The 288,358-nt window shown below is 36.3% G+C and overlaps 1 protein-coding gene and 1 long non-coding RNA gene across 3 annotated transcripts; one reads left to right on the top strand and one right to left on the bottom strand.

Annotated features, from left to right (window-relative positions):
• Positions 1-55,582: 55,582 nt before the first annotated feature.
• NECTIN3 (nectin cell adhesion molecule 3) lies at positions 55,583-258,809 on the bottom strand. 2 transcript variants are annotated; one of them, XM_007493645.3, is made up of 9 exons: positions 258,370-258,809; positions 212,914-213,255; positions 205,154-205,450; positions 200,156-200,273; positions 195,590-195,741; positions 177,013-177,151; positions 174,792-174,876; positions 58,143-58,205; positions 55,583-56,262 (listed from the first exon to the last, which is right to left on the bottom strand). In XM_007493645.3, exons 1-9 carry the CDS (start codon positions 258,521-258,523, stop codon positions 56,083-56,085), a joined length of 1,530 nt encoding a protein of 509 aa, XP_007493707.2. In that variant the 5' UTR covers positions 258,524-258,809; the 3' UTR covers positions 55,583-56,082. The 2 variants fall into 2 exon arrangements, with proteins under 2 accessions (XP_007493707.2, XP_001362370.1); XM_001362333.5 differs by lacking the exons at positions 55,583-56,262; positions 58,143-58,205; positions 174,792-174,876; positions 177,013-177,151 and adding an exon at positions 185,408-188,620 and having other exon boundaries at positions 258,370-258,800.
• On the top strand, positions 114,813-141,714 carry LOC107652341 (uncharacterized). Its single transcript, XR_001629792.2, has 3 exons — positions 114,813-115,190; positions 117,190-117,380; positions 140,919-141,714. It is a non-coding gene; the product is annotated as an uncharacterized LOC107652341 (long non-coding RNA).
• Positions 258,810-288,358: the final 29,549 nt, after the last annotated feature.

Genomic DNA, 288,358 nt, shown 5'->3' with positions numbered 1-288,358 from the left:
GAGCCTCGACTCTCTAGTTCTAACATGGTGGGGCTTGACTTGTGGCCCCAGCAGGAAGCTTAGAGAAAAAGAAACCCCGCTATCTTCTACATGGAGTAGGAGAACGACCTTTGGCTGCAGCTTGAGGAGCCAACGCCTAGAAACAACTTCTCCATAGGAACGGCATTAACGACAATGGTCTAAATCTAGGTGGACAGTGATCCCACTGGCTCTAGCTTTCTTTTATTGCTCTTGCCCCACCTTCTGGGTTCTGACCTCTAAAGGTTCTCTTAGACCACAAGCCTTTCCTTGTTTGATGTGAAACATGCCTGTCCTCAAAGCCTATTGTTTTTCCCTATTGACCCATCCACTTGTCCTTCCAAATCCATTGGAAGAACACTGGAACACAGCTGCATCATATCCAAGCACACACATGCATACACAGCAGACTCACATATATGTGTGTACACACACACACACACACACACACCTTCCCCCCACTCTCACCCCAGAAAGGTTTATAATCTACTTAATACCCTTCGGATCAAATACAGATTTCTTCGTGGCTTACAAAGCCCTTCACAATCTAACTCCAACTTCCTTCTCCAGAATGATTATATATTACTTCTCTTACAAACACCGTAACACCATCCTGTCAGACTGGTTTCCTGGTATTTCTACCACTCAATACTCCATCTCTCATTCCTGGGTCATTGCACTGATTGCCCACCCCCACCTCCACGTATGAATGCACTTCTTCCTTTTCACTTCTGCCCCTTAGAACCTCTGGTTTGGTTTACAGCAAAGCTCTGCTCAAATATGAAGTCAGTATGTGCTGAGCCTCTCCCCACCAAAAAAATTATCTTATATAATAATTGTTAATGTTGATATAGTGCTAGCTATGTGCCAGGCACTGTGCTAAGGAAGCACTTCACAGTTATTATTTCATTTGTTCCTCACAACAACCTTGAAAGGTAGGTGCTATTATTATTTTCATTTTACAGATATGGAAACTGAGGCAAACTTTTTTGTGACAAATCCAGGGTCCCATAGCAAATGTCTGAATCTGGATTTGAACTTGGGTCTTCCTCACTCTAGGTCCAGCACTCTATCCACTGGGCAACCTACCACCTCCATATTTATTTTATATATCTGCTTTTTGAAAGATAGCATGAGATCGTGTCTAGAGAGACATGTGGGTTCAAGGCTTGACTCAGACACAGACTTCCTGGATGACTTTGGGCAAATCATTTTAACTTTTCACTGCTCCTAAGCAATTCTCCAAGGCTATAAGCAGCAGAGGTGACTTCTTATACTAGTATTGGGTGTTTCTTCAACTAAAAATTCCTTCCTCTGGGCATTCCCTGCACTAAGAAAATCATTTATCTCTACTATGTATATACTTAAATATTTTTCCTATTGCCTCCCCTGGTAATATGAGCACTTTGAAGGCGAGGATTAATTCATTTTTGTCTTTATATCTTCCACACATGGCATAGTGTCTGGCACACAGTCGATGCTTGATAAATGTCATTTGATTGATGGATATTTGGTACTTTTTATGTTTTGAAATCTTCTCTAAGAAAAAAAAAAGTCACATTATTCCAGGGACTTTATACTTAAACTTCTCTTAAGCATATTTACTAATATTGGACTTCCTTTTAAGAATAACACCATAATGATGTTATATTTATATAGGCAGCATTTTACAGTTCCAAAATGTTTTACATATTTACCTCCTTTAAAATTTCCATTAACCTGAGATGTTGGGAGGGTGCAGAATATGTGTCATAAACCCCACCGTTCTGCAAAAAGCCTTAATTGCTGCCCTTTGATATTATTGCCTTTCCTCTACTGATTATTTCCAATTCATGCTCTCTATATTTTATTTGTCCATAGCTGTTTGCATGTTATTTCCCTTAATTAGATTGAGAGCAAGGAGTATTTTTGCTTCTTTGTGTCCCCATTGCTTAACACAATAGACAAGTATGCTTATTATTGTTATTATTAATTATTTAATAAGTTAACATATAATAAATGTTAACTATTTGATAGGGATGGAATGTGGATTGCTAATAAATCTAGGAATACTACCAAAAGGACCAAGATTCCTACCTCAAGTCTTTTCCCAATATCCCAAGTTGTCTCAGTTTGGAGGGAGAAGATATGATTAAGGGCATAATTAAAAGAAACCAGTAATGTGGGGCTGAAGGAAATCATCCAGTGGAATACTCTCTCTCTACCCTGGTGTTAGAGAACCAGGGTTCTGATCCCTCTCCTGATGCTTACTACTAACATGATCATGATTAAGACACTCTGTCTCCACTGAGTTCTATTTCCTCATCTGTAAAATGAGGGGTTAAACTAGATAGACTTTGAGGTATTCTCCAGCTTTACATCTATTTTTGTATGATTTATATGTTTTAGTATGTTATCATGGCATGCTAATTTATATGTTGTTGTTTTTGTTCAATTGTTTTTCAGTCATGTCCAACTCTCTTTGCTTCTATTTGGGGTTTTCTTGGCAAAGATATTGGAATGATTGGTGATTTTCTTCTCTAGCTCATTTTACAAATGAGAAACTGAGGCAAACATGGTGAAGTGACTTGCCCAGGGTCATGCAGCTAGTAAGTGTCTAAGATCAGATTTGAGCTCAGGAAGATGTTTTCCTGACCCCAGGCCCAGCATCCACTGGGCTATTTAGCTGCCTTAATTTGCATATGGTAGTTATCTAAAGGATACTTGACAAACTAATTATTAATAATTATATATGCCTACTTGAAAAGGAAATTTTCATAAGTAAAAGATAGATTTGTTAGCTCTAATTTTTAATAATAATGACAATAATAACCAGTATATAACACTTGTATATGTTGGTTGTTGGCGTTCAGTCATTCAGTCTTGTCCAACTCTTTATGACCCCATGGACCATTGCACCCTAGACCCTTCTCTGCTCCACTTTCTCTTAAATTTTGTCCAAGTTCATGTTGATTGTTTCCATGACACCATGTATCAATTTCATCCTTTGCCATTCCTTTCCCTTTTTTCCTTTAGTCCTTCTCAATATCAGGGCCTTTTCCAATGAGTCCTATCTTCTCATGAAGGCAGAATATTTAAACTTCAGTATTTGTCCTTCCAGTGAAGGATCTGAATTAATTTCTTTAAACATTAACTGATTTAGGGGCCAAGCCCGATACAGGAGGTCCAAATCTGATCTCAGACACTTCCTAGCTGTGTGACCCTGAGCAAGTCCCTTAACCCCCCATTGCCTAGCCCTTACTGTTCTTCTGCCTTGGAGCCAATACCCAGTATTGATTCTAAGAGGGAAGGTAAGGGCTTAAATAAATAAATGAATAAACTAACAAACAAACAAATATTAACTGATTTGATTTCCTTACTCTCCAAGGGACTATTCAAAACTATTCTCTAGCACCACAATTCGAAAGTGTCAATTCTCTGGCATTCAACTTTTCCTATAGTGCAGTTCTCACAACCATACATTGTTATTGGAAAAACCATGGATTTACCAAATGGCCCTTTGTTGGCAAGCTGACATCGCTGCTTTTTACTATTCTGTCCAGATTCATCATAGCTTTCCTTCCAAGGGCAAGAGCTTTTTAATTTCATGACTGCAATCATTATCTACAGTGATCTTTGAGCCTAACAAGACAAAATCTGACACTGCTTCCATCTAGGCACTCTGATGAACACCTCACAGTTATTGTCTAATTTGATCATTACAACAACCCTAAGACGGAGGTGCTGTTTTATTTCCATTTTACAGACTACTAAAGCTGACAGAGGATAAGTGATTCCTCCAGAGTCACACAGCTAGGAAGTGACTGAGGTCAGATTTGAACTTGTATCTTCTTGACTCCAGATCTGGAAATTTATCCTTTCTTTTAGTTTTAGAGTTTAGAGTTATAACCAATGGTCAACTTGCATGTGAGAAAGAAAAGGAAATGGGAAGATCATGTAGCAAGACGGAAACGCAATACAAGGAGAATCCAAGGACTTCACTGCTCTCAGTGAAATATTCAAAGAACATAATTAGACTTTCAGCATGCCAGACAGATTCCATAGGATTAGAGAGCGTGGTAATACTGTGATCTACACAGATGAATTGGACTCACACCAATGAGAACACACAATCAAGGGAGCTTGAAGATGGTAAGATTAATAAACATGGTGAAGCAACATAAATAGGCTTCCAGGGACCAATTTAAATGGATTCTTCCACTAGATGAAACAGTTCCACAGTGAACTAAAAGAATTATACACCTTCTAAATGTGAGCAATTCATTTCTTTCCAGTTGAGTCAATATTTATTTCGTTAGGTCACATATAATCAAAACAGATCTCGTGAATTTGAGAAGTTTTTACTCTGGAAACTTAATCTCTATGTCTCCTTTATTACCAAGTAGGAAAGACTTGGATACCTTAGAAAAACATGGAACAAAGAAATTGCCTAATGTGTAACTTGGGAGGGGAGGGGGAAGAATTTAATGATGCATCTGTCTGTTTTGACATAGCGCAATCTTGAAATATCTATTTAAAATAAAATCAACAGATTGGCAGCGATTAAAAATGAAAGGCCATAAAAATTTGAGGGGTAAAAGCATTAAATTCTAATAGCTTTAGGTTTATGCTTTAGCACTACAGTAAATATTTTCAACACCAAGTTTCCCCTCTGAAAATCCTGGCATTAATTCCAGCAGAAACTATCGCCATTAGAGACACGAAAAGCTATCATTTATAAAGATTAGGCAACAAGTCCATCTGGGGCCCACTAATGACAGGAAACCTTAATAGTTCAAGATGTTTTATTAGATGTTGTTCTACGTTATCTTTCAAACCACTGAGGTGAGAATAATATGTTATTGCTTGATATAAAGATTGTCTTGGAACCCTTTTGCTAAAATACTAAATATTCTTATTCTTCAGTAATTTGCTTGTGAGTTGGGAAGTTTCAGAGTTGAGGGAAATCTCAATAATCTTTTGGATGTGTGCTAAATAGCTGAGTAGTGTATTTCTGTCTCTTCCCAATATTCTCAGTGCAGTTTCTACCTTCAGGTAATAAGCTAGGAAGGACCAGAGCAGCTCTTCTCTGCAGCTCAAAGCTACCTGACTGTACTGATACCTTATCAAGGCAAGTAAATCATGAAACTACACAAATGTTCTTCTGTAGGCTTTTTACATAGCAGAAAAATGTTATGATCAAGGCTGAAAAACAGTGATGCTGTCAGAAAATATTAAAAGAATTTGGTAATAATTCTGTAAGTTGGCACAATGAGAGCCTAGAATGCTTCCATGTAGAACAAAAGCAACTGGGCCACCACGGAATATCACAGGAGTCATGTCACCAGGGATGCCCAGGAAATAGCAAAGGATAAGACAAGGGATGTGAGCTCAAATTCCACCCCTTATCCTTAATGTCTGTGTGAACTTGGGCAAGTCATTCACCTTCATTGGCCTTGATTTCCTCATCTTTAACATGTTAGGGTTGAAATAGATGGTCTCAATCATCCCTTTCAGCTATCGTTCTTGATCTTATGTACTATTATGACAGATTTAGACCTAGAAGAGACCTCAAAAGTCATCTTGTCCACTGTTCTTACTTTACAAATGGGGAAACTGAGAGGCCAAGGAACCTCAGAAGTCATCTGATCCAACCCCCTTATTTTATAAATGGAAGAACTGAGGGCTTTATAATAGATTTCAAAAATTGCTTTGACCAACCTTCCTAGTTTACAAATGGAAATTCTTATGATCATAAAAGAGACTTCAGGAGTACCCTTGTCCAACCCCCTTATTTTACAAATGGGGAAACTGAGGGCTTCAGAATGAAGTTCAAAAGTCATCTTGCTCAACTTCTTTATTTTCAAATGAGTTAAACTGGGGCCTCAAGAAGTTGTCACATGGAACATAATAACAGAGAAGCATTCAAACCCCAAATTTCTGACTCTAAATCCAGCACTTGTTTCCACAGCACCTCATTTTGCAGATAAGGAAACTAAGGCAGAGTTCAAATGATTTGCCCAGGGTCTCACAGATAGTAAATATCTGAGGCATATTTGAACTCGGGTCTTCATGACTCCAGGACTGGTGCTGTATTTTCTGAGCCCCCCCACCCCCAGCTATTAAACAACTTTAAAGTCCCATCTCCTCCATCCCGACCTCCTCCAATATGTTTTTGCACTAAGTGTATTCTACCACTAGCTCATTATTATATGGAGTCCTATCTTCTCATTATCTGTCTTGAAGTTAATATTTTGTCAGGTCAACATAAAGTATCCCACAAGCTTAGGAAAGTTTTAAGCTACTAAAACTTAGAACAACCTTAAGACTTTTGGGACATCCTTCATATAATGATATCTAAGAGTTACAAACAAACTTAGAAACCATCTATTCCAAATTCTTCATGTTGCACTTAGTGAGGGGACTGTCCAACAAGGGTTCAGTCATTAGAGCATCCACATATTTGTCCTGCTTGGTAAGTTATACAGAACAGGTATGTACAATGTTCCCCGCCTGGATTAAATTCCACATTTAGCATCTTGGTGAGCCTACTACTGGCCATGAAAGTCTGAGGGGATCTTCGAAGTGGAAAAGAAGGTGAGAGTGAGGGAGTGGGCCAAAGGTTCAAATAGACAATCTCTCATTGACTTTCATGACGACCATTTAGAAGACTTCATCCCCACAAGGAACAGTCCATTTGCCAATCAGGTCACAAAATAGACCCTTGAATCGCATGTTGAACTGAAATCAAGCAAAGAGTATTGAGTACACTCATACAACATGAAGGACAAATCCATGTGTGTTTTAAGGACGAGGCCAGTCCCCCAGGCTCCTCATTTTAGCCAGATAGGACTAAGTCCCAGAAGGATTAGATGATTTGCCTAGGCTTATAGAGCCAATTTGTGGCCGAACTATGCCTCCTCATCCAATAGGTTTTCCATTAGGTAACCACGATGTTCAAGGCTCTCTGGTTACTGGGGCTATGAAAACAACACAATAAACAATCCCTATCATAGATTTGACATAAATAAAAGCCACATGTTTCAGCCCAAAGGGGAAGAGTCAGGCCAAAAGTAGTGTCAGACACACAAATATATCATGGTACCAGATGTGAATTTACACCATAATCATTATCATGACAGCCCAGAAGTCGAATTAATTAGCTAATTAATAAAGTCACAAAAAGTTAATTAATGCAACTTCTCTAAATACTGCTAAATTCAGATGACAACATTTAGAATTGTAGCACATTTTCCACTCAAGTAGAGTGGGGAGAGGATACACTTATGATGTTTGCTACATACAAAAGAAAGTGACCCTGAATGACAGAGAATGCTGAGTGTGACACGTTACTTATGTAAGGAACTTATTGAGTTAGTTCCAGACATTCTTAGTGGAAAGACACACAGGCAGAAGACACTCTGGGGACGCTGTACATGGGCAGAAGATTTGCCAAACATGCATGTGAAGTCAGTTTCATCGTGTGCTTGGATATGTTGAAAATTCTAAAGATTGCTGAGAATGAACCTCCTCTGTGTGAGACTCTTCTCTCCCTCTTGGTTTGAGTTGAGCTTTTATCTTGCTTGAAGCTGGACAGCTTATTCACTCATATGTATTTTTGGCATATTCTAATCTATATTAATTCTTCACATTCTGCTTGCAATTTTGCTTGGATAAAGGGGTTTCCCCAGTATTCGCTCTTGCTGTAAAGTCTTGGGTAACCCTTGGTGAGTATAAATAAGCACCGCTCCTCCGTTATAGCAATCATCCTCCAGACTACCAAAATTTGGGATGTTGAGATCAATGCCATTTTAATCTAGCTTGATACCCCTCTAGGAAAGTGGGCATGATGTCGAAGTGGAGCTGATGTCCTCAGTCCTCCTTATCTATAAACAGAGATTGACTGGATTATATCTACCCATAATACCTGCAAGCTGCATTTATAGTTAGAAATCCCTTGTTGGCATATATATTACAGAACTAAAGAATGTTTGGAGCTCAAAATACCATGGAAATCACCTGATCTCATTCACATTTTTTCATGAGTTAATGTCATTACAATGGCCACTGAGTGGCACAGTAGATCGAGCACTGAACTTGGAATCAGGAAGACTCATCTTTGTGAGTGCAAGTCAGGCCTCAGTCACTTCCTCCTAGCCATGTGACTCCGGGCAAGTCACTTCACCCTATTTGCCTCACTTTTCTCAATTGCAAAATAAGCCTAAGAAGAAAGTGGCAAACCACTCAAGTAAGAAAGCTCCAAATGAAATCACAGAAAGCTAGACATGACTGAAAATAACTGAAGAAAATGTCAGCTTACAAATTAGTTTACTTTTTATGACTAGCGACTGTCATACTTCCTTTGTAACTAATAGCATTTGATATGGTGCTAGGCACATTTTTTAAAGCCCTTATCTTCTCATAAACTTACCATCAGAATTTCAGACATCAAGAGGTATAAGGAACCCTTATCTAGTCCAACCCATTTTATAGGTGAGTAAACTAAAGTGAAAGAAGGTGACTTGACCAACGTCATACAGGCAGCAAGCATCAGAAGTGGAATTTCTACTCAGGTACTCTATCTCTAGAAACAGAGCTCTTTCTACTAGACTACTTACTGCATTCTGTGTTCAGTTGCAGTCATTTGATTATGTCTTTTATCTTTTTCCAGATCAAGAAATTTTTGAGGGCAAGGAAGACTCATTCATTTTTTTTACCTCCATTATCACATAGAGTTCAGGACTTTTCACACAGTAAGTGGATAATACATGCTTCTTGAAATCTGAATGAATGATAAATACTTGTTGATTGACTGGTTAGGAAGTTAGCACTGGCAGTCAGGAAAATCAAGATTTTCCAGGTCCCGTATCTGAAAAGAATTAGGTTACTGTGTTCTCACCTCTTGTCTAAGCTTATTACTCTTTAGCCTGACACCACTGGGTAAACTTGTTAATATTTGTTAGCATCATTCATATCTTTGGCAAGATCTTTTTACAAATAATTTAACATCGCTTTTTCTTTGTTATGCAGAGGCATGAGTTTAATATAAAAACATCTCTCAATTCTGTGAGGATCTGACATTTGTATTTGTAATATTTATGAGAGAGAGAGAGAGAGAGACAGAAAGAGAGAGAGAGAGAGAGAGAGAGATTCATGCTGTATGTCTGTGAGTCATAGGACTCTAGTCTCAAGAGAACTAAAAATAAATTTCACATAGAGGGCAACAGAGAGGCACTTTGTGGGTATGAATAGCCACTTAAATAGCTAAGGAACTTTAAGAAGAATTGTAGTAAAGGATGACATCAGGGAAATACCTAAGATATAAATATGTGCTGGCCATATGGTGAGAACAAGGGAATCTGCCAGTTCAGGACACATCAAGGAAGGCCTCAGAACTTTTCATAGGACCCCTGTGGCAAATGGATAGGAGGCCATGGACAAAGCAGGCATGGATGGGTCACAATTTTCAACATTGGATGGAATCTACAATCTAGGTCCCAGATCTGTTTGAATGACTATAGTACAGTACAGGGGAGAAAACACTAGTTTTGAAATCGGAGGACTTGGGTTTGAATTTCATTTCCAGTGCTTACTACCTGTAAAACCTTGGACAACTCATTGAATCTCGCTGGTTCTTAGTTTCCTCATCTGTAAAATAATGGGATGGAGCTTGGTTTCTTCTGAGGTTCCTTCCAGCTCTTACATATATGATTCTCCTACCACAATTCTCCCATTAGATTCAGAAACTATTACTGTATTCAGAAACTTCTATTAGAGAAAATAAAGAAAGTACATGCTCATTAATTAAGAAATGACTAAACAATAGTTTAGTGCAATGCAATAAGAAATGATGAATGTTCCAGAGATAGAGAAGCATGGAAAGGCTTGAGGAAACTAAGAAGAAATGAAGGAAACAGAAGAAAACAATATATGAAATGATTACAAAAATTTCAATGGCAAAAACCATAACTTTGAAATAAATGAAAACAAATGTTAGAAAAATAGAAATAAGTATGACCACAAAGAAGAAATATAAGAAGACACCTACTTCCACTAGTTCTACTGTTCAGAGATGAATGGTCCATGAAAATGGAATATTTAATATATTTTCAGATTTTTTTCATGCATTATTTAGTTATGCTAATTTTTTTCTCTTATGCCTCTTACTTTTTAAAAAATCCTTTGCTTGTGGGATGACTCTCTGGGAGGGCAAAGGGTAGGACTATAAGGAGAACTTCAGGCAATATAAAAGTAGAAGATATCAATAAAATTTATTTAAATAAAAAAGAAGATAGCAGTTCTGTTTCCATTTTTGTCATTTATATGCTAATTGATGCTGGTAAAGTAACTTAAAACTCAATTAGTTCTATAACAGCAGTAATAAAACCTCAAAAGGCTAAAAAAAACCTCTCTCCATATGGTATTTCTATATTAGTTTAGTATTTTCATAAAGGAGATGACAAGGTGATTGTGAGACATAGTCAAACCAATCACTATCATCATCATCAAATTTATTTCTTTAGGAAGGCAATAAATTGGTCTATTTCCAATAATTCTAGAATTAATACCAAACGGGCTCTTGGTTGAATACAGACTTTATCTTCATTTTCATCATTCGGGGTGCTCCCTCCAATTGTTCAATGTAACTCAAAAAATCATTTTTAACAGTCTGTGTGGGGGCAGTGAGGTAGCATAGTGGGTGCTGAGCCAGGCCTGGAGTCAGGAGGACCTAGCTTCAGATCTGATCTCAGACTCATCCTCGCTGTGTGATCGTCGGCACTTAACCCCAATTGCCTAGCCTTGTCGAATCAGTAGTATTCCAAGACAGAAGGTAAGGGTTATTATTTTTTAAGTCTGCCTGTAAGGTACCATAAATACAGAGGAAATTTTAGAAATCCTGCCTGGCCACAAGGAATTTATATTGTCCTAGAGTGACACAACATATAAACATAAAAGGAAATACAAAGTAATTTGTGTGGGTTAGGAGAGAAGAGGAAGAATACTAACAAGGAAGAAAGAGACTAAGCGCTTATTACCCATCTACTATGTTTTAAGCACTGTGCTAAACACTTTAAACATAGTATCTCATTTGATCCTCCCAACAATCCTGGGAGGTAGATATAGTTTTACTCCTATTCTAGAGATGGGGAAGCTGAGGGTAGATAGAGGTTATGTGACTTGCCCAGGGTCACTCAGGTAGTGAGTGTATGAAGTTGGATTTGAACTGAGGTCTTTAGACAGATCAAGGATTGACAGCTAAAAGGAGATCAGGAAAGGAACGTTGACCCCTAAATTGAACCTTGAAGAAAGGTAGTCATTCCACAAGACTGAGGTGAGGGAGGAGAACTCTCCAGGCACAGGGAATACTCACCAAATGTACAGAAGCAGAAGTTATAATGTTACTTTTGGAGAATACTAAGTAGATAAGACAAGAAGAAACAGAAAAGGCAAGAAGTAATGTTAAATATGGAACGATATGGAGGGCTAGGATAAGATTGTCAAGGGCTTTAACTTGCAAATTGGATTTCTTTTTTAACCTAGGAGAAATGGGGAACCAGCACAGCTTCATGAGCAGAAGAATGACAAGGTCAGATCTTTGTTTCAGAAAGATTAATTTGGCAGCTTAATTAATTAATCAATTAATTAATTAGTTAGTTAGTTAATTAGTGTAGGATGGATCAGGGAGGGAGAGAATAGAAGCAGAAAAAACAAGTAGGATGTTATTATAGGAGTCCAAGCAAGAGTCTGTCTGAAATAGAGTGATGGTCATGTGAGTGGAGAAGAGAGGATAAGTAGGAGAAATTTGTAGAGGTAAAACTGACAGGCTTTGCAACTAGTCATATATGGAATGGAAATGTCTAGAGAGCAGAGATTGTTTTGCTTTTGTTTTCATACCCCAAATAATTCACTAGCCCAGTGTTGTTGTTTTTTTAATTAAATGGTAAAGGACAGTAAAGAGTGAATGATAACTTGGAATCTTCAAACCTGGGAGGCTGAAAGAATTATGAAGTTCCTGATGGAAAGAGAGAATTTAGGAGGAAAGGTGGGTTTGAGGCAAAGATAACAAGCTGCATTTTGCATCTGAAATGCCTATATAACAATTAAGTGGTCTAGCAGACAGTGAATGAAAAAGAACTAGAAGTCAAGAGACAGATTTAGAAGACATTTTCATAGAGGTAATCATTGAACTCCCTGAGAGTTCATGAGATCAAGTTCAAAAGGGAGAACACAGAAAGAGAAGAGACTCAAGAAATGGCCCTAGGTTTTAGCCACACTTGGGAGCAAGGGCTTGTAGGATGATTTAGAAAATGGGCCTGGCTAGGATGAGTCATAAAAAAGAAGAATCTGGAAGGAGTTTTGAAAAACTCTAGGGAAGAGAGAATATCCAGGAGGTCAACAGAGTCAAAAGTTCTGAAGATATGAAGAAGCATACAAATTTAGAAATAGCCACTAGATTTAACAACTAAGAAATAAATCATTGTCAGACAGCTACATGGCTCAGTGGAGGAAGAACCAGCTCTGGAAATGGGAAGTCTTGGATTCAAATATGACCTCAGACACTTTCTAGCCATGGGACCCTGGGCAAGTCACTAAATGTTAATTGTTGAGCCCTTGCAACTCTTCTGCTTTGGGATCAGGACTTGGTATCATTTCTAAAACAGATGTTAAGCTTTAAAAAAAGAGAAAGAAGAAATCAATGGTAGCCTTGGAAAGAGCAGTTTCAGCAGGTTGAAGGGGATGGTTGCCAGATTTTGAGAAGGAGGCATTGAGAAAATGGAAGCAACTAACCATAGACCTTTTTATTCTAGTTTTGATGTGAAAAGGAAAGGCAACGATAGCTTTAGGGAACTGCAAGATCTAATAAAGGTTTTTGAAGAATAGAAGATATCTGGGCATTTTTTTTCAGAATCAGAAAAGAGGCCAGTAAGACCAGTGGCTAAAAAAAAATGATTATCAGTAAGAGAGGAGGAATGAATGTGGTTATGGTCAGAGTGTCGTGGGAGAAACACACCCAAGTTTGTAGCAGTTCTTGTCCCAAGAATGGGAGATTCAAACTCTATTCATTCCAGAAGTAAGAACATAATTTTATTTGACGAAGTGGTTTATGGTGATATAATAGCCTAATAGTCTGGGGGCTAAGCAGGTAGCCTTAGGACTGCTGGATAAGCCCAGGGACTAGTGGAGTAGCCTCTCTGGAGTTGATAAAATAGCAGCTTTCTGGAGAGGCACAAAGAGGCAGTTCAAAGTATGGAATAGCAGCTCTAGATATAGAGTAGCAGCTTTCCCTGTAGAGTAGTAGCTTCTTCCCCTGTGGATCAGGGTTGGCATGTTTATTGGAGTTTGAGGACTAGTTATCTCCCATTTCAGAGAAGTCTTCACTTCTTCCAAAAGCCTATAAAATGGGCATGGTCAAATTCAAGAGAAAGAGAGTTTGGGTGGTTGACATTATAGGGAATAAGAAGCATGCACAATTTAGGGGTATTCTAAATGCCAGCATCCCCAGTGTGCAGGTTCCATGTTGCCCTATTGTCCACCTTGTCATCATTCGTCAATGTGGGAGAGGTCTTGCTGCCCTTCTAGAATAATAATATGGGGGGTGGGGATGCACTACACTGGAGGACCACTATAGGTAATTGTGTCTTACAGTTCTAGACAGTTCTAATCTAAAGTAAATATAGAACAGTATAAATAATTAACAAGCAGATTAGGCACAAAGCAGGTGCCCAATATAGAACATTACAGGTCCAGTACACAGGACAGATAACCAATTGGTCTGTAATTCATGCTTGACTAATGCTAAAACGACAGTGTTTGTAGTTGATGTTTAACTAGTGCTAACCTGTGAGAAATGCAAGATTTCAGAGTATGAGGGTCTTGTTCCTATTACCACTCCTCACTACCTGCTGGCTGCCCTAATCAAGCAGGGTATACTCCTAATGGTAAAGGAATATATATGATAAAGAGCTAAAAGTGAGACACTGAAGGAAAAAAAATAAATGAAGATAGCATGAAGGATAACGTTGAAAGAATTTTAAATTAAGCAAGAGATTCAAGGCATATGAATTCTTTTTTATTTTTATAAAATACAAGTTAATATCCTCTATCAAGGGTAAGTAGGGAAGGGGCAGAGTCTTAAGTAGAGAAAAGAAAGTTTGGAGCCAATGCTGTGGGGAATGATGTACTCAAGGAATAGTTAAAGAATGACTACAAAGCAGAGAGGACCCATTGGAGATTTGTTAACATAAAATTGTTGTGGATTCAGTCATGAATATTGTCTGAGTTGCTCTAGGGGCATTCAGCAGCTTGGGCATAGGAACAATGGCAGGTTTGTATCAGGGTTGGCTTTTGACAAGGCATGAGAAAGAATAGGAAAAGGGTTGATAGGAAAAGGGGCATTGGGTTTTTAAAATGTTCAGTCTTAGAAGATGGTGTAAAGTAAAGGTCGTAAGGAGAGGAAAATCAGACTTGTACTCCTCCCCAATTCATCATTTGGTAGCCCAACCCTCTGGTGATGAACCTCTTGAAAGTAATCTAATAGTGTCCCTGGATTGCAGACATACTGCCCTTTATAGGTCTATTCTCAAAAGCTTTTTTAGTTTTTTATGACTGGTCAAATTCAGAACTCAGTCTTCAGTAACTAAAGAGCCCCACTTTGAGAAAGATATTCTAGTAGGACTATGGAGGGTAATTAAGCTTCTAATAAAAAGTCGGGACCTCTTCTATAGAACATTGCTAACTTGGACCAAGGATTCTCTAAATTAAATTTAATTCACCAAATGCTTTTGTACCAATTGTGTGTAGAGCACAGTGGTAAGTTGCTGGGTGAGATAAAAATTAGGTAAGACAATGTCACTAGTCACTAGTGATACAAAAATAACATGTGAAAAAATTCACATTAAGGTGAATAGATGAATTCAAATGGGTTTGAAATATTGATAGTGGAGAAATTCTAATGGTTTTAACCTTTTTTGTATGTAATGGACCCCTTTGGCAATTTGGTGAAATCCATGGATCCCTTTCCGAAATAATGTTTTAAAAATAAATAGGGAGGGACATGGTTGGAAGTATAAGGACAGAAGAATAGGTTTGGAATGCTTGATATTGGAATGTGATAGGAAATCTTAAGAGTAGAGTAAAAACACTGTTAAGTTGCAACAGAAGGACAGGGAAGAGTGTTTTGGTGAAAATGTTGTTTTGAACTTTCTCTGATTACTTTCCAGAATCAGATGAAAAGAAATTGAATTGTTAGGTGAGGAATATTATAATGAGGATCATGTGACCAAGGGGAGATGGCCTAAAGAAACTACAACAGGTCAAGGGAACTGTGGTCACAGTTAGGAGTGGAGAACACACTTACTGTGAGTGAAGGAAAGAGTGGAATTAGTAGGGGGAAGTGAACTTGTCTGGTTGGTGAGTAAAATTTGATGGGGTTTGGATCTTGAAGATGGTTCATTTACAAGTTAACTGTAATGTGAAACCAAGATAGTGTGTATATGTGTGTGTATATATATATGAATCAAAATGGAGAAGGGTAGCAAGTTGAGGAGTTGTGTAGGCAGGATATTAGAGAGGATATAAGCTTGAATATTGTAATCTCAGAGGAAAATGGAAGAGGGCAATGTGAAGAGAAAAACATGAACCATGGTCTAAAGTCATGAAGAGAATTAGGAGAGTGATCTAGAGTGGAGTTAAGAGTTGAAAGCAGTAAGAAGGGAGAGTGTGGTATAAAATGATTATATAGACTTCAACAGATGAAAGGGTATCAAAGGATAGAACATAGTATTGATTCCAAAATGGAAGGTAAGGGTTTGGTTTGTTTTTTTAAATGTATCACATTGAAAGGGCTAAATGGAATGAACAGATGATAAATGAGTTGGTTTTTAATAAAGCAGATAAGAGTAAGGTAGATAGGATGGAGGAAGCAGATTCAGCTGTGAGTAGGACTGCAGAAGTATGATGAGTAGTATACTCCACTGGCAGATCATTTAATCAATCAACAATTATTAAGTACATATGTTGGTTGTCTCTCAAACTGAGGATGATGATTGTCTTTGTGCGTTTTTGTGCACAAAGACACCTGTGCATGAAGATTTAAGTGGAAAAGTAGAAGCACAGTGACAGTCCCACTCTCTCAGGTTTGGAAGCCTGGGTCCAGTGGCATGAAAAGTCGTTACACCTGGAGACTTCCTCAGCTGCATTGGATGGCCGTGTTGTCTTTTGTGCTCCAACATGCCCTGAGCACTCCACAGTGCCTTGCTGCATCTCCATCTCAGCCATTGAAATTTCTTGTTGGTTTCTTCTGCCTGTTCCGCCGAAGCAGTTTTCACATGCTGGGTGGGCAAAGCCCTAGTTCACCAGGGGTCGACGTCGACCCGATGGCTACTCTTACAAGGTTTAGCCGGCCTGTCGAAGCCATTGCCCGGGGTGTGGCCGCTGCCTCATGCTAACAGCTACTGGGAGCCACAAGTAAGAGCTGGGTGATAGGTGAGGGTCAGTGGCTAGAGAGCTGCCCTAGAAGGGCACGAGAGATATTACCCCTCCCTGAGCATCCCATACACCCCAAGTCCATATGTACTAGAAATACAAAAAGAGACAAAAGAGTCCCTGTCCTTCAAGTAGATTTCAGTCCAATGGAGAGGCTTAAACAACAGAGGAATGACAAAACTAATTCATTTCAAAGCCTTGAATATAATTTGAGATGCTTATATTTATAAACACATGCATAAAATCTGGGGTTCGTGCAAATTCCTGTTCCTGATGACAGTTGTAGAGTTCCTCAGTTAAAGGGCAGGGTAGGACTAACAGGAGCAAAGATTTACTTAAAATGGATTTCATTTCAGTCCAATTCAGTGAATTGAGTTGTGTAACTATTTTTTTTTCCTACTAGACCTATAATTTCATCATTGTAGGGAGCTTCTAATAGGAAACTCACTCCACAAAGAGAGGACTTCCAATCAAGATGGCGGCATAGAAGCAGCAAAAGTTCAGACCTCGGAAACCCTTCCTTATGAATTGCAAACTGAGTGCTCCTAAGACACCGAAATTCAAGCTGAACAACAGGATAGACCTGGGGAAACCTCCTCCTGGACCTGGATCAAAAGGTACCACACGCCAAAAGCCAGAACCCTAGATCACTAGGATCTAAGGGGTAGGCAGAAGGGAGGTCCCAGGACCCATCCCCCCCAACCCAGAGTGCTGAGCCCACGGCAGCAGCGGGAACCTCAGGGCTCTGAGGACTCACCTTGAAAGCAACCTGAGCAAGTCTCCAGGGTGCCCAACACAGACGGCAGGGAAATATAGAGAGAAGGGGGAAGCCTGTAGCCCCCTGGCTGGGTCCTTCCATCTGAGTCTCAAGGGAGGTCCCAGCTTTAGGGCACCAGCTGAACCCAATCCCATCAGGAGCCCTTAGAGCTACTGAAAGAACAGAAAACTCAGAGCTAGCAAAGGGGTTGCTCCAAAGAGCTTACCTTGAAAATAACCTGGGCCAGTCTCCGGGCATTCAACACAGACTGTGGAGGAGGAGGTTGTGTTATTTTCTCTTTCTTTTGGCTCAGGGATCATTAGGCCCACACCATCTGAACCTAATCCCATCAGGAGCCCTCAGAGTTTCTGAAAGAACAAAAACCTCAGGGCCTGGGAAGGGCTTATCTTGAAAACAACCTGGGCCAGTCTCCAGGCATTCAACACAGATTGTGGAGGAGGAGGTTTTTTTTTGCTTCAGGGCTCATTCAGTCCAAACCAGGTGAACCTAATCCCATCAGGATCCCTCAGAGCCCAGGGAAGCCACGACCCCTCCCCCCTTAGAGAGCAGGGTCTTCTGAAAGAACCAGCTGAACCTAATCTCATCAGGAGCCCTCAGAGCCCAGGGAGGCCACACACCTCCCCCTTAGAGAGAAGGGTCTTCTGAAAAAACAGAAGCCTAGAGGCCAAGTCAAGATGCCAGCCTAGAAGGAGCATAGACCTGGCAGCCTGGCCAGAGTTTTGGAGATCCCCCATATTTGCTCCAGCCGTTCAGGAAGTTTAAAATTCAGAGTAAACCCAGCCCAACTAAGCTGAACTCAATCCCATCAAAAGTCTCCAGAACGCAGGGAAGCCCAGGCTCCCCACCCATCCTCATTGACTGCTGGACTTTAAGCCAATCAAAAGCCTTCAGAGGACAGGAAAGCTTAAACCCCCAACAACCCTCCCCCAGAGATTACACCAAGAAATCTTCTGTTAAAGCTCCAAGAGGGGAGACTGAGAGAAGTACCCAAAAAACAAAAAAAATGAGAGGAACAAGAGCACAGACAAATATGGGGAGGAAAGAAGGGGTGAATTTGAACAAACAACAGAAAAAGAAGAAAGAAACTACAATAGACAGCTACTACTCAGCAAATGGAACAGAGGGGGGAGAGATCAGCAAACAATAAACCAGAAATCCAAGCAAATTAGATACAGGCTGTAGAAGAACTCAAAACACAACTAAGAGAGGCTGAAGACAATTGGGAAAAGAACTTAAAAATTAAGATAAGTCATCTGGAAACAGAGGCACTTGAACTAAAACAAGAAAATAATGTCCTGAAAGCTAAAATCATCCAGCTGGAAAATGAGGCAAAGGAGATGAAAGATGAGGCAAAGCAGATGAAAGACGAGGTAAAGAGGATGAAAGACGATCTTCAAAGAAAATCAAACCAGAAGGAAAAAGACGACCAAAAAGCCAGAGATGAAATCCAATCTTTAAGAACCAGAGTAAAACAACTAGAATCAAGTCACCTCACAAGGCAGCAGGACACTATAAAACAAAACAAAAAGAATGAAAAAATTGAGGAAAATGTGAAGCATCTCATTCACAAAACAGACAATTTAGAAAATCGTTCAAGAAGAGACAATTTAAGAATAATCGGACTACCAGAAGACCACGACAAAAGAAAAATCCTGGACATAATACTAGAGGAAATTATCCAGGAAAACTGTCCTGAGATCCTAGAGCAAGAGGGGAAAGTGGAGATTGAAAGAAGCCACAGATCACCCCATGTATTTAATCCGCAACTGACAACACCAAGAAATGTTATAGCCAAATTCAAAAACAATCAGATGAAAGAAAAGATATTATAAGCTGCCAAGAAGAAGCCATTCAGATACCATGGAAACATGGTGAGGTTAACACAGGATCTGGCTGCATCCACACTGAAGGACCAAAAGGCATGGAATACGATATTCCAGAAAGCAAGGGAACTAGGTCTACAACCAAGAATAAAATACCCATCAAAACTGACTATATTCTTACAGGGGAAAGTATGATCATTTAACACAACAGAAGAGATTCAAGCATTCATAAATAAAAGATCAGACCTGAACAGAAAATTTGAAGTTCAACCACAGAACTCAAGAGAATCATCAAAAGGTAATTAAATCAAAAGGTAATTAAAAAAGAGGGGAAAAACAACAACAACAGCTATGATCCAGCTATTATAGCACTGCTGGGTTTGTACCCCAAAGAGATAATAAGGAAAAAGACTTGTACAAGAATATTCATAGCTGAGCAATTTGTGGTAGCCAAAAATTGGAAAATGAGGGGATGCCCATCAATTGGGGAATGGCTGAACAAATTGTGGTATATGTTGGTGATGGAATACTATTGTGCAAAAAGGAATAACAAAGTGGAGGAATTCCATGGAGACTAGAATGACCTCCAGGAAGTGATGCAGAGCAAGAGGAGCAGAACCAGGAGAACATTGTACACAGAAACTAATACACTGTGGTATAATCGAAGGTAATGGACTTTTCCATTAGTGGCAGTGTAATGTCCCTGAACAATCTGCAGGGACCTAGGAGAAAAAACACTATTCATAAGCAGAGGACAAACTGTGGGAGTAGAAACACCAAGGAAAAGCAACTGCCTGACTACAGCAGTTGAGGGGACATGACAGAGGAGAGACTCTAAACGAACACTCTAATGCAAATATTAACAACATGGCAATGGGTTCGAATCAAGCACACATGTGATACCCAGTGGAATCACGCATCGACTATGGGGAGTGGAGGGAGAAGAAAAGATAATGATCTTTGTCTTTAATGAATAATGCATGGAAATGATCAAATAAAATATTATAAAATTAAAAAAAAAGGAAATAAAGATAAAGGGGGAAAAAAAAGGAAACACTCCTCAATGAAGATCTGCATGTACCTGTTTAGACTTTTAAGGAGTTTCCTGAGGTTTTGTTGTTTAGTTGTATCCAACTCTTCACAGACTATTTTGGGGTTTTCATGGCAAAGATACTAGAGCAGTTTGCCATTTCCTTCTCAAGCTTATTTTTTACAGATAAAGAAATTGAGGCAAACAGGGTGAAGTAACTTCCCCAGGGTCACACAGCTAAGTTTCTGAGATCAAATTTGAACTCAGGTCCCCTTGACTCCTAGACACGCTATCTACTTTATCACCTAGTTGCCCCTGAAGAACTGAAAAGTAATTTGCCACGGTTCACATAGCCAGTAATATGTCAGAGCTGGAACTTGCATTAGGATTTCCTGGCCACAGTGGTTAGTCTTTATCCACTACACCAGCGATGGCAAACTTTTTGGAGATAGAGTGTCGGGCCCCACACCCACCCCATAGGAGAAGGAGGAAGCATTCCCATTGGCCCAAGCACTCCACTCCCCTCCAGTTCTGCCACTTGTGAGCCACCTGTCATCCCCTATGTACTCCCATTGAGCTGCTGGGCAGAGGGGCAGATGATGTGAAAAAATGTCATCAGGCACAGTGGAGAAGGAGAAGGGAGCAACTTCACTTGACTCCCTCTGCCTTTCTAGTAATGAATTTGGTGGGGCAGCCACATGTCCACAGAGAGCATCTTCGGCACCTGTGCCATAGGTTCACCAACATTGCATTATACCATTCTTTTTCTTGTACTGTTATGTTTTTTAATATTGATAAAAATTTATTGTTTGTTTAATACATGCCTAAGACTGTGCCAAGCTATATGAAGAATATAAAGATATGTATCATTCATGCCAGGAAGTTCCTTGTGGAAAGATTAGCTTCTGGAGGGCAAGGAAGCAGAATGGAAAGTACCTTGACTCAGGACCCAGAGAACCAAGGTTCAAATCTCACCACTGAGCCTTATGGCACCTGGAACAAGTCATTTAACATCCCTGAGGTTCATCACATAAATGAAGCTGTAGGAGTATATGACCTCTGAGGTTAGATCTAGAATTACTTTATTATTTGTATCTTCTGGATCTAGGAGAGATTGTGACTTCTACATCTTTTGTGCTGGTATTCCTAGGGCCAATGGATTGCCAGGTTCATAGGTTCAAAGATGTTTGTTTAATGAATGCTTGGTTAATTGATAGTAAAATATTATTTACTTAGGGAAGAGAGGAACTTCAAACAGGAAAAACAGTGAAGTATCAATATAGAAACATGACTAAGCCTCCATATGAAGGGATGCTTAAGAATTACTATGAGAATTCAGAAAGAACAAGGATTTGCCCAGGTAGTACATTGTTAGATTTTCAATTGGTGCAATCCTAAACCTAAAAGAATGTCCTTCTACCGAAAGAGCTGGTGGTAAAGTACTTACCAGTGGACTTTTAGGGAGGAGTCTCTGTAAACTCGAATTAGAAACTCCTTCAAGGAAGAGTTGAGATATAAACTGGACCATGAACAATTCCGAGAATTTGAAATGATAGAAGGAAGGGATCATGTTGCTCTAATTGTCTCAAGAGCACTGGTTGATGGATCATTCTAACGAGACAAAGGGACTTGATTGCAGTCTATAGCTCTGCAATTCTGAAATGTGTTGGGAAAGTCCTAGGCAACCATATCACTGACTCATGAACCCTCATCAACCAGACTCTACTCAAAGATTGCCATACTATTCATTGCATTCCTGATAGGGTTTGGGGTAGAATAACACTCAAACTCATCCTTTCTATTCCATGCTCACAACATATGGTGACAGCAGCTCTGGGCAGAATACCACCCTTTCTGAGTGTTTGTTCCCCATTCCTCTCCTCGTCCCCCACCTTTTTTTCTTAGATTGGACTGTAATACACAACTCTCTAGTAGAATGATTTCCCAACTCTTATATATGCAACTGCAGTGGTGTCAGAATGTAAAATTACCAACAGAGAGAAGGTCAATGAAGTGTGTTTTCCACCCAATCAGATGCAAAGTCATAAATTAGTTTGTCCATTTAGTCATAAAGCAGAATAAATAGCAGAGCTCTGGTTTTAACCTCCCTGCATACTAGTGTTTTAAGTTTGCCTTCCAAATGCACACAGGACATTATGCAGCATTTATTGATGGAAGCAATCCAGAAGGAAATGTGACATTTGAATGCTTTCTCCTTTGTAGCCCCAGGTACCATCCAAAAACCACAATTTAATTTTAGACCCTGAGTGAAAGGTTTATGGCCATCTTATTCAAACAAGCACATGTTGCTATGAAAAATTACCCAGTTTATACCATCTGTTTGTCTGGAAGGTTTCATTTAGTCCAGCTGAATTTGGACTGAACAGTAAACCTATGTAGAAGGCCAAAGTCTATGAGTTTCCAGTCATCATTGGTCAAGCAAGAAGCCCTAATCATGATGAACCACACAAACAAATTGCTTGATTTAATGGACTGATCACAGATTTCTGCTTTGGAAAACTTACTTTCTAGAAGGTTGTTCAAGTAAGCTATTGATATCTGCATTCACTCTGAGGAGTTTTATGTTATGAATGCTAGTTAACTCTTTAAAGGTTCATCTATCTTCTATGACAATCCTTTCCCTAAAGCTCACAGAAAAACAGATTTCAAAATTTCTTTGTAAGACCTTATATAATGATCATTAAGTGATTCAAGTGATGGAATATTGGCCCTATAGTCAGAGAGAACTGAATTCAAATCTTGCTTTTACTCATAATATTCTGAATTGTTTTTCAAAATGGTTGTCTACAACCAATACATTATTGTACTCCCAAGCAACTTTTTAAATCTATGAATTATAGTGATTGTCAATCTATATTGGTAACAGTGTTTCCTTATCAAGAGTTTCTGAAATCAATAAAATTACAGATATTATCTTTTAAAAAAATTCTTGGACGGATGTCATTGAGTACTGATCCTTGAAGAATTAAAGGTATAGGTCACCCAAAAGAAAATAGAGAGACTCATGGCAATGGTAACTACATAAGGTGAAATCTGTTAATGAAGAAGAACTTTGCATCAGAAATAGTACTGAGCGGAATTACCATACGAAATACATTTATTGTGAACATTTTTAAAATACCTTATTCAGTTCTAATAAAGATATATTTTTTTCATTTTTCATTTTGTCACTTTTGTTGTTATTCTGCTCTTTTTCTTGACACATTTTACACTATGGCAAATCCATCACCATTGCAGAAACTGACAGACAGCCTGTGTAGAAGACTGATGATAGAAGGGTTGGTCTTTTTTGTGCCATTTTGAAAATAACTGACATTTCCAGCATTTCACCACAGTTCCCCAGGTCCCAAGTTGTACTAAAATTTCATATAATCAATACATAGTGTAGAAAACAGCTTATATATTGAGACCAATATGATTTTTAAATATTTTATTTGAAATTTTAATGCCTTTTCAATTAAATGTAAAAACAATTTTAACATTTATTTTTTTTTTTAATTCTGAGTTCCAAATTCTCTTCCTCCCATCATTCTTCTTCAAGATGGTAAGAAAGTTTATTTAGGGTATACATGTGCAATCTTGCAAAATGTATTTCCATATTGGTCATATTGTAGGAAAAGACTCATAACTGGCTAAGAGACAGAAAGAAGGATCAGTGGAATAGACTCGGGGTAAGTGACCTCAGCAGGACAGTATACGACAAACCCAGAGAAACCAGCTTTTGGGACAAAAATCCATTATTTGATAAAAACTGCTGGGAAAATTGGAAGACAGTGTGGGAGAGACTAGGTTTGGATCAACACCCCTACACCAAGATAAATTCAGAATGGGTGAATGACTTGAACATAAAGAAGGAAACTATAAGTAAATTATGTTAACACAGAATAGTATACATGTCAGACCTTTGGGAAGGGAAAGGTTTTAAAACCAAGCAAGACTTAGAAAGAGTCACAAAATGTAAAATAAATAATTTTGACTACATCAAATTAAAAAGTTTTTTTACAAACAAAACCAATGTAACCAAAATCAGAAGGGTAGCAACAAATTGGGAAACAATCTTCATAAAAACCTCTGACAAAGGTTTAATTACTCAAATTTATAAAGAGCTAAATCAATTGTACAAAAAAATCAAGCCATTCTCCAATTGATAAATGGGCAAGGGACATGGATAGGCAATTTTCAGTTAGGGAAATCAAAACTATTAATAAGCACATGAAAAAGTGCTCTACATCTCTTATAATCAGAGAGATGCAAATCAAAACAACTCTGAGGTATCACCTCACACCTAGCAGATTGCCTAATGTGATAGCAAAGGAAAGTAATGAATGCTGGAGGGGATGTGGCAAAGTAGGGACACTAATTCATTGCTAGTGGAGTTGTGAATTGATCCAACCATTCTGGAGGGCAATTTGGAACTATGCCCAAAGGGTGATAAAAGACTGTCTGCCCTTTGATCCAGCCATAGCACTGCTGGGTTTGTACCCCAAAGAGATAATAAGGAAAAAGACTTGTACAAGAATATTCATAGCTGCACTCTTTGTGGTGGCCAAAAATTGGAAAATGAGGGGATGCCCTTCAATTGGAGAATGGCTGAACAAATTGTGGTATATGTTGGTGATGGAATACTATTGTGCTAAAAGGAATAATAAAGTAGAGGAATTCCAGGGAGACTGGAACAACCTCCAGGAAGTGATGCAGAGTGAAAGGAGCAGAACCAGGAAAACATTGTATACAGAGACTGATACATTTTGGTACAATTGAAGGTGATGGTCTTCTCCATTAGTGTCAATGCAATGTCCCTGAACAATCTGCAGGGATCTAAAAAATACTATCCACAAGCAGAGGACAAACTGTGGGAGTAAAAACACCGATGAAAAGCAACTGCTTGACTACAGGGGTGGAGGGGATATGACTGAGGAGAGACTCTAAATGAACACTCTAATGCAAAGAACAACACCATGGAAATGGGTTTGAATCAAGAACACATGTGATACCCAATGGAATTGCGCGTCAGCTGTGGGAGAGGTGGTGGGAGTGGGGGAGGGAAGAAAAGAAAATGATCTTTGTTTCCAATGAATAATGTTTGGAAATGACCAAATAAAAATTAAAAAAAAAAGACTCATATAAGACAAACAAACAAAAAAATGAAAATAAGGTGAAAAATAGTTTGTTTCAATCTGCATTCAGACTCCAGTTCTCTCTAGAGGTGTATAGTATTTTTCATTACAAGTCTTATGGAATTGTTTTGAGCTATTATTATTACTGAGATAGCTGTCATTCACAGTTGATCATTGTATAATAATGTTATTGTTGTCTACAATGTTCTCCTAGTTCTGCTCCTCTCACTCTGCATCACTTCCTGGAGGTTGTTCCAGTCTCCATGGAATTCCTCCACTTTATTATTCCTTTTAGCACAATAGTATTCCATCACCAACATATACCACAATTTGTTCAGCCATTCCCCAATTGAAGGGCATCCCCTCATTTTCCAATTTTTGGCCACCACAAAGCCGCTCATCATTTTTTATAGCACAATAGTTTTTCAATTATTTTTTCAGTCACATTCAACTCTTCAAGACCCAGTTTGGGTTTTCTTGGCAAAGATACTGGAGTGATTGGCCATTTCCTTCTCCAGCTCATTTTACAGATGAAGAAACCCAGGTAAACTTGCCAGGATCATACAGAGTGTAAGTATATAAGACCAGATGTGAACCCAGGAAGCAGAGATGAAGTATTCACAACTACAAGTCTAGTATTCTATCTGCCATGCCACAAAGGTGCCTGTGTGAAGGAAATTTACTTTTCTGGAGTTGCATACTTGACCTCAGCTCCTGCCAAACATTTGACCCAGAAGCCAGGATAGGGTGAGAGAAATCATTGGGGAAATTAGGTCACTTGAGTCTACATCAGTGTGTATGAGTCTGTGTCATTTACATTACCACATTGGTTCACAGGACAGTGATCTACGTACTTGGTCTAGATATGATTCTGAAATTGATCTGGGTGTAAAAGGAAGGAATAAAAAAGGTAATCCAGGAAGTGCTCACTCTCTATCTCAGATGATCACACTGGGGATGCTGCTGTGGTGGCCAGGCCACCCACATGATAGTTTAGATTAGACCATTTTACTTTTATTCTTTTGCCTAATTCTGATCTTGTACCTATCCAAGAAATTCTAATAAACTTTAGAAAATTCTAAGGACCTGAGTCGTTTAAATTTAACTCTTATATGTCTCTTAGTATAATAGTATTCCATCATAATCATATACTATGACTTGTTCAGCCATTCCCCATTTGATGGACATCCCCTCAGTTTCCAATTCTTTGCCACCCAAAAAGAGCTTTTATGTACACTTACACTTTTTCCTTTAAAATAAAATCTCTTTGGGTTATAGACCTAGTAGTGGCATTACTGGTTAAAAGGGTAACCATATTAGAATTTAAATGGGAAATATTTCATAAAATAAGTAAACATACAATAGAACATTGATAACATTAATACATGATTTTCTAACTCAACATACTACATGTGCAATTTAGTGCCCCTTTCCTTTCTTATTTGAGTTTGACACCAAATGGTCTAGGCAACTCTCTAAGACTAAGATGATATAGACAAGTGTAGTCTATCTGCACTGATGGAGGGAGTTCCCTCCCCCCCAATTTGATCCCTATATTGCTGAAATCATAGATCTGGTTAAAAAAATAAACCAGTCAAAAATAGTTATTGTCAAATATGACCAAATGCCAAATGGAGAGTCTTCTCTTGAAGACAGGAAATCAGTAATAAACTCAGAAGGTGTAATTCAGGGAGGTTGCTTTAAGCTGGTTCTGACCACAATGGTCTCTTATTGTCCTAGGGCTGGATGCACTCTGTGTGGTAGCTCTGGAGCATTCCCCAAAGTCCCAGTTATTCAAAAGCTTCATGGCTTCCTTACCAGGTCTCAATATAAGCTCTCTTTTGTCCAAGGATATTGATTTTTTTTTAAATAACCCTTACTTTCTGTCTTAGTAGCAACTCTAAGATGGAAGGACAAGGTTTAGTCAAATAGGATTAGGTAACTTGCCCAAGGTCATGCAGCTAGGAAGTATCTGAGGCTAAATTTGAAACCAGGTCCTCCTAACTCACAAATCCACCAACACCTCCACTAATCCAGCAACAGGACAGGAGACACAGGACACAACAGAATAAATGCCGAAGTTTCAGGACCCAATAATTGATTTCTCCCAGCTTCTACACATATTTTTCATAGCATCCTTTGTCAACGCTGGGTCTACTGATTGCTTTTAAATAGGGCTTCATCATCAATCATAGAAATACAACCCAGATAAGATAGAGAATTCTCCTTGAAATCTACTCTAAAAGTGGTTATCTGGCCTTTATTCAAAGATTCCCTGTGAGGGAAGGGACTGGTGAAAGTGACTAAATTTCTTACAATCCTTGACTGTTAATTGGGTGCTCAGGGAGGAGTAATATCTTTGGTATGGAGGACTTGTCATGCCCTTCTAGGGCAGCTCTCCAGCCTCTGACCCTCACCTGATACCCAGCTCTCACTTGTGACTCCCAGTAGCTGCTAGCATGCGGCAGTGGACACACCCTGGGCAACAGCTTCGATAGGCCGGCTAAACCTTGTGAGGGTAGCCATCGGGTCATCGACCCCTGGTGAACCAGGGCTTTGCTCACCCAGCATGTGAAGACTGTTTCGGCAGAACTGGCGGAAGAAACCAACAAGAAGGTTCAACGGCTGAGATGGCGACGCAGCAAAGCACTGTGGAGTGCTCAGGGCATGTTGGAGCACAAAAGACAACATGGCCATCCAATGCAGCTGAGGAAGTCTCCAGGTGTAACGACTTTTCGTGCCACTGGACCCAGGCTTCCAACGCCGAGAGAGTGGGACTGTCTCTGTGCATCGACTTTTCCACTTAAATCTTTATGCACAAGTGTCTTTGTGCACAAAAAAGCACAAAGACAATCGTCATCCTCGGTTACCAAGAGACTGCTACTACTACTACTCTGATACTGGATTGACAGGACTAGAGTTAAGAGGACCTGGGTTCAAATTTGGCACCAGATACTTTTTAGCAGCATGACTTTGGGCAAGTCACCTAACCTTGTTCGCCTAGACCTTGTCGTTATTAAGACAGAAAGTAAGAGTTACCAAAAAAATTAATATCCTATGGGAAAATACAAGTTATATTGAGACCTCAAAAGGAATCCATGGGGCTTTTGAATAACTGGCCTTTTCTTTTTTCTTCATCTCAAGACTAAATTTGTCTCTTTGCAACATCTACCTATTGTAGCTAGCACCATCTTTTGGGACCAAGCAGAACAGATTCAATCTGTTTTATGAGTTAACCCTTGAAATTCTATCCTCCCTATGTCTTTGCATTTCTAGCAACCAATCCACAGAAAACAGGACAGAATTTTTTACTATCCTGTTTGTCTTCGACTGGATCCTGTCTGGCTTGCGTTAAATGTGGATTCCAGAAATGAGCATAATACTCTAGGTATAGTTTCATTGGGACTGAGTTCAGAGGGATGATCAGTTCTTAGTTCTGGGCAACCAGATCTGAATACAAGCCCAAATACATTAAATTGTTGGCTATTCTATCACACTTTTAGCTGATTTTTATGCCCCCCCCCAATGCTGCAGTTCCTAATGTCCCTATTTTTTTCTCCTCATTTATCAAGTACTTGTGTAGCTAGGTTGCACAGAAGATAGAGCTTGGAATGGAACAGGCTTGGAATCAAGAAAACTCATCTTCATAAGTTCCTATCCGACCTTAAACATTTACTAGCTATGTGATCCTGGACAAGTCACTTAACACAGTTTGCCTCAGTTTCCTCATCTATAAAATTATCTGGAGAAGGAAATGACAAACCACTTTACTGTCTTTGCCAAGAAAACTCCAAATGGAGTTATGAAGTTGGACATGAATGAAACAATTTAACAACAAAATCATATGCTTGTAAAGTTGTTTTAAAAAACCCGGTCCATATCTACATTCTCTGTCTTCTAACCTGTCAAGATCTTTCCGGATTCTCACTCTGGCATCCAGTGTGCTAGATAATCCTCTTAGTTTTGCACCATCTGGAGAATTGACAAATATGCTACCTGTGGCTTTATATGCATTATTCTATTGATAAAAATGTTCATCAGAAAAAGCTGCAGCACAATCCATGAAGAACTTCTCAAGAAACTACTTTTCAAATTAGCATAATTCATTAAATATAAATATATATATGTGTATTCCTATATCCCTTATATAGAAAGCTAAGAGTGATGAGCAATTATAAAAATGTATCCCTTATATAGAAAGCTAAGAGTGATGAGCAATTATAAAAATGTAGATAAAAAGGTTCTGCTTCATCTATCCTATATGAGTTGTGGATTTTCTGAATTCTTCATAGTTCTGTTCCAGGAAGAAGTAGTCTTTAGCTTAGGAATGTCACAGAGTGATCCAGGGCACAGAGAGCAAAGATTCTTTGCCTACTCCAAAATTTTGCCCAAACCACATGCAATTAGTGAGAACTCTAGAAAGACTGATGCAATGGTCATAGAATCACAGAATTACATTATTTGAGAGGTGAAAAGGACTTCAATGGCCACTAAGATGAATCCATATAGGAAAAGAGTCTTCTCCTGTGGCTGTCCCTCTCCAAAATGGTGTGGGGGGGGACCTACCACTCTTTAAGCAACTTTTTCTACTCGTGGTTAGATTTAATTATGAAGGATCTTTAAAAATGACATCAAAGGGTTAGCTAAGTGACACAGTAGATTGAGAGCTATGTTTAGAAATGGGAGGTCTTGGGTTCAAATCTGATCTCATATATTTCCTGGCTATGTGACCCTGGGCAGGTCAATTAACCCCCATTGCCTAGTCCTTACTGCTCTTCTGCTTTGGAACCAAGGAAAGGTTTATTTTTAAAAAAATGACATCAAGCTTAAATTTGCCTCTTTATAACACCGGGAAGCTAGGTGGTGACAGGTCTGGGGGTCAAGAAGACCTGTGCTCCAATCTAGCCTCAGATACTTATTAGCTGTGTGACCCTAGGCCAGCCACTTAACTCAGTTTGCTTCAGTCTCTTTATCTATTAAGTGAGCTGGAGAAGGACATAGCAAACCATTCCAGTACCTTTGCCAAAAGGGACTCAAATGGGTTTGTGAAGAGTTGGACCCAACTGAAATGACTGAACAATAACTTCTACATGTTCCTCCTGGTTCTACCCTCAGGAGTCAAGCAGAATAAATTGGATTTCTCCTCCAAATACTTGAAGATAGTTATAAATCTTCCTTTCCAGGCTAAATATCCCTAGTCTATGGAATGGACTCAAGGACCTTCAACATCTTGTTACCTGCCCTCTTCTAGATGCTCAGGTAATACATGCTAGGAGCCCATAAAGGCAGAAAAACTCTAAGGTCTTTTCAAGGACACTGTAAATCATTCTTACGATTCAGATAGGTGAAGAAAAACTAATTTCCAATAATAAATACTAAGAGATTTATAGGCAAGGAAAAAATATGTATAAGAAGTGAGTCACTATGGAAGGCAGATGAAAGCACATATTAAAGATATGGGCAAAGAAAAATGGCAATGGGCAACCCACAGGAAGAAAATACTGGTACTGGAAAAAGGCTGTAAAAACTTGGGGACGATTTATGTGGATATATGGAGGGGAAAAGACCAGAGAGAAAATCATCCTAGAAGTAAATCAGGCTCATGAGATTAATTGTGACTTTAAAATGGCTGAGGTATTGAACTGATTTTCTTAATCTGTTTTTAATAAGAGAAATGGAGCAAAGCAGTATTTTCAATTAGTTTGTAATGTAGAGTTTTTTAAAAAAGCACATCTACAGATGGTCAGAAGAACCTAGAAAATGGGAGGACATGTCACTCAGCAGACCATAATGAAATCTAAACTTGGCTGTGACGATTGTAAATAATTAACAGAATGCCTGTTAAAGAAGTCTTCATTTGTGGATATCCCAGGAGATAAACAGTGAGACAAATCAGATAAATTATAAGGAATTGGGACACAATTCACTGCTGGAGGTTGCAAGTACCAGTCTGGGTCATCTTGTCTTTCTGTAGTTCCTAATGTGAGATGTATGGACTGTGCAAGGAGGACTTGAACCTCTGGATTCAAGCCTGAGGGCTTGCCAAGCCATTTTCAAAGGTATTCATCCCCCCCCTTTGGTGTCCAACTTTCACCCAACTCTTCCTTGTGGCTCCAAGAATCTGTAGCATCTACAGCAGACACACTTTGATAAATTACCTTGATAGTCAGACTAAACCAGGTTGAGGGTATTCAATAGGCTTCAAACACTTTAGTGTATTAAGAGATGATTACTCTAAGCTTATGAAGACTTGCCCTCAGAGGAATTGGTGTATGAGAACAGTTTGTTCCAAGAGCCATCAAGGCAGCTGAAGTGGACCCGAAGGGCACCTAGAACATGGCCAGGCACCACTGCATTGTTGTCAGTTGTTCCGGCTTTTGTCATGCCACTGGAATTGGATGACTCTGGAAGAGAGAGTGAGGCTGATGACTTTGTGCAATTCTGCCCCACTTAAATCCATTTCATTTGCAATTCAAGACATCACTTGCGATGTCATTGGTTCTCTTCAAAAAGAAGGCTAAACAATATGTGCTCAAGAAAGCTGAATAATAAAGTTATTTCTGGAAGGATCGAGTCATGTTTAAAAAGGATGTAGGAGACTTAATACAGCTCACTTTAATTCAGCAAATATTTACTGATCATCCATCCATATGGCTAGCACTGTGGTAGGCTGTTAAGGGAATGTGAAGTTGTGTAAATCATAGTCCTCATCACCAAGGAACTGGATGAAATGTAGACCCCAACTTTCATGGTGGAAATGAAAAACTACATTTTTGTTCCGGGAGCTCTGAGAAGTCACTAAACCTTATCTTTGAGTCTTAATTTATCAGTAAAAGTCATCATCATCAACCTCATCCTTTTCCTCCTCCTCTTCCTTATGATCATCATTATTCCTCAATATTTCAGTCAACCAGTGAATGTATTAGGGTGGATATAGCTTTGACTAGCATATATCACAGCCTTTAGCCTCTCCATTCATTCCACAAGCATTTATTAAATGTCATCTATATGCCAAACAATATGTGAAGTGATGGGATACAAAGACAGAAATGAATCATTCTTGACTCTCAAAGAGATTATGTTCCATTGGATGGAAACAACATGAACAATATAGATATTTGCTTTGTTTGATTCTATGTATTTCTTACAAGGGTTTGTTTTAAATTTGGGGAGGGGAGAGGAGAAAGAGGAAGTAAATACTTGTTAGTTGAAAATTTAAATAAAACAAGAGTTTAAGAAATAGAGAAAAAATAATCTACACTCAGAAAAGTAAGTAAAAATAAATACAAAATCATTTCCAAAGGGAAAACACTAACAACTGGTGATTGAGAGGTGAAGATCAGGAAAGGCTTCTCATAGGAGGTAGCCCTTGGACTGGATCTGTGAAAGAAATAAGGAATTCTAAGAAGCAGAGGTAAGGAGACTTCTAGGTATGGCAGGCAACTTGTTCCAAGGCCTGAATATGGGAGATAGAATGTTATGTATGGGGGACAGGAAGCAGACCAAATTGGCTGAAACATAGTTTGTGAAGGAGAGTATTCTGTAATGATCTGGAAGGGTAGACTGGAACTAGATAGTGAAAGTCTTTGAAAACCAAGCAGGAATTGGTAATTTTTTCCTTTTGGCAAGTAGAAAGCATTGGAGTTTCTTGAGTACCAAAGTGACATGGCAAACTTTTCTTATACTTTAGGAATAGTAATCTTGTAACCATGTAGGGAGGGTGGCTAGGTGATAACAATGGATAGAGTGATGGGGCTGGAGTCAGGAAGATCCATCTTTCTAAATTAAAAACTGGCCACAGACACTTTGTAACTTTGTGATCTTGGGCAAATCATTTAATCCTATTTGTCTCATTTCTTCATCCATAAAATAAGCTGAAGAAAGAAATGGTGAACCACTCAGATATCTTTCCCAAGAAATCCCCAAATAGGTAGTAGAAATACAGAAGAAAAACCTATAATTGATCACATGGTTAGATGGGGATGTGATTGGGGATTTTGACTTTAAATGATCACTCTATTGCAAATATTAATACTATGGAAATAGATTTTGAACAATGATATGTGTATAACTCAGTGAGTTTCTCATCAGCTCCGGGATGGGGGAGGAAAGAAGAGAGGGAAAGAACATGAATCATGGAATCATGGAAAAATACTTAAAAATGAATAAATAAATTGTATTTTAAATCCCCAAATGGGGTCACAGAGTTAGATGCAACTGAACAACATGGAATTAATTCATCGACTATTTGCTTTTGCATGTGTAAATAGATGGACCACCCCATCTTGTGTTTTCTTTTTTCTTTTTTCCACCTGTCCATGCATGGAGGCTGGGCACAGGGTACAGATTAAGCCTGTGTGAAACCAGAGTTGAATAGCAGGTGGTAAGGTGGAGAAAGGATTGGAGCTGGAAGACCTGAGTTCCTAAGAACCTACCTTGAAAGACTGTTGTGAGGATCAAATGAAACAATATTCATAAGTGCTCAGCTTAGTGCCTGGCACATAATAGATGCTAAATGAATTCCTGTTAGCTTCCTCACTCCTGTAAATCACAAGTCAAAATCCATAACACTAGTGAACAGCTTTATTAAATATATTTATATTTGATCGTCATACTTAGAGAATCACCAAATAAAGGTAGTTCTATGATTACACCTATCGAGGGATTTTTTTTAATTGATTTTAGTATATGCTGAAGGTAGTTGGTCATAGGAGAGACTTTATGGCTACTTTTGCCTTACCAAGTGCTTTTTGGCAATCCACAAACAAATACATGAAGATCTCATATTCTGTTTGCTTTTCAGTCAGTTGTGTGAATGTGAAGACAGGATCATCTGTAGAAAATGATGGGTAAAACTCTGGTTGCTTCCTTCCGGTAACACTAATGAAGGTAGTCTTCATCTATGCATAGACTATTCTCATAAAGAATTTAGAGTTGAGAACATAGGACTTTGAGTTAGAAGCTTCGGAATTCTGCTTGTTCACTTTTTTTTTTAATTGTGATAAAGCCATCTGCACTATCTTCTAGTCTTTGAAAATCTTCTAATCTGAGATATTTTGACAATTGATCAGAGTGCAAATTGGTCCTTAAAAATGTGTCCCCTCCAATTCTGATTTCTTATTTGTTCATGTAGGCTGGTTCAGTTGTTCAACCCAAATACATTTTACATGTGCTGGCTCTACATTTTCATGTTTCCTTTCTCACAAAGAGTCCCTTTATGTTATGAATTGTTGGAATTTCATCCCAGTGTTTCTGCAAACTCATGTTCTCCTGCACTTTTAATAAATCATTTTGGGGGGGGGACCTATTGGAAATGTCCTGACATCTTCCTTTGTAATGGCTTGCAAATGAGTCAGCATTCTAAACAAGTTTTGGTTTGTTTGCTTTTCAAGTATTTCCACTTAGTAAAGAATTGTAAATTTGGAAGGCATGTCAGAGATCATCTAAACCAACTACTACATGAATGAGAATTCCATGTGTTTGTGTGTGTGTGTGTGTGTGTGTGTGAACATGTGGTGGGGAGGGCAGAGTTGAGGGACCACTTTTGGCAGCCTAATAAAATTTACTACCCTTTTTGGAATAATAATTCACTTTTTTAAAGAACATTTTTAAAATTTCTGTTAGAGACTAGTGAAAATACAAATATAATTTTTCCCCATCCAAGTTCACATACTTCTCTCCCCTACCACAAATTGAGTCTCTGCTCTGAATGCTCTCTGACTTATCAATGACCTCTCTAATATATATACTACCTATAACGGAACCCAATATTCCTAGTGTAATCTGATCAAGTCTGACATGAAGAGACTATTACTAGAGGTTTTCTGGCAAATGTTTAACAACCAGCTCTTGGAGGGGAATAGGAAAGAAAGGAGCACGTGACATGCTTTAAATTTAATCTATAGTATTTATATTTTCTTCATCATTTTCCTAAGTTTAGATAATCGACAAAATAATAAATCAAGCCCTGATCTGTCGCATTTGCCAGTTTCCAAGGTCAAAATGCACACACTGAAAGTTCAACAATTGGCCTTTGCAAGCTAGCTCCTGCACAGCACTGATAGAACCTTTCTCATAGTGGGCACAGTTCCTCTTAATACAGCCTAAGATTGCATTAGATTTTGGAATATCATATCATACAACTGATTTTACAATCCCCAGATCCTTTTCATATGAACTATTATGCAGTAACATGTCCCTTATTTGGTACTTATGAAACTGATTTTTTAACTTGGTTGTTTATCCTTAAGATTTCATGATCTTAAATTAAGTTTATTGTTTTAATCCATGAATATCTCTTTGTACCTGACCCACATCATATGAAATGGCAATGCTCCCTTTCAACTTTGTATCTTCTGAAATAAACCTATGCCTTTAATAAAACAATTAATAAATCATTTTAACAACACAGATTCTAGCATTCAAGGATACAATTCTCGAACTACCTCCTTCCCAGCTGATATTTAACCATTAATGGCTACTCTTTGAGTCTGGCCATTCCACTAGGGCTAAGCCCATCCAATCATAGGATTATGGAGCTTCTCATCTCTCCAACCACAAAAATAGCATAAGAAACTTTGAACTAAATCTTCCTGTTGTCTAGAACCAGATATTTACATATCATCCGCAAGAACTGTATGAGAGGTTTTGTCAAATGCCCTTCAGTAATATAAGCAAACTTCATCTACAGTATTACCCTGATCTTCCAACCTGGTTATACTGTAGAAGGAGGAAATGAGTTTAATTTGGCATTGCCATTTGTGATTGAAATTCCATTGTCTTTTTCCTGACCATTTTTATATGTTCCAATAATTTGCCCAGAATCAAAACTAAGCTCACTATCACTCTCTTCCATTAAAAAAAAAAATCCTTACTTACTTTTTTGTCTTAGAATCAATACTGCAATACTTACATTGTTTGCAAGGCAGAAAAGCAATACGGGCTAGGCAATGGGGTTAAGTGACTTACTCAGAGTCATATAGCTAGGAAGTTATCTGCAACCAGACTTGAACCCAGGACCTCCAGTCTCTAGGCTTGCCTCTGAATCCAATGAGTTTAAAAATCAGGACTGTCCTTCACTTGTCTATTTCCATAAGATTTCGAAGGTTACTGACAATTGTTCAGCAATCATATCTGCCAGTTCTTTTAGAACTCTGGAAAGTACTCCAACCTTTGAGATTTGAACTCATCAGAGGCAGGGAGGTGCTCTTTTAGCATCTTCCTTGTCTTAGGTTTTAGCACTTTTATAGCCATTTTCATTGTCTTTTTTAGTCCAAAATTAATCTTTTTTTTTCAAAGAAAATCCAAAGAAAATAGAAGAGTTGAGGATTCCTGCCTTCTCTCTGCCATCCATTATTTTTTTCCATCTCCATCAAGTCCTATCCTTATTTTACTTCTTAAAAAATTACTTTTTGTTACCAAGTCTACCTTATTTTAAACTTTAAAGCTCTTAATACTATTGTTACAGGACTATGGCAAACAAATGTATCTATTCTCTATTGTATACTCTTGTTTACAACTTTTGTACCTGCTGCATAAATATCCAAGTTGGTCCAAGAGATATTGTAATACACTTTGGTGTCTTTAAACAACTCATTTTTTCTTATTCATCAGAACTATTACTTCTTGTGGTTTAAGGATTTAATTTTTGAGAACTTTGTATCCCCTTTAAGTTAACTTCCCTTGAGTATTTTTAGACCATTGGATCTTGCTATCTTTTGAAATCTTTTCTCTTCAGATTTAAAGAACAGATCAGATAATGTCCAATTTTCTTCTCATTCTGTAATGTTCCCTATTCCCACCCCACTCCACACACTACTCACTCCCTGCTAAGATTTCTGTAATTTCTACTTTAGTAATTCCTTGTTGGAAAAATCGGGTCCAAATAAAGTTTCCCTTATCACTTTGTCCACCTTTACAAGGATGAAATTATTATTTTAACAATTCAAGAATGTATCAGCTGCTGCTCATCTTTTGAGTAGAGAGAGAGAGAGAGAGAGAGAGAGAGAGAAAGAGAGAGAGAGAGAAACACTTGACTGGATACATTCCATCACTACAGTATCAAACCTCTATGCCAGGCTTGTTTTCTCTTCCCCTAATTCTCCATCTATCTCCTCCTTAAGTTAAGGTGATCTGTATTACTTCCCACTATTTCTGTTTCTCCTTCTATTCATCTTTGCTCAAATGCTCATCATCATCCTACCTTTAATTGATTCTGGTATATCTTTCTAATCCACAATGCTATTATGTTTATCTTTTAGCCCATTCTATAATTTTGAATAAGTTAAAATGTTTCAGAGTTGTATTATAGTTATAAAACCTACTCCATCGAATCACAGTGCTACCTTTGAAGTCAAATTAGCCTCCTTATGTAGTCTTTCTAGTTGGTTTTGTTTGTTACTCATGTTCAGCATATTTGCATGTAGACATTTGAAATCAAGGGGCTTTTATTCCTGGCTTCTTTGTTTAAAATTTTGTCTTTTAAATCAGTACTGAGCATCTCTATTGCCATTCTGCTTCTATGAAAGCTCCCCTCAAGTAACTAGTCTGGTAGGTAGTTTTACAGTTCTACAGAAAACCTATAGACACTTTTCTCCCTTCCCTTCTACTTTCAATTTCAAGCACTTTTAACTAGAATTGCAATCTAGGAAAATGTATTGTTATAAAGTCACATTAGGTGTACTTTGTCCTTGGCCAAGAGTTGGCTCATCCCTGCCTTTTAAATTGTCTAGAAATCTAAATCTTCTTATCATCCATCATCTCCTTATCTAGTGACTCACTTTGTAAATGCCCCTTTCTTTCCTGAAACCCGGGCCTTTTATCAAGACAGCACTGAAGAAAGTTAACATCTATCTACTATTATTTTATTTCTCTCTGGGGAATTAATGGTTCTTAGCAGCAAATAATCATCATCCAATTTGACAAAACTGAGGAGGCTCTTAGTCATGTTTCACCTACTTGCTTTGGAAAGTCACCATATTGATCAAATGGTGTCATAGCTCTGGCACGCTCTGGATCCTTTGCCTTGCTTGGTATCAGATTGAATTTCTTTACATTCAGTGTATACACTATTTATTCAGCATCAACACTGTCATAATCAGGTCAGAATTTTTGCAATTGCAGTCAGCATCTTCTCATCTTTATTTTTTTCTGGTGTTGATTTCTACATTTTCTCTAATTAGTTAATTATCTATACATAAACACTGAGCTGATTTGAAATAATTCTCATGTTGGTAACCAGATATTTTTTAACCATTACGACCATTTTGTTTTTCATGATGATGTTCTATATACATTCTGGAGTCTTCCAGTTCTCTTCTTAAAGAACATATTTGGGGCAGCTAGAAAGCAGAGTGTGAGGCCTAGAATTGGGAGGACCTGGGTTCAAATATGGTCTCAGACACTTTCTAGTTGTGTGATTAGGTTAAGTGTAAACTTAACCTTTATTGCCTAGGCATTGCTATTCTTCTATATAAGAAGTGATGCTAAAACAGAAAATAAGGGTTTAAAAAATAATTATTCATAGTATTCAAGTATGAAGCTAGAAATGGAAATATCTTTTGTGTCCTTGATTTGTTAATCCTGAACCTTATTTCCAAACATATTTTTTGCTATCCTCTACTCTTATTATTAGTTTTATTAAATAAATAGATAATAATATAAGATAATATGTAAGATAGTGTAGCATAGTGGATAAAAAGTCAGCCTTAAAACCAGGAAAGCCAGAGTTTAAGTTCCATCTCCAACATATACTTGATGTTTGACTGTGAGCAAGTAATTCACTCTTTCCATGGGACATGTGAACCCCAAACCCAGAGGTTACAGAGAAGTTGAAGAACTGAAGGGGTAGAGGAACATTCCCGCGTAATCCCTTATGTCATTATAGATCCATTTCATATCCCTTGATCCAACAAAATAGTAAAAAAAGAAACATACAAACAAACATGAGGTCATGAGTATTAAATTAGATCAGGGTACAGTGATATCAGTTTGGGGATAAAATAAAGCAAACTTCCTGGACTTAGTAACCCTGGAAAAGCTTTTGAAAGAAGGAAAGGCATTTTCAGAAGGTAGAGTGACATGAGGAGATTTGGGGCCTGAGTTTGTTGCAAATTGGTAGAAGACTGAAGCGTAATGTTTGTGTAGTAGAAGTAGAAGTAGAAGATAGTCTGGATAGGTAAAGGAGGACTGGATTATTGAATAGGGCCAAGGAAGCCCTAGGGAATTATGATCAGTTTATGGAAAAGGGAATGGCATAATGAAAATAGGATTCGAAGAAGAGTTCTCTGTCAGGATGCTTTGGAAAGGCAGTCTGGAGGCAGCAAGAGCAACATGAGTCCTAATGTAGTTTGGTGGCAGGTGTGTGGATAGAATTGGATATTCTTGGATCCATTTTTAAAATTCTAATACCTTTGAAGTAATATAGGAGGAATTAAGGATTACCTCAAGTAATATGAGTTGATAACTGATATCCTTTTCACAGAACCACATTGAATCCAAATGTTTAAAGATACATTGGTTGCCATGGCCAACAAATTCATCACTTAATAATCAACTGATTGGTGATAAGCCTCTTCATCATTAGTCACTCTTGTCTTTGGACAGTGGACAGAATCTCTCACAAGGATCATATTTAGAGACTTTCCAGTGTGGAAGAGCACAAGTCAGGGATTGTGTTCTCCTGGTATATCTTCTGAGAATTCAAGGTCACCTCCATGCCACAATGAGACATCAACATAGGACTTTTGGATGGCTAAAAACATATAGGACTAAAAAAGGAGACAGAGTTTTATTATAGGGAGTTATGTGGTAGACAAAAAATTCTCTTCCTGAGATATGCTTGGTGCCTTTCTCTGTTTTTAAAAATTAATTAATTACTTTCTTATATTAAAATACCAATTAACTTCCTCTCCCCTTCCCCCATTAGATCAATTGACATCAATTGACAAAAAGATATATGTGTATATAAAACTATCTTGTTTATTTCTATTTATCAGTTCTTTCTAAAAAAATAAATCTTTAGTTTTATTTTATGACGATCTTTGTAACAAGATTTTGAAAATGTACTTTTCTTTCTCATCATAACCCATGTTCTACACATCTCTGCTTTTACATAGATGAGGTTCAAATTACAGTAGCATTTTAAATGATAATTCATCTCAAATGGTTGATTTCTCCTTGCTCAGTTTGGAAATTGGCATTTCTAAAGTCACTCTGGTCTATATAGTCTGTTAGTAAAATATAAAATGCAGGAAAAAGACATTTAACCAGTATTTTTTTAAAAATCTCAAGTAACTATAATCTCAATCTTTCACATTGGATAAACTTTTTCTTAATTTTTTATAATAAATTTTTATTTTTTCCAGATTATGTCATTAAAAAAGTTTAATATTTGTTTTTTGATGTCTTGCAATCCATATTCTCTCTCCCTCCCACCTCTCCCTCCTTCCCAAGAAGGCAGTTAATCTGGTATAGGTTGTACATATATTATCACACAATACATATTTCCTTATTTGTCATGTAATGGATGAAGATATTTATTGCTTACACAGGAGAAAAATTCATGGAGGAAATTAAGTGAAGAATGGTATGTTTCAATTTGCATTTGGATTCCATCTGTCTCTTCTATAGTGGCAGATAGCCATAGTTTGTCAAGAGTCCTTTGGAGTAGTCCTGGATCCTTGCCTTGTTGATAATAAAGTCATTCACAGTTGATCACTATATATTGTTGTTGCTACTACGTTTGTACTGGTTCTGCTCACTTCACTTTGCATGATTTTATGTCTTTTGAGGTTTTATTTGTGATCATCTTATTTGTCATTTCTTGTGGCCCAATACTATTCCATTACAAGCAGATACCACAACTTGTTCAGCCATTCTCCAATTGATGGATATCCCATTAGTTCTTTGCCACCACAAAAAGAGTGGCTATAAATATTTTTGTACATGTAGGTTCTTTCCCCTGTCTTTAACCTCTTTAGGATTCAGACCTAGAGTGGTATTGCTAGGTCAAAGGTATGCACATATTTATGGCTCTTTGGATGTGGTTCCAGTTTGCTCTCCAGAATCGGTTTGCATCTCCACCAGCAGTTGTATTGGTGTCCCAATTTTTCTACGTCCCCTCCAACACTTATCATTTTCCTTTCTTGTCATGTTGGTCAGTCAATTTTTAAAAAGTTCCTCTAAGACTTATGGCTCAGTGATATAGAAGTCTGAGCCTGCAGTGCCTACATTTTTGTCAGCAATAACCTAAAATTGTTCCTGTTGCTTCTTTACCCTAACTCTCATTCTGCATCTTATCACGGTTTTCTGCCCCAAAGCCTGAAGTATTAATAACAACTCATCATTTATTTGATAATTATTGAACAAGATGCCTTTTGTTGTAGTTGATTATTGTAAAGCCTATGACTCAGTTCTGCATTGATGGCTTATTTGTCCATATAGTACAAATTAGGAAAATAAATCTAAGTGAGAACACTAGATATTTGATATTTATGTAGAAAACAGAAGTGTTAGCCTTAAGGAACAGAGGCCTAATTATCAGTACAGGATCCCTGCAAAGAAACCTTAGATACTGTTTAACATTTCTTTGTAGGTTCTAAAAATTTAGCACTTACTGAATAATAGTAAGATATTATCTGGTAGCCAGAATTATTTACCAGAATCTTACTGTGCGTCATCACCTAACAGAGGACAAATCTCCATGAAGGATAGACTTCACAATATTTTGAAGATCTCAACAAATAAACTAATTTGGACCCAGATCATTATCAAACTAATCTATTATCTAAAATTATCTAGAAAGTAATACTGGTCCAAAAAACTTGACATTTTAGTAGCATGATCAATATCAAATACTTGCAGTCTCTAAATTGTGCAGAATGATAGCATCTAAAACAGACTTAACAAGAAGATATGAAAACCACATGGAAACAAGATGGAGCATATCACTACCATTGCTCTGTCTGTGACTAGAATTGTTCAGAAAATGCTTTTGAGGAGCCAATGGAGAACACATTTGTATCCTGATCATTTTATTCAGTTACCAAGAACTGTTATTTCATCCACCTGAGAAAATAGTGTATTGAGCATTAAATATAACAAAAGAACAATAGCTAGGAAAGAATAATAGAAGGATAGCAACTTGTCCCTGAACTGTTTCTATCTGAACTACACACCAAAAGATGAAAGGGAGATGATAATTATAAGTGTGATGATAATAATTTACATAAATCTTTAATGTTGCTATTTTGTGTACATTATCTTATTTGAGCCTTACGGTGAGCCAAAGAGGTATATTCATAACCAGGAAATCATTGACCGAAAGTTAGACATTAGACATAATTTATTCCAACCATCTAATTTTACAGTTGAGAAAACAGAACTTCAGAAAGGTGAAATAATCTTCCCAAGGTCATTCATTTTATGTATGAAATTGCTGAACCCTCTGTCTATGGACCAACTCCCATCTTATCCTATCTATTATCCAAAATGCACATTTTAGAAGAATTTTCATAAAAAGAAATGAATCTCTTGGTCACATATTGGAATCATATATGGTTTTAATGTGAATAGGGGATAGCTTATTTGACCTACATTTTATTCTCCTCAATGAAATTGTTTCTTTTTTCCTCTTAAATTGATATAAGTATGGGCAAACTGGTAATAGGGATTTCTGAATCTGGATCCAATGCTCTTTTCATGGTACTGTGCAGTCCTCACATTTTGAAGATGAAAAAAACAAGGATGAGAAAGTTTCAGTGATTGTCTTGCTGCCACACATCTAGTTAAGCATCAGTGGTAGGACTGGAGACCAGGCCTTTATGATTCCAAAACTGGCATGTTAGCAATGTCCTGTTATCTTCAGGGGAAGCTGGGGGGGGGGGCAGTGGATAGAATGCCAAGCCTGAAGTTAGGAAGACTCTTCTTCCTCAGCTCAAATCCAGGTTCAGAGAGCTGTGTGGCTCTGAACAAATCACTTAAACCTGTTTGCCTCAGTTTCCTCATCCAGAAAATGAGCTGGAGAAGGAAATGACAATCTACTCCAGTATTTATGCCAAGAAAACCCCAAATGGGATCACAAAAAGTCAAACATGAGTGAAATGACTGAACAACAACAAATTATCTTTAAAAGGTTACCGAGTTTTTGTATTTAATAATAAATTGTTTGAGACAGCCCCAGGTTCATGTGTGTAGCTCAGAAAAATAGACATTTAGTTTCATTTAAGAGTTGACTATTGCCTTGTCAAAAAGGAGTACATTATTGGGAAATCTAAACATGAAACAGCTCTATTGCTAGCAGAATTCATCCTTTCTACAAAATGCCCTGTTCTTTAGTGATTTAGCAAATAATCTACTGTAGGCCTTTGGTGAATTTAATCCATGTAGGCAACCCATCTATGTCTATAGTAGGCTTTTAATAAATGAATTTTGATTTATTTACTGGATTCAGGCAATAAATTTCATAGCTGTCTTCAAGAAAAGTATGTTTGTTGACATAATTCAGATATTTGTCTAAATAGCCTATTTTATTTTGTGCCAATGTAGCAAAAAGTTAAGATTTGCCACAAAATTCAGGATTATACTCTACTGGGGTTTGAAGGAGGATGGGGGTGGGGTGTTGAACTCTCATTTTGCAAGTGATATTACTGAGACTTCTAGTCTATGGACCAACCCCAACTGTGAACTATTCCCTCCTACACAAACAAATATTTTGGGAGGGCAGATTGATAAAAGTGTCTTAGTTTCTAAAATGTATAGTTTTGTAGAATTTTGGATTCATCTTTTAAGATTTTAATAAGAAAAGGGGAATAACTTACTTGATCCGAATTTTGTTCTGATAAATTAAGTATTTCTCTGCTCTCGAATCAATAGAGGATGGGGTAGATGCAAAAAGAACTCCAGAGAGGAGAGATAGATGAGAAGATCTTAATTTCTCCCTCACCCTTTGGAGGTGTTGGGAAGATTAGGATCAAACTGTTAATTTAATTTTAATTTAATTTTTTAAACCCTTATCTTCTGTCTTAGAACCAATACTAAGATGTGGCTCTAAAGCAGAAGAGCAATAAGGACTAGGCACTTGATCAAGGTCACCCAGTTAGGAAATGTCTGAGGTCAGAATTGAATCCAAGACCTTCATTCTGGTTTTTTATCCACTGAACCACCTGGCTGCCTCCAGGATCAAACTTTTGGGTGTAAGGGGAGTAGGGAGTTGATCACAGCATTGATTACAGCCAGGGGAAAGGGAATGATCCAGCAAGATGCTGATGCAATCTCATGGAGACAGAATATGAGATAACAGCTAATGGAGATGTGTGGATGAAGCGAGTGATTTTTGAAGATGGGGGAGACACGGATAAATCTGTGGGCAGTAGGAATGAAGCCAGTAGACCTGGCTATTGTGGAAAAATGGAAGATAAGCGATAGTGAGGAGGACCAAGGAGGCAAAATGTACTGGAGAAGATGGGAGGGAATAGCATCCCTTGTGCATGTAGCAAAGTGTGTCTTGGCAAGGAGAGACGAGGCAGGAGTGAAGGTGGAGATAGTGACAGAAGGCATCTGGGAACAAAGGAATTGAGCATTAGAAGAGAAGAGCAAGCTCTTAGTAAGTGACCTCAATTTTTTTTAAAGTAAAGCATGAGAAAAAGTTCTCCACTGAGAGGGAGAAGGGAGAGGATCTATGGGAAGTCAGAGGAAGATGAGAAGATTTGGAAAAGCTACTGAATAGAATAGTGGGTTAATTAAGGACGTATCAAAGGATTACCTTGCTGTAGTCACTTTACATCTATGGAGCAAGAATAATTAAGAATGAAGGTAGTAGGGGCATCATCAGTGGATAGAATGATAAGAGGGAGGTCCTGGGTTCAAATCTGTTCTCAGACACCTCCTAGCTTAGCCCTTACCTTTCTGTCTTAAGGGTTGTTACTAAGATAGAAAATAACGGTTAAAAAAGAAATAAATTGAATGCATTAGATGGAAAATTAGGGGCTATGCCGCAGGTGAGATATCCCCTGGCCTGCCAGACTCCCTCTGCTTACAAAACCACCATCCTGGTTTGTTTCCTTTTCCTGGACTCTTACAACAATGGATACTAACATCAATCTGTAGGAAGCCCTTAGAAGCATTTCAGAGTGTTTCATGCTGCTTGTACTCTCAGACTGCTTCCCAATCCTACCCCCTGAGCTGTAAACTGCTACTTACAGCTATGCTCTCTACCTTTACCAAGGGTAGAACATATGCAAAATTAATTATACTTTTGCAAAAAGAACCAGACCTTAAGTGTCCAGTATCAGCCCAAAATGCTCTCTGGGAGCAGAGGATTACTTCTGACCTGGAGAATGTATGAATTTGAATTGGTTAGTGCCCCCTTTTAGTAAACTTAGGTGGGGCGAATGGAAAATTTATTTTTTTTTAGCACCATTAGAGCTATTTTGGCAAGAAATTCAAATAACCACTTGTGTACCCTGGTACATGCAGTCGTTGTTCCACAATGTTCAGAAATATCATAAAAGCATGCTTGAAATCACAAATCCTTCTAGCTTTTGAAGAATAAACTTTTTATAGGGCTTCTCTCTTGGAAAATGGCTTCTTCTTTGTTTCCATCCACTAGGGTTAAGGTGAGAGTAAAACAAACAAGCAACAACTCTTACATTTTGGGAGTCAAGGCCCTAAGTTGTATTGCAGTGTAACTAAGTCACATGACTGATTTGGTGGGGAGAAATATAAAAGAATGACAAACCTTGTCACTTGGGAGTGAAGATGTTTATTCAAAAATGTCAGCAAACCGTACACTTCAGAAGAGTGCAAAAATAAAAGTCAATTTCTGGTCACTTAAAAATAAGCACCAGCTACAAATAACTATGTAGCATCTGTCTGTTTAATTATAAAATCTCACAATTCAATCTAACATTTGACACGCTTCAGTACTTTCTTCACAATTGGAGGTCTACTTATCCTCCTCTCCCTCCTACATTCCTGTGCTAATCTTTCACTTTTATATCTTTAGAAGAATACTTATATGCTTTTTTTTTTTTACAAATGCCATATACTATAGCTATCTTTCTAAATAGAGTGTATCCACATTTTTAAAAAAGTAATTCAAATGAACTAGATGCTACCATTTGACTATCTCAAAGTTACAGGTTAGTGCAGAATTTGTATTTCAAAACAAGATGTAATACAGTATTTTGAAAAAAATCACGCGAGTCTATAATAAGGGAAGTGGCTATAAGAGAGAAAGGAAGTCCTGAAAGACAAAATTCTAATTAAAACATGATTCTGATGAGGAAGAAAAGGAGAAAGGATGGAAGGAGATTGGGAAGAATTCTAGGAAAATGTCCAGAAAATCAGTGAAGTTCATATCTACATAGTGCATTAAAGTTTGCAAAGCACTACATATGCAGCTCGTAAACGGAATGTCAGTAATGCAAAGGCCACGTCAACCTGGGGCTAGCAGTAAAAATCCTGTAAGCATGTTTTGTTGGGGTATGATGAAGATTGAAGAACTAGGCAAGCTTTGCTTCTATTCTAAATTCTCTAGATTTAACTTTATCCCTGCCTCCCAGCTTTTCAACTCCCTTGTTGTCTCTCCCATTTCCCACATTAAAATACAAGATCCTTAAAGATAAAAACTGCCATTTTTGCATAGCCCCAGTCCCTTTTTTCCTTCCTCTTTCTCCTATCCTTCTTTTCCTCCCATCTTCTGCTTTTTTTCTTCCTTCTTTCCTTCCTTCCTTCCTTCCTTCCTTCCTTCCTTCCTTCCTTCCTTCCTTCCTTCCTTCCTTCCTTCCTTCCTTCCTTCCTTCCTACATTTTAAAAGGAGACGGTGTTTTCTTCCAACTAGATGCCAATGAATATGATTTCTTGACAAAACTCTGACAAAAATTTACTGAAGGGTTGGTTTGTGAGTACTTAGAAGTGATGCTCACTAAGAATGCGTGATTAAGGAAAAAATGGGTAGACTAAGGCCATTTCCTTATTTGTATGACATTATTAGATTAGTATATTATGGGAATTTCATAGTATAAATAAACCTAGATTTTAACAAGGCATTTGGCAAAGTGCCTAATCTTTCTTTTATTCTTTTATGTAATATAGAGAAATGCGGGCTCAATGATAGTAGTTAAGATTTTTACCCAACAACAGCGAAGAATGCATATATGTCAACAAGAAAAGAGGTCTTAGGTGGAATGTTCTAAGGCTGATTGCAATCTCTTTTGAATCAATTGCTTGTTTTACTAGGCATGTTTAGGAAAACTGAAAATGTTGTGCAAGTGAGGGGCAGTTTGAAAGATTCAAGATCTGCCAGGACCTAGAAAGGGATCAATCTAAATACTTAAATATGCAATTAAATAGGAATAAATATAAAGGTCTATGCTTATGTTTAAAAAAAAAAAGAGCATAAATACATGGTCAGAGAGACAAAGATGGGCAATAATTTATAAGGAAAATTCCTGGGTATTTTAGTGGATTTTTACAAATCCATAATTTGACATGGTAATCTCGAAAAACAAACAAAAATGTGATTTTAGGCTGCATTACTAGTTTTTAGGCTGTTTCCCTGATATATTGAGAACAAAGGAAGTTAAAGTGATATTGTAGTCTGCCCTGGCTAAACCCATAAATGAAGTATTGTCTTCGATCTGGTGTCCCCTTTTGGAAGGTTATTGATGTTTTAGTACCTGCTGAGAAGGCAGATGAGGCTAAAAAGGAATTTCAAACCATGTCATATGAGGAGCAGTTGAAAGAATACTTAAGCTTAGAGAAGATGGTGCAGAGGAAGCTGTATTGACTCTAAAGGCAGAGGACTTGAGTTCAAATCCTGATTCTGATATTGACTACCTGTATCAACTTGTCTAAGTGTCTTAAATTCTGTGGGTTTCAATTTTATCAGATATAAAATGAAGAACCTGGACCAGATGGTATCTAAGGTCCCATGCTATTTTAGAGCTATGATCCTATATAAATCCTTCCTCTAAATCTTCCTGTCTGATTTTAGTCTCTGAACCATAGTGAAGAAACTAGGTAACACAATGGATGAAGTTCTGGGCCAGGAGTTAGGAAGACATAAGTTCAAATCTGGCTTCAGACACTTCATAGCTAAGTGACATTTGGCAAGTCACTTTACTCCAATTCTCTAACTCTTGCTGCTCTTCTCCTTAGAACTGACACTAAGCCAGAAGGTAAATAAATTTTTTAAGTGCTTATCACAACTCCTGGTACACAGTAGGCACTATATGAATACATACTCCCTTCCCTATTTATAAAATAAAAAAGAGTTGGACTAGAGAACCACCAAGATTCCTTCTAGATCTATGATATACGTAGAGAGGAGATCATACTTAAAAAGCATCACTGTGAATTTCAGATCAATACAAAGGAAAACCGAAGAATTAGACCTAAAGAAAAATGGAAATTGGCGGCCTTGGGAGGTAGTGGGTTCACTCTCCCTACGGGTATTCAAGGGAACGTTAGGTGGCCACTTGTTGAGTGTGGTGTGGAGAAGAATGCTGTTGAGGTTTGGGTTGGACTAGATGGTTTTTGAGGTCCCCTTGACTTTCAGAATTGGGATTCTATTAGTCTTCAAACTATTTATCATGTCTAGATGCTGAATTTACAAATGCTTTTATAACACTTACTGGTGAGTTCTTGTAAAGCCACATTATTATGAAATGACAACCATTGCCAGACTCCATAGACAGATGAGAAGCAGACACAAAGGAAAGCAATCTCATGAGAGCTTTTTCAGGAAGTCAGTAGCATAGGCAGAGTATGAACTCATTAGCTCCCCACTCTCTTCTTCAGGGGACAGATAGTCTATATTCTTTACAAAGGAAACACGGTCATGAGAGAGTATGCAGATCTCAACAATCTTTAAAAAAGTGTACGACATTGTGTAAGGCATTAATAGGAAAAAATAGGAAAGGCAGCACAGATTTGACTGGAGATGATTTTTCAACCGTAAAAAAACATAACAGGTGCAGAACTTTATGTTTCCAATCCAAATAGCTCTCCTTTCGGAAGCCACTTCATAAGTCTCACCTCTCTTGGAGCACATCATAGCATTTTTACTTTTTCATTAAGCCAGTTCACTTATTTGTTCCAAGTAACTGGTGAAGTAGGCAGAAATAGAGGTGTAAAATTTTTAAGGCAATAGATGAAAGCCATAGAGAAAAAAATCAGTAGTGGGAACAGGTTATTATGGCTTTGAGATGGAAGCAAAGATAACTAGAAGTTGAAGTTCCCTGAGGGCAGTCCTTTTTTTTTTTTGTCTTGGTATTCCAATTGGTACATAGTAGTAGTTAATGTTTATTGAATTCAGAGAAATCTAAACAGTGGGGGGAGCATGGGAAGTAATTTTTTTTTTACTTAATACTTTTTATTAAATAATTTGGAAGTCTGAGTGGCCAGTGATAACTAGAGCTACAAGATCAGTACTGAAAAGAAACTTAGAAGGTATCTAGTCTGTTTCCTTCATTTTATTGATGAAGGAACTCATCTATAATATATATATATATATATATATATATATATATATATATATATACATATATATATTATATAGGAGCTCAGTGAGGTTAAGCAACTCATGCACTATCAAACGGGGGTATTATTTGAACTCAGGTCCTCTGATTAAAAATCCAGAGCCCTCTGGGCTGTCTAAATTCTTCTGGGCAATCAAACACCCAACAGAAATGATAAATTATAAGAAGTTTCTACAAGCGAGAAAGAGGGACTGGGGTGGGGGGTGGGGGACAGGAACAGGATCCAAATAGCTTGGCTAACATAAGCACCAAGAAGTCAAGTCCAGCTAAAAGAAGGAATCTAGCAGTCATTTTATTTCCTGATGGCATTGACCCAAGGGGAGCTGTGGCAGAAAATGCAGATCATTTTCACAAAGGTCTTAGATGTGGGGCGGGGGTCAGGGGAATGTTGGCTGCAACTCGGGCTCATGCCCTGCAAGAAGGGCAGAATGGAAATGGAGTTGATCTAAAGAAGAGCAATCAATAAAAGGATGGAAGGAATGCATTGCCTTCCACAGGAAGAGAGACTTCCAGTAATTAGGACTCTCTAGTCTGAGATGGTGGTAGGGGTAGGGAACAAAGGTTGGTGGGAAATATCTTTGAAGTTTCTTGGGGAGCTACATGGCTCAGTGGATTGAGAGCCAGATCCAGAGATAGAAAGTTCTGGGTTCAAATCTGACCTCAGACACTTCTTAGCTGTGTGACCCTTGTAAGTCACTTAAAATCAGTTGCCTAGCCCTTATCACTCTTCTGCCTTGGAACCAATATTTAGAATGATTTCCAAGACAGAAGGTAAGAGTTAAAAAAAAAAAGTTTCTCAAATTAGGAAATAAATGTATAGCATGACCAAATTCTTTCTTAGCTGACCTCTGAATATGAGAATGAGAGAGTATCCCTTAAAAATTGAGGACACACTAAAAATCTTTTTTTTTCCCCAATTCAGTCTTTATCGGCTGCCTTGGCCCTGGGTGGGGGACTGTTCTGGGAGGGCAGGAGACAAATAGGAATAGCAGGGACCCTGGGACAAGGAGGACTTAATCATGATGGGATACTTTTAATCCTATCATCTTAAAATGTGGCTCAAGGCAAAATTAAAATTGACACATAAAAGAGTTATCAATAATACTGAGAAATACATTCTACAGTGATGTGTGGCTCTTTGCTGGGCTTCAGGTAGAGATTTTAATTGTGGGATCTCCATTATACTGGATTCCTCACAGTTATTCTCACCTCCCTTAGAAATCATTAATATTTTGGTCTGTCCAGTTCAATTATGCTAGGTCTATGCTTAAATATATATTTATATAAACATACATGTATACAAGACACTTCCATGTTCATAAACATCTTGAGTATTCCCTCAAGGCTTTCAATTCAAGAAATCCAATATCTCCTAACCCCTTGCCCCACCAAAAGCAGAGCAGTAAAAGGTAATAAAGTCAACTTTGGCAATAATGAATATGGGCAATTTTGTAGGTGAATATGAATGTGAATATTTTGATATAAAATTCAAATGATGGAGACCTTTGTTCTCAGTGGACTTTGCTCCCAAATCTAGTTGTATAGCTATGGCACTGTGATCCTATGATACATTTGTTTAGGGAACAAGAATAAAGTCTAATAAACAGCAATATATTTCCCATGACAGGGCTGTTACAAAGCAAAATCAACAACAAAAACAGAGATATACCCTTGCATATCATTTTCTCTAATTCTGCTACATCCTTTTTTTTTCCCCTCAAGCCTACCTTCTGGAAACATTTCTGAATTAGCAACCATGAATACTAATCTTTAGAAAGGGTCACCTAATAGAGATGGAAGGGGTGTGGACGATTATGTAGTCCAGTCCTCCCCTGTTACAGATGAGGAAACTGGAGATGAGGAAGATTAAGCGACCTGCCCCAAACTTCAGAGGTGGGATTTGAACCTGAGACCTCTGATTCTAAAGCTCATGTTCTTTCCACTGTAGACATTATTTGTATTTGATGGGAAAGCAAAGTGGAGCCTACATGAAGGATGGGGACACTTGGACATCACAACAGTTAAAGAAGGAAGAGGCAGATAGGGAACGCAGTAAGGGAAATATTTTTTTTTAAACAAATGCACACATTTTTAGTGTCAGTACTTAAAAACTGCAAATAATTTAGTCATGAAGTGACAAGGATGTTGGATGCTTTGGAATAGCATTTAGTGGCAAAGTGTTTTAGATATCAGGGACAAAGTAGACTGACTTATACAGAGATAGTAATAATGATTAATCATGGCTGGTTGAAACAGCTAAACCTTTGGAGACTTATCTACGCACAGAAATAGATAGCATTTGGTATTATTTGTTTTGATTCTGCTACTACTGCAACAGGTAAATGGGAATGAACTGAAAATTTTTAATTATACAAAGTGCAAGGAGGATGGTCAAATTCAGAATGCAAAAAAAGAGGGGGACACTATTGAGTTAACTATTGTATAAGTGATCATAATTTTGTTTTGCTGCTCTTTTACTCGAAGCTGACATAACCTACCCTTTTAAAGAAATCAAATTGTATTCACACTTTCATACAGATGGGGGTTACACATTTTAAACTGTGATGAGGGATACACATATACTCTAGCCTAAGCTCTTAAGAAAACACATGGAAAAAATACTATATTGGGTACAACTCTGATACCCACTGGGAGATGGATGAGAGCAGACTAGCAAAGGTTATGTTAGTAAAAAACAAAAAAATAAAACAAAAAAAAGCAAGCAACTCCTACCCATAAATCCCCCAAACAGACTGTTTCCTACAATAATATGGAAAGATATTTAGGAAATACATCTCAAATAGGGGAAGAAGAAATCATAAAGCTCCCCTACTGGGTAGATAGGGCCTTGGAAACCTAATGAGGGGATTCATTGACTAAATATTTATTGAGAGCCTACTAGGTGTGATACATCACGGTGACAATCTGATTCTTTGCCTGGACTAGCAGGGTTACTCCTGCCATATCATACTCAGAAGACCACAGACATTTTCAAATGTGGGAAATCTAGAAAGAAGAGAGGAGGGAGAAGTTGCTTGAAAAATGGTAAATCCCTGTTATTTAAGAAAAAATCCAAACTCATCTTTTGCACATCTGGCCAATCCCAGCTTCTGAAGCAGTTACATTTAGTGGGGCTTGCTGAGCAGCTGGTGGGTTGCTATTACAGCCACCAAATGCATTTGCTCCTGAAGCCTGGGCTGCCTACAAAATGAGCAATAAAGGATGTGTGTTTAAGATGGGTCTGCACACTTCCCCTGGAAATGCAAAACTGCCAGGATAAGCGGGTAAGTGCTTTGGGGATTTATTCCAGTTTCACTGTGTCCTAGTAAATCAGTTATGGGAAGAGTAATCTAATATCAGCGGGGGATTACTTCTGTAAGCCTTCCTCACCTGCCTTTTAGAGCCAAACTTCCAAATTTAAACGGACACCGTCAAGTTGTCTGGACCCCATATTTAGGGACTGGTAGGCCAATTTTGGATGATGGTTCTCAGTCAGGAGGAAAGCTGAATATACCTTTTAGGAGTCTCTTCCTGTCTAGCTCAATACTTAGAAACAATAGATAGAATGCACCAAGTAACACTGTAATGAAGTTTATGTGACCTAAGTAACCAGGTAACCAGGGTCAACAACTGCAGAAATCTGAGGATATTGGGGGGGGGGGGTCATACTTAAAAGAAAAAAAAAGGAAAGGCAAGAGGTCATTAGACTAGTTAGCTCTGGAAGAAGGTATTGAAATTGGAGGCAATTCAATCATCATCCAATGAGATACCATTTATAGATGGGCAGGGAATGGTGCAGAAGGATTCAGAAATAGTGATAAGGAGTTTCTGAAGTCCAACTAACAAATGGCAGTTTTGCAATCCTCACCTTTCCTTCTCATTCATCTTGCATTTAACGAGTGGCCATAAGGCTAAACTGGTCTAACATCTGCTTGTCAGGCAGGCCCACGAATGTCATTCAGACACAGAAGCATAATTTTAAACATCTTCAAAAGAAGAAACACTCCATGGTGTGGCTCACTAAGTTTCATGTGTTAGTGTTAGTGTTTATAGATATTTTTGTATATACACTCAACTCTCATCTTCTCTCCACCACTGCTAGAGACACTTCTATGCACCATCCAGTCTTGTTTAGATACATCAAAAGGGAATGAGAAAAATTTGGACCATTTGACACAAGGAATGCCACTCATTGGTTGAAAAACATCAGATCAATGGCATCATTTTTCTTTAAAATGTCTAAGAATTTTTTGTGTGTAGAATCCAATGTTCTGGCTAACAGGGCAAAATACTGGTGTTCCTTCCAAGCTCTCTGGCTGAGGAGAATTAAAGGTTAGAGCTTCGGGTTCGTGCAAACATATGACAGAAAGGACTTTTGTTAGTTTTCAAACTCTCTTTCCACCAGACCTCAAAGTGAGGAGCTAATTCAAAGGTATCTCTGTAGCACAGAAATGCAGTGGGAAGTTCTGAAGTAGATGATACATAGAAGAACAGTAAGGTTGAGTTAAAATACAGATACAGGGGCAAAACCTATGGGAAAAGGCAGTGGTGAGGGGGGTGATGTAAGTGGGTTGGATCAGATTTCAGTAGCAGGAGGTGAACATTTCAGATACAATAATGTAGAAGAGAGAAAGAGAGAGAGAGAGAGAGAGAGAGAGAGAGAGAGAGAGAGAGAGAGAGAGAGAGAGAGAGAGAGAGAGAGAGAGAGAGAGAGAGAGAGAGAAAGAGAGAGAGAGAGGGAGGGAGGGAGGGGGGAGAGAGAGAGGGAGAGGGAGAGGGAGAGAGGGAGAGGGAGAGAGAGGGAGAAGAGGCAGAGAGAGAGAGGGAGGGAGAGAGGGAGAGAGAGAGAGTGAGTGAGTGAGAGAGAGAGAGAAAGAGAGAGAGAAAGGGAGGGAGAGAGAGAGGGAGGGGGAGAGAGAGAGAGGGAGAGGGAGAGAGAGAGGGAGGGAGAGGGAGAGGGAGGAAGAGAGAGAGAAGAAAAGAGAGAGAAAGAGAGAGAGAGAGAGAGGAAAAGAGAGAGAGGAAGAGAGAGAGAAAAAGAGAGAAAGAGGAAGAGAGAGAAAGAGAGGGAAAGGGAGAAGGACAAGGAGAGGGAGAGGGAGAGAGAGAGAGAGAGGGAGAGGGAGAGGGAGAGAGAGAGAGGAAGAGAGAGAGAGGAAAAGAGAGAGAGAGAGAGAGGAAAAGAGAGAGGGAGAGGGAGAGGGAGAGAGAGAGAGGAAAAGAGAGAGGGAGAGGGAGAGGGAGAGGGAGAAGGAGAGTGAGAGGGAGAGGGAGGGAGGGGGGGGAGAGAGAGAGAGAGAGATGAAGGCAAGGACAGTTCAGACTGGGTTCCAAGAACCCAATATATGGAAAGGAGATTCATTTGAGAGATATAGAGAGTCTCTAGGGTTCATAGGAACAATGACAAAAGAAGTGATCTACATTTGGCCATCCACAGATAGCAGCAGCTCAGTGGTTAGACCATATTTTGGAAGGAAATTCTTTTTTCAAAGTTGTGGCTGAAGAGAAATACACAGAGCAGCCTCATGAGGGTTAAAACCTAATTAATTCTAAGTTTGGAAGCTGCTCTCTCTCTCTCTCTCTCTCTCTCTCTCTCTCTCCTCTCTCTCTCTCTCTCTCTCTCTCTCTCTCTCTCTCTCTCTCTCTGTCTCTTCCTCTCTCTGTCTCTCCCTCTCTGTCTCTGTCTCTGTCTCCCTTTTCCTCTCTGTCTGTCTGTCTGTCTCTCTATTTTGTTGTTGTTGCTGGGATTTTTCCCCATACAGAGTAAATTATACCTTTTTGCTTGGGTCTCTATTTGTACACAGGTATTGTAATTTTATTAAGCATGTCAAGGAAAGACAAATCCCAGAGAAATAATTAGTGGAATGGATTCTAAACTCATTTTCTGCACGTTTGAATTACAGATGAATAGGCTGGCAGACCTGAAACCCAGGGAGGATAGTGCAGCCAGCTGGGGCTCTATTTCTGGAGACTCACAGCAGCTATCACAGGCACACACTGGAATTTTAAATGAAAATGCCATTGCTGGCCAAATGTTAGTAGGGATTTTTTTTTAATGGAACACACACACATATACACACACACAGAGCTACACTCAAATTCACATATATATACTCAGTAGTTGTGGAAAATCATTTAAGGCTAGAGACTAGCCAATCAACTGTAAGTCATTGGTCAAGACTCCAGAAGCCCTTGCTGCAGCCCCTCGGAAAGTCAGAGCTAAGAGATACAGGGCTCAGTGTGGTCTTTTCCCAGTAAAAAAGGAAGCATTTGGTGAAGATGTCCATAATTACACGTAATGTTCTCGGGGGTTGATGTAAGATCTTCCGGGGTCTGCGTTTTGCTGATGCTTGTCACAGCTCCAGTCTTTGTAACATGTCTGACTGTAAAGAGGGTACATCTGCTGAAGCCCGTCTTCCCCTTCTGGATGTTCATCTTCGTAGTCCAACTGCCTGCCATTTATGGCAGTCTAGAAAGTCAAACATGGCTTACGTTAAACACATCAGCTGTTTGCATCATTCTAATTCTCTGTGACTAAGGATATGCCTCAGTCTAGTCCCCACACCCCTCAGTCCTGCAGCCTGCTACCAATAATGGATTGGCCACTACAATTTTATTATTTGGGAGTTAAAATACACATCATTTTGGAGGCACTCGGCAAAAGTGGCGCTTATTCCCAGGACACAAAACATCAGACAAATGAGGTTCAGCTTTCTGAATTTAAAGACAATGTCACCCATTGACAATTTGAATTTAAAGACAATGTCACAATTTTGAGTTCCAAATTCTCTCTTCTTCCCACTCTCCCTCCTTCCCTCTCCCTGAGCGGGCAAAGCTTAAGAGTTTCTACCAACAAGGTCTCCAAGGCAGATGTTAGGAACAGAGACACAGTCAGTTCAGGGAGTTCAAACCCATAAGAAAGCCAAAAATCAAACAAAGAGAACTTGGGAGTTGTGTATAGGAAGGTCTTAGTAAGCCAAAGGATTTTAGAAATGATCTAGTTTACTATTTTCATTGCACAGCTAAAGAAATAGAGGCCCAGGGAGGCTGTGTCTTAGCTGAAATCATAAAGGTAGTTAATGGATGAGTCAGGATATGAACCCAGGTCCTTCCACAATGCCATAAAAATCTGTAAGAAACGGTACCCCTGCCCACATGCCCTCTCCCAAAAAATTCCCACAAAATCCCTTTAAGAGTTAAAATTTCTTTCATTTCCAAATTTTCAATTAGAAATTAAAAAATGTTTAAATGTCTTCAGCTTTTAACACAGTGCCTGGCACATGGTAACTGCTTAATTAATGTTTATTGACTATATGACTGATATTAACAACCTAGGAGGGAAAAGAAGGGGGGAGGGATCTGATCTGCTAGTTTTTCTCAACCAAGGGAACATTTTTAAGATGGTCATTTCCTTTCTTCTACTGAAACTATCATGTTATAAGTAAATATTTATTTACATGGTCAATTACTTTATAACTCTTTGGTCAATTAAGTTAATTTCCTATTGTATAAATCAATCAATACAGATTTTCTTATGTTAAATAAACCCAACATATTCCATCTCTTAAAAAAGTTTAAATTTCTTCCTTGTTCTCTTTCTAGCTTATGTCATACTTGAAACCTATTATGAAATACATTACTTATAATTCTTAGTAGTGTCTAGGCCAGCATCATTCATCTTCCAGTCCAAGGCAGGGATTTGTGGGTTAAAAAGCAATTTCAAATGTATACCTTCCCCATGTATTTAGTATTTAGGTTTTTTTTCCCCCATCTATAAGACCTACTACTTCCAGCTTCCATCTCTATATAGTAATTAATTTGAATATTTAAAAGACAGAGAGGCTGGTGGTGGAGAATTGTGTTCATTTACAAATCAAAATTATAGTTTGTGTAAAGAGGCATTAGACTAGGACATCATAAATAAATAATCCCTCTCTGAAGGCTTCTTTCTTTCCTTTTTTTTCTTTTAAACCCTTACCTTCTGTTTTTTTTTTTTTATCAGTTCCAGGACAGAAGAGTGGTAAGACCTAAGCAATCTGGCCTAAGTGACTTGCCCTGAGAGGGTCACAAAGCGAGGAAGTATTGAGGCAAAATTTGAGCCCAGGTTGATCTACTCTGCTGTCTAGTCACTAAGGGTTATTTATTTCATTGGGCAAGATATCTATTGTTTAGGAAGGACAAACGCTAAATGTTTTATCAAATTTTATTCCATCAGACACTCAAAGAGAAAACTGAACATAAGGGGAAAAAAATAAAGAAGGATCTTCATAAGCTTCACATAGTGCTTCACTTCTATGAAAACTTTAGTCTGGTCAAAGTTCATGCCTAGAATTAAAACCTGTTACTTACAGAATGCTGAAAGCTGCCTATTTCTCTTTCTTTGTACTGACTCTGCAAAGGAAAGTGTTCTCTCTGTAGAAAAAAAAATAAAACAACAAAACAGAAACATTGGCTTTTATCACATATACATAAGTATTGCAAAACATCTGTACATAACACTAAGAATAGCATTTAAAAAACTAGCTATAAAATTTATTAAATATCTATTAAATTCACAAAAAAAATCCTCAGGGAAATATTGAAAATAAAGCAGGAAGGAAAGGAGTGTAGCAGTAGCAAATATTAAAACAATAATCACAAAAATTACATGGTACTAGGTTAAGGCAAAAAGAAGTTGGTCAGAATAGATTAGGTATATACAACATAAAGAAGCAAATGAACATAATATTTGATAAGTCCAAAGACTCCAATTCAGGGTGGAAGATTCATTCTTCAATAGAAAACTGCTGGGAAAACTATAAAGAAACATCAGAAATTACATATAGACCAGCATCTCACACCATATACCAAGATATATAGACCTTTAAATGGATACACCACTTAGACATAAAAAATTATATCATAAATAAAGCAAAAAACTACCTTTTATGTTGAAGAGTTCATGTCCAAACAAGGGATAAAAGAATCAGTGAAGATCAAATGTACAATTTTGAGGCTATAAAATGAAAAGCTTTTTGTGTAAATGAAACCAATGCAGCTAGGAAAGAGTTAACTGGGAGAAAAATTTTAGGATAACTTTCTTTGATATGAATCGCCAAGATGAATAAAGGATATGCTTCAAATATATGAGAACAGGAGCCATTTCCACAATAAATAAGTGGTCAAAAGATATGAACAGTTTTTAAAAAAAAAATCTAACTACATGAAATAATGTTCTAAATCACTAATAATTAGAGAAAGAAAAATTAAAATAGTTTTCATGTTCCACCTTGCACCTATGGACATAGGTGACAAAAAAAGGAAAATGATCATTGTTGGAGGTGGCAATGGAAAAGAGACTCTCTAATGAACTGTTGGTGGAATCGTGAAGTGGTCCTGAGATTTTGGAAAGCGATTTGGAAGTATGTTTGAAAAATCACTATATTCTACAAACCCTTTGATCCAGAGATTTCACTACTAGGTCTATAAGCCAAAGAGATTAAAGAAAGAACAAAAGGAAGCAAATGAACTAAAATAGTAATGCTCACTTTTTTGTTATAATAAAGAACTGGAAACAAAAGAGATGTCCATCAATTGCGGAAGAGATGGACAAATTATGGCATATGGATGTGCTTTATACTATATTATTCTATATACTATATGCCTTATCCTATACTATATATTATACTAAGTATGATAATGTCATAAAAGATGAAAAGCCTGAATTGATGAATTGATGCCAACTGAAGTTGGTTGTGCAACTTATACAATAACAATAGCATTCTAAAGATGGATAACTTAGAAAGTTTTAAGAACTCTGAATGAAGCAATAACCAGCCATGATTTCATAGGACAATAAATAAATAAGCAGTGAAGTATGTCTGTTTTGGGTATACTTTCTAAAGGCTCCTGGACATGGACACAGTAGTAATTTGTTTTGATAGATTATGAATATTTCTTATGAGGGTTTTGCTTTAATTTTTTCCTTCTAAATGGTGGGGGAGTGGTAGGAAGAGAAAACAAATGCTTGTCAGTTGAAAAATAAAAATTCAAGATAATCCTGTCACCTGGGAATACAAGTCTTGCTCTCCTACCTCTATATTTGTTATGATGGTATGAGAAAAATGCAGAAAAGAAATATACTCTATGGAAAAACTTTTTACATATATTTTTATATACACTGCAGTCATGGCCCAACAGGAAGGAAGGGAATCTCTCAGCTGGCCTCAATCTTAGATTTCAGATAGGATTAAAATTGGGAAAAATATGCTTTGTTCTATATAATGGTCTTTGTTCTTGAGTTTATCATCCACTCTGTAGCTGAACTCTCCTACATTTGTTGTTGTCTGCCCCATTTAGAGTATGGTGTGAGCTCCATGACAGAAGAACCATCGCGTTTTTCTATTTGTATCTCCCTCTCCCCCAAGCTTGAAACATGATAAATACTTAATAAATATTTTTTCATTTATTTGTTCATTTATCCCTTCCTCTATCCCATACCACTAACGCAAGAAAATACCATCTCAAAACTCATATACAAAGAACAGAGCTTGGCACCTAGGAGGCACTTAATAAATTCTGGTTGATTTATTTATTAAAGAAATAATTATTTCTCAGTTTTTGCAGAGGATGGTCAGCTCTCAATAATCCACAGGAAGATTGTCTACTTTGCAATAATAATTCTAGTTCGTGTTCATATAGTTTTCTAGTTTACAAAATGATTATCTTATGGCAAGCACATTTTCTGTGACAAATGTTCAGACAGCCAATTCCTCTCACCATCACAGACAAGCTTCTAGTCCAGCCAGTATCTACACCAGAAATACAAACTAATACAAGCCTGAGCCAAATATAATTAGGAAAGTATACAGGCTGCCCCAGAGCCCTGAGAAAGAAGAACCAAGGCAGGCAGACTTCTCTACCTGTTTATCTGTTGTTTTAGATCATTCTGGCCCCTGTTGTTCCTTTCATAGTCTGAATCATTGAAAACTGCCTCCAGGAACACTTAGGTGACTTAGAGTATCAGGTCTGGAGAGAGGAGGTCTTGGGGACCTTAGTTACCTCCTAGCTGTGTGAGCCTGGGCAAAGCACTTAACCTCAATTGCCTGGCCAGTAAAGGCAATTCTTCTGCCTTGAAACTAATACTTAGTATTGATTCTAAGACAGAAGGTAAGGGTTAAAAAAAAACTAAAAAAAACTAAACAACCTTTTTCTCTGTCATCGTAGTATCTAAATTGAACCTGGAAAAATTTCCAAAGTATTATAGTTTTTTTTTTTAGTAAACCTTATTCTCTCTATTAAGTATCAATATCAAGAAGATAGAACTGTGTCCTTTTCATTTCTGAATTTCCCATGGCACCTTAGAAGTGTTCAATACATGTTTGTTGAATTGAATGAAAGTACTTCAGAACTTTCTGAACTAAGGACAGAAGAAGATGCCTAAACTACCAAAAAATTAATTCATTCTTTTGAGAAAATGTGTCTAGATTTTTAAAAAAAGATCATCTCAGTAATATTATTACCTCCCTTACAGGCTAAGCATTCTTTATGTCACAATAGTGCATCATTGCATTGGGTCAGGGTGTGAAGGAATAATAAAACTTCTCTTTTGCAAATGGCAGTGATTTTCTGGCAACATCAAAATCAACCATTTTCTATAGCAGATGACCTGTTTTTGTTTCTAGATGTGACAGTTTTATTGTATAACATATATACGAAGGATAGTGAAAGAACTTTCAGACAATTTCCACTTTCCAAAATGTACAAATTATTGTTCTCAGACCTTGGGCTTAGAAAAGATGTCTATCAATCTTTACTGTACCCAGGGCTTCTCTCAGCTCTATGTTTGCTCTCCTTTGTTATTCTGGGGTAGAAAACCTAGTCAATTGTGGTGGCAAGGTAAAAAATATTTTAAAATAGCCTACTACCTTTAGGGAGCAGCAATAAAATTTGGATTTGGAAAAACTGCTTGTAAGAAGATGGGGTTTCCAATGGGACTTGAAGGAAGAACCAGGGAAGCCAGGAGAGGAAGCTGAAGAGGGAGAGAATTCCAGGCAGGAGGAACATTCAATAAAAATGAAAAGAGTTGTTGGAAAATGGCATGTCTTAGGTGAAGAATAGCAAGAAGGTCATTCTTATTGGATCTCAGAGAACACTGGGGAGTAAGGTGAAAAAAGACTGGAAAAGCGGGGGGGGGGGGGTCAGGCTATAAAGTATTTTTAAATGCCAAATAGAGGATTTTATATTTGATCTTGGAGTTAACAGGAGACTATGTAGAATTTATCAGATAGGAAGGTGACATGGTTTTATGATTAAAATGATCTCTAGAGATGGATTTGGGGATAAGAATATAAGTTTATAGGTATCAGGTTTATTGGTTAGGCTAGTATCATAACCAATAAAGTGATACAGGTCTCCAAGGCTCTCTTACAACTAGGGATAAGCTGGGCTGGGTCATCCAGCTCAAAAAATAGACTTTTAGAAGCTCATTATTCAGCTTCTTTCTTGAATGTCTGAAGACAGTTTTAATTTGTTGATAACTAATTAAGAGATGGTCCATCAACCTAGTCACTCCTCTCCACCCCCAGAGGCGAAGAAAAGAATGCTTTTGCCCTTTATTTATTTACTAAATTCTGTCCAAAAGGAAGCTATTCCTTGGGATTCCTAAAGGCAAAGAAAGTACAATAATTAGCAGACTAGATAGTATCTCTGACCCAGATTCCAGGCATAGGAATACCCAATGATTCTCCCTAATAGATAGAAATTAATACAGTATATGAAAAAAAGATTCGCACAATGGTTGGACCTGAGCTTCACAAAGACCCCATTGATAGCTGAGTAGATGATATTCTGTAGTGAATTACTGTAATGTACTAGAGAGAACTGAGAAATGGAGACCAACAAGCAGGCTGTTCCAATAGTTGAGTTCAATGTGATGAGGACCTATCCAGGGCTGGTTAGCAGTCTTAGGAGTGGCTAAGAACAGTATATTCTCCCTTTGTGCAAATAATTTATGGGTGTCTATTTTAATACCTGAATGTAGCCATTGTGAAAATACTAAAGGCGATTTAAAAATTAAACCATCTTATTTAATTTGCTGGCTTTTCTCTTAAATCTAAGCATCCTAAAATGATTGATGTAGCATGTGAAGATATCTAGGAGACCAATGAATGCATGATCCTCATTTTACATGGGAAGAAACTGGGCTATAAAAATGTTAAGTGACTTGCTGAGGGTCACACAAGTAATAAGTACCTGAGGCAGATTAGTGCTGAAACCAGGTCTTCTTGATGCCAAGTCCAGGGCCCTCCCCTCCACAACAAATGCCCCCAAGAGCCATAACCCTCCCCAGGAGGAGTCAGCACTTTTAGCCAGCCATTCTTCTTTAAGTGTAACCTAATTGTTTATTTTTCTTTCTATAATTCATTCTCATTTCATAGTGGCTTTCAAAAATGCATGCTTATCTGCTTGTATACATAACATGTACTTAGTACAAGGCCCTAGGGATGCCAGGAGCAGAAATAGCTGTGCACCCGAGGTTTCAGGGCCATGCACATAACTGCTCACAGCTCCCCAGGGCTATTTAGAAAGCAGAGAGAGATGCTGCGGATGCCAGTAGGAGGTGGGAAGCATGATAACAGAAGCAAGCCTCTAGGTGGGAGAAGCCAGTATATGGACAGAGAACGAGGTGCAGCAGTAAAAGGATGGAAAGGAAGACATTTCAGCTGTGTCGAAGATTGTACTGGGATTTGAGATATTTTACAGCTTGTACATGGGGGAGCAGATGATTCAGAAAAATTATAGACTAGGATGCTGAAAGATCTGAGACACGCATTGATCGGTAGGTCCTGGGTTCAAAGCTGACCTCAGACACATCCTATTTCTGTGACCCTGGGCAAGTCATTTAACCCCCTGCTACATATCCCTTACTGTTCTGCCTTGAAACCAATACATAGTATTGATTCCAAGAGAGAAGGTAAAGGCTTTAAAAAAAAGAAGAAGAAGAAATCACATTTCTCATCAAGAACAGGTCATGCCAGGATAACTTCATTTCCTTTCCTAGCAGGGTTGCTCATTCAGGGGAACATTGTAGATAAGAGTTTACCTGGATTTCAGTAAAGTACTTGATGGAGTTTCTTATGCTATAATTCTTATAGACAAGTTGGAAAGATGAGGGCTAGAAAAGAGTGCATTTAATGGGATTCAGAACTGGCTAAATGATTGGACCAAAAAATAGCTATCAATGATTTGATGGCAACTGATAAGGATACTCACAGTGGAGTGTCTCATGGATCTATATCTGGGTTTGTACTATTTACATTTTAGCAATGTCCCAAATAAAAGCTTAAATCAAATGCTTATCAAATTTGCAACTCACACAAAAGTGAGGAGGATTGTTAATATTTTTCGAGATAGTCAAAGATAGGGGGGAAAAGCTATATAAATAAGCTTGGGCATTGGGCTAAATGTACTAATATGAAATTTAAAAGGACTTAGATTTTTAAAAAATAGCTTCACATGTTCAAAGTGGAGGAGGCATGGTTAGATAATAATTTATTTGAAAAAAAGTTTTGAGGATTTTTGTGAAACTAAAAAGCCCTATAAGTTCAATTCAACTCCTGTCAATAGTATAATATGTCATCTAAAAATAAAGCCACCTGCTTTTTTTGGGGGGTGGGTGGGTTGAGGGATATAATGTTAAAGGTTAGACATTGTTACATTCAATTCAGGATACCCACATTTTAGAAAGGACATGAATAAAATGGAGAATAGCCAGAGAAGGTTTACTAGGATGAAGGCTTTTGAGATTATGATGGATTAATTGAAAGAATTGCAGTTGTTCAGTCTAAACCAAGAGATGGAGCAATTCAGAATACATGGGAGAAAATTGTAGTTTTCTTCAAGTATTTGAAGGATTATCACTTGAAAGAGGGATCAAACTTGTTCTGTTTGGCCCTGTAGGTATCTATCAATGGGTTGAAGCTGAAAAGAGGGAAATTTAAGCTTACTAGAGAACAGTCAAATGTTCCTAACAATTGGCAGTATCCAAACCAAACATGGAACAACTAATAGGTTTAATATTAGAAAAGGAGTGAGATAAGACTGTATATTGTTACCTTATTTAACTTAGATGTAGAGTACATCATGCGAGATATCAGTCTAGACAAATCAAAAGCCAGAATTAAGGTTGCAAGGAGAAATATCAACAATCTTAAATAAACAGATGATGCCACTCTGGTGGCAGAAAATGAAGAATTAAGAAATCTCTTGATGAGGATGAATGAGGAAAGTATAAAAACTGGCTTGAAACTTAACATCAAAAAATTATGATCTTGGCAACTTGTCCCATCACTTTGTAACCGCGAAAATGTGGGTTTCAAGACTGTGAATTGCCAAAACTGTAAAGATAATTTTTAGTGTCTTGATTATATCAAAAATAAGTGGTCGCCATTGGGAAAATTCCCAAATATGAAAATACCCAAGTCAGCTGAGTTTTATGGAGATTTTAATTAATACAAATGAAGGAATTAAGAAAAGGGAGAGAGAGAGAATAAGAGAAAATAGTATGAAGGGCCTAGACCAAATGTCCTAGGCCTGAGCCTTAAGAGAGACTAGTCAGTCTTTTATCACTCAAAACAAGATTTGTCCCAAGCAAAACTCCAGTCTTTCACTGAAATCCTCAACTCCTGAACTGAGTTCAGAGAGCCAGCTCCTCCAAACTAACTCCAAACTCCCCTAGTCCAAATTCCAACCCAGTTCAGAGAGAGCCAGCTCCTTTTAAAGAAAAATTTATCTTATGTCACCTCGCCTAAATTTTCATATCTACCAATTATAGTAGACGTTTTCCCCAGGACTGTCCATTCTTAGTTCACATCTTCTTTTGTTATCACCTTCTCTGAGTAGACTAAAATTTCACACCTCTTTGCTAAGCTTGCCCTTTGTAAGTTGCTTGACCTTTTAGTGATTAATTTGACCTTTATAGGTACTTAGTACCCTTTTGTATTAGATCTAAAAATAGACCTAGCTTAAGGTTTCAGCTTCACTATAAGTATGATTTGGGGACTTTTCATTGTTCAGTAAGGAGTTTACAATTTTATCTTCCCCTAAGGCACTAAGTATGGGTGGAGTAATGTTAAAATCCCATTACAGTCCTGATCAAGTACCTCCATTGTTACAATAGCTGAATAGATTAACCAAATCTTCTAAGTCTGAGCAATTTTAAGATTCACAACTTCCTGGCAAAAAGAGGAAGAAAAAAAATAGAAGCAGTGTCAGATTCTATATTTTTGAGCCCAAAGATCACAGCAGATGATGATGTTAGCCATGAAATTAAAAAATGCTTGGGGGAAGTTGGTGGCTAAGTGGATGGAGAGCCAGACCTGGAAATGTGAGGTCCTGGGTTCAAATATGACCTCAGACACTTGGTTAACTGACTGACCCTGGGCAGGTCACTTAGCACTAATTGCCTAGCCCTTACCACTCTTCTATTCTTGGAACTGAAACTTTATATCTTTTCTAAGACAGAAAGTAAGGGTTTAAAATTTGTTTAATTAAACATTTTTTAAAAGATGCTTGCTCCCCAGAAGTAAAACTATGGTAAATCTGGTCTTAAAAGCAGAGATATCATCTTACCAACAAAGGACTGGAAAGTGAGAACAAACAAACAAAAAAAGATTGGTGGGGTTGGAGTGGGGGTGGCTCAGAATGGACACTTTCCAATAGCGGTGCTGGAGAAGACTTTTGAAAGTCTCTTGCACAACAAGGAGATCAAATTAGTCAATACTTCAAGAAATTAATTCAGATTATTTACTAGAAGGTCCAATACTGAAGCCAAGGCTCAGATACTTTGGCCACAAAAAGAGAGACAAGATTCGTTGGAAAAAATTCTGATGTTGGGAAAGATTAAAGGTAAAAGGAGAAGGGGATGAGAGAGGATGAGATGGATAGATAGAGTCATAGAAGTAATGAACATGAGCCTGGATAAATTTTGGGAGATAGTGGAGGACAGAAGGATCTGACAAACTATGGTGCATGGGCTCATGAAAACATGGAAAGACATGATTGAATGATTGAACAATGATGACAATAAAGTAGAATGGACAGCCTCAGGGAATAATAGCACTCCTTTATTAGCAGTCCTCAGAGGTAGAAACATCTCCCTTTGAGTACACTGTAGAGGGCATTCTTATTTGAAAATCAATGAAGCATTGCCTAATATGCACCAGGCTGTACCAGGATTGACTAGGATGTCTTTGAGGTGAGACAAGTAGGTGGCTAAGTGAATTGAGAGTCACATCTACAGACACCAGTTCCTGTGCTCGAAACTGGCCTCAAAGACTTTGTAGCTATGTGACTCTGGACAAGTCACTTCTCCCCCAGTGCCTAGCCTTTACTGCTCTTTTGACTTTGAACCAATATAAAGTACGAATTCTAATATGGAAGGTAAATATTTTTTAAAAAAGAATCTCTGAGGTCCTTCTAACTGTGAGTTTTGTGGGAGGTTAGTGTGTGTGTGTGTGTGTGTGTGTGTGTGTGTGCCAAGGGGATGCATACAACATAGCATTTGTATAGATTTTTTGATAAGGTATGGCTTATTAATAATCAAGATTTAAACTAGAGATCAGGAAATGAAATATATCTGCTTTCTTCCATAGGGGATTAATGAAGATTATATACAAACACACATACCATAGCTTTACTTGTCTTAGGAATCAATATGAAAAAAACATAAACAAAAAACTAATGTTTATTCAAATGGTGCATTGCCAAGCTGTTGATCTTATAAGAGAAAAGAAAGTGTCCAGAGGTTTTAGGGATAGGGGAGGGTTGGGTTAATGTGCCCTGATGTAAGCCCATAGGTTTGCATGTGAATGTGAATAAGTGGATATCTGATACAGGGCACTCCCTTAATCAACCATCTCTACTCTGGACTCAGGTAAGTCAGAAAGAAAAGGTTTGAAAGCAGGGAGGGATCTGTCACAAATGGGATTTCTCTAGAAAAGATCTTGGTTTTAGTTTTAACCAAGTGAGCTGAGAGAGAGAGTGGCAATGAATGGGAACAGTATGAAGGGGAGGGAAAGATGGGTAAGGGGAGAGAAGGAGAGAGACAGACAGACAGACAGAGGAGAGATAGAGAGAGACAGAGAGGCAGAGAGGGAGACAGACAAGAGACAGAAAGACAGAGAAAGAAGGAAAGAGAGAGAGAGAAGAAGAAGAAAAGAGACAGAGAGAGAAGGGGGGAAGAGGGGAGAGAGAAAGGGAGAGATGGTGAGAAATAGGCAAAACAGACAAGCAGATATTGCAGGATAGATATAAAGCTGACTATTGAGATAATTATAAAAACCTGATTTTTTAATTAAACCGATTCAAGAGAGGTCATGTGGAACAGTGAGCTACAAACACGGGAACCTCTGAGCTTTAGCATTGGCTCTCCCATTAGCCAACTAACTGGTTATGCCTTGATGTTAAGCCTCAAAGGCCTTGAATGAGGCATTTGAATTCTTTGGGCTTCAGTGTTTTCATCTATAAAATAGAGGTGGTGTTTTAGTTGGATTTTAAGGTCGTCTCCTCCTATAAAAACTCTGACTTGATGATCTTCATTAATTCACTATTGAAACAAGAACAGTTGTATTTCACTACCTCATTAGTTGTTTAAGTCTTGACTGCTGAGGGGCCATTCCTTATCAAGAAATCTTTTGTGAACTCAATGTATGATATGTTGTATTTATTGGAGCAGAGTTCAATATGGTGTGCTTTACTGGAGAAAAGTCTTTAAAGAAGAGAATCTTTAAAGTGTTGCCAGCGAGGCACAAACACATTGGGTAAGCTTGTTTGCTGTGCATAAATCAGTGGCGAATAAGACATGGTCATGTATCCTGGTGTTAGAAGATCATAATTTTACAAAATGGGAACAAAAATTTCATAGGATCAAAGATTTAGAGCTGGAAAGGTCCATAGTGGTCATCTAGTCCAAACTCCTCATTTTATAAATGAGGAAACTGAGGCCAAGAGAGACTAATCATTTATCCAGGTTCCTATGAATATCAAGTAACAGGATGGGGATCTAAAACCAGGTTCTTTGACTTCAAATCCAAATGCAAATTTCCAGTGTACCATACTGGTGGGTAATTGACCCAATCTAGCCAAATGGGTTGCTCTGGCAATATGTAGGACACTAACAAAATCCAACTGTCCTCCCTATCTCTAGAACTCCTGATCCAACTCAAACTGCCTTAATTTCAGATTTAGAAACAGTTTGATTTCAGAAGTGAAGGAAGGTAGGTGGCTCAGGTAATTGGGAGCCAGGCCTGGAAAAGGGAGGTCCTGGGTTCAAATACTTACTAGTTGTATGATCCTGAGCAAGTCACTTAACCCCCATTGCCTAGCACTTACTCTGCCTTAGAACCAGTACACAATATTGATTCTAAGATGGAAGATAATGGTTTGGGGGAAAAAAAGGAAAGGCTTCCCTTCTAAAACTACTACTTAAAATTCTTCTTTTTCTTCTTCTTCCTCTTCCTCTCCTCCTTCTCCTTCTCCTTCTCCTTCTCCTTCTCCTTCTCCTTCTCCTTCTCCTTCTCCTTCTCCTTCTCCTTCTCCTTCTCCTTCTCCTTCTCCTTCTCCTTCTCCTTCTCCTTCTCCTCCTCCTCCTCCTCCTTTCTTCTTCCTTCTTCTTCTTCTTCTTCTTCTTCTTCTTCTTCTTCTTCTTCTTCTTCTTCTTCTTCTTCTTCTTCTTCTTCTTCTTCTTCTTCTTCTTCTTCTTTTTTAATTAAAAACCCTTATCTTCTGTCTTAGAATTGATATTAAATATTGGTTCTAAGGCAGAAAAGCAGTTAAGGCTAGGCAATGGGAGTTAAGTGACTTTCACAGGATCACACAACTTAAGTATTTGAGGCCAGATTTAACAACAGGACACTGTGTTCAGGCCCAGCACTATAATGCATTGAGCTACCTCATTGCCCTTCTAAGATTCCTTTAACATGAGACAGACAGAAGCTTCATTCCACTGTGAGAACTAAAAGTCTTGAAAATACACATGCCTAAAAGATATAACATATGCATTTGGGTGAAATTAAAAGTATAAATGAGAACATAAGATATTTGCTTGTCCTGATACCTGGGGGGAATTAAAAAGGGCAAAGGGACCCTAAAGTGATCCCTGAAAAGGAATGCCAAGAAGAGGGAAAATGCCACTAAAATAAAGGCTAGGGGTACACCTGGTGGCACTCAGACTTTCAGAAGCCAGAGAAAATGGAGTTCCTTCATAACTGTTTCCTTTTTTATAGTTGGTCTCTTAAAAGAGACAGAGGGTGAGAGCTAGAAATTCTATTCTTAACGAGGAAGAGTGGAATTAAGAAAACTCCTTATAACAGTAGGAATTATTTTAAAAGCTCCAAGTGGGCATTCTGAGTTCCAAACTGATGATTTTTTTTGGTCATATGAATACCTCCTAATAAAATAAAGGTCAATAAAATATCTTTGGTATGAAAGATATTTTATGGTAAACTAATTTTAAATTAAATTTAAATTTAAAAAATAAAATTAAAAATAAAATTAAAAAATAAATTAAATTAAATTAAATTTAATTTAATTTAAAAAAATTTAAAAAGCCTTTTTTGTCCTCTGTTCATTCTTCACATTTTCTTGCTGACAATGAAAAAGTACACTCTCACTCCCCATCCCAATAACTCATAACAACAATGTATGTAGAACATAAGGAGATATTGACAATAAAGAATTATCACAGAGTTTAACCATTATAGTCAATTATTAACTCTAAGTTTATATCACAGTGGTTACCTATTAGACATATTCTGTTAACTCTTACAGTCTAATAGAGTAGCATTTAATATCTTTTAAAAGTAATACTGAATTACTAAATGGGAGCCTGAAAGTGTTAATTATATTTTAAAGGGGAATAATTTTTCCTAGTTCACTATTAAGATACATTTCATTATTCCTAACATGTAAAAGTTCATTATTTTATTTTTTTCAATGCACTAATTTTGATATAGTGATACCTCAGTTTTCCTTGATAATCCATCCAAAAACAATTGGGAAAATCCCAAAACAACAAAAACTGAGGCAATTATTTCTATGAGAATCAATGTAAATCCAATTAATTCATTCTAGAACTCCAAAATACACACCAAAAACATATTTTATAGAGAATAAAGATAGTGTTTAATACTAAAAATAACAAGAAATTAATATAAAATGAATACAGAAGACTAATGTAAAGAATAAATGAAAATTTAACATGTCATTCACCTTTCTGAATACTCTTCTTGGTGTATGGAAGACAGCAAAGAGGGGAGAGAGGTTATTGTTTGGAAGGGGAATCCCCCTCCATTAGGACCTTAAGTATCAAGGCATTATCTGGAAAGACTTTGGAAAGAAGCTGACATGTTAGATGAGTTGTTACCTTAATTATGTCCCTCTTCTCAGCTGAGATATTATGGGAGAATTTCTACTTCACTGAGATGAGATATCTCATTCCCAATGAGAGTTCATTCTTTTTTTTATAGTCAGGTATGCTTTATCCATATGCTACAGTCCATATGCTTTATCTGATTTTCGCTTGCTATCTGTATGGATAAATGGATTTATTTGCTTTTCAATACATGTATTGCTCACACTGAGTAGGAGAACGAATGGGTTGCCCTTTGTTTTTGCAAAATTAGCATCAAGGTAGAGTGGGCACACCAACAAAATCCAAGGCAATTGACAAAAACCAAGATAAATTTTTGTGGAAAAAATCAACGAAAAAAACCCCAAAAACTATTATTGTATTTAATGCATCTTAAGAAACTGTCTTTTCTACATGTATTGTCTTTCTTAATTCTTTTAATAAAATTCATGGAAAAGAGACATATTACACTAAATCATTATATGTATACAAAACAAGGCAACTAATTATAGCAGATGGATCAGAAAAATGAAGAAACTTGTATACATCTATGAAATATTCCTAAACATAAACCATACCTATCAAACAATACAACTCAAAATATGATATAGCTAAATTACAAACTGTTGAATGACATACACATATATGTATATATATATATATGTCTAAACATCAGCAAAAACAATAAAGTGGTATTATTGATTGTCCTATCTCCCTTATCCTCCATATTCAATCAGGTATCAAGTCCTATTGTTTCTATCTCTTCAATCTTCTTGGCACAGAGCTTTCTGTTCCTTTCTCCTCTCCACTCCCTTGAACTATTACAATAGCTGTTTTTATATACTGTGTATCTACTTGTGTATATGTCATATGCCCCAGTGGAATATAAGCCACTTGAGGGCAGAAACTGTAATTTTTGACACTATTATTTCTAGCCAAGCACTTATGCCTCTTGCAATAAGAGCTCTTTAACAGATTTCCACTCCTTCCCTCTCTCTCCTCTCTAATCCACCCCTCACACAATTGCCAGGTTAATTTTCCTTATGCATAAATCTGATCATATCACTATCTGCTCAGAATTCTTTAATGCCTCCCTCGTACTTAATGAATAACATTTAGGGTCCTTAATCTGACATTCACAGATTTCCACAACTTGGCATTATTAAACCTTTCCATTTTTCATATAATTTCATATAATAATTAATTTTCATATAATTTCATACATTAATATAATAATTTCATCTAATTCATATAATGATAAACATCTAATATAAGTCTAACTACCTTTTGGGGGGTTGTTGTTTTTTTTTTGTTGTTGTTGTCATTTGGGTCATGTCCAACCTTTTCTATCCTATTAGAGATGTTCTTAACAGAGATACTGGATTGGTTTGCCATTTCCTTCTCCAGCTCATTCTACAGATGAGGAAACCGAGGCCAACAGGGTTATGTGACTTGCCCACAGTTACACAGCTAGGAAGTATCAGAAGCTGGATCTGAATTCAGGGGAAAGAATCTTCCTGACTCCAGTCTGGCACTCTATCCACTGGCCCACCTAGCTGCCCAGGGTCATTTACCATGCAATATTCAAGTCCTATCCTGCATGCTACTCCTAGGTCTAAATTTACAATGTTGCTTCTATTTTGAAATATTGCTTTTATCTGTCTTTCCTCTGGACTTCTGTTATCTTCATCTTAAGACATCTTATTCATTCCTTAAGGTCCAGTCCAAGCATCATCTCCTTCCCAGGATCCCTATAGCTATTAATGAGTCAACCCCTACAATCCCCTTAGACTTTCCTTATCACTTGATTTGTACCACTCTCTTTTAAAAAAATCTTTTTTTTTCACTTTTATAGGCACCCCCCCCAACAACCAATTTTCCTTTCAAAGTAAAGTACAATAATTTTACATGAAAATAATTAAGCAAAATCACATATTAGAAGTGATTTTAACTGGCAGCTCATTACTTTGTGTTTTTATAATTTATCATTTCTTAAGAAAAAGGATGTTGTACTTCTCTTTTAATAACAACAAAGTTAATAGCTTATATTTCTATAGAAATGTTTTCTGAACAATTTCCTTTTCAAAACATTGTGAGACAGGAAATAACTTTTTTCTGCTATTTTACAGATGAGGAAGATGAGATTTGCAGAACTTATTGGTTAGCCATCACTGGCAACAAAGCCAACATTTGAACCTAGCTAGATCCCTAGGCTCCAAGTTAAGAGCCCCTTCCACTATATCCATCAGCATCTGTCACTGTCCTAGGTCCTGGAGATGCCAGGAAAATAGTCACATAATTCCTGCCTCTAAAGAGCTTAGATATGTCTTTCTGTATTATAGTTATTTGGGTCATATCACTTTATCATATTGAGAGCACTGTTAGAAGAAAGGCTTGTAAACCTTAAAATTTCTTAGACTTATAAATGTTGGAAATTTCACCATTGGGATATTTCATACTTGGAAACTTTCTTACTGATAGTCTATTGGAATGTGAACCCCATTGGCATGGGAGGTTCCTCCTCCTCCCTTCTTAAGATTACTTTAGGACAGAAACCTTTTGCTGAACAATGGAAAGGACTTTGACCTATGCTTAAGCATAGAACAGGAATTTCTTTGAGTCATGATAAGTCTATATTAGTAGACATCTCATTTTGGACAACAATTTAACAACTTCATCAAACATTTTGAAAAATGCCTCTTGGGGACAGGAAGGTAGTTCAAGTTCAGGATAGAGAGATGTCTACTAATCTAGACCTTGGGTTTTGGGTGCTTTATCATATAATTAGTTACTCCTTCCTTTGAACTCATCCTTAAGGAATATCCTTTTTTTTTGTACACACCACAAATGCCTATTTGAATTTAGACATAATAAAGAGGTTGGACCTCCTGCAAAAAGTTGTTCTTAAAAAGCATTCCATTGCTTTATAGGTTTGGAACTCAATAATCAGGAATTTAAATACTAAAATGATCATTTGGAAATGACAATCACTAAAACTAATTAATTCCCCCTTTTCCTAAATCTTTTATTTAGCTCTAAATCAAGATTTATTCCTGTTTGCAATTTGTCTGTTTCCACAATAATAACAAAATCCTAAGAAGTAAAGGATAATCTGAGTTATTAATTAAAAGTAGTAAGTTTCTCCATATATTGGTATGTATGTTTATACCATGTGTGTTCACATATTAGTGGTATTCCCTTGGTAAAATAACAGTCAGGGATGTCTTGTCTTTTAAATCCTTGATCTAGACCTATTTTGCATGAAGTTTTTTTTTCTTATCTCTGACACAAGCTTTTTTTTTTTTTTGGCATTTTACTCATCCTTAGAAAATAAGGAATTCTGACAAGGATCTCTGGTATTGGTCACAATCGATCATCCCTCATCTTGCCTAAAATGATCTAAATGAAGGTGCCTAAAATAAAAGAACAAACAAATATGTCTTAAAACAATTTGGAATCTCCTAAATAAGGCATATTTCACTCCCTTTATTTCTCTTGATTATACCATGGAAAAATAAACCATCCTTTTCTTCTTCCCTAATGATCTATCTTTTTTCCTTACATACAATGTAACAAAATTCTCTAAGATAGATAATCTAATATGGAAAGTTATCTCTTTTTGTGGAATAGTTCCTTTCCCAATTAAATAAAGCTGGATAAGAGGAACTCTGAAAATACTTGGTGAAAGACTATACTTATTTTTTCTTCCTGGTTCTGATATTTATAATAGGTGTTTTTAAATATCTTATTTTTTTCTTTTGAAAAGTGACAAGCAACCTGATCCATTGGTTTACCTCGTTTGGATGGAACGTAGTTAAAGAAAAGCAAAGAAAGTGGAGGAGGAGTAGAAATCTCTTGCTATAGAAAGATGTAGGTCTAATTTAACTTGCAGGTTCACTAAGAAATACAACTTGGGAAACTGGAGGCCCAAAGAATGCAGTTTTCCTTTGTATTAGTGAAGTCATTGTCTGGAATTGCAGTTTGGCACTTTTCTCCACAATGGAGATAATGCTTAAATGACCTGCCTATAGAGCACCTTGGGCTAGAGTCCAGCTCATAAATTAGGCAGGATCAGAATGCATCAGCTCCCCAGGAGTGGGGGCCCTTAAAGCCCCTGCAATGCAGGTGCAGAGTGTTTGAGTGTGTGTGAGTGTGTGCTTGCATGAGTGCTGGGCAGAGGATATGAAGGGCTCTCCATAGTGAAATTTATTGATTTCAACATTTACAAAAAGGGAAGGAGTGTCTTTCCAGAAGTCAGACTTTAGATGGAACCACTATTTGGACGGGATAACATTTATGTTCAGTACAGGTATAATTTAGTCTTCAATGTCAGTATTAAACCATGCTGCTAAGGAAGCACCATTTTGTTAGGTGCCATCTTTATGAAGGGGCAGGAAATATTCTCCATTAGCAGCATATGCATCAATGTAATGGCACGTCTAATAGAAAAACAAGGTGAAAGGAGCAACATAATACAATCTGGAGTCACAGAAACAGACACGATAGCTTGAATATTCTCTCAGTAACACCTAGCACATATTGGAGAATTGCTGCCCAACAGTATCGAGAACGAGTCACAGCCCTGGTCTGCCTTTGAGTTTATAGTCAGTCTAGTGATAGATAAGGATATACAAAATAGAAGAGGGATGGTGATAGGGTCTGGACCTGTACGTTCACTGCTAGAGGGATGTTCTGGATGAGGAACCCCTTTCTCAATGCAGGTTAGTAACTTCTCTCAAAATTACACTCAACAACAATTGCCTGGAAGCACTGAGAAGTTAATTATTAAAGGACTTGTTCAGGGTCCTGCAGCCAGTATGTGGAAAAAGAACTTGAATTTTCTTAATTCTAAGGGTAGTGATCTACTATTCCTTTATCTGTTTATTTATTTTGTTTGTTTTCTGTTTCATCTTTGTTGTGTGTTTTGTTTGTTTTTAGGATAGGGTGGATAAAGGAACATTGAAGATTATGAAAAGAAAGGGTATCCTTGGCACACTCTAAGAGATGATAGGGAATATGTCTGCCCTTCTTCCTGTTGAAAAATGTATCTGAATCATTTAAGTCACTTCAAGAGAACAGAATATAAGCTAAGGACAGGAATGAGAAAGGAATTGTTGAAGGACTGAGCAAGAGGATGAAATTTAAAAGCAAGAGACTCAAACTGGTTAGTTGTTCCATTTCAGAGGCTCACATCTGGACAGGAAACAGCAGCAAGAAGGATGGAATTCAAGAGAATCTAGGTAGCTATTGAATGAACAACAGGAGATGCAGACAGAGTAAATAAGATAATGAAGAACCCCCAAACTCATATGTGATATATTACTTAAAAATTGGGGCATGTCAGTGTTCTGAAGAAAAAAGCTTACACTCTGTACCTGAAACTCTGTAGTCCTAATATCTTGGTATCTTTAACCCATATTTTCTGGCTCAGATTCACCCTAGACATTGTGACAAATCCAGACAGCTATAACACCAAAAAAGGGGAACTGCTCCATAATGCAAGTTTTGGGGAGAGTATATTTCTTCCACAGGAGGGGACACTTACATACTTCCCTTATCTTGCTATCATATGCCTTATCTTGCAATCCTCCAGAAGCACACTGCAAAATCATATGGGTTTGTCTATTCCCTTCCCATTGCAACCCCACATCCCACTGAACTGTCCTTTTTGGTGATGCTACACCCTGTACCCAGGGGGTCTCTGAAAAGTAAATTTGACTCCAAGTGAATTTTCAGCAAGATAAAGCCATAAATCTGACCTTAAAGGGAGGTCTTGGATCTGTAACATGACTGGGTCAGCAGTAATTCGATCTTGCTATTGGTTCCACTTTAGGGCCAGTTTTAACAAGGTTCTTGACTTAAGACAACCAACTTCCAATTGATACTGCAGTTCCCCACAAATGTCTGTTATTCTTCATGGCAAAGATCCTACTTGGTATTTCGATTTCATTGGGGCTAATGACCTGCCTTACCCCTTCTTGCCTTGGCTCTCTTGACATCCTTTCAGGGACTGGAATCTGCCTGGGTCTCCATTACCAATAATGCCTGACCTCCTCACTAACCTTTTTGGGTCAGTCTTTTTTCCTGCTGTCTTGAGTCTTAGTGGAATCTGAAATTTCCTGCCTGCTTACCTGCAGTTGTTGGAATGGCCTTCTGGGACCTTACAAGCTATATTAGGAGTTGAGGAAGACTTTTGTTTAGCAAAGGAGAAGAAAGTTGTTTTTGAGACTATGTTAACAGAGAAAGGAATTCCACATCAGGGGAGAGCAAGGCAAAGGAGGAAAATTATTGTTCTTTTTAAAAAGGGAAGGCTGTAATACCCTGGTAGTAAGTGATCAGCTTACATTACAGACACATAAAAGACTGTCAGAATGGAAGAGAAACAGATGAGGCTAGGACTGCCCTGAAGAGAAAATAAAAAGAATATTGTGTAACTCACTTGTAGAAGGGGAACCTCTTAAAGAGAAAGGAATAGATATGAAATGGTTTCCCATTTCCCATACAAGTCACAATGAATAGTTAAAAGACAAAGTCAAAAGGAAATGGATTTTTTTAAGGTGGAGGATTATGAGATGAAAATCAAAAGCCACCAAAGAAGAATGAGGTTACATGTTTATGGAAAGAGGGATGGAAGACTTAGCCATGAAGCTGGGAGCAGCTGCCTGTGCAGAAATAGACCCCCCTTGCTTATAGACATGAAGCTCTTTGTATTAAAGAAGCCCTAATTCACTTGGAAAAGGAATCTTTTAATGTTCATCTACAATGCTGACCCAGGATCACTAATGTCATTTGTTTATTAAAGTAACCCCCCCCCCCAAAAAAAGTTGCTTTTGATTCTTTTTTGTAGAAAAAATGTAAAAATCTCCATATAAGTCACCTGGGAAGACTAGAAGATAAGGGGTAGGCAACAAATCTACTTGCTTAGAGCACAAAACTGGGGTGGAGGGTGCATTTGTGTCAGTTTTATTGTTGACAAGAATTTTAAGACACTAAGCTCTAAAATTTCTGGCATTTTCACTTGAAGATACTAAAATAGACGAATGTATAATTTCCAAGGTCAAACAAGGAAAAAAAAAGGAAATGTGAGTTTGTAACAGTTATAATAAAAAAAATCTGACATAGGTTTGTCAAGAACTTATTCCTATAGTTTCATTTGATTTTTCAAAATATGTCTCTGAAACAGATACTATGTTGTTGTTGAGTTGTCTTTCAGTCATGTCCAACTCTTCATGATTCTATTTAGGGTTTTCTTGGAATGGTTTTCCATTTCCTTCTCCAGCTCATTTTATAGATGAAGAAACTGAGGCAAATAGAGTTAAGTGACTTGTCTAGAGTCACACAGTGAGGAAGATGTTAGAGGTCAAATTTGATCTGGGATCTCCTGTCTCTAGTCTGTGAATTTTAAAACATTCCACCCTAAGATTTAGCTATTTCCTAATCAATAACAATAGAGACTTAGCCATGAAGCTGGGAGCAGCTGCCTGTGCAGAAATAGACCCCCCTTGCTTATAGACATGAAGCTCTTTGTATTAAAGAAGCCCTAATTCACTTGGAAAAGGAATCTTTTAATGTTCATCTACAATGCTGACCCAGGATCACTAACAGAATCAGGTCTTGGGAACCCTGAATTTCTCCACCCTCCTTAGTTTAACAAGATTAGGAAGGTCTGTACCAAACTCAACATTTAATTATCTGAGGAAATGGCCTTCAACAGACATGTGCAGAAAAAGAGGACAGACCCCCTGGGCGGTTCTAAGTCAAGCTTAACTATTATTGGTACAGATGAGACGCAGGAAAGTGACATAAAACCATCTATATAAAGCACGTCACTTCCTCTCTCAATCCATCGAGCTACTTAGCTGCCTCAGGAGGGTTATATCTTAATATGATTTCCTATAATGTGCAATATGTTTTAATGTTGTAAAATTCCACTTTCCATGGCATATGGTGATTTGCTTTGTGGTTAGTCCAATCCCATGTATCACTCAGAGCCTCGGGGGCCAGAAACTCATAGGGGATGCAATTCCCAAACCTAGGAAGTATAAATGCTTTTGGTTCTGAAGGCAGAAGAGTGCCCAAGGAATTGAACTGTAAAAACTTTATTTTCCTTCAAAGAAGACTAACGTCCTTTAATAGTATCCTACTTAGAATCTTGGGAGAATGAATATCTGAATTATCCAGGTAATGAAATAGAGTGACAAAGCAGGTGAGACCATCAGATCATAGATTAAGTGCCAGAAGAGTCCTGATGTGAAATCTTTGGACTGACCATCTTTTTTTTTTTTAATGAGGAAACTGACTTCCTGGAAAAGTTATATGACTTGGCTAAGTTTATCCAAGCAAGTAAGTGGCAGCACCTAAATTTGAACCTGACTTTTCTGATTCTAAATCCAGTGCTCTTTTCCCCTCATTGGACCGTGCTCTTATCAATGTATACAGAAAATGGCATATAATGGTAGCCTGCTAATAGGGAAAATGTCAGTCTAATTGCAGATAATTCCTGGATAGAGAATCATACCAGGTTGAATTTTTTAGCATTTAAAAAGATTTTGAATGTATTTTAAAAATACAAAATATTATGAATTCTATCTTCTTACTCTGTCCATCCATTTTGCATGCTTTCTAGCTGCCTATTATAACATGCAAATGTGTAGAACTTGACAAATGGTGGAGGGGAATGAATACTGGATTTGGACTCAATGTAGATTTGAGTTCAAATCTTGATACTAGTACTGGTAGGGAAGAAAATGGGTATCTTAACATTTACTATATTAAGTAATTGAGTTTGAAGTGTTCTTTAAAGCCTTATATGTAACTTTGGTAAACATTTAAGGTAAAAATGGCACCATTAACAATCTTGGCTATTCGTGGTAGCTTTGTGAATGATCTATGATTTTGGAATGCTCAGAGTGGAATCTTCTTCCACACTCATAGATGGTCAATTCATTTGGAACTTATTGTTTTAGTTTAGAAAGTTTTACTAGGGGGTCCTGAAACATTAAGTGACTTGACCACACTCATAGTGAAAGTAGGTATCAGAGGCAGGATTTGAACTGAGGTTGATCTGACTTCCAAGAGAGGCCCACAATCTACCATTCCAGGCTACATATATTCTCTTTATTTTTTACAAGTAGCCTGGAAGTAGATAAAGCTCTACTTTTAGGACTAGGAAAAACAGGGTTTGAATTTTATGTTAGCCACTAACTGGCAGGCTAATCCTCAGCAAATTTCCTAACTTCTCTAATCCTCAGTTCCCCAATCTATAAAATGAGGATAATAACAGAACCTTCCCCACAGAGTTGCTGTGAAGACCAAATGAGAAAATGAATATAAAGTGCCTTGCAAATCTCAAAGTACTGCATAAATGTAGCCTGTTACCCTATCAAGAAGCATGGGTTATCCAGATTTCTCTTCACTGAACTAGGATCTGGAATGATTGACTCTCTGAATTTCAAATTTTAAAAGTCGATGAAAATGATCATCTTTGTATCTGCTTCCATCCAGATTTAAAGATGTTCATGACATTTCAGGCTCTCATTTGTGAATACTTATTTAACTTGACTAAGTATTAAATGTTTTGCTTGAGCTTCCAAGAGCCTCAGAGTAACAAGGCCCTGGACGAACATGTACACAGATGTTTGGGGCTGGGGAAAAGGAGAAGAGGAGGATTGAGACAGGGGAGCATTGTAGAAAATCGGCTGCCACAAATAAGTGGCGTGATTAATATGGAAAAGAGGATGAGCTAAGATTATAGGACTCAGTGACATGCTTATAAAAATCTAATGAAGACAAATTATAGAACATGGCAGGTACCCAGAAGAGGAAGAAGGACAAGAGGGTTGCAAATGGAAAGCTTTTATGGCTTTACAGGAAAGTAATTTTAGTGGTATCCTGAGCTCTTGACTACCACGGATGGGTATTTAGACAAGAAGGCATCAAAACATTTAGGTGGATGATGTCAAGGCAATGTACAAACATTTTGATTGCTTTGTGATTTCTTTTTACCTTAATGTTTTGCTATAACGCTCTGCAGGAGATTTTTTTTTAAATGAGCTGGATTAAGGCATGAGCTGCCTTGAAAAGACGTATGCACTTCAAGTTGCAACCAAATGTTCCTCACCTACCCTACAGATGCCAATCTACACATGCAACTGTTTTCAATTGAATAGATTTTCTAGCCCTTCCACCCCTCCAGTCCCCTGCTGGCATTCCATTCATATTTGCAGTGTGGTCATATGATATCTCCCTATTAATAGCTTTCAAATGGCAAGATGCACATGAGTCTGGGCATTGGCCTATAGAGATGTAAAGACACCTGATGTGTGATGAAGCCATCCTGTATTAAGTTGCAGCAGCTGGGTGCCTGAAGGTCACGACCTTGGAGGTTGTTGGGTAATCTGGCTCAGGACTAACTAGGAGACAGATTCTATTTCTCCTTATCAACCGTCAAACAGCAACAACAAAGTAGTTGGCTTTCTTGGTATCATAGGCTAATAATAGATCGGAATGTCAGAGCTGCAAAGGGCCATGGGGATCATCTAATTCAAACCTCTCACTTCACAGATGCGGAAACTCTAAATAAAGTGACTTGTCCAACATCATATTTTCCTTTGAGGAATCTTCACTTAATATGATAGAATTTCATATTTGGAATTTTGTAAAGAGATATGTGTAAATATATATATATATATTTATAAAGATATATAGGGATATTTATAAAGATTTATAAAACATATTTTTATAAAATATATTTATTAAAAGGGTATTTATAAAGATATATTTACAAGATATATATTATTTTATATTATATGTTTTATATGTATATTACATATTTTTATACATTTTATAAAGCTATATATTAGTATATATAAAAGCATATATATATATATATACTTCAATGCCTTCTTATGAGAAAAATTGAGTTCAGAAGAGTCAATATATTAGAAATGTTAACTATAGTAAAAACATGAGTATGAAATTAAAGACACAAACATTTTCAAGGGGGAAAAAGTTATTCCTACTAGCAGACAGTATGAGAGATGCAATCAAGTTAATTAATAACTATAGTAAAGTTTCAGGAAACAAAACTAATCTACTAAAAATCATTTCTATAAATTACTAACAGACATTAGGAAGAAATGATGAAAGATGAACTTTCTTCAAAAGAACTACAAAATTCTGACAATAACCAGGAGTTGGCCTACCAAGTCATAAGCAAGATAAAAAATAAAAAAAAAAACCATTATCAAACTTTCTTTGCAGAAATAAGGGAAGACTTGAATAACTAGAGATCTATTGTTAATGGTTGGGTTTCACCAATATAATAAAAATGATTTTACCTCCTACATTAATTGATGGAATCAGTATCATACCAATGAAGTTATTGAGGGGAACCTCAAAGAACTAGACAAAATAATAATATATTTTTATTAGAAGAACAAATCTAGAATCTCATGGGAAATAGAGAGGAAAAAAAAAACATGAGTAAAAGATGCTTAGCTTTTGGATTAGACCTAAAACTGTATTTAAAAAAAAAGCAACAATCATCAAAAGTATCTGGTGATGGCTAAAAATACCCAGAAATGTAGATCAGGTAAAACAGAAATATTTGAAAAGAATAGTCTAGTGCATGATAAAACTGAGAAACTGAATTACTAGGGGGAAGGCTTCTCCATTTGAAGGTGGCTTTCATATCTGTGACTGGAAGTAGACTGGGAGTATTAATCAAATAAGGGATAGAGGAGATCATAAGAGAGGAAAAGGGCTATTTTGATGGCAGAAAGTTAAAAAATTTGCACCAATCATGCATTTCAGGCAACATCTTCTGAATGAAACTTTTCCTTATTTCACACCCCACACAACCCCAGTGAGTAACTGCTAGTACTTTAAGAATTATATCATTCTTTGTACATCCCCAGTATCTACTATAATGCCTGACACCATAGAAGGCTTGTCAAATGATTCTTTGATTGATAATCATTTCCACCAACTGCCAGATAAGAGTGCTAGTAAAGCAGTCCAACCAAAGCAGTAAGGTATACTAAAGAAATGAAAGGAGTCAGCACATCCCAGGCAAGTTCAACCACTTTGGCCACTACCTCTCCTCTGATTTTAAAGGGGACAGCTGAGGGCCATGAATCTAAGAGACCTGGGAATTGTAGTGCTTATAGAACACTGTCCCTACTTCCAGCTCAGTCCTTGTAACTATTATCTGGAAAAGCAGCCCTTATGGGTAAGGGGGCAACTATTTCCATGAACCACCAACCAACTGACCTACAGGGCAGGCAAGCTAGCCTAGCAGAAACTATCCCACCAGTAGGACCACTGGTCCTACTTTTAGTCTAGTCCCTGAGGTCCAGGAAAGCAACCACCTTTGTGAAGATGGGAAGCACCTATGATGGTGCCAGAGTCCCTGCTTCCTTAGCAACCCAAAATTACTGAAGACTCAGAAAAAAGAAAAATTTTAACATCAAAGTCCTTGGCACCATCTAATTATTCAGAATCAGAAAAAAATTATATTAGTGGAAATGACATTAAATTTGATGTATAGCATCTGCTTTGCCACTGCACTCGAAGAACCATGAAATCTTTCCATATGACATGCAACTGAAACCTTAAGAGGTATTAGAATGTAAGCCTCTTGAGAACAGAAACTATCTTGTTTTTCTATTTATATCTCTAATGCTCAGCTTGGTGCTTTGAACATGATAAAAGCTTGATAAATGGCTTTTCATTTATTCATTTTTCTATTGACTCATCCATCCATCCATCCATCCATCCATCCATCCATCCATCCATCCATCCATCCATTCTCTAGTGAACTGTTTTTTCTCAATGCCAACCCCTCCATTTATTTGATGATTTGATTCATGATCAATGATCAATTCATTGATCAGACTAGCAATAACCAATAAATTAACTGGTCAGCCACCTCTCTTGGTGATCAAAGACAAATCCATTTAGCATCTTAGAGTATTAAATACAATTTTGGACACTCATTGTTCATCCTTTCCCAAGACATTGCTAATTGGTGATGGTCTTAATAATGATCATGGGATTCTAATATCTAGATGAAAAAATTAGATTAAGCCTGGTTAAGAATTACCTTTTCCATTTACCCCAATGAGGGACTTAAGGATGCCAGTCCCTCTTATTCCATGGAAATATTTGGCCAAGATTAGCTTTTTTTTCCTAGACAAGATGGGTCTCACATCTCAATCACCCCCACTTTAGAAACTACTTTGGGATAGGGAATGTGAAAGCATTTCTAGGATGGTCAGGAACAAGGGAATGCAAAAGAGGCTTGAAAAACATATCAAGTCCTATTAGAAATCATGATAATAGAGAGTATTACTTAGAAATAAAAATGATACAGCATTGGGGATATATATTCTCAGATTTGCAGATATAACATGGAGTTATATTTTTCAAGTGTTGCCCTACTGATCTTTCCAGATGTGGCATGATAGTGTTTGCTGATCTCTTGTCTATGGATTGGGCTGGTTCAACATGCATCTAGTTTTGGCCTTCATTTTGCATCTTGCTTCTAATTTCAACTAGAGTCCTTAGCAGTGCTCTCTCATTCCCATGAGAGGAAGGTGAAACTGTTTGAATGCTCTTTTAGATGAAAACCTAGTGCCTTCTTCCCCACCCCCAAACTCTTTTAGAGAGGCAGAGATCTTAAATGCTCAATCTTCAGACTGAAGAGGGAATAAGCCTTCAATGACTTTTTCAATAATCAAGAGGTGATATTAAGGAATCTATTTACCAAGACAAACACAGGAATTATATGAACACAACTACAAAATACTTTTCACACAATTAAAACTAGATCTAAATAATTGAAAAAAAAACATTAATTGCTCATGGGTAATAAGAACTACTATTATAAAAATGACAATCCTACCCAAATTAATTTACTTATTCAGTGCCATACCTATCAAATTACCAAGAAACTTTTTTACTGAATAAGAAAAAAATTATAACAAAGTTCATTTGGAAGAAAAAAGATCAAGAATATCAAGGGAACCAATGAAAAAAATGTGAAGGAGGGGGGCCTAGCAGTACCAGACCTTAAACTGTACTACAAAGCAGTGGTCATCAAAACAATATGGTACTGGCTAAAAGACGGAAGGGAGGATCAGTGGAATAGACTTCAAGTAAATGCCCTCAGCAAGATAGTGTATGATAAACCCAAAGATCTCAGTCTTTGGGGAAAAAAAATAACAACAAAAAAAAAATCCAAAAGGACTATTTGACAAAAACTGCTGGGAAAATTGGAAAACAGTATGAGAGAGATTAGGTTTAGATCAAGATCTCACACCCTACACCAAGATAAATTCAGAGTTGGTAAATGATTTAAATATAAAGAAGGAAACTATAAGGAAATTAGGTGAACACAGAATAGCATAACTGTCAGATCAATGGGAAAGTTAAGAATTTAAGAACAAACAAGAGATATAGAATATTATAAAATTTAAAATGAATAATTTTGATTACATTAAATTAAAAAGTTTTGTACAAACAAAACCAATGCAACCAAAATTAGAAGGGAAGCAACAAATTGGGGGAAAAAATCTTTAAAACAAAAACCTCTGACAAAGGTCTAATTATTCTAATGTATAAGGAGCTAAATCAATTGTACAAAAAATCAAGCCGGGGCAGCTGGGTAGCTCAGTGGATTGAGAGCTAGGCCTAGAGATGGGAGGTCCTAGGTTCAAATCTGGCCTCAGACACTTCCCAGCTGTGTGACCCTGGGAAAGTTACTTGACCCCCATTGCCTAGCCCTTACCACTCTTCTGCCTTGGAGCTAGTACACAGTATTGACTCCAAGACGGAAGGTAAGGGTTTAAAAAAAAAAATCAAGCCATTCCCCAATTGATAAATGGGCAAGGGACATGAATAGGCAATTTTCAGGTAAAGAAATCAAAACTATCAATAAGCACATGAAAAGGGACAGCTGGGTGGTTCAGCAGATTGAGAGCCAGGCCTAGAGACAGGAGGTCCTAAGTTCAAATCTGGCCTCAGACACTTCAGCTGTGTGACCCTGAGCAATTCACTTGACCCCCATTGTCTAGACCTTATGACTACTCTTCCTTAGAACCAATGCACAGTATTGATTCCAAGACAGAAGGTAAGGGTTTAAAAAATAATAATTACAAGAAACTAAATCTCTTATAATTAGAGAAATGCAAATCAAAACAACTTGGAGGTACCACCTCACATCTAGCAGATTGGCTAATATGATATCAAAGGAAAGTAATAAATGTTAGAGGGGATGTGGCAAAATGGGACACTAATGCATTGCTGGTGGAGTTGTGAATTAATCCAACCATTCTGGAAGGCAATTATGCCCAAAGGATTTTAAAAGACTGCCTGCCCCTTGATCCAGTCACAGCACTGATGGGTTTGTACCCCAAAGAAACAATAAGGAAAAAAGACTTGTACAAAAATATTCATAGTTGTGCTCTTTGTGGTGGCAAACAATTAGAAAATGAGGGGATGCCCTTCTATTGAGGAATGGCTGAACAAATTGTGGTATCTGTTAGTGATGGAATACTGTTGTGCTCAAAGGAATACTAAACTTGAGGATTTCTACGTGAACTGGAATGATCTCCAGGAATTAATGCAGAGTGAGAGAAGCAGAACCAGGAGAACATTGTACACAGAGACAGATATGCTGTGGCACAATCGAATGTAATTGACTTCTCTACTAGCAGCAATGTAATGATCCAGGACAATTCTGAAGAACTTATGAGAAAGAATATCATCCACATTCAGAGAAAGAATTATGAAAGCAGAAAAACAGAAGAAAAACATTTTCTTGATCACATGGTTTGATGGGGATATGATTGGGAATATAGACTCTAAAAATCACCCCAGTGCAAATATTAATAATACAGAAATAGGTCTCAATCAATAACACATGCATAACCCAGTGGAATTGTTCATTGGCTACAGTAAGGGGGAAGGGGGAGAGGGAAAGAACATGAACCATGTAGCCATGGGAAAATATTCTCTATTAAAGAAATAAATTTTAAAAAATCAAGAGGTAGAAGGGTCAGATTAATAATCCTTGTGGGGCATTTTTCTTTAAAAAAAAAGTGTTCTTTCTAGAAGGGACAGAGTGAAATTCTGGTGAGAAGGATAGGGAGGCATGATGGAGAAAGTCTAGAGATTAGAGTATCATCCTTACAAATGGAAACGAGTCAAGGAGCAAATCACTCTGTTAGTATAGTATATCCACAGAATCCTAGGTCAGGAGCCAATAAAAGGATTCATCCTAATAATGAAACCTGCATAGACAGAAGCAACCTTCCCTGAGCTTTCATGTGGTAATGAAGAATGGCTACTGAGTGTGTTCCAATAGGAAGGCAGCCTGATATACAAATATATGCAAAATTTATACACAATCAATATTATGTAATCGCTATAAAGAGGATCAATAACTAAAGGAATTAGCAAAGGTTTTATGTGGAAGGTGAAATTTGAGATTAGTTTAGAAGGAAATAATGAACATATCTTACTAAGAGAGAAAAGGAGAACATTCCCAGCATTTGAGGGGCCAATGGAAACAACAAACAAACAAACAAATAGGAGAAGGATATCCAGCAAAACCACTCCTGTTGGACTAATAAGAAAGGAAAAGATAATAATGTATTAAGAAGAACCAAAACAGGGTTCAGTGATTGCTGGATTTTATTAATTTGTAGTGGATACTCTCAGTACAAGTTCATGTTTTAGCATTAAAAGGTAGGGAGTGGAGGTTACCCAGGTTTGGGGATTAGCAGGAAAGTAGTAGCAGAAGATCAAAAGGATAAAAGTATCCAAGATAGAAGAGAATTAAAATGAGTGAAATTTTGGCCAAGATTATGAATGTGAGAAGTAAGGTCAGATTATTGGTGATCATCTGTGATCAAAGGGAAGAATTCAAGTTCCTAATGAAGGAAATGTACAGCTTTCGGAATAATAAAACCGTGGGATGGGGTGAGGAAGGAAATGGTATTTTCAGAATTGAAATGATCAAAATGGGAAACTTCTAAATGGTGGTTAATTTTAAAATGTAGTCATTTCAGGGGGAGACTGAGGTAGAGCGTAAGGGAAACCATGGGTGAGGAAGAACTGACTGGCCAGGATATACGAAAGGTGATAAAGATGGACCAGGGTGATGGGAAGCTATCAGGCAGAACAACCCAGGTGCTGAAATTGCTTAGTAAGGTTCCTTCAGTGTCAAGAAGGCCAATGGAAGGCAACGGCAACTGCAAACAGTTCTATAGCATTTTAAGATTGATGGATATTATAATGTATGATCCTCACAATAACACTGAGCTAGGTGTTGCTATCCCCATTTTACAGATATTGAAATTGAGGCTGAGAAAGATTAAAGTGATTGGCCAAGAGCTATAAAGCTAGCACAAGGGGCTATAAGGATCAAGAGAGAATTATGACCTTCGAGAGAAGAGATCTAATGACAGAGTAAGGGCTTGGAAGTGTCTGTGGACAGCACGGAATATGCTCACTCCCAGCTCTGGAAAGCATGACAAGGACCCATTTCCTGGGCAAAAGCCAGATTTCAGTAAACATTACTATTTAAGGTAGGAGCTCAGTTAAGAGGTTTAAACATCATTCCCTTGTTACAGCTCAATAAATTAACACAAAACGGTTCTAAGAACCAGAGTAAGGTAGAAATAAATCTGTTTTCTTGATTAAATTCATTCTTTTAGCTCTACGATTACATTGTCAATATCTAGTCTAAAGGCAGAAAAAAAGCAAGGTGGGGTCCTTTACAGGTCAGTGATGTTCTTGGAGAAGAAATATCAATTGGTGTTAGGTTCTGGTAGGTTAAAGTAAATGAGGAACTGATCAACCATGACTTTAAAATATGCTTGAACAAGGATGTTTCTAATCTATTAATAATCTGATATATAGCAATAGTATTTTTTAAAATGGTGTTTCCCTCGTTCTTTAATTTCTAGTGCAATTTCCCCCAAAATAATTTACTCATTGATTCGTTCAGCTTATTTTTATTATGCTTTGCTCAAAAATTTAATGGGAAAAGTCAAGCATTTTGAACAGTCAGCTTAACTATCTTTTTTTGTCAGGAACTTTTTAATCATCTTTATGTTTCTCAGTCTGGCACAAATCATCTTTTATCTTGTTGGTTTTCTTCTGCAGAAAAAAAAGATTTGCATTTGCTTTCGTCTTCCACTAATCATCATTCTGCTCAGTCAGAATAATTGAAAGCTCCTATGATAAGTGATTTTTCATGTTTTCTTTCCTTTATACATAGATCACAGGAGGAAGATTTTTTCCCCCCAAACCAACATCCACTTCCTCTTTGGTCATTTTATTTCATAATCTTCTATCCAGGTGCAGGCTGAATTTATGGATGAGGGAAAACTGCAACCATTCCCAGCTCTTTCTGGTATCCACGTTATAGGATCCCAAAGCAATAAAATACCATAGGGGATGATCTACAGAAATATAGTGCACTTCATTAACTTGATCAATCAATTGACCTATTCATACACTTACAAATAGATAGAACTAACTCTAAGGGCTATCTCTGTATTCAAACCACATGTGGCGATATAAATAGTAAGAGTTTTTCATCTATTTCCCTTCTTCCCCCAATTTGCAAGATCTCTTTTCCATGACTCAACTATATTAGTCTGTAATCTTTTGGCTCTTAATGAAGTTAGGGCAATGCCATCTACAAATAGGAGCAGTTGATGGGGAATTCTATTTAGTCTTTACAAAATATCTTTCATGATAGTGGTGAACACCTGAGGGAAATCGGTTTCTCTGTTTTATTTTTTGTTCTATGTTGATACCTATTAGACTCTTAGTGGTCTCTTAATTGTGTCATGGAGGATGTTAACAGCTGTGGGAGACACTTTGAGGAGTGCTTCTAAAGGTATACTCAGCTCTGCGTCAAATGCTTTTTTGAAACCTATAGACACAGCAGGATTTTCTATTCTCTACTGTAGCTTTCAGTTGATTGTGTGGCTTTGAAGAGATGATTTTCTGTAGGAAATAATTTTTGAAAGATGGCTTGTGTCCTTACATTTTCATCAAATATATCCTAACTCACACACCACTATAAAAGATTTTAGAGAAAGTAAGCACATAAGTAGGCAATGGGAAATAATTTGCCACTCCTACGCCCTTTCTCCATCTTTTGGGGGTTAAAACACTCTGGGATCGTTTCCATTTGGGAGGAATCTTCCTGACTTTGAGAGATCATTGGATTACAGACCTCCCTAAGGTGACTTCAAAATTGTTCCACCTCTAACAGATTTCTTTTGCACTTATTTGGGTAGGTTCTCATATAGTATATTTAATAATGTAGATGATAGAATCCAAATGGAATGGGTCTACTATCACTACTGATGAGTCCAGAAGTAAAGAAATCCAGATTTGTTTCATTTTATACTTAGTCAATGACCTTCTTCCAGATTCATTTACAGATGCTCTAAGGATGCTTTGTTTTAGCTGGATAAGACAATAAGCCCTTTGAAAATGTTTGTTTTTCAACTTTTCTTTCTTTTGTGATACTGCTCTTGACCTTTTGATATTCTCCTCCATAATGTCTTGCCTATGAGACTGTCTTCTACAGGAATACTGCCTTTGACTGCTATCCTCTGCTTGGCAAAAAAAAATCAAATGTTTGCCAGAAGAAATGGTTTTTGAGATCTACTGTTTTGTTTGGTTACACATTGATTATAGAATCAATGCAGGTTTCTTTGTCCATTGCCCTTTTTTCAAATCAATAGCTTGTGTAACAGGTTGTAATGGAATTAATAATAATCAAATTTAGTGCCTTCTAATTTTTATCCTTTTTTTTTCTAATTTGGTATTGGTGTTTTACCTTTGCTCAGATCGGTCAACAGTCTAATTTCACAGTGCTGATTCTTAACAGGCTTCCACATTACCAGTCCATCACCATAGATTGACAAGTTACCATTGCCATCGATCCTTAAAACACTGGTGGCCTTGGATTAACTAGTACTTCCTCTGTTTATGATAAATAAATTTATGCCATGACACGATATCCACATTAGAAAGTAAGCCCTGGAGGACTTACCCCGCATGCATACAGCTCTTTTCCTGGGGTCCCTCTGTCCTGATGGTGGTTGCTTCAATCACTTGCTATGCTACAACTTGCTTCAGCCATCTCTCATTTCCTTCTCCAGACATTTCACTAGACATGGGGCCATATGCAAACCCCCTCCTCCTTCTGCCTCTTGTGGTTCTGGAATCATCATCAAGTCAACTCCATCCCTTCAACTTGCTTCCCTAAGTTTTCATATCTGTTTCTAAATAAAAATATTTCCAAAACAAAAACTTTCCAAATCATAATATCACTCTATAGTCACCTTTCCTCTGTATATATTGTCTTCTAATAGCGTGAAAGTTCCTTAAGGGCAGGGACTGTCTTCATTTTGGAATTTTGTATCTCTAGTATTTAGCATGGTGCTTGATACATAGTAAATGCTTAATAAATATTTTTTCATCGATTACCTCATTTTTCAGGCTCATTATCTGATGAGGGCAAATCCTTTACTCATGTTACATCTCCTTGTACACCCTCATTCCTTCTCTAGTTCTTTTTTTCTTTTTGCATTTAAAAAATTTTAATTTCATACATTGTTCCTTGGTTACAAAAATCATTTTATTTCCCCCCTCCCCTCTCCCAACCCTCCCATAATCGATGCACAGTTTGACTGGGTATCGCCTGTGTTCTTCCTCCTCTAGTTCTTAACCTCATCTGCTTTACCTTTGCCCTATGCCACCAGAACTCCTACCCATTAAATCCACCATTCATCCTACCTTTCTGTTCGTTATACTCTCTCCAGTCTTTTTCTTCATAGAAACCAGATTTTTCTAGAATGTCTCTCCATCCTTGTCTCTAGCTACTTTTTTATGACTAATCCTGATATACTGGGACAGGAAGAGGAATCAAAATATTCATTTTCCTAACACTTATCCCTGCTCATCCCTCAGCATCTTCTTTGAGGTTTAGTCCATTTATATTATCCAATCTTGATCCTTGTTCATCTCGCACTTATTTATAGGTGAACTTATTGATTTGTTGATTCCTCCCTCCCCTCCCCCCTCTTTGTAGAGGGATGTTTTGTTCCTGCCATGGTGACCCCAGCACTTAACACAGTGCCTCATGCATTGGAAGTGTTTAACATTTATTGAATTGAATTGTTTCTAGTGATCCTATCTCCCCAAGTTTTTTCCTGTCTGTTCCACCACTCAAACCTAACTTCCTTTTTTCTTTCCTTTTTTGTTTTAAACCCTTACCTTCTATCCCAGGGTCACACATCTAGGAAATGTCTGAGGCCAAATTTAAATCCAGGACCTCTCCTCTCAATCCAGGCTGCCCCCTCAAACTTAACTTGTGTCTCTTTGCAGTCCTAATCCAATAGTTAATCAGTCCAACAAGACCTTGTTTTCCAGCCTTGCAACCCTTGGTTGTCTAGTTCTTTGTTCCTTTATGCTCTATCAGCCTTCAACCTTAGGCCAGCACTACCCATTTGTCTTCTCCACACTGACTACTAATCACCTGAAAGCAGTTGCTGGCAGCTGTGAAACCATGGTGACTGGATCTGGGAGCACATCTAAGTGTTATTCAGGCTGTGCTTAAATACTTTTAGGAATGAGGAACTCACCGGGGCAACTTATCTCATTGTAGCATAGCCCTGACTGTCTGCTGGGTTGCAATGGGAGGAACATCAGACTTGGATCCTGGGCAGAACTGGCTCTGAATCTTGCCTCCTCCTTCCTTGATGGGTGGCGATCAAAGGGAAGCATTTTGTATGAACCTCAGCATCGTTATGTATAAGATGAAGATTATACTACAATACCTACATCTCATGACTGTTAGGAAGATTCAACGATGCCATACAAGTACTGGCTTCACAAGCTTTTAAGCACCAAGTCAACTGTCTTTATTATTTATATTTATTTATTTTATTTATATTTTTATTATTTTATATTTTTCATTATTTATTATATTATTATTTAATTATTTTTATTTATATTATTTTATTATATTTAATAAAATTATTATATTAATTTTATTATATTAATTTTTTTATTTTATTTAATAAATATTATATTTAATTAAAAAAACCCAACTCCCTATAACTTCTACCCACTGGCCTCTAGTTCTTCCCATTAGTGAGGGCTCCTTCTATTGCATGTAATCCCAACAGAATAAATGTCAAACATCTTCATTTCGACACTTTCTATTATGATCCATTAGGAAGCAAGAATTTATTGAGCCTACAAAGAGCTCAGCATTATGCTAAGCTCTATGAAGCAGGAGAGTTAAGAATAATAATCATACATTTGTATGTCTTACAATTTACAAGGGAATTATAGAATAAATACTAATCCTAATTCATATATCCAAGGGATACATACACATTTAACTTCTCTGGACCTCAGTTTCTGTATTTGTAAAAAGAGAAGTTTGGACTAGATAGCCTTTCAGGTACTTTGCAGTTCTAATACTATGATCTTAATCTTAAAATAAGATGTATGTATGTGTGTATGTGTGTGTGTGTGTCTAAAATAGTCAGAAAATGATACAAGACAGTGAACAATCAACATCTGAATCATAAGGAAGTGTTGGCCAACTATATTTTGGGTTCTTTTGCCTTGGATTCCCTATAGCTGGTAGTGAGGACATTACTGATCTATCTGCCAAGAGCAATGGATAAAGATATCTGCCCTATTAAACTTTTCATTGGCTAATTCTTAGTCTTCATTTCTATAAAAATATCTTTTTTTCTAGTCTTTTTGCACTGAATCTTTCCTACAACCACCCACTTCTCCATTCCTTATTCTCCCCATTATAAAAGAATAAATTATTAATCCTGAGTAAGAGAGACAAGAAGAATTTTAAGAAACAAATGGCTATCTCTTTAACTTACTCTTCATTTGAAACCTTTTCATGAAAAGCAATATTGCTAAGTCTTCTATACAGGAAAAATTATATCTAGGATCTCTCTGGGCCTCAGTTCTTCCACTTGTAAACTCAAGATCATAATACTTGTGCTACTTTATTGGTATTTCATTGTCAAATGAGATAATGCATGTAAAGTACTTTATAACCATATATTATATAAATATGAGCTATCATAATTAATAAATATATATTCAATTCATAAAAGTATATATCTACAACTGCAAAGGACATTAGAGATCATTGGGTCCATGTCTCTTACTCCATAGAAGAAAAAACTATTATGAACCCACATTTTTAAGTACACAATCACACACTTACTATAGATATAGAGGATCAAAAGAGATTTCAGCCCATGATTTCAGGATAATCTTCACAAAGATCAGCAGTGTAAAATTGGAGATTTGAAATATTACTAACAAGTGAATGGTATTTCCAATATTCCAAATGTTTTTAAAAGAGCATTAATCCCTTAGAAACCAACCTCCATTAGTTGATTTCTACTTGGTGGTGTTTTAAGACATTTTAATTAGGTTGGGTCTGTCTAGCACAACAACTCAAAAATAATTATGAATTGGCAAATGGGAAAGTGAAGGAAATTACTTTTTTAAAAGTATTCAGTCACCACCATAATAAGTGGGTTTATATTTAATCTTAAATAAGGCACTTTTATTTTACCTCTCAAGGTCATATGCAAATCATCTAGAGATTCCAAATGGGGGGAACACAGATCTTGATATCTCAGGGACTGTTTATACTGCTTGTATAAAATCCAGATCCTTTTTTTCCTTCTATCCACCCTTTGACCATTTCATAAGAAAATTGACAGGGGCAGGAAGTGAAATGAGAATTGAAAATTTGCTACCATTTGATAGTAATGGGGAAAAAAATTAGTGGGGAAATTGAAAACTTTTAGCTTTAGTTAGATTCTCTTAGTTAGATTCCTGAGTAAGTGAAAATTAATTCTGCTTTGGATTGGTGGAAATGAAAATAACCCTAAATATCTTTATATATTAATTTATTATAAAAAACCTCAATAAGAAAATTCTTTAGTGCCTAGAACAAGATCACTGGATCGGGGCTCAGAAGATTTAAGTTTGAGTCCTGGCTCTTCTATTTATTACTTGCTTGACTTTGGTCAATTCATCGGGTTCCATGCCTAAATTTTCTCATTTTAAGTGAAGGCATCAGTCCAGATGGTCTTGTAAGGTCCATTTCAAGTCTAACTGCTCATAAGGAATGCAGATGAATAAAGAATTTCAATCACTGTGGAGCCACCATGCCATTTTTCATCTTTGAATCTGTGGCCCAGTCCATTATACTCGATAGATATTTATGAATATTTTCATTTGAATAGTAATTCCATTTTATTCAAACCACTGTTAGCCACAATTCTTACCATTCCCAAGCAATTTTCCCAGTACAGTTCTGTGTTTTGCATTAGAGAGTACTTCACTTTCCCCCAAACTAAAGTCAAGTATCACAAAATACCCATTGCCTGTCTTGATCCTGGTTGTTTCCAAACTTGGCATCAAAACTGAACTTCTTGTTTCCCACAAACCTACCTCTCTTCCAAACTTCCTTATTATTGCAAAGGATATCACGACCATTTTAGTTACCCAGATTCTAAATCTTATTATCATCTTCGAGTCTTCCCCAGTTCTTATAGCCAAATACCTGTCACATTTTATTGGTTTTATCTCCACAACATCTCTTATCTACACCCTCTTCTGATTCATTCAACCATCATCCTATTTCCAGTCCTCTTTGCCTCTTATTGGGATTAGTGCAATAATCTAATTGGTCTCCCTACCTTGGCTTTCTTAGCACTCTAATCCATTTTCTGCAAATCTATTAAAGTACAGGTCTGGTCATGTCATTCTCATTTTCAATAAATTCTGGTGGCTTCCTATTACTTCTAGGACCAACCAACCATAAGCAGCTCTGATTAACATTTAAAGCTCTCCATTGGCCTCTTTCTAGTCTCTCTACCATTTATTCTTCTAAATGTACTCTATGATCCTGCTACACTGGTCTCCTTGCAGATCTTTGAGCATAGCCCTTTATTTCTCATCTTTATGCTTTTGCATCCATTGTTCCTGATGCCTGGAATATACTCCTTCATTTATGCCTTTCAGAATCTGTGTCTTTCTAAAGATATTACTCAGAGCTAGATGGCTCAGTGGACAGAGTACCAGGCTTAGAGTTGGGAGGTCCTTGGGTCAATGATGATCTCAGACACTTTCCAGCTGTATGACCCTGGGCAAGTCACTTAAATCCCATTACCTAGCACTTACCCACTCTTCTGCCTTAGAACTAATTAATAGTATTGATTCTAAAATGGAAGATAAAAGATTAAAAAAAGAAAAAAACTACTCCAATCACTTTCTGCAGGAAGCCTTTTCTGGCCCCTTGGTTATTAAAGTTATCTTATATCTATTTTACAAGTGTTTTGTATTTGCCCATGTTGTCTTCATCATTAAAATGCAAGCTTATTGGAGTTAGAGACATTTATTTTTCTCAGTCTCTACAATGACTGGAACAGCACCAGGCATTTAGTGCCTAATAAATCCTTATTGACTGCTTCCTTGAATTCTAATTTTTCCCATTTATAAAATCACAAAATCATAGATCTAGAAAGGACCTCAGTTACCATGTAGTCCACCCCTCTCAGCAATTATGATAAAACCGAGGCATAACTCCAACATTTTCCCCAAAGTTTGTCCAAGAGAGGCACTAGACAGGGAAAGAGAAGACGTGGGTTTGAATTCTAACTTAAAAATTTTTTTTAATTTTAATTTAATTTTTTAATTTTTTTAATTGTCACTCACTTTTGGCTATATGACTGGGCAAATTCCTTTATGTCTATCAATCTTAGTTTCCTTAGCTGTAAAGTGAAGGTAAGGATCTGTCTGGGTCTTCTCTAAAGGTCATCCAAGTTCCAATGATTGCTTATTTTATAGTTGAATTTTTGTCAACTTTAGACTTAGATCTAAACAGGGAATAAATACATAAGTGAACTTCTTACATATTCCAGTTTTTCCTCCTTACTTTTTTGTTGGAATTTTTGATAGATTAGTTAAATCTCTATTAAACAGTCTTCAAAAGTTGTGTTGAAAATGTTATGCTATATGGGCTGCCGGCTATTTTAGGAAGAGGTCTGGAAGTCATTTTTTTTTCTGGATACTTTAATTTACTAACTTAAACTACTGCTATTAGCCATCGAACAGAAAACTAAGCAAATATCCTACAGACCAAATCAAATTACAACTTTGTATTAGTCAAATACGTAAAATAGTCAATGAGACGCTGGTAACTCATAGCAGTCGAGAAAAAATGCCTATTTTTAAATGGAGGGGCAGAAGGTTACTGGGCTGGGGAGGGGCATGTTTTTAAAGGCAAAATGCCCTACTTTTTCTACACAAAGGAAGCAAGGCTTCTGAGACTGAAAAGGTAAACTTGGGTTTTCCTTATGATTAGTCCAAATATCCAAGGCAGAACAGAGAGATGGTCTGGGGCTAAAAGGGAGAGGAGCTGCCCTCTGAAAGGCAAGTGTCCCAAGGCACTTTGATGAACAAGTCCAAAGGTTGGGAACAAACCGCCAGGAAGCACATTTGCCTCCAGGCCAGGATTCAGGGCAAGCAGATCAAGAAAAAAGTTAAAAGATGAGTTCCTCAGGAGACCAGGAGACAAAGGCACACAGATCTTTTTAAATCCTGTCTTATAGCCAGGTTTCAAAGCCCGGGGCTTATTCAGGGATTTTTTTTTTAAACTTCCAGAAATTGCATGACTACCAAGAAGAACAAATTCATTGGCAGAAAAAACTACAGCCCTGGGTCTAAGGCACTCCAGAAAAGTCTACCTGGAGGTGTTTCTAGACATTCTACTCTTGTACAAAGCTGTGTTTGGGCGCTAGGGGGGCTGCTTAGATTTGGGGTCTTCGCAGATGCTTATTACATCATTCCAACTGCAGTTATATAGAATTATAGACTCTCAGACTGGGAAGAGAACTCAGAGGTCAAATGATCCCTTTCTAGGAATTTGGCTGTGGAAAGGGAGATATCATTGCTTGAAGAGACGGTAGAGTTTAGTGAGGGTTTGCAAGGATGGAAGAATTTGGGCTTATGTGTTTAGGCAGTAGTCAGTCAGTCAGTCAAACAAAAAGCATTGACTGAGGCAGTGAGGTGGCCCAGTGGATACAGGCTTGGAAGAAGGAGGTCCTGAGTTTAAATCTAGCCCTAAACACTTCCTACTGTATAATCCTAGGCAAGTCACTTACCCCTAATTGCCTAGCCCTTATTGCTCTAACCAATACACATATCCTAGGTAGTATTTGGCCTTTGGTTAAAAGGGAGAGGAGCTGCCTTCTGAAAGACAGTGGCCAAGGGCATTTTGATGAACAAATCCAAAGGTAAAGGTTTGAAAATTTTTTATCAAGAACCTGCTATGTGCCAGGAACTATGCTAAGCCCTGGAAATACAGAGAAAAGCAAAAGACAGTCCCTACTTTCAAGGAGCTTCCAGAGAGAGAGAAATTGATGGCTGAGAAGGAAGAGCAGATGTAGACCCTGAAGGGACCTCAGAGATTATCTATTCTAATTCCTGCATTTGAAGGATGAGTAAATAAGGCCCAGGGAGAAGTGATTTGCTCAAGGAAATAGGTAAGGAAGTGGGAATTTGAATAGAGGTTCTCTGACCATAAATCTTAGTTCAATCCTTACTTAAAGTCATCCAGTTTATACTTTAATACCTTCGACAACTGGCAACTTACTACTACTCCTTCCCCTACTTCAATCCCCTTGAAGTAGCCCATTTATCTTTGAACTGCTCTAATTCCTAATAAGTTTTTCTTAATGTTAAAATCAAAATATGATTTCCTATAACTTCTGTTTATTAGTTCAAGTGCTACTTTGGGGGGGCTCTGCAGAATGATAGACATACTCTAGAAAAGGTAACTCTCAAGTTTTTCCCAGCCTAAACATGCCCAGTTCCTTTATCTCATACAAAAATGGCTTGATTTCCAATACTTTCAACCACTTGCTTTTGCTCCTACACATGCACTCCAATTTGTCGTGTCCCTTCTAAAATGTAGCCTTCACAACGTGGCACCGTGTTTCAGAATTTAAAAAATTGAGCTGGGCAAAGTAAAGAAGGTCTACCATGTCCCTTACTCTAGGCCCAACTCTTCTAGTCATGTTGCCTAGAGCATGTGCTACATTTGACTGCCATATTATACCACTGATTTGCACAGAGCTTACAGTTCTTGCTGCTTGAACATGCCTCTTGCAACCTATACTTGCAGAGTTACTTTTCTGAACACAAATGAAGGACTGGCATTCAGCCTGATAAAATTTCATATTTTTAGGTTAAATCCACTGTTCTAGCCTATGAAGGAGGGGTCTTTTAGGTCTTGAAGTCTATCATCCTACTTATTAGCTAACCTTCTGAACATCTGATATCCAGGCCATCTATGCCTTCATTCATAAGACTTCAGGATACAGGAGAGGAAGGAGCACAGATGGATGCTGCACTCGAGACCTCCCTCCTGGTTGTGACTTGGAATTGTGAGTCAGAAATGACTTGAGAAAACCAAGAATCACATTTTATAGGTAGGGAAACTGAGGTCTATGGAACTTAAGCAAATGAATTAATTCAATTATTAAATTAGTTCTGAAAGTCCCTAACTACAATCTAGTCCACGCCTCTATTTGTTCCCAAGCATGTCCTATCAAGGCATTGAATATGCTTGTTGAAATCCACACAGAGTGACCCTCAATGACCAACTAGTCTAGAAAATGACTGAGAAAGGGAAATGAGTTTACGTTGATATGGATGGCTAACTCCTTCCTTTTTAAATGCTCACAGACTTTCCCTTCAATGATTTTTTTTCAGGCAAAGGAGTTACCTTGACCCTGCCAGAAGATGTCACAGAAAGCTCTCTTCTCTATGCTTGGAGGTTATGCAATGACTTGCATGGAGATTCTTTGACAGATAGGAATTTGCTTCTGAGGTTCTTTCCAAGTCTGAGATTTTGTGATTCTAAAAATTAAAGTCAAACTCACTGACCTGCAGTTAGAAAAATCCATCTCTTTCTATTTTTGAAATTTGGACATTTATCTATGTCCAGTCATGAGACATTTGTCCAGAACAATCTCTAGTAGCGGCTGACCAATCATGTTGACAAGTTCTTTAGAGATCTTTAAAAAGGCCTCTAAAATAAGCAAGCTCTCTTTCCTTTTAGTCTCATTTATTAAGAAAATATACTGAAATGATTTCCAAAAGTCACAGCTTGGAAGGGAAAGTCATGAAAATTGTATTAGCCCAAGTTTTGCAGCGGAGGATGAGAAGGGAATAAGGGCTTATTAAATACCCACTATGTGCCAGGCACTCTGCTAAGCACTTTACAATATTATCTCATTTTATTCTCACTGGAACCCTGGAAGGGAGGTTCTATTATTCTCTTCATTTTACATTTGAGGAAAAGAAGGCAGGCTAAGGTTAGGTTAAGACTTTCCTGGAGTCAGCTCACCAATGTCAGAATTAGTATTGGAACTGCAATCTTCTAAGACTCTAAGATAATCAATTGTTCTTTTATGGTGCCATGCTAGGAGTAAATATCTAATGAATGGCCTCGCTTTATTTCAAAGGAATATGTAACAGCTAGCCTAGGGTAGTGGATAGAAAGTTGGTTTCAAAACTAGGAATACTGGGGCAGCAAGGTGGCTCAGTGGATTCAGAGTGGAGAGGTCCTTGGTTCAAATCTTGCCTCAGATGTTTAACTGACCCTGAGCAAGTGTGACCCTGAGTGACCCAAGAGTGACCCTGAGCAAGTCTTTTAACTTATATGTCTAGCCCTTACTGCCCTTCTGCCTTGGGACCAATACATAGTATTGATTCTAAGACAGAAGGTAAGGGTTTAAGAAATAAAATAAAACATGAATATAAATCATATAATAATTTCTTAATAAATTATATAAAATGCATTTTATATATAAATAAAATATTTATATAATAATATAAATAATAAAATAAATAAAATAAAATAAAATAGAACATGTTAATAATATAAAAATGAATAAATACTGACTAAGATCCAGAGGAAATTACTTACTGTCTCAGTGCTACTCTTTTTGCTAGTATAAGTTGCAGACAAAGTGCTGATCCACATTGATAGAGGACATTTTCACAACCAATGGGATTAGGGATCTAGTCGCTATCCCTCGAGGAGCAAACTCTTCAGGTTTCAATAATCTTTGAAATATCTTGAGCCAGCATTAAGGCAGTGATGGCACAGGTGATTGTAAACACTCTTCTAAAGGGATTATCTCGTTTTGGGTTGAAATTTTGATGTTATTTATTGGGTAATATATGAATGAAAATGGGGGAACAAAGTATGCTGGTTTCTTTTTATTTAGATTAGACTACTTGGACTAAGGAGGCAAAGAGGATAGTCCTAGAGTAAAGAAGACCCAAGTTCAAATTCGGTCTCAGCTGAGTGACCCTGTACAAGGCATCTTTCCTCTATTTCCCTCAGTTTCTTCATCTGCAAAATGAAGATAATAACTTTAATATGGTTGTTGGGAGGGTCAAGTGAGATAATAATTGTGAAGCACTCAGTAAAGTGCCTGAGATATAGAAAGCACTATATAAATGTTAGGTATTGTTATTCTTTAAGAGGTCTAAGTAAGTTAAATGATTTTCCCCCACTAATTATTAAGTAGGAAGCTGCACTGGGACTCAAGGGTAGTTCCCTTGATTTCAAATCAGTTTGCTCCTCCCCCTCCTCCTCTTCCAAGCTGAGTGTAAAATTAAAGCTTATAAAATTTAAATTAGTATCTAGTAATAAAAATATTATGTTTTATGAGGTTTATTCAGGATTATTAGAAATCAAATAAGATACAAAATAAAAACCACGTGCCCACGGCTGATTAGCCAATTCAGAATCCCCGCTCTTTGCTTATCACTACATCATTGCAATGGAAGAGAAGAGATCCTGGGAGGCATTACTGCCAGTTAAATACCCATTGTGATCTCACCAACTTGGGGACTCAGGTGAGATTATAGGGAATTCTGGGAAATACCAAGGACTTCTGGGAATTAAAGTCTAGGGTTCAAAATCTCCATTTTTACAGCCTTGAAATGGCAGCATCTCTCTGCCAAAAAGAAAAAGAAAAAGTCGATCCTGAAAGTAATTAGGCCAAAAAGATTACCTGGACCCCACCAAAAGGTGTCACACGTTGTAGAAAGCTCTCTATTGCCTGCTTGAAATTTAGTACACAACTAGGGTGCTTAACGTACACATTAAAAAAAAAAAAATCTCCAGTTAAGATAAGGTATGATAGTGCTGATTAAAGAGTGGTTTTGACCGCTTAATAGTTCTGTGTTTTTTCCAGTTAAGGGTGCTAAGCCATTTCAGCTCCACAGTCCGGGGTTGGGGACGGCTTTTGTGGAGCTGGTGGGGAGAGAGCAGACACTGGCTGAGACTTACAGGAACGACAGGGATATCTCCGAATGGTGTCCAAACAGATCATCGCCAGCACATGGACTGGGGAAGGTGCTCATGCTTCACTTCCTGCGAAGCTGTTAAACAGGATCCCTGCATGGTGAGTAACGGCTCCCTTTGAGTCGGGCCCTGAGGGGCCAGAGAGGACCACAGGCCCTGTGTACCGACCTTGCTCTTTACATCTCAAACAGTGTGATGAGTCACTCTGCTCTCAACCTGGACTCACCAGGACGAGTTTGATGGGCCGCCATCCCTGGAAAGGGGGCTTTTCATAAAACCAGAAATGAAGCAGCATTTGCTTTGTTGGTCTGAAACAAACATCCATCCGGAGCAACAGGAGCCGCCACTGACCCAACCCACCACATAGCTAATCAAATTCCACCCTACAGGGTTTCCTAGGCGACCGGGAGGCCCAACGTGAAGCAACAGCAATAGAGGTCAGGCTCTGTTCCCCTCCTCCACCTATTTACCTGGGAGCTGCACACAGGAGAAGTGTGAGAAAGTGATTGCTAAAAGAACAAAGACTGCACAGCCTGGAAAGGATGGCCTGAGGCACCGGAGTGGGGCAACCTCAGCTGGGCCAACCCCGAGTGGCACCACAAAGTGGCTCCTTAGTTCCCCTTCTCCCCTCCATCCTGATGCTCTGGCTGGACCACATTCCTGCTGGCTCCACCCCTTCCTAGCTCGGCTGGCCTATTTCCTCAGGGTTGTTCCTGTTACCTGACCTGTTTAGCAAAATAGGAGGTTAGGAGTAACTACGCGAATAACCTTTCCGCCTCAGTTCCCACCTGTGGATTCTGCCCAGTCTATTCCTCAGGGTTTCTGCATGGATCTAAGTGAATAATGGAGATAAAATTACGTTGCTGTTTAAATCATCCTTTTCCCTCCCTGTCAGATGACAACCAGACTCCTATTTTAATTGGAAATGTTAGAGGTTATTGTCAGTGAGTTCCCTCCTTTCTTCCTACAAGCCCTGGACATCATCCCTCCTTTTCGTCTCCTTTATTGGTCTGCATTGGCAGGTTTCTAGCTTGTTTACCCCCATGATTTTATGGTCTTTCAGGTAGGGGCCCTTTCCCAGTGCCCTGAGGGCTTCTGGCTCTTTTTGTTCAGACTTGGGCTGGATAAAAGCACTTATTGTACCTTCTCTTTGGATTTATTGATCATTATTCTGCCTGTTGTCCTATTTAGATCCTTGCTGGAGTACCTGTGTGAGAGGTAGGTTCCGTGTAACTAATCCCACAATCATTTTAACGGGAAATCACAGCATTTGACATTGTTTGCCACACTCTCCTCTTGCATACTGGAGCCTCTTGAGATTTTTATGCCTCTCTCTCTTTTGGTTTTCCTCCTGCCTGGCTGACTGCATCTTCTGGGGCTCCGATGGCTCCGCAACCTTACTGTGATCTCTTAACTGTGGATATAACAAAAGTTCTGGGCCTTCTGATATCTCTACATGTAAAATTGGAGATTTTGAACCCTAGACTTCAATCCCCAGAAGTCCTTGGTATTTCCCAGAATTCCCTATAATCTCACCCGATTATGGCAGGATCACAATTGGTATTTAACTGGCAGTAACACCTATCACGCTCTCTTTTCCATTGCAATGATGTAGCAAGTAAGCTAAGCACGGGGATTTTTAATGGGCTTATCAGCCATGGGCACATGGTTTTTATTTTGTATCCTTGATTTCTAGTAATCCTTAATAAACCTCATAAAATATAATATTTTTATTATTAGAAATATAATTTAATTTTTACACACATTTGTTGTCTTAGTGACTTTATCATCTTACACAGATATAATGGCCAATTCTAAGCAGATGACTACCAATGCATACATTTTATGCTAGGCTTGTTCCTAAGCTCCCCACCCATACTACTCTCTGCCTATTAAACACTGTTTTCCTTATTAGATATATTCCCATTTCCTATGAGGTATTTTGTATGTTTCACATATATCTCTGTACAGCAGGACCTTGTTTTACACAACCTGTATATTCCAAGAGCCTTTGTATAAACTGAAAATCAAACATAATAGCAAACCCTATTACTTAATAACCATTTCTTTTTTTTTAAACCCTTACCTTCTGTCTTGGAGTCAATATTGTGTATTGGCTCCAAGGCAGAAGAGAGGTAAGGGCTAGGCCATGGGGGTCAAGTGACTTGCCCAGGGTCACACAGCTAGGAAGTGTCTGAGGCCAGATTTGAACCTAGGACCTCCTGTCTCTAGGGCTAGCTCTCAATCCACTGGGCTACCCAGCTGCCCCCTTAATAACCATTTCTTACACACAAACATACCTAGGCCCTTTATGATTTTTCTTAGGCTAATCAAAGCAACCAGCATGAATAGTCTTGTACTTTGGGGCCATTATTAGTAACTAAATAGCGTTAATGAAACAAAAAGAAACACTGCTCTAATACGGACAAAACTTATTACAAGGGAAAACTCTGGACAAAGACTGATGCCAGAGCTGAAGTTTGGCCCAAAACAATGAAAAGACTAACACGGATGCTTCTCAGAACAAGAATGAGCTTGATTGGGGGAACTACTTCAACACTTTATACTGCTTGGAAAAATGGTGTGGATTTGGTATGAACTTAAGAATTGTATTAAATATATGTTTCTGCCTTCATTTTTTTATTGCTAATCATATATATGAATTTACATGTGTTGTTTATGTTAAGATCCTAATGGGGGGCAGCTGGGTAGCTCAGTGGATTGAGAGTCAGGCCAAGAGACGGGAGGTCCTGGGTTCAAATCTGGCCTCAGACACTTCCCAGCTGTGTGACCCTGGGCAAGTCACTTAACCCCCATTACCTAGCTCTTACCACTCTTCTGCCTTGGAACCAATACCCAGTACTGACTCCAAGACAGAAGGTGAGGGTTTAAAAAAAAAGATCCTAATGTAATCAATATGTATGTATAAAACAATATCTATCTATCTATCTATCAGTCTGCAATAGAATATAAGGTCCCTGACTGTGGCGATAAATTTCATCTGCCTTTGTATCTCCTGTCCCCAGTGATAAGGAGGATTTTACACAGAGGTGAAATGGAATGATGGAGAAGCAAGAGTGACAGGCAGGGCCGTTGGAATGTTGGAGAGAGAGGATGCTGGGAGGAGAGCCGATGGACGGGGGGTTCAGTTCTGAACCTTGAAACGAAAGCTGCTCCCCCTCCTATCTCAAGATTTGAAACCCACCATTTTCCTGAGGATTTCCCAAATTGAACCTGAAGCCCCTATTGTCTGTGAATTGATCCTGATCTCTGCCATCTCAAGATCTATGTGGACTGACTGGACATTCGGCTGCCTGAGAAGGTTTTCCCTGGAGGGCAGGCTGAGTCAGTCCTGAAGACAGAGACATCTCCCTCTGTGTCAGCTATACTAAAAGATACTTGTTACTTTAACATTAGATTAGGATAGTCAATAAAACATATGATGAAAAAAAAAAAGAAAGAAAAGGAAGGGATAGCCAGCACAAGGAAATCAAGAAGATAAAGTTTCCAGGCTGGTCCTTTAGGCTGACAGTCTAGGCTGGAAAGACTCATCATCTGTGTTTTAGCTTAGGGAACTCCTGTTTGACCTCTTCCCTAACCCCATCATAGTTATCCCATCCCAAATAAATAGTGTTTGTTTATTCAGTAGCAGTCAGATCTTTAAACCAGGGGAAAGAATGTTGGTGGGCGGAGGTTTGGTCTGGGAGGAAGATCTCTAAGAGAATCATGTAAAGCAAAGTCCTGATTTGGTTTCCACTGGTCTTCCTCCAGCAAGGGTTATTTTACCAGAGGGTCTCCTAGGAAGATCAGGTTATGCAAACTTCCTAATCAGCCATCATTCTCCATTCCTGTGGTGTGCCCAATTCTGACCTACCTTTAATCCATCATCCCAGGGGTTCACTCACCTTTCCTTTTCACACCAGTCTAGTGCCTGGTATAGAGGACTGTAAGATCATAAGATCTAGAGCAAGAAGGGATGTTAGAGGACATTGAAATCAACCTCCTCATTGCACAGATGAGAAACTGAGGCTCTTGTTGAGAACCATATAGCTAGTATTTGAAACAAAATTCAAACACGTCTTCCTGACATTAAGTTCAGTGCTATATCTAACTTTATCACCTAACTGCCTCAATATGTTTAGACTTTAACTAACTGCTTATTGATTCATTTCAACAAGCCTTATAGAAAAGTAATATTACTATTAGATGACTGGCTATGACATTATAGGACATAACATTACTGCAAGGTGACAGATAATAATGAGGGTAGCATTAGGTCATCCAATCTAGTTGCTACTTAAATTATGGTAAGATTCTGTATAATTGAAAATCTGTTACCCTAAAAAAGAACTACATATCCCAAGAGCCACTGACTTCCTGTCACTACCTACTTCCTGTAGACAGAGGATAAAGTGAGTGGGCGTTGAAGCTCTCCTTTTTTTGGCATGCAGGCAGAAGTGATGGTGGCAAGGTGGGGAGTTTTAAATGGCTAACCAGCCATGGGCACATTGTTTTTATTTTGTATCCTCTTTATTTCTTGATTTCTAATGATCATTTAAATAAACCTCCTTAAAATATAATATTTTTTATTATTAAGATCTAATTTTAAATTTTACAATTCTCAATCTTAGGTCTGAAAGTATCTGTCAAATCTTGGGCAAGTCATTCAACCTCTTTTGGTTTCAGTTTCTTCATCTATAAAATAAGGCGGTTGAATTAGATTTCCTTTGAGGCCTCTGCCACCTTTCTCTTCTTTTTCTCATGCCACCATACACTCCCACTGCCCCCAGGTAGATTATTTCATTTTTGGATAGTTCTAATTATTAAGAAGATCTTCCTTATGTTCAGACAAAATCTATCTCCAAAATCTAACTTCCATAGTTTTCCTTAGTTTTCTGGGACTTCTGGGAAGACATAAAATAAGTCTAATCCATCTTCTACATGACAACCCTTCAAAGCCCCCCTGCCATTTCTGGTCACTCCTTTGGCTTGTTTGGACTTCGATCATAATTGGGATAAACACAGTTTTTTAAAAATCTTTTTCTTTGAGTTATCTCTTTGAGGTGGTGGATGTATTTTAAGAGTTCTATACAAAACTTGTGCTGTACTCATAGTTGGGGCAGATGTTCCTTGGGCGCTAGGCACATTATTCCTTTAGGGCATCAGAGCCATAAGCATTTATTCTTCCTCTGTAAGAAAAGAGATTCCCTAGGAGACCCTCGGCACAACAAGGCATGGAGTATATGTATATGTGTATGCAAGGTAAAACCCTTTGGAAACCACACCTGGGTGCTAAACGGTAATACTCATTGAGGGAAAGTGCTCCTTCCAGACCAAGGGGTGCCTGGTCCTTCCATAAAGTTCTAATTCTTGTCCCAGTGATCATTTCACTTTCTGCTTTGGTCTGAATAAGCCTCTTTCCCTTTTCTGAGTTGCTCCTCTCAGCCAGTGTTGCACAAAGATATATTGAGATGGAAAGGCACATGATGATTCTTAATCCTCCAGCTCCTTTTCACTTAAGTCTTTCTCTAAGTGGAAGTGAATCCTAAACAAGGTTCTTTCACTCCTCTACCCCTATTGTCTTCATTACTTGCAGTCTTATTCACATTCATTGTGATTGAACATGTCTGAGGTACTCAGTAGGAAGGGGACAGGGCCTGAAGTCAGGGAGCCTTGTCATCCTGTGTTCCCATCTGGTCTCAGATATTTCCTAGCTGTGTGACCCTGGGTGAGTCACTTAACCCTGTTTCTTCAGTTTCCTCATCTGTCAAATGAGCTGGAGAAGGAAATGGCCAACCACTCCAGTGTCTTTGACAAGAAAATCTCAAATGGGGTCATGAAGAGTCTGATGCTACTGAAACTATTGAATGACAAGTGAAAGACACAGACCAGGAGGGATGATAAAAACCTTTAACAGTCCCTTCTTTCAAGGAGCTGACTTGCATATTAATACTATATAGTATGGCTGAAGATAAAGACATTACAAAGATACTACTTTAACTTCTGATAGGCTATATCCTAATGGTCAGAACACTTTACAAGTTTTGATTAAGTGCTTTTGCCATTCAGTGGGAATATTACAAAGGCTGTTAATTAATTAATATTATTATATTATATATTTTTATATAATATATATAATATAATATAATTATAAAATTAATATATTAATTAATAATATAATAATATTACCTTCCACCTTAGAATCATTACTGTGTATTTGTTCCAAGGCAGAAGAGTGGTAAGAGCTAGGCAATGGGGGATTAAGTGACTTGCCCAGGGTCACACAGTTGGGAAGTGTCTGAGGCCAAATTTGAACCCAGGACCTCCTGTCTCTAGGCCTGGCTCTCAATCCACTGAACCACCCAGCTGCCCTAATAAGGATTATTTTTAAAAATCATCATCACAGAAGGAATAAAATAACTGAGAGTATATTTGCCGAAACAAACTCAGGAATTACGTGAACATAATTATAAAGCACCTTTTATATAAGTAATAATAAGTAATAAAATAATTAGAGAAATAATAATTATTTATGGATGGGCAGTCAACATAATTAAAATGACAATCCTATCTACACTAATCTATTTATTCAATGCCACCCCTATCCTCCTAAAAAAATTTCTCAAGATGACCTGACCTTAAAAACCATCTGTGTTTCAACTCCTTGATCCTCTTTATCTTCTCTTGGCTTACTTTGCTTGTTTTTCTTCCTTTCATCCTCTGAGTTCTAAAGCCATTCTTCTCTACTCAGTCCATAGTATATTACAGCATTTTTGTACAGAACATGTACTTCTGAAAACCCTCAGATTTCAGTAGAAAAAAATGTGACTACAGCACTGACATGAAAATATCAATGTAAATAGCCAGAATAAATCATAGAAGGAACTCTGGAAGCAGACTATACAGCCATGGCAGGGTTTCTTAGAATTACATTGGAGCACTATGGGATGTTAGAAGAGATATCTGAATGAGGAAGAATTCAGATCGGTTACTCTTGTCTAACCATGGAGTTAATCTGACAGATAATACATTAAAACTACCTTAATTTTTTAGAAGTCCTATTATTTCATGTCTGCATTGAATCTAAGAGAAGGAAAGTCTCTGAAAGGTACAGATCATGTTATTGTCTTGGTAACCTACTTTATTTTATTTTTTTTAGTTTTATTTAATTGATTAATTTAGAGCATTTTTCCAGGATCATGTTCTTTCCCTCCCCTCTCCCCAACCCCTTCCCATACCTGACACAAGATTCCACTGGGCTTTACATGTGTCATTGATCAAGACCTATTTATTTCCATATTATTGATATTTGTACTAGGGTGGTCATTTTAGAGTCTATATCCCCAATCATATCCCCATCGACCCATGTGATCAAGCAGTCGTTTTTCTTCTGCCTTTCTACTCCCACGGTTCTTCCTCTGGACGTGGATAACGTTCTTTCTCCTAAGTCCCTCAGAATTGTTCTGGATCATTGCTGCTAGTAGAGAAGTCCATTACATTCAATTGTTTGGTAACATACTTTAGAGGGTTCTCAGGGGCACTGATAGATGGAGTGGTTTGCAAGGTCCCACAGCCAAGATGTAGCAGAGGCAGGACTTGAATTCAGATCCACTCGACTAGAGGCCTGCTTTCTATTCACTATGTCATATTCCTTATATCCTGTGATACTATTCTCATCACTGTGCCTTCAAGCAATAGTTAGAAATCTTCTCCTTCCAAATACAAAGATTCTATTCATGTTAAAATTGGCTGATAAGGTTTTTTTGCAGCACTCTTACTCTGATTATATGACACTATTATCAAACATTAAGGGCTGTTAAGCTTATCTTTGGATTGCATGAATTATTTTAACATCAAAATTTGGCATATAAAATCCATATCATGCAAATAATAATTTGGCAATCATACTTTAAAGACTTTGCTCTTCCAATCTTTGGAGGGGAAAAAGAAAACTTTTCAACTAGAAGTTTTGTTGCTTTGAATTTTATAAGGTATGAAGATGCCATCATCCTTTGTGATGTTGGATGTCTGAGACATAATCATAAGGATTCATTTCATAGACTATAATATAGAAACTATCATTAGAAGTACTTTAATATCAAACATTAGTTACCTACATACACATATACATATATAAGGAATGCAAAAAGTCTTGTGCAGATTTAAGTTTTAATACTTTAAATTCAAACTTTCAGAGCTTACACCTGAATTTACACTCTTGTATTAATCTGTACCAAAGATCAGTTAATTCAACCTTCTTAAACATTCAGTCAAATGACTTGATAAGATTAGATACATTTAGATTTCTTTTAGAAAAAGAAGAATCTCTTAAGGAGACAGTGGTCAAAAAAAAAAGGCAACAAGGACCTGATATACTTTACCTCTCTCCATAGATGGACCACATTCACCTTCCAAAATATCTTTTCTTAGAATTACTGTTGTTCAATACTTTCAATATTCAATTAAAAATATTATTAAGAAATCTTTTGTTCAATTCACGCTAAATTCTGGTGATATAAAGTAAATAGGTTCCTCTATCAAAACAGCTTAGACCAAAAAATTACAGTGTTTTCCTTTTATTTAAGTTATTATTATTTTATTGTTAAATATTAAATTTAAAAAAACTCACATTTTTAAGGCTTTGGACTATTGTTTTTTATTTCTTTTTTTTTGTTTTGTTTTGAGCTTGTCCTTCAGAAATCAAAGAATCACAGAACCTCATTGTTGAAGAAAGGATCTCAGGGGTCAGTTAGTTAATACAATCTGAATTATAAAGTTCTTCTAACAGTGGTTCTTTAACTTTTTTTTTTATCTCAGGACTTAAAAATCATTGGGGATCTCTACCCGCCACATATACACACACTTCAAGAGCTTTCATTTATGTGGTTTGTATCTATTTTATATTTACCCTTTTATAAAATAATACATGTGAGTATTTTATGAAAATAATTTTGATCTTGAATACCCCTGGAATGAATCATCTGGTCTCTACCTGAATCCCACCAGTGGCTGAGAACTCAGCATCACATGAAATGGCCCATTCCATTTTTGGATAGACCTAATTTTAGATCCTTATACTGAGCTGAAATGTGTCTTCCTATAATTTCTGTCCATAAATTCTAGTTTTCTTCTCTGGATCCAAGTAGAATATATTTAATTCTTCTTCTAGATAATCTTTTTCAAATATCTTAAGATGGTGATCATATCCTTCCCTATATGTCTTCTTTTATACAGGTTAAAAATCCTTTTGGGTTCATTCTAATCCTGGTTTACACCCTCTTTCTGATTCAGCTCCAGCTTATAAAATGGTCAATTCTTTCCTTCCTCCCATCTAATTTCTTGATTTTTCTTCTAAACTCCTCTTTCCACATCCTAAACAATTCCTTCCTGAAATACATATCCTAGTAAGATTCTGTGACATTTTGGGAAACCCTGCTTGGCTCCTATACCCTTAGAATTCCATTTCTGAATTACTTTGTTTATCTATATTTATATACTCATTAACTAATACTATATTTGCATATTTCAATTAGCTCTGGAAATAGCAAAAAAAAAGTATTTAAGTGAAACCAATTAGTTCTACCAGCAACCAACTCTGAAAGAGACATTTTGCAATATGAAGTGAGGTAATTTAAGGAAACCGAGTAAATTTATAATAAGGCACTGAAATATGAAACAGTAAGTGATAAAAGCTGGGCATGATCCTACATTAAAAATTTAAGGCTTTTTAAAAAATGAAATGTGAAGCAGCTAGAGAAATCCAGAAAGTGTCTTTCTTTCAAACAAGGGATCTCATTTAAAATAATGAAATTTACTAAATATTAAGTGCCTACTATGTGCAGAGGAAACATTTCTCACTGAATAATATAGTAAGGTTGGGGGGGGGCATGTCAGCAAATCAGAAACTAGGAAATAAAGACATGGCCCACTCTTCGAGTCTAAAATATCCTCCTGTCACTAGGCATTCAAGTAGTACTGAATAACCAGGAAGTAGGATAATAAATAGAACTATGATTGAGAACTAGAAAGAACCACAGAGGTCATTTAGTCTAACTTCCTCATTTCATTATGAAGGAACTGAGGTCTGGAGGGATTAACTGATTCAACCAATGTCACAGGTAACAAGTGGCAGAACTGCAACTTGAACTTGGGGTACCATAACTGCAAATTGAGTGGAGCTCAGCATTCTTATACTACATTATGCTGTCTCTGGTGTAGACCAAACAAACGTTAAGCCCTCTTTATGCAAGTTCCCCAAATGCTGTCATATCTGTCACAAAATGAACCACAAAAAAATTGGTATGACACAAAGCATTATCTTCTAGAGAAAGGGCAAAGGAAGAAGTATAGAATTGGAAGTGTTAATATTGACTTTGCATTTAGCTATCTCTCATCTGCATGAAGAAAAAGCATGATGCAATGGATAAAGATCTGGCCTCAAAGCCAGGAAGCCAGGAAGACTTAGGCTGACATACTGGAGCAGAAGGGCCAGGGTAGGCTGATCTGATTTGATTTGAGATAAAAAGGGCTGAACAGGTTAGGGATGAGAGATTAGGTTTTGGTAGCTGAGGAAAGCTTTTCTTTTTCTTCTCCCTTCATGTCTTGATATTGCAATAGTTTGCTATTGGCTTCCCCATCTTTAGATTCACCCCACTCTTTTCCATCCTCCACCAAACTATCCAAGTGAACTAACTGAAGTGCAGGTCTGACCATTTTGCTCCCTCTCCTTCCTCAATGTTTCACTGTCACTGCTAGGATCAAGTGCTAAACAGAGGTGTTTAATATTTAAAACCCTTAGAGGGCAGCTGGGTAGCTCAGTGGATTGACAGCCAGGCCTAGAGATGGGAGGTCCTAGGTTCAAATATGACTCAGACACTTCTTAGCTCTGTGACTCTGGACAAGTCACTTGACCCTCATTGCCTAACCTTTACCACTCCTCTGCCTTGGAACCAATACACAGTATTGATTCCAAGATGGAAGGTAAGGGTTTTAAATATATATATATTAAACCCTTCTCAGTTTGGTTCCCTCTTATCTTTTTTGTTTGTTTGTTTTGTTAAACCCTTACTTTCTGTCTTTGAATCTATATTAAAAATCAATTTCAAGGCAGAAGAGTGAGTGGTAAAAGCTAGGCAATTAAGGGACTTGCCAGGGAAATGCAACTAGAAAGTTTCTGAGGCTATATTTGAACCTAGGACCTCCCATCTCTAGGCCTGGCTCTCAATCTGCTGAGTTACCTAGCTGGCCTCCATGATTCTCTTTTAAGTCTAACATTTACAAGTAGGGGAGGATGCTTATACTTTGAAATTCATTATAAATTTCTGACTCTGGTTGGAAAATGCAGGTGTGTAAAACTCAAGACTTTATGAAGAAAATTCTCATCCTGTCTTAAAAATTATTTTGTTACCCAACAGAAATCTATGCACATACTTCATTGGGGGGGAGGGAGAAAGAATGAAAATAAAAATCCTTGTAAAGCAAAACAAATCCTTCTATAGGTTTTGTCCCTAAAATGTCTCATTCTGTATCTTGAGTCCATCATGTCTCTGTCAGGAAGTGGGTAGGATGCTTCATCATCAAATAATAAAAAAAGAAGTCATGGATTACCATTGCACTGATCAGAGTTCTCAGAGATTTCAAAGTTGTTTTGTTTTTGTTAACTTTATTGTATAAATAAGGAGTTCCCAAATTTTCTATGCTCATGGCACCTTTAGTGTTACAGTAATTTTTTCAAGCATATCTAGGTCAAAAGAAATTCTAAAGAGTTCCATTCATTAAGGAGTTAGATCTGAACTTATTAAATATTTATGGTCCAACAGCATAGCATGGTCTAACAACTTGAAAAAACAGTTGTACATGAAAAGGACCAAAATGGCATGACTCTATTGGATGGTCAATGTAGAGTATGTCCAATTCTGGTTGATTGGACCAATATAAGCCCAGGAGGCTCCAACAGGTCAGGCACAAATGGCCCATATGATCTTTTTGGGTGGAGATGTCTCTCAATTTGCTCATTTCACGTTTCTTTTGAGCTACTATAATAATTCTGCTTTGCTCATAGAGCACAGCTCCTTCTTTGATATGATCACATAAAGTAGAATGGTCTTGTGCCATCAATTCCAGTGTCTCAATGAAAAATTCTTCATAGAAACCTTGAGAGTGTCCTTGTATCTTTGCTTCTGACAGTACATGTAAATTGAAAGAAAAAATATAAATTTTCTAATGACCACAACTATGTACTAATAGGGTAGGTGTACCTTTTGAACACTGTACAATTTCTCAAATCTTGGAATCAGATTGGATACTGTAGTAAGGGATTTTAGCAGGAGCCACAACACAGCAAGAGATCCTGTAACCAACATTCCACACAGAACTCTCAGAAGCTGGGGGACTGAAAGTCTGAGGCAGTTGCTCCACAGAGTTGCCCTGAGCACTCCACAGTGCCTTGCTGCATCGCCCTCTCAGCCGTTGAACCTTCTTGTTGGTTTCTTCCCTCTGTTCAACAGAAGCAGTCTTCACATGCTGGGTGAGCAAAGCCCTGGTTCACCAGGGGTGGATGACCCGATGGCTACCCTCACAAGGTTTAGCCGGCCTGTCGAAGCCGTTGCCCGGGGTGTGGCCACTGCCACATGCTAGCAGCTACTGGGAGCCACAAGTGAGAGCTGGGTGTCAGGTGGGGGTCAGAGGCTAGAGAGCTGCCCTAGGAGGGCACGACAAGCCCTCCATACCAATATGTAGTTAGTTAGTTCTTAGTTAGTTTTGAACCCTTTTTTAACCACCTATTACAATATTAGAACCCTTTCCCCTTCCATTTTCTATTGAACATTCATTTTTGTGCAGTATTTGCTTTTTACTATAGCAAATGTTGAAATCTCTGCTTCAAAAAGAAATGATGTCACAAATGAGAACATTCAAAAAGTTACTGGCATAGCCAAAAGGACAAGTAATTATAAATATTTTCCTTGAACATTAAAGAATGCCTTTAAGAAGAATGTAGTTCAATCTAATGTTGAAATCAAAAACTACTTTGAGCGAGTAGTTTGCATCATGTACTAAGGATGTCAAATATTATTGTGTTTCCTTAAAAAATTTAAAATATACCAGAATGTCCTTGTAAATTGGCCAGAGCATATTGGGGCTCTATGTACAGTTTTGGAACTGTGGGTATAAATTATTCTCCCAGTTCTGCTCATTTCATTTGTTATCAGTTTATATAAGTCTTCAAAAATTGTTCATTTTTATATTATTGATAATGATAGTATAAATTGTCCTTTTGGTTCTGCTTACTTCCCTCTGTATCAGTTTTATGTTCCTAGTTTCTCTGAAATATTCTATTTTCTCATTTCTAATTGCCTAACCATATTCTATTATATCCCCAAACCATAATTTGTTCAATTTGCCATTAAAAAAAAACCAAAAAACTGGAAACTAAAGGGACTTCTCTTCCTCCTAGCTCACCAACATTTTTAAATGTATAAAATAGGTTTAAAACAATCAGATACAGCCATATTTGGGAGAAAGTGCCAAAAGATTGTCAATGAAAATATGATTTATGTGCTAATTGTATTATATCATTTTGACCACCACTACATCCTTCTGACACTCCAAGAAATTGTATGTCTGTCTGCTGGGTCACTTTATCATTTCAAGCCCTCTGAAACCTCAGCGACCAGAGCAGTCAGGCTTTGCTCTCTCATTATTATTTTCTTACCATCATCCTTTGTATGTGATTAAACCATATAAGCATCAATAAGATATGGCAAGGCAGCTAGGTGGCTTAGTGAATAGAGTACCAGCCCTGGAGTCAGGAGGACCTGAGTTCAAATCCATTATCAGACATTTATTAGCTATATGACACTGAGAAAGTCACTTAACCCTGTTTGCCTCAGTTTCCTCATCTGTAAAATGAGCTGGAGAAGGAAATGACAAATAACTCCAGTATCTTTGCCAAGAAAAACCCAACTGGGATCACAAAGAGTCAGACATAGTTAATCAACTTAAGAAGTGAAAAGTATTGCTTATCACATTTTTAATTTTAAAAAATCTGGAGCATGATAGGAAGTACAGCATGGGAAATGAGTTCATAATAGGATGCCTCAATTCTTCTAATAACCTAGAACACACATACTCAAAAGAGATCTTTTATATCATCTCTCTGGAAATCTCCAATATTACAGTTGATAACACATCCATGTCTTCCCATCCTATGCCATTCTTGTCCCTGTCCTACCACAGGGAATTCTCCCAGTGTTTGGTTGGCTTTTCTTATTTTCTCCTGATTTGGGGAGAAGCAATGAGAGTTTTGTCTATTTATGTCCTTGGTAACCATTCCATCTTCTTTGCTAATTATATATTATTGTGATAACATTCTGTTTTTATTTCTCATATATTTTGGCCACTCACTCTCACCATGTAATTTCCAGTACCTTTCATGAATGTCCTTTTTTAATGTTTCTGCTACTTTCATTGGTATATAACAACACTGGTAGCATGCATTTTTCTTAAATGTGACTTTGCTTTCACAGGAAGACTGAGGTCATTAAAGAAATTATGCATCAATCCAGTTCTTGTTCTTGTTCAACAGTGGCCCCAACTCACTATCCATTTGAATTGTCTGATGGAATACTGATAGACAAGCTCTTTAGGTTATCAGTCCAAGAGCATATTAGAATCTGAGCAACAGACATTCTTCAAACATTTTGTCTTTCCTGTTCGGGTAGGTAAACCAAATTCTTTCAGTGATTACACATATCTTCCAGGAATCCAACATGACTGGATTCCTCAAGACTTAATTTACATAATATTCTTCTTGTACTTATTCTCCAAAATGAAGACTATGTACAAAGATATTGCATATATAAGAAATTCACTAAGCTCTGAGGTGATTTTTTAACATCAGAATGATACACTAATAAAAATGATATCTGAAATTATCCAGATTAGAACCACTAGAATCTTTGTTTCTGGACATACACTAATCATCAGCTTTAATCAGGAACAGAGAGGCCAATTTTCATGAAAATAACTTAACAAATTGTGGATTTTCAGTAATTTAATTTATAACGACTAAGAGGCATACAAAATGTCCCTCCATTGTGTAGCACACTACAAAAAATCATTGATATTTTGTGTCTCTGAGCCTTCAAACAATGGTCATCATCAGAAAACAGAATGCCAGGTTAGATTGACCGCAGAGGTATTTTATTACTAACTCTTCTCAATTTAAGAAGGCTAATATTAGGGGTAGGGTAGCTAATCAGATTTATAGATGTTAAGGAACCAAAAAAAAAAAAAACCTAATGAATAATGCTAAAAAATTGAGGCAAGTCCTAAATATCTAGCCAAAGGTGGAAATATGGATGGCTAGCAGAAAATTCCCTAAAGAAGTCAGGATACCTGGATTCTAGGTATTGAGCTACTACAAATAATAGTCTCAGAAAAGTAAAATAATGTCCTTGAGCTTTGAGTTTCTCATCTATAAAAGAAGACCAATGAATTTCATGCAAATATCGATACAGGTTGTAGTGTTTTAAATGAGACAAAGAAGAATAGCAGTTAGCATTTATTTGGGATATTAGAATTTGAAAATCTGCTTACAAATATTGTCTTACTTTAGCATCCCATTTTACAAAGAAAGAAACCAAGGCAGACAGAGATTAAGTGACTTGCTTGGGCTGGATTTGGATTTTTGACTACCTGACTCTAGGTTCAGCAATCTTACCTCCCGGGTGATTGATAGTCCAGGTTGTTTTCTGATTGTTAACTGTATATTGATTCTACTTGATTATAAATCTTTGAAGGGCTACCTATGTATCCCTCAGAAGGTTTGTATAGTGCTGGGCACATAAGAAGCTACTCAGTGAGTACTTGTCAGTGAATTGGTATATAAACTGTTTTGAGCATCTTTTGAATAAATCTTATGAGGATGGAGCTGTCCTTCAGATATGGGAAACAGAAGAGGGGTAGACAGAGGGGCAGCCCTGCCCTAGACTGTGCTTTAAATAGGTAAATGAAGGGTGGTCTCAGAGAAACCAAACTACTAAAGTCTAGGAAATTTATTACAGGGAGGATATTAAAACCAGAATTGGTTCTGGATTTAGGGTTGGAGGGTACATCACAGAAAATTAAATCCACAAAGATATCTAGCATACCTACAATCATCATAGAACCTGAGAGGCTATAGTTGCCAGTCACCTTTACCCTTCAATCCTACTTTCCATATACCCTTCAGGTAACAAACCCTTTTGTGGCATTTTCTTTTCACTTAAAGTTAATTTTTATTCTATTTCACTTGTATGAAAAAATAAGGAGGGGATTAGGAAAAAAAAATAGACTATGATTTACCTAGGATACTGTCTATAGGTGGTCCTGGATATAAATGCATTATTAATAATACTATGATCTCAAAGAAATACATCTACTCACTTTTAAAAAACATTTTCTCTTAAATGCTCCATTATTTTAGTTCATGAAATAATAAATTTTATCAAATTAACTACCTTTTGTAAATAAGAAACAATTATAATCAATTATTTTTATATCAATGGTTATTGACAAAGAAAAAATAATAGAAAAATTTGCCTGCAAGTATTTATAGGTGATGAAAAAATTTCAAACGCAATTAAACAATATTTAAAACAAACACTTATCTTCTCCTCTCCCCTTTTTCTCCTCCCAGGTAAAACTCTATAATAACCTGGATTTTATCAGAACACTTTTCAGCTGTTCTCCCACAGATAATATATGAATACAGAGTTTAACATGTACTATATAGTTCCTTTCACACATAGATACATACATTTTTATTTGCAAGTCCAATTCATTGACCTCTGCCCTCCCTAATTTGTTCATATATGAACTCAAGGATATAAATTTTCCCCCGAGTACTGCTTTGGCTGTAACCCATAGAGTTTGAAAGGATGTCTCATCATTGTCATTTTCTTCGATGAAATTATTGTTTCTATGATTTGTTCTCTAACCGATTTTGGAGAATCATATTATTTAATTTCCAATTAATTTTTGATTTGGCTCTCCATGTACCCTTACTGATCATTATTTTTATTGCCTTATGATCTGAAAAGGTTGTATTTATTATTTCTGCTTTTCTGCATTTGTTTGCCATGTTTTTATGACCTAGTATATGGTCAATCTTTGTAAATGTACCATATGCTGCTGAAAAGGAGGTGTATTCCTTTTTGTCCCTATTTATTTTTCTCCATATATCTATTAACTCTAATTTTTCTAAGATTTCATTCACATCTTTTACCTCTTTCTTATTAATTTTTTGATTTATATAAATTTGATAGTGGTAGGTTCAGGTCTCCCACTAGTATAGTTTTACTATCTATTTCCTCCTTCAATTCTATTAGTTTCTCCTTTAGAAATTTGGATGTTATACCATTTGGTGCATACATGTTGATTAGTGATATTTCCTCACTGTCTATACTCCCTTTTATCAGGATGTATTTACTTCCCTATCCCTTTTAATCAGGTCTATTTTTACTTTGGCTATGTCTGATATCATCATTGCAACTCCTTACTTCTTTCTATCAGTTGAGACCCAATAGGTCTTGCTCCAACCTTTAATTCTGACCTTGTGAGTATCTACTCGCTTCAGGTGTGCTTCTTGTAGACAACATATGGTAGGATTTTGGATTCTAATCCACTTTCCTATACATTTACATTTTATGGGTGAGTTCATTCCATTTATGTTCAAAGTTATGATTGTCACTTGTGAATTCCCTAGCATTTTGATATCCTCTCCTAGTTCTGTCCTTTCTTCTTTTGCTATATCCTTTTAAACAAGTGGTTTACTTTTAATCAATCCCCCTAATCCCTCCCTTAATATGCTTCCCTTTCTGGTCCCTCCCTTTTTGTTCCCTTCTTGTTTTTTTAGGGTCTGTTAAGGTCCCTCCCCTCTCCTTCCCTCCCTTTTTGTACTCCCTCCCCCTTCCCTCCCTTAGTTTTTCCTTCTCACTTTCCCTGTAGGATAAGATAGAATTCAAGATCCCAATGGATCTAGATGCTCTTCCCTCTCAGAATTGATTTCACTGACAGTAAGGTTTAAGTATTACCTATTAGCACTCTCTTCCTCTCATTCTTATAAGACTATATATATATAGTCTTATAAGACTCCCCCTTCCCTTCCCATGTGTATCTTTGTGGGATAAAGATTATCCTATTTATTTTATTTCTTCAAGTATCTCTTGGTACCATCTTTGATTCCCCCCCCCACCCTTTTTCTTTATTTTTCATATCATCTTATAGCCCTTAATGTCCCAAACTCTTCCTGTGAATGATTCTCCTAATTACTATAATAATGAATACATTTTTGAGTTACAAATAACATTTTCCCCATATATTTATATAGATAATTTGTAGCCCTTAAAGAAGAGCATTTGAATAAAAAAAAAACATTTTCACCTTTTCCCTCTCTTTCTTATTTACCTTTTCATGTTTCTCTTGATCTTTGTGTTTGAATATCAAACTTTCCACTTAGTTCTGGCCTTTTCTTTACAAATACTTGGAAGTCTTCTATTTTGTTGAATGCCCATACTTTCCCCTGGAAGTTTATAGTCAGTTTTGATTGATAGGTGATTCTTGGTTGAAGACCAAGTTCTCTTGCCTTTCTGAATATCATGTTCGAAGCCTTGTGGTCCTTTAGTGTGGAAGCTGCCAGGTCTTGTGTGATCCTGATTGGTGCTCCTTGTTATCTGAATTGTCTCTTTTTGGCTTCTTGTAGAATTTTCTCCTTAGCTTGAAAGCTCTGGAATTTGGCAATTAAACTCCTGGGAGTTGTCTTTTGGGAATTTAGTGTAGAAGGTGTTCTATGAACTCTTTCAATGTCTATTTTGCCCCCTTGTTCAAGAACATCAGGGCAGTTTTCTTGGATGATTTCTTGTATATGATGTCAAGATTTCTGCTTATTTCTGGCTTTTCAGATAGACCAATGATTTTCAAATTGTCTCTCCTTCCTTTGTGTAGTAGAGGCATGGAGAGAAACTGAGAGAACTTGTAAACCAAGATGCAAGAACCAGGGTTCCAAATGGAATGTTCCCAAGAGTTGGCAGTTTGAATTGCCAGGGGGAGGGGACTTGGGAGTCTCTCTCTCTCTCTCTCTCTGGCTTTGGACAGTTGAAATTGACAAGAAGGAGAAACTTGGCTTTTGAGTTGGTGGTCTATTTAACAGTTGAACTGGCCATGAGAAACTGAGAGACTTTGAACTTTGTTTTTCTCTGGGGTTGAAGCTGAGAAGGTAGACAAGCCAGGCTGATTTTGTGAAGAAGAAAGAAGACTTTGAACTGCTGTTGTCCTCCATCTCCCTAACTGTATTAGAGTCACAGTTTGTGATTGGACTACTATCTCAATCCCTCATTTAGATGAGGGACTTCCTCATCCCTCTCACCTCAGTTTCCCATCTTGTTATCACAATAAACCCCTTACCTGAGAAAGAAAAAAAAAGAGGGGGCAGCTGAGTAGCTCAGTGGATTGAGAGCCAGGCCTAGAGATGGGAGATCCTAAGTTCAAATCTGGCCTCAGACACTTCCCAGCTGTGTGACCCTGGGCAAGTCACTTGACCCCCATTGCCTAGCCCTTACCACTCTTCTGCCTTGGAGCCAATATACAGTATTGACTCCAAGATGGAAGGTAAGGGTTTAATTTTAAAAAAAAAAAAGTATCTTTATAGTTCACTCAGGGTGGAGGGAAGAATTTGGAGGAGAGGTTGGCAGGAAGAAGAGGGTTGGAGAAGGGAGGGGTTAAGGGGGGGGAGGAGATTAGAAAAATATACTGATCTATCAGCCATCAGTAGGAATCAGTAGACAAACCACAGAGTAAACCCCAGAGCAGAACCTTGTGTACCAGCATCTCTGAGTGGCAGCATCCCTCAGCATTTCTCATTCCTACCTCCATTACCAATAAGCAGCCTCAGGTTCCTGTAGCAGCTCTAGTCACAAGCGAGAGAGTAGAGCAGTCATTGCAAGAAGAAACGGTTCTCCTCAGTTTACCTTTACTGTATTTCATCTGTTTTCCTGATCTGTCACCTTGTCAGTGAGATATTTTATGTTTTCTATTTTGTTAGTCTTTTGACTTTGCTTTATTAATTCTTGCTGTTTTGCAAGATCATTGGTTTCTAGTCACCCAATTCTGGTCCTTAAGGCCAGGTTTTCTATTTTAATTTTTTGATTTTCTGCTATAATTTTTTGATTTTCTCTTTGAACCATTTCCCAATTTTCTTGCCAGAAGACTTTCATCTTTTTTGATAAGCTCCAATTTAAATTCTTCCAGAGCTTCTGGACAATTTCCATTTTCTTTAGAAGATTTTGTCTTTGTTTGAATTTGCTCCTGTATGTCCTCTGTAGCCTGGGTTTTCCTCCATAAAAATTTTCGAGGGTCACTGCCTTTTTTTTTTCTTGGAGGGTGTTTGTTGGTCCTGTGCACAATTTTCCATCACTGTGGAGGTTTTTCCCTTTCCTTTTTTGTCAGAAACTTGAGTGAGATGGTCAGGTACTCTGTGCATGGAGTTAAGGAGCAAGGATTTTGCCTGAGGCAAGCTCTCGAATCTCCACAGCCTCCGTTGTTTGCAGCTCCTCTCTGTGCTACCTTCCCAGGAGAGCCCACAGTCTGCCCTTCCCCACCCGCCAGGGTTTCAGGTGTAGCTGCTCTCAGGGGTAGGTCTTTGGTGGTCTTAGTCAGCTGCCAAGGATCTAGAGGTGCCCCTCGCTCACTTGCTGATTATGGTGCACACTGGCTCTGACTCTGGCTCCATAGGTGGGGTGGAGGAGGGTAGATCAGCTCACATTTGGGTGGGAGCTTTTTCACCACCTTATAGTGTGGAAATGCCCAAATCCCATGTACCTTCAATGTTGCACCCTACTGTAGAGTGTCTTTGTTCTTATGAAAATGGATTTTTGGTCTTTTGAGGTAGTCTATATCAGTGGGTGTTGAGGAGAGGAAGCGTCCCGCATGCTTATCCAGAAGTCCATATATACAGTTTTAAATGCACTTCATCAAAGTAGGAAGAGGCCAAAGCAAAATTCTTCAACTTTACAGTTAATTTGTCTCCAAAAAGACCTACAATTTCTCAGGGCCTACTCACAAGTAAAGCTACACTTTCACACCATCTTCATAAAGTGTAATTTGTGATTGCCATGGGAACATATACATCAATAATGAGGCATTAAAATGTTTCAACCAAATACATTTATATGCCATTTCCTTTAATAAGTGGGATGGATCACCTAAATAATCGTTTCCCGCCAAACAACTGAAATCAAGATTATTACCTTCTCTAGAGTGCCAATGAATTCATAATAGAAATCATTAGAAAGTCAAGAATTTAAAGGCCTTTTAACAATTCTTGTCCTATTTCTTCTGTGTACTTACATACAGAAAATTCCACAGTTCACAAATTTTCTCTCATCCCATATTCATTACAATTTAAGCAACTGTAAAGATATCATTCAAATCATATTTTAGGTTTTTAGTATCTATTCAAGTAACTAGACAGTCATGACTGTGACAAGACCATAAAATAAGTACATAATTCATATATGCAAGGACAAAAAGAGCTTATCTTTTAGGCAAAGAAACAAGGGATGATTCAAAAAAATAGTTTTTGCCTTGGTCAAGCCATTTTCTCTTAAGATACAATGGCACATTTGGGAATGTGGCAACAATTGCCCTACTCTGTAAGGAAACAGAGGCTGAAGTTACTCACCTGCCATGTATGTGCCTTCAGGGACTGAAGGTCTAACAAATACTATTGATCTGTGTACCTAAAAGGATTAAAGGTTTCTAAAGAGTTCATCTTTAGCTCCTAGAGGGATATATTTGACTTTCAGGTAATGTCAACATTGCCCTTCTATCACCCATCCACCTACTATTAGGGGAGAAAAAAAATCACAGAACTTGAGTTTAGAAAAGAGGTCATTTAACCTCCTAGCCCATGTAAGGACCCACCGTACTACACCACTGACTAGTTCTAGTTTAAATACTTCTGGTTAGGGGAGCTAGCCCATTTCTCTGTTAGTGATTTAAACCACTGAAAGGGTTCTCCTTCTGTTGAGTCAGAATCCACTCCCCTGGAATTGCCACCATTCTCCCTAGTTTAGCTCTCTAGTACCACATTAAACACTGGACTTTATCACTCAGACTAATTAAAAACCATCAGAAACTTCAGCTCTATAGAAAGAACACATGGGAAATGACAGTCAGGGAAATGAATACTGGTCCACGTGTCCAGGGTCTAAATGAAATTAGGATTCAAATACAAATCTGGCAGGAGGGAACTAACATTTTTAATAAACTTGGCCATAATTAATTTTTGTTTAGTCCTCAGGGAAATTTACATAGTGGGACAACCCTAGTGTGTTGTACATGAAGATAATAGGGGGAGATATGCAGACAATTACAAACATTTATTAAGTACTTTCTATGGTGCCAGGCAAAGGCAGCTAAATGGTATAGTGGATAAGAGTCCTGTTGGAGTCTGGAAGATCTGAGCTCAAATCCAGCCACAGACACTTACTAGCTGTGGGACCCTGAATAAACCACTTAATGTCTATTTACCTCAGTTCCTCATCTGTAAAATGGAGACAAACTGGTGAAGAAAATGGCAAACCATTCCAGCATCTCTGCCAAGAAAACCCCATGGACAATGTCTTTGGGGTCACATAAAATCTGATACGACTTAAGAACTGGCATTATTCTAAGTGCTAAGGATACGAATTAAAACAAAAAGAAATAAGATATCTTCTGGGAGCATTTTGTGTCTCAGTGGATGGAGAGTCAGGAACAGAGGTGGGAGATCCTAGGTTAAAATCTAGTTTTAGCCACCTCTTAGCTGGGCAAGGCACTTAATCCCCGATGCCTAGTCCTTGCTGTTCTTCTATCTTGGAACCAATACTTAATAACAATTTTACGACAGAAGTTAAGGATTGTTTAAAAGATAGCATCTTCCCTGTTAGTTGGAAAGGGAGAGTATACATGCATTGGGGGAACAGTGGGGAGGGGAATGAGCATCTTGGGTCTATTCACCCAGGCCTGTCCTGAAAGGGAGAAGGAGTTCTGACTTGACAGAAGAATACTGAAGGGTAAAAAGCCCCAGGCAATGAGGGACCTTCTAGAGTGAGAGGGCAATAGATGGATATAAGGAGATCTAGGGGAAAAAGGAGAGAGATTTGAATGTATAAAAAGGACTAGTGTAAATTTTGCAGGCCATATAAAATTTCTGAATACTTAAAAATATTTAGAAGGATGCATTAGAACAGTCGCTGATAATGTTATTACAGATGAATATTTCAGAATTTAAAAAAAAGCCTTGCATGGTACAAAATAACCCAAGTGTCAAGAAGAAAGGAAGGAAGGAAGGAAGGAGGGAAGGAAGGAAGGAAGGAAGGAAGGAAGGAAGGAAGGAAGGAAGGAAGGAAGGAAGGAAGGAAGGAAGGAAGGAAGGAAGGAAGGAAGGAAGGAAGGAAGGAAGGAAGGAAGGAAGGAAGGAAGGAAGGAAGGAAGGAAGGGGGGAGGGAGGAAGGAAGAAGAAAGGAAGAAAGAAAAAAGGAAGGAAGGAAGGAAGGAAGGAAGGAAAGAAGGAAGGAAGGAAGGAAGGAAGGAAGGAAGGAAGGAGGGAAGGAGAAGGAATGAAGGAAGGAGGGAGGGAGGAAGGAGGGAGGAAGGAAGGAGGGAGGAAGGAAGGGAGAAAGAAAGGAAGGAAGAAGAAAGGAAGAAAGAAGGAAGGAAGGAAGGAAGGAAGAAAGAAAGAAAGAAAGAAAGAAAGAGAGAGAGAGAGAGAGAGAGAGAGAGAAAGAAAGAAAGAAAGAAAGAGAGAAAGAAAGAGAGAAAGAAAGAAAGAAAGAAAGAAAGAAAGTCATATTGGACACAGCTAGGTAGCTCAGTGGATTGAGAGTCAAGCTGGTCCTAGGTTCAAATTTGACCTCAAACACTTCCTAGCTGTATGACCCTGGGCAAGTCTCTTAACCCCCATTGTCTAGCCCTTACTGCTCTTCTGCCTTAGAACCAATATGCAGTATTGATTCTAAGACAGAAGGTAAGGGTTTAAAAAAAATCATATTTAAATTTCTAATAGATCTGGCTTTAATGTTTTTCTTGAACCTGAGGTCTCTGCATTTCTAGGTACTGGATAGACCTGGATGTCTCATAAGCATGTCAGACTCAAGACAAAATGGAATTCATCATGTTTTCACACAAACCCATCCCTAATCCAAATTTCTTTATTTCTGTTGAGAGCACCTCAGTCTATACATCCAATAAGCTGACAAGCCGTCGATTCTACCTCCAGAACTTCTTTCACACCTGTCTCCTCTTCCACTCATACAGCCTTTATCCTGATGTAGGACTTTATCATTCTTTCCAGAACTACTGAGATAGCATCTTAATTGGATTTTCTGCTTCTATCCTATCCTCCACATAGTGTGCTAAATTGATAGTCCTTAAGATTCCAGTCTGACCACCTTACTCCCCTACTCAAAATATGCAATAACTCTTTATTTCCTCTGAGAAAATTCAAATTTCTCAGCCTGGCATTTAAATCCCTCCCCACAATCTACTCTCATCTATTGTTCTGGTCATTTCATATCATTTCACTCAATGCATTCTCTTTTCCAATCAAAGTGGCCTGAGGGCTGTTATCAATACATACATTTGTTAGTCCTTTCACTTATGTCTGCCTCTCCCTGACCCCATTTGGGGTTTTCTTGGCACAGATACTAGAGTGGTTCGCCATTCCTCCATCTCTACTTCTGCACAAGTGGTCCTTCATGAATGAATGAACAAAGAATTTATGCTGACTGTGCAAAACACTGGGCTAACATGGCTAATATGGAAAGGTTTTGTAAAGCTTAACATATATAATCAATATCATATGGCTTACTTCCCAAGGGGAAGGGAAGGGGCAGGAAGGAGAGAATTTAAGACTTGAAATTTTTTAAAATGAAACTGAGAAACATAAAACCTCTCTATTTATCCTCAAACTCTGGGCTAAGTGCTCAGGGATACAAATGGAATAGTTAAATAGTCCCTGATCTCAACGAGTTCACATTCTGAGTCTACAAGAGGAATGTATTCCTTCTTCATGTCTCTGGTAGAATCCCTAGTTTTCTTCAAAATACAATTCAGGAACCACCTCCTACACAAGGACTTTAATGATTCTCTTATCCCAATTTTCCCCTCCCCATTCCCAATAATTATCTACCATTGTATTGATCAGAATAGCTAAATCTTTCACAGTTGATCATCATTACAATATTGCTGTTAACTGTGCACAATGAACTCCCAGTTCTTATTCATTTTGCATCAGTTTGTATAGGTTTTTTTGAAACCATTCATTTCATACAATAGTATTTCATCACAATCACATGCCACAACTTGTCCAACCATCCCCCAATCAATGAGTAATTTGATGAGTAAATTGATGCTCAATTTCCAATGTTTTGCCACCATCAAAAGGACTTCTATAAATATTTTTTGTACATATTTTTCTTTTTCCTTTTATCTCTGGGATATAGACCTATTAGTGGTATTGCTGTCAAGGGGGATGCACAGTTTTATAGTGCTTGGGGCACAGTGACAATTTGTTCTCCAGAATAGTTGGACCAGCTTACCCCTCCACCAATAGTTCATTAGTGTACCTATTTTCCCTCATCTTCTCTAGTATTTGTCATTTCTGATAAGTGTGAGATGGTAACTCAGAATTATTTTAATTTGCATTTCTCTAAACAATAGTGATTGGGAACATTTTTTTTAACATGATTCTAGATAACTGATTTTTCTCCTGAGAACTTCATTGACCACTTATCAATTGGGAAATGGTAATCATTGGAATATATGTGACTCAATTCTCTTTATATTTGTGAAAAGAGGTTTTTTCAGAGAAACTTGCTATAAAAATTTTTGATACTACTCCATTATCTATAGTAACTTTTAGCAAAATGTACCTTCTCTAATTATGTCATATAATTAAGTCTATTTTTACTTTCCCTTTGTCTGAGGTTATAATTGATCCTTTTTTTACTTTAGCTGAAGCATAATAGATTCTATTCCAGACCTTTATTTTATCTCTATATATGTGTTTCTGTTTCAAGTGGGTCTCTTGTAAATAACATATTATTAGATTCTGGTTTCTAATTCATTCTGCTGTTTGCTTCCTTTTTATGGTTGAGCTTATCCCATTCCCATTCCCAGTTATTACTATTTCTTCTCTTTTTTCTTATTCCATTTTCCCCCTCTTTTTATATTGACTCCCCTACCCCCACCAAAAGTTTACTTTGTTTCTAACCACTGTTTCCCTTAATCTAACCTCCCTTTATCACCTTCCCATTCCTCTCATCCCCTCCCTTCCCCTCCTATTTACCTAATGGGTATGTAACATTTTGATTCACAAATGAGGTTATGTGTATATTCTTCCTTTTTAAAACCAACTCCAAGCATTGTCCACCACTCTCCCATTTACCCCTCCATTATAGAAGCTCTTCCTTGTATACTTACAAACTGTGAGGAAAATTTCCCTATTCTACCTCTCCCTTTTGTGCTCTCCTAGTGCTACCTTTCTTACCCCTTCCTTGGTTTTTAGAAATCACTCCAGCATAACTGATTCACACTCATGTCTTTTGTCTATGTAAATTCCTTTTAACAGTCCTAATAATGATAAAGTACTTAGGAATTACATGAATCATCTTTCTTTTTAGGATTGCAAACAGTTTAATCTTATTGAATCCTTTATGGACCTAAGAAAATGAGGCAGTTTTCCTTCATAATTTCCTGAAATGATACTTTGGCACTTTTTTCTTTTTGATGCTGGAATTTTAGCAGTTCAATAATTCTTAAATCACTCTTCTTAATCTATTTCCTAGGGCAATTATTTTTTGTATGTGACAGTTTACATTTTCTTCTATTTTTCCATTCTTCTGACTTTCTTTTAATGTTTCTTGATGTCTCGTGGAATCATTAGCTTCCACTTGCTCAGTTCTATTTTTTAAGAACTAATTTTCTTCAGTCAGCTTTTGTACGACTTTTTTCAATTTGGCCAATTCTGATTTTTGTACCTTCTTTTCAATTTGGCCTATTCTACTACTTATGGAGTTGCTTCCTTAAGTGAAATTTTGTGCCTCTTTTAGCACTGATCCAATTCTGTTTTAAAAAATGTTATTTTCTTAAATTTCTTTGTGTTTCTTTTACCAACCTGCTAATTATTTTTTTTATAATTTTCTTGCATCATTCTCATTTCTTCTCCAAATTTTCCTCTACTATTTTATCTCTTTAACTTTTTAGAAATTCTTGTTGGGTTTGTGTCGAATTAACATTTTTCTTTGAGTCTTTGATTATAGTTGTTTTTACATATATATATTTCTGAGTTTGTTTCTTGGTCTTCATTACAACAAAAGTAGGATTTTATGGTCAAATTCTTTTTGTATCGTTTGTTCATTTTTCCAGCCTATTTCTTGATTTTGTGTTTTATATTAAAGTTAGGCTCTACTCACCTGGGAGTTTGAAGGCACCATATCAAATTTCGGCCTGTGTGTGTGTGTGTGTGTGTGTGTGTGTGTGTGTGTGTGTGTGTGTATTACTGTTCTCAGTGTTTGTTCTGGAATCTACCAGTTTTTAGTGCTTACAAGGTGATGTGAATGGTCACTGATCTTCCAGTCTGTACTCTGTTCTTTATGCAGGAGTAGCCCCTGCTCCCCTGGAGCCACCAGAACCAGCACTCCTGTTGACCCTAGAACTGTGATGAAGGCTATTGCTCTTTTCTAATGGCCACAATTGCTCCTCTCCCACCCTGGAATTGCAACCCAGAACTGCATACAGACAAAACAGTTGCCCATCAGTGCCAGTGGTTCCCTCATATTTAATTATGAAGGTGCAGTTATTAAAATGATGTTAAAACATAATTTTCTGAAGCAGGATCCCAGTGGAAACATCAGAGAACAAAAAATCCAATAAACATAAGTTTTTCTAGATGAAGGTAGACTTAGGTGTGCTGTGGATAGATTACTGGCCCTTGAATTAAGAACATTTGAGTTCATAGTATACAAGAAACCCAAAGATTGAAGCTTTGGGGACAACACCCCACTATTTGACAAAAACTGGGAAAATTGGAAAACTGTATGGGAAAGATTAGGTTTAGATCAACATCTCACACCCTACATCAAGATAAATTCAGAATGGGTGAATGACAAATATAAAGAAGGAAACTATAAGTAAATTCAGTGAACATAGAATAGTTTACCTGTCAGAGATATATGGGAAAGGAAAGATTTTAAGACCAAGCAAGGGAAAGAGAATATTACAAAATATAAAATGAATAATTCTGATTGCATTAAACTAAAAAGTTTTTGTACAAACAAAACCAATGCAATCAAAATTAGAAGGGAAGCAACAAATTGGGGGGAAAATCTTTATAACAAAAACTTCTGACAAAGGTGTAATTACTCAAATTTATAAGTAGCTAAATCAATTGTACAAAAAATCAAGTCATTCCACAAATGATAAATGGGCAAGGGACATGAATAGGCAGTTTTCAGATAAAGAAATCAAAACTATTAATAAGCACATGAAGAAGTGTTCTAAACCTCTTATAATCAGAGAGATGCAAATCAAAACAACTCTGAGGTATCACCTCACACCTAGCAGATTGGCTAACATGACAGCAAAGGAAAGTAATGAATGCTGGAGGGGATGTGGCAAAGTTGGGACATTAATGCAATGCTGGTGGAGTTGTGAATTGATCCAGCCATTCTGGAGGGCAATTTGGAACTATGCCCAAAGGGCGATAAAAGAATGTCTACCCTTTGATCCAGCCATAGCACTGCTGGGTTTGTACCCCAAAGAGATAATAAGGAAAAAGAGTTGTACAAGAATATTCATAGCTGCACTCTTTGTGGTGGCCAAAAATTGGAAAATGAGGGGATGCCCTTCAATTGGGGAATGGCTGAACAAATTGTGGTATATGTTGGTGATGGAATACTAGAACTGGAGGAATTCCATGTGAACTGGAACAACCTCCAGGAACTGATGCAGAGTAAAAGGAGCAGAACCAGAAGAACATTGTACACAGAGACACTGTGGTATAGTCTAATGTAATGGACTTCTCTACTAGCAGCAATGCAATGATCCAGAACAATTCTGAAAGACTTATGAGAAAGAATACTATTCACATTCAGAGGAAAGAAGAACTGTGGGAGTAGAAACATAGAAGAAAAACAACTGCTTGATCATATGTTTCCATGGGGATATGATTGGGGACGTAGACTCTAAATGATCACCCTAGTACAAATGTTAATAATATGGAAATAGGTCTGGATAAATGACATATGTAAAATTCAGTGGAACTGCTCATTGGCTATGGGAGGGGGGTGGGAGGAGAAGAGGGAAAGACCATGAATCATGAAACCATGGGAAAATATTCTAATTTAATTAAATAAACTTTAAAAAAAAGAATATCTGAGTTCAAATAATCTCAGATACTGACAAGTTGTGTGATTTAGTCAAGTCACTTAACTTCTGTTTCTCTCAGTTGCCTCAATTGTAAAATGGGGTTAATAATTGTACCTACCTCAAAGAAACTATGCAAACAATCTAGTTGAATCCCCAAATTTGACAGAAAAAAAATGGATACCTGGAAAAAAGATTTTAAAAGTTACAGAGTGAAGTTATGAATAAGCAAGAAAGACAGATGAAAGGAAGAAAAGAAAGAAGGAAGAAAGGGAGGAAGGAGGATCAAATGAGGTATTTGTAAAATGCTGCCTAGCACAATGCCTGGTATATAATAGACTCTCAGTAAGTCTTCGCTCCTCCCTCCATCCCTCCGACCTTCTTTCTTTCTCTCCCTCTTTTCCTCCTTCCCTCTCTTCCTTCCTTCCTTCCATCTGTCCATCCTGGCTTAGTCACAACTTAACTAAAACTTTTAAAATCATTTTTCCTTTCCAGGTATCCATTTTTTTTTCTGTCAAATTTAGGGACTCAAAGAGATTATTTGCATAGTTTCTTCCTCCTCTAACATTCTACGTCTATGATCTTAAATGTTATTTTTCTTTCCTCAATCCAGGTAATTTGTTTTTCTAAAAAATTTAAAACTTTTATCAGTACATCAGAGTGGGAATGTGTGTGTGAGCCTATTTGTTTTGTTCACAAACAAGGTTAATAAAGAATTTGAGCAGGAATTAGATGTGCCTTCTCAGAATTAGGTAGTCTTTCAGGTAGACATATTCAAATTCATAACATTGAATGAATATATACTATGAAACATTAATTCAACATTGTTTCTAACAACGTTGTGTAAAACCTTGCACCTAAAATTTCTGTCCCTACTTATCTGTTTTATACTATAGAATTGTTCCCAATAAGGAAAAATCTCTTGTGTTTTTTAGATAAAGAAAGCTATTAGGTACTCTCAAATGTGTAAGGAAATTTCTATATCCTGTAAGAAACCATTGTACTTAGCTTCAATAGTCCTTTTACTTCTGCTTATTCAGGAGTCAATCAAAAAGAACCTCTAATTAAGACTTGCAGTCCCCTGATGTTACCGTGAACTTAACACAAGTCTCAAATAAGCCACTCAAAATTTAATGTACTGATCAATTCTCAAATATGAATAGTCTAAATTTAATTCTTTAAAAGTCAAACCACAGAATACAATTTAAGTAAATTAATAGTTACTGTAATACTTTTCAGTATTCATTCTCAAGTAGCTTTGAACCATTAAAACACTTAGAAAAAAGTTCAAGAGTATGTATTGGAGTTATAATGTAAGCTTTTTCTGTGGCTATTTTTTCTTTTAAACCTTTTAGTGGTAGGATAAAAATAATTGTTTTGTTATTGTTTTTTAAGATTATAACAGGATGAAAATAACCTTTGTAATAGATAAAGGATTATGAGAATACAGCACTTTTCCAAGATTTATCTATTCCCAAAGACCAAAGATCAACAGATTGCTTATATCCTGATAGAAAAGTGATGAGACTCCCCCAACCCCCCCTTTTGGACATGGTTAATGCACGTAATGATTCTATGTGAACTTGACCCTGGTGCTACATTAAGGCTGGTTAAAGGTGGTCAAAGGGAGCTAGTTGTGAAGGAGGAAGGTGTGGAAGGGTAGGAGCCTTGATAGGATGACTCCTACTCTCTCTCTCTCTCTCTCTCTCTCTCTCTCTCTCTCTCTCTCTCTCTCTCTCTCTGTCTCTGTCTCTGTCTCTCTCTCTCTCTCTCTCTCTCTGTCTCTGTGTGTCTCTCTCTCTGTCTCTCTCTCTCTCTCTCTCTCTCTCTCTCTCTCTGTGTGTCTCTCTGTCTCTCTCTTTCTCTCTCTCTGTCTCTCTCTTTCTCTCTCTCTCTCTGTCTCTCTCTCTGTCTCTCTCTCTCTCTCTCACTCACTCTCCTGGGTTGTGCTGTCAAGGGGTGCTACTCAGGAAATTGGGGTTCCCCTGGTGTGTGCAGGTGATGAGAAGATGAAGGAAGGTCTCCCCTGTCAGGTGATATAAGAGGTACCCCAGAGTTCCCAGTAGTAGGGGAGGGGTCTTGATTGGCACTCAGTTATGGCTGATCCAACCACAACAAATTACCTTCCTTTTAGCTCCTATAAATAAGTCACTAGAAATATCTGACTGCATGTAAGGTTTAATGGGCAATGACTATAAGGAAAGTGGGGGAAGTCGGGGTCCCTGATTTGACCCCCTAAAGGTCTGTCACTCAGGCAGCTGTCAAGCCAACCCGAGTTTCTCCTTCCCTTACCCACTGATTCTCCCAATCCTATTTATACTACTATTGGGCTAAGGAACAGTCTGAGCAGATGTGAAGGGCAAAGGGAGAGAGCCAGGCTCTTGGGCAGAGTTCACGACCTTCTGGGGTCTGAAGAGTCTTGACACTCTGTTGAGAAGTTCCCTGAGGTACTATTTTGTTGAGTAATCTCAGGGCTATACACAGGTGAATCCTTTATTGGCTCTTGGCAAGATCCCCAGCATGGGAAAGCTTCCTGCCTGTTCGAGGCCTCCATTCCAAAAGCCCAGAATTCTTCACAGAGCTTTACTAAGTCCCTTCTTCTTTCCCAGCATCCTTTGCTCCCAACGGTCTGTATTGCCCATCAACTCTTCTTTCAATGTTCCATCTTTTCCCCTTTTGTACCTGCCCTTTCATGCAAGAATTTGTTCTGTTTGATAGTATTTGTTTGTAATAGAAGATTTTGTTTTTCTTACTTTCTCATTTGGAGGAGGGAAAATAAGAGCAAGAGAAGATAGATGTGAAAAATAAAAAAAAATTAACTTGAAAAAGATATTTAAAGATTTAACTCCGTGTTTTAGTTTCTAGCTATAAAGCAACTTCATGTCCAAATCCTCAAAATGTGGGCAGACTGAAGGATAGTCATAAAATAAGGATGTGGCACTATTTTGTATGCATGAATTATCTTTTATCTATATTATTATTCCTATGTATTGCTGTTCTAAAGCGACAATGCCAGGATGCACCTCTGGCACTTTTCAGATACTACATTACATCACTTCCACGAAGGATCCCCTTTGCATATAAAGTTCTACATTATGCTCCTGGGAAAGTTGGGGCATTTGTACAATTCATTATTTTTGTCTTTCAAGAGCTAATAGTCTAAAAACTAAAGACAAGAAAATAAAAATATGTTGTAAAACAGAGATGGTAAGTATTTTCATTTCCAGATTATATGACATCAAGATCAATAAACATTTGGTATATGCCTACTATGTGTCAGACATTGTACTAAGGATTAGGGATACAAAAAGAAGTAAAAGCTGGTCCCTGCCCTCAAGGAGCTTACACTCTAACAGGGGAGCCAAGATGTAAATAAATCTCTACACAGCAAGTTATAGAGATAATCAGGAAATAAGGAACAAAGAGAAGGCCAAGGAATTAAGGGATGAATGGGGAAATCTTCCTCTAGACGATGGAATTTTAGTTGGGACTTGAAGCCATGGAAGTCAGCTGGTGGAGTGTAGGAGGGAGAGTGTGCTAGGCATGAAGGCAGCCAAAGACAAAAAAGCCCAGAATTCTTCATGGAGCTTTACTAAGTCCCTTCTTCTTTCCCAGCATCCTTTGCTCCCAACGGTCTGTGCTGCCCATCAACTCTTCTTTGTATCTGAGAGAGGGCGAGTCTGGTTTGTGGCACAATCAGGAGACTAGTGTTGCTGCATGAAAGGGTAATTGTCAGGGAATGATGTGTAAGGAGACAAGAAAGGTTGGAGGAGGGATGGGTCATGATGGACTTTGAATGCTAAACACGGAGAGGAGTCAGAAAGTGAACGCCAAGAAAACATAAGAAAAAGGACCAAAATCACTAACGATTTCAAGATGATAACAATTTAGTTAAAAATCTACACACCAAGCAGATAAAAGAGAGATTAATACAAACAGAAGATTACAAGAACATCCAAAAGATTACAGACTTCTATAAATGTTGTTTCAAGAAACAGAAATTAAATTAGAACCTAACTAAACCCAACTCAGCATTATGTTTCCAAATAGCATGAGAGAAATCAAAATCATGAGAGAAGTTAAAGAGGAAAAAAAAGTTCAGTTATGACCTACACAGCAGAAATCATAAGATGGACAGAAAAATAACTTGAATCTATGGTGGCAAGTCTTTCCAAAGAAATAAAAGACAGAACAGATGGAAATTCAAACATACTGAAATGAAAAACAATCTAGAAGAAGGAGAGACTCAAAATAATACCACTAAAAGAACACATGATCTCTAGATGAGCAAAACTCACTGATTTCAAAGGCAGAACTAAAGAATCATGTCCTTTCCAGAAGAATGTGATATGCTAAAAGAAAAAATAAAGCAATAACAAAAAACCCTTAAACATCACAATGTAAGAAATAACATAAGAAAAATAGACAAAAATTCTGTAAACAAATAATAAAAGACCAAAACACACACACACACACACACACACACACACACACACACACAAACACACACACACACACACACACACACATCATCATCATCATCATCCCTAACAGATCATTGGCAAGGGGGAAAAAAAGTTTATAATTCTGTATTGGTTCTAAAGACACATAATGGGAGTTAAGTGACTTACCCAGGGTCACACAGCTAGGAAGTATCTGAGGTGAAATTTGAACCCAGAGTCCAACCTAGCTGTCCCCAATAGTGAGTAAATTTAACAACTCCAATGGCAAGCAACAACTCATGCAGGTGCCTGGGTATAGAAAAGTATTTAGATTATTCAGAAGCATCTTTTAAAACACAGAGATAGGGGGCAGCTGGGTGGCTCAGTGGATAGAGAGCCAGGCCTAAAGATAGGAGGTCCTGGGTTCAAATCTGACCTCAGACACTTCCCAGCTGTGTGACCCTGGGCATGTCACTTAACCCCCATAGCCTAGCCCTTACCACTCTTCTCCTTTGGAACCAATACAGTATTGATTCTGAGATGGAAGGTAAGGGTTTAAAATTAAAAAAAATAAAATAAAACAGATATACAAGTGTCAAGTTGGGATTAGAAGGATAAAGAATGATAACAGGTTTATGGAGAATATATAGAGCCAAGAGTTATCTTTCTGCAAATGAAAAAAATATATGGGCATATGATTTGGGGTTGTGGTTTTTAAAAGATCACTCTATTATAAATATGAATAATATGGAAATAGGTTTTGAGTAATGATATGTATAATCTAGTGGAATTGATTGTCAGCTCCAGGAGCAGGGCGGGAAGAGCAGAGGCAGAGAACAGGCATCATGTATCCATGAGAAAATATTCTTTAAAAAATACTGTGAAAATGAACAAAGAGATTATTTCTGGGGAAAATAAGGAAGACAGAAACACTTCTTTTTTTAAAAAAATCAATTAATTAATTTAGAAATTTTCCACGATTACAAAATTCCTGTTCTTTCCCTCCCTTTCACCAGAGCCAATGAACAATTCCACTGGGTTATACAAGTATCATTGTTCAAAATCTATTTCCATATTATTAATATTTGCAATAGAGGGATCATTTAAAGTCAAAATCTCCAATCATTTCCCCATTGACCCATGTGATCAATCATATATTTTGACAGAAATAGTTCTGTCAGGCCCGGTGAACACAGAGATAAAGTCCTGAAGGACCATTTCCTGATATTTTAGTTTCTTATTTATTCTTTTTTTTCATCTACACACTGTGATTTTTTTTTTGTTCCTCTGGTCTAATTGGATGGTTATCAAATTAAACACATACATATATACTCACACGAATAGCCGTGTATTTGAGAAAGCCTAGATACAAAATTCAAATAAAAACCACTCATGACTTTGAGGCTTTACCTCACATCCTGCAAACTAGCAAAGATGAATATGTAAGATGGGAAGAGACAGTGTTGGAAGCATTGTGTAAAGTCAGGCACACTAATAAAATGGTGGAACTGTGAATTGGTTCTGTCATTGTGGAAAATAATTTGGAATTATGTTAAGAGTGTAATTCAAAGGGGGCAACTGGCTGGCTCACTGGATTGAGAGCCAGGCCTAGAGACAGGAGGTCCTGGGTTCAAATGTGGCCTCAGACACTTCCCAGCTGGGTGACCCTGGGCAAGTCACTTGACCCCCATTGCCTAGCCCTTACCACTCTTCTGTCTTGGAACCAATACACGGTATTGATCCCAAGATGGAAGGTAAGGGTTTAAAAAAAAATTTTTTTTAAAAGAATGTAACTAAAAGATCCATACATTCCTTTTGCAAAATAGTATATGAGCATAATGGAAGATTGCATGCAATAAAAAATTCTGAGTATGATGAAGTCTGAAAAACATGGATTTATATGAAATGAAGTAAGCAGAACCAATAAAACAATATTACAATGACGTAAATGTAAAGAGCAATGACAAAATCTAAAAAGAACAAGAACAACAGTGCCCTGTTATTTATGGGAAATATCTAAAAATAACAAGAACAACAATGCCCTGTTATTTATGGGAAATATAATACTCTGATATTGACTGACAGTTGATTTGAGTTCTCGCCCAAGTTTGTCAGCTGGAATGGTCCAAGCAGAAGAAAGCATCCTGCTCAGTCTAATTATATATAAAACTGTTTATTGTAATATAAGAAAACTTTAGAAAAAGGGAGAGAAAAAGGAAAAAACAGTTAGGAAAGTCCCTTAATCTAATAAATTCTATCTATACCAACCCCCCGATTTTCTGGCCTGTGAGGGACTGCTTCATCCTTAACACAGTCAAGGCTAAGCTCTCTTCCTCTCTCTCTGTGCCCCGAAATTTCTATCTTTATAAACTATACTAAAATTAATTTATAAGTAACTTTTTTTCCTTCTCTCCAGCTCAGAAACTAACTCCAGACAGGCTCCTAATAAGACAACTTTCTCCAGGTCTTGATGGCCTCCTCCTCCTCCATAAAGTGTCACAGAGAGAAACCTCCATCAGTCTCTTTCTAGATCAATGTTATAATCCACCAACTTCTCCAAACTTTTCCAAATCTTCTTTCACCAACTGCCCTCAGGACTTTCCAGGGGAAAAAGCCTCCAATCTCTGAGTGGTTTCCTTGCTGAGTGGCAGTTACTTCCTCCTCCAGACTTGGCAAAATTCCTAAGGAATCTTCAGAGGAATTCCAGCTGATTTCTTAAGGCCACCTGCCCACACCTTAATACACAATCTTGTCCATCAAACCTATTTCCTAACAAACTCTTAATTAACTAATGAATATTCTTCTACACCACCCAGAAAGGGAATGTTCAATAATAATAGTAATTAAGTAAGGTCTCCTAGAGGAGAAACCACCTCCCTTTGCAGATGTGGCATGATATATATATATATATATATATATATATATATGAGATTGATATATATATATCTCATATATATATATTTGATATACTCATACTCATACTCATGCTGATATAGCAATCAATTTGCTGAACTACTTCCTCTTTTCCCCATAGATATACCTTTGATTTGATACAAAGGATGACTCTGAAGGGATGGTGAAGGACAAAAGATATCAAAATTTAATAGTTAAAAAAATTCTTTTTAAATTTTAAAAAATAGTAAAAAAAAAGAAAGAAAAAAGAAAACTGGGTAAACATTATATCATATGTTAAGAAACCTAAATATGGCCTAAATTGCTCCACTCAGCAACAGGCTTATCCTCAAATCAGAAGCAGACAGGGATGAGAAATAAAGATCTTCAATCCAATTTTCTTTGTGAAAATCATATACATGTTTAATGTGTTGAAACTGGCAGTATTTTTGTCTATTTTCATGCCAATAAAAGTTATTAAAGCTGAATTGAACTCAGGCTTTCTGTTGGCTAGAAACTATAACATTCAGCATTTTTAGGTTAGTAACAGAGTAGACACGGAATTTAGAAGTGCTAAATTACAAGAATATTGAATGTAGAAGAGAACTTAGCCCTCTTCTTTTATAAGATGTGGTCAGTGTGGCTCAGAAAGATCATGTGCCTTCCCCAAGATCACAATAAATAGTTGGTTGCAGAGCTGGAACTGTAATACGGGTTTCCAGATACCCAGCTACAGTGTTTTTGCCACCATGTTGCTATTTGTTGTTGTTCAGTTGTTTTGCAGTCCTTCCCAATTCTTCATGACCTCATTTGGTGTTTTCTTGGCAAATATACTGGAAGTGGCTTGGCATTTCCTTTTCCAGATTATTTTACAGATGAAGAAACTGAGGTAAAAAGAGTTAAGCATTTTGCCCAGGGTCCCTCATCTCATAAATGCCTGAGGCTAGATTGGAACTCGGGGGGGGGGGGGGGGGGGGGGGGGGGGGGGGAATAAAATCTTTCGAGAGTCACCTTTGGAGGATTTATACAAATCATAGTCAGCATAATTTAGAGAATCACGAGATATGGACACTTCGTTGCTATATATATGCTCATGGGTACCAATCGCTCAGACCCTTAGTTTTCCTTTCTATAATATGAGGACACCACTACTCGGATTTCTTTCTTCACAGCATTGTGGCAAGGAAAGCATTCTGAAAACCTTACAGTGATTATTGTTTCTTGTTCAATGAATGAATTCCTGTCATTTAAACACACTCTCTGAATTGGAATAAAATAGCTAGTTCATAATACTGCTCTTCTAGTTACCAGCCCATAAACATGTTTTGTTTTGTTTTGTTTTTTAATTCTAAGATACTAGTTACCTCCAGTCCTAGATTGTGACTACATCTCTGAATGCTAAGCAGGCCAGCTATCACCCTGATATCTTCCTAATGATTCTAATAGCAAGTTTTCCTTTCTGTTTGTATTCTCAGGTGAGATGTGGATGAACTATGCCTCTTATTCCCTTGAAGATTCTTAAAGCAAACATAAAAACAAACCACGTTGTCTCTTGGTGGATGAGATCTAAGGAAACCCATCATGATCAAAGAAAAACTATTTTCTTCAAATCACGTCACTAATTTTCATAATTTGTAATGGTAGTTTGCACAGAAACAACACTGAAAAGAAATGATGCATCATAAAAATATATTATCCAGATGGTTTTGATTTAATAACATAGCAACAAACTCAAACAGGCATTTTGCCTTATCCCAAATAGAAAGCACAAGACATTAAAATGTCATCATAGATGTTAGAGACAGAAAAACAGTATGAAGAATAAAAAATGGAGACTGTGTGCAACATTAATTTCACTTTATGCAACGTTTAGAAACAGTATAAAGTATCAATAATTTATGAAGGAAATGTGCAAGGCTTAAATTTGAAAAAAATCCTGATTTTTATTATTGGGTTGTAATAATAATGACTGCCCTTCAGGTCCTTTTACTAGGATTTTGTCAGAAATCTATTTTTAAAGAACCCCTAGATCCATCAAATCGAATATATTGTTTTATAAACAGTAAATGTCATGGAACTGGCTGAGAAATTACTTATTAGATTGAAGTTGATACTTATTCAGAAACATTTTTCATCTTTCCTTAGGATCCTTGGGTAAATATTTAGGGAAAAGGCATGATTTCTTAAAACACTATATTAATGACTGACCTTAGAATCTATAAGTTGACTTCTCATGGTCTTCTATGTCAAGAATAAACTTCTTATTTCCCATGAAAACTCTCTGCCTGGACTCTCTTTTTCTCTGTTGCCTGATTTATTTTATCCTATATCTCTATTCACCCTTTCATTCCTAGAGGGTCTTAATTAATCTAATTTAATTTGTTACAATGTCCAGCACCTGTATATGGGCTAAAATAATTAGATCCCTGCATCCGGTCTTGTGACATAGTAGTAACTTAAAAATCATGGAATGATTGATTGATTGGTACTTAAATATTTTTGAAAATGAACAAAATTTGCAATTTTGTAAAGAATTCTATTATCTTAATGCTCTTCTCTCAATACTGGCTGATAAACCCAGCACAGTATCTTCCTTAACCAAACCAACTCTTCCTACTGACTTTCCTATTTCTGTTTATGGTGCTGAGGTGTGGAACCTCAGAGTCATCTTACATTCCTCCCTCTCATTTCAGCCTCCCATCTCCATTCAAACAGTTACTAAGTCCTATTTATTCATATTTCCTTAATGCTTTATGCCTCCATATTGCCCTTTCCATTTCCAATACCATCTAGTTTGGGCCTTCAATCTCAATAAAAATTCCTTTTTTATTGATGTCCCCACCTATCCAACCTAAACCATTCTATAGCAAACTGTCTTAAAGCACACTTCCAGTTCCTTTGTACAAAAATGTGCAATGATTCCTATCGTCCACAAGTAAGATTTAAATTTCTCAGTCTGGTATCCAAAGCCTTCCAAAATACTGCTCCAATATGTTTTACTACTCATATATATATATATATATATTTAACCTGAAGACACCTACACCTGGACATCACACACACACACACCAGTCCATGCAGGGCTATTGCCCTTTCTTCCCTACCATCATTTTAAAGTATTGAATGTACTTTGTGCAATTTTAGTGGAAGAACTATTAAATAGAATACATTTTTTACAATCAGAACTGGCTTTTTCCAAGCAAGTAGCTATATATGATATATAAAAAAAAGGTGTATTTATTATTTGTGTTAACCTCTCATGCTTTGTTCATCTTTATACTGTGTACATGTTCTATTTGTTATACTCGGGTTAATAAAGAAACTCGGACATTCCCATGGGAGAAAATAAACACACACACACACACACACACATTGTGGAAAGGAAACTAGACTAACAGTTGGTGGGGGAAGGGGCAACCTGGCAGGAAGGAAGTGCTAGTCACAAGACCCAACTGCCACTCCCAGCAGGAAGGAAGTGCTAGTCACAAGACCCAACTGCCACTCCCAGCAGGAAGGAAGTGGTAGTCACAAGACCCAACTGCCACTCCCAACAGGAAGGAAGTGGTAGTCACAAGACCCAACTGCTACTCCCAGTTGCCCCTTTCCCCACCAACTGTTAGTCTAGTTTCCTTTCCACAACATCCATGTCTGCACATCCATCCTGTACTCCAGTATCACTTGCTGGCCATCTATTAGAGATGTCCCTTCAGTATCTATAACCCAATATGCCCCATACAGAAGTTGTCCTTTTCACCTTTGATATCATTACCCAACATCACTATTTCAATTGGAGTCACTGATTAAGTCTTCCTTCTCCCTTAACACCATTAGGTCATTTGCCAAGTCTTGTTAATTCCATCTCTATATTATTTCATATTCATGGGGACTATCTGCACTCACCTGGTTATTTAATGCCCTGACCAAACAAGGATCCAGAAGGAGAGCTATAAGGTGACGTGTGTCAGGTGAACCAAATAGAGCATCACCATCACCTTCCTTCTGACCCCAGGGGAAATAATCCAGAATTCTGAGCATGCAAACACTGGCTCCTTGTCCAGTCCATACAGACATAATTGAGATGAGCAACCCTGGGAAGATTGCAGCCTCTTTCTTCACAAACACCGATTTCTATTAATGCACAAAGCCCCAATAATAGCCATGTCAGTCTCACTAAATCATTAGCTCTATAGTCATCATTCAATGGAGCAATGTCTTTGGATACAAAGCTAAGCCTTGAGCGACTCCAATGAAGGGGCAAGTCGACCAACCTAACTGAAGTAACTAAAGAAGAGTGCCAGGCATGTAAAACTACCACCATGACCTCCCTCCAGATCGTGATGAATACAACACCTGATCCTTAGGGCAAGAGTCCAAGTGGCCCCCAGATCACTATTCCTACTTCTAGACCTGCCACGAAAGCCACTGTTCTGGGAATCCACGCAGATGCAGATGGAAACTGGCAAATACTTCTGCAAGTGCTCTGGTTCCTACCTCCTCAGCAGCCACAATTACTGAAGACCCAGAAAAGGAACATCCTGGCCCCATTTAATGGTTCAACAGCAGAAATGGATATGGTTTTATTGGTGGAAATAACATTAAGAAGGGTTAAACTGCTTGATCACATGGGTCAAGGGGGATAGGATTGGGAATGTAGACTCTAAGAGATCACCCTGGTGCAAATATCAATAACATAAAAATAGGTCTTGATCAATGACATGTAAAACCCAGTGGAATTGCACATCGGCTATCAGAGGGGTTTGCGGGGAGGGGAGGGAAAGAACATGAATCTTGTAACTATGGAAAAATATTCTAAATTAAATAATTAATTAAAATATTCAAAAAGAAAAAAAGAAGGTTCATTGCCATCAGCTCTGCTGATGCTAGAACTGTGGTCATGGGCTTCTCTGCTTGACTGGCAGCTAAAACTTCCTATATGTGCTCTCTTCCTCTATTAAAAGGTGAACTCTCTGAGAGCAGGGACAGGGGTGGGTCTTGCCCAACTTAATTTATTTCTATATTTCTTAATTCTATTTTTATTTATTTCTTGATCTTCAGGCCAGATCAAGAGGCATTGATTCAGGATTTACTACAAGCCAAGTGCTATGTTAAGCACTGGAGATAAAAATAGAAACAAAGACAAAGACAGTCCTTGCCCTCAAATAGTTTAAATTCTTACAAGGGAAGATAAAGCATTAAAGGTAGTTGAAATTGTGTGTGCCTTGGGGGGGGGGGAGGGGGAGGGGGACAGATCTAGTGAAGGAAGTGACTCCTGAGATGGTTAAGTCTGGAGAATGTTTCTCTTTCTCACATAATAAGCCTTAATAAATGTTGTTTCATTCATCTATCACTTCTCAGAGGGCAACTTTTTATGGCTAATTAATTGGTCTAGTTACTTTCAGTATTTTTCTCCCCTCTTGGATTCACCCTCTTTTGAGTTATCAAGATAGTAAAAGATGCACATCTATTTTTCTCTTCTGCTCATGTTGCTCCATGTGGGTTAAAAAAAAATATATATATATATATATATATATATATATATAATAAAATAAATATAATGCTGCTACTTCACAGATTTTCACTTACTGCAGAGGGCCTCTGGAACATAACTCCCATGATAGGTGAGGGATCACTATGTATATAAATTTTAGAACATGAACTCTAGGGAGGTTTTTTTGTTTGTTTGTTTTTTGTCTTTTTCATTAAGTTACAACCCTCTAATCTTCTCTTTCTTTACTAATATTATCAGTTCTTGATTACTTTTAATCAACAGCATTGCCACACAATGTCAGTTGGGCTTCATTTTATTATTATCACCTTTTCTTTTTCAATCTCTACAAAAAAAAGGAACAGTTAGGTGGCACAGTGAATTGAGCCAGGCCTCTGCTCAAATCTGGCCTCAGACACTTCCCAGCTATGTGACCCTGGGCAAGTCACTTAACCCCCATTGTCTAGTCCTTACCACTCTTCTGCCTCGGAACCAATACACAGTGCTGATTTTAAGATAAGAAGTTAAAAAAAATCCTCAGCAAAAGACCTTGAATTTATTTATAGGATCAACACAGGCTTATACATCACTTATTATCCTGAAGGCAACTGATGGTACATTCTGATATTCTAGTTCAAACCAATGAAACTTTATACAAATCCAGATCTCTTTGTTGCTTGTTTAAGTGCCTCCTTAGTACAGGCTCCATAGCAACTGAACACAAACCTCTCCCATTTCTTAGTATGGATCCCTCCCCCCATTCCATACTCTTGGGGTGCAAATTAGCAAAGCACCAGAGCAGAGTCTAGAGGTTCTATTCTTATTGGGGCTGAAATCAAAACAATTTAGACAGATTCTTTGGGACCACAGTCTCAATCTTCACCCCAGCAGTAGAGACAAAAGTCCAGAAGGCCCATCCCAGAATAGTCTCATGAGGCCAAAAGCCAAAAGGAAGTTCTTTGGGTGTGGAGTTCTAGATGCTTCAGAATCCAAATGGAAGTTTGGTCCCATTTTGGCAGTCTACCATGGTAAACTCTCAAGTTTAGATAGATTTTGCAAGCTCCTAAACATGTGAATGTGCCATCAATTGTCTTCGGAGTAATAAGAAATCTATTATTATATATCCTATGTTGTTTCCACAGAGAAAATTTTTATACCCGTATCTTCCTCCTAGGACTCCACAGTCCTGGCATCAAATGTAAAGTGCTGAATAAGGAGGATGTAGTAGAGGCATGGAGAGAAACTAAGAGAACTTATAAACCAAAATGCAAGAAAATGCGAGATCCATCTGTCAATCAAAAGAAGAAATTTCCAAAATGGAATGTTCCCAGGAGTTGGCAGTTTGAGCTGACAGGGGGAGGGGACTAGGAGTCACTCTCTCTCTGGAGGTTGAAAAGCTGCCTGAAGTGGGGCTGACTTGGTTTTTGGGGTTCTCTGGCTCTGGGCAGTTGAAGTTGACAAGGAGGAAAACCTTGGCTTTTGAGTTGGTGGTCCATTTGAGAGTTGAGCTGGCCAGGAGAAACTGAGAGACTTTGAACTTTGTTTCTCTCTGGCGTTGAAGCTGAGAAAGGAGACAAGCCAGGCTGATCTTTAGAAGAAAAAAGATTTTGAACTGCTGTTATCCTCCATCTCCCTAACTGTCTTAGAGTCACAGTTTGTGACTTCCTCAAACCTTCCTAAAATTATCCCCGTAGTTTATGGAAATCCTCATTCCTCTTACCTCAGTTTCCCATCCTGTTATCACAATAAACCCCTTACCTGAGAAAGAAAAGTATTTTATAGTCTACTTAGGGGGGGAGGGAGGAAGCCAAAGGCTTCCAGAAGAGGGTGGTTAAGGGAGAGGTGAGGGACGAAGGAGTTTAGGAAATAGTTTGTCCATTAGCCATCAGTAGGGATCAGTAGGCAAACCCCAGAATATTCCCCAGAGTAGTTCCCCTCTGTACCAGCATCCCTGGGTGGCAGCATCCCTCAGCAATTCAGCAGCATCAGGTCCCCTTAGCAGTTCTCTCTAGTCACAAGCCAGAGAACAGCAGTCATTGCAGAAGAAACAATTCACCTCAGTTTACATTCTCTATTTCAACAAGTAATAATTTCTCTCAGTTTCCTTATTCTATTTCAAGGACCAGAATTAACTAGTCACAAAGTATTAAATTCATAATTAGCCTGGCTAGCTAAATGACAACAGAACATCTGAGTGTAGGGCTGGCTACCTATAGGGTGTGATTTCATGAGTTCCAAGAGAGCCCTAAGTTTCCCTACCCTTAACCCCATCCACTAATGGCCAAAATTGAATAATTAAGAGCTTTATCCTTTATTTATTTATCCTTTATCCTTATTTATTTCTTTGCTCAAATTCAAACTTTTTTTATTATATATACATTATAATATAATTATATATATAATTATAATATAATATGTATAATACATATAATATATAATATAATATATAATAATATAATATATTATATATATTATAAGACTTATTTCTTGCTCAAATGCAAACAACCAACTGGGAAGGTATCAGACTTAAAGGTAGCTTCAGTATGAATGTTATTTGAATCCTTTCTCAAGAGCTGAAAGGAATGAAAGGCTTCAACAGAGAGGAACAGGAATAGATATCTGAGGAAGAAAAGTACTAGATCAGCAGGAAAGGGTCCAGAATGGGGAAACTAAAGACTGACTTCACCTTCTTTACAATTATGTTCAGTTTTAATAATTATTTAGTGGGATAACATGAGATGAGTGAAAAAAGTAGACTGGAAATAGGGACCTGTTATCTCTATATGTGAATAAATGCATTTAGATATATTCGCCAAAAGCTAAACTTGCAGCCAGGAGCCTTGGGTTCCCATAGCAGATGGCATTTATTGGTGTCGCCAAGTATTTTCAGGCTTTTTGGAACCTTGCTTGTGTATCTGGTAAATAAAGAATTTGAATCAAATGATATCTAAGATCCCTTCCAGTGATGGCATTGTGAGGCTAGAAATATAGACGGTACTATTAAAAATACCAGCTACAAATATAGAAAATTGACCTATCACCACTTCTGAGGTTAAATTGACTTTAATCGTTTAAAAAAGGAAATTGTAACACCTACACCCTTAGAAATGCTTCTAATTATGATCATCCTAATAACTTACATTAATGTCATACAGTGGTTACAAAGCTCTTTTTACATATATTATCTCCTTTGATCTTCACAATTATCCAGAGAAATATAATTGTTCTCATTTTAGGGACTGAATACTTGAGGTTTAGAAAGATTAAATGACTTACTCAAGGTCACACAGCTAGCAAATGCCAGGGCTGGGACCTGAACCCAGGTTTTCTGACTTCTGTAGTCGAATGCTTTTCCCATCAGGTAAGACTATAGTCTTAAGAAAATCTGGTACCATTTCTTCCTGATGATACAGTACTCTTATAATGCTTAAGGGAAAAAAGTATATCTTTCAATTTAACAAGCATTTTAGACGTATTCTTAGTGCAATAATTCCACCTCTTTCACTTTTTTTCTAATTTATTTAGGACTGTTTTTTAGAAATTGAAGACCTTTGTTCCTTGCCTGTTATCATGTGAGACAAAGGGAATTATGGTATGAACGCTGGCATTTGGTTTGATTAATGAATAGCTATTAAATAAATGAACTACTTCCTGTTGAAAGATAATATTAATGAACATGTTTGGGCTTTATTAGAGTAAGGACATCACAAATTGTCCCTAATGGTGTCTCTTTCTCTGGCTCTCAGTTAAGATTTCTGCCCCAAGGCTCAATTATAAGGTGACAAGTACCAATTGTGGAGCACCATAACCCTTTAAACTCATCACTGTATTTACTCAAGTAATTAACCCCTTCAAATCCCCCCCCCCCCCCCCCCCGTAGAGAAAAGATTCCCTCCTCTGGCTTGAGGACCATTTACAGTTGGCACTTTGGAAATCTCTAGTTTGCCCCTGAATATTGTTTATACCAGAAGCCCTTTGTTACCCAGCAAATACAGAGGAACATCACTTCTAAAAACCACATCAGTTTCCCACAATGGGGCACTTGGCCAGGGATAACAGTGCTCCAGAAACACAAAAGGCTGAAAGAGCCTTTTAACCACATTCTAAAAAGCCTGCTAGAGCAAACACAGACTGAGTCACCAAATCTAATACTCCACAGAGGGAAAGGAAAAGGCAGAGTGCTCCTGGAGTTCTAGCGAGGCTTAGAACAAATGAGAGACGTTCTGCTGAAATTAGCAAGTATGGAATTCACTCCATGGAAAGATTTTCTGAGTTGTGACTCTAAGAAAGTTTAATAAATTCATGAGTGATAAGTGATCACATCAGTTAATCCATAATCATTCATCAAGGGTTTACTATGTGCCATCCCTGTTCTGAAGACAAAGATGAAAACAGTCAACTAACTTCAGAGAGATGATTTTCAGTTCAAGAAGATGGCATGTATATACAGAATTAGAGATATGTACAGATAATTTGGGGGGAGGCTCTAATAGCCTGGGTTCAAATAGGACCTCAGATATTTCCTAGCTGTAGGACCTGGGGCAAGTAATTTAACCCTATTTGCCTAGATAATTTAAAAAAAAAAAAGGTAGCTAGGTTGTTCAGTGGATTAAGAACAAGATACCAAAACCTGAATTTTAACAGTCAGTAGAAAACTAGAATTATGTACTGAATGTAAAACATTGGGTTTTCAGTTACATAAAAACAAAGCCAAACTGTAAATCAAATTAAAAACCAAAATAAGCTTTCCTAATGTTCCCCTATCTACTAGCATCCTGCTGTTTATAGTAGCAGCTTTAACTGGGAGTTTGACACTTTTCTTTGCACTTATGAAAAAAAAAAAGGAACTCAAGATCTATTTTAAATATCTCCATATACTCTAACAAAATAAGAGGTTAAAAGTAGCTACATCTTGCTATCTACAAGCATATTAATGGCTCCTTTTCTACTATCATTCTGTACTGAGAACTCTTGATATTTTGTTCCATTCATTTTACTTTCATTATGCAATGTTCACACTCATTACCACAGTATGTGCTTAAGCAAGAATTTTTGTTGTTGTTGTTATTAATGGGTTTACAAATGTTAGTATAATGACTCGTCAATGTTTATTTTCTTTTGTAAGCATCCCAGTTGTTATGTGAGGTCTGCTGAGCATGGCAAAGCCGTTTCTGCACACACTGTAAATCCAGAATGGGCACACTGGCGTGTTCTGCTAATTAGAATCTCTTTTGTGCCAAAGGGAAATTTCTACTATGGCATTAAAAAGCCATTTTTATGGCATGACATGAAAATCCACAAGTTGTGTTTATTTACTTAATTGAAGTAGAAGCAATGATGACACAGGCAGGGGTGGCAATTTTTTTAGTCTGGTTTTGAGGATAATTCTGTGTCATTCCAATATACTTGAGGGGTTGTGTGTGTATGTATATATATATATATATATATATATATACACATATATATGCATATACATATTTGTGTGTATATAGGAAAAAAATAGAAATGAGACATTTTCAGGATTCTTATTTTCCATAGAAGTTTACAAAATCTTTTGACATAAAGTAACTAGTATTTCCCAATTAAATATAAAATGATTTGGGGGTGAGAAGACAAATGATGAAATGTTTCAAGGGAAGCTCAAGTTGGAAAGGATTAACAAAGAAGAGAAAGAGGGACAATTGCCTCCAGGTTTGAAATTTCTTACAAATTCTGGAAACTAGATAATAGAGATGAGCCAGATTCTTCCTGAGGTCATGTCTGAGTGCCCAGGACTAGAGAGAACCCTGTAATCTTTGTTTCTTAGATGCACTTAAATATTTTTATCCTAACCAGCAATGTTTTCATGAAAACTATAACAAATAAAATAATGTAAAAGGGAATCCAATTTGATTTACTGGAAGCAAAGTCAGTGCCTAAATAGATTCCTCTTTCTTTTTCCCACTTTCACTTAAAAAAAAAGTAGAGGTACTGCATCATTATAGAAAGAAAGGAAGACAGTTCAAGCCTACAAATACTGACTAAATAACTATAGGCAGGCAAGTCATGCCTGGTTCAATGATCCAAAGAAAGTTAATTTATTGCTCTGCCTCTACAGGGCTAATTTTTATACTAGGAGAATTACAATGACAGAACTGAATTAGGTAACTATTGAGGTGGATTTCAAAGTTAGGAAATTTCTGAGACCAGATTTAAATCCAGGACCTTCTATCTTCAATACATTCTGCTTTATGGGAAAGACCTTCCCAAAAGGAAAAAAATGTTGTTATAGCTTAGGAAAGTTCTTTGAAGAAATTGAATTTTTATGTGTATATAACTTTATACACACAGACATATACTCTTTATTTTTGAAAACCTTACCTTCCATTAGAGTCAATTCTGAGTATTGCTTCCAAGGCAGAAGAGCGATAAGGGCTAAGCCATAGAAGGTAAGTGACTTGCCCACAGTCATATATTTAGGAAGTATCTGAGGCCAGATTTGAACTCTAGGACCTCTTGTCTTTAAGCTTGGTTCTCTCAATCCATTGATCCATCTCACTGCACCCACACACACACACTTATATTTTTAACTAGTTGTGAAATTGATGTTTTCAAAGCTGTAGAGGAATATCTGCTAATTACTAGAAGGAACTTCTAGATTTTTGAGTTCTAGTTCCTCATTCTACGAATGCAGCAGAGAAGTTAAACAATTTTGCCTGTTACAAAGTTTTAGTAAAGTTAGTATTTGAACACCATGTCTGATGACTTCAAATCCGGTAAACTTGCTCTTCTGTCTTAAGATTCTTCTCCAGATGTTGAGAAAGGGACATCAGAGCTGCACAGGGGCATTAGAGAGACAGAGATTTTATTTGATGATGAGATAAGAGATTTGACTAGATAACTATTGGTCAGAAAGAGAAAATCTGAGGCTTTCCGTGGATGGCAAACTCAGTATGTAGTCAGTATTAGGGTACAGAGATCAAAAAAGCTGATGGGAGCTTAAGAGTAAGTAGTACATCAAGTGAAATAGAAAGTTTTAAATAAGAAATTGATTTTCTCACTGCGTTCTCATCAGACTAGAGAGTAGATATTATGGCCAGTTCTGGGCATTGCATTTTGGAAGTTTCCAGGGGAAAGGTACAAGACCTTGTTGAAAAGATCATAGGATGGGCATCCTTTCTCAGATGCCAACATATATCAGATAGTCTCTAGGTGGGGCATGATAGCTACTTTAAGTATCTTTAATAGTTGACAGGGAAGATGTTTTATACTTGTTCTGCTGGGCTCCAAGGGGCAGAACCAGGAACAAGGAGGTAGAAATTACAAAGAGGAAAATTTTAGCTTGTATTTAGGAAAAACTTCCTAAAAATTAGAGTTATCTTTAAGAGAAAGGGACTGCTTTGGAAGTACTATGCTTCTTATTAGAAGTCTTCAATGGAAATGCAGAGGACTACTTGTTGGCTATATTGTAGAAGAGATTACTGTTTAGGTACTGGTTGGAGTAGATGATTTCTGAGGCTCATTCCAAATCTACTTGTAACTACTTACATTACTATAAAAGGATAATAATGAAAGTATATGAATAATGTCAAGGTATGGTTTATCTAGTAAATAATGGCCCTTTAAAAGGCATGGGATGGTAGTTATTAGTTGTCATAGCACTATAAAAAAGCTCCTAGTTTAAAAAATGTGTGTGCATATATATATATACATATATATATACACATATATATTCCATAGGTGTGTGTTTGTGTATACACACATACATATTCTGTGTTTAAAATGTTAGCAACAAGGGGCAGCTTGGTGGCTCAGTAAATGGAGAGTCAGATCTAGAGATGGGAAGTCCTGGGTTCAAATTTGACCTCAGACTAGATGTGCAACCCTGGCTACTCCTCATGGCCTAGCTCTTCCTATTCTTCTGCCTTGGAACCAATACAGAGTTTTGATTCTAAGACGGAAGGCAAGGTTGGAAAAAAAAAAGTAAGAACCAAAAGGGTAGCTCTCCTCCATGACTTTATAACCTATAGAGATAGAGAGCACCATGACCATACTTAAGTTTCTCTTTAGAATCAATTACTAATTTTCCCAAAGATTTATCTAAATTCTCCTAGAATTTGTATTTTATTCCTAGAAAATATCTTTCTAAATTACTCTGCAATACATATTTTTTAAAAAATGGTCCTATAACTATCTTCCAGCTTGAAAGGGATCTCCCTTAATTCAAACATTCAACAAATATTTATCACCTACTATATGCAGAATAATGTGGAAGTCATTTGTTGTCAAGAGTTTACAATGTAGTAACGTATAAAACATACAAAGAGCAATAATAGAAGGAAGAATGTGATTTGGGAACAAAATTCAAAGAGTTAAGTTGAGTGGTAGAGAAATTCTACATGAAAAGAGTGGAGGGATAGAGAAGATAGGCTTCATGGGGGAAATTGTATTGGAGCTTGAAATTTAAAAATCAGCCAGGGAGGCAAGGGCCTACTCTAAAGTCAGTGTTAATAGAATGAACAAATACCACAGAGATGAGTAAAAATTTGGGCAGCACTGAAGCTACTTTGGCTATTGCATACATGCCATGGAATAGCTTAGAAAGTTTGGTTGGAGCCAATTAGTAGATTTTCTTGCCTAACTAGCAATTACAATGCTAGACATCCACCTGATTCTCAATAAGAACCAGGTTTTAGGAAATTGCAATCAGACTATAAAATACTCCAACCAATGCCAGAGGGAATGCTTAGGGAAAGTGCCAAGCTCTCTCTGCTTCTCTAAAGAGCTGGCAACCTTTGGTTTCCAGTCTGACCTTTTTGGGTGGCAACACTCTTCTTGTTAGTCTAAAGAGTGTGTTTGGTGTGCATTTATCCCAGTAGAAGAGCTCTGACTTTCTATTCCACAGAAAAATCCCATTTCTCTTTCTGAATCCGTAGCATATCAATGAAGAACCTTAATTGTGTGAACATAGTTAATGTGACATCTGCTATGCAGGCAACCAGACAAGCATGAATGCTGTGTAGAATAGAGTTTGGATTTTGTTTTTTACTTTAAAGCATAGACTAGAAAGAATGAAATAATCAGAACTATATTAAAAAAAAAAGTTTCCGAAGCTTTTTGGCAGTCTTTAACCAATCTACAAATACAGAAAAATTCTAGGACAGTTTAAGAAGTATGGGATCACTCAACCAAAGCAGCGGCCACTGTCCCCAGTGCCAATTGTGCAGCCTCTGCAATGTAATGGCTACAATAGACTTTGGCCTGTGGAAGAAGGCTATTAGGCTCAAGGGCAGGCCAAGGCATGGACAGTTGCAATTCTGGCTGCCAATCTTTGAAACTCCCACAGCCCCTGCCCTTCTGTAGCCGTGTCTCAGCAAATTTCCCAACGCTCCCTTCCCTCTTCCTTCTGTTTTTTCCCCCTATTTTAGCCTTAAAGGGCAGGACTCATGACCCATTGAACAGGAACACATCTAACAGATAACCTGTTTCACTTGAATGACAGGTAATATTGTAATAAATATCATACAGATTGCCCTGGAAGTTACTAGGAGACTTGCGTTCCAGCCTTAACTCCATTATTACTGAACCAATACATAAGTCACTTAACCCCTTTTCCCCAAATAATTGGATAAAGTTATTAGGTCTTTAAGGACCAGATGGTAAATTCTAATTAGTTATATAAACTGTAAAGGATAATTTTTAGCATTGTGACTTAAAGTCTAAATTAATTTGGTCACCAGGGAAAATCCCAAATTAAAAAAAAAAGTCAGCTGGAAATTATGGTGATTTTAATTAATATAGAGAGAAGGAATTAAGGAGAAGAGAGAGAGGAAAGAGTTAATTTAAACTGCTCTGGCTCAGGCTAAGCCAGGCAGGAGTTAAAGGCCTTGGCCAAAGTGTCCTCCCTGAGCCCAAGTGAAAGGAAGTCAGTCTTACCCAAGTCACCACAAGACTGTCTCAAGGAAGCTGTCTGATGGAGCTCCTCCAGGCTGAGTTCCTCACCTGAACTCAACTGTATGTCTGGTCTGAATCTCAACTTTTCATTCTCTTTTATAGACCTTTCACTCATGTCTCCTCCTCTAAATTTTCACATCTACCAATCACAGCAGATGCTTTTCTCCAGGACTGCCCATTCTTTATTTCTCACCTTCTTTGGTTAGATTTTCTCCAGGACTGTCCACTCTTTATCTTTTGAGCTTCTTCACACTTTAAGTTCACCTTTTGTTAGTTACTTGACCTTTCTGTGATTAATTTAACCTTTATAGTTACTTAACATCTTTTTGTATTAGATCTAAAAATAGACTTAGTTTAACAGTTCTAGCTTTATTATAAGGTGAAAACCAAGTACCTTCATTGTTCAATCAGGAGATTACAACTTTATCTTCCCCTAAAATATGTCTAAGTAGAGTGGAGTAATGTAAAGTACTACAAGACATTCCTGCTTCTGTTAAAGAGAGTCTTCATTGTTATAATCAGGGAATAGCTAAATCAGATCTTCTAAAGTATGGTCTGAGTAGGGTGGAGTAGTTTTCAAATTCACAGAACTAATAGAAAATGAAGAATCTGAAAAAAGCTCTTACATATAACAAGTAGTTCCTCTTATAATTTGAATTATACTTCGACTAATAAATCTTCCCTTCTCCCCCTCCTCCCCAAAGGTACATGTGAGCCCAGTGTCTCTGAAAATTCTCATTTTTATTTATTAGTACAGCTTATTTAATGTATACTATTCTACTAAGTACATTGGAAATGATGGGAAAAAAAACTACTGATAATTACATAGTGCTTATATATTTAAAATCTGTAAAACACTTTTATTATTCCATTTATCCTTAAAATGACTGTAGAAATGGTAATTCCAGGAATCATTCCCATTTGACAGATGAGAAAAGTGAGATAGATAAAATGATTGAACCATGGTCACATACTTAAGGTGGAAGAGGGAACCTGAGGTTTCCTCTGATTCCAAGGTGAACACTTAAAAAAAATTAATACAACACTATCTCTCCAGACCAAGTGTGATTACAATTCACAATGCATCATTTGAATGGTTGAATCTAAGCATATCTATTTTTATGGTAGACATAAAAATCTAAATAGAATGTGTGATGCACAGTTTAGAATAGATGGCATTATGACTTCCAGATTTATTTCTTAAGAACCAATTTAGACCAAGTATTGAAACAATTTGTTTTGATGATCTATTTCCAACTTGAATATAAGAAACTTTCTCTTCTCTTCAGAGGATGCTAAATGACTAATGTTTTGTTAAACTTTTTTCTTAAAGAAAATTCCAGCTTGGTCTATTTCCCCTTTTTATATAGACAGCAGATAGGACAATTTTATCCTAAGACACAAAGCAAAAGGCAATAGGAAGAATGCTAGATTTAGAATCAGGGATCTCAGGTCAAATTCTGAATCATCTGTAAAATGAAGAGATAAGACTAGATGCTATGAACCCTTTGAAACTTAAGTCTATCAGGCTATAGTTTATGACTATCAATCCACTGCAGTAATTTTTAATGACAGTTTAGGAGAAGAGGAATTATTGGAACTCATATGTGAATATTCTCCCCCAATGCCTTCATAAATATTTATTACATCTATTCATTCAAGGAAATGATGATCTGTAATAAAGTGTAAATACTGTTAAACATTTTTACAACCTTAGGTGCAAAATATGTACTGGACAACTAATGAGCAGTGTTCTATTAAGCTTTTACTATATTTAGTTTTCTTAAAAAGGACAGATTTGCCTCATGCTATATCTATAAAATAAAGTCATATGATAATTATGCTATAATTCACTATATGATTCCAAGTTGATACCAGAAACTCATTTGTAAATAGTTATAGGAATTTTAATTTCACACAGAATGAAGGAATAAGGGAAAAAAAACTTTCTGTAAAGCATACTAAACTTTGACATTTCCTTTCTCCAAAGAAACTTACTGTGATTCACTTAGAAAAAAAATTTCTTCCTTATTAGTTATAATTTATGTCACAAAAATCAAAGCTCCAATCAGTCTTCAGATTTAATCTAGAGACAAATGTTAGGACTTAACATCTGGATCCTTCCACTTCTAGAATCTACATCCTTTGTCTCTGATATTGATGGGAAATGGAAGTTCTTCAGGAAAACCCAAATTCTAAAAGTTTGGTTTGTATCTAGCAAGTTACACAAAGCTTATCACTGCGCATTAAGCAGGAATGGGGGGGAACTATACAAACTAGATGCCATTTCCTATAACTTTCCAAATGAAATCCATGAATAAAACACTCAAAAGATATTAAGTTGACTTAAAAGAAGGGAATTATCTTGAAGATGTCCATAACATTCTGAGCACTGCTCTGGGGGCATTAATTCATCTAATTTTGATGGGAATGATCCAGATTGAAAAATAAGACCTAATTTCAAGAACTAGAAATATTTTTGTCACTGTTTCTTTCTTTTAGATAATCTAACCTGAAAAACCTAAAAATATTTCTTGACAATGATTACATTTCTAGGGAAAGCACATATCCAAAAGAAAAGTTACCTAAAGGTCTCAATTCATTTAAATTTTAGATATCATAATTTTTATAGTACATAGCAAGATGCCTTGTTTATATTTTAATTAAATTATTTATAAATAAATGCAAGCTTGTTCCTCCTCAAACTCTCTAGGAACTAAAGAACAAATTAAACTATCCCAGCTTGTATACAGACAAAGAGGGAGAAAAAGAATCATTAATATATTTATTATTTCTTTGCCTTTTTATTCCCCTCAGTAGTTTTTAGAACTTGAATCTTTTATCACCTGCCTTCCCATCATCTATTTTACCATCTTTTCACAAATTTTCTACATTGTTCCCTCCCACTGATAAATTCTCAACTTTCCAAAATCAGATGGCTTTTTAAAATAACAAAAATATTCTAAATCTTCCTTTGATTGGGTAGATTTTTAAATTTAAGTTATTCCAGTTATTTTATCCAGCAATATTAACTTTAAAATAGTGCATACAAAGCCTTTTTGAAGCATTGCTTTATCTGTTTCCCTGAGTAACTGACAGTTTTTTTTAAAAGCCTTTTTTAGTCTATGTGAGATCATTATTTTCATAGTTGTACAAAGTAAATTTTCAAAGTTACAAAAGTTCAATAAGTTACTTGCTTTCTTCAGGGGAAAAAAAAGGAAATGCTATACATACATATCTTATTTGAAAAATGAAAAATGGTTCTGCTTGTTCTCAACAAGTACATGTTTATTCTGTAAATTTCAAAGTTTCTGTGAAATTTAGAAAGGTAATAACTTACACTTGTCTCACCTTTCTCCTAACCTTATCCTGCCCCAGAAAAAGTCCAATTTTAGGTAAACATATAACATAATCAAAAAAGACCTTGTTTTGGAGAAAAATGCTATTATGTTTTTGAGTCTCCAATGAATTCCTATAACAAGGGCTATTCAAGAGACATAGCAATGTTTTCAATATCATGTAGGGCAGTGATTCTTCATTTCTTTATTTATCATAGACTACCTATGGCAGTCTGTTAAAACCTATGGATGTCTTCTCAGAATTATATTTTTAAATGGACAAAATAAAAGACACAGGATTATAAAGGAAACCAGTTATGTTGAAATAGTTGTTAAAGGATTTTTTTTAAAGTTCACAGGACCTGCAGTAAGTATGCCTGATGAAGAAAGGTTCCTCTATCATGGATTAAAAAAAAAAAAAGACCTCCAAAGGTGGAGAAGATCATATTATCACTCTATCATCAGAATGTTCTGTTCATATTAGAAGGTCTCTAATAAATATGAATTAATGATGTCAGAAGAAATTGAAGAATTCACTGTTAATGAAATGTTCATTTTAGTCACTAATCCTCAGGATTGACCAACTGAAACATTATATTAAAATTCAACCCATTTTTGAGTAGAAATGTGGAAGAAAAACATGATTTAACGATTTATCACTTGTTTATATGGGTATAGGATTTGGAGGTTTTGATTTTGAAAGATTATTCTATACAGAAAGGAATAATAGGGGAAAGAGACAACATGAATCACGTAACCTTGGAAAAATACTTAAAAATAAATAAATTTTAAAAATAAGAATAAGAAAATTATTTTAACCCATTTTTATTAAGCACCTACTACAAATGAAGCAATTGAGATACAAATTTGAGCCCCCCTAGAAAATGTTCTGTTTTAAATCTTGTGATTCCCCAAAAGATGAGCAGTTGGTGATCTCTAAAACAAAAATAATGACAATAACAGCTCTTTGACTTATAATCATAATGATCCTAGATAATCTTGTGTTGGAACAAAGGTATAGATAGACTGATTTAGCCAAGGTCACATAACCAGCAAGGCTATAAGGCTATAAATTATTTGCTATTTAGAAGGGGGAAGAAAGGGTGAAACCTAATTTAAATGAGAAAAGAATACTAGAGAAATAAATCATAAGGAAAGATTTATATCTAAAAGGTTTTCCCTCATAAAAATTAGGCTTACCACTTTTAGAAACATTAGAAAATCAAAATATCCTTTTATTTCTTCTCTGTTTATACTTTGGCATTTTAATAACATTATGTAGAGTATTCTCTCAATTAAAACAAGCAGTTTAAAGGCTAATTAACAGAGATTTCATTAATCCTGAAAATAGTCTTATTTCTGGAAGTTCTAAATAAGGCAATTTTCAGAATATATATTTGTATAATAATCAGGAACAAGCCACAGGTCGGGCTCTGTGTGAAATTCCAAGAACTACATGCTTGTCAGTCTAACAAGTGTCTAACATACAATATGCATCAATAGGGATGATAAAACCTGTACGATTCTTTGCAAAGGATTACTTTGAGGAAAGCGCTCTGTAAAGCCTTCACTGGGACAGCCTGTTTTGTGGAAAGTGTTGGGCTTGGGGTCGGGACACCTGGTCCCTCTGCCAAGTCACTGGAACATCAGATCATAATTTATTGCAGAAAGAAGATGTGGAGATCTAGTCTGATTTCCTTATTTTACAGATGAGGAAACTGAGGCCTAAAGAGATTAAATGATTTGCCCACAGTCACACACAGGCTGACTGAAATGGATTTAAACTCAGGTCTTCCTGACTCCTAGCCCAAGGCAAATTGTTAAACTGAATCTCTTTGCTCAGGAGTCAAATATGTCACAGTTTCAGTATCAAAGTCATTTTTATTTCTTAAATTGTGGCATTATTAAATGTGATTTGTGACAACATTTTGGGAAAGTATTACTTTTTTTTATAGAGGAAAAACAAGGGAGGCCATTCTGGGGTTCTGCCTCTCTTTCTTTCTTTACCCTGGAATTCAATCCATGGCCAGGGTAGCCTGTAGTGTTTTGAGAACAATGGGATGGGACCTGATGTCTGTATCGACAAGACCTAGCATTGTGTCAGGCACACAGTCAGCACTTAACATGAGCTTCATCAATTACAATATTACTGTGATGTCACAGCATAGCATGGCGGTGACTCTGGGTCCTTAAAGGCTATGCAACTGGAAGGGAAACTCTAAAAGGTCCTCAAGATGGAAAGGCTTTAAAAGCAGAGCCCCAGTGAGACAGTCTAAGTTGGGAGAGGATCACTGTCAGGCCTGACAGCAAAGAACTGAAAATTTGGGCTACAGAAACCCTGGAAGATTATCTCAGTTAGAATATATTCAGTATGAGGATGAAAACCTACATTGAAGTGCTGAACTTAATATAAAATATATTATTCTCTATATATTCTATATTCTGCTGTATATTTTTATTTTGTATTTTTCTATATTCTATTTATTTTGTTCTTCATTTATTTTATATTTTTCTATATTCTATTTTATATTTTTCTATATATAGAACATGGAATATAGAAAAATAAAAAAATTTTATCAGGGAGAAATCATAACACTAACTTACATCTTATGCCTGTTAAGCTAGATAACAAATGATCCTGCAAACAAATCTCTCCTGGTCTATACATGTATCATCTGAGACCATCTTTTGGGCAGGACTTTAGATTTCATAGACGAATGAGAAAATCCCTTCTACCAACACAGATCAAGAACTATTCTATTGACTTACCTAGGGCACTGAGCCAGAAGAAAAGGTTGAACCAAAGGTCTTCCTTATTCCTTCCTTCCTATCTTCTTCCCTCCCTTGCCACCTTCCTTCCTTCCTTCTTTCCTTTCTTCCTTCCTTCCTTCCTTCCCTTCCTCTCTTCTTCTCTCCCTCCCCTCCTTCCTTCCTTCCTTCCTTCCTTCCTTCCTTCCTTCCTTCCTTCCTTCCTTCCTTCCTTCCTTCATCCCTTTCTTCCTTCCCCCTCTCTCTCCCTCTCTGTCTCTCTCCCCATCCCACCCTCCATCTTAGAATCAATACTATGTATTGATTCCAAGGCAGAAGAGCAGTAAGGGCTAGTTAGGCAATGTGGGTTAAGTGACTTGCCCAGGGTCACATAGCTAGAAAATGTCTGAGGCCAGATTTGAACCTTTACCTAACTAGTAGGTTACATCTCTAGCTATTTATCATTTATGGTCATGACATTGATATAAGTGGTTAATACTCAAATAAAACTGCTAAGAAACCAGTTTAAAATAAGAATTTACATTATATTAATTTAAGAAGTTAATATCTGTAACAGCACAAAGTAGACAAACACAGTTAATGATCAAAAACTCAACAATCTCATTTCTGGCAAAGTATAGAAAAATTCCCATGACCCAAATCAGTGGGATTAAGAGTTTCATTTGCCTTAAAAACTTAACAAAGAAAGGAACTAAATATTTGATAAGCAATTAATTAGATACCATAAGTTGTTTTGATCATCTCCATCTATAGAAGTTAAATTCTAATTTCCAAAAGTTCAGTGACTAATCCATGACAAATAATTTATCAATTAACAGAATAGATTTTAATTTTTAAACAGGATATATAGTATATGGGAGGTTAGTAGAAGATTTTAATACATGGGGATCAGAAATAATAATTGAAGATAAACACAAAATACAGACCGAACAACTAATTCCATCCAAAACTCAAACAAAAATAAGACAAAAGCATTTTTCAAACACCAAATATGTATCATTTCTTCCCCCCACTAACTCAATGTTAACACCAAAGAAAGTTTTGTTAGTCATTGAATGAAAAGTTCAGAGCAAAGCTTTCTTTACCACAATGAAATCATCTAAGTCAACACAACATTTTAAAGTTTTGAGACCTGAAAGATTTTTGCTGTCTAATAGCCCCTGATCAGCAAAGCAAAGTGAAAAATGATTTATTGACAATACTTATTCCTTACTGACAGGCATAACTATGAAATTGCAATGTTCATTCATCCATAATGCAATTTAATGAGAGGGCAAATGACATTCCAAAGAGATGTTGCGTAGTATTGGTATTAAATACAAAACATAAGGTTACTCATGTCAAAAATAGCTTAAGTGCATGCATTTTGGGGGGTTTTAGGAGTTCTAGGGTGAAAAACACTTATTTCAAAAGAGGCAGTAACATATGAAACCAATACTATGAAATTAAACTTTTCCAAAACATTTTTTTCCCCCAAAGGTTGCCTCTAGTTAGGATACAGTTTTAAAAAGGAAGAAAAATGGAAATTGAGTTTTTAAGATTCAACCAATTCAAATATGCTCAGGAGGGATGATCAGTACTTTTTTATTTTTAAAGGCTTGATAGGAATTTATATAGAATCCTTCTGTAAAAATTAAATTAAACTTATTAATATGAGCTCATTTTGCATGCCAATACCAGGATAAAATGGTTACCATTTGAACTCATTTTCCATATACAACAAAACTGCTGACACAAAGTAAAGGATCAATTTCAAATCAGCAACTAACAAAAATAGAAACACTGAGATTTTTAGACCAAAATTTCATGTACCAGATATTATATTATATTATACAACTTATATTATGCAATACAAGTTTATTGGCTTATGTATTCTCAAAAATAGATCTGAGAAAATGTGCCACCGTTTCTTTCTTTGCAGAGGAAGAAAATATGAGTATGTAATATTGTACATATGATCAGATGCAATGATTACACAGTTTGGCTTTTCTGAACTGCTCTTTTTAAACTTTTTCCCCTTTTTCGATCTTTTGTTATAGTAGATAACTTCCAAGTGGGTAGTGGGAAGGGATATATATTTCTAAATACAGACTCCAAAAAAGTGATGAAAAGTAAAAGATGCCAAGATAAATAAAATTTAAAACAAAAATGCAAATCCAGAAAGTTGGCAGAATCATCTTGCATCCTTATTCCTTTTTATCAGCGTGCATCAAGAGAGACTAACCACTTTAATTTGGAATATTTATTTGTTTACAAATATACACTTTTATTTGAACTATTTTAAGTTAGTGTACAGGTAAAGGAACACTTCTCCCTCAAAGACTGGCATCATTCTCATGGAACTTTTAGGGAGACTTTAAAAAAATTCTTCAGTCACATTTGTTGGGAGTAGCAGGAAGGGAAAGGAGAGGGTCACTATATCACTAATAATTTTTTTTTAAAGGATCAAGTATTAAGGCAGAAAACACAAAAACGTTTTTTGTTCTTTTGTAAGGATTGCATAATTTGCATGTAAGCAATGCCTCCTCATCTCTCCCTTATTTCTGTTAAGTAGCTCTTTTGTGTAGGGCAATACTTCACAGAGGTAGGTATATGACTATTAAAAAAAAAAAAGGAACAATCAGAGTCCTAAAGACATAGTCTAGAAACTTAGGGATGTTTATCTCCAGCATTCTTAAACTGCTTGTCACCTTCACCGCTGACTGTTCCAGTTTTTAAATCCAGAGTCAAGCCCCCAAAAATAAATGAATAAAATTATGCCATTGTATCTTTCTGGGGGATTGTATGGCATGTGCTTGATGATTTTGATTCTCACTGTGCTGCGGGGCCAAAACTAATCTCCATTTGCATCCTGCTAGCAATGCTTGCAGAACATGATGATATACCCAGAGGATGTGTAATCGGTATACAGATCCTTATGAAGGTTAACATCCCATTTCATGACTGAGCTGAAGGTACTTTTGTGGATTCTACAAGTAAGGCAGGTGGTTGGAGAACTAGACACAGCAGCGGGCACCTCCTGCTTGGCTCGAGGGCAACCTGACTCAACTTCTGGATGCCTCGCACAATTTCCTTCTCTGTTGTGGTCATGAAGCGAGAGCCTCTAAGAGGAAGATCTCCGTGAATTAGATGATCAGTCAGTCCCATGGGGTGGAGCCTGGTCTGAGGAAGGGGATATCCCTCCTGCGTGGGCACAGCACTCTTGTCACCCAAGTCCATCACCACAGCCCGGATGGCAATGTACGTGGCTACAGTGTGGAAGGTTTCAGACATAATGTCAGGCACTTTTTCTCTGTTGCCTTTGGGGTTCTGTGAGCAGCACAGGGTATTCTTCAGGGCAACGCGGAGCTCACTGTCCAAAGTATGGTATCATGTTGTCCCATGAGGGGACAATATCACGTTCAGTTGGATGTTTCAGGTTCAGAATATTTCTCTGGCTCAGGATATCATTCCCCACATAGTTGCCTTTCTGGTCCATCCCCACGGTCACCTTCTGAAGTGTCAGGCATTCAGCAGTGGAGGCAAAGACAGTCCAAGGGGCACCGTCTCTTGCAAATGCAGCTTTATACATTTCAGAGCCACTATCAACAATGAGGACAGCAATATCATTATCCATGGGGAACTCTGAAGCAGCAAGTTTAAATTCTTAAGAGAAAAAAAGATGGCAAGGTTCTAGGTTCAAATCTGGCTTCAGTCACTTCCTAGCTGGGTGACCCTGGGCAAGTCACTTAACCCCCATCGCCTAGTTCCATTCTTCTGCCTTAGAAGCAGTACATAGTATTGGTTCTAAGACAGAAGGTAAAATTTAAAAAAAAAAGTCTAAACATAATTTTTAATGTGAAGTGCAAAGTTATACAGAAATCTGTGTTAGGGGCTGGTCTATATATCAGTTTGCACACACTATAGTCATAAGACTTCTTCTCTGTAGACAATTATCTGAGATATAATTTATTGATTTGTCCAGAGATCATCCAATTTTTATAGTAAAGGTAAGCTTGAAGGTGGGCATAAATTATTCAAAAGGAATAAAAATCAATTGCCAAGTACTTATTGACATATAATACCTACTCAGCAATATACTTGATGCAATTTATACTACAGGAGATATAGTAGAGAATCCTTTAATAAGTTCTTAATTGTTATAAAACTTAAAAAAACATTTTTGAAATGCAAATTTGCCAATTATTTTATAAAATTGCTTTGAAACACTACTTACATGTTATTTGGAGTAACATAACAAGTAAGCTATTAAAGCCTCAACATGCACAAGAACCTGATAAAAACCCTATAAAAGAATTTTTTTTTGCCAATAATAGGATTAGAAATCAAGGTGAGAAAAAAATACATACAGCAATTGAACAAGACATTATAAAGCATTGCTATGAAGTAATGAGAAATTCCATTAGTCAAACAAGAAAATCAGTGTCACTACTTTGTCTTTTTCTCAAGAGAAAATCTATAGTACCCATAAGGTAGGATGGAGTCCTCAGAGAAGCCTTTATAAAAGAGGCAGAACACATGGGCCTTACAGGATGGGGAGCAGGTGGCTAAATGGAGAGGGGGCATGCCAAGCAAAAACAATAAACTTTGTTAAGTCTTATGAGGCAGAAATGAGTATTATGTTTGGTTGACAGGGCATAAGTTTTTATTTGTGCTTTTTTTTTTTTTAACAATCTATAAGACTGTGAAATTAGAATCACAATTTGGTAGTTCTAGTTGGTAGATAATTTTATAAATCCTTGCCATTTTTAGTTTGTTGTGAAATAATTCTTTGGATGATATGCCTTAAGTTAGTTTCCTGCCAACTTTTCCGCAAACACATTTTCTTCCTCCATTGTTTTTTATATTTTTATGAGACGATAACACCTGTAAACTTCATTATTGTCCTCTAAAAATTTATAGGCAAGTTTATATTTTGAGCCGCTGCCAAGCCCTATGCTATTTCACATTTTTATAAATGACTTGGTTAAAAGTCTAGAAGACACATTATCAAACCTAAAGATGACACAAGGTGTGTCATATTAGGTGACAGTAAGGATTAAAAAAAAAAATCTCAACAGACATGAATTCTGGACCAAATATAATGGAGTGAAATTTAACACCAAAAAGCTATAAAATGTTTTCCCATGGGAGCAGATAAGATCACTAAGAGAGACAATATTGAGAAACAAAGAGCCCAGAAAACATGCATGGGGGACACCTATACTTTCATAATGAGAAGGGGTGGTCAGACAGGTAGGAAAAAGGATCAGGAGAAAGTTGTTTCCTAATAACTTAAGAGACGAAAAAGTATTCAGGAGGTGATTGACAGTTCCAAAGGTTGTAATATCAAAATACTACATTTGGCAAGTGATCACCAAAATGGCAACTTTGGTGTCCAGTTTCGGTTGAATAAGGTTTGTCATAAACCAGACTGCAGAAGGTTTAGCATCAAGTGAAAGGAGAGAAAGTAAAGGAAATAAATGTTAATGTTAGCTTAGATGGGAAGAAGAAGATATGAAATGACAGAAGAAATGGTAGAATGATTTTTTTGGTTTGGGGTTTTAAAATGGGAGAGATAGAGGCATGTTTGAAGGCAAAAGGGGAAAAACCAGTAAATAGAAAGAGAGTGAAGTTTAAGGTAGGGATGATGAAGGATCTATCTAATTGGCCAGAGAAGTGAGAATGCATGTACAAGTATATGCTTTGGGAAGGAGAGCCACATCTTCAAAGAGAGAAAAGTGAAAGAGTATATACTCAAGAGAAGATATCTAAGTTAATGTCAGATAAGGAAGGGAAAAGAGGAAGGTTTCTGCAAAAGAACTCACTTTTTCAGTAATGTTTAAAACAAAATCCTTAGCTGAGAGGATAAGGGAAGGGTGTTTATGAGATTTGAAGAAGGATAAAAAATGTTTGAAATGGCCAATATCATGGGTAGGAAAATGATTAAGAACAAGGATTGCCTTAGGAGGGTCCAATTGAGATGAAATGATGTAAAACTGTATTCTGCTACAACTGAAGCAAGAAAGTAATAATCCTGTTCCACCATTCCCAGATCAGGAAACGTCTAGTGTTGTGTTCAATTCTGGGTGTCACCTTTGAAGAACCCGGAGTGTGCCAAAAGAAAGCTAAAGGAAAATGGTATTTAAGTCCTAAGATTATGCTATATATCAACTAGAAGAAACCTGGTATGTTTACATTGGTAAACATCAGAGAAGTCTTCACCTGAAGGTTCTGGGGTTCTTAAGCTGCAATCAGCAAATCTACTGATTTGAAAACTATTATTCAATATAATTAGTTACATTTATTTACCTTATTTTATTTTATGTAATTAAAAATGTGATTCTGGCCTTCACTAGTGACTACCAAAGAGATTAATAATTCAAAAAAGGATAAGAACTCGACCTATTTGAAGAGCAGTCTAGTGAAAGAGGGTATATTCTGATTAGCCCCTACTGGGCAAAATCAGGATCAATGGGTAGAAGTTGAAAAGAGATGAATTGGGGGTAGCCAGATGGCTTAGTGGGTAGGATACAGTGCCAGCCTTGGTACTGGAAGGTTTTTAATTCAAATCTGGTCTCAGACATTTTCTAGCTGTGTGACCTGGACAAATCACTTAACCCCAATTAATATTCTTCTTCCTTAGAACTAATATCTGTATCGATTCTAGGGCAAAAGGTAAGGATTTAGAGGGAAAAAAGGAGATAAATTTAGGTTTCATGTAAAGAAAGACTTCCTAACAATTAGTGGTATTGAGAATCTTTAAAGGCTGAATGACTATTTACAAAGTATGTAAGTTTCTAGAGGTTTAGGACTAATCCACTTGTTTTTTTTTTTGTTTTTTTTTTATCTACAATATTTAACTATTGCCTGGCACACAGAAGGTGTTTAATAAATGCTCGGTGATTGAACAAACAGCTTTAAAGGTCCCTATGATTTTTTATATTCATTAATTTTAGTTTTCATCTCCTTTTATTTGACAGAAAGATCAAATATGGACTGGCCAAGGAAGTTTTTAGGCTCTTTTGTTCTCCTTAGGGTGATACCCTGTATTAGTGTTGGTTCTTATCTATGCTGCATTATCACAGCATAGTAGCTAATTTAAATAGAACATGTTACTATTTCTTAAAAATTGTGCACTATTGCCTTCTTGCTTTCTTCTAACTTGTATTACTTTTTGTTAGAATAGCAGTAAATTTTGGTCCAGTCTGATTGCATCAGTAAAAGAAATTCCCAGAGTAGAAATTTCCACACTCATACAGAAAGACAACATGCCTATAACATTGTTTTAGCCAGCTGCCCCAAGGATACTGAGACATTAACTCATTTGCTAAGTTCCTTAGCCTGGTTGTATATCTGAAGCAGAATTAGAATCCAAGTTTTCTCAATGCTAAAACTGGTTCTCTAACTACGAAAAAGTCTATCTGGATTGTGTGTGAATGCTCACATGAAAAGTGATCTATTAACTTAATAATTTAAATATTTTCTCTGAGAAAAATGATTGGGTCATAATCCATCTATATCTGCCCATCTGGGACAATTATTTCCAAGTATTCTCATAAGGTTATCATGAGGGATCGCCCTCATATGTATACCTTCTACAGGGGCATCATGCGTAATATTCATGCCTTCCTCACTTTTTCTTGATGTCATGAATTATGTATGACACTTAGGCTGTCTACCTGTTATGCCATGTTCTCATGTGCATAATTCATCATTTTTTGCTCATAATTTTGCTTGATGACATTTATTATTCCACTTCTTTGAAGTTCATTATGTTGCAGCCTGCTCACACCTGCCATAGCTTCACACCTGCAATATTCTTTTTTAATAGTTCAAGAGATTGTTGACTTTTCGCAGCCAATAACAATACCTCCAAGGAAATACTGATATTAAAAGGATAGGTCAGTGTTTCTGGAAGAAATGCTCTGCAATTTCTTGAAGTTATTCTAATCGACTCTACACCTTTTCCTTCTCATTTAATTCCAGGCTTGCTTGAGGTTTGTTTTTATTAATATTTCTTTCATACTTGTATATTGATGGGCAAGCCCTACTGATTGTTCGTCATATTGTACAATAAATTTGACAAATTAATATCCTTTATTTGTTTTACTTTTTTCAATATGGATAGCTAATCCAAATTCTTAAGTGCTAATATTTTTGTGTCTATAAATTTATATATGAATATCTTAAAGGAGACTCTGTGGTATTATTCTAAGGCTTGATGCAGTATGCTATCTTCCACAAATAAGAGAATCTACCCATCTATAAGGAATCTCTCTTGAGTTCTATACCCAATATCCTGCAACACAGTGGCAAATACATTGGATAAAGCATACGTCTCCCTCTTACTTGGATCTCTACCATCAAAGATCATCTCTCTGTTACATTTTTCATGGCATCTTTACAGTGACATTTTGCTCTAATAAATTAATTTCTTCTTTCATCATCAACAAATAAGCAAAAGGAGAACTTGTCTACATTTCTCTGTCATTTATATGACAAAGAATTGATCCACTACAATGCTTACAAAGGTCTACCTATACTCTACTAACACATTGTAATAATTAAAATGGGTTTGACAAATATAAGAATTAAAAAGTTGTGGCCGCCATTTATAATAATGAAATATTAAGTCATGAGACTGTTAGTAGCTTTAGTAGCTTTATTACAGCAAAATAGTGTAGGAAGAAGGTAGAAAATATTACCTAGCTAAAAACACCCTAAGTACCATTCTGAGTGCCTCCAGACCACGAATGTGAATCCAAATGCAAATCTCACCAGCCCAGGAAAGTGGCTCCAGCCAAGCGTTTCAATAACCAAAGACCCGACATGGAAGAGGCTGAGCCACAAAGGGCAGTCTCTCACGCCAAGTAGGCTCACCCGAGGAAGCCCCTCGTCAGTCTTCACCAGAATCCAAATCAGTCCAAATCAGGAAGCCTAAGTCCGAAGCCTCAAAAGATGATGAGCTGTCCAAGAGCATCCAAGAGCTTCAATCAGCCGAGGAGCCAAAAGTCCACCAAGAATCTCACCAGAGCTCACGCCCACGAGGCAAAGGACTGCAAAAAAGAATGCCCAGGGTCCCAGAGGCTCCTGCTTATACTCAGTTTTCTCCACCCATCAGCTCTCCCTGTCATATTTCAGGAACCAATCACAGTCTCTCAATTTGCCTAGCACTGCCCAGGAAGGAGGCAGTGCTTGTGGTCTTTTAGGGTATGAACTTCCTTTTCTAGTAAAGGTTCTTAATTAACTTAAAATAGACAGAGTTAAAATCCTCTTTGACAACATTTATTAAAAATGCCTTTGACAAAATTGAAAAAATTATGAAAAGTTGATACAGATTAGAAAATGTATGTATGTGTATTGCAATATTAGAGTCCAAGAGTGGTGGCTCTACTGTCTTTGATGATAGAAAATCATAAAAATGGAGTCAAATCTTTTCCATTTTTCTTTTGTTTATTGTTCTATTTCAATTTTCATCCTTGAATATCCCGGGGATAACTCTGCAGAGTTGGGCCAACTATCAGGTTTTCATTAAACTATTTTTATTCTCCATTGCTTTTCTGTTTTATGAGAGAATGATTACAAACTCTCATCATTCTTCTCCATAAGATTTTACAGTCAATTTATAATCTAAACTAGTGCTGCCTTTGTCTCTTTCTCCTCAACCAAGACAACAATTTGCTTTGACTCTTTTGGTTTCCTTGTTATGTTAACTGATTTATATCTACCTCAACATCTACATCAATCCGTTAGTCAACACCGGCATCCTTTTTTCTACCTATTACTCTGACATCTTGTCCAAATTAATGCCTTGATTGAATAGGTCAAGGCTGAGTTAGTTCAACTACATGCTATAGTTTTTTCTATTTATTTTCATTCTTAGTTCATCTTAATATAAATATATAATATAAATCTTTACTCTCATAACTGAATGTATTTAGCAGTATTGCTGTATAAAAGCAGTTGATCCAGATGACGGTGATGATGGTGACTCATATCAGTAATGGGAACACATGGTCATATGTTCATATATATGTCTACTAAGCATATACATATCTATATGTACATTGGGAAGATGTGTATCTATCTGTATGTGTGTGTGTATGGCATAGAACTTATAGAGAGAGGTATATACCATATATATGGTATAGAGTTCAAGTTAAGAGAAATTTCTTAGAGATAGGTAGGCTCTCTTATTTGTTTATCAGCCCTGGAATATCACATAGCCTCCTTTAAGATTTCTATATATCTATATATTGAGAGAGAAAATATGTCCATAAATTTACATATATCACAGTGAGGATTATATCTATCTATCTATCTATCTATCTATCTATCTATCTATCTATCTATCCATCCATCCATCTATCTATCCATCCATCTATCTATCCGTCTGTCTGTCTGTCTATCTATCTACCTATCTATGTATCTATCTATCCATCCATCCATCCATCCATCCATCCACCCACCCACCCACCGACCCACCTATCCATCCATCCATCCATCCATCCATCAGTCTGTCTGTCTATCTACACACACATACATATGAAATAAATTTATGCATACATTCTCTATGCACACACACACGATGACCTGGACCAAAGAGTTACCAGGAGAACAAGCTGGACTGCACCTGGAAAACCAAAGGACACTTTTGATAATCCCAAACAGCTCTCTTCCCATCTTCCTATCTTTTAAACACCGGCATCTTCTGGCTTCAGAAGACATCCTCTGTGATGGGGAAAGTATCTCATTCTTCACATCAAAGAATGCCACAGAATGGAATGGAATGGATGGGTTGTGATCGAGAGGAGTGAAGGAAAATAGATACACTCCTGGGATTATGGTTCCACTGAAGAGTTGTGTGAGCGTGAGGATAACATAATCTACGTCCATCTAACCCAACAGAGATCTTTCAAATATGCAAAGGGCGCAGGTATAGCTGAGCTAAAAATAAAGAAGAGGCTGTGATCAAGATATATAAAAATCTCTATCAAAAGAGTGTCTGCATGTAAGTTTGTGAGGGCAAAGCAAAAGTCTGCACCAGCGGAGGGTGTACTCACTCACACGGATGAAATTACCCATCTGCAATTATCAAAGCATTCTCTCCATATGATGAGACAGGGATATTTAAACATCCTAGACATAACTATCCCTATTACTGTCGGAATACTTCATCTCAAAACTAGTAGAATTGGTATTTCCTAACAGACATTTTGCCTTGGGGCAACCCATTCACAGGATATGACATATAAGTAGTTTCACATCTAGATAGTAATGACACTCACTGAGAATAATTTCTTCTATAGAATACCAACCAACGGAAGACACCTGACTGCTGAAGGCACCTCAGGGCTCTGAGTCACTAGTAATGAGAAGGGAAAGCCTCCCAGCACTGGCTGCTAAGAGGTGTAATTTAGTGGAGATAGGAAAACTTATTTCTGGTGCTATTTTCCCCAGGATAATAATCATTAATGGCTGAATAAGTGGGTGTCACCTCTTCCACAGAAATGATAGGAGGAGCTAAGACTTGGACAAAGGTCATTTTCTTTATTTTAATTGAAAAATTTTATTTAATTAATTAATTTAGAATATTTTTCCATTGTTACACGATTCATATTCTTTCCCCCTGCCCTGTAGCCAGCAGACAATTCCTCTGGGTTTTACATGTATCACTGATCAAGACCTATTTCTCTATTACTGACAGTTGCACCAGGGTGATCGCTTACAGTCTACATCCCCAGTTATCAAAGATCATTTTTTAAGAGAAACTTCTCTAGTATCTGATGTGGTCTCAGACTGTGTCTCGTCTTGATCTGGTCCCTGTGCCTGGTTCTGACAACTAGTACTATGAGTGTGATGCAACTAGGTGGCTCGGTGGATAGAGAGCAAGGCCCAGAGATGGGAGGTCCTGGGTTCAAATGTGGTTTCAGACACTTCCTAGCTGGGTGACCCTGGGCAAGTCACTTAACCCCCATTGCCTAGCCCTTACCGCTCTTCTGCCTTGGAACAAATACACAGTATTGATTCTAAGAAGGAAGGTAAGGGTTTGCAAACAAATCAAAGCAAGTACCCGGAGTGAGGATCACTGTCTTTCAGTTACATCATGTATCCTTTCTTCACCAGGAGAAGAAGCATTTTATGACCATTTTTGATAGGAACTTAAAAGGCTATCACAACAGATAAACAGAGCACAGTGTATATGTATAAGGACATCATCAATAAGGTAACCAGGTGTTAATTACACACTCTCAGAGATCTCTCAGAAACCAGCAAGATTACAGGCAGTTACAATGTATTTTGCATTCTGATACCACAACACTAATTTAAAACACAAATAACCATATAATTATTCTATGAGTAGATTATAACATGTGAATCATAATACCTTATCTTACAAATTGGTTGCTAATTTAAATTCATCATTTCATCCACAATTCTAGTTCATCCACTCCCAGAGCGGGTAAAGCCACACCTTGACAGTCCATACAGTAGTACATAAAATCACAGTGTTTTAAAGCTAGAGGAGTAAACAGTATCAGAAAGGTGACACAATCTGACCAAGGTCCAGTGGCCAACCAGTTGTAGAGCCGGGGTCCAGTGTCTCTGGATTCCTTCCCTAACACCTTTTCGCTATTTTTCTAGGTGGCAACCCTCTCCCAATATGCCATTTAAGCTCATTATTCCTTATAGATAACTTTTGCTCATGCCATACCTGGAACACTTCTTTCCTAGCTACTCCAATTTCCTGATCTCTTCCTAAAATTTTCAGCTCCAAACTCCCCTAATTTCCTAATTAACCCCATGATGCTTTGACTACGATGTTATTGTGAGGCTCCTCAACTTGCTGTCAAGTTTGTTGCTACCACTAAAAGGTCCTCCATTCAGTTACTGGATTAATTTTGGGAGAGATACGCTTTTCTGTCTCCCTACGCCATTAGCACTACCTCTAGCAGATTGTTAGCTTTGTTTATATCTGCTTATTTATTTCCTCCCTCAGAGAAAGTGGAGTAAAGAATCGGTCTCTGTAGGAAAGGGACAGGCCACCATTTAAATATCAGCTTATCGTCTAAAAAACTACTTTTGGAGGTGGTATAATTGGTGCTTATCAGAGGGTCTCAGGCTCTGAAAACAAACAGTAAAGGAAATAGTCCATAGGAAATGGGGAGCAGCTAAGCATTTCTCATTCTCTCGCTTAGTCTTTTTTAAACTTAATGACGACTCAAGGACAGAAAGGCAAGGGGTTAAGACACTTGCTCCAAGTGTCTGATGATTTGAACCTGCCCCAGCACTTGATTGGGATTTTCTTCCCTGATGCCCCCACCCTTAAGCACCCTAAGCAAATTTAATTTCTAGTAAAATAACTGCCATATCCAAGCTGAAATGGCAGGAGAAATTCCTAAAGGTTAACAGTATAACTGCTCCAAAAGTAACTCATGAATATAACATAGGGTTCAGTGAAATTATTTTTATTCTGAATAATCTATTTATTAAGAAAGATAACATATCTTTCATTTTCAAAGGAAGAAATACTTAGATTTAGACTCCAGTAGGCAATCTTACCACATATTAATGTTCCAGAAATCAAGAACCATATATAGTTTAATGAAATTTTTATTTCTTCTCAAACAAATTTTCCCAAACTTTTAATAGAAAAGCTTATACCACTAATCATCAGGAATAGAGACAGAGACTTGTATCACCCCAGTTTTCAGAGCAATGAACAAGCAACTTAAATGCTATATAACTACTATTCAACTTCAAGAAATAAACCATTTATATAAGGTGGTAGGTATTTTGCACTCTATTTGAGGGATTTTTAAGTGTTCTCATTAACCTACCTGATGTGTGATTTCATTTTGAGGCACAGGGAGAGATCTTTCTTCATACACAGGAGGTGGTTTATGTGTGGGTGGAAGATCAATCCTGCATTAAAAAGAATAAACAATATGACTGCCACATTTGGTGAAAACAAAAGGAAGGTAGGGGGAAGGGGAGAGAAAGGCTCCCTATAATTCTAAACATGAATTCTATGATACTGTTTAAATTGTCTCAAATATTTAATATTCAGCATTCATTTTAATTTACCTTTCAAAACTGAGAAAATAGGGTGAATTAGAACTTAGACAAAATCAAGTCAGCCCACGTGCTGCTATTAAATTCTAAAGTGCAAGCATATAATATGCATACACCCTAAAGTTTGTAGTGAGCTTTATTTCTTCAAAAACTAAACTTGAAATTTTTAAATGAATAACATAAAATATTTGTTTGATACAAGATGTTCCCTTAAGCAATATCATTACAGTTTTTCAGGTTCATTAAATGAATGAGAAAAATACTCAATGTGAACTTAAAAAAAAAAGCTTTCCATAGGTACAGAAAACTCAAAATATCTTGGTTTGTCATCCAAATATCAAAACTCTTAATGCCCTAAGCATCTGGAAATCTTTCATAAGAAAGAGAAACTTTGTCTTCTAAGATAAAGGGGAAACACTAATAGTCTAAGGAGAATTAATATTTACTTCTCTTAATAACTGTGCACTTTATTAATGAAGTAATGAGAATGCTGTTTTGATTTTTAAGCACTCGATTATGATAAAATGAACTGAAAGAAAAATGTCTAAAGACCATCACAAATACTATGATTAATATATGAAATATAAACCTTCCCTAAAAGTATTGAACATCATAGTAACTATGTTGGACTTCATTAAACAAAATATAAATATGAAGTATTTATCAAATGTCATATGTAAAAATTTAGAGACTGTCTTACATTTGTAGAAACATTTAATACCTGATGGTTACAAAGGGAACAGACTAAACTTTTGAACTGTCCAAGCATGTAAAAGAATGGACCATGGTAAAAATCTCATTTAAAACAGGAATAAAAGAGAATTGCACAAAGAACTTAAGATTCCATAGGAGGCCTTCCTGAGATGCCAAACTTATTTTAGTATAAGGTAAACTGAAGATCAGGTTCCCCCCAAAACATATATAGAAGGTATAAATATTCCAGTCAAGTCCCACTATTTGAAGACAAGCATTTAAAGACTAATCATTATTTGCTGCTAAAACTTAAGTTTTAAGGACTTGGTCTTTAAAGGGGCTGTTATGGGAGCTCACTGGAATTAAGCATTTTATAGTCCCTTTAACAGATAATTTTCCCTTCTTCCCTCCATTCACTATCCCCCCTCCCCATCCCACACATACCCCATATACCCTCTGTTAGAGACAGATGGAGAATAGAAGAATACAATTTAAGGACTGGAAGACATTAAGGATTATCTAATCTCTCTTAACTTACTTACATTTGAGCCAGTAAACTTGTAGGCCATACAGCTAAAAGTAGTAAAAGCTAAGATACAGACCTGACTACATATTTCTGCCAACATGCCACTCTAGAGAGAACTATATTTGGTTTATTTCTGTACTTAAAAGGAAAAAAAAAAACCTGATCATTCAGCTAAAGCCAATTACAACAGAGCCTCAATTTATATTGCTTTTTGTTCAAATTTGAAAGATGCCTACTCCATAATTTAACCACATGTCACATAAAAAAATAAGTTCTCTTGAAGAAAGATGCTATTAAAAACATTTTCAATAGTGCCCAGTGGGTTGCAATATGAACTGTTATACAAAAGTGAGGCTGAAGACATTTGTGACTTTAAGCCATATATATTTCAGAAAACATTTGCATTAATTTGTTTTTAGAAGTCTAGTAAAATGTGTGTGTGGGGAAGGGAGAAAAGGGAAGAGAAAGAAAGTGGGAGAAAGAAAGTGCAGAAGTGTTTTCTTTTGTGGCCACAGGAAAATAAACTCTTTACTTCAGTTTAAAATTCATTGCATTCATCTCAACTGACCTCTTGAATTTTTTCTATTTCCTTAAGGTTTAATCTGAAGTGTCCTCATTATGCCTTAATCTGTCAAAAACACATAGATTAATTTTGCTAACTACCTTCAAATATTTAAGGATTATACTTATGGAAAAATTAAACATAAAGATTCCTGACTGCATACTGACTATTCACACTTAAAAACATGCCAAACAAAAATACCTACACTTTGTCAAGATATGATGGCCTCTTTTTCCGAGGAGTCAGCAGCACAGTCACAAAGATAGTAATGATAAAGAGAGCAAGGACAGCTCCAATGACTGCTCCAGCTACAGCTATGGAAGAGGTCTGCTTAAATGGAACATCTGGAATGCAACACAGATTAGGATTTTTGAAGTAATGGGTGAAGAGTAATAGCAAACACACACTTTTATGCCTGCAACATGCAGGAACTATTTTTGAAATAAGCATGATGTTCAAAAATGAGCCTGAAAGATCCCAAACTTGATTTTCTGGAAATACAGACATTACCAATTTTATCAATTTATTTTCCTGATTTCCATTCAAAATACCATCTCTGACTGCCTTTCTCAAACAATAAAGTCAAGGCTTTCAATTTAGAATTCACAAGTAATTATGGTGATGAATTTTCCTCCATAGAAGTCATTTGGAACATCTAAGAAAAGTGCATTTTGCAGAACAATTACAATATGCCAAGTGAGAGGTGATGAGGGTCACAATTAGAGAAGTGTTCATATAGAGACAGGGACAAGTATAAGATATTGTGGAGGTGTCATTAGTAAGGCTTGCCAGATGACTGGATATTACAGAATTAGCAGAGAGCATCATAACGGATGTCTTGGCTGTGAACTTGGAGAACTAGATTAATGTCCTTGACAGAAATTCAGAGGCTAAGAAGATTTGGAGTGTGGGAAAAAGTAGATAAAAAATTGTGTCTCCCAGAGGGAGTTGGAGGGACCTGTGGTAAGCCATTCCATTCATTGGAGATATCTAATGGGCAGTTAGGTGGTGATGGAGGATTAGAGTTCAGAAAGAAACTGGATCTAGATATAAAGAGATGAGAGTATTCCTCAGAGATCATGGAATTCCTGGGACCTGATAAGATCACAGAGAGAAAAGAAGAGAGTCTAATACAGTCTTAAAAGAGTGCTCCACTGGGATTCTACAGCCAAAAAGAAAATTTTACAACAGTCACACAGGCAGGACTAGGATGGAACAGTGTCATTACAAGCCAGAGAGGAAAGAATATTAAGAAAGAAAAGGGGGTCCATACAATCAAGCATTGCAGAATGGTCTGCAGAAGAAGGATGAAGAATGCTCAAGGGCCACAGGCATGTTAGAAATCCAGAAGTTGTTGGTAATCTTGGAATTGAATGGAAGCACCAGAAGTAAAGACTAGCATGGGCCAAGAACTGGCAACAGAAGCAGAAGCAGCAATGAGGAGAGTCAGCCACATCCAAGAGATTAGAGAGTTGGGAAAATTGAAGGTGTAAGTAAGAGAAAGAGGCATGGGGAGAAGAAGGGAAAGAGAGGAAGAGAGGGAAAAGGGGAGAGGAGAGAGTCAAGTGGAGATGAAAAGAGGTGCATTCTAGTGACAGGGGGCAGCCAGAGAAAGTGTCTTGTTCATAGAATACCAAGGAAAACAGTTCCTTAGATCAGAGAGTATGTGGCAGGGAGTAAGGTGTAAGATTAGTAAGGTGATGGGAGGATTGGTAACAAAAGGTATAGATGATCAAAAAAAGGATTCTGTATTTGGTGCTAGAGGTGAGAGGGAGTCACTGGAGTTAATTAAGTAGGAAGGTAACATGGTTGGTTTTGTGCTTAAGTTACTTTGGCAGCTGAATGGAGGTTGGATTGGAGTGGGGAGGGTCTTTAGACAGCCCCAAGCGCAGGATATTTCAAGTCAGATATGAGGTGATAAGTGTTAGAGAGACATTGCAAAGGTGACATCAAGAGGTCTTGACAGCTGAATGGGTAAGAGAGGGAGAAATCGAGGATGCCTATGTTGTGAGACTGAGGGAGCAGGAAGATGGTGCTGGATTTTACTGTAAATAGGAAGTTAAGGAGCTGGTGGGAGGGAGGGTTTGAAGGAAAAGATGAGTTCCACTGTGCACGTGTTGAGTCACGGTTTAGTGGTGCCCATCTTATGATATCCAAGTCAGCTGGAGATGTTAGGCTACACTGGAGGTTGGCAGACAGGATAGGTATATTTGAGAATTGTCAACATAGGGATGGTCATTAAAACCATGGGAACTGATGGGATCCCAAGTGGAAGATGGCGTCAGCCAGAATCCTGCAGAACAGCTAAGGTTAGTGGGCATGATCTGGATAAGGACCTAGCAAAGGAGACTAAGGAGGGATCAGATAAATTGGAGAATCTGGAGACAGTGACCACCACTGTCAAAGGTTGCAGAGATCAAGGAGAATGAAGATTATAAAGATAGCCATTGGATTGGGCAAATCATTGGAGAGCAGTTTCAGTGGAATGATAGAGTTGAAGTGACTGAAGAAGAAAATTGCAGGAGACAGGAAATGAGATTGAAAGCCCAAGTATGAATCATTGATTGGCCTTGAAGGAAATAGCTACCCCTTTATTGAGGTTGTATAACCTTATCTGAGATTAAAGGAAGATATTGTGTTTCTTAGTGTTCTTACCTTGCCCCACTCAATTTTGTCTTTCTTGTCCTGATTCTTTCCTCTATCCTCTATATTGCTGCTATACTTCTGGCTTATGTCAAGTTTCCTTTTATAAACCTTTTTCCCCCCCATAGATTTGAATAAAGGACAAAAAAGGGAAATGAGGATTTTTTGTATTAGTATTTAGGATTGAAACTTTTAAAAATATATTAAATTTTTTAGAATTCGCAATTTAACATTTTTCTCCCTTCAAAAGCTCTAAGTTTCTTCCAAACTCTCCCCCACTCAGATAATCTACAGTCTGTTACCATCCTTGAGATAAACAAAAAAAAATACTTTTCCTGCAAATATGGTAGTGCATTGAGTCTCTGATATGATAAAGGCACACTGATAATTCTAATGTAACCCTGAATCCGTTCAAGCCTAGGGAAGCTTTGTTGAGAAGATAGCCCTGTACTGTATAGAATTTACATGGCAGAAGACAGGACTCGTGATTGACTAACAGAATGATGAGCAAGAGTTTGTTGCAGGGACCTCAGAGACATAAATGGAGAAAGAAGTTTCAGGGAGGCCGACAAGAGAAACTTTTGAATGACAGAATGGAACTCAAAGGTACAAGTCTGTAGAAAAGCTGGTCCATTGTCTACCTGGGCTTATAATATTAAAATGTGGTAGTGAACATCACTCAATAAAAGCATTCCCTTTCCTCACTTGAAGTGAGATTTTATCTTGCTACTAATAAGAGAATTAATTTACTCCTGTATTCCTTGGCATATCTTAATTTGTATAATTATAATTTCTGTTTACTTAGATAAAAGTTATTCAGTATTCATTATCTGTGATGGTTTTTTGACTTACTGATCTTTACTTAACTGGGCTTATTGGTATTTGGTGAGGAGTTAGGCGGGCAATTATAAACTGGGGTCTACCTCAAGGAAAATAGGTGCTTTTGATATAACCTCCTAAATATTGTTCACCTAGAGATATTTAAGAGGCTGCAGAAAGATAAAATTTCTAGCCTTGATACTTCATTTGGGGAGCAATCATTTAGGATCTAGCAATCTGCTTATTCCTGTCTTATTCCCACAGGCCCTTCTGCAACTTACAAAAGTTGGAAAGGCATTCTCTTCAGAGAAAAATCAGATCATATTTATTCATATTTGTGAGCTACATCTAGATTATAGGCCATTCACATAGGTATATTAAATAAGGAGACTAATCTACATGAATATTTTCACAATGATGATTCTTGGCTGCTTCTTTTCCAAGAAACTTTATTTCTTACAAAAAGGTTTTTGAATTTAAGTCAATTCTGAGATTATTTTTTTTAGGTGTTGCCTGTTTTCTTTGCCCAGGTTATCAATCTTGGTTATACATAGGAATGACTATTCTTTAAAAAAAAAAGTTAGTCCTTACTTTCCTTAAGAGCTCAGATAATGTTTTCACTAAAGCTCATAAAATTTTACTATTTCAAAAGACATAGACTAAAAGACTCATTATTTACTATTTCTGCCCAAGATCAAAGTGGTTTTGCTGCTAAGGGACTGTCACCTAGCTCTTGAAGGAAGATTAGAACCCCTGATATGAGGGCTTGTGAAGCCCTTTCCTTTCCTTTCCTTTCCCTTCCTTTTTTTCTAAAATCATTAACTTTGGTCTTAGAATCTTAGGATACTGTGTATTGGTTCCAAGACAGAAGAGCAGTAAGGCTTAGGTAACAGGTAAAGTGACTTTCCCAGGGTCACATGGCTAGGAAGTGTCTGAGGCTCGACTTGAACATAGGACCTCTCATTTCCAGAACTAGCTCTCTATCTTTGGAGGCACCTAGCTGCCTCCAGACCTCTGAAACTTTAGCAGAATAAATTAACTGAAAGAACCCACTTCCAATTTTAAGAAGCTGATGATGTTGGTAGTAGATTTTCTTTCTTTAACTTTTTGACACCTAGATTTTCATTAGAATTTTCAATACTTTTCAGAGGAAGGAATTTTTTTCAAGATTTATTTTTGAAGGGCAGTTCTGCATTCTGTTGAAATGTTTCTTATTCTTCATACTATTATTTTGCTTAGTATTTTAAGAAGCTTTTAACTTCCATTCTAAAAACATCCTATTTTGTTGCAATTTTCCCCCTTATACTAGTGCACATTTTCATTTGAGGCATGAATAATCTCTTCCTTTTCCCCTACTTGTTTTCAGAAATTGTTTCCCAGTTAATATTTCAGAGAAGCTCTGGTTACTGAAACATACTCATGCATAAATTTTCTGGAGAAGAGTTTTACATTCACCAACTAGCTTCTTCCCATCAAACTAGTTACACAAAAGACCATCAAAAATAGAAAATAACCCATAACTTTATCCATATAAAACAGTAAGCAGAAATTCAAGAAGTGCTACAAATTAAAACATACAGAAGAATACACACGTATAAACAAGAACTTCAGCTGAAAGTGAAGTAAGATCATAGCTGAAATCAAGAAAAACTGAAAGGGTGGTCTGTTCTCAGCAGTTTCTAGAATTCTAAGGAATGTGATGGGGCCATTTCCCATAAAACTTCAAAAAACTGTCTCTCAAGTGCCTTGTTGGAGTTCCATTCACCATGTTATCACTGGAACTCTGCAACAAACTAAAATAAGTTCATTACACAGATATATAGTAACATGCCGTCCTTCCCTTAGTCAATCAAAAGTTGTCTCCCTCTCCTTAAGTGCCACTCAGTATAGTGTTCTCCCTCAGCAGCAAAACCACTTCAGTCATGGGCAAAAGTGCTTTTACCCAACATTAGCCAACTAAAACAATAAAATAATGAGAATAAAAACTTAGTCTTTATGCCTTTTGAAATAGAATTTATGAAGCTTAATGAAAACATCATCTTCGTACTTATTGAACATAACAAAAAGTATAATTAACTATAACTAAAATTATGATGCATATACTATGTTCTGCAATAGTTTGCCAGTTTTAAACTTAAGCAATCTGATCCTGAATAAGGGAATGAAATTTTCATTAAAAAAAATAAAATCAATGCAATTGTATATTACTTAAAAGTCAAAACCTAGGTGGGGAGGGAGCAGCTGGGTAGCTCAGTGGATTGAGAGCCAGGCCTAGAGATGGGAGGTCCTGGGTTCAAATCTGACCTCAGGCACTTCCCAGCTGTTTGACCTTAGGCAAGTCACTTGACCCCCATTGCCTAACCCTTGCCTAACTCTTCTGTCTTGGAACCAATACTATGTATTGGTTCCAAGACAGAAGGTAAGGGTTTAAAAAAACAAAACAAAACAAAAAGTCAAAACCTAGGATTCTTTACAATATGGTTGATATAAATGAAGAACATTTTAGTACCTATGTATACCAATTTTACATCTGCAATAGAGAAATGAATATTAATTTTTTGAGATTTATTGATGCTATTATGAATCTAAAACCCTAACTCTCATTTTCTATTTCCATATTTAATAACCAAGGATTGCCCCTTATTCCCAACAAAATATATCTATGAGCTATATTTTTCTCAACATTTTCTTGATCAATATTAGCATCTATTAATTTTTATGCATATATTATAGCAATATACCTAGTCTCTTTGCCTTATGTCAGATACAGCTATCTAAGCCATATCATAAATATATAGTAGTTTTCCAAAACTTATCAAATACCAATTCCTTATAAAGTATAGATACTCCAACTCTCTTTGTCTTAAGTCTTCCCTAAAATATGCCTTCTTATGGTTTAGGCCAGTCTCTGAACCATATCTTACTTTTTGTTATCTCCTGTGCCAACATTCTAAATTTTAAGAAATAAGTTTTCCATTAATTATTTCCATTAATTTCATGCAAAAAATTCTTTCTTTTATTTTAAATTGTTTGGGTACATAAGCTTGGAATACTAAGATTTAATTTTTGATTGAGAGCTAAAAAAGAACTCAAAAGTCACTACTAACTTAATCATATTACAAATATGAAAACTTTATAAAGCCCAGAGAGATTTATCAACTTACTCAAAATCACATAGCAAGCAAAAGAGACAGGATTTGTACCTGGGACCTCTAACTCCAGAATCCGGAGGTCTTTAAACTTTATACTGAACATGAAAAATTGTTCACATTATTCCCCTAATATTTCCTCAGGTCTTTGCCATCTGGAATCTGATTAGACTATAAAGTCTTTAAGAGAGGTAGTGATATCTTTACTTCTTTTATACTCTTCCCCACTTTTATACACTCTCCAAAAACACAATGGTGGGTATAGAATAGACAGTTAAAAGGAAAATCAATGCAAAGTCAAAGTGATAGTTTTTTCTTCAAAATGGGGATGAACAACCACTATTAATATTCATGTCTCCTGAATGCATGCATTCCATTCAATTTAATAATGTAACTTCTTGGAAGCATCCAACAAATATCTATAAAGGAAACTTTTAAAGTGTATCATTAAAATTTTACATTGCAAGTGACTGACACACATACACAAAAAAGATACCTTCCTAATCCACTATTTTAGGCAGTGATTAATTCTGAAGCAAATCCATTGTAAATAGTAAATCTGGATATTTTATTAATATACCTATAAGTAAATTAGGCTCATTCTGGAAAAAATACATTTGTCTTACTGTCTCCTTTAACTATTATAACCAAAATAGTTATGATTTCAGGGAAAAAACATATTAATAAGTAAAATAACAAAATAAGTAAAGCCATTAGTAAAAAATAAATGTCTGTTGTTTTGTAATTTAGAGTGGAAGCATATAAACTGAATTTATAGTATTTTAGATGAAAATATTTAATTGGTTTCATATCAAGGCAGTAGGGGAATCAGGATACAAAGAACTTATTGCATATTCAAATATTTCTCTCCATGGGTAAGGAATTTAATAGTAAAACAACTAATTACAAATTCTAATTTGTTAGGCAACTCTCATCATCCATTAAGAATGGTTGAAAGGTCATGTTATACGTTAAAAAAAATAGTCATATTGTCATACACATTCATTTTAATGATATTTTTTCAATGAAAATAAACTCTTAGAAAAATAAAAATGTTTTAGAATTATTTACAGAGATATTAAAGAATATTTTCCAAATATATTACTAAATAATAAAATGCAAGCTTTATTAGCATAGAAAAGTAGAATACAACATAAGATGCCCAAAATTTGGGAATGCAATCTCTTAGGAGTGTTGTATTTGTTATAAGAAAATACGAATATCAATTCACTAAACAATGTTACTTTTCAGAAATTCATTAGAGGCATCGTTTCATACATTCTGTAAATTTTTAACAGGTTGCATTATTTTCATCTATTAAACAGATGATACAATTTTAGAAGTATTAAAACTTAAAACAAAATGAAACTCATGTAGAAAGTGTTCTATGGCAAAAAATGTTTACTAATTTATTTCAATGACTGTTTTCTGTATTTATTTTCTGTAGCCCTTACATGAAAGTATTTTAAAAGGCACAAGCAATTCAATATTTCATTTCTATTGCTTCTGAAAATCTAAAGTAGTTTTTCTTTAACCATACAGACTTTTTCAATATTTAAGTTTATCTTTTAGGCATCCTTTAAATAAAATTGCATTATTAAAAGAATTTGCTACCCATTTCAATTATATATTTCTCCTCATATATAACTCCAACAAAGTACTTCCCTAGAAAATAAGAAAGATATAATAGTTCTTCCCTTCTTGGACTACCTGCACCAAAAACAAAATACCTCTCCAAAAACAACTGACAGGGAAAAATGAAAGGCATATTGATTTCTCCACTGTACTCTCCTGAAGTTATTTCAAAAAGGCAAAAACTATTGAGAGAATGTGAGACAAAGGAATAAGTTCATTGAAAAAAGAAAAACCACTTAAGAAGTTTTTTCTTAAATTAACAAATCTTTGTTGTTATTGTTTTGCAGGGATAGTTTCTTGTAGTTTTACATATTGGTAGATTAGTTATCTATGTACATCACTTGTATTCAAAAATTAATTTAACAAAAATGTTTATTTCACACAACTATTCATGTTTACAATCAGATCTCTATTTACAACAAACATACATAATGTAATAAACAACATTGCCATGGTTTTGAAAGTTAACACTAGTATCACCAGTCTGAAGTTAAGCTCTGAGACTTTGTAAAGTTTACCAAATTATTTAAATTGGTAAAGGATACACTGAGTATAGTAAATACTCAAAGGTCTGAATATTACAAAAACCTTTAAATTTATAGAAGGCGCAAAATATCCCACATGAAAAAAGTGAGTTCACAATAAGTAATTCATGTTTTCTAAGACAACAAGCTATCTTTCAAAGATAATATAGTAAATTTTAATCTTTGTACATCTGAAATATAGTTTTAGAAATACATTACACATTTGCTTAGAGTTACTCCCAAAGTTGAGAATTATATACAGTATCTCCTTGTGATTGTTTGAATAAAAAAACTTTGGTCAAATAAGAAGCCAAAAATGTATCTCTTAACTAATAAAAAGAGTTCAGATCTATAATCTTTTTGTGGTCAAAACACCAACAAAAACAGTTTAAATATGGAGCCACAAATTTTCCCTTCAAAAGATTTACATCAATCACAGTGTAGTGTCTGTTTTAAAAATACAGATACTGTATTTGTGGTAAAGCTCTAAATACTGTAAGTCATTTTGAGGTGCTTTTGCTACTTAAGAGAAACACATATCTGCAAAATTGGGTTAACTTTAATAATGATCCAAATTAATATTTTCTAGTGACTTGGATATATTTCATTATGCTTATTAGCCAGTGCTTAACTTTCTAAGAGAATCTTTTCAATGACAGGTATTAATAAACTCTTGTATATACTTGCAATATTTTGTTAGAAGGGAAATATTCCTTTTCATTTTACACACACACACACACACCCACACAAAAGTTAAGGTAATAGTCACAGTAACTATTCCATATATATTCACAATCTTGTTTTTAGGTTATTATCAAATTTTTTCAAATGAATCTGTTCCACAAAACTTAACTTTTTATTCTATATGTTTTAAGTTTTATTCAAAGCAAACAACCTCAATAAATACCTTTATTTTGCTTTTCCAATCACAAGATTACCTATTGGCTTAAATAACTCAATTTTCCCTTAAGTGTCACAGAAAAAAAAAACAATAACCAAAATAAGCAAAGAAAATCCCAGATATTACCTTCTCAGTAAATAAACCACAAAATGGAAAGTTCTTTGGATTGTATGATATATAAATCATTGTGTGATAGTTCCAGGCCTTCACTGTAGAAATATTTAAATTTTAATTATTTCATGAAGAAAATTAACATTTGGAGATTTTAGATGAAATCTTCTCAAAGAATATATTTCAAAAAAGGAAATATTTGTTATATATATATATATATATATATGCTGACTTTAAATTAAAAACTCAACATTTTCCAAACAGTCATCTAAGAGCATACAGGGGAAAAAAATTTTAGAAAAATATTCTGGCAAACAGTTAACAAATATTGCAACTTTTGGATCCTTAAATCTCAGGACTTTACTTTCACCTCTCACTAAAGCCAACCTTGAATGACTGAAAACAAATAAGCCTATAAAATATTGAAAGACTTATAAAATCTTTTAACTCAGAATATATTTTTCTCATTTGCATATTATCACCAGAACCTTGTCTATACCTCATAATTCCCTTTGCACTAGAAATGAGTCTATCATGGATTAGACCTCTAGTACAAAATCACTAAGAAGCAAAAGATAGATAGATTTGGCATTTTAGTGTACCACAACAAATGTTAATGTCACTATGGCATCATTTTTTCCCTTCTTCATAAACAGAAGTATATGCAAAATTACTTGAAGATTTATATTCTGTTTAGATTGCGTATATATATATATATGTGTATATATATGGATATACACATATATATATATTTAAAGAACCAAACTATGAAAGGTAATGATATTACACAAAATCTATTTTACTTAGTTAACTAAGCCCCATTCATTTAGTCAACTCATAGTTTCAGTGAAAAGCATCTTTAAAAGTATACCTGACTCTATAGTCAATATGGCAAGGCTCATTAAAAATGAAGAGGTATTCATTACTTTTCTGTTGACCTTAGAAAATAATTTTTAAAAAGGGAAAATGGTTCATCAGATTGTATGTTTTCGAATACATGAAAAAATTAATGAAAAAATCTGAGTCAATTTTGATGTAATGTCATTTGATGTAAAAACTTTTGAGATTCAGAGTTTAACAGTCTTAAGCAAACATTTAAAACACAATGCCAAAGTAGTTGCTTTTTTTTAATTTTTGTACCAAAACAAATTATACATTTCACTTTAAGTTAACATTTTTCTTCTTACCTGTGCCACAGACCAATAAAGTACTCTGCATTAAAATTCAAATCTTGAGACAGTAGTACAGCATTGAAAAAAAATATAAAGCAGCTCAGATACATTTAACCTAGTTTTTACATTTCCATTTATCAAGTTAGAATATAAAAAGTAAGCTTGAAAATCAACTTCAAAAATCTTATTCTTCCTTCAAGAAAAAAGTATGAACAATCTGAAAATGATCAACTAAAATGAATGAAACATTGTACAGAGTCACTTTCATTTAGTGGTTGCTAAACATACCACTCCCTCCTGGAAATTACTGAACCATCTACATGTGAAACTAAGTCATCTTCGTTGTCGTCATAACTTTCATCACCAACGAACTTCATTCCCATTTTAATATCTTCATAATAATCCATTGGTCTTTCAAACCTGGTAAGATTGTCTACATTGTTCCACTGAGATTTTTCAGGTTCTTCTAAATAGTCTTTAGATATTATATTGTTAACTGGATGTTTACTTTCTTTTTTTACACTGTCAGGGTAAGAATCAAGCTCATCTTGATGAAGAACATCAATCTGTGATTCTTTTTGCATGTCTGATGGTGGGATATAGTTCTTAGCAAAGTAGTCACCACGGAACGTCCGTCTTCTCCTATAGAAGAATATTCCAACCAAAACACTTACAAGTATCAGGAAGAGAACCCCACCCACCGCACCACCGATGACGGTGCCAATTGCGCCATCCTTAATTGTTGTCAAAGTTGATAATGGGAAAGGCAATTTTTTAGGTGGTGCATTTATATCTTCGAATTCAACTGTTGAGAAACGCCACTGAATTGTAGGTGGTTGGGTGGTAGTAGTAGGAGGATCTAATGGAAACAGCAAAGATAGACAAGACACAGAAAGGCAAAGAATGTCAATGCAAGCTAAATCAGTAGCAAGTTGAAAAGAAGGCACAGTTGATGGATAAATACATAGTAAAAATAGTTTTTCATTCTTAATTTGATAAAGACTAAGGTGCCACATTACTTCATTTTGTTCAATACATTTTAAAATTGCAAGACTGATATATCTGGGTCAGTAATCCCACAAAAGAATTAAATTTCTTCTGGTATAATGCATTAAACTATTATATTTTAGATTAAGTTGTTGTTAAGTACTACACTCCAGGAAGGGAGAACTGCTTGCTTAATTATGTTCCTGGGAAAGGCTCCCCTATAATGATTTTTAAAATATTTGCATTAAAATAATTTAATTTCTTAGACAGTGGCAGGGGGGGAATAAAATGAAAAGAAGCAAAAAAGAAACTTTTTAGCTAAAAAAGAGAAAAATATTTAGATTTATTTAAATTTTACATTAGCAACATGTCTTTAAAGAATGAAAAACTATACATTCTTGGTAAGTGGGCAGAGTAAGCTAATCATTTTAATTATTCTCTCAAAAATATTTTTCTTAAATGAATAGAAGTATCCAAATTTTGGAAATCAAAAAACTATTAAATATAGAACATTAGTAATTTTGAAAATTAAGAACATCACATTCTCACTTGTTTAGATAAATAGACTGTACCATGAGAAAAAGACATCTAAGTATTTTAGGCAACTAAAAAATTTCCAACACTATCTTTAAGATCATAGATTCTTTTGTAATGTGTGGAATTGACATAAATCAGAAGGGATAATATTTTAGAGAGAACATTTTAAAAATGCTAAATCATTAGATGTAAATGATCCCTGCATATTGCTACTATGTTACCATGGAAATGTCCATTATCATTAGGAAACACTAAATATGAGTAGTGAAAAATAAACATTGGTTAATTATCAATTAAAGTGGTATTTTAGAACACTTTGCAAAATTATGTTGTTTTAGAAGAAACTACATGTTACAAAAGCTTAAATTCCCTAAATTATATGACTAGATGACCCAATGATAAAATTTTGAAGTTTAGATTAGAATTTGTAATGAATTGGCATAGAAAAAAATTTTTTTAATGTTAGAACACACTAAATCTACATTGGGAAATTATTCTAGTGTTACAAGCTATAGAAAAATACTTACTGAGGCCAGTTTCATCATGGAATGCCGTATATACAGAATATGGTGAGAATTTATCGAGTACAGCATAAATACTGTTGAACATATCATACTAACTAGCTTCCTATAAGTTTAACATATATAGGACTGTAATTCTATCAAGCATATCAAGTGAATAGTAGTTCACATAGTATTAATGAAACAAGAATTTTAAATCTGTAGGAAGATATTGTGCGTTGGAGAATGTGAAGTATTCTTGACATCTAATCTCCATTAAGTTTAGCTTGAAGAAAAAAATTAAAGGAGTTATAATATTAAAAAGTATAAATTATACATAAAATCTAATAGAATTAGCACTTTATAAGATCAGGCAAAGGATTAATGTCTTTTTTTCTAAAGTATTTTTTAAAATTTAAGTTTCAAGTATAATGTATCTTTGGAAAAATCTGTGTGTATGTGTGTGTTTGATTTAACAAAAACTGATTTAGAACTTTATTTAAAGTAAAAAAACTCATGAAAGCCAACTAGTCAGATTTTCTAAAATTAAATATTTCACATTTTTAATTATTAAACTTATATGTCCTCATAATCTTTTTTGAAGATTTTAATTTTTTCAGAGAAAGAGTAAAATGTTTAATGCTCATATTTTAATAGTTATTAAATTTGCAATTCTTCCTAATATTCTTTGAAGAAATTTTATTGTTATAAAATTAGAAACAAGGAAATAGAAAATGGTTTTAAATCTTAATCAGATATTCTTTTTCTCAGCGATGTACACATATTATATATATATATATATTTATGTAAATACACACACATGCAAACACACAGACAAGTGTAATCTTTTAGAGTTCCAAAAAGAACAGAAAAACTATTTTTTCTTTTTCCTATGACTAAAGTGGATATGAACAATTTCTTTCTTTCTTTTTTTCCCTGTCAGTTTCTCTTTCTTTGTATACAGGCAGTTAGATGGCTCAACAGAAAGAGAGCCAAGCCTGAAGATGGAAGGTCTTCGGGTTCAAATATGACCTAATACATCTTTATCTATATGATCCTGGGCAAGTCATTTAACCCCATCTGCCTAGGCTTATCATTCTTCTGCCTCGAAATACTTAGTAGTGATTTGAAGACAGAAGGTAATGGTTTTTAAAAAATATGATGCCTACACATACATACACACACACACAATCTCCAATTTTCCCAATAGTATATTACCAAGTGCTATTTTTCTTTTCTTTTTTTTAAAGGAGAAAACCACTAGTCAAAATCAATTCAAAATGAATAAGAACATATTTAAGTTTGATTGCTTTGTTGTCAAAAGTCAATCAGTGTTATATTTATTCAGGCACTTGGAATAGACACACTTAATACAAACACCCTTCTGGGAGAACAGAGAAGGTAAAAATGTAGTTATGAACAATCTACAAAAATAACCTTACTGATAAAGGTAGCTATCAACTTTTAGAAAAAGAGATTTAATTCAAATGAATAGTTCAATTCCACTATGTTTCTACAACATAGATGGTACAGAAACAGGTAAAAATAAAACCATGAATAACAATGATCAATGGAATGAAGAACATGCTGTATTTCTCTTTACAGCACTATATAACAAATGAAGAAAGGAAAGCAAGAATCATTGGAGTGATTCATCTAAACATAATACTGCCAAGAAGCTGGCTAGACATGGTTAAAATAAAATTATAGATGGAACACAGAGATAAATGACTAAATTCCCAGAGCCACAAACAACTAAACAGACTAGAGACACAGAACTCACAACAGAACTTTTTGACCATATGCATAAAACACAATGAACTAGTTTCATTTGTGGAGTGAAAAATGAGGTTAATTTGGAATCAAAGTTCAGCATGACAAATAATCTGTAAGAAACTTAGAAATTCTAAAAAGTCAAAGAAATTGCACAAGATCTAATTTAATTCCAATTTATTTTAATTCCAATGATATTTTAGTTGCTATTAACAATTAAAGTAAACATCTGTGCCAAGTATAAATGGCAACATTCTCCTTCCCTCGGTCTATCCATAAGAAAAATAAATTTGGAAAAACAGCAGGAGACAAAATAGGAATGCTATTGGAAAGCAGACAATCTAGGAATTTAAGAGTTAGATGGACATGTAAAGGTCACATAAAACCATTTCCCACCAAATTCCAGGAATTTACATTCTTTTAGGGCAATACCTCTAACAGATACTCTTCCAACTTCTCTGAAAATACCTACTGTCAAAGCAATAACTAACTTACATCAGGCAAGGTACTCCATCTTGAAATGTCTATTTAGTTCAATGCCTTTCACAGGAATGGGGGTGGGGGGATCTGCTTATAACTTCTATCCATTGGTTCTGAGAAAGTATTCCCATTTCCAAATGAAATATCCCCATTTCCAAATGATTTTTTATATGGCTATTTCTAGATCCTTCACCATTCTGGTCAATTTCCTCTAGACAGGAACCAGTTTGTTAAGCCAGAGCAAAAATCCTTCCTTTATTCTGGACAATATACTTTTAACAAAAACCTCAGATTAAAAGGAGACAATGTGGTATAGCAGATAGAAGCCTGACCTTGGAATCAGGAAAATGGGGGCTCAAGTCCTGACTCTGCTACATACAGAGCAAATCAAAGAAGTTATTGATAATTCGTGTACTCTGAGAATATAAAATACTAAAGTTGCTGATCTACACTGAAGGAAGAACTTCTGACAACTTAGTTCCTTACAACCATGAAGTTATCTTTGTATTTGGAGTATTGGATTTAGTTCCCCAACACTACTTCCTACCTCCTAATAAAGGAAAATGCATTTCATATGTATGTGTGTGTCTACTATTAGCTCTTCTCCACTATTAATTGCCTTCCCTACACACACACACACACACACACACCTCTCTCTCTCTCTCTCTCTCTCTCTCTCTCTCTCTCTCTCTCTCTCTCTCTCTCTCTCTCTCTAATTTGTGGTTTGCATGTTGTCTCTCCTATTAGAATGTGATTTTCTGGATTTAGGGACTATATTTTGGCCTTTTCTGCATTCCTAGCACTGAGCAAAACGCCTGGAACATAGCAAGTGCTTAATGAATTAATGCATGTTGTTATTGCTAGAGACATTGTATACTTTAAAAACATTATGAAAGTGATCAATCAATGCATTACATAATCTTTAACATAAGTTATTCATTTTTATCAAAATCCAAAAGGACTAGCTCTTTAAGCTGACAGTAAGTAAAAAGTAAAAAGACAGACTCTCTTCAGTGACTGGACTCCCCACCACCTCCCCTTCTGGTCCAAGGTATGTTGTAGGATGCATGGAATGGTAGAACCATGAGAAAACTTTTAATCAAGTTCTCTGTTGGAATAATTATACAGTTACTCAAAAATGTGAAGTCAATAGAAAGTCCCAACCCTTCTGATCACAGAGTCAGATATAGAACTGGAAGGGATCTTAAAAGTCATATGGTAAACCTTATATTTTAGATATTATTTACCATGGAATCTTACCATGGAAGATTTTTAGGTCTGGTAAATCCTGGCAATTGCTTTAGATGTCAAAATAATTACCATAAGATATATAAAGGAAGATTTTTAGGTCTGGTAAATCCTGGCAATTGCTTTAGATGTCAAAATAATTACCATGGCTTTTTAAGGAAATACTCATTGCCAGCGGAATTCTGATAAAGCCGGAAGTTAGTTATGCAGTTCTGAAGAATAATGGCCTTAAGAGAAATCACTGTCTAAAAATTAGAATATTTTCTTCTTTACATACTAAAATAGAGTTTAGGTTATATCCTATCTACAAATGAAACTTTCTATGAACTGGAGTATTACAAGTGGTATTTTAATGAAAAAAATATCTATTAATATGAAGCAACTTGTATACTTCCTTAAGAGTTCTTTGTAACAAGATGGGGACCATACTGAATTTCATTAGAGCTTTAAAAAAATATTTTTGTTTGTTTTTTCAAATGTTTGGATGATTTCATTCATTTAAAATTGTCCAAGTATATAAACTCTCTCTACCAATGTAGATGGGCACCTCCTTTGTAACTTATATTTAGTGTATTCCCTAGAGCACTGAGATTTTAAGTGACACGCTCATGGTCACAGAGGGGAAAGACTTCAACTCAGATTTTTCTGACTCTAAAGCCAGCTCTCTAGCCCACTTAATAAATACATTTTGAGAAAAGTGAAGTTCCTAAGAGGTGCTGTCATGGATTACTATGTAATACTACTTCTTTTTAACTTAATTTCATATCTATTAAAAATGAAGATTGTAAGAACAAAAATTTCATCAATATTAGCAAATTTAATCTTCAGGTGTTCTTGCTGGAATTTCAACAGGTAAAAGGAATTATCATGTGTGTAAATGGGCATGTTATATTTATGTCCTTCTAGAATGATTCATAGTGGCACAGACATGATGTCCTGAATTCTTGAAGACCAAGACAGTCAAGTATAAGCCCTGGAAAGTCCAAGTGCATTAGAAAAGGTTCAAGGTACAGATCTAGTATGTTTTTCAGGGATCACCAAGAAATTATTCACCATTTGATTATTATTGTTATTTTTTATGGCAATAGCAATATGTGTTGCTAAGTCATCTATCTGCTAAGTCAACTATCTATCTACTAAGGTGTGAAACAAGCCACACTTGAAGTCATAGATTCTTGTCATAAAAATACACACTCATATGACAGTGTGGCATGCTAAAAATAATGATATACTGGGAGGAAGAGATTAGTGAATCCCAGCTCTGCCGATAGTGTCTATGTGGTTTTAGCAAGTCAATTTCCCTTCTAGGGCTTCATTAGACCATTCCTTAAGGTCTAGCTCCAAAATTACATGAAATTATATATGTATGTAAATGTGACACTAAATTAGGCTATGATGCTTCTGATAATTATCATGTTGCTAGATATAATTTCAAAAAGACAGACACAAAATGAATAATATAAATGTGACTAAAAGAATTGTATATTAAAAATGGAGATTTAAAAAATATAGTTTGGAAACAAAATTATTACCAACCTAAAAGTCTGTCATATCAGTACAATACAAAGTACACTGTATAACATAAAATTTATAATTCATTATTTCCACATGCCAAGGCATATGATCAAAAACCATCTCTATCATTAGGTTTTTACTAATTCATTCATATAGATAAATACCTAGCCAACGCTTAACATTATTTACAAATGCCATTAAAAATAAGTTTTTAAAATTGTTTGTAATTTTAAAGTTGTGCACTTCAGCATCAATTTTAAAAGAAATAAACAAGCATAAACTCCAAAATCTTTTATAACAAAACCTTACCAGAATATTTAATTGGAATGTTTATGGCAACAACTAATTTGAAAACTGAGAACAGAAAAATAGTATGATCTTCACAATTTCACATAAAAATATTCCTAATTTGATATCAAAGTGCCTCAATTTGGAAGAGTCCTGATTTAGGAAATAGTTGCTCTGTTATTCCCAATAGAAATGAACAAGATAATCAAAAGGTAGGTAATTTCTTTACTAAGTGAGGCAAGTGCAGAATTTTTTAAACCCAATCAATGTTATTAATCTTGACAGCTAGAACTGAAAACTCAAAGCAAATAAAAGGGCAAGAAAACAACTTCATTTTATATTAATCAGTAGAGGAATAAATTATTTTAAATAAGCATATTTTATTAAAGCTACTCTTTTCCTTGAAAATCTTTAACAAAAGAAACTTGAAAAAAGGATCTTTAAAGCTTTTGAGAAATATTTTAATGCAGTTTGTATTATATAGGGAAATAGCAACTCACCTAATATGTAGATGATCTTTTGGGCACTTCGTTGGCCAAGGGAATTTGTAACCTTACAGATATAAACACCGGAGTAATTGTAAGTCAGTGGATTGAGAAAATACAGAGTATTCTCCAAAGTTTCTAAACCTTCAGGCCACTGCCCATCCAATCTGAAAAATGTTCAAAGATATTGACATTCCTAGAAAACACTAATACTCACTTATTTAAAACAGAAAACATTAGTATTTGAGAAGAAGCAAAAGGTCTTATATACAAAGAGTTGTCCTAAGAGTAAGGAATATCTCAGTTCAAGCCTCTACCCTGATACAGACTGGTGATATAATCATAGGCAAGTTACTTTACCGCCTAACAAGAAAAACTTTATCTCCAAGTAAGAAAAACAAGAAAAATCTAAGATTATTAATTATTGTCAGACTGTATTAGTAGAAAAGTTTTCTCTCTGGAAATTCACTATATCAATTAAATCAGATCTAAATAATTTCAAAATATTAGCAAAGGAAATGTTAATAGTTAAATGTTTATTACTTTATAAATATTTGCCTAATTTCTCTTAATTCCAATGCCTTCCTTCTCTTAATTATCTCTTATTTATCCTATATAAAGCTTGCTTTCTATATATTTGCATGTTGTCTCCCCAGTTAGACTGTAAGATCCTCAAGGGCAGAGACTTTTTTTTGGCCTCTTTTTATGTCCCTAGCATTTAGCACAGAGCCTATCACATGGTAAGCACTTTAATGTTTATTCACTTCAACTGTGGAGAAAAATCATTCTAAATGAACAACAGTTTTATAATTTCGGAGTCATAAAACTTTAGTTACTAGGCAAAGATCATTACAATTTCTCTTGAAATACAAGTCTATTAAAGAGGTAAGTCAAAATATTGAACAAACTGAGAAAAAAGTTCTTGAAGAACTTTAAATATTTCAACTTTTGTTCTTTATTTTACATTTTGTAAGTATTTGATGGTTAAGGTAAACCATTTATTTTTAAATTTTCAATAAAATTAGAAAAATCCTGAGATGTAGGAACACTCAAATGATATCAACTCAATAAAACAGCACCTTTTAAAAATGTGGAAGGCACCATGCTAAGAATAGAAAATATAAAAGCCAAAACAAAAAAGGCTTTGGCTTTCAAGTAGTTTACATTGTTCTGAGGAAACTGTATAATGTACATATACACAAAAATAATAGTATAAGTATTACTTATTTTAAATATATAATGAAAAATAAATATAAGATGAATAGCATGATATAATGTAATAAAATATATATAATACTACCTGGATACGTAAATACAAGATAATATGAAGATGAAGAGAGCAGTAACATAATCAGGATTCAGTGGAGAGAGACCTAGAAGTAGGACATCCTAGGTTCAAATGTAACCTCAGATACTTCTAGCAGTGTGACCCTGAGCAGGTCACTTAACCCCAAATGCCTATTCCTTACTGTTCTTCCACCTTAGAATGGATACTTAGTATTGATTTTATGACAGAAGATAAGGGTTTAAAAAAATAAAAAAAAAAGAGGAGGTGGCCAAGGCTGAGCCTAGAGAGTAGATATGGATCCTGAAAGGTGGAGATTCAGAGAGAGGGAGTACACCTTAGCCAGAGGGTACAGAAGGCAGGAGACAAGAGTGCTGACTACATAGAAGGATATAAAGTAAAACTAGACAGCTGGTAGCTCATTACCATATTGTGATTGGTCTGAAATGTACACTTAAAGAGTTTGTATTTTTTTTTCAGGAGCCACTGAAGGTTAAGCAAGGAAAGAATGCAGTTAAGAGGAGTGCTTAAGAAGGAGTAATATCAACTGCTATAAAACTCATGGGAGAAATGAGTCAGTTACAAAGGGAGACCAACAGAAAACAACTGTTAAATAATTTCTACATGTAATTGAAAAATAAGCAAAAGGAATAGAAAGTTTAAAAAAAAGAGAGACCAGTTATGAAGCTTTTACAGAAGACAGCTATAGTTCAGAGTTCAGGTGAGAAGTGAGAAAGCCAAGCCTATCCTTCTGATTGTCCCCATTCCTCATCCTTCTAGTACCTAGTATCCTTCCTTAACATAATTTATAATGGATTCACCATCTCTAATATTTCAGACCCTTATACCCACTCCCATCTCATCTTCTCTCTTTAAATTTAACCCCATAGTTACACAGTTCAATGTGCTATTCTCTACCTTTAAATCCTTTGAGCAACAGGATGATATAGTGGATTGGGTGTGCTGTTCTTAAGAACAACTGGGTTCAAATCTAGCCTCAGATATTTAATAGCTGTTGTAAACCTTAAAATTTCTTAGACTTATGAATGTTGGAAATTTCACCATTGGGAAATTTCATACTTGGAAAAAATTTCCTACTGATAGTAAGAACTCTATTGGAATATGAAACCCCTTGGCATGGGAGGATCCTTCTCCTCCCTACTTAAGACTACTTTAGGACAGAAACCTTTTGCTAAACAATGGAAAGGGCTTTGACCTATGCTTAAGCAGCGAGATTCAATGAGTTGTCCAAGGTTTTACAGGTAGTGTAAACCTTAAAATTTCTTAGACTTACGAATGTTGGAAATTTCCCCATTGGAAAATTTCATACTTAAAAAAATCTCTGATAGTAAGAACTCTATTGGAATGTGAAACCCCTTGGCATGGAAGGATCCTTCTCTTCCCTACATAAGACTACTTTAGGACAGAAACCTTTTGCTGAACAATGGAAAGGGTTTTGACCTATGCTTAAGCATAGAACAGGAAGTTCTTTGAGTCATGATTGATTTTAGAATTGATACAATAGAGATACTTGGAATGACAGAACCAGGTCTTGGAAACTACAATCTCCACCCTACTCAGAGTAAAAGGATTTAGGAAGGGCTGCAGCAAAGATCAAGATTTAATTATTTGAGAATAGGACCTTCAACAGATATGTGCAAAGGGGTCAGACCTCTGGGCGGTCCTGGGTTAAGCTAGAGCCACCATTGGCACAGGGGAGACATCGACAGTGATTGGTAGATGTGAGAACTGAGGGGAAGGATCTAGAGATTGTTTCCTTAAAGATAGCTGGGTCTGACGTCCGAGAGAGGAGAGCTCCTGGAGAGGTCTTGAAGGAGGCTGTGGAAGGAGAACTCAGGAGGAGTCAGGAGGAGAATTCTCTGGAACATTACTTGAAAGGAGGCTCTCTTGAAGGTGGAGCCTAAGGTTGGCATGAGAAGCCTTACCTAGAGAGATCTTGGGTGAGGGATAAAACCAACTGACTGATTTATTAATTCTTATTCCTTTCTTACTTTCTCTCTTTTTCTATTGATTAATCAGTGTATTATAAATTAAATTTCTCTATAAAACCCAGTTGGCTTGGGCATATTCATAAATTGGGAATATATTCCCTAGCGACCATCTTATATTTATATAAAACCAAGACACAGTAGAAAACATATTTCAGCGGTCATAATTGTTATATATTTCCCTTGCTCCCAAAACATTTTAATTATCACAGTTTATGGCTCTCACTCTCTTATCTACAACTATTTAACACTCAAAACTATTTTAAATCTAACACTGTGTGACCCTGAGCAAGTCATTTACCCTCTGCATGCTTTGGTGCCCCCATCTGTAAAATATACTTGACCATCTTTAATATCTTTTACAGTTCCAAAACTATAACCTTATTAGCCTACCACACTCCTGTCTTACTTATCCCTTTACACACTCCAATAAGTACCATCAGCCCCACCATTCTAGTTTTCTCCACTCTTACCACACTGCTGCTTAACTCCTTTGGAGAGAGTGACAAGATGCCTGGGTCATCTACAAAAATATCTGTTCTCTCACCACACTGAGCCCTACCTGAGTCATGCTAACCCTGTGACTCTTTTCTGAGTGACTCCTGGAGGCTGGCATGCCAACTCTCTTCAACATCAGCAGGGCACAATAAAGGCAGAGGCCTCAGTTCAAATACTTGTGCTATGGCTTAGTACTCCTATCACCATGGGAGCCACTTAATTTTTTGAGCCTCAGATCAATCACATGTGAAACAAGAGAGGAAGATGAAATGGTGCCTTCTAAGTGGTACCACTGGACAGGACTTTAAGGCATCTCCTAGCTTGAAATCAAGGATTCTATTATCTTCTCCAAAACTTTTCTCTAAGCTACCTACTCCACTCTTCTCTCATTCATATCAGACTCATAGTTGCTGAAGAAAAAAAAGGCAATAACCAGGAGCAATCATTCTCTTCAATTATCACATCAAATTTATTTAACATCATCCCTCTATTCTCCTCTCCTCTGCCCTAGTCTCACACAAAGGACATTTCTTATCATCCCTTCTGGTTACCTCCAGCAGTTTGCCTCTTGGATTTACTCTTTGCCTTTTTGTATCAGATTGTGTATTCTATATTCTTCCTAAAAATCAAAGGTCTAGTTTTAGTACTTTCACCTGCAGTGATTCATGGAGCTTAGAGCTATCAATTACAGAAATGTTAAGTGAAGCACGCACACAAAGAATTGCAATCTGAGTTTTAAAAAATATTTTACAGAAAGTTTTCTCCTTTACATGTTAAAAATATTGTTACCTGCTCCATTTAGATTGTGAAGGTGGTGGATTTGCATCAGCATTACACCTGAGATTAACATTCATCCTTCCAACAAACCAATTCCCATCATACCCTGTGACTGAAACTTCAGGGGCATCTATAAAATATAAACACATGACTAATGAAGAACACAATATTATAGTCTGGAATGAGCTAATAATACAAATACATTTATAAGACATCTCCATATAAAAAAGATTTTAACTTGGTCTTATTTATTTTAGATAAAGTATAACCAACATTCTAATTTTATGAATAATATTAACTTGAAATGATTGGATTCAAGAACCAAATTGTTACCAAAAGTGAAACAAAAGGTTTAGTTGTTCAATATAACAAACAGTAGGTAGTGGTAGTGGTAATAGTACTAATATCATGTGATGTGCTTTAAATTACAACATAATTTACACATATTCAATGATTTGATCCTCAGAGCAAGTCTAAAAAGTATTTATATTATTGTTATTTGCATTTTACAATTAAGGAAATGGAGACTCAGGAGGATTAAAAGCATATTCAGTCATAAGTCCAGCAAGTTATATCAAAGGTAGGAGTGAACCTATATCTTGCCAACTACTACTCACTGTTTTATGCAAAGGGGTTTAGTATGTACATACAAATACACACAAAACTTCCAAAAAGGTTTAACTAGAGTATAAAAGAAACCAATTTAAATGGCCTATTGCAGAGTCCTTTTGTGAAGAACTAATTATTATCCATTTTTTGCAAAAGAGTTAAAGGAAGAAGGAAGAGTAGTATAAATTACTGTGTGGAAAATACAGGGGATAAAGGTATAAAAGATGGGGGTGAGGAAGACCAGTTTTAAGAGATATACTGGGTTTGAGAGAATGATGTTTAAGAACTGGTCTATTAAAAGCAATTTTTTTGTCTTAAAAAAAATAATAATCAAGGGGGCAGCTGGGTAGCTCAGTCAATTGAAAGCCAGGCCTAGAGAAGGGAGGTCTTAGGCTCAAATCTGGCCTCAGACACTTCCCAACTGGGTGATCCTGGGCAAGTCACTTAACCCCCATTGCCTAGCCCTTAGCACTCTTCTGCCTTGGAACCAATACACAATATTGACTCCAAGATGGAAGGTAAAAGTTTAAAAAGAAAATCAAGAGTTCTTTTTACTTTCTTACTTCAAAATGAAAGCTATAGTTTTACATGCTACATGGAAATGAAATATGGTAAAGTTGCTCAAGTAGCCTGCAGAAGTAGTAGGAATAAAGGCACATTATTGAATTCAAAGTTGGTTAAAAATGATAATTATAATAAAGATGGTGAAGCCTCAAGTTTCAGAGATTGAAGAAATAAAAAATACAATACTTATTTTTTAAAAAGCATTCATGTATTAGTATTCTCCTTAGAACACTATCATATTTTAAATGTCTGTATACTAAATGAATTGAAACATCTCCCTCCAAATTATGTTTACTTTAAAAAAAGAAAAAAATGATACAAGGGAGGGAAAAAACAAACCCTGAAACCAAAGATAACAAAATCCACAATAATGGAATCGAATCATTATAAAAAGTCTGTATAGAATATTTCTAATTGTAGTTTTGAGTACAAGAAATCAAATGAAGGAATCATAAGAGAATACTTATTATAAACAGTAAAAATATCCATTTCTACTTAGAAACAGAAGGAAAAGGGTAGATATAAAAATTTTATATTAAAAGTATTTAAGAATGGAACCTTAAATTTATGTCTAATTAAAAAGTTAAGAGGTATTGAAGGCTATGAAGAGAAGTAAGAATCAGTTATCTGTGCTATCTCTCTGTTTCTCTTCTAGGAACAATTTTAAAATTGAAATTATCTGAAATTTAATGAAGAATGAGATAGTAAAATAGGTACAATACCTAAATACAGGGCTCACATTTAGCAATAAATCAGATGTGGTCTCTGAAGTAATTACAAATTCATTTCATTTAGCAAGTTACCACTCTTATTATAAGTCAGTCAATAAACATTTATCCACCCAGATTGAATTGCTTCTCAGCTCTGGGAGGGGGGGAGAGAAGGAAGGGTAACAATATGAGAAGGAAACAACATGGATCATATAACTTCAGAGAACTTATGTGGAAATATTATTAAAACAACTGAATGAAAATAAATAAAAACAAAATAAACATTTATCAAGCACTGACTATGTGCCAGGCATTGTGCAAAGCATTGGAAATATAAAAATTAAAAACAAAAACAAAAACACACAACCCTAGCCAACAAGGAGCTTATAATTTGTCAGGGAAAATAATAAGCAAACAAACATGTACAAAGAGGCTACACACAGGATTAGTAGGCAATAATTGGGTGGGGCACTAAAATTAAAATGGATTGGTTGTAACAGTTTAGTTAGGATTTATCAGAAACTAAGGAAGTTAAGAGGCAAAGATGAAAAGATGAGGAGAGAGAATATTCCAGGTGCATAGGACACACTGAAAAAAAGTATCCAGAGCTGTGAGATTGGAGTACCTTGAAAGGTGTGGGAAGGTGGGCTAGGTTATTCATGGCTTTGAACACCAAGTAAGATTCTGTATTTGGTTCTGAAGGTGCTAGGAAGGCAACAGAATTTATTGGGAAGCAGGGGAGGACAGGGTGTGGGAGAACATGGTTGGTCTGGCACTTTAAGAAAATCACTCTGGCAGCTGAATGAAGGATGGACTGAAGTGAGGAAGCACTTGAGGAAGGCAAACCCACCAGCAAACTACTGCCATAGTCCAAGCATGAGGGGATGAGGGCTTGCACCAGAATGGTGGCAGTGTCAGAGAAGAGAAGGAAGTATATTCCAGAGATGATGTAACGGTGATTGCTAGACCTTGGCAAAAGACTGGTTGGGGAGGGTGGGGGTGTTAGAGCAAGAATCAAGGATGACTTCTAGTTTGTTACTGGGAGAATGCTGATGACCCCTACATTCATAAGCATTAAGGGGTAGGGTTCAGAGAGAAAAGAATGAGTTCCATATGGACAAAACAATACTAGGCATCTTGCTCAAAATACCTGAGAGGCAATTGGAAAGGTGAAACTGAAGGTTAGTGGAAAGACTGGAGTAGAATAGGCAGATCTGAGAATGACCATCATGAGGTGGTAACTAAATCCAAGGGAGTTGATGAGATCACCAAATGAAGTAGTATTAGAGGGAGAAGATTATCAAATAATTAATCTTCAAATCAGTGTGTAAAGTTAGAATTAGGTGGTAATATTTGAGAGAAGTAAAAATGGGGTTGGAGCTGACCATGGATATATGGGTGTCATCAGGAAAGATATAAAAATATGTGGTTTGGAAGAGACAATAAAAGACAAACATTTTTAAAAACTTTTATTTACATAGCTCATATTGTGAAAATTCAATCTGGAAAGATTTACATTTTAAAAAACACCAGGATCAAAAAAAATCATAGACACATAAACTGGAAGAGACTTCAGGCCATTTAGTCCAATCACATATTTGAAATTCAAGGAAATAAAGGGCTGTGGTCAAAGACACATATAAAAAGAATAACAGAACCAAAATCTGAACCCAAGTCCAGTGATTTCCTAATCCAAACTTTTCTTTACCATTTCAAGGATTTCTTAGATCTAAGCATCAAACAATAAAATTATGATACTTAAGTAGATAAACCCTGATGAAAAATTTGTATTATGTTTTCCAAGTTACTTTTAGACATAATTTGGATTGATTTTGACAGAATTTTAAAAAGGGTGATAAGGTTATTGGTTTCTTTAAAATAAAAACATGCTGTGAAAATTACACACATATTATATTGTATTGTTAATGGTAGATTGGAGGGAAGGAGGAGAAACCTTCATCACTGGTATCCTAAGCAGTTCATTCATAACTTAAAATCTTAGAGCACTGCCTGAGACCTTAGAGATTAGTGGCTTGCCCACAGACCTAAAACTAGTAAGTGACAATCCTGCCTCTGAACTTAATCTCAAGATGTTCAAAAGCTTCACTTTCACTTGTCAATATACAACACTCCCATTCTTAACTATTATCACTAACCTAAAAGTACTCAAGTAAATAACTATGGGTCAGAGAATATCCCCAAATATATTTTCATGAAAACCTAATAAAAAAGAAAATCTTTTTCACTTTAAAAATCAATTGTTTATTTTCTCTAAGTATTTTGAAAATTTAAACAAATAAATGAATTAAGAATTTTAGAACTGAGATCACTTAGTTCAATACTCATTTTGAAAAGGAAGACACTCAGGATCAATGGGGTTCAGTGAGTTCAAGACTGAAGAGGAAAGTCAATGCCAAAACTGTAAATATGACCAATATCCTGACTCCTTAGAATATAGTGTTCTTTCCATAGCACCATATGGTTCCTCAATATGCAAGAATTAATTTATTTTGGAATAAAATCCAAAATTTAAGACAAGCACATTTAGAAAAGATAAAAAGGCATAAAGGAAAGTGTTTATCAAAAATACCTACATATATGTACTCAGAGATATATAGACACACATCTGCCTGCCCATATTTTTAGTTATCATGAGAGCAAAAGCAAGACATGAACAAAAACTTCTAGAAAAAACCATTTAACTCCTTATGATATTCACACAATTCTTATCAACAAGGTCAAAAGTATAACTATCATAATCAACTTTTTTTTTAATTTAGTACCACCAGAACAATCACCTTCAAAATAATTTAGTTACAGAGTATACAAGCATAGAGTAAAGCACTCAAATACTTACAAATGGTTAAGTTGATAAATGATAAAGTGGTACTTGTTTATTACTAATCTAAAAAATTATCAAAATTTAATTCAAATGACTTAAAATCAATGTTTAGCAAGTACAAAAATAAAGTTCACTTATAAAATGTCAATGATAAAGCAAAAAAATTTTAAGTAATCAAAATATCTTAATTATTTGTAGCTTACAATCAGAAAATGTCCTAGAAGAAAAAGATGTTCAAGAAATATCTGAATGTAATGTCTATGGTTAAATATGGATATTACTTACACAATATATCCAACATAAAAGAGTATCGAATTTCCTTTTCCAAAGCAGGATGCCTCACAACACAAGTTATACGTCTTCCTCGAGCAAATTTGGTTGGAATAAGCTTGTACTGGCTTACAATTGTCATTGTCTCATTTGGAAAAGAAGTTACAGTGGATTCCATTTCACCAAGATCACCTTCCCAGTCAATCTGTGCAACTGGTTTTCCAGTGGCTGCTGTACAAATGGCTGCTACTGTTTCATTTCCACCATCAATTAAAGGGTATGGTCCCTTTTTTAAGCTCACAGTGGGTTCAACTATTTAAATAATAAAAAAAAAAGTTAAACTTGAAAATGAATGTTTGTTCATATCAAATCAAGCACTTCTAACATGTAATACCTCTCTTGAGTTGGTAGCTTCCCAGGCAGTGTCATTGCCAGCTCTGTAGGTAATTTGCTATATTATTAAAGAAGAGTAGAAAAAAAATCCTATCAACAAGTCCCGATTTCACATGTCTCCATGCTAGGGTTAGATGACTCTGAAATAAGCACATCTTAATTCAGAGGTTCTTTTCCTAAAAGTTGGCTATAGATGCATTTCTATCAATTGAATCAACATTCCCACTAATCATTGTCATAAATATATCATTTTGTCAAGAGTGTGTAACTATATTAGTTTCGAGATGAACAAAGATTATAACTTCTCTATATAACGGAGTATAGGATGTCTTCAAAAGGTACTTTTGTCCATAAAGTTCATTATGCTATAGCCAAGCTAGCAAGATGCTTCTCCCAACTTCCTGAGGCTAGTACTTGGGCACCCTATGAAGCCCATCACTAAGACTGAAGCCTTTTCCAAAACAGAGGAATTTGTTCTGCTGTGCTTATGTTCCAATGGCCCAGTCTTTACTGACCTAAGATCAGCTTCACATTGTGATATGATGGTGGAATAGGATTTTATGATAGTGTCATTATTATATTTTAGCTATATTCTTATAGGGAAAAATTGGTTTAAACATATAATAAAAAATCATACAGTCTTAAAATCAAAGTGGTTTTATTTTTTAAATATTATCAACAGTGATTATATAGAATATTATTTCCTTTGAGTTACATCTATAAGACGTGGCATTTTCTGGCTTCTTAAGTCTACTTCTAAATATAGAAGACAGGCCTTTTAAACTTCCAAACATCGTCTCATGTATTTATTTAAATATCTATGATGAGAGCTATATTTGCTACTCTATGACTAAATAACTTTTAGAAATTCTTTACTATGTAGTATAAACAAGGAATTAGGTACCAAAGAAAGCATAATTTTCATAATTTAACAAGTATGCATTTCCACATAATAGGTTTCCTTTAAATAGAGATATATGTTTACACAGTAACATGTCAGCTGATTAGGTAATTATATAGATTAAATGAGAATCAAATTACAAAAACAGTACTATCTGTCAACTTAAAAGGAAATGCTATTTAATTTTTACATTTTCTCTAAGATGTATTGGGATCTTCATTGAGCCATCTGTGAAGCTATCTTCTCGTAGAGGGGGTCAATCTTGGATGCCTGCAGAAAAGTATTTATACTAATCTCCTACAATGCATTGAACTATACCCACTGTAAATAAATAGGCACCTATAGGGTAGTTTGAAGACCTTTTACCAAACTAAAGCTTATCTTGCTCCCTAGAATTTTTAACTCCCATGTATATCCTTTTCCAAACTGTTTTAAAAAAGCAACACATCCCTCTTTCTACAATTACTCCTGAATATAAGTGAACAGACTCAAAATATAAAAGTATTATGCCTTCGGATTAACATTTTCTTCCAAATAGTGTGTTCAACTTCCAACTCTGTAAAGATCCCATGGAGTACTCTCACAGCTAAGATACAGTTGCTTATCCTCCAGTTCCTTCCATGGAAGGCAGGAGTCAAAATCACGATATCTGACAAAGCAAGAGTAAAAATAGATCTAGTTAAAAGAGATAGGGAAGGTTATTACATCCTATCCTGATGAAAGGCAGTATAGACAATGAGGAAATATCAGTACTCGACATGTATTCATCAAATGACAGCATCCAAATTTCTAAAGGAGAAACTAGTGGAGCTCAAGGATGAAATAGATAGAAAAATTATACTAGTGGGAGTCCTTCCATAGAGATTTCCAAGTCCTCCTGCTCAGTAGTGGAAGTAACCTCTACCAACCCACCTGCTGAGTAGGGATGAAAGGAGAGGTGGTCTTGCATGGCTTGTTAGCTGATACTAACTCTGTGGCCAGTTTGGCTACAGCTGGAGTTGAGTTTGCCGGATGAAAAGTAGTTTGTTAAAAAGAACCTACAGCAGAAACTACTGTTTACCTGTGGGACCATGGGTCCACATTCAATTGGCCATCTGGCAATAACAGTCACAGCATCTAACATGCTGGGGAAAAGTGCCATGTCTAATAAAGCAGGATGAACTAAGTTAATGGCAAAGGTAAAAGTTGACCTATATGGCAAGTGTATCTCAATCTTTAATTTTTTAATGAAAGCATGACTTGTACCCTCCCCCCCCATGTAATTTCTTTCTTTCTCCCTACATCTAGAATTTTCTATCTTTCTGTACTATCAATCATCTCACAAATGTATTAGACGTATAAAGTACTTAGACATAAAGCCTTCTCTAAGAAGATGAAGCATAGGCCCTTTTCAATAACTACTGAAATATAATAAAAAATTAACTTTAAACAAAAGAATGAAGATTTCAAAAAGACTATAATTTCTGTTTCTGTATTCAGGGTTTTGCGACCCTGTATAATAGTAAAATGACATGCTCCATGTCCTGTGGATTAAAACCCTATCTTCTGACACAAATCTAATGCTTTTTCTATTGTGTCACTACAATACTTTGCGGGCACTTTAATTAGCATTTGAACTGAAACCACATTTCCAAGTGTGTATGACTATAACTTATGTACAGATAGTGCTCTTTATTTGTGTGTGCTCATTATGCATAAAAAGTCAAGTTGCAATTTTTAAAAGCATAATACCCATATGCATATATCTTTCATTACAGAATAGCTAGAATAATCTCATGACAATTTATTAATTCTAATTGCATTTGTTAACAAACAGAATGGAAAACATTAACAAAAAATTATTAGTTCCATATTGTAAAAAATATTTTTCCTTTATTTTGCTAAAGAAAGGAATTACTAAGAAGTATTTCACTACTATAAGAATAATGGACCAACTAAATTATTCTACAGTCAGTTCTAACAATCACTTATCTTGTATCTCACTTTTTGCCCCCTTTCCCTTTAGATCAGACAAGGTAACTTAAAACACAAATACACACATATTCACTTTTCTTTCTCATCACATTCAGCAAGGCTTTATTCCTCAGAACTATGAATTTTGTTTTTTATCCTACCACCTCTATGAAATATTTACTGATTAAATATCTGGCAGGTAGAAAGGTTCTGTCTCTTTCACAAAAAGAGAAGCGCCTTTTCATCCAACCCACTTTTTCCCTAATCTCTGTTTCCCCTTCAACTTTTAAGTGCTCAAGAAGGGTGAAGGAAAAAGTTTTTCTTCATGAACTTTTTCTTTAGAGAAAATTCTTTAAAACCTTCTATATGAATAGGAATGATTTTAGAATTTTAATTACAGAAAGATAACTAGCTCAAAGAATGGTCCTTATAATTTTTTCCTTAAATATTACACAAAGATTATATCCAGCAAATTTATAATTAATGACTGGTTGAGATAGCAACAAATGATAGCTATAAAAATCAAACTGTTTCAATTATATGTCATTTTTTCTTGGAACATGTCATTTTTGCATATTTTAGAAGGTCAAAGCTAATTTTAAAAAAACAGTTTATTTGTCCCATATCCGTAATTTTCATTACATTTGAATTTTGTTTCATTTTAAAATTATGTTCAAAATAATTGAGCTATCCATGGTGCCTTTGAAAGCAATATTCCTTGTATTGTCCCTTCCTTTCCTTTCCAGTCTTATTGCTATCAAGCTGAAGGCTCATTACTACTTGTACTTTTACAATAGTCTCAACTATGAAAATATATTTACCAGAGTATTCAAATAAGAACTTAACAAAATAGAAGTACATTGATTGGGAAATGGCTTCAAAAAATCCTCCATCATATGAATGTCTATTTGTGCAATAAATTATGAATATTTATGTGGTTAAATATGTGAATATTGCATAATAAAACCAGAAAAATATGAGGAAATGAGAAATATAGAATGATTTGCATGAGTGGTAAAACTGTAAAATAAAATAAAAATGCTTTTAAATAATGTAAATTAAAAGAGCACTAAAAGTTAAAATCTAAATAAATCAAAAAATATGCTTAGAAACTAGCAATGTATCATAGCTCCATTCCTCTAGAAGTGAGGAGGGGGACAAATAGGGAGAATATTGTATAACTAGTCAGATGACTGTAATGGATATTTAAACTTAAGTGTTGTTTTTTTGTCAGAGCCTTTGATATGCTTGGCAGTGTGGTTTGTAAAACAACTATTAGGGAAAAACAAAAAACTTATTTCAGGACTTCTTGGGATCAAAGTAACTTTCTAGTACATGTCGCTTACAGCTTCAGTTTGTTCAGCTATAAAAATCACTTGACTGAATGATATCCAAGGTTCCCTCTAGTTCTAGCATGCCGATTCTACTCTTCCTCTGAATTCACAACATTTTTCCATAACATATGTAAATACATATAAATATGTGTGTATACACACAATCTCATGATGGTTCTTGCATTATGTAACTTTTCCTATTTTTTTATCTAAACCAGATTAAATTCCTTCAAAACTTCTTTGAATCCATTTACTCTGCTCAGCATTAAGACACTAATTTTTAAAAATACATCTGAGACATAAAGATCTATGAAGCTTCCAGAAGCATCTAAATTTATTTTAGTTATACTCACACTAAAAATTATAAATCAGGAGAGAGCAAATTTACAATTTTACAAAATACAGAAAAAAATATTATAAAGGCCATTAGTACAAAGAAAACCAGCTAAGGATGCCTAACCTACTCTGCTCTAATAAGTGCTTTTTTGATTTATTAAATGAGTTAAAATATTAACCAGTTATGTAAGAATGTGAATTTCCATTTACCAAAGAAACAATTAGCATTTTTATGCACTATGTTTCTTGCTAACATCTTAAACAATTTCATTGTAGCAAAAATACTGCCATTTATACTTGTAAAGAATAGTTTCTGTCACTTGATTAATCTATACTATAACCTGGTTTTCCTAGTTTTTAAGTTTAGAAAAATTTGTTTCCTTTGTTTACCTGAAATTAAGGTAATGTTAAAGAAATAAACAAAGACAGTTGTTTCAGATAAATAGTATCACAAGAATTGGAAAAGGTGTATTGCTGTTACTTAAATGTGACAAACACACTACTCCATCCCATTCCTCACCCCAGCTCCTTCTCTGCTACTTCCCAAGATGTCTTAGGTATGAATATTCTTTCTTTTTTTGGCTCTCTAATTCTAAGCTCCAAGTCAAAGGTTTGCTCAAATGTCTCAAGTCTTCTCCTTTAAATGCTCTCATCCATTCCAAAATTATATGAATCTGTGCACATACTGTCCTCTACAGATCAACCTCCAATAGAATGGAAGCTCCTTAAGCTTTTGTCTTTGTATTCACAGAGCCTCTCACAAAATAGAAATTTAATAATGTTTATTGAATTTAATTGAATCCAAGTAGAAAACCAAATTAGAAGAGATCTAAACTTACATGGTTATTACAAAATATAAAGTATCTTTACTGGATTCTGCAATTAGTGTTCCTAGAAACCTGAATATTTACAGTTTGATTTTTATATTTGGAAAGGTTCAAGAGAGAGATCACAACTATTCTAACAATTAGGGCGATTCAAAAATGGAATGGAGGCTGCCTTCAAGAATGTTGTTTCTCCCTCACTAATGAGCTTGTCAGGCATACTGACATCAGTTAAGGTGAAGAGATCCTCCCCAAATTCTGTGATTCTGTGTGCAAGCAGTAAGTAAGTCATAACAATCAAATGTTAAGCTATAGAGTACTATAAAACAGATGCAAGAGACCCCCATTTACATAGTGAATTCTCCAAATACTGAAGGGTCTTTCTTTTACATTGGACAATACCTCCTTATCACTACTGAAGAAGGGAACCTTCTTCCCTTGGAAATGTATTCTTTTTTTTATTCTTGCTGAAACAATTAACAGTGATATGTTCCCCAGTTTGACACTTGACATAAAAATGATTCCAAAGCATCCCATAAACAACCAAAATCTATTTCTGCTGTTAGTGTCCCAGTTACAATTTTGGTTGAAAATTTAATGATATTGTTGTTGGATGAGTTGAAGACAACAAGAGCAAGATTAGGGGTTGATGGCTGGGGCATAGAACGTAATGATCAGCCAAATGTAAAGCTGTTATTACTATTTCAAAAAGCCACACATTAAAACTGTTTGTCCTCTAGGATAGCCCAATTCCACAATTACATTAAAAATCGACTTTTCTATACTAATTCTTTCATTGCTTCAATCTAAGTTAATATCTCAAATATAAAATTGAGGTTTAAAATTTTACAAAAAGATATGTATTTAAAAGAGGAACACAGAAAGCTAGCAATAAAGGGGGAAACTAAGTATTTTTCATTTTTAATGCCTTTTATTTTTTTAAAAACCCTGATGTTCCACCTTAGAATCAATACTATGTATTGGTCCCAAGGCAAAAGAGCAGTAAGGGCTAGCTAGGCAATGGGGGTTAAGTGACTTGCCCAAGGTCACCAAGCTGGGAAGTGTCTGATGCTAGATTTGAATCTAGGTCCTCCCCTCTCTAGGCCTGGGTCTCAATCCACTGTGCTACCCAGCTGCCCCCTTTTTTAATGCCTTTTAACTGAATGAATTTTACTTTAAAACACAAACTTCATATTTTAAATACATTTCAGATAATATATTAGATATTTAGTTACTGGAAATTATTCTGTGTCACTTACAGCACAATCTACTTAAATAACTTTGGTTACCTAATTTAATATAGTACTACAACATTTAACTAGTTCTGTTTTTTCTTGAATTTCGCTTCTACTGTGGAAAACTGATTTTGAAGAACTGACAGGCAATTAACTTTCAACCAAATGTCCAATGCTGAGACATAAAATAAGGGCAAATGACATTTTCACAAGCACTATTGACTGCTTCTTACAAAAAAAGAAAATTTAAATCATCTTCTACCTTTTATTAAAATCTTTTAAAAAGACCAGAAGTACATCTCCCCTTCTGAGTAGGATCTGAAAACTTAATTTTTCTGATTTTAGTGAACACGAGATACACATAATTCACTAATGCTTCTATACAATAGTAAAGATGCATAAGTTATCCCCCCAAAAAACAACAACAACAACAACTACATTAACACACATTAAAACTCTATGGTCTCAAGAATATCAGAACGTAACCTAATGTAAAACGTTTTTTAAATTAACTAAAAATGGAAATGCTATCAAAATCTGAAAGCTAAAAAGAATGAAAAATTAACTGTTATGCCAAAGCATCATCTAGATTCAGAATGACATATACAGCAAAAACCTTTTTAAAATAAATTTTGTTAAATCTATATACCATAAAATTACCAACATATAAGATCAAGACTTTAGAGATATAAAGAATTTCAGACCTGGGTACTACTCGAAATTTCCAACTACTTCATCCCCTTGAAAATATCTTTCATTATACGTAATATATTTACAAACATGTTGCAAATATGCTTACCTAGTACAGTTACAGTTGTAGATGACTGTGCATTTCCTAATGGGAATGTAACAGCTTTGCATATATATTCTCCTGAATCAGAGAAGTCTATATTGTGGAGAACAATTGTTGCATCATTAAGTGAATGATTTTTAAATAAGACTCTCCCTTGATAGGCCTCCTGAACAGAGAACCCATATTGAGGATGATGAACTGCAACAGTTTGTGAACTTTTGCCTTGAATCTTCTCCCATGAAACTTGTGTTATTGTTTCATTTACTTCAATTATACACCTTAATGAAACATTCTTCCCCCACACTGCTGTGATATATGGTTCCACAATAATTGGTCCAGCTAAGGTACCTTAAAAAAAAGACAAAGATAAGAATTAGTAATGTTAATTAAAACTGAAGATACCCATGAAAACACAACTATATTTTCTCCTTCAAAAAATATGAGAAATTTAAACAGTTCTGGTCCTGAATCCCTTGTCCTGGAAATAGTGCCAAAATGGTAGGTTAAACAATTTAAAAATATCCCTGTCTTATCACCTTCCTCCACCATTTTCTGTTATTTTTTACCAAAACATTCTTCTCAAATAAAAAGGTTATTATAGGAAATAAGTTACATGAGATATCAAGAAACAATCAAAGTCAAAAGAATGAAAGAAATAGAAGAAAATGTGAACTATCTTAATGGAAAAACAAGTGATCTGGAAAAAACAGAACCAGGAGAGATAATTTAAGAATTTTTAGCCTACCTGAAAAGTCATGACCAAAAAGAAAGCATAGGTATCATCTTTCAAGAAATTATCAAGGAAAAATAATCCTGACATTCTAGACCAAGAGAGTAAAATAGAAATAACAATCTATCAAATACCTCCTAAAAGAGATTCCAAAAGGAAAAATTCTAGGAATATCATAGTCAAGGAGAAAATAGTATAAGTAGTCAAAAGGAAACAATTCAAATATCATGGTGCCACACACAAGATTTAGCAATTTTTATATTAAAGAATCAGAAGGGCTTAGAATATGATATTCCAGAGGGCAAAGGATTGCAACCAAGAATCATCTATACAAAAAAACAGAGTATAATTCTTCAGGGGAAATATGGGCATTAAAAGAAATAGAGGACTTTCAAGCATACCTGATGAAAGAACCAGAACCAAATGGAAAATCTGATTCTCAAATAAAAGATGCAAAAGAAGCATAAAATGGTAAGCATATACGAGATTAAAAGAAAAAAGGAAAGAGAAATCTAAGGGATTCAATAAGGTTAAACTGTTTACATCTCCAAATGGAAAGATAATACTTGTAACTTAAGGTAGTTAGAAGGAATATATATACACAGAGGGCAAGGGTGTGAGCTGAGTATGATGGGATGATATCCAAAAAAAATAGAGGTAAAATAAAAGAATGCATTAGGAGAAGGTTAAGGGAAAGAATTGAATAAATGATCTCACATAAAAGAGGCACAAAAGAGCTTTTATGGAGGAACAAGAGGATATCAAGAGCTTTTGCAGTGGAACAAGAAGATATGGGAGAAATGGGAAGGGGAGTATTCGATTCTTATTCTCATTGGAACTCACTCAAAGAGAGAATATACACACTCATTAGGATATAGAAATCTAGGAAACAAGAGAAAGGAAATAAGAGAGGGAGTATAGAAGAGAGAAAAAATTGGGGGATGTGATAGTCAGAAGCAAAACACTTTTTAGAACAGATAGGTGAAAGGAGAAAAAGTAGGATAAATAGGGGGAAATGAGATAAGGAATAATATTCAATAATCACAACTGGAAACAAATTTTCAAGTTTCTCCAGTACATTTCTCAAATATATAAAGAGAAATGAGTCAAATTAAGAAAACAAATCTTTCTTCAATTTATAAATGGTCAGAGGATATATGAACAGGCAATTTTCAAATCAACTAATCAAATCTATCTATAGTTACATGAAAAAATGCTCTAAATCACTAACTATTAATTAGAGAAATGCACATTAAATCAATTCTAACCTGACACCTATCAGATTAGCATTTATGACAGAAAAGGAAAATGACAAAACTTGGAGAGGATGTGGGAAATTTGAAATACTAATGTAATGGAACAATTTGGAATTATGCCTAAAGGGTCATAAAAACATATATACCCAGCAATACTATTACTAGGTCTTTATCCCAAAGAGATTTTTTAAAATAGGAATAAGACCTGTATGTATAAAAATATTCATAGCAGCTCTTTTAGGGGTAGCAAAGAATTGGAAAGTGAAGGAAAGAATGCCTATCAACTCAATGGGGAATGACTTAATAGGTTATAGTAGATAATTGTAATGGAATACTATTGTGGTATAAGAAATAAGGAGTAGGGGGGCAGGTGGGTGGCTCAGTAGATTAAGAGCCAGGCCCAGAGATGGGAGGTCCTGGATTCAAATCTGGTCTCAGACATTTCCTAACTGTCTGACCCTGGCAAGTCACTTAACCTCCATTGCCTGACCCTTACCACTCTTCTGCCTTAGAACCAATACACAGCATTGATTGTTAGACAGAAGGTAAGGGAGAGAGGGAGGGAGGAAGGAAGAAAGGAGGGAGTAGGAGGATTTAAAAAAAAATGGAAAGACTTACAGGAACTGATGCAAAGTGAGTAGAAGCAGAACATTGTACACAGTAACAGTAATATATAAAATGAACTGTGAATGATTTACCTATTCACTGTAATACATTGATCTACGTCAACCACAATGGACTCACAATTAAAACTGTGATCTGCTACCAGGAAAAGTACTAAAGGAGTCTGAATTCTGACCAAAGCACAATATATTTCATTTTCTTTTTAAAGTTTTTTTCCACAAAAAGAATAATATTAAAAAAATGTTTTATATGGTTGCACATGTAAAATCTAAATCAGATTCCTGACTGTCTCTCAGTGGGGGGAGGGAAGAATGGGAACTCAATTTTTTTAATGTTAAAAATTGTTTTTATGGGTAATTAGGGAAAAATAAAATTTTAATTTTAAAAGAAAAAATTATGCTATCTCAAATCTGATGACCATAATAAACATGGCTAGGCATCTTGTTCTGTTATTGTCTCTGCATCCCCAGCACCTAATAAAGTGCCAAGTAATAATGCTTGTTGAATTAAATATAACAATTTCAACACAAAAGTGTAATGAAATACTTTGAGCAATATGAGTACCTCAACCCTTCATAAGCTCCATTCAACCCATTTTCCCCAAAGGTATGAAGATCTAGAATGAAAGTGTTTATAAATAATGATACAAGCACTGGAAGAAGCATAACAAAAAACAAAGCTGCAAAAATAAAGAGGTCTGACTGGGAAGGCAACAGTTTGAGGGGCAATGACCCTATCTTAGTTGTCTTTTTTACCTCACCATAGATGTTTGCCCAAAAGTATCAGATAATAAATGCAAAATAAATGGATGATTATTTGATAGACATTGGGAAACTAATTAAGCTTCCTGATCGGGGAATGACAGGACAGATCTGTGTATTGAAGAAGTTAATGTATTTAAAGGAAAATGAAGATTTTCGAGCATTCCTGATGAAAAGATGGGAGATGAGTAGAAAATTTGACTTTTAAGGGATGAGAAACAGGGATGCAATGGGGAAAAGAGAATGGAGAGATAGAATGGAGTAAATTATCTTACATTAAAAAAACACAAAATAACTTTTATAGTGGAAGGGAAAGAGGGGGTGGGGTGTCAGGCAACTCTTGAACCTACTCTCATTGGATTTGGCTCAGAGAGAACAAAATATGCACTCACTTGGGCATAAAAATATATCTTACCCTACAGGGAAGTAGAAGGGGAAGGAGGTAAGAGAAAGTGCTAGTGTTGATAGAAAGGTAGACTGAAGGAGGCAAATGGTCAGAAACAAAATATCTGAGGGAGGGGATAAGGGGGGGGGGATAAATGAGACAGACGGAAAGTAGGGTGAAGAGAAATGTACAGTAAGTAATCATTAACTGTGAATGGAATGAACTAAGCTATAAAACAGAAGCTTATATTAGAGTGGATTACATGATTTAGACATAAAGGATATCATAAGCAAATTGGGAAGCTTGGGAATAGTTTACCAACCAGCTTATGTATAACGAAGAATTTATGATGAAACGAGATAGAGAGCATTACAAGATATAAAACAGATCATTTTAATTTTGACTCGGCTGAAAACCACCACTATGTTTGTGTCCCAAAGAGATTTTTTTTTAAATGCGAGGGGGGGTTGGGGGGAGAGAGAAGAACCTATATATACAAAAAAACATTTATAACAGCTTTTTTATGGTGGCAAAAAATTGGAAATTATGGGGATGCCCATCAATTGGGGAATGACTAAACAAGTTATAGAATATGATTGTGATGGAATATTATTGTACTATAAGAAATGATGAGCAAGATGATTTTGGAAAAACCTTTAAGTACTTATATGATACAAAGTGAAGTGAGCTAAACTAGGAGAACATTGCATAGAGTAATATACTGTACTATGATCATCTATGAATGACTTCGCTATTCTCAGCAACACAATAATCTTGGGATAATTCTGAAGGATTTATGATAAAAAATGCTATCCCGGACTTCCGGTCAAGATGGCGGCATAGAAGCAGCGAAAGTTCAGACCTCAGAAACCCTTCCTTACCAATGGCAAACAGAGTATTCCTAGGCCACCGAAATTCAAGCTGAACAACAGGATAGACCTGGGGAAACCTCCTCCTGGACCTGGATCAAAAGGTACAGCACCCCAAAAACCAGAACCCTAGATCACTCAGATCTAAGGGGTAGACAGAAAGAAGGTCCCAGGACCCATCGCCCCCAACCCAGAGTGCTTAGCCCACGGCAGCAGCGGGAACCTCAGGGCTCTGAGGACTCACCTTGAAAGCAACCTGAGCCAGTCTCCTGGGTGCCCAACACAGACAGCAGGGAAACATAGAGAGAAGGGGGGAGCCGGTAGCCCCCTGGCTGGGTCCTTCCATCTGAGTCTCAAGGGAGGTCCCAGCTTTAGGGCACCACCTGAACCTAATCCCATCAGGAGCCCTCAGAGCTACGGAAAGGACAGAAAACTCAGAGCCAGCAAAGTGGTTGCTCCAAAGAGCTTACCTTGAAAGTAACCCGGGCCAGTCTCCAGGCACTCAACACAGACTGTGGAGGAGGAGGCTTATTGCATCAGGGCTCATTCGGCCCAAACCAGGTGAACCAAATCCCATCAGGAACCCTCAGAGCCCAGGCAAGCCACTACCCCTCCCCCCTTAGAGAGCAGGGTCTTCTGAAAAAAAAAAAAAAAAACAGAAACCAAGAGGCAAAGTCAACATGGCAGCCTAGAAAGAGCATAGACCTGGGAGCCTGGCCAGAGCTTTGGAGATCCTCCATATCCACTCCAGCCGTCCAGGAAGTTTAAAACTCACGAGTAAACCCAGCCCAACTAAGCTGAACTCAATCCCATCAAAAGTCTCCAGAACACAGGGAAGCCCAGGCTCCCCATCCATCCTCATCAACTGCTGGACTTTAAGCCAATCAAATGCCTCCAGAGTACAGGAAAGCTCAAATCCCCAACAACCATCCCCCAGAGATTACACCAAGAGATCCTCTGTTAAAGCTCCAAGAGGGGAGACTGATAGAAGTCCCCAAAAAACAAAAAAATGAGAGGAACAAGAGCACAGACAAATACGTGGAGGAAAGAAGGGGTGAAATTGAACAAACAACAGAAACAGAAGAAAGAAACTACAATAGACGGCTACTACTCACCAAATGGAACAGAGGGGGAGAGATCAGCAAACGATAAACCAGACATCACAGCGAATTGGATACAGGCTGTGGAAGAACTCAAAACACAACTAAGAGAGGCTGAAGACAATTGGGAAAAGAACTTAAAAATTAAGATAAGTCATCTGGAAACAGAGGCACTGGAACTAAAACAAGAAAATAGTGTCCTGAAAGCTAAAATCATCCAGCTGAAAAATGAGGCAAAGGAGATGAAAGATGAGATAAAGAGGGTGAAAGACAATCTTCAAAGAAAATCAGACCAGAAGGAAAAAGACGACCAAAAAGCCAGAGATGAAATCCAATCTTTAAGAACCAGAATAAAACAACTAGAATCAAGTGACCTCACAAGGCAGCAGGACACTATAAAACAAAACAAAAAGAATGAAAAAATTGAGGAAAATGTGAAGCATCTCATTCACAAAACAGACGATTTAGAAAATCGTGCAAGAAGAGACAATTTAAGAATAATCAGACTACCAGAAGACCACGACAAAAGAAAAAGCCTGGACATAATACTAGAGGAAATTATCCAGGAAAACTGTCCCGAGATCCTAGCACAAGAGGGGAAAGTGGAGATTGAAAGAATCCACAGATCACCCCCTGTATTTAATCCCAAACTGACAACACCAAGAAATGTTATAGCCAAATTCAAAAACAATCAGATGAAAGAACAGGTATTACAAGCTGCCAAGAAGAAGCCATTCAGATACCATGGAAACACGGTGAGGATAACACAGGATCTGTCTGCATCCACACTGAAGGCCCGAAAGGCATGGAATACGATATTCCAGAAAGCAAGGGAACTAGGCCTACAGCCAAGAATAAAATACCCATCAAAACTGACTATATTCTTACAGGGGAAAGTATGGTCATTTAACACAACAGAAGAGTTCCAAGCATTCATAAATAAAAGACAAGACCTGAACAGAAAATTTGAAGTCCAACCACAGAACTCAAGAGAATCATCAAAAGGTAATTAAAAAAGAGGGGAAAAACAACAATGACAACAAAAAAATTTTTTTTAAGAAACTCAATAAGTCAAAATGATATGTATCCCTATAAGAAAAGAGGTCATTGGCAACTCTTAAAAACTGTTGCTATAACCTCAGCAGCTAGAAGAACTACAATCAGAAGGAACAGTGACAAACTGTATAGGATGAAAGGACAAGACATAAATAGGTATATAGATATATGCATGCATAAATACATATACATGTGTATGTATATATATATTTATATATATATATATATATACATGACTAAAGCTAAAAAAGAAAAGAGGTTATGACTAAAAGAAATGGGAAAAGAAACAAATGGGGGTAAATTTATATGTCAAAAGAAGCTCATGGCGGGAGGGGGGAGAACATCGATGCACTGGAAGGGTAAAGAGGATGGAGATAGGAAATACTCAACTCTTAAACTGACCCAAAGGGGGAAGAACAATCCAATCCATTGGGGAAGAGAGTAGATTTGTGCCCTATAGGGGAGTAGAAGGTTAAAAAACAGACTGGTGGGGAGGGAAGCAGTACAAGGGAGGGAGAGGATGGGGGGGGGAATTTTAAAAAGACTACAGGGGAAAATAAGGGAGGGAATAAAAAAGGAGGGGTGTAGAAAGGGAAGTACAAGGGGGACTGATTTAAAGTAAATCACTGGACTAAAAGGTAGAGCTGAAGAAGAAAGGTTAGAATTAAGGAAGGATATCAAAATGCCAGGGAGTCCACAAGTGACAGTCATAACGTTGAACGTGAATGGGATGAACTCACCCATAAAACGTAGACGAATAGAAGAATGGATTAGAATCCAAAACCCTACCATATGTTGTCTCCAAGAAACACACATGAGGCAGGCTGACACCCACAAGGTCAGAATTAAAGGATGGAGTAAGAACTTCTGGGCTTCAACTGACAGAAAGAAGGCAGGAGTGGCAATCATGATATCTGATAAAGCCAAAGCAAAAACAGACCTGATCAAAAGGGATAGGGAAGGTAATTATATTTTGTTAAAAGGGACTTTAGATAATGAGGAAATATCACTAATCAACATGTATGCACCAAATAATATAGCACCCAAATTTCTAATGGAGAAACTAGGAGAATTGAAGGAAGAAATAGACAGTAAAACCGTATTAGTAGGAGACTTGAACCAACCATTATCAAATTTAGATGAATCAAATCAAAAAATAAATAAGAAAGAGGTAAAAGAAGTGAATGGAATCTTAGAAAAATTAGAATTAATAGATATATGGAGAAAAATAAATAGGGATAAAAAGGAATACACCTTCTTCTCAGTACCACACGGCATATTCACAAAGATTGACCATACATTAGGTCACAGAAACATGGCACACAAATGCAGAAAAGCAGAAATAATAAATGCAGGGTTTTCAGACCACAATGCAATAAAAATAACGATCAGTAATGGCACATGGAAAACTAAATCAAAAACTAATTGGAAACTAAACAATATGATACTCCAAAATCGTTTAGAGAAGAAATCATAGAAACAATTAATAATTTCATCGAGGAAAATGACAATGGCGAGACATCCTTTCAAACCTTTTGGGATGCAGCCAAAGCGGTAATCAGAGGTAAATTCATATCCCTGAGTGCATATATTAACAAACTAGGGAGAGCAGAGATCAATCAATTGGAAATGCAAATAAAAAAACTCGAAAGCAACCAAATTAAAACCCCCCAGCAGAAAACCAAACTAGAAATCCTAAAAATTAAGGGAGAAATTAATAAAATCGAAAGTGATAGAACTATTGATTTAATAAATAAGACAAGAAGCTGGTACTTTGAAAAAATAAACAAAATAGACAAAGTACTGGTCAATCTAATTTAAAAAAGGAAGGAAGAAAAGCAAATTAACAACATCAAAGATGAAAAGGGGGACATCACCTCTGATGAAGAGGAAACTGAGGCAATCATTAAAAATTACTTTGCCCAATTATATGGCAATAAATACACCAATTTAAGTGATATGGATGAATATATACAAAAATACAAACTGCCTAGACTAACAGAAGAAGAAATAGAATTCTTAAATAATCCCATATCAGAAAATGAAATCCAACAGGCCATCAAAGAACTTCCTAAGAAAAAATCCCCAGGGCCTGATGGATTCACCAGTGAACTCTATCAAACATTCAGAGAACAGTTAATCCCAATACTATACAAACTATTTGACATAATAAGCAAAGAGGGAGTTCTACCAAACTCCTTTTATGACACAAACATGGTACTGATTCCAAAACCAGGCAGGTCAAAAACAGAGAAAGAAAACTATAGACCAATCTCCCTAATGAATATAGATGCAAAAATCTTAAATAGGATACTATCAAAAAGACTCCAGCAAGTGATCAGAAGGGTCACCCACCATGATCAAGTAGGATTTATCCCAGGGATGCAGGGCTGGTTCAATATTAGGAAAACCATCCACATAATTGACCACATTAACAAGCAAACCAACAAGAACCACATGATTATCTCAATAGACGCAGAAAAAGCCTTTGATAAAATACAACACTCATTCCTATTAAAAACACTAGAAAGCATAGGAATAGAAGGGTCATTCCTAAAAATAATAAACAGCATATATCTAAAACCATCAGCTAATATCATCTGCAATGGGGATAAACTAGATGCATTCCCAATAAGATCAGGAGTGAAACAAGGATGCCCATTATCACCTCTATTATTTGACATTGTACTAGAAACACTAGCAGTAGCAATTAGAGAAGAAAAAGAAATTGAAGGCATCAAAATAGGCAAAAAGGAGACCAAGTTATCACTCTTTGCAGATGACATGATGGTCTACTTAAAGAATCCTAGAGATTCAACCAAAAAGCTAATTGAAATAATCAACAACTTTAGCAAAGTTGCAGGATAGAAAATAAACCCACATAAGTCATCAGCTTTTCTATGTATCTCCAACACAGCTCAGCAGCAAAAACTAGAAAGAGAAATCCCATTCAAAATCACCTTAGACAAAATAAAATACCTAGGAATCTATCTCCCGAGACAAACACAGGAACTATATGAACATAACTACAAAACACTCGCCACATAACTAAAACTAGACTTGAGCAATTGGAAAAGCATTAATTGCTCATGGATAGGACGAGCCAATATAATAAAAATGACCATCCTACCCAAACTTATTTATCTATTTAGTGCCATACCCAAGGAACTCCCAAAAAATTTCTTTACTGATTTAGAAAAAATTGTAACAAAGTTCATTTGGAATAACAAAAGATCAAGGATATCCAGGGAAATAATGGAAAAAAAAACACAAATGAGGGGGGCCTTGCAGTCCTAGATCTCAAACTATATTACAAAGCAGCAGTCATCAAAACAATTGGGTACTGGCTAAGAGACAGAAAGGAGGATCAGTGGAATAGACTGGGGGCAAGAAACCTCAGCAAGACAGTATATGATAAACCCAAAGATCCCAGGTTCTGGGACAAAAATCCACTATTTGATAAAAACTGCTGGGAAAATTGGAAGACAGTGTGGGAGAGATTAGTAATTGATCAACACCTCACACCCTACACCAAGATAAATTCAAAATGGGTGAATGACTTAAACATAAATAAGGAAACCATAAGTAAATTGGGTAAAAACAGAATAGTATACATGTCAGACCTTTGGGAGAGGAAAGGCTTTAAAACCAAGCAAGACATAGAAAGAATCACAAAATGTAAAATAAATAATTTCGACTACATCAAATTAAAAAGCTTTTGTACAAACAAAACCAATGTAACTAAAATCAGAAGGAAAACAACAAATTGGGAAAAAATCTTCATAAAAACCTCTGACAAAAGTTTAATTACTCCAATTTATAAAGAGCTAAATCAATTGTACAAAAAATCAAGCCATTCCCCAATTGATAAATGGGCAAGGGACATGGATAGGCAGTTTTCAGATAAAGAAATCAAAACTATTACTAAGCACATGAAGAAGTGTTCTAAATCTCTTATAATCAGAGAGATGCAAATCAAAACAACTCTGAGGTATCACCTCACACCTAGCAGATTGGCTAACATGACAGGTATGGAAAGTAATGAATGCTGGAGGGGATGTGGCAAAGTAGGGACATTAATTCATTGCTGGTGGAGTTGTGAACTGATCCAACCATTCTGGAGGGCAATTTGGAACTATGCCCAAAGGGCGACAAAAGAATATCTACCCTTTGACCCAGCCATAGCACTGCTGGGTCTGTACCTCAAAGAGATAATGGACACAAAGACTTGTACAAAAATATTCATAGCTGCGCTCTTTGTGGTGGCCAATAATTGGAAAACGAAGGGATGCCCATCAATTGGGGAATGGCTGAACAAATTGTGGTATATGTTGGTGATGGAATACTATTGTGCTAAAAGGAATAATAAAGTGGAGGAGTTCCATGGAGACTGATGCAGAGCGAGAGGAGCAGAACCAGGAGAACATTGTACACAGAGACAAACACACTGTGGTATAATCGAACGTAATGGACTTTTCCATTAGTGGCGGTGAAATGTCCCTGAACAATCTGCAGGGATCTAGGAGAAAAAACACTATCCATAAGCAAAGGACAAACTGTGGGAGTAGAAACACTGAGGAAAAGCAACTGCCTGACTACAGCAGTTGAGGGGACATGACAGAGGAGAGACTCTAAATGAGCACTCTAATGCAAATATTAACAACATGGCAATGGGTTCGAAGCAAGAACACATGTGATACGCAGTGGCTACGGGGGGTGGGGGGAAGGAAAAGAAAATGATCTTTGTTTTTAATGAATAATGCATGGAAATGATCAAATAAAATACTATAAAATTTAAAAAAATAGAAAAGATTTTGGAAAAGAGATTGTGGAGCTGCTGGAATTAAAGGGTGAAAATTAAAAAAAAAATGCTATCCCACTCCAGAGAAAGCACTGATGGAGTTTGAATGCAATTCAAAGCATACTTTTAACTTTTAATTTTAGTTTCTCTTTTTGGTCTGCGTTTTCTTTTACAAGACTAATAAGGAAATGTTAATCTGTATCAAACCGTTTGCATTCTCAATAAGGAAGGAGAAGGAAGAGATTCTGGAACTAAAAAGCTTCAAAGAAAAAATATTAAAATTGTACATTTAATAGAAAAATTTAATTTAAAAAAGTTAATATGCCAGTTGGAAAGAGGGGGAAAATATCAACTGGAAAAAGGAAAGCTTAAAGATAGGAAAGTGGTTTAAGAGGTCATTATTGCAGTAGTCTAGGTGAGAGGTAAAGAAGGCAAAATCTAGGATGGCAGTAAAAGGCATGAAAAGGAGGGAAATATGCAAGAAATATTACAAAGGGAAAATAGATGGGACTTTGACAACTATCTGGATATATATCTTGAAGGAAAAAGGGATCAAAAATGCTTCTGAGTTCAAAATAGGTAAATGATAAAAACTGGTGGGGCTATCTAATAAAGACTCATGACAAGAAATGTCTTTTAAAAAAGAGGAATTCAGGTTCTTAAATGTTCAATTTGAGGTGTGAATGAAATATCCCAGGTAGAAATATCGAAGAGGCAGCTAAAAATGTGGGTCTGTGACTTAGGGCTAAAAAGCATAGATAAATTCTTGAATCACATGAACAAAAATGAGGGCTGAAATCCTGTGAGTGTATTATACTGCCTAGGGAAAGAGCATAAAAAGAATGGAAAGCAGAAACTTTAAATGCCAGCATGAAGAGCAATTTTTTAAAAGGAAGAGAGTTTTTCTATACAAAGTTAGTAGAGCTGTCTGGCCAAGACCTGAATAGAGGGAAGACTGATCAATTCCCACATATCTGCTTCAGAAAAAAACTGAAATTGATATCAGACTGAAAAAATCCAATGAAACTCCTAGATAACATGATAAATAAGATGGAGGGCTTAAAACATTTTCTTTGCTCCTCACTAACTCTCAGATCTCCCCAGAAAGACGAATCATTCACCAAAGGAAAAGCAATTATAGCTTTCTCCAAAGAAAATTATTGGGTCATAAATGATAAAAGAAAATTGCAAAATCATCAGGTAGTATCAACTGATTCATAATAAGGTGAGTAGAATCAGGACAATAACAAAGGGCCAACAATGTAAAGAAAAACAATTTTGAAAGACTTACAAAATCTAATCAAGGCAATGATCAAATGATAGAACATGCTATTCACCTAAAAGAGAAAAGAATGGACTCATGGTGCACAAAGACATACTTTTTGGGGAATGACCATTGTGTAGAGTTCTTTTTCCTTGACTAAAACTAAAAACTAAAACTAAAAAAAAAAAGCTAAGAACAAGGTTTAGTTATTGTTTTCACTTTCAGTTTTTTAATTGGGGAATCAAAATTAGTATCGATGCAGGGAAAAAGTGGTCATTAAAACATTTTATTTAAGTCCACAGAATAGAAGGAATTTCAGAACTTGGACAGACAAGTAGAACAATCTAAAAGCTATATGTGGAACTGATTCTATAATTCTGCTATGTAAATGAGAATGCTCTTGTGTTGGTGTGTTTTTTTAATTGCTAACCCTTATTTCCCCTACCCCTTAAAGAAGGTGAAGGCTTCCTTTTTAATGCTATGTGTAGCTAGTTTCTTAGTGTGTATGTATGTGGGTAGGCTGCTTTCCCATTTGAAGCTTGATGCAGAACTTGATTCACTGTATAGTTTGATGGTCTCCAAACTTTTTAAAAAATTGTGCATCCTTATGAATTAAAAGAGTATATACTAGAGCATCTGTATTTACTTCTTTAAAATTATTTGCATGTACTAGCATACTATCATGTACATTATAATATTTCTTTGGCTTGATTAAAAATAAAAAGAAAAGTTACTAAGAGCCAGGTGAATATGGTATCACACAACCAAGAGAATATTAAGAAAGAATCAACTGATCAATGTAAATATTCCAATGATCCAAAAGATATCTCAACAACATGGGTATTTCCTCCAAGTGCAGAGGAGGCATTCTCAAGGAATTTAGTCACAAGGAGGAGCATACATAATTAGGCCAATAGCTAGCAGGAATGGGCAGATCAGGTAAAGGTTCTTTGAGGGTGAGGGAGACAGGTATGCTTGTAGGCATATGGGAAATTGCCAGTAGCCAAAGAGAGACTGAAAATAAGGAAAAACTCTGAGGACATACAACTTCCCTTACGATAAAGATAGAAAATGATGAAAAAATAAAAAAGAGGGAAGTTCAAGATCTCAGAAGAGACTAGTAAAGGCAATTCACATCAACTTTAATCTATTCATACAATTTTCGTAAAGTGACATGCTGTGAGAGGTCTGCATAAAAAAGACAAAATTTGGAACAGCCACAGACCAATATATAAAAGAAGTCAATTACAGTTTTAAAGACTACTTTAACAAAGATGACACAATCAATTATTTCTTAATCACCAGTGCAAAGCATTGTGTTTATGCTATCCTAATTTCCAGTCAGGTAATGTTCTATCCCGTCTTTATCACACCAACTTGTTTACTTGATTTTTTAAAAATGTTTTATCTTTATTTTATTTTAATAATAAATTTCCACATAAGTTTTCCAAAGTTATATGTTTCATGTTGTCTCTCTCCCTTACCAGAGTTGACAAACAATTCAATATGGGTTAAACACACATCACTCAAAACATATTTCCATATTATTTATTTTTATAAGTGAATAATCTTATAAAACCAAAACCACAAAACCTACACCTAAATAAACAAGTGATAAATCATGTTTTCTTCCATATTTCTAATCTAACAGTTCTTTCTCTAGAGATGGATAGCATTCTTTTTCATAAGTCCCTTAAATGTTCTGGATCATTGTATTCCTGTTAATAGCAAAGTCAGTCACATTTGATCATCCCAAAATATTGCAGTTACTGGGTATAATGTTCTCCTGGTTCTGCTTATTTTGTTCTGCATCAGTTCACATTGATCTTTCCAGTTCTTTCTAAAACCATCTTGTTCATTATTCCTTATAGCACAATAGTATTACAACACCATCATATACCACAGTTGTTTAGTCATTCCCCTATTGAGGACATCCTTTTAAGTTTCCAATTCTTTGCCATCACAAAAAGTGCAGCTATAAATAATTGTGCACAAACAGGTCCTTTCACAATTATTTTTTACCTCTTTGAGATAAAGACCTAGTAATGGTATTGCTGGATCAAAAGGTATATATTCTTTTATAGTCCTTTGGGCATAATTCCAAATTGCCCTCCAGAATGATATGACCTCCAGATGGTCAAATCAGTTCACAACTTCACCAACAATGCATCAGTGTCCCAATTTTGCCACATTCCCTCTAACATTTATTATTTTTTTTTACTGTCATATTGGCCAAACTGATATTTGAGGTGGTTCCTCAGAGATGTTTTCATTTGTATTTTCCTAATCAAGAGGGATTTAGAACATTTTTTTCATGATTATTGACAGCTTTGATTTCTTCATCTGAAAACTGCCTATTCATACTCTGACCATTTATCAATTGGGGAATGATTTGAATTCTTAAATTTGACAGTTCTTTTACATATTTAAGAAATTAGACATTTATAAAAGGAATTTGTTATAAAAATTTCCCCCAGTTTGTTGCTTCCCTTCTATTCTTTGTTGCATTGGTTTTGTTTGTTCAAAACATTTTTAATTTAATATAATAGAAATTATTCATTTTACATCTTACAATGATCTCTATCTGTTTGATTGTAAATTTGTCCATTCTCCAAAGATCTGACATGTAAACTATACATTATTCTAATTTACTTATGATATCACTCTTTATGTTTAAATCATATACCCATTACGACTTTATCTTGATATAGGATGTGAGATACTAATCTAAATCCAATTTTTGCCATTCTGTTTTCCAATTTTTCCCAGCAGTTTTTATCAAATGGTGGGTTTTTATTCCAAAAAAACTGGGATCTTTGGCTTCATTAAACAGTAAATTGCTGAGGTCATTTACTCCTAATCTAGTCCATTGATCCACCCTTCTATCTCTTAGCCAGTACCAGATTCTATTGATAATTACTGCTTAATAGTACAGTTTAAGATCTGGCACTACTAGGCCACCAACTTTCATTTTTTTCCCCCATTGATATTCTTCCCTTGACATTCCCTTGATATTCTTGATCTTTTGTTCTTCAGATGAATTTTATTATTTTTTCTAATTCTATAAATCAGGTTATTGGTAGTTTGATAGGAGTGGCACTAAGTAAATTAATTTATGTAAGACTGTCATTTTTATTACATTAGTTCGGCCTACCTAAACCAATTGTTTAGATCTAGTTTTATTTGTGAAGTGTTTTGTAACTGTGTTCATATAATTCCTGCTTGTCTTGAAAAAAAAAAAGATTCCCAAATATTTTATATTGTCTAGAATGATTTTAAATGGAGTTTCTCTTTCTAACTCTTGCTGCTGAGTTTTGCTGGAAATATATAGGATTGCTGATGATTTGTGTATTTTGAATCCTGCAACTTTTGCCAAAGTTACTAGTTCCACTAGCTTTTTAGTTGATTCTCTAGGATTCTGAGTATATCATATCATCCACAAAGAGAGACATTTAGTTTCCTCACTGCCCACTTTAATTCCTTCAATTTCTTTTTCTTCTCTAATTGTTAAAACTAGCATTTTAAGTATAATATTAAATAATAGTGGTGATAATGGGTATCCTCACTTCAATCCCGATCTTACTGGGAAAGCTTCTAACTTATGCCCATTTCAGATGATACTTGCTGATGGTTTTAAATACATACTAATTATTTTGAAAAAAAGGCCTTTTTTATATTTATGCTTTCTAGTATTTTCAATAGGAATAGATGTTATATTTTGTTAAAGGCTTTTTGAGAGCTATTGAGATAACCATGTGATTTCTATTAGTTTCATTAACTCATGTACTTGAAAAAAAGACTTCTGAATGTGGTTCCATGCACCTCCCCTCAAACCATTAGGGGAGGGGAAGAATGAAAGAGACATAGATAATAAAAAATTCTTGGAAAGTAGCTTAAAATGGATCCCAATATAGAACTGAACTGAGATAGACATGATGAGTGGGCAACGGCTAAAGAAAACCACATGGTGACAAAAAGGATGCTCTTAAGAAACCTTGGGGGTGGGGGGGGGGGGGGAGAAGTGTCCTAACTAGCTACAAGGAATGGGCAAATTTGAGCAAAAAAAAAAAACCAAACCAGTGAAGGAACATTCATTCAAACCAGACATGCAAAATTAAGGGCTCTAAATTGGCAGGTATGAACCTAGAAAAGAGACTTAGGTTATGTACAAGGGTTTGGCTAAGTGATATAAATATTAAATAGACATGATTCCTTCATTTTCTGAAGATCATGTCATATGGTGGTCCTTTTCCCTACATTTACTTCTAGTTTTCCAATGATGATTAATGAAAAGCACTTTTAAAAAACCAGACCTTAAAACCTTTTGAGATGTTAACTTGCAAAGACTGAGAAAGTTATATTACAAAAGTCAGAAGTAGGACAAGTTATTTAAGTTTGCAATGATCTGCAGGGAGTCTGGAAGGAGTGAAAAAATGTTATGTTACTTTTGGTCATATGTTTAATTCCATAAAATTCTTCTTTCCACAGAACATTCCCAATTTTTTGTGTTATACCATGCTACTGTAAAGATTTCAAAGCCTTCATGGGATCCTAATAAATGGCATAACATTTCCAAATATAAGAGAGAGATAATTTCAGAACCATATCTGCTGATAACATTTTATCAATATTAACAAAAAAAAAATAGAGCCACATTTATATGGCAAAAACAAAATGAGAGATATATATTCGGTGCATACTATATATATATATATATGTGTGTGTGTGTATATATATACACATATAAACACACATACATACACATGCATGTTTGTGTATATCTCCAAGCAAAGGCAAATATTTATTAAAAATTGATCCTTCCACAGAATATATAATCAGAAAGAAGCCTTACCTCAAGGATTCTGTTACATGATCAAATGAGAATATGTATGAAAACAATTTATACACAATAAAATACCACACATGTAAAGGGACAAAATTTCAGAGCAGGCAGGGTCCTCAGTGATCATTTTAAAGTCAATCTTTATCAGGAGGAGAATCCAATCTACATTTGCAACAGGTGATAGGTAAGATTTCTTAGAGGAATCTACTACCTCATAAGGCAACCATTCCAGTTTTAGCTAGCTCTCTTAGTATTTTTTCCCTGACAACAATCTTGGCTTAGTAAATCATATCCACTGTTCTTATTTCTGCCCTCTGGTACCAAGAAGACCAAATTTATTCCTCTCCACAGGAGTTCTTCAGATACCTAAAGATAGTTGATTACAATATCCCCTCTGTAAGACATTTTTTTACAAGCTAAATAGCCTTAGTTCCTTCAACTAATCCTCCTATATGACATGACTCTCCCTTGGATATTCTCTGGTTTGTCAATGCCCATTCACAAATGCAACATCTAGAACTAATCTCAATATCCCAGCTTCATGGGGCAGTTACATGGCTCAGTAGATAAAGAGCCAGGTCTGGAGATGAGAGATCTTGGGTTCAAATCTGACCTCAACTAATTCCTAGCTATATGACCCTGGGCAAGTCATTTAACCCCAACTGCCTAGCCCCTGTTGTTCTTCTCCTTCAGAACCTATACTTGATATTGATTCTAAGACAAAAGGTATAAAGTTGGGGATATATATATATTATATATATACATATATTACATATATGTATGTATATGTATATGTATATATGTTTTATGTGTGTGTGTGTGTCTGTGTACATAGCTTCAGTAGAACCTTGGCAGTCTTCTGCACTTTAAGATTTTAAGCATATTTTAATGCTTATTAGTTATTACAATATAAGCGAAAAAAACATGTAATGATAAGGTTCAATTTTGAAATAAATTTTTCCTTCAACCACCCTTCACTTTAATTTTAAAAAATATGGATTCATTTTGAACAAAGAACAAAGAATACCCTAGAAGCAAACAACTCCCCCCATACCATAGAAAATAACACTAAGCAGAGAATTTAAGTCACTAGAAGATATCTTAGTTGTAAAGATTTTTAAGAAATTTCATGAAAATACTGTGATGCACATAGTACATGGGAGGTAGTAATGAAAGATGCTATAATAATGTTTTTTTTCTGATGTGTCTTTGCCTATACTTTATTACATTGTAACTATCATCATAGATTTTTACTTAAATCTTTTTTCTTTTCCTTTTTTCAATTAACAATTTATTTCCTCTTCCTTTCAACTTCACCTGCACAGGAGGTAGGAGAAGAAGAGAAACAAAACTACATTAGGTAACAGGAACAGTCAAGCAAAATAAATTCCCACATTAGCCATATCTAAAAATATGGCTCATTCTATATATTTAGTCTATCATCTTGTGGTAGGAAGTAGGTAACATTCATTCATCTTCAGGCCCCTGGAAATCCAAGAGATCTTTGTATTGATCAGAGTTCAGTCTTTCAAACTTATACAAGTTAGATAACCAGTAAAAAAAAAACAAAAACAAAAACTGTTAATGCTAATTACTTCTGCCATCTGATTCCTTTGCTCCTCTAGGTTACTGAAAGGAGCTATAAGAAATCATAGAATGGAACTTCCAAGATCCTATGATATTTAATCTTAAGAGCCTTCACTGAAACAAAGAGATCATTCTACTCCTCCCTAATCAATTCATTCGCCCACTTTCTACAAGCATCACAAACAGATTCTTCTCAAATCTATTACCCTCTCTTTGATGAGGAACAGGCCTCATTATTTCACCAAAATAATTGAGACCTCTTACATTGAGCTCTCTTCTCCTCTCTCTGCATCTACTACCACTATCTCCTCATTTATTCCAGTCTCAGATGAAGAGAGACAGCTGAGTGGTGCAATAGAGAGCATTAGGCCCAGTCAAGAAGAACTGAGTTTAAATCTAGCCTCAGACACTAGCTGAGTGACCCTGGGCAAGTCACTTAACCTTGTTTCCCTCAGTTTTCTCATCTGTAAAATGAGCTGAAGGAAATGACAAACCACTACAATATCTTTGCCAAGAAAACCCCAAATGGTATCAAGAAGAATCAGACAAAACTGAAACGACTGAACCACAGATGAAAAGGGAGCTGTCACTTCTGACCAATGCCAATCACATACTTTATTCTCTCAACCTTTCTCACTTCTAACAGACAGCAATCATATCATCTCTCCTCAAAACCTTACTTTATTTTCTTTTATCATACTAACCCCCATTAGCTATCATTCCATCTCTCTCCTTTCCTCAATGAAAGGTCTGCAAATAAAGCATCTACATGTAGTGCCTTCATTTCCCCTAAAACCTTTGCAATATGGCTTCTAGTCTTATCACTTACGTGAAACTGTTCTCTCCAAAGTTATCAATGATCTTTTAATCACCAAAACTAATAGTCTCTCTCAGTCATGCCTCATTCTTCTTTCCCTCTCTGCAAGATTTGACACTATTGTTCATCCTGTCATCCTGAACGCTCTCTCCTTTATAAGTTTCAGTGACATCTCTCTCTCTCTCTCTTTCCCTCTCTCTTTCCCTCTCTCTTTCCCTCTCTTTCCCTCTCTCTTTCCCTCTCTCTCTCTCTCTCTCTCTCTCTCTCTCTCTCTCTCTCTCTCTCTCTCTCTCTCTCTCTCTCTCTCTCTCTCTCTCTCTCTCTCTCTCTCTCTCTCTCTCTCTCTCTCTCTCTCGTTCTTCATCTGTATCATTCTCAGTAACTATGGATATCCCTCAAAGTTCTGCCCTGGTACCTCTCTTCTTTTGCCTCTATGTATGTCTGCAAATTATTTCCAATTTATCCTGCACCTATCCCATTTGTACATAGTTGTTTTCATGGAATTTCTTCTGGACTGTAAGCTCCTTGAGTACAGGGGCTGTCTTACTTTTCTTTGTAGCTCTAGTGCTGAGTTTCAATGCTTCCCACATAGCAGGAGCATAATAAATACTTGTTGATCATCTGACTTGGTGATCTCCCACAGATCACACATCTCCCACAGGTTCAATTATCATCTCTATACAAATAATTCCTAGAGCTCTATATCCAGCCTCTTTCCTGTGCTATTCATGCATCACCTGGGACATACTGAACTGGATGAAAGAATCTCATATTTAGCATGTCCAATACAGAGCTTATTATCCCTTCTCCTCCAAATTCCTCCTCATTTTTTTCAATTACTAATGAGGGTATTACCATTATCTCCCAAGTCAGCCAACCCAGAGCCTCAACATTGACCTCTTCTCTTACTCTCACTTACTCTGCCTTAGTACTTTATGAATTGAAAATGCCAGTCTGTCCTCCTAATCACAGTCTTATGTCACCTCTCCACTCTTACCGCCAAAGAGACTTGAGGCAGGAAGACCTATCAGCAAGCTATTTGAAGAGACCAGATAGGAGTTGATGAAGCTTGCAACTAGGCCAGTACAGCTCTAGCTGGATTGTCCATGGAAGAGAGAAAGGGATATGAAAACTGCAAAGATAGCAAGAGGTCAGATTATAGAGACTTTAAAATGACCCAAGTAAAACTTTATAATTGATCCTAGAGATTATAGGGAACCATTGGAGTCCAGGTTGAGGCAGAAGGCAGGGTATAGTAACATGGGTTAGCATGTTTTAGGAAAAACCCCTTGGTAGCAGAGTGAAGGATGGACCAGAATAGGTCAACTTCAGACTCGGAGACTCTTGAGGTTATTGCAGTAATCCAGGCTAGAGATGATAAAGATCTGAACTAAGGCTTTGTCTCTAAGAAAAATAGGGACACAAGACATAGTAAAATCAGAGATCACAAAAGTATGTCTTCTTTAAACATTTCATCTCAACTTCCACTGTTTTTGTGAGCTGGATAACATGACTATAAGGAGAAAAGGTTTTGAGGCACAAAGGGAAGAGAACAATCATTTTTTTTATTATAAAATTACATCTCTTTTCTGACTGTAAGAAAAATTCAGACACTATTTATTAAGAACCTATTACATGCTAGGTATGCATTGTGAAACAGTCCTTATCTGCTATTAAGAAACATATATTCTGAGATTATATACATGTCTTTATTTTAAAAATAAATATGGAATAAATACAAAGCAGTTAAACACAAAGGTGGGGGGTGGGAGGGATGAGAGAATCAAGAAAGATTTCCTGGGGGAAGCTAGGTGGTTCAGTGGATAGAGAGCCAGGCCTATAGACAAGAGGTCCTAGGTTTGAATCTGCCTCAGACACATCCTTGCAAATCATTTAATACCAGTTACCTAGCTCTTACTAGCTTCCTTGGAACTGATATTTAGTATACATTCTAAAACAGAAAGTTAAGTGATTTTTTTTAAAATAGAAAGAAAGGCTTCCTATAAAAGGTAGTAGTACTTAAATTCAGTCTATCAGGGTATAAGGGATACTAGGAGAAAGGTAAGGAAGGATTGATTCCAGGCATGGGGCAAGGTCAGTGCAACTAAAATCAAAAGTTTTGTTTTTTTTTTTAACATCATTAAAATCAGGATACGAGCTTTTATGAGAAATTGTCTTCTCTTCCATACTTCATATATAAATCTCAGAAAAGTGAAAGAGAATTTACTGCTTATAGTCAAACCATAGCTGTCAATTCTATATAGAAATTCAATAGCATAAGTTCTGGTCATCAGAGTTTATTCTAGTAACATCAAAAAGCAGTATTTTAAATTATAAATTATCCCATATTCCTAACAATCTACATGTTCTAATACATTTCTTTTTATTAAAGTAAAATGACAAATATGCAGTATCTTACATGGCTGATAAGACTCTACAATCTATGGTAACCATGGAAAATATTAATTTAGAATGATATTGGGGAAATATTTTGGTTGTAAATAATTTTCAGTGACATTCCAAATATAACAACAGATATTTCCGTTAAACATCTGAAATTCTAGATGTAAATTTAAAAAAAAAAAGTATTCACATAAGGCTCTCTCATTTTGTTTGGAAAAAGAAATATTAAAACTATTAGGTTGTCCTTTTCAAATTAACTTCTTTTCAAAAGAAGTTCCTTAGTAAAATCTCAATTATATCCTCAGATAAAGGGTAAATATTTATTCAGAGAAAAACAAAACAATAACAAAGCCAAAATTCTTCAACAAGGTTCTGCAGCAAAAGCAATTAAATTGCCAAGGAGCTGAAGATATTTTGTTGCATACAGAAAATTGACTTGGACAATGGAAATAAAGGGCAAGGTAGGATGGTCCTTATTTTAATAGTACTAATTGATAGTTAAGAGTAAGTTTTAGATTCCCCAACTGATTAAATGGTCAAAGAATATAAACACGCAGTTCTCATATGAAGAAATTAAAATTACATAGTCATACGAAAAAATGTTCTGAATCACTATTGACTAGATAAATGTAATTAAAAGTCTGTGATGCTATCTCACACCTATCATATTGACTAATATGACCAAAAGGAAATATAATATTGGAGGCGACATAAGAAAATTAGGACACTAATATAAGCACTACGGGTGGAACTGTGAACTAATTCAAACATTCTGAAGAGTAATGTAGAGCCATGCCTTTGACCCAGTAATACCACTAACTATGTCTGTAACCCAAAGAGATCAGAGCTATGGCCCTACTTGTACAAAAATATTTTTAGCAGAATTTTGGAAGTGGCAAAGGTTTGGAAACGGAAAGGGATACCCATCAATTGGGGGAATGGCTAAGCTATAGCATACAGGTATAATGGAATACTATTGTGCCATAAAAAACAATGAGATGTTCAGAAAAACCAGAAAGACTTATATGAACTGATGTAAAGTGAAATGAGCAGAATGAGAATATTGTGTACAGTAACAGAAATATTATATGATAAACAACTGTGAAGAACTAAGCTATTATCAATGAAACAAGGTCTCAAGACAACACAAAGAGACTCATGATAAAAAAAATGCTATCCACACCCCAAAGAAGAAACTGGTAGAAACTGAATACAGATGGAAAACATGCCATCATTCTCTCTATTTCCTTCATGAGATTTTCCGCTTTATGTCTTCTGTCATGGCATAGGAAATATGGAGATACGTACTGTATGAAATAACTAGTATAACCTATCTCGGACTATTTCTGCCTTAAGAAAGGGAGAGAGGGAGAGAATCTGAATCATAAAATGTAAAAATAAAAACAACTGTCAAAAATTGTTTCTATATGTCATTGAAAAAAGTTAAAAAAAAAAGTTTGGAAGGGCAGAATCAGTGGATAGGGGACCAAGCCTGGAGATGTGGTCTTAGGTTCAAATCCAGTGTCAGATACTTTCTAGCTGTGACCCTAGACAACTGTCTATCCCTTACTACTCTTCTTCCTTGGAACCAATACTTAGTATAGATATTGAGAGAAAGGAAGGGTTTTGAAATAAAAAAAAAAAGTAGGTAGTATTGTCCTCAGAGCTTAGGTCATGTTTAACTCTGGAGATTTTAAAGTACAAGAACACAATAAAATTCCACTAATTTTGCAGATGATAGATATTTTGGAGAGAATGTTAAACTTATAATTTTTTGGAAGATCTCACAAGATTGTAGGTAGAAAAATAGCATAAAAATGAATTTTATTATGAGCAACAAGTTAATGCATGTAGAAAAATTAAGTCAAACTAGTATTTTTTTTTTTAATTTAAGGCTTGAGGCATCAGGTACAGTACTCAATTAAAGGGATGTCAATGTTAAGTGCTCCAAAAAAGGTTATTAGTCAAATGTGCTGTCCCTACAGTTATAAAGACAAATATCTGAACATCAAAATCTATTTCTCTCTAAAAATATGCAATATGTTATGGTCTGGATGATGTACCTCAAGAAAGGCTAAATAAAAACATGGACAATCCACAGAAAGTCAACTAAAAAAATTAGAGAGCCCATCAGTGATGGCAAACCTTTTAGAGATGGAGTGCCAGGCCCTACCCCCGACCTGAGTGCCATGCCTCTCACTATGTGAGAGAAGGAAATCCAGAGACTTTTTTTGGACATGCAAAGAGCCTGGAATGGCTATAGCGTCCAGCAGCAGCAGTGGGGGATGGGCAGAGAGGGTTTGGAATCCTGAGGAAGAGGAATCCAGATGGAGGCAGTTGGAGCCAGGGTCAGAGACAGCTACAGAGAAGGTACAGTCTTTGAGTCCTGATCCCAAGAAACCTCTCCTTTCACTGACTCCTGATACCTATCCCCAAAACCCATTCCAACAAGTCAATAGAAACTGAAAAGAAGAGAAGTCCAGAAGAAGAAATCACAATCTCCTCTCCTGAATTGAGGCTCCTCCTGGGCAGGGCTCAAAGTCAAAGTTCCTCACCTTGAACCCCACAGGGGTTTGAGGCTATTAAACTCAAGTCACCTCAACTTTAGGGGAAAGAGGTTTAGATAGTTAAGGACTTTTCCTTCCTTTTTCCTTTGCCTCAAATTACCAGCTTTTCCTAATTTCATCCTGTATTCCTGTTACCCTAGAATAAATTTTTTACAACTGGTTAATGAATGAATAAAGAGTAGTTTATAACTGAGAGGGGAGTGAAGGTACCTCTCTCCCCCTGGAAGGAAGAGCTTACTGGAGAGAAACAGAGTAATAGCCTGACAGGCTCAGTGAGGGCCATATCTAGGTAGGGCTGAAGGGGGAAAACAAACAGATTCACCCTCCTTTCTCCCTCCTAGTCAAATTTAAAACAGATATCCCTCCTTTGCCTTGCTTTGAGGGAGAAGGTACTCCATTCTCCTTCTCTCTCTCTCATACCACCAAAATACATCCCTCTATTACACTGCCCACCACCAGAGGCCAAGGTTGGAAAGGAAGAGAAGGAGGAAGCCCTCCCATTGGGCTGCTAGACAGAGGGGCAGGTGAAGTGAGGAATTTCTCAGCCACTGTATAGAGTAGAGGAGGGGAGTGGTCCAAGCTCTCTGCTCTCCTCCAGCTCTGCTGCCTGTAAAGAGCCCACCTTATTCCCCCCGCCCCCCCATGCTCCCATTGGGCTACTGGGGAGAGGGTGGGGAATGCAGAAAAAATGTCATCAGGTGTGGAGAGGGGGAGGGGTGCAGCTCTGCCTGAACCCCTCTGCCTTTCTAGTAACAAACTTAGGGAAGGGGAGAGCCATGTGCCCACAGAGCATGCTCTGTGTGCCACCTTTGACACCCATGCCATAGGTTCACCATCACTGGCTTATATAATCTTAGAGTGAAAACAATAGAAGTCTTAAAAGAATAAAGATGAATTAGATATGTTCAAAGTCTTTGTTTCATTTTCCCGAAACAAAAACCTATTCTTGTGAAGCCAATATTCTTCTAGTGGTGCTATGGTTGCAAATAATGGAATACTACTATCTCTGAAGAATCTAAATCATAGTTGATCCAAGGGACAACAGAGTTTTAAGTTGTACCCAATGCCCAAAACATACCTATACCTTCTCCTTACTTCACTTCCACATTTTAGAATCCTTAAATCTTCCACAAGCTATTTTGATGTCCTACCAGAAGCCTTCCCCCAACACCAAAGAGACTAAATTTTGTATAAATGTTGCATTTACTAATCTCTATACTATATTCCATTAATAGGATAAGGATACTTTGAGGGAAAAGATATTATAGGATCCACAGCTGGGGAAGATGGCCTCAGACAAGCAAGATTACAAAAAAATGGTGCTATACAACTAGAGTAGATACCACAAAGTCCATGTACCAAGGCTCATGAGGTTATCCATAAGAGAGTCACTAAAAGTCCTTATTACTGCATTTATGAATTGAAGTTAAATTTTGGCTCAATATAAAGGAATATCTTTCCAATAATTAAAGCTGTCCCCAAATTAGAATGAACCATTTTATGAGGTAATCACTAGCATAGTACCTGGCATATAATAGACTTAAATTCTTTTTCATTCATTTATTCATTCACTATTCTATAGTTTAGGTATCGAATTCTTCCCAACGATGACACTAACTCATCAATTTGAAATGTTGTCAATACTGCTTAACAAGTATAAAAATCAAAGCCTGTAGTAACAGGAAGTACATGTTATAAGAGTATGTGCTTATCAAATAAATATCTGTTGAACTAAATTAAAATTTTTCAGTACCAATTTTTTAAAAACAAAACCTTTTTGCTTAAGTTGATAAACCCTCTATTATCTAGGAAAATATACTAGATATTCATTCCCAGGAAGTATCATATAGCTGTGTGTGAAGGAAATTTACTCTCCATCTCTCTCCTGGGGTGCACACTTGACCTCAGTTTCTGTTAACAATTTGATCCGAATTTGACTGTGTGAAGGAAATCATTGGGTGAATTGAGTCAGTAAGATAGAATGATAGCTGGAAAAATGTAGCAGGGTAGTCAAGAGATCAGGAAGACAGGGGGCAGGGCATCTTCCCTGGGCAGCCCAAGCAAACTAGAAAGCCATGGTTGACTCTCAAGACATGCCCTGTGAGAGTTAAGGGGCAGAGAATAAGTTTGAAAAACCCAGGCAAGAGCAGATTTCAATTTATTCTTTTCCAGGTTTCTTGTCGATTGAACAGCCTTGTGACAGTGACTAAGGGTCCTTATGGTAGTCACAGATTAGCAAACTAAATGGAGCAATGAGGAAAGCAACCTATATATTTCTCTCCTATTTTTCCACCCTTTTCCTCTACTACTTTTGATTAGTAAAATTATTAATTTACAGCGCCAGTCTCATAATTTTCACTCTTACAACTGAGGGATTACTTACTGTGAATTTTTGAATTCTACTAATTCTACTATACTATTTATGTTCATATACATAGACCACTACAAATTTTAAAAACTCAAGTTATCCAATTTAACAGGGATGGAGGGAGAGGGGGAAAGAAGGGAGGAGATTCTCTAACTTTTATCACTCTCACTATTGTAGCAACTACAAAAGAAAAGCCTTTTCATTCCTCCCTTCTCCATTATCCTCCTTTTCTCATTTATATTAAATATATTGAAATCACTTGGTCATAATTTCCACATTTGCCTGTCTTTAAATGTTTATATATTAGCAAGAGTTGTGGTTTTAAAAATGATACACATTTTTAGGGTAGATGCTAGAAGGGTAAGATAAGGAATGAGAACATTTCACACATGCAGGATAGTGGCTGCAAAAATTCATGGGACTAGAAAGTAACAGGCTGAATGTGGGATTCAGCTAATAGTCCTCTGACTAAAAAAAAAAAAATAATAATAATGGGTATAAAGATTTACAAGGTAACCTAAGGCTGGAAACCTTACTAGAGCCAGATTGTAAAGGCATTAACTATCAGGTTAAAGCAATTTTCTAAACTGAGGCACCACAGACAGGGACAAATCAAACCCAACAAAAGAAAAAGCTGGTAAATTCACTCTAAGTGACACTGAATGCAATTCAGTGACTACTTATTATATGAACTAAATTCAAATCTGAGTTAGTGTCTTGCCATACCAGATCTCAAACTATATTAAAAAAGTGGTAATCATCAAAACTATCTCGTACTGGCTAAGAAATAGTGGAATGGAACAGTGGAATAAATTTGATAATCAACACACAGTAGTAAATGACCATAGAAACATAGTGCTAGATAAAAAACAAAAGATCCAAGCTTTGGGGGGAAGAACTCACTATCTGCAAATATACAAAAGGTACGGCAGAGACTAGGCATAGACCAACAAGTTATACCATATACCAAGATACCATATACCAAGCACTTGAGCTAGAAATAAAGAGTTACACCATAAACAAATTACAGTTAACACAGAATAGTTTATCCATCAGACTTACAGATGAGGGAAGAATTTATGAGCAGATAAGATATAGAGAATATAACAAAAAATGAAATAGATAATTTTGATTACATTAAATTAAAGATTTTATACAAACAAAACCAATGCAACCAAGATTAGGAAAAAAATGGGGAAAAGTTTCTGGCAAAAGCCTCGTTTCTCAAATGTATAAAAACATGAAGCATTTCTCAATTGATGAATAGTCAAAGGGCATGAAAAGGCAGTGCTCAGATGAAGAAATTAAAACTATCTATAGTTCTATGAAAAAAAAATGTTCCAAATAAATATTGTTTAGAGAAATGTAAATTAAAACAACTCTGAGATACCACCTCACACCAATCAGACTGGACAATATGACCAAAAAGGAAAATGAAAAATGTCTGCAGGGATGTAGTGGCAAATTATTAGAACCTGAGATGATCTCTATCAATTGGAGAATGCCTGAACAAGTTGTGATATCTAAGAAGCTAAGTTCAGAAAAACCTGGATATATATTTGCCATACAACAAAATCTGATACACACACACATATTTGTACAAATAGGTCCTTTTATTTTTCTTTGATCTCTTTGAGATACAGAACTAATAGTAGTATTGCTGGGTCAAAGGGTATGATAATTATTTAATATATTTTTCTGGTACATTTCTTTCTACTTGGCAAACAAATTAAGTATTTGCTAACTAAGATATGCTTGGAGCTCATATGGGGTTCTTTTTATAATTACTGTTTGATCAGATAAGCCTATGTATAAAATTATTACAATTGGACATCAATGAAACAATTTAATCCAGACCTATTTAAACAAGTTGATAATGAAATGGCTAATGGACAGTAGAAATGATGTCATTCTGTAAAACTCATATCAAGTTGCTTGCTTTCTCAAGGGGGGGTAGGGTGCTTTGAGGGAAAACTTGTAATTTGAATTCTTTAAAAATGAGTTTAAAAATTGTTTTGACGTGTACTTGTAAAATGATACAGTGTCAAGAAAAAAAGAAATAATGTTCAAATTGTAAATAATTTTATGAAAAATTAATTTTGAACATAATTTTATGAAAAACTATTTTACATGTACATGTATGTTAATTCTCTTTAACTCCTTGAAAATTGATTCTGTCTCTAAAATACTTCTGAAATTATGATCCCAAAGATTATCAATGAACTCCTTATTAGCATAACTCTTAGGGCTTTTCATAGATTCTCCTAGTCCCAAACTTCTACTGAATGTTTCCCTAAAAAAATGTTTTTCTTCCTTAGCTCCAAGACAGAGTATTACTTCTGTTACTTTGTCCACTCCCATTTCTCTCCATGCCTCTTCTTCCACAATGAAGACCATTCTCTCTCTTCCTTGGACATTCATCCATTCCTATAGTTTTATTAGTCACCAACCAATAAAGGATAGAGGATGAGATTATGCATTGGGTATAGAATGGAGTAGAAGGAATAAGGGCAAGTTATTTCAAAGATTACATGTTTGGAGGTAGAGGTAAAAGACCTAGTGAAGGAAAAAAATAACATTGAAATTACACGAGAAAGACAGAACTGGTTGCCAGAGCAGGATCCTATATAGGACAGTGAATGAAGAAATTCATTATATAGATTATCATAATCAAGGCCAAGTTCTGCCTTATTCACAAGTACAAAAGTGTATAGTGTTTAATTGAACACTGTGCTTGGTAAGATAAAAAGTTTATAAAGGTCCTTACCCTCATGCAATTTAAAGTCTAGATGGAGGATAAATAAATACATATAACTATAATATATAAGGCATTAGAGAGCAGAGAAAAACTAAGTTATGTGAGGTCTGATGGGAAAGCCATTCCCATTTACAGGATGCTCCAGTCCTCACTGATCTCATTTTTCTCAACTCCTATAATGTTAAATCTGTACTGCATGAATATGTAATTAAGATTAAAAGGTTACATCCTAAATCAGACTTCCAGATGATACCTCAAAGATAGCTGGTGATTCCTGGAGAAGAAGGGTTTATTGATGAAGATCCTCCTGCCCACTCCCACACAGAGATGGCAGTGCTTAAACCTTCAGCACTCTCTCAAGCAAGTGCAAGAAAGAGGGGAGGGGCAGGAAGACAGCGATTCTACCTCCTCCTATGGAGCAATAATAGCAACTTGCAAGTAAAACCCAGGGAGAGCCCAATAGTTGAATTTCTGAATCAATTACTGATTGCCTTCTATCCCATTTCTTTTCTGAGCAAAAGTCAGACACTAGAGGTTCTGAGAACAGTTTTTCCTGAGTCCAGTCATCAGCCTTTTCCTAAGGGGAGATTTCCCTGGCTGCATTCTAGAAGGAGAAAAGAAGACTACCTGAGCATTACCCTGCATCTGAAAAATAGAAATAGAAGAGGTGGAAGGATGTAGAAGGTATATGCTAACCTCATTTCCTTCACAAGTTTATAAATACAGGTCTAATAAAGGGACTTTTTTAGCAACTTTCTGAAAATGTTTAATTACTATAATTATAATTTTTCATAGGATCCAGCGAGTCCTTTTTACTTTATGATATCCTGTAACAAATATCCATGTTGTATACTGAAGGCCTATGTAGTTAAGGACCCTGCTCACTACATTTGAGGAATCTAGTGTGAATGTTAAAGCTCTGTAAATGCCAAAACTGTAAAGGTTTTGGCCAAATCGTAAGGGATAATTTTAGTGTTTTGACTTAAAATCTAAAATAAATGCTCGCCATGGGAAATTCCCAAATATGAAAATACCCAAGTCAGCTGGGAATTTATGGAGATTTTAATTAATATAAATTAAGGAATTAAGAGGGGGGGGGGGAAGGGAGAGAGAGAGAGAAAATAGCCAAGCAGTAGAAAAGGGCCTAGGCCAAATGAGCCTAAGGGAGAGTGAGTCAGTCTTTATCACTCACCACAAGATTGTCTCCAAGCAAGCTCCAGTCCTCCACTGAATCTCCTGAACTGAGTTCAGACTCTAACTCCACACTGAATTCAATTTCGAACTCCATTCAAAATGCCCTTACTCCAACTCCAAACTCCAACTCCCAAATTACCTTTTACCCCTTCCTTTTAAAGAAATTTTCTCTTATGTCACCTCCTAAATTTTCACATCTACCAATCACAGTAGATGATTTTTCCCCAGGACTGCCCATTCTTAGTTCTCAAATTCTTTGGTTCTCACCTTCTCTGGTTAGAGTAAATCCTCTGAGTACTTCACACCTCTTTGTTAAGCTTGCCTTTTGTAAGTTACTTGACCTTTTTGTGATTAATTTAACCTTTATAGGTACTTAGCACCCTTTTGTATTAGATCTAAAAATAGACCTAGCTTAAGGTTTTGGCTTTACTATAAGGTGTGAGTTGGGGACTTTCATTGTTCACTAAACACAAGGCTTTACTTAGGAAACTTTCTCAGGAGTGAATAACTCAGGCAGGGCAAGGAGCCAAAGGACAGAAACTTGTTTTATTGGGATACAAGGGAGTCCAGAATCCTTGAGAGAGGGAAGAGCAGGGCCCCAATTTCATAAGTTCTTTTACTTGTTTATGTATTAAAGTCACTATTTTCTTTTTAAATGTAAACTCAACCAAGTACATTTCAATATGCAAAAAAGGACAAGAATGAATCAGTGTGAGAAACTACGAGCTTATAACATATAGTTTGCTTTTAAAGAAGTATATTACAGACATTTAAATTTAACAAAGTAATAACTAACAAAAGGGCTATCTGCATTTCCTGCATATTTTTCTTCTGTGTATTTTAATGCTTTGCTGATGTTTTCTTTATGTATATCTATTGCACCATCCACTAATCTGCTCCCTTCATCTCTAACACAAACACACCTTCCCAGTAGGCCTTTCTTGCAATAAATCAACACACTGACATGAGAATTCACATTTTATTATGAATCTCTAGAAATGAAAGCAAAATAACATGTTCATCAATCAGAAAATGTCTGAAAAAACTGTTGTAAAAGAAAATTGTTATGCCATATGAATTCACCAAGAGAGTTGGGGGAAACATGGAAATATATGCGCAAACTGATCCAGAAAAGAAGAGAACCAGAACAATTTACACAATGACAACAATAACAGAGCAAAAAAAAAAAAACAAAAACAATTCTACTGACCTCAGAACATTGATAAAAAGAACAATGTTGACTTCAAAAGTCTTACTCTCCTCAAATAAATTATAAGCAACCAGAGGACAAAGACCAAATTTAGCAACTTTTCTTTATTCCCCACAAAACTTAACATTGCTGAAGATTAAATAGCATTCAAATAAAAACTGACTCATTGATGATCTCTAGTCTTACTTAAATCCCGTCCTCTGAGAAGTGATATCCTTCCTGCAACACTAGTATTGGATATAACACTTGACTGGAAAACAGAATCGTTTCCCTATCACACTCAAAAGATAAGATCCATGGTTCATCTAGCCAGTTGTTAAATTAAATGGTTGGAAGGGAAATGTCTTCATCAAGGACTATTTTGGACAACTGTAGAGGGCAGCAAAGGAACAGTATGTATTTTTTAAGCCCTAAATTTTCCTAGGTAACTTTAGATGTATTTTCAATTTAATACTGTTCATGAGTCTGATGAAACACTTTTAGAATGTAAAAATTTGTGGGGAGTTTTAATGTTCAATACAAAGTTCAAAATTTCATTAACTGTGTATCTCTTCAATGTTTTTACAAACCAAAACTAAAAACTGCCATCAGATTCTGAACTTTTTTTTGTTTTAGGAACACAAATTTCATGGTACACCCACTACACTCCCCTCACTCTACAGATTTTCAAACTGAAGTCCAGAAATGACTTGCCCAAGTCCACCACAGTTACAAAGGAAGCAGCAGAATTCAAATTCAAGGTCACTGATACTGTATATATACATATATATGAATCAACCAATTTTATGAACAGAAGCTGGTTTCAATACAACAGAAGTTACTTATAGCTCCCAAGAGATTCTATTTCAACAGATTCATGAGCACATCAACTATAGTCAAAATCCATCCATGGCCTCTCATTCAGTGACATTCTCATCTTTATCCTCTGAAAAATACCTCCATTTAAGAACTACAATTACCTTTACAACAACAGAAAAAAGATGCCCATTGGTTAATAACTAGCTATTACTGTTTGCTGGCTAACATTTATTCTAGGAACTACTATAGATAACCAGTGTTTATTGTCCTTCAAATTTATAAAAGTAGTTTAAAAGGTTTTATAGTATATATATATATATATAAAAAAAAAAAAAACTTGTCCCTTGTTATGGGTGTAACTCTTTTAGGAGAAAAGGAAGACAATAAAGAATCTAACATTTGACTAGAATCTCTGTAGTCTGAAGTCTAAAAGCCCCAAATATCTAGACATGTTCTACCTATAAGAGAAATCTTACTGTTAACATGGTTAAGAATCATTAATACTAAGCTTATTAAATTAATGTCATCAAGCCCATTTGATTCTATAAACCTACAATTGGTTATAGGTATGTAGGAGATACCTCTCAAAGTCTGTGATAGATGAGACAGCTGTTGGTAATATTAGAGTGAGTTTCTCTAGTTTAGTGTCTTTTTTCCTGTTGAAAGATTAACTTATAGAAATGCTGAAATTTACAATGGTTAATGTAGCTATTAAAGCAAGCAGATGCCAGCACATTGGGATAAAGGCTGCTGAGTGCTTGCCTGATTGTTCTCCATTATGTGCCACCTTTTCTACCCTTAGAGAATGATAAAACTATTATAGCCATGTTCCACCTCTATGGACCTATTTATTCTCAATCCAATGACAGGACCTTACTTTTATTTTTCTTGGAACAGATGGTACTTTGGATACATAAAATTAAAGCAGTTTAAAAGCAGAACCACCAAACTAGATCGCAGATTTACCTTTTATTTAAATCTCTTATCTTTTCAGTTTATCACCAGAGCATTTCCAACTTAGGTGAGCAGGGATTTATTCTTACTTGATAGTTGTTGATGCTCAGTTGTCTCAATCCTGTCTGACTCTTTGTGACCCCATTTTGAAGTTTTCTTGAGAAAGATACTGGAGTAGTTTGCCATTATTCTTATTCAGCTCATTTTACAGATGAAGATACTGAAGCAAACAGAGCCAAGTAGACTTGCTTAAGATCACACAGCTATTAAGTGCCTGAGGCCAGATTTTAAATCAGGAAGATGAGACTTCCTGATTTGAAGCCCAGTGCCCTATATATTGTCTGCCCCTTACTTTTAAGTCCAACATATGAAATAAATCTCAACTTCAGATCATTCCCTTCATAATCCATTTCATAGTAATTGTAACATCAGTATTAGCATGCCACAGACATAGAAATGATGCCAAATACAAAGGTTTAACATTGTGAGAATTTATTTTTCATATACTGTATTAATGTCTATGGATTAGAGGGGCTCCCTCTAGTCTACTGCTTTTCTAATGTTTTATTTTTAACAAAATTTGGATCAGATAAGGAAGCCAATGATTCTCTGCCTACATTAACCTCCATCACCTATGGCAGGGTTGGTGAAGGTTTTCAAGTTTGGGTGCCCAAACTGCAACTTCAAGCTGGGAGTCCTCTGCACTACCCCAGTAAGTGCTTGCTTTGGGTGGCTGGACAGAGGGGTGGGGCATGCAAAAAATGTCTCAAAACACTGGGAAGAGGGGAAACAGAGCAGCCTCCCCACCCCAGGTGCTGGCTCAGCACTTGTGCCAATACTTAGTCAAGTTGTTGAACTGTGATGAAGAAGGATTGAGAGTTTGATGGGCAACCTCCTAGTTAGCTAGTTTCCAATTAGAGATGTGCTGGAATGTTCAAGGGAGGAGCTGAATAACAGCTCCTAAGATTGTAAATATAGGAACTCGGGTCCAGGAGGTCAGGATCTTTTGCCTATCAAGAGAATTATTTGACCAGATTAGGATGTCTTGACCAGTCAATTAATAAATCAAGAAGAAATACTGCCTCTTTAGGATTTCCATCATTAAAATATAAAACTACCATCAACAAAAGTTTACTTATTTACTACAATTTAAAACCTTCAAAGTCTATAATGGACACTGAAATTAGCCTATGAAAACCTGGCTACTGCTTCTTTATTTTTATGAAGAACTCTCAATATATATGAAAAAATAAGTCAATCAATAAGTACTAATAAGATTACTACATGCCAGGTACTGAATAGACTGGGTGCTGGAGATACAAACACAAAGACTGAAATAAATCCTACATTGTAATTGAGGATATCACAGGCACATATAAAAATAAATGCAGTTTAAATATAGTTTGAGAGGGAAGGCATTAATAGTTGGAAGGGGCCAGAAAAAGCTTTACACAAAAGATGAGCCTCTTCCTCTTTAAAGACAGGGATGCTTTAGGGTGGAGATAAGGAGAATTTATTCTAGGCATGGGGCACAGCCAAAGACAGTAGATGAAATGCTGTGAGTAGGGAAAGTGATATCTGGATGAATCAAAAAATACAGGAAAAGGAGTAATGTCTGATAAGGGTTGAGAATTGATTTGAGGCTTTTAAAAGTTAAACAAAAAACCTTCAAGTTTATCCTAGCCACAATAGGAAGCCACTATATTTCAATATGGGAACTTTAAATCCTGTGTTTAAAGAAAATGACTTTGCCAACATGTGTGGGATAGGCTAGAGAGGTAAGAACCTTGAGACAGGGATACCAACTAAAAGGTTGTTGCAGTAGCCTAAGCAAGAAGCAATTAAAGCCTAAACTAAGGTGACAGCTGTATGAAGAGAAATACAAGTATAGCAGTTTAGATTCCTTTTATGGGTGATGATATGAATTTGGAATATCTTCCCTTCTTTCAGTTGTATGATAAACAGATTACTTAATATTTTAAAACTTCATAACTTCTAATTTCTCATATATTCCACCTACCCATCCTGATATTTTCTTAACTGTCATTTTCTACTACTTCCTCCAAGCATAATGAGGGACTGGGGACCAAATGGGACAATCACTAAGGCAATAATTATGAGAAGAATTTGTCATATAGAAATATCAATATCAAGAAATATCAGTCATTTTTGTCTTTCCTCTTTTTAATCTTGCAGTTTTAAACTACAATTACTCTTGGGTTGATATGATTTAGATGGGCATCACCCTGAGCTTTCTGCCCATTTATTCTCCCTATCTATGCCATATTATTCAGTGATACTTCTCAGTCTTCTATTATCCGCCATAATATTTTTAAAATGATTTTACATTCTAAACTGATACTGTCCTAGGTTGCTATACCTCTCTGCATGGGGAAATCAAGTATTTACTAGATGAAGTGGTTTGCTAGCCTCCTCATATCTTTGTTTTAAAATTCTCTATGAAAAGGTGATAGAATATGTATTTTTATATATACACATATATATATTTTTCTGACCTATCCATTTTTATTTTAGGGGTGTTAATGATATGGTCTAAGAAATCAGACCAGTGTTGTTGTAATGTTGACTTCTCATTTAGGTCCTTTCTTATAGCTTGCTGCTGATTCTGATCATTGCTCCAAACTAGTCAATCGTGTATATACAAAGCCATTTCAGAAATGGCATCCACACTGGAACCCAGTGATTTTCCTTCTTTCTTTTTTTTAACTTAGTTTATTTTTTTTCCTGAACTTAACACATAAAATGGGCCCTTCCATATAATTTTTTAAGCAAAAAAGGTGGAAGAGATTATACATGAAACTGCCATTTTCCATATCAGCTTACTTTTCAAGTATATAATAAATTTAACCTGTTACTTGCAAAGCTGACTGCTTGTCTGTGCTTCTTTATGGCTTTCCTTCTATTTTCTTCTCTGGATTTTTTAAAGAAAGGTGTCAATGACATTCTTTTCTGTTTTCTTTTTCTACCCTATCCTTATTTATCATCTCAACCTCCTAACCCACCATTGGGAAAAAAAGAAAAACAAAACCTTGAAGCCAATACATACAGTCTAGGAAAGTAAAATCCCACACTGTCCATATGGAAAAATGCATATGTCATCATTAATCATAACTGTTCATTGCACTGATAAAAGTCATCAAAGTATTCAAATGGATTTTTCTTTATAATGCTGTTGTATAAAATTGTCTACTGGCTTTAATCACTTCACTACACATCATTTCATATAGGTTTTCCCAAATTTATCTGAAAGTATCAATTTCTTAATTTCTTATAATGGAATAATATTCTATTTCTTTCATGTACCATAACATGGATAACTATTCTCAAATAGATGGGTAAGTTTTCAGGTCTTTTGCTACTATCAAAAAAAAAAAAAGAAAACAAAAAACTCTTATTGTGCATATGAGTCCTTTCCTATCTTTTATCTATTTGGGGTAAAGAACTATACAGGGGGCATGGTTTCAAATTGTTTTCCAGAATGTATAAAGCAATTCATAACTCTATCAACAGAATGTTAGTGTGCCTGTTTTCCTGTAACTCCTCCAACAACTGTCATTTTCCTTGTTTGTCATCTTTAAACTTATGAGTAAGAGGTGGAACCTGCAATGCTTCAATTTGAATTTCTCTAATTACTAATAATCTGAAATATTTTTCATATAGCTGTTGATAACTTGGATTTTCTTCCTCTGAAAACTGCATATTCATATTACTTGACTTCATCTTTTGGGAAATTAACTAGTCAGTTTCTTTCTGTTACAATACAGCCAATTTTATTTTATATGTACAATCTTATCCCATGCATGAGCAATGATAATAAGAAATTTTAAGAAAGGAAAGGGAATTATCTGGCTAAGAATACAGTCCTTGTTTTTAAAGAAATGAAAATTTATAAATCAAATAAGTAGTATAACAATAAATGCAACAATATGAAAGAAGGGAAATAACACTATCCAGTCAACAAGTATTTATTTTTACAAACCAGGTCCTACATGCTAAGTTTGGAAAAGAAAAAGGCAAAAATCAATCATAATAGAAAAGACAAGCAAACAACAATGTATGAACAAAATATACACAGGACAAACTTTAGGTAGAATTTTAAAGGTAGGGTACTAAAGTTATGGAGGACAAAGAAAAACTTACAGAAGGTATGACTTTAGCTAAAACTTAAAGGAGAGGAAGACAGTAAGAAAAGATGAGATAGGGGCAGTTCTAAACAAGGGGGTGGGGAAGGTGTTCAATGAAAATGCTCAGTCAGGAGGTAAAGTATTCTGTGTGAGAAACAACAAGGAGTATAGTGTTACTGAATCACAGAGTTCTTGGAAGGGAGTAAGGTGCAAGAATACTACAAAGGTAGGAATGATGCCTGTTATAAAGGCTTTAAAAACCAAAGGATTTTATATGAGATCCTATAGGTAATAGGGAGTCATTAGAATTCATTGAATAGGAGAATAAGTGGCATGAATCAAAACCAAGGGTTGAATATGATATGTTCCAAGTCATTCCACTGATTTGAAAGAAAAATATTAAGAATCACCTCATTCACAAGGTATATGCAGGCTTGGTCAAATAATCATTGGAAAAAACTTGAAATTATATCAATTTTTTTTCAAGAACTATTCTCATTACCAGACCTTTAATTGGGCATGAGATCTTTAACAATAAACTTTTGGATTTACCTTTCTTCTTAAATGCTGCCCTCTAGTGGGTGAAACAGGCAACTGGCTTCAGAATGAATGAGTAAAAGTCACTGAGTAAAATAATGACATAGGCTAAAAGAATCAGCTTGTTACTGAAGAGCTGTTTATAGGAAAAGTTTAGGAAAAGTTCCATACTTTACTCTTATTCATATATACATTAATGTTTATCAATTCATTATCATACTTCGAAGTACAAAACCAAATTAGTTTCATATTAGTGTCCAGGCATCTAAATATCAGATATGCATTTCTATGCTTGCCTCAGGAACATGCACAGTAATTCTGTAGCAACTGTCCTTGCTGATGCAGTTCCTGTATTCATATTTTCCTGTTTGTCTAGGCAGAGAATGAATATACTACAAAGAGTTCAATCAAATCAACAAGCAGTGATTAATCACCTTCTACAGGCAATGGGGATTCAAAGGGAAAAGTAAAACAATCTGTCATCAATGAGCTTATAATTAGAGCTGATTTATACATTTTTAAGAATGTACAAAATAAACACAAGTTTAAAATATTTTTTAAAGTAAAGAGTGGTTCTAGCAACTGCAGGGATCAGGAAAAGGCTTCTTGGATGTTATGGCACATAAGGTTTAAATGATAATTGGATTGCCAGATTACTGAATAAAAATTGATTAGGGACACACAATATAAACAGCTCTTTCCAATATTTATCACAGTTTGTGGGCAAACCACCCATGCAGTGGTCAGTAACTGAGTTATAGTTAAAAAAACTTTTTTTTTGGTGGAGGTCATCATCATATGGCAAAATTAAGACTTTTCTATATTTATGCAATATTTGCTAAACTAAAAGAACAAATCAATTATAATCACACAAAAAAGGAAACCTCTGTAAGTTTTCATCAGAAACAGAACAATAAACTCAATGAAGGCTTCAGAATATTCTCTGAGAAGATCAAAGTGAAATGATTACCTGAAATATAATTACAATAATAAACATTGTTTTTCTTTATTAATTGGAGGCAAAAAAATCAAGTTTTATTTCAAACTATAGTCCTAATTAAGAGGATATTAAAATGTTAAAAATTAAGTGGGATGAATATGGTGACACAGTAATATAAATCTTTAATTAGTCTTCCTAAACTCTATTTCTAGTTTGGAAAACAACTGGTGGTTTGTTACAAAGTAAAGGTTGAGCTCAATAGCTTGTACTTAATCTCTCTCCTTATCAATAGAAGAAAAAAGCATCATAGGATCATCTGTCTAGAGGTGAAAAGGAACATCAGAGTCCAACTCCCTTATTTTACAGCCAAGAAAAAGTAAGATGCAGGAGAGGAAGGTGACTTGCCCATAGTCACCCAGGGAGTAATCACACACAGGACAGGAAGCCAAGACTCTAACTCTAAATTGTAGGAAAGACCTCAATAAAGGAAATCCAAACAATAAAGCTGAATGTATTAGGTTTACTGTTCTTAATAAAAGATAACATTCTCAAAACCACAAGCTCCTGAGGGCCAACTCAGTAATCCATGGAAGATTAATTTATGTTTAATAAAGTTAAAGTGTTAAATTTACTTTAGCTTAATATAATTCTTGAGAAAAGTTTGTATTTATGTGTACAAATCATTCCAACAGAATGTTCTACCTGACCATGCCAGATGAGACACCAAAAATTTGCCAATCTATTGCAATTCTAAATATGAATTTGATTCATGAATCTTAAATGTGATCTATATATAAATGTGTGGATACACATAATCTGTGACTAAATTAGAAGTTTAAATCTTACATGTTCGAGATTTCTGATTCTTTGCAAGACACTTCAAGAGTCCTTAAGTGCTATATGGATGATGACAGTGTCTTTCTTACCTCTTTTTTATCTCATCCAAATAGATAGTTTAGTGTTCTGTACTTACTAGGCTCATTTCATAAAAATTTGCTGAATTTAAGCCATTTATTAAGACTTATTCCTCCCTTCCTTGGAAAATATTCTGCTTTTAATCTTAGCAGACAGATTCTGTTCATTATACTTAGCCATTATCAAAACGTCATTGTATAGCATCAGGTAGAATCTTATTTCTTGATGTACATAAAGAAAACATGTTCTTTTCCTACTATTCATTCTTCTAATACAAACTAAAATCTGCTTTTGAAATTCAACAACTACCTCAAGCATAAAATCCCTTGGAATTATCCTGTATCAGTTATTTAACATTTATTAAGTGCCTACTATTTGCCGGATACTTTGTTAAGTGCTGGGGATACAAAAAGAGGCAAAAGAATTCCTTGACCTCAAGAAGCTTACAATCTAATGTGGTAGAGGAGGAGATCCTGCAAACAAATACAAACAAAGTAAACTCAATATATAGAAGAGATAATTAACAGAGAGAAGGAACTGAAAATAAAAGGAGTTGGGGGAGGTTTCTTGTAGACAACACAATATCACACACTGTACTTATAAATAAACCTTCAAGGGCTTTGATTTCCAGAAGCTAAATCTAAATAAGTTGTCCAAAATCAGATCAATGAGGTATAAACCTTTAAAAAAAACAAAACTCCCTAATTTTGTTTTATAAAAAAAATTCAGTAACTGCATGCCTTCTTCAAAAGAAAAGAAAACAATTCACTATACCTAAGATTTTATCTGATAGTCTTTATAAGTATTTATTAATTAACTATTGTGCCTACATTACAAAGACCCTCACATATAGCTGGATACTTGAACATTTGTGATAGAAATAAAAGAAATAAATGTTCTCCCTACAAGTTTGGAAAAAGACAGTAATACTTTACATATTAAAAGAATATTGGGAATATATATTCTAATGTCAGCAAAATTTATAAGATAACATCTATGTTTATTTCATAATAAAGAGATCATTTCAGGATTAAGACTATCAGGCATCAAGTTGAAATTCAGTATAAGAGGTTATAAATTGTGTAAAAGTGGATTATATTTTCCTATAGAGATAACTTCTATGCCAAAGATTCTTAATGAAGCCTTTGGAGCCTTTCTTAGAATGTTTTTAAATGTATAAGATAAAATGCATAGATTAAAAAGAAACTAAATATAATGAAATAGTTGGCAAAATATTTTAAAAAGAAAAAAATTCACGGACCACAGATTAAGAACTCTTGTTCTATACTGACCACTGAAAACAAGAATGTGAAAACATGTGAGGCTCACCATAAGGTTAAAAAGAGTATCAATTCAATATGAACAAAAAGTAAGACTTTTTTTGCATTTTAAGTTGCAAATGGCTTGCATCTATATTAAATATTATAAATGTAATGCAAATATTAATGCAACCAGACCAAAACCAAATGAGAAAATGTTTTGTAGGATACATAAAAGGAACATTTTAAAAAGGAACATTACATAAAGAACTAGAATTCTTTCAACAAATCAAGAAATGTTTATTTTATTACAACAATAAAGCAGTTAAGTAAACTGTGATTACAAAATTATCCCTATTCCTTCTCTTTGTTCCAATTTCTATTATTAAATATAGAAGTAATATGAGAATACAATGGGCAAAGAAGTTATCTTTTTGATGCTGAGGTCCACCAGTCTCCATCTATCTATTCTCCAAATATAATATACTCCCCATGCAGATTTTCTATTCACATGGTCCAAAATACTAATCAACAAATAGACTGTCTTGGCATAAGGTACAGTATTACAGATAATTTAGAAGATGGTTTTATTTCTATCATTAAAAAAAAACTTGTTGACTATCAGATTCTCATCAATTTTCTCTTTCCGAAGTCTAAACTCTACTAGTATTGCCTAAAATGAAAGGAAAAAAGTTAACAAAAACAAACAGTGATTGTGAAAAAAAAAAGATTTACATTTGGAACTAATTTATTGTAAAATCAGAAGATGCTGTAAGACCATCTAGTTAGAAAAGTTCAAATAATTTTTTAAAACCATGAAGCTTGTCAACTGGCTAAAGTTTTCCTTTAAAAATACAATTTACCCAATGAAAAAGAGAATAAAATGATGACTACTTAACCCAATAAATAAGCTCCAACTATGTGCAAGGCACAGTAAGATTATCCACTTAATACTGTCAAAGAGTTTGGTGGAATTTTTTTGCTATTATCTTGTTAAAAAATTTATGGATATAAATGAAATAGGAAAAAACTAGTAGTTAATGCCTCAGGTAAGACAATGCGACTATATTAAAAATGGAGTTTTATCTAATAACTTTTAAATGAAAAGCCTTAAAGAAACATCTATTATAAAATATTTTATATACTTAAATGAACACAGGACATAAGGTTGGTTTAGTGCTTGAAAATAAAACAGCACGTCCTTCAAAAAACCCTTGCACATTAAAGAAAAAACTTAAAAATGTTTTTCTATGTATAAACTAACCATGTTTCTTCAAAATACAATCAACACTTCACTTGCACAAATAGAGTACTGTGAAAAGGTTATGCAAGCCCTTGTCCTTGTAAATGCTGGTGTTACAGTCTTGAGTGGGGCACTGCCTAGCCAGGTCCTTTTTCCCCCCTGAAATGAATATTATTATTTTCCTCCAATCTCTATTACCACTATAATAAAGATGCTACAAATTTTGGGGTTATGATTTAAGTACATCAGTCACTGACTAAAGAAATAAGAACTCTGAGACAGAGAACACCACCTTTGATATTTGTGCCTTCCAGGCTTTCCATAGGGAATAGAGAAGAAATACTGTATATCAGGTAAAATTAAGGCAAATCATCTATTCTATCAAGCTCAAACACCTAAGTCAAAAACAGCTTATTAAATGCCAGAGACATGGTGATGAAGCGGTAGTGGGAGTTCACTGCCTATAGGGGCACTCAATCTCTGCAAGATAACTTTGTTCCCCTTACAACCACAGGACCACGGTTGCCTCCTAAGAGTGTCTCTTTTCTCTAAATCACACTATTCATCAAATCACCATTTACCTGGCAAAACTCTCAAGTTTCTTTAAACAGACAACCAGAAACAGCAGCCTGCATTGACCCATAATAGATTTTTTGGCGGTGGGGGTGAGATCTAAATTTCTATCACTACCTCTTGCCCACCAATAATCTTCAAAAGAGAGGGAAGGAGAGGGAGAGGGAGGGGGGGAGAGGGAGAGGGAGAGAGGGAGATGGGTGAGGATGTAAACAATCTCCAAAGACCGTTCATTATCCCGGGTGGAGAGGGAGATGGGGCAAAAGGATAGAAATTCTCCTCCACTTCCCGAACATGAGGCAGTGATGTTAAAACAAGAACCAAAAATAAGGTCTCTAGCCTCACACCCCAGGAAACAAATAAATAACTACAAACTACAAGCATCCAGTGCCATCATTCCTATGTGGTGGAGAAACTGTGGTCTAAAACTAATTCGTAAAACTTGAGCCTAATTTATAAGAAAATAACATGGATTGGGAGGAGAGAAGGGATTAAGATGCCAAAAGAAGGGTTAGGGGACTGGTGCTGCAGAGCATTTAAAAAATAACTCTGGGGGATACACAGGATAGAAGGAAAGGGGGTGGGGGTAGGTTCATGCAAAACCGAGAGTCTAGTAAGCCACAGGGATCTTGGTAAAATGAAGAAGTGGCTAGCACCGAGATAAGACCCCTGGGCGAAAAGAAAAGGTGAATGTTGGGGATGCTGCAGGAGTGATTAATCCAGGGCTACAGGACTCGAGGATGACGGAGAATGAGAAAGCCTGACTACATCTCTATCCAGCCTCTGGAGTCCCTATGTGTTCCAAAAGGTTTCTTGCAACGGAGTCCAGGATCCGCAGGAAGGAATGGAGAAGATGTGAGTAAGGAAAAGGAAGAGGAAGAGGAGGAGAAGGAGGAGGGTGCAGCTTCATCCTAATCTTGCTCCCGGTCCCGACTCCAAGGCAGGAATCCCCCAGTGCCTGGAGCTAGAGAGCGCGCGCTAGAGAGAAAGTAACGGTCCCCAAGAAGCGAGAATGAAGAATGCTTCCCACAACAACGCAGCAAAAGACTAAGCACTAAGAAATAAATAAAAACAAACAAATAAAACTCCCGCAAAGGAAGCCTGGTGCAGCGGGGTATGGAAGGGTAAACTGGAAAAAGAGGCTGGATGGAGAGACTCTTACCTCTGGCACCCACTTCCCCAAGCTGTCTCCGAAGTTGGGGGGGGGCCCGAGGCTACCCAGATACGTGAACACACACAACTACCAAAGCGCGCGCCCCCTTGCACACTTCCCACACTCCGGTGGGGAGCGCGCGCGCGCGCGCCCCGAGGAGCTGCTGGAGCAAGTCCTCACCGCGCACCGGGGCAAAAGTTTCCAGCCAAAGTCCGTCGCCCCTACTCGCGCCCCAACCGCCGACCCCCCCCAACGGCCTCCCGCCGCGGGACCCCGAGCTTCCAGGAGGGGACTCCAGGGAGGACGAGTGGTTCCACTCGCCCTTCCAGCCCCAAGCTCCGGTTTCACCTACCGCAGAACTGGGAAAAGAAGAACAGCGGGAAGAGCAGCAACAGCAGCAGCGGCGGCGGCAGCAGGAGGAGCTGGGCTCCGGGGGGAGAAGCGGAGGAAAGTTGTGCTTTACCGCCTCCGGGATACGGCGGTGCCGGCCCCGGGGTCCGCGCCATCCCCCCCAACCCTCCCCCCGGTGCCCGGCCCGCCTGCCCCCCCTGCCCGCTTCTACTGGCCCCGGTGCCTCAGGCTCCGGGCAGCGGCGGCCGCGGCAGCGGCAGCTCTGCCGCGCGCGCCTCCAACTCGCTCCGGTCGGGCCGCCGCCGCCGCCGCCGTCGCCGCCGGGTGACACTGAGCCGAGCGCGCTTGCCGCTGCCTCGACTCCGTAGTCGACGACGCCGCTGCTGAGGCTGAGGCTGGAGCCGCCCGCCCGCCGCCGCCGCCGCCACGGCCACTCCCCTCCCCCTCCACCCCGCCCTCCTCGAACTCCTGGGAACTCGGAACGCACCACCCCCTCCCCGGGCGGGAGGGGGACCGGGCGCGGGGTGTGGGCGGAGCAGTCTAAGAGGAAGGAGACCCTCGGACTCTCCCGCCCCTCTGCCCGAACTCTAGTTCTCTCGCCTGGATCTTTAAGTCTAAACCGCGCCCACCCCTGCCCAAAAAAAGAAAATGTCTCTCCCCCACTCCCACGTTCACTCTAGTAAGGGAGCTTCTCCCCAAGCCAAGCTTTAATTTAAAAGAAGAGAAAAGAAAGGGAAATCTGGAAGAGGTTAAAACATCCTACCCCCTCCTTCCCCCTCTTCTCCCAGTCCTTTTTCAGGCGCCCCCTCCCTTGATCCCCCTTCCCGAATGTTTCCAATGGTCTCTCCCGCCTTCTCCCCACCCGGGGTCTACAGCGCCCCAGCGGCAGTCGGCGAGGAGGGCGGAGGGCGGAGGGGTAATCACTCCTCTGCCCTTCGCTGTGCTGACCGGCTAGATGGGAGGCGGGGCAGCTTGCGGCTCAGGGCTGATCCCGGCTGGGAGCTGCCGGAGATGGCTTGGGGGGGTGGGGGGGGGGGGGACGGGAGGGGAATCGCTGGCTGGGGAGAAGAAGGAGGATTGTCCTTCCGTCGCCCATTTTAGAGGCTAGCCTCTTATCCTCCAGACGGAACACGTTTTCATGTTCTCAGCGACTTTGCTCTGCCCTCCTGGGCTCCGGGCAGAGAAGGAAGTTGAGAGCGGAGGGGACCCATTTTCTCTTCGTCCTCCCCCTCCCATAGGGAGGTGGCGAGCCACTCTTTCCCGCCCTCCATCCCGCTGACCCGGGGCGGGGGAGGCACAAGTTTTCATGGGCGTCTTTCATGTCCCCTTCCTTTCTTGGGAGAGGTGGCTCTGGGGACAACCAAGGACTCCGGGAGTGAAAAGAGACCCCTGGAAGACACGGAAGGACTTTCAGGCTGTCCCCCTCCTTTCATTATCCTGTGTCTGTTCCCGCGGGGAGGAGAAGCGATGGCTCCTCGGACCAGGTTGGGCGATCGGGGCGGAGGTCAGCCTTTGGTGGGGAGGGGTTAATTTTCGAGTTTGCTCTTGTAATGTGAACATTCCTCCCCTTTTTATCCTTTTATTCCTTTCTACCTTTGTCCCTGGCAGATGTATGGGCCTCGGAGGAGACTTTTTAAGTGCCTGCAGATTCCCTACCCCCAGGTTTCTGCCTCCCCCATCTCTCCCACCAAACCCCTCAGCCCCGGTGGCCTGACCTTCTGGGAATGCACTGACACAATCTGTAAATGGAGAGAAGGGAGAAGTTAAGGTCCTCCCCTACTCACATACATGCATACACACACCCTTCCTTGCTTCCGTAGCGTATTGCCTTCCTCCTGGTTTTCTCTGGAGCCTGATATTAGAGGGTGGTTTGGGTTGTGTGGGGACACCTGTCACTAGGACGATTAATTTCGCATCAATACAGCTACAGCCAACATAGTCACAAATCTGCCCCCACCAAGCTGGAACTGAGCCAGAATCAACAACCTGGAGACTAGGCATGGCTCGGCAACATTTTTAACATTTGGCTGTCATTTATATACTCCTCTTACCCTCCCCACCTAAGTGATCTTCAGGCTCCCCTTCTCTGCTTATATCACTTCAAGTTCCCACTACCACCACCCAGAATCTTCTCTCGAGATTAAATTTAAACTGTTTTACTCATCTTCCAAATCTAGTCACCATTCTGCCCCTGCCTATTAATTTTTCTTTAATAAGGGCTTAATATTCTTGACTTCATAATCTCTGCCTTTTTTTGTTGCCTCCCTTGGCTTCAATTATATACTACTTTTAATCCCATTTTTGCTTCCTTTCTCCCACCCTTACCTCGATACATCCTCCTTGTTTCTCTGTAAATATGACTGGAATAGCCAGCAGAAAAATATCATGAAAAGAGCCCACTCCTTCTCGCAAAATCTGCCCTCAGGAGTCACTGTATCAGAAAAGCCTATCCTGAACCACCTTAGGAGATCCCCTGGTGATGACCAGAATTGACGAAATGCTGCTACCCTAACACTGCTATCGGTCTAGACACCACTCTTTTCCCCCTTGAGAAAATGTTTTTTTACTGGATTTTTGAAACCTAGTTCATCTGCAAATTGAGACAGCCTACTGGACAGTGTTTTGTTCATGCTTGATACATTATTTGGGGCTCAGTTAAACCTTAAGCAACAGTTTTTATATGCCTTCCAATCCCATCCCTCCAGACTCCAACTCCCAGTTCCCTGATGGATCCAGGAAGCATAAGAAGCCATTTATCCTATTTTTGAAAACATGCCAAAGGATTTAAGTGAGGGGCACAGCACTTATTGCTATAGAGACCATGAAGGATTAACAAGTTTTGTGCTTCTCAAAAGGATGATATGGAGATTTCCCTGAAAAAATGTGTTGCTTCCATGTTTGGAGAAATTGGATTAGTGATATATGCTATTATTTTTCTCTCCTTTGACCTAAAGAGATGAGAAGACAGGGGAGAAGAGTAGTTATGTTTTATGAGCATTATAAAGGCACCATGCCTGTGCTGTGTGTGTGAATGTATGCACTTATTTTAATAATGATGATTTTGATCTAGCATCTTTCTGCCAGTGGTGTCAAAGCACATACTCCACAAGGAAAATGGCAATTACCATTTTGCTTATTTGCCTGCAGGGAAAATCTAGGCAGAGAGGTTAAAATACTTTGTAAATACCACATGCCATTTGTGGCAGCTTTGAAGGTACAGCCTAGGTTATGACTCCACTTTAATACTACTAACTACTCAAATTGGGCTCATTAAATGAGCTATACAAAGAATGTAATTTCTAAGTGTTTTTATATCATAAAGTTTGAATCTGTAAACATTTTCACGGGTTAACAAATAATTTCCAATTTTCAGATGCTTCCAAAAGCAGCATTATTATCATGCTACTTTTTACATCAAGAATTTGACTTACATTTAATGTGTTTTATAATTTTTTCCACCATTCTTGAATTTTGTAACTTCAAAAATTATTTCACATTTGGAGTTTACTCAATGTGACACAAAGATACTTTTAGAATACTTAATATATCACTGATATGGATATTCTCAAAATGTTAAACATTTGTATATTATATAAATTATAAATGAAAACACTTTTTCAGAATATTATGTCCAAAATCCCTAAAAAGATATGTATGCTAAAGCAATGCTATGGTTTTCCACCTTCATGGGTTAAACTTCCTGCCCAGCACAGTACCATGTTCTGCCACAGATTGTTTGCCAAGTAAAAGACTTCATTAACTCTTAAATGAAAAGCAAACATTTTTAAGGGAAAAGTGAGACATTTTCAGTGTTAGAAAATCGAGTCACATAATTCAGGTTAAAAAGTTGAGGTTATTCAATGTCATAGGTGAATATTTATTGAAGGAAAATATATAATGCCATATAACTAAGAATCATACAATTCAGGTACACCCATTTTGGTAATACTAGCACTGTCAACAAAGTATATCTTGATGTGTGAAGAAGCATGGCTTTTTGTTAAGGGAATAGAAGCTATGTTTTACAAAATTTAAAACTTTCATTTCTCAATATTTAATAGTTAATCAACAGTTTCCCATTTGGAAATGCATGATCTTTTAAAGCTGTTCAGTTTTCTGCAAAATTTTCCCAATTTCACCAATATTTGTCAATATAACTGTTACTAACACTGTTCTCTATAATGCCACTCAGAGTTAAAGTATATGCAAGGCATAAGAACATGTCAATTCCAGAACTAAAATTGTATGATTCTTTGCTATTGTATAGTCATGACTCCTTGTGACCCCATGTTCTTGGCAAAGATACTAGAGTGGTTTGCCATTTCCTTTCCCAACTCATTTTATGGAGGAAGAAACAGAGACAAACATATAGATGACTTGCCCAAGGCCACATAGCTGGTGTCTGATGCCCATTTTGAACTTGTCTTCCTGACTCCAGTTCCAGCACTCTATCCACTGTGTCATCATGCCCTTGTATGATGCTATCACTTTCTTTTCTTTTATCCAGTTTTGCTTGCTTCAACCATGACCAAATGCCTCCCTTCGCCATTAATCATTCCATTAATGCCAGTGGGGTCAAGACTTTTTAAAGTTTTTGAAACTAAAGAATTTTTATGTTAAAAATCCCATATTATTAAGTGGTACTATTTTAATGAAATATTCAAAGGAAATTTGATATATGTCAAATGGTGTACTTTTTTGTAGTTGAGCTAAGACATCTGAAATATTAAAAGTAAATATTAGGCTGAATGAGATCAGAGAGATTTTGGGGATGTAATAAATTGTCTCTTTTTACATTGTTTCAAACTATGTAAAATAACATAAATATAATAAAATTTCCACCTATAGGTGGCAACACTTGTTTTTTTTTTCAATTTTTTTTTCTTTTGGGTATAAGCTTTGATTACAGTTATAACAACTTGCTACCAAGAAGGTGGAAATATAATCTGGTTTTCAAGAACCAAATGCAGAAATTATGCTTTCATAATTCCCATAGTATTCCTTAAAATTCAGTAACTCCACAAATACACATGGGATCTAAATATACCAAATTTTAGCAATCTATGGACCTGAAAATGTCAATGTCACATAGTCTGAAAAGCATTGCTCTAAGTGACTTCCTTTCCATAACCAAGACTAGATCTGGATCCTAGATTGAAAAAATGCCTTGAGTCATCAATAACCAAGGCAATTAAAGAAAGAGTTTAGTCTTCAATTAGTGACAATGTTACCTATAGGGGGAAAACTATTAAAAGATCAAAAGACATGGGTTCTGATTCTGGCTCTGCAATTTCTATATTCTGGGATCATGACTACACAGTTTGTTCTGATCTTTAGGTCATTCTATATAAAATAGGGATGGTAATATGCCTTGTTTTTTTGAATAGTTGACAGAATAGTTGGGTTAATGTGTACAAAAGTACTCTGAAAAATTAGAAATCCTCCTCCAAGGGGATTTATAAGGAATGATTGGACCAGCATTGATAAGAGTAAACTAGGAAGAAGAAAAGTGACTCATGATTGGATTATAGGAGAAGCCTAATTCTGGCAGTGCATCATCCAGAGCATAGATGAGATTGATCTGATTAATTATTAATCTGCTTGATCAATTAATTAATCAATTAAAATGATTAATCAGATTAAATAATTCCAGATAGTAAGTCTATAATTCATTATATATGTATATATACACACATATATATGTTTTTATTTATATATATATGTGTGTATATATATATATATATATATATATAACCTGGGGACTCCTTTGCACTCTAGTAAAATGAGGTGTACACTTCTAAATGACTTTATATAGCATGCAACAGACAGAGGGAGAGGGAAAGAAAAGTGAAATGAGGAAAGACTGAATATAAAAGGTAGACTTTAAAATAGAAACTTACCTCTTCCTTTAATTTTATGAGTTGTAACAGTACAAAATTACGCAAGCAAGCTGCAATAGACTGGAACCAGGGAGCTTTCTATTTGGTGATACCTTGAGGTTATCTCTCTGATAGAAAAGTGAAAGACTAAGAAACCCAGGAGGGGCAGCTAGGTGGATCAGTGGATAGAGAGTCAGGCCTAGAGATGGGGGACTTGGGTTCAAAAATAGCCTCAAATAACTTCCTAGCTGTGTGACCCTGGGCAAGTCATTGAATTCTAATTTCCTAGCCCTTGCTGATCATACGCCTGGGAACCAATACCGAATATGGACAGAAGGTAAGGGTTTAAAAAAAATTTGTAGCAATTTCTCACATCAAGAATCAGGATAACATCAAAGTGGCCATTAGTCCAGGCACTTTACAAAAACTGAAGAAATGAATTTTATTGTGGGCATTTATAATTTAAAAGTAGAGGATAATACAGAAGAAAACAGCGATTCTACCCATATGCACATGCACACAGGCACATATACATTACCTGGTTCTTCTGACTTCTCTTTCTGTCCACAACAACATTTACTCAGTCTTCTCTGAAAAATTGTTATCTTTGGGAAATGGAGGTGAAAGAAGGAAGATTTAAAAGATAACATTGACAGGATTTTGTAATCTATTAGATATCAAAAGGGGTGAAAAGAAAGCCAATTGATTACCAGAGTCCATTCTGCTTCTAATATCCTTCATAATCCCTGTTCTCTCAACTTCTTCCCATTGCCAGAACCCAAATACAGATATTCTTTACCATTCACTTTGCCTAAATTCTATAGCTTTCCAAGATGTCTCTCTTTTATCCATACTGTATATATAACTTCCAGCTTAATTTTTATGGCTCTGGAGACAAACCTGAAATCCAAATGATATATTTTCAGTTTCTGTTGCTACATTTCAAAATTACAGGAAAAAACCTTAAAACATACTTCTTCTGGTTTCTCTGGAGGCTATTACTGAAATCCAAATAACGGATTTTTAGTTTTTTGTCGCTACATTCAAAATTATAGGGAAAAAATGAAAATATTAATTTTTTTTATATTTAAGCAATAGCATATACAGGGCAGCTAGAAAGCCAAATGAATAGCGAGTTGGACCAGGAGTCAGGAAAATTAGAGCTCTAGTATGATCTGAGACACTAGCTGTGACCCTGAGCAAGTCACCCAACTTCTGTTTGCCTCAGTTTCTTCCATTATAAAATGAGATGGGGAAGAAAATGGCAACCCATTCTAGTATCTTTGCCAAAATAATCCCAAATGGGGTCAAAGATTTGGACAAGACTGAAATAACTGAACAACAACATGTACATTATTTTAGACCATTTGTTTTTATTCCTCTTTCCTTAATCTTCCCACACACATTTAATTCATCATAGAATTGTATTCATTCTTTCACATGTCTCTTTGTAAAACTATCTTCCTAAACTAGGCTATCATTACTTAATGCTTAGGTTATTTCAACAGTCTCCCTGCTGATTTGCATATTACCAGTCACCCTCTACTCTAATAGCTACTACATATAGTTGCTAATATCTTAGAACTGAAAGAAGCTTTGACTGGAGTGGCCTCACAGAATCTCAGTGTTGGGGAACCCACCACCTTCAAAAGCAATCTATTTTGCTTTTGAGAAGCTATCATTTTTAGGAAAAATTCCTTAGATAAAATTTAAATTTGCCTCTTTGCAACTCTCTTTTATTGTTCCTAGTTCTGCCCTTTGTGATCAAGTAGAACTAGACTAATTTCTCTTCCACATGATAATTCTTCAAATGTGTGAGTATAGGCAAAAAAACAAAATAAAATTGCTAACATACACACACACACACATATACACATATATAATGGTTTCCTTAGAGAACTCTACATAGGCAATTAAAAATTAATTGAAACAACTTCAGGAAAATTAGAAGATACAAATAAGTGTCCATAAATTATCAATAGTGTATTACCTACGAAATACAGTAGGAAAAGATAGAGAAATTACATTCAAAATAATCATAAAATGTACAAAAGTCTTGCAAGTTTACTTATGAATACACATACAGAAATGTTATATATACAACTACAAAACAATTTAAAGCAATAGACAGGACTAAATAAATGGAGCAATATTAAATATATGTGGGTAGATATCAATTTAATACCATTCCAATCAAACAAAAATTAACTTTTCAGAACAAGAAAAAAATAACAGTTTGTCTGGAAGAACTAAAGGTTAATAATCTCAAGGGAAATAATGGGGGGAAAAGAATCATAAAAGAAGGAGGTGTCTAAGTACCACATCTCAAGCTATATTATAAAGTAGTACTCATAAAATTATTTGGTGCAGATTAAAAAATAGGCTGATCAGTGGAACAGAATAGACATACAAGAAACAGAAGCAATTACAATAACCAATAATGCAATTCAATAAACTCAAAGACTGTAGATTTTTGATAAAGACTCACTTTTTGACAAATAACTAGAAAAACTGGAAAGCAGTCTGGGGGAAATTCAGTATAGACAACTCAAACCATAAAGTCAAGATAAGCTCTAAAAGCATATAACTTCAATATAAAAGGTCACATCATAAACAAATTAGAGGAGCAAAGAACAAAGTACATGTTGGATCTCTGGATAGAGAAAAAAGTTCATGACCAAGCAAGAGATAGGGATTGCAAAAAATAAAATGGATAATTTTGATTTTGTAAAATTAAATATCTTTTGCACAAAACCAATGCAGTTAAGAAATAGAAGGGAAACATTTATGTGGGGGAAATCTTTGTGGCAAATTTATTTAATAAAGGTCTATTTCCAAGATATGTAAGGGATTGATAAAAAAAAATTTATAACACTAAGAACCATTCCCCAATAGATAAATTATCAATAAATGAATAGGAAATTTTTAAAAGAAGAAACCCAATCAAAACCATATGAAAAAAATGTTCTAAATCACCAAAATTGGAGGCAAGAAAATTAAAACAATTCTGAGGTTCTAATTCAAACCATCAGGTTGAAAAAATGAATAATAAAGGAAAACGATAAATGTTAAAGGAAAACAGGCACATTGATGTTCTCTTAGTGGCACTATGAACTGGTCTAAATTCTGAAAAGCAACTGTTTCTTGAAAGTCACTGAACTGTTCATACTCATTGACCTAGTGATTTAAATTCTTGTTTTAGACTCTAAAGAGTTCAAATAAAAAGGAAAGTTAACCATATATACAAAAATATAACAGCTCTTTACATAGTGGCAAAGAACAAGGAACTAAGAGAATTCTAATCATTTGGGGAATAGTTGAAGAAATTATGGTAAATGAATGTAAAGGAATATTGTTAAATCATAAGAAATGATAAAATGGACTGTTTCAAAGAAATCTTGGGATGATTTGAAGTGCTACAGAGTAAAGTATGCAGAACTAGGAGGAACTTATACAACATCATCAAGGCAAATTACTGAAATAATTAAGAACTCTGATGAATACAATAACCAACCATGATTGCATAGGATGATGACTTTTGACAGAGATATAATTGACTTTCAAGTTGCAGAATGAGTCAAACATTTTGAAATAGTGCTTCCATAGCCATTTTGATTTATTATATAAGTTTGTTGAAAGAGATTTTGTTTTCCTTTTCTACTTTTTATCCCAGTGGTAGAGAGGTGGAAAGAAGAGGAAAAAATAATCATTAACTAAAAACATTGCAGCCTCACCTGCGAGTGCCACAAGAAAAAAGAGAGAGAGAAAGGATAGTAGTTTGGAATTCCACGGGGGGCGTGACAGAGCCAGGTAAGAGATGGCAGAATTGAGTCAGAAACCAGGCTGTATTGATTTTAATGGAGCCGCAGCCAACTCTGATCTCTGGACAACTCAAAGGCATGATCCATCCAGTGATCCAAATTTAACATTACACAGGTTAGAGGATGATATAGCTTAGCTGAGAGAATAAACAAAGTATGATAGGATGAATTAGAAGGAGCTAGGTATTAGCATTGGAAAAGAAAGGAACCTGGCCAAAGGCCAGGTTCCAGGTGAGAGAGAGAGAGGAGAGAAAAGAGAAGAGACGGTGTTAGGCAACCGTAAGATCCCAGAAAGTGAGGTGACTGCGGGCTCTCCTTTTAATGTCTTTGATATGCACATGTACCCAATACATATTGATGAATTACATAGTGTATTGCCATTGGTTAATTGTAAATTATGACAAGGTAAAGGTGGGGTTTTATCCCAGCCTGGATAAGACAAAAAGTTTTCGCGCCTTAACCCTAGCAATGCTGGGATCGGAGTTCATTGCCATGCACAAGAATGGCCATGTGCCCACACACAATCCTTGCATCTTAATTATACATGTGGCCTGGGCTGCTACAAAAATAATAAAATATTTTAAAATATAGTTTTTAAAAATACTTGAAAAAAATATCATGTTCTCCAAATAGTCTCTTCCCCAAGACAACAATAATAGCTAGCATTTCTATAGAATTCTAATATTTGCACAGTTTTCATATCTTACTTTATAAACATTCCTTCATCCTTGAATGAGAAATTGTAATGTAGAAAGTGTCAAGTGTTACTCAATGCTATCTATATATCTACTGAATCATAAAATTAAAACTAGAACTCAGGCTCATTCAGGGCTACTACAACACATTAAAACTTGTTATTGTTTGTTTTTAATTTCAAAGAGGATTCATGACATCATGGTGTGGTCTTGACTTGTGCATGAATTAGATTTAAATGAGACAGAATTTCACAGAGGCATCCGCCTCACTGAATGTTCCAGAGTCATTGAGTCCAGTGGCAAGACAAAAGTTAGGATGACTGGTGATGATTTGGGATGCAGTGAATGTCTTGGCATTTTTGATGTCTGGCCAAGCTCTAAGTACTCCAAAGAACCTGCTTTAGCTGCCTTCATGGCCATTAGAACAAATTGTTCTCATGTCCCCATTCCACTGAAGGAAGTCTTCACTTGTAGACATCCACCTAACTCACTGATGGGTTTGTGGCCCCTCAGTTATCCTCAAACTGATTTAGCCCACTTGCCTGGATGGTTTTGCTGGGATGAGGCTGTTGTACATATTGCAACTTCTTGGGGCCACAAGTGAGAGTTGAGTGCCTGGTGGATAACAAAGGTAGATGAGCAGCCCTGAAAAGTAAATACTCAGCCAGCCCTCCTTCCAGAGGCATTAGTCCTCTCTGAACATCCAAATATCTCACATTAAAAGCTATAAACATCCTCAAGACCCGAAGTAATTGTTCCTTTCCTTTATAATATCTCAAAGCCCCTAAATTGTTAATATTCTGAGTCAGCATCTAGTCTTCCCTGGACCAAGGTCAGTATTGGGCACTTCCTTTGAGTTGGTTTGCTAGTATCTCTAGATATCCAATTCCTTAGGTTAACCTGAACCATTCTGTAACAATGTCTAGCCAAGTTAAAACAATTTATGGCCATGGAAGAGAAAAAAGGTTAAAGCAACCCAAGTCATTATCCAGACTTTATTTGTATCAAACTCAAACAATTAAATTGATCCATTATGTATTGAATACATATAATGCCATGTGAAATTAAAGTGGCATGATCTGCTTGGATAAGAGTATAAGTTTAGTCAAAAGTTTTCTTATTTTCCCTCTCTCTTTTTTTATTGGATGCCTTAATATAAAGTAGAAAGAAAAAATAAGTAGTAGAAGAGACAGTGTCCAAAGGATTATCCCTCTTGCAAATTTTGCTACTTCTGTTAGAAGACACAAATCATTCAGAATCTTTGGGTCAATTTCCTCATCTGTAACTTGAATTGATTGAATGAGATGCTTCTTTGAACCCTAAATCTATGATCCTATGATACCTTAAGAAAAGGAAAAAGTATCATTTTATGTTTTCTCCTCTTTTCCCCATTTGATGGAGACATTGATACTTTTTAAAAGGACAACATTCCTTGCAGAAACAACAGTTATTAGATCTTTAAAAAAAAATACAAACTATAATTAAAAAAAAAAAAACCTTACCTTCCATTTTGGAATCAATACTGTGTATTGGTTCCAAGGCAGAAGAGTGGTAAGGGCTAGGCAATGAGGGTTAAGTGACTTGCCCAGGGTCACATAGCTGGGAAGTGTATGAGGTCACATTTGAACCCAGGACCTCCCATCTCTAGGCCTGGCTCTCCATCCACTGAGCTATCCAACTGCCCCTCCCCCCAAAATACAAACTATCTTAAGAGAACATAACCAGTTTAAGTTCCACCTATAGATAGATTGTGAATAATTGTCAGTTTAATAGAAATATTTTTCATTCATTTATTTAAAACATAGGCTATCCTCTCATCTAGTGCAAAAGTTTTTTCTAAGATTTTAACAAAGCACATAAACAAAAACCATTTTAGTTAGGAAAACCAGCTGTCAGTTAAATCAATTAAAGAGAGGTGAATTGGGAGTAGGTATGGGACTCTGGATTGAGAGCCAGGCCTAAAGAAGGAGGTTCTGGGTTCATATGTGACCTCAGACACTTCTTAGCTATGTGACCCTAGGCAAGTCATTTGACCCTCATTACCTAATGCTCATCATTCTTCTACCTTGGAACCAATATACAGTATTGATTCTAAGAAAGACAGTAGGGGTTTAAAATAAAAGAGAAAGAGGTAAATCCCCCAAGCTATAACAAACTAGAAAAATACTGATTAAAAAAAAGATGGAACAAACCAAAAAATTATTTGCATAATTAAATTCAACATTTGAAAAAATTAAAATGAATATGTCAGACATTGTTATTTTTGAGTTTTCCACCCCAAACTAAGCACTTTTAAAGGAATTTGCTACGAATCCCATGTCTCCCAAAATTCTACATTTTACAATTGAAAAGAAATGTAGTTTCTCAAGAATGAAGTCATCAGACATAAGTAAGTATCTGTTTGGTCCTTTGACACTATTTAAAACTAGTTTATGAGATTTACAGCATTTTAACTTTCTAATGATAGTAGCTATAGTACTTCTTTTGAAACTACAAAGCCACCTTCATTTCATCAGAATAAAAGCATTTAGTCCTATGAAAATAAAGCAGTATTATAAATCTACTTGCTCTTTAGAAAACCCTTAACTTTTGTTGTTAAGACAATGAAGCTAATTTCTTGCCAGTGGACAAGTTTTTACCCCCACCACCCACTGTGATTCTTAAATAAAAAAGAAAAAAGCCATTTCTTGAGAGCTGTCAACAGATAAAATGGTTTCACTTTTTTAGCTCTGAATTATTATGTAAGAGGACTTCATTTGGCCAAGTACTTTCCTATTCAGAAGACTGAGGTTCATGTTTATAGGGATAAATATAAAATGTGCAAATATTAAACACCTCATCAAAGCGTATAGTACTTGTGAAAATAGGAGCCATGAATCCTAAACATTTCTAAAGTGTTTTGGATTCAAAATTAAATTAAATACTAATAGCACAAAAATATAAGTCAACAATTATCTCTATAAAGTCTACATTCATGAAAGCCTGCACCTAAATATATAAAACATAATATTTTGTACACATACTTATTCATTAATGAATACTTAATTTTTCCATGACAATGTATGGCTCCTAGGAAGGTCCTGATGCATTTAATGTAAGCTGGAGAGAATACTAACTTGCCTTATTAGACTGTAATCAATCACATTGTAGGTCAGTATCTACTCAAAACCATTGTTCATATGCTCCTTCTACAAAAGTGATTCTTTTACTAGACTAATCAGGGAACAAAAATTCAAAGCAAAAGGCATTTAACCAAACAATATAACAAAATAAGGCAAAGTGTCCCTCCTATCCTACAAAAATAGGTACACTCTTCCAGTAGTTACCATATCATCAGTGGGCTTGAGGAACATGTCTGAAACAAGACTGTAAATAGAGGAGTAACTATATTGGGAGCATTTGTGGTCAGGCAATACTTGGGAAAGGATGCCTGTGTGGAGAGTTATCGATGCTAACAGAATAGGCATGGCTGGTGCAACTCATACTTCTAGTAGTGGAAAACTGCCATTATCTTCTGGTGGGGTAGTCATACTGCTCTCTAATGGAATACCTATTGGCATTTACTATTGTGCTGCTTTTTTGTTGAGTTGCTACTACTGTCATGTCATCAGTTGTTTTCCTTCTGGTATGAGATCTTTTTTAGGGGAATAGTAACTTCATGGACTATCTTTAGTTCTTAATCTTTGAGTCCATTTAAATACTTAGTAAACTAAAATAACTGGATGGGGATAGGGGTGAGGGAAATCCTTTCAACTCCATAAGCCTCTAGTTGCCATGTAAATCAACTCGGGAGCAAAATTGAAAAGAGATAAGTGGAACTGATGAATAAAGATACCTTTGACCTACTTCTCCCAAGCAATGGACCAGTCTATTCCCTATGCATAAAACAAAACAAAACAAAACAAACAAACAATAATACAGCATTGGAGAACTTGAAAAACCTTAGTGATAAAGGTTGTCTGATGATCTACTTGTTATCCAATTTTTATCCTTGCTTTAAGTTTTGGCATTCATCTATTTGCACTGTCACTAACTAAATCTTTACATCTGCAAAGACTTGTTAATATGATTACAAAATCATCATTACATGACATATCTTGGAGGTGGAGGGAGCTACAAATTGCCCTATTTGTGTATAACATAAGATTATTGTTCAATTCTCTCCTTCAACCCCCACCCTCAACCTTTCTTTTCTCCCCCCCTTTTTTTTTTACCAATGACTTAAAATTTACCTTAACTGGTCCAAGGTACTAAACACTAAGGTTTTGTTTTGTTTTTGAAGGAAAGAAAAGGCTCATCTTTTAAGGGAAAAAAAAAAAGTCGATAATATTCTATGAACACATTCTAGACATTAGCAAAAAAAACCTCAAGAATGTTTAAATTTCCATGGTGAAATAACTCTAAACACTAAGTAAGAAATAGCATGAAATCAGTCATCAGCCTCAAGGGACCATCTGAGGAGATAAGTTTTCAGAGGAACAAACTGTCACATCAAGATTCTTTTTAAATTTATTTTTATTTTTTAAATTAAATTTATTTCATTAAATATTTCCCAATTGTATTTAAAGAATATTTTAACATTCATCTAAAATTTTTTGAATTCTAAATTATCTTTATTCTACCCTTCCATAACCCACTGTATGCTACCAGTTACACATGTGAAGTCATGGAAAACATGGTTCCATGTTAGCTATGTTGCAAAGAAAAATAAAAAAATTAACAAAGTAAAAGCAGTTATGCTTCAGTCTGTACTCAGAGTTCATCAATTCTCTCTCTGGAGGTAGATAACATTTTTCTTCAGAGGTCTTTTAGAATTATCTTTGTTGTCTTGATCAGAAAAGCTATACCTTGATTGCAAAACTAGACCCCAAGTCCTCTGACTCTTTAATGGAGAAGCTGCTAAATCTTGGATTTTTTTTTTTTTACTGTGGCTTCACAATATTTGAATTGTTTCTTTTGGCTGCTTGCAGTATTTTCTCCTTGACTTGGGAACTCTGAAATTTGGTTATGATATTCCTGGGAGTTTTTATTTTGTGATTTCTTTCAGAAGGTAATTGATGGATTCTTTACATTTCTTTTTTATCTTATGGTTCTAGAATATCAGGGCAGTTTAACATGATAATTTCTTGAAATATCCATGTTCTTTTTTTGATTATGGCTTTCAGATAGTTCAATAATTCTCAAATTATCTCTACTCAATCTATTTTCTAGGTTTGTTGTTTTTCTAAGAGACATTTCACATTTTCTTCTATTTATTTTTATTCTTTTGACTTTATTTTATTGTTTCTTGATGTCTCATAGAGTCATTAGCTTCCACTTGCACAATTCTAATTATTAAAAAATGATTTTCTCCAATGAGTTTTTGTATCTCCTTTTCCATATACTCCATTCTATTTTTTAAGAAGTTCTTTCCTTCAGGGAGTTTTTGTACATTTTTTTTCTATTCAGCCATTTATGCTTTTTAAATTATTCTTTTCAGTGGATTTTTTTTGCCTCTTTTATCATTTGGCCTATTCTGTTTTTTAAGTTACTTTTGTTCAGTTGTGTGTGTGTATGTGTCACCTTTATGAAACTATTACTCTATCTTAATGATTTTCTTGCATCACTCTTGTTTCTTTTCCCAATTATTCCTCTGTCTCTTTTATTTGTTTTTTTAAATTCTTTTTGAGCTCTTCTAGGAATTGTTTTTGTGTTTAAACAAATCCACATTTTTCTTTGACGTTTTTGATGTAGCAGTTTTGACTTTGTTGTCTTCTTTTGAGTTTGTGTTTTGATCTACTCTGTCACCAAAGTAACTTTATTTGTTTTTGTTTGTTTATTTGCTCATTTTCCCAGTTTGTTTCCTGACTTTTCATTTACAAAACTGTTAACATTGGATTCTGCTCTTGGAACAGAGTGAGCACTGTACCTAGTTTCAGGATATTTTGTGCAGCCACTCAACACTATTTCTGGGGTCTAGAAATTTTCTGTGATTAATTGCAAACATTTCTCACATACACACACATTCCTGGAACTGTGACCAGGGCTCCTGTTCCACTAGAGCAAGAAATGCCTCCTTGCATTTCTGATCCAGGGCTGCTGCCTAGATCTGTGTGTGGGCAATGCATCAGAGTCCCGAAACCAGTGCTAGCAAAAGGACCTCTGTAATCTCCTTTTATTTTTTTATCTTTTGTCTCAGAATCAGTACTATGTATTGGTTCCCAGACAGGAGAGTGGTAAAGGCTAAGCAGTGAAGGTTAAAGGACTAACCTAGGGTCACACATCTATGAAGTGTCTCAGGTCCTATAATATCCTTCTAACCAGTTGTCTGACCCCCTTAGCAACTGTGGGTTAAGAAATCTAAAAGCCACTGTTGCTCACTCAGTTTTCTCCAAAGCCTACTGTTACTTAACCAAGGCAGGGTCTACCTTAGCATAAGCTGTTTAGTCTACTCTCATTCCATTGCAAGAGACCTTTCCTTCTGACTTTCTAAGTTGTCTTGGACTAGAAAACTGTTCACCCCCTGACCTCAGACACCACTTAGCTATATGTTACTGGGCTAGTCACTTAACCTCAAATTGCTCAGTCCTTATCACTCTTCTGCCTTGCAACAGATACTCAGTATTTATCCTAAGACAAAAGGTAAGGGAATTTTTTTAAAAAGAAAGAAAGAAAAAAAATTGTTCACCCTATATTTTGTGGATTCTGCTATTACAGCATTCATTTTGAGACATCATTTTAAAGTTGTTTGAAGGAGAAAGAAAGCCTCTGCCTTTTTACCATCATCTTGGGTCTATACCCCCCCAAATTCTTTGAAAACCAGAATTTCCTCCTAAACTTTTCCTGAGATAAACATCTCACTTCTTTCCACCAACCTTAGTATTATCTAATCTCTAGTCTCCTCACCATACTTATTATCTTCTTAATATATACATATATATGTATCAGTATTTGTTGTAAAATTTGATTCCTTCAATTTAATCCAATTCTCTAATTAATAGTCTGATTAGGTCTGAGTTCAATGGAATTACCATTGTTGACATGCTCTTGTAACTTTGCTTCCTTATTTTCAACTTAGAGTCACCTAAAACTCTATGTATTTTTCTTCTCTTTAAAAATATTATTGGTTCCAAGACAGAAGACAGGTAAGGGCTAGGCAATGGGAGTTAAATTATTTGTCTAGGATCACAAAGCTAAGAAGTATCTTAGGTCAGATTTGAACCAAGGACTTCACTTTTCTAGGCTTAACTCTCAATTCACTGAGTCACTGAGTTGTCTTCCCCTCCACCTTTTTTCAATTTTTTCAATTATATACTTGGTAACCATCACTGTCACCACCAAAAACATTTAAATAAACAAATGCATAAAAAGTTATATGCAAAACCTCATTCTACAGTATTTACAATTTTAGAAAAATATGTAAATTATATGTGTGCTAATGTAAAAATCCTCTGCTTTTGTGTCCCCTTTGAATTTGTTTTACTTTGATACTTTTTCCTCTTGATTTTGTGGCTGTTACTTTTAAAAAATATATTATAGTATGTATCATTTTTATTTTCATTTATTCTTTTTTTCATCTCTTCATATATTTCCCTTATTTTCTTAGTATTTCCAATAATTCTCACTTCTAATAGCATAATATAATCCATTACATTCAAATAGTACAATCCATTCAAGTAATTTCTCCAATCAGTACATTTGTATTTTTTCAGTAATTTTATTATAAACAAAAATTCTATCAATATTTTCATATGTACAAAGCTTTTTATACTCTTATTAATGCCCTTAGTGCTAAATCCTATTAAAGGGATCCCTAGGTGAATGAGCATGAATAGCTTTATAATTCTTATGTATACTTCTGTGTTTTCTAAAAACAATTTAATGTATGAAACTGGTAGTCCGTTTGTCTATGTTCCAATCAGCATTTAATTTGATCAATTTAACCTGTCTGATTTTTAGTTAACATACATTACCAGGGCCATGTTTAATGACCATATTCTTCCCAAGACCAAAAAGTCTTTACCACATATTGCCAAGTCCTGGTTTTTGATCCTTTCTGCTATCCATTTTCTTCCCATGAGTTAGTTCATCCCATTTACACTCAATGTCATAGTTACTAGCTGTGCATGACTATCTATTCCTCCTCAATGTTTGTCTTGCTCTTCATTTCTCACAATGGGTAAATAGGTGCTATTAAGCTCCACTTTACAGAAGGGGAAACTGAGGCAAATTCAAAGTATCTTGCCCAGAGTCACAGAGCTAGTAAATGCCTAAGGTTAGATTTAAATTCATTTCTTCCTCATTTCAGGGCAATCACTATATCCACTGCAACAGAGGAAGGAAAAACAAGTAGAAAGAAAACTTGTCAAGACAATCAAAATAATACCAAAGTGATTCATGGATGAAACTAGAAGAAAAACAACAAAGAGAAAAAAAATGAAAAAGATGTATAGAGATTTTCATGACAAAATTTTCCCATAACCAAGAACAGTGGAGTCACAGCATTTGAACTCCAAATCACAGTGCAAGATGTGTTCAGTGAGGATGTAGAAAAGGAACTGAAGAAAACAATGATAGTGAGAACAACTAAACTAGGTCTTTAGTTAGAGGAGATCAGTACTAGAAGTGGTACATTTTTTTATAGCATTGAGGGATTTATTCTCAAGTTTTCCAAAACAGGAAAATGTCTAAGATGCTGAAAAATAAATCATAGATCTCATTATTACAAACAAGTAATGGAAAGAATGTTAATAATTATTTTTCTGTATGCCTGCTTTCGCATATACAACAATTTTATGAGAATAAACAACATATTCATTTAGTATGTGTCCTTGAAAAGGATCTTAGAAAGTATGAGAAAGGAATTAGGCTTTCATAAATAATATTCAATGATTTTATACTGTAGCCTACAACTTTATAATCACACAACTGGCAAAGATGCTACAAATACAACTTCCCACTGTTCTTGTTATTAGTTGACTATAAAATCTTTTGCTTCAGTAGAATAAAATACCACCTAAAAATTCTTTTCTAGCAATGTACCCTTATACCTATGTCAAAATATCATGTAAACGTGCTTTTGAAAATATACCTTTAAGGGGGCAGTGGATTGAGAGCCAGGCCTAGAGATGGGAGGTCCTAGGTTCAAATCTGGCCTCAGACACTTCTCAGCTGTGTGACCCTGGGCAAATTACTTAACCCCCATTGCCTAGTCCTTATCACTCTTCTGCCTTGGAACCAATACACAGTATTGACTCCAAGACAGAGGGTAAGGGTTTTATATATATATATACATAATATCTTTAGAAATTATTATATTTGGTCATTTTGATTTTTTATAAATAGGGAGATTTGTGTTTGCCAAGATTCTATACCATTATCTCAGAGGAAGTCCCATAATAAGTCTAAATCAAAGAAGGGTTCTTTCTAGATGGTATCCAAATTCTCCTGTTTATGGAAGACATAATGCTGATGCAAATTTTAGATTTACTCCACCCTGCTTAGTCACTTCCAGTGAGAGGGGCTTTTGTGGACTTGGGTGGTAAAACTTGACTTGGAGGAGCTCTGAAGCTTGGGTCCTGAGACTGCTTCTTTTAGGCGACTTCGTGGTGAGTGTTAAGGCTGACTTTCCTTTCCCTTGACCTTTCTGAAGGTTCCAGTCTCCAAGGAGGCCCCTCATCTTGGAGGAGGCCTCCTAGCTGGAAGCCAACCTAGATTGAATCTTCTGGGAAGGCCCCTTGGCTGAGAGGCCTCTGACCGCCCCCTGACTCAGGCCAGGCCGGAGTAGATCTTTACACCTTTCCCTCTTTCTCCTTCTTCTTAATTTCTTCCTTCTTTTGTAAGTAAACAACCATAAAATTCCATTCTGACTTGAATATTTCATTGGGATTTAGAATTTAAATCCCTGGTAACCACTAAATAATATATTCAGTCTCAACCCAAAAATTTACCCTTAACACTGATTGCTTCAAATCCTAAAATACTGTAGTGCCTCCACAGTGAGATCCACATTCATCAGGAAGAATTTGACCTTACTATCAATATACCAAAAAAATGAAATAATTATTGTTGTTATTGAGTATTTTCAGTTATTTCTGACTCTTTGTGATCCATTTGGAATTTTATTGGCAAAGATATTGGAGTGTTATTCCTTTTCCTTGTCCATCTCATTTTACAGATGAGGAAACTGAGGCAAATTGGGTTCAGTTATTTGTTTAGAGTCACACAGATAATATGTTTCTGAGGCTGGAGTTGAACCCAGGAAGATGAGTCTTCCAGCCGCCAGACCTGGTGCTCTAATCATGGAGCCAATTAGCTACCCAAAAGAAACAATAACCAACAACAAAAGAATGAAGAATGCCTGTGGCCAGACTAAGATATACTATTGAATATGTACCTCATATAGTTCATCTATCAGGACTTTTCTTGTGCAAATACTACATACAGACAATGAGCAGATCCAGACTTCAACCAGAGGGAAAAGATATGCTAGATTTTCTTTGGGAAATTGTAGTACTTTTAAAGATCCACAAAAAATATATATATATATTTTTTCCCCTTGACACAAAGATCCATCTTTTTAACACCAATATCCTTCCAATAATTTTATGAGGTTTTGAGTCATTGAAGAACTGAAAATGAAGATCACTCAAAGGGCATATTGGCTCTGAGTTAGCAACAGAATTTTACAAGGCAGGAGTTATAAAAAATAAACAATGTAAAGGATGCTATCAAAGAAATATATGACTGGGGGAAAATGGTCTGGTCATGTAATGAGAGTGAAGTACAGCTCAATGATAGTCCCCTGCACAATTAGTAGCTATATAATGTCAAAATAATGTGAAGAAGGCCCATAGCAAATAGGGTGGATCTTAAATTCATATTTATTGAAGAACAGAAATAAGAGTCACACAGAATAGGCACTCATGGATAGGTTCTGATATGCACTATTGGATGAGGTTAAAAAGCCATTGTAATATAAGAATAAATTGAAATATTTGAGTAAAATTGCAATAATTGTGTTTTTATATAGCCAATTATTCAAGCTTGTCATGACCTTTTGGGAATTTGATTGTGCTCCATTAGCTATCTGTCTGAGCTTCAATTCTTTAACCTGAAACGAATTTTGCTTTTTTTTTTTCAAGTACTTGATAAAGTATATTAAATAGAAGTGTATTTAGGACAAACCTGGTGGCAGTGCCTTTAAGAAACTTCTTCCAATGAATAAAGACCCATTAATCAATACTTTCCTGATTTTCAATCAATTACTAAGTTTCCTAACTTTATTATTAGCTCACATTTCTCCATTTTATCCACAAGGATAGCATGAGGAACTTTCCTAAGCTCACTGAAATCAAAATGGTGAACCATTTAGAAATGGAGTACCACATTCTCCTCCTTCCCTCACCCCCATCCTCACCTTACTGAGGAATGTCCTCAGGTGTGTGTGGAAAGAGAGAAGGGGGTGGCCCAACTGCTCCTATCCCCTCCAGCAATATCTCATGTGAGCTCTCTACCTTACCCCAGTCCCTGGAGGGAGGAAGTGCTCCCATTGGGTTGCTGGGCAGAGAGGTGGGTGAAGTGAAAAAATATTCCCAGGCATGGTGGAGAGGGGGACCAGAGGTTGTCTGGAATCCTTCTGCTTTTCTAATAATGAACTCTGGTAGGTGATAGTTTCACCACCACTGTATTATACCTATAGAATTTACCTAACTTGCTTACCATGTCAAAGAAGGAAATAGGGTTATCTGGAATGATGTGTTCCTAATAAACCTATGTTAATTTATAATTTTTACTTCTTTCCTCTAAAAAGTATTTCCAAACTACTCATTTAACATTCATTTCTAGAATTTTGCTAGCTCTTTCAATTATCTCAGCAGCATCATTATGAACATTAAATATCATTACACAAGATAATGTTAAAAGTAAATTCATATAATCTGCTAAATAACTTGGGTCTTGTTATATTCCAGATTTTCCTTGATCACTTTTCCCCACCTTTTAAAAGTACTTTTTGACTTCTTTTCTCCCAAATTTCCATCCTTTCCCACTATTTTTACTGGCTCATCTTTTCTTCTTTCTTGTTCTTGTCCTTTGCTGCTAATAGTTTTTTTTCTTTCTTTCTTTTTCTTTTATCATTTGATCTTCTAAGTGTTGCTTCTCTGTTTTTAGAAACTGGATAACTATTTCAAGGTACTCATTTTAGTCTTTAAACCCCTCATTAAATGAGATTAAATGAGGAAGCCTCTTGAAGGATCACTGCATACTTAACTCCATCTCCCCCCCAGCCTTTTACCTAATTCCCACTGTTTTATTAGGAACAACAGGTTTACTTGAATTTAATGACAGAAAACATCAGAATAAAATAATGTATGTGAGGTAGCACACATATTAATGAGGAGTATGTCTTAGATTTGTGTAAAGATGCCACCAAAATAAAATTTTTTAACAACACTATACCACTCTCCCTGCTAATGTCTTATTTCAGTGTCTCATTGAGATTGGAGGGGATTCTGGGATCTTTAAGGTTTTGGTGTGTGAGCACAAGGCCCTGGTTGATCTGATTAAACTGTAGTAATTTAATAAGAGAATGAACCCAGGCAAAGACCATCTATCATCCAAAGACCAGTATAACTAAATTCAGAGAGCCTCATCAGCAGTGGATTAGAAACCAGGTAATGAGATTTTTAGCTACAGTTACTCATGAAGATGGTCTACTAAAGCATAGATGTGTTGTCATTTAAGTTGGGGCATGGGGAATCTCTATGAATGAAACCCAAAACTTCTGAAATCTAGTTGGTACTAGAATGTATAATCAACTTCCTATATCACAAATGCTTCATAACTCAAGGAAGATTTAAGTGCTATCTCAATTTATTTTTGTATGACAAAATCAGGCTTTAAAGAATTCAACAATTTTTTTTAAATTTAGAGTTTTATATTTATGATGTGTGATTACTAAGACAGAGTTGCTGCTTCCTTGGTACACTGTGCCATTGTTTTCAAACTTTATAATATAGTCATAAAAATTTACTTGAGGCTAACAAAGTTTTCTATATTTCACTTTACCTATAAAAAACAGGATAATGAAGAACTCGCCAACATGGTATCTTTCATTATTAATTATAAGGATAACATCCTCTATACATTCATTCATTTTAATATTTCTTCACTTTTTGAGATAGTTCATTTCCCTATATACCTTTCTCCACTTCACCAAATCCATCAAGGTCACACTCGAGTCCTAATTTTGTGTTTTATAAACTCTATTTTAGTATGATCCAATTTTATAAGCTCCAATTTCCAATTTAGTGTGATCGAGTTGCTAGCATGTACAATAGGAAAATTGGACTATGGCATGCTATCAAGGCATTAATTTCAGCTATTCACAATTGATAACCTATTTTGGAGGCCAAATAGGTTGCAGAGTGATCTACTTTTATTGATAAAGTGATTGAAAATAAAGGGTAGGAAGTACTGTGTTCTGTTCATTTCATTCATAAAGATATGACAGACATAAGAAGGGTCCTTATTTTTGGAGTGAGAGTCCAGGTTTTTTTAATATAGATATTATGGAATTTACTTAATTAATGCCTGCGAAGGGATTTGAGATGTTTGGATGAAAAGCTTAGTCAATTTACAAAATTTTACTCTATGATATTATTCTATGACTTTTTTATCCTGATGAGAAATTTTAAGCTACATTTAACTATGAGTTTTATTTGACACAAAGTGACAAAAACACAGGCAACTCAATGTTAGAGCTACTATGATGAAACTCCATTATAGATGGTGTTACTTATTTAATATATATTTTTAAAAATTCAAAGGGAAATGGACTTTGAAAAAATTGCCACGACTAAAAAAGAACAGTGAGAAAAGAATAAAATATAGGTAGTACTTAAAATATAATCTATTTTATAATGTAACAAAAATGCAGCTGCAGACACATAAAAGATAACAATTTAAATGATTTAAAGATATTTCATGCCAGGACTAGGCATTCAGCTTGTGTTAGTGATGGGAGACAGAACATTTATTAATAGGTGAGTTCAATCTTTAACCTTCCGAGAGGGGTGTTAGGTTAAGGGCAGGAACTTCTGAGGATGCTTGTGGAAGCTGGATTCTAAGTGACGAGTGTTGTTAGGCAAAGAAATATCAGTGATAGTACTGCCAACCATGTATTTCATTTGTTCTAGGGAAAGGCTGCAGGGGATAACCTAAGTTCTAGAATACCAAAAAAAAAAACACATTATATTAATTACATTCTACCACCAACCTCACAGTGTTGTGAAAATCAATTTGTAAAAGTGCTCAGCATAATTCTTGGCACATAGTAGGTGCTATGTAAATGCTTAAAAACTACTGAAACAAAAAATAATTAATCAAAGATTATTTTTAAAATAGTTATTCCTTTAAAGAAAGAAGCCTCTGAAAAAAAGCTATTTTTACATTATAGATAGGACTTAAACGTTGCACCCCTCCCTCCAAATAAAACATGAAAATATTCTTTTTCTTTTTCTTTTATTCTGAACTTGACAAACATTAAATGAGAATTTCCATCTACGAAGCAGAACAGAACAAGATGATTATGCATGAAAATGAGAATCTTTGTTATGAACAGTTCACTTTTCCTTTTAAATATATAATAAATTCAATTAACTTAAAAAAAAATTCTTATCTTCTGTCTTAATCAATACTGTGTACTTGTTCCAAGGCAGGAGAGAGACAAGGGCTGGGCAATGTGGGGGTAAGTAACTTGCCCAAAATTAATTACACAGCTAAGAAGTATCTGAGGTCTAATTGGAACCCAGGGCCTCCTGTCTCTAGGGCTGGCTCTTAATCCACTAAATCACCTAGCTGGCCCTTATTCTAAACATTTTTAACAATTTTACTTCTTAAAAGAATACGTTTTTTTGTTTGTTTGTTTGTTTTTTTAATCCAGAAGCTGCTCACAAAGATAATAGTACATGAGGGACAATAACAGTTTTGACCTAAAGGAAAAAAATACACCCACATATTAAACACACACACACATCCCTCTCATTTTCTACTTTCACTTTCATTATTTTTCACTAAGGCAGTTCTGTCTCCTCCATTTCATGCCCTAACATATTGGAAAGATAGGAGATTATTGAGAGTATTATTGAATATTGGGAGTTGACTGAGTCAACCAAATTACTCTACTCCACTAAAGGAAGTGAAAAATGCTACTTCCTGGTACTTTAGCTAAATGGAAACTATCTAGATTGAATCCAAGGCATTCTAACAAGGTACAGAAAAGCCTCCATCAAGTCAGATTTGTCCGATGAGTCACTAGTAGATTGGAAATGACACTACAAAGCAAGAGTGTTTGGATCGGCCAGGAGTTGTCTATAAGATAGAAGCCAATTTTAATTCAAGGGAATGCCAAGTAGAGAGGGAATCTGGTGCTAGAGAGGAGAGAAAGTTGTTCTTTTGCCAGAGGGATCGGAGGGGAAGACTGTATAGCTTCTGACTGAAGCTTCCTCCTCTCTTCCTTCCCACACACCTAACTATGCCTGGACAATGGACAAATTACAGATTTTTGAGAAAAAGATACTTTTTTTTCCGCATCTTCTCATCAGCTCCAACCTAACTCTCTGGTACAATTTTTTTTTTTTTTGAGGTGTTGGCCTCAATGGTCAAGGACAAAGGAGTAGAAGAATGATGGTTTCACTAGGAACACAACAAAGAGACTATATTTAAGGAGGAATTTTCTGGGTGTCAGACTAGGGGATGAATTGGTTTCTAGTGAACAGGAATTATAAGTTAATTCTTTGCCACGTGATCTCTCTAAACTTGAGCCCACTTTGCTCTGGATTCTGTATGTACTAGTAGAAGAACGTATTTTGCTGTAGGAATAAATACAGACCTAAATAATTGTAAGAAAAATTAATTTCAGGAGCAGCTAGATGGGTTCAGTGGTTCAAGAACCAAACTGAGAGATGGAAGGTCCTGGGTTCAAATTTGACCTCCAATATTTCCTAGCTTTGTGACCCTGGGCAAGTCACTTAATCCTCATTGTCTGGCTCTTATCACTATTTTCCCTTGGAACCAACATACAATATTGTTTCTAAGATGGAAGGTAAGGGTTTTTCTTTTTAAAGAAACATTAATTTCTTTTATATAATTTCAGTCATGATAAAAATGACAATGCTATCTAAGTTAATGTACTTATTCAATTCTTTGCCAGATTTTCCCAAGATATTTTATAGACCTAGAAAAATAATAATTACATTCGGATGGAGAAACAAAAGGTCAAGAATCTCAAGGGTAAGATTGGGAAAAAAAGTAGAAAGAAAAAGGGCCTAATAGCTAGAGCTTTCAAATTATGCTATAAGATAGTAATAATCAGAATGATTTTTTATTAAACAAATATAATAGTCTAATGCTTGATAAATCCAATGAAGATGGCTAATATAGTGAGGACTCACTATATGACAAAACAATATGTTGAAAAACTAGAAAGCAGTTTGAGAAAGATTTGGTTTAGAACAGCACTCCAAACCATCTACCAAGATAAACTCGAAGCGGATACATGACAAATACAAAAGATGAGGTAAAAAATAAATTAGATAAAAAAGAAATGACCTTTTACATCTATGTATTGAATACAAGTTCACACTAAAATGATAGTTACAAAAAATAAAACATAATGTTGATTATATAAAATTATAAAGGCTTTGGATATACAAATCGAATATAGTAAAACTTAGAAGACAAAAAGGTAATTGGAGAATATTCTTTGTAATAAGTTTCTGATAAAGGTTATATATCCAAAATACATAAGGAATGGATTCATATTCATAAGCCTGAGTCATTCCCCAATAAATAAATAGTTAATATATATGAGCACATCCCTTCCCTTCTTTCTTCTCTCTCCTTCCCTCTTTCTCTTTCCCTCACCTTCCTTCCCTCCCTCAGCTCTCTTTTTTTCTTTAGTAATATTTTTATTTTGAAGACTTGGTCATATATTCCTACTATTTTGGGGTGTTTTTTAATTGATGGAAAGGAGTGGGTGGCTGGGGTAGGGAAAGTGTGTAGAGGGAAGGGGAGGAGCTCATTTGCCAGCTCCATTCTCAAAAATACAGCCCTACTCTTTAATTAGTCATATATATGTTGAGATGATGTATTTGAAGCTCAAGTTGCTGTCACAGGAGAAGAATTTGCCTTGCATCTTCAAAACAAATCCTGAGGTTAAAGTCTTTTGGGATCCACAAGATAACATTTCACTGGACATTTTATGCATCTTGTCTGTTTACAACTTTGACAGGAGATATCTTCTGCCTCCATACCTGTTGTAAGACCTCTGACAAGTTTGGCAAAACTACTTGAAGTTGACCTTATTGGTGTCCTGTCCACTCCATACATAATGCACTTTTCCACATGCTGATGACATGCAGGAAGCATGCAGGGGCTTCATTATATCTCCTATGCCCAAGTGATGAGCAAATACACATGTTTGACCAGAGAAAGGCAGCTCTGTCATGCTCTTACTATACAATCCATATACAGAAAAGAAGAGAAAAAGAAGATTGTATATGAAATTATAACCACGTGTGGAAATGTCATGGTTGTTGACGTTGGTCATTTCACAATAATAAAAGAGGGAAACAATGGAAAAACCCAGGGGAATAAAAGAAGAGTACATTTCAACTATGGAGGAAAGCCTTTGAAAATTCACAGAGGTGGGAAATGATATGCCCTATACTGGTCAATTTGGTAGAACTATCTGGGGCATGATAAAAAGTAAGGTGCATAAGCTTGGAAGGATGATTGGAGCTAGCGTAAACATTAAACTGATTTTAGAGATAAGAAGAGTGACCCACTGGAGTGTCTTGACCAGGGAGGGCAGTGACATGGTCAGAACTGTGCCCTAGATATTACTATGGCAGCTTTATGAGAAAAGATTAGAAAGGGAGATGGGAAGGTGGGAGAGTTAAGACTACAGTAATAATCTGAGTAAGAGATGATGATAGTCTGAATTAGTATGATTGCAGTATGAGTAGAGAGAAAGGACTGGATATGAGAAAGAACTGGATATGAGATACATTATGAAAGTATAATCTGCAAGACTTAATCATCGATTGAATGTGAGTGGTCATGGGGAGGATTGAGTTGAGGGTGATGATTAGGTTATGTAGCCCTACCCTTTGGAGGGTTTGGTTGTTCCCAAAAGGGTTGACTTATGAATCTGTGAATGGGTATGCACACATGACTTTTGATTGACTAAGATACCTCCAGGAGAAAAGAACAGAGGAAGCAAGGAGCAGCCTTTGAATGGCAAATGAGAAACTATCTTCCACCCCAGCTGCAGACCTGTGAGGAAAACCCAGAAATACATACATGTCCCTATATTCCTACTCTCCTCCTCCAGACTGTTAAGAGTAGACTCACTGGAGGTTTTGCCTTGGTGGACCTGAAAATTCATCTTATTCAGGCCACTGAACAATATAGCTTTTTTTGACTAATTTCTTGCTTTGATAAATGTTTGTTCACTACTTGTGAATATCTTTAATTATATACATATGTACATTTATACATACAGAGATATATATTCACCCCACTCATCAGCAATTAGAGAAAATGGCTTTTGACTTGAAACCTCAAAATAATTATCTAGACTTCAGGTATCTGTGTATTCTATGTAATTCTAGGCCAGTACTCCTCTTGAAGATGGGACAATGAGGGAGTAAATATTCAAACAGTGTCATCTTATTACAAAATGGTAGAAGTCTAGTATCTTGGAGACAAGAGAGGGGACATTTCCATATCTATATATTCCTGATAACATTTATGAATGTCCATATTTGGAAACATAATGGTGCTCTCAGCAAAAAAATGGGAAATTTGGAAGAAGGGATGATATTGGAGAAAAGATAATCAGTTCAATTTTGTACAGATTGAATTTGAAATGCCTATGAGACCTCTAGTTGGAGATATCCAATAAGAAATTGATGATAAAGAAATAGTTTCCACTAGGAAGACTGGGATTGAATATATAGATCTGAAACTTGTCTGCATAGAGATTATGACTGAGGCTTTGGGAGCTAATGAAATCACTGAGAGTATAAAGGAAAAAAGACCTGGGCTAATCCATATATGACAGTGTGATGATCCTGCAAAGGGGAGAGGGAGAGAGAAAGAGAGACAGATAGAGGAAGAGAGAGAAGGAGAAAGAGAGAGAATCATGTAAGATATACTATCAATTTCTAGAAGGAAGGGGTTGTTAAGTGTCAAATGTTGCAAAAAATAAAAAAAAAAATTCAAGAAGAATAAGACTTGTTGATCCAGAACTGCCAGCAAATGTGGATTTATGAAGAACTTAAGTGACTTTGAATATAATATTTTTCTCTAAATAAAAAGCCAACGTTAGCAGAGGCCACTCTATTCTCTTAGCAAACACTCCCAGATATCAGGGAACCATAATATCCTGATGTATCCATGTTCTAAGAGTTAAAGATGACCAGACTTCTTCTTTTAGTTAATGAATATAGTTTTGTTCTCAAATGCCTCTCAAAACTGCCTAGTGATATATGGGAAAGAGTACTGAGCAGTGGGGAGAATACAGAGGCAATGATAGGATTCAGGACCCC

The sequence above is a fragment of the Monodelphis domestica genome, chromosome 4 (assembly GCF_027887165.1).
Source record: "Monodelphis domestica isolate mMonDom1 chromosome 4, mMonDom1.pri, whole genome shotgun sequence".
Lineage (NCBI taxonomy): Eukaryota > Metazoa > Chordata > Mammalia > Didelphimorphia > Didelphidae > Monodelphis > Monodelphis domestica.
Note: the sequence above shows the minus strand (reverse complement) of the source record. Positions and strands in the feature narration are given on the sequence as shown.

Bases quoted from the DNA above. Each gene is read 5' to 3' on its own strand.
- NECTIN3 (XM_001362333.5), bottom strand. From the start codon at position 258,523: ATGGCGCGGACCCCGGGGCCGGCACCGCCGTATCCCGGAGGCGGTAAA. The intron at 213,256-258,369 runs GTAGGTGAAACC...CTTTTTTTTAAG, and splicing joins CTTCTTTTCCCAGTTCTGCG to GTACCTTAGCTGGACCAATT. The intron at 205,451-212,913 runs GTAAGCATATTT...TTATTTAAATAG, and splicing joins TACAACTGTAACTGTACTAG to TTGAACCCACTGTGAGCTTA.